Source organism: Chiloscyllium punctatum, chromosome 24 (assembly GCF_047496795.1).
Source record: "Chiloscyllium punctatum isolate Juve2018m chromosome 24, sChiPun1.3, whole genome shotgun sequence".
NCBI lineage: Eukaryota > Metazoa > Chordata > Chondrichthyes > Orectolobiformes > Hemiscylliidae > Chiloscyllium > Chiloscyllium punctatum.
The window spans coordinates 58,407,662-58,666,591 of NC_092762.1; the positions used below are offsets into that span (position 1 = coordinate 58,407,662).

The 258,930-nt window shown below is 40.1% G+C and overlaps 1 protein-coding gene across 2 annotated transcripts; it reads right to left on the reverse strand.

Moving 5' to 3' along the window:
• Nucleotides 1–18,177: 18,177 nt before the first annotated feature.
• wdr18 (WD repeat domain 18) lies at nucleotides 18,178–218,137 on the reverse strand. 2 transcript variants are annotated; one of them, XM_072593921.1, is made up of 10 exons: nucleotides 217,865–218,106; nucleotides 209,561–209,671; nucleotides 205,456–205,589; nucleotides 191,003–191,144; nucleotides 134,382–134,525; nucleotides 87,425–87,489; nucleotides 81,841–81,965; nucleotides 38,534–38,700; nucleotides 22,218–22,286; nucleotides 18,178–19,614 (listed from the first exon to the last, which is right to left on the reverse strand). In XM_072593921.1, exons 1-10 carry the CDS (start codon nucleotides 218,075–218,077, stop codon nucleotides 19,486–19,488), a joined length of 1,299 nt encoding a protein of 432 aa, XP_072450022.1. In that variant the 5' UTR covers nucleotides 218,078–218,106; the 3' UTR covers nucleotides 18,178–19,485. The 2 variants fall into 2 exon arrangements, with proteins under 2 accessions (XP_072450022.1, XP_072450021.1); XM_072593920.1 differs by lacking the exon at nucleotides 134,382–134,525 and having other exon boundaries at nucleotides 217,865–218,137.
• Nucleotides 218,138–258,930: the final 40,793 nt, after the last annotated feature.

Below are 258,930 nucleotides of genomic sequence, written 5' to 3' on the forward strand. Positions count from 1 at the left end.
TCTTTCCCCTCTCACCTTAAGCCAATGTCTTCCAGCTTTGTATTCCCTTTCCGGAGAAAAGACCTTAGCTATTCACCTTAACTATGACCCTCATTATTTTATAAATTTCTATAAGTTCACCTCCCAGACTGACACTCCAGGGGAAAGAAATCCCAGCCGGTCTGGTCTCACCTTATCACTCAAACCCTCTAGTCTGGGCAACAGCTTTGTAAATCCTTTTCGCACTTTTCCAGTTAATAACATCCTTGCTAAAGCAGGATGACCAAAATTTTATACAGTACTCCGTATGTAGCCTTACCAATGTCCTGTACAGTTGTAACATGATGCCCCAAACACTGTACTCAATGCTCTGACTGATGAAGGCAAGTGTGCCAAACCCCTTCTTCACCACCCTGTCTACCTGTGATGCCACTTTCAAGGAATTATTTACCTGCACCCTCTAAGTCCCCCTGTTCAACAAAACACCCCAGGACCCTACCATTAACTGTGTACGTCCTGCCCTGGATTGTCTTATCAAAATGTAACGCATTGCTTTATTTGCATTAATCTCCATCTGCCATTTCTCGGCCCACTGGCCCAGTTGATCAAGTTCCCATTGTATTCTTATGAAACCACCTTCACTGTCCATTACACCACTAATTTTGGTGTCATCTGCAAACTTATTACCATATCTCCTCTATTCACATCAAAATATTTTATGTAAATGATGAACAACAGTGGACCCAGCACTGATCCTTGCAAATCACACTGGTCACAGGCCTTCAGTCTGAATAACAACCTTCTACCACCACCCCTATCTTTTACCATCAAGCCCATTTTGTATCCAATTGGCTAGCTCTCTGTAACCCGTGTAATCTAACCTTACTAATTAATCTACCATGCAGAACCTTGTCAAAAGCCTTGTTAAAGTCTATGTAGATAATATCTACCACTTTGCCTTCATCCACCTTCTTGGTCACCTCATCAAAAAATAGTATCAAATTTATGAGATATGATTTTCCACACACAAAGCCATACTGACCATCCCTAATTAGTCCTTGCCCTTCTAAATGTTTATAAGACCGGTTTGTCAGAATTCTCTCCAACAAATTATATACCACTGACTTCAGGCTCACTGGACTGTAGTTCCCTGGCTTTTCCTTGCAGCCTTTTTTGAATAATGGCATAGCAACAGCCACCCTCCAGACTTGCAGCACCACACTCATGGCTGGTGGTTTACAATTATCTCAGCCAGGGGTCCTGCAGTTTCCTCTCTAGCTTCCTACATGTCCTGGGATATACTTGATCAGGTCCTGAGGACTTATCTACCTTATGCATTGTAAGGCCTCTCACATATCCTCTTCTGTAATGTGGACTCTTTTCAAGACATCACTATTTACTTCCCCAAGTTCTCTAACTTCTATGTTTGCCTCCAAGATAATTACTGACGAGAAGTTTTTGTTTCGGATCTCAGCCATCTCCAATGACTCCACTCATAGCCAACCTATTGATCTTTAAGAAGGCCCTATTCTTTCTCCAGTTACTCTTTTGCCTTCATCTACTTGTAGAATCTCCTTGGATTCTCCTTTACCTGATCTCATGTCCCCATTTTGTCCTCTTGATTTCATTCTTAAGTGTAGTCCTACTCCCCCTATACTCCTCAAGGCACTCACTTGAATCTGGCTGTCTATACCTGACATATGGCTTCTTTTTCTTGACAAGAACCTCAATATCTCTAGTCTTCAGTGTTCTCTACTCCTGCTATCTAGCTTTTGAAATCCTTCCATTTTCCAGATGACCCTTTACCTGCGAACAGGTTCCCCAAATCAACTTTTGAAAGTTCCTGTCTGATAACTTTCAGCTGGCCTTGGCCCAATTTAGAACTTTAACCTACCCTTTTCCATAACTATTTTAAAATTAATAGTGTTATGGTCATTAGTCCCAATTCCCTTCCCCACTAACATTTCAGTCACTTGCCCTGCCTTTGTCCCAAGAGGAGATTGAATTTTGCTCCTTCTCTAGTAGAGCCATCTACATATTGATTGAGGAAGTTTTTCTGAACACGCTTAACAAATTCTCATCATTCCATCCCTTAACATTAGGCAATCCCAGTCTATGTTGGAAAATTAAAACCCCTTATTATTACAAACCTATTATTCTTACAGCTATCTGTGATATCCCTACACACTTGCTCCTTAATGTCCCACTGACTATTGAGGGGGGAGCTATAATACAATCCCATCAAAATGATCACCTCCTTCTTATTTCTCAGTTCCATCCACAGTTTCACTGGACCATCCTTCAGGAATATCCTGTGTATTGCCATGATGATTTTCTTAATCAAAAGTGTCGCTCCCCCTCCTCTTTGCCTTCCCTTCTATCCTTCCTATAGCATCTAAACCGCAGAATGTTGAGCTGTCAGTCCTGTTCCTCCCTCAGCCATGTTTCTGTAACAGCTATAATATCCCAGTCCCAAGTCCCCGTCCATGCCTCGAGTTCATCTGCCTTACCAGTCAGGCCCCTTGCATTGAAATAAATGTGGTTTAATTCTTCAGTATTCCCTGTCGTGCTGTTCCCTGCATTGTCTAATTAACTTGCTCTCTTTAAAATCTGTACCAGCCTCAACCTTCTCTCATTACTGCTTAGATTCTCATCCCTCCTGCCAGATTAGTTTAAACCCTCCTGAGTAGCCTAGCAAATCTCCTTATCAGGATATCGGTTCTCCTCCAGTTCAGGTGCAACCTGTCCCTCTCGTACAGCTCGTGTCTGCCCCAGAAGAGACGCCAATGATCCTAAAATCTGAAACTGTGCCCCCTGCATCAGATCCTCAGCCATATTCATCTGCTTTGTCCTCCTATTCGTATTCTCACTAGCACGTGGCGCTGAGAGTAATCTCGAGATTACTGTGCTTGAGCCCTGTTTTTTAACCTCCTGCCTAACTCCCTATATTTACTCTATAGCACCTCATCCCTTTTTCTACCTGTGTCATTGGCACCAAAATGTACAATGTGGTTGCTCATGCTCCTCTCTGAGAATTTGTTGCAACTGCTCTGAGACATCCTTGACCCTGGCACCAAGGAGGCAATACACCATCCTGGAGTCTCAGTGAAACACCTGTATGTGCCCTGACTAGACAGTCCCCTATCATATTTGCTTGGACTTTGCCAAACCTGGCTTTACAGCAGAGCCAGTCATGGTGCCGTAGATCTGGCTCTTACTGGTATTTTCCCTCTGAGATGCCTTCCCCCACAACAGTATCAAAACAGTACACTTGTTTGAGAGAGGGATAACCACAGGAAGCTCCTGTACTACCTGCCTACCTCTCCAGGCAGTCACCCATCTACCTGAGTGAACCTGCAGTGTGACCACCATCTCCCTGAAGTTACTATCTATGACACTCCCTGCCTCCGGTATGCTTCTCTGTGCACCCAGCTGCGATTCCAATTGATCCATGTGGTCTCAGAGAAGTTGCAGACGGACACACTTACTGTAAACATAACCACCAGGGACATTCGACTGCTCCCTGATCTCCCACACTTGATAAGAGGAGCATATCATTCCACTGCCTGCCATCCCCATCCCTTTAACAGCTAGCTTTGTTTTGACTGAACCCTTTAAAGATTAAAAACTTTGGAAGACTTTTTAAAAGTATACAAATAAACCAAATAAGTCCATACCCTTGCTTAATCTAAGACTTACAAAATAACAGTTTGGAAATACCCACTAGAACCTAATCAGCTGCCCCCATTGGTCCCATTCATTTTCTGAATGTAACGTCTGGTCTGCTCCCATCCCCATTGGACCTGTGGAGTTACGGTAAGAGCAACAAGACACAGAAATATCCCCCTCCCCGACTTCCTGAAACTCCAAAACTTACCTCAACTCACAGCAGCTCACCCTTTGTAGAAAACACTCCAAACCCAGAGATCACATCTTTCGCTGGAATGTGACAGATATTAAATTGATCACTGCCCTTGGAATCAACAGTCTTCAAACTGCTAAACAGTGTACCTAAGGGACTTCAAAGAATGTTGTTAAGGTTCCAAATGTTCTATTTGAAAGTATATATAAATAAAAGGGAGATGATGCTGACAGATATGGAGTTGAGCATACCTGGCCATGTTTACATTTGAGGTTTAACCGCTGAGCTAGAAGAAATCAGTCAACCAGTTGGGAGATTTGCATTGGCAACAGCTAAATCATACTGCAGTGGATATTCCAGTTCAGAAGCTCTTCTGTGATTATTCAGCAAGATTGAACTGGAGTCAAGTCAGAGACACCAGAAAACCCATATCCTTACTTTGACCTTCATGAACTATCGAAATTGGTTTAATATTCAAAGAGCAGCAACTGATGTTACCAGCTGCATTGAGTAAAATAATTAATGTCAGGAGTTTATTCAACACTGATCAGCACTGAAACTTGTATCAATAAAGATTGTGAGAAAAAAAAGACAAGAAAAGATTGTGAGAACCTCTGTTGCCCCAGGATATCATTCAAGCTTGATTGCAAAGCGTGATCCTTATTTGGCTCATTGAAAAACCATTATACCAAGAGATTGTGACTTGCCCTTGTTTGGTGTTTGTGAACTGCAAAGCTATATTGTGCTGCTGACCGTGACTATTAACAGTAATATTTTCAATGTAGCCACTGCTGATATGTGCAATGTTCTGAGAAACATCAAGAAATGCTAACAAGATTTAGGATACTAGATATTCGAGATGCATAACAGACCATCATTCTCATCTACATAATTTGCTGGGTCACAATTCTAGAATTGCCTCTCTAATGGCATTGTGGGCCAACTCAGCAGATGACCTGCTGAGGTTCAAGAAGGCAGCTCCCCTCCACCTTCTCTAGGGACGAGCAATAAATGCTGACCAGCCAGCAAATCCCGCATCCCACAAATGAATTTTAAAAATTACAGAGAAGGGCTTTACAGTGTCCGTTAAGTTTATTTTCTCATCCTTCCATGAATGCTGGTCATTTGAGAGTTGAGAAGACAGGATCTATAGAGGGAAGACACTTTGTAGTCATCCAGACTCATTGTCCAGTCCATTGAAGTTGATTTAGCTGAGATTTTGCTCGAATGCTTGTGGTGCTGGCTTTTATAAGGGTACTAGCATTTGTTTGCCAGCTCCTCATTGAGTCAAAGGATTTGAAATAAGGACTGCAGATGAAATTCCCCTTGGGCTCTTCTGTGTTGCTGAGACACTATCCAGATTTCATGGAATGCAGGAATGTGGTGATGACAACTACCCAGCCGCTAAGACTTTTGTTAATTAGTGGAAGTCTTTTGTCAAATCCTCACTACGATAGTTTGTAGGAGTCTGAGCTGGTGGCTTTTTGACATAGTTTCCAAGTTATGGCAAGTTCTCAGTATGTTCCAAAGTCTCTCCTTCAACATTTATTGGTGAGTGGGGGAATATTTGGCCAGCTGGTGTAAGAATTTATTTTAGCAAGATTCAAGGACAGGCTGGGTTTCTTCTACATGAAGTTGAAGAGATAATGAATGGCTCACAAGTCTGGTGTAGAGTAGTGTCTGTTATGATCAGTTCAGTTTTGGCATGGAGGCAACTGAAGTTAAATATTCCATGGAAATGGTACGTAGTACTCATGCCAGAGGACAGTTAATCTTGGCTGAGGTGAATAGCACTATCAGGCAGCTTTTATATAGCATGGAGCTATCACATATATCTGGATTTTGAAGACAACTATTTCAGATCTCCCATTCAACACAGTATTTCAATCATATCAGTGTGAACTACTTGTAGAATTGTGATGATATTTTTGGGAATCCAAGTCTTTGGAAAACAATCCTCAGAGACTCAGGATTTACTGAGTCAATTGCTTAGTTCAGGCTGATGCGACTGGCTTTGTTCCTGCCATTTTTCTTCAGAGAGCATTTCAAAGGTTGGTCTGGAAGCTTCAGGAAGTGTTCAGTCCAGGAGAATGCAAATCAGGATTTTTGTGCTATGGACAAGAGAGTTATGATAGTTTCTGCAACCTGACTTATCGACTTTCTTGAAGATAATACAATTGTCACATTCCTGAAGTTGGTGGAGGGTAGGGGTAAGCCAGGGAGCATAGTAGGAGTTCCTCTTCCTCCCAAATGTGTGAGATGAGTATGTGGAGTCTAAATGTGAGCAGAAAACCCTCAGCTTTGAAGACATCAACTGGAAGACCTTCAGAGAAGCAGACATTGCTGTTTTCTATGTTTGCTTGAATGCTGCAGTTCTCCCAAGGATGGTAGTTCACCATAGATTTTACCAGCATATTTGAACATAAAACAGAGAGTAATTGATGCCACTGTGGATTAAAAGTTGAGGAGTTGTTGAAAATGTTCTTTCCAGCACTGATGGATGTCATCTTTGAACTGTTGGAATGCTGTCTTCTTGACTTGCCACCTTGGCTTGTTCCACCAGGCAATGAAGGCTGCCCGCTTTTGCCTTCACCTGGTTGTATTGGTCCTTCTGGTGTAAACTGGCCATAATTGTGCAATTGTCTTTGGATATGAAGTTGGTTACAACTGCAGCGTTGCAAAAGTTGGAAGTAAGGAGAAAATCAATACTGAAGGAGGTGAACTGAAATATAGGTACTTGAATAATAAGTTACAAGTAATATAAAAGGCAAGAGAACAATGGATAAAAGAGTTGTGTGATAAGGTTGAAGAACTGACTTGGTCAGGAAGCTTATATTTCATGTAGGCAAAAACAAAACAGATGAGTAGTACTCAGCATAATGCACTGAAAACAGCAGCAATAGAGAGTAGAAAACACAATGCTCTGTTAACCCAAATAAATAAGTTCAAGATGGAATGAGCAATTTAAAAAAAATGAAAAACCTGCAACAATTGAGCTAGAACAGACAAATGTCCAGAAATATTAGTCACTGAGGTAAGAGCAGTAATAAATGAGATTAAAAAAACTGTAACAGCAGGTGGAATAGATTAACTACAAGTCATTCTGCTATAACGCGCTTTTCGTGAACGTGAATTCGTTGTAACGTGATGGACGAATTGGGATAGTGTTTCTAAAGCACAAACCTTTAAAGTGTATATTGCTTATTACTCATTTCCGGTCCCATTAGTTTAGATAGTGCTGCTATTATGTGATCTTCTTATAACAGGGGATTGCGTGCGAATGGAACTATGCATTATAGCAGAACCGACTGTATCTACAGAGCTGATTAAACAAACCTAACATCAGTGCTTGTTGAATTGTGCAACAATATTTACCTATCAGGAAGATGGCCAGAGGCCTTTATGCAGACAATAATGCTAGTGATGAAGAAGAAGCCAAAGACATGCTGATGTTTTGTCTATAGTACTATTAGGCTGTTTGTTATAACTTTCAACACAGCCTGTGATCATGAGCAAAGAGAGTGGATGGCAAGGCACAAAGTCAGGGATGGCCAGTTTGGATTTCAGGGATTAAGAAATTGGTATGATCCAATTAATGAGTGTGAACAGTTTTGAATTTAGATAGCAATTATATGTTTGTTTTGTAGATTTTTAAATAGTGTTTGATTGGGTTGACTAGATTAAGCTCCTGATGCTGCAGAAAAACATTGGAATAGACAGGAGCAATTAACAACTCGTAAGAAAGCTGTGTGGTCGCACACAGGGATAAACATTAACAGTGAGAGTAACTACTAGCAAGTCAGAAATAAAGGATGTTGTTTATCAGAGTTCTGTTCAATCGCTATGGAACAGCTATGATCAAAGATGCTTTTACAGGCACTGAAAATGGTGTTTAAAATGGAGGGGGGAGATGGTGAAAAGGATAACACCAATTAGATTTACAGATGGCAAAGCATTTGTGGCTGTATGGGAAGGGTTATAAGAACCAGTCAATGGACTAGTAACAGCAGACATGGTGAGAGTGAACATTAGCACACACAATAATGAAGATGAGGTTAGAGCCAAGGGACTAGTGAATTGCAAATTTAATATCTTTGTTTAAGAAAGGTGAAAGGAAAAGCTACAAGCCATTCAAACCTAATAGTATGGAAATGTTTAGAGACAAAATCCAAGAGAAAGCTAATTGGCATTTAAAAAAAAAGGCTAATATATGAAAGTCAGCATGGATTTATTAAAGGCCAATAATGTTTGACAGACTTGTCATTTGATGAAGTAGTGGAGCAGTTGCATGACAGCAGTGTGGGTAATGTTACCTACATTGACTTTGAAAAAATATTTATTAAAGTACCATAAAAAATACTGATTTGTAAAATGAAAACCGATGACATTAAAATACACTGAGGTATGGGATCACCACCATCTGTAAGATCCCTTCAGAGTTACTCATCATCCTGACGTGGAATTATATCAGTGTTTGTCACCATATCAAAGTACTGGGCATCCCACCTTAATAACATTGTGGGTGCACTTAAGCCTCATAGAATGCAATAGTTCTAGAAAGCAATTTACCAACATCTTCTCAAGGGCAGTTAAGAAATGGACTCGCTCATAATGTCCACATCCCAAGAAATATTAAAGAAAGGGATTCAAAGTTGGGGCTAAGGCAGTTGACTAAGAATGTGGGGCATTCCTGATGAAGAGCTTATGCTGGAAACATCAACTCTCCTACTCTTCAGTTGCTGCCTGACCAGCTGTGCTTTTCCAGCACTACACTTTTTGACTCTGCAGCATGTCTTCCTCTTCCTCATTCTCATTGACCTACCATACAGTAATCTATTGCTTTGACAATGTTATAGACAACTTTCTCCTCTGCTGCAAAATCTCATATTTCCTTCTGTTTATCTATAATTTTCCACGTTTCTGACTCCTCTTGAATCCTGTAGTGTAGCAGATTGCATAGAAAAAGAATCATTGCCTATTAGATCCCAAGCAATTATGGTTATATTTCTGAGACAGTCACTGGCCCCTTAAAAAGCAGGAGAGAGGAGGACCCAGATATGGGAATGATTCCTAAAAGAGTGAGGGAGTGGACATCAGATAAAACAACATGAGAAGAGTAACATCAGAAAGGGAGCCGTGAGTGAATTGGTTGTTGAGCAATAGCGCTTGAGGACTGACTTTCAACCACAGCAATTTTGAAAAACATCTATTTCTAAACTGGCACAGGGAAAAGAAAAGGCATAGGAGAGGGAAGTGCCATGTGGAATATCCATTCTATGGAATGTAGGAAGTCCCAGACACTTCTTGTGACTGAGACAAGTCCATGTGAAGGTAATGTCATTGCCTCCACAGGCTTGAACTCTGGGTCTCAGAGCTCAACCAATGGCTATGCTGCACATATAAGGTAGAGAACTGCATAGATAGCACATTCAGAGAGGTAGTTACACCCCAAGTTAGGGGTGAGCAGGCAGATAGGGAATGTGTAACTACCAGACAATCCAAGAGAAACAGGTAGGTGCCCCTAGAGGTACCACTTACTAAATGATTTACCATTCTAGCTATTGATTCATCAGCAGCGGGAGAGAGATATGGTCCTGTGATTGGAACTTAGAAACCTTGGTTGAAAATTAACAAACAGGACTGTTAAAGTAGCAATCTCTGGATGACTCCCAGTCCCAAGTACAAGATACAAGAGAGTAAGATAGTTGAATGCATGATTGGAAAAATGGCGCAATAGGGAAGGCTTTAGGTTTCTGGGACACTGCGACTGGCTATAGGGAAGATGACAGCTAGATAAGCCAGATGGGATGCACGTGATCAAAGCTGGGGGTGAGATCCTGTGGGGTTCCAGGGATTTAAACCAACTTAGCAGTGGGAATCAGAAGAGGATATTAGGAAGTAATATCAAGATGCATAAAATAACCAACTGGCATAAGGAGGGATGATGATTTTGGTTAAGGACAGCATAGCAGTAGAGGAGAAAGCAGATGTTTCAGCAGTTTCAAGGATAGAATTGATTTGACTTGTGCTGAGGAATAACAAGTGTCCATTTGTAACGCTTGATGTAATATACAGATCAGCAGCTAACAGGAAAGATACAGAGGCCCAAATCGATAAAGAAATTACAGAGAGTTATAGACATTGTAGAATATTTATAATGGGGGACTTTAAATACCTACATATTGATTGGGATAGTAGTAAAGGGGCAGTGAGGGATACACATTCCTAGATTGTGTTCAGGAGAATTTCCTACAACAGTATGCGTTCAGCCCAACAAGAAGCACTGCCAGACTTATTTCTTAGGAATCAGGTGGGCCAAATAGATCAAGAGACATTGGGAGTAATATTTAGGGAACAATGATCACTGTATCAATAGGTTTACAATGATAGTAGAAGTGACAATGCAGAGTAATAATAATGAACTTGTGGAGAGTGGACAGTGGACTTAAAAAGTTTCCCTGGATTTGGAAGTAGTGTCTGAGCACTGGAGAATTGTAAATACAGGTAGAAGGTCCTTTATCTTTAATGCTCGGGACCAGCTGATGTTTGGAATTTGGAATTGTTTCAGTTTTCAGAACGTGACAGTTTAATGGCAAATTTTTTAAAGATCTTATCGGAGAAGCAGACTTCTAACTAAGAACGTGCTTGGCATTGAGTGGGTGTCAACTTGGGGGCATTCACAGAGAAACCCCCAAGGCCTATAAGTGCTTGGCCTTGCCATCCCCCCCCCCCCCCACGTTGTATCTGAGTGACACACATTGAGTGGCTGTCCACTTGGATTAACTGTTTGCTCGCCAAACCTCGTTAATGAGAAAAATACTTTCCAAGAAACTCTTCGGATTTTGGAACTTTTTGGTTTTTTGATGTTCAGATAAAGGATCTTCTACTTGTATTGCATACTTGTTTGAAAAGACTGCAAGGATTGGTCCAGCAATTATAGACCAGTCAGTTTAATTTTGACGGTGGGGAAACTCAACGCAATAATTCAGAATAGAATTAATAGTCATGTGGAAAAATGACAGTTAATTTGGAAGTGTCAGCATGGATTTGTTAAGAGAAAATGGTGTCTAATTAACCTGCAAGAGGTAAGGAGAGGGTTGATGAAGGAAAGGATGTTTTTGTGGTGGACATAGATTTCTAAAAAGACATTTGATACAAAACCACATAGCCAAATAGTAAGGAAAGTGATGGGTCATAGAAACCTGGATACAAAATTAGCTGAGGCACAGGAAACAGAGACTACTTGTTGGATATTTTTTGGGCTGTAAGAATGTTTATATTGTGAAGGTCCATATTTCCTCTATTATACGGAAAGATTGAAAAAATTGGGACTGTTTTCCTTGGGGAGGAGAGGGCCAAGAGAGACTTGATAAACATATTCAAAATCAGGAGGAATCTGGATAGGGAAAAAAACATTTTCTGTTTGAAAATGGATTGAGAGTCAAAGGGCATAGTTTTAAAGCATTTTGCAAAATTTATTGTCGTTTTGCTAGGGCTCATTAAGCTTTTGGAATACTGCATGCAAATCTGATTTCCCTGCTATGGGAAGGATGTTGCGAAACTTGAAGGGGTTCAGAAAAGATCTACAAGGATGTTGCCAGTGTTGGAGGGTTTGAGCTACAGGGAGAAGCTGAATAGGCTGGGGTTGTTTTCCCTGGAATGTCAGAGGCTGAGGGGTGACCTTATAGAAGTTTATAAACTCATGAGAGGGCATGGATAGGGTAAATAGACAAAGTCAAGATTAGAGTGGTGCTGGAAAAGCACAGCAGGTCAGGCAACATCCGAGGAGCAGTAAAAATAATGTTTCGGGCAAAAGCCCTTCATCAGGAATGAGGCTGGGAGCCTCAGAGTGGAGAGCTGAATGGAAGGGGGTTGGGGCTGGGCGAAGATAGCTGAGAGTGCAACAGGTAGATGGAAGTGGGGATAAAGGTGATAGGTCAGAGAGGAGGGTGGAGCAAATAGGTGGGAAGGAAGATTGACAGGTGGGACAGGTCATGGGGATGGTGCTGAGCTGGCAGGTTAGAACTGGTGAAGTCCTTTACCCCCACCTCCATTCACCTATGGCACTCTCAGCTATCCTCTCCCCAGCCCCCACACCTCCCATTTATCTCATCACCCCTGAGTCTCCCAGCCTCATTCCTGATTAAGGGCTTTTGCCTGAAACATCAATTTTCCTGCTCCTCGGATGCTACCTGACCTGCAGTGCTTTTCCAGCACCACTTTAATCTTGACTCTAATCTGCAGTACCCACCTCCACCTAAATAGATATTGTCTTTTCTCTCGAGTGGGGCAAGTCCAAAACTAGAGGGCATAGGCTTAGGGTGAGTGAGAAAAGATTTAAAAGTGACCTAAGAGGCAACTTTTTCACGCAGAGGGTGGTGCATGTATGGAATGAGCTGTCAGAGGAAGTGATGGAGGCTGGTGTAGTTAGAACATTTAAAAGGCATCTGGATGGGTACGTGAGTAAGAAGGGTTTAGAGGGATATGGGCCAAATATTGACAAATAGGATTAGATTTATTTAGGATATCAGGTCGGCATGGACGAATTGGACCGAAGAGTCTGTTTCCGTGTTGTACATCTCTGTGACACTGTGGAAAAATGTGAGAATAAAAACTCTCAGAGTGAGTAGTAGGGTCTGCTTGGAAGTGTAGTGGAGCTAAGTTCAATTGAGGCATTCAAGAGGTGTTAGCTGATATTTCAACAGAAACAATGTTCAGGGTTACAGGAAAAAGGCAGCAGGTTGGCATGAAATTAAAAATTTCAGAGGCCCAATGCAGATATAATGGACCAGATAGCCTCCTCCTGAACTGTAACAATTCTGTGACACTGGTAGCAATGCTTTGTTTGCACTCTCTAACCATTTGCCTTGCTACTCTGGCGGCTTGTCTACCAGCTTCATGTTTTGTCCTGCACATCATTTCACAATGACTTCCCTTCCCTCAAGATCTGCAGGTCAGTCCATATGCAAGGTATTGTCCTCGGTCTTGAAATCATGTGGTGGTCTGTAGCAGATATACATCTTTCTTACTGCTAGCTGTACATAGGTTTGTTTCTGTTTCACAGTGTGGAATTTGCTACATTTCCCTTGGCTCAGCGGAAGGCTGGCTGTCTGGGTAGTTACCGTCTTCTCCTGTTTCCTTGTGCATGCGCGCACCCTGGCAGTGGTGTGCAACCTACGATGTTGCAAACTTGTCATCAAATAGTGTTCTCTGCATTTGAGACTGTGCCAAACCACAAATTAGTTGCCTTTTTGTCTTGTTACAAAATTATCTATCGCTTTGTTTACACGCTGTCTGAGGCCTTGAAATCCATACTGGCGAATCCGATGACCTGACTATGGCTGGAGATAGGTGCTAAGTCTTTCAAAAGTTACATTTGGGTTATTGTCCTGCCTACTTCAGACAGTCCCCAGCTATTAAATAAATTTAATCCTAACCCACAAATGGATTATAGCTGCCTCACAACTTGTTTTAGAACTGCTGAAAGACAACTTGCTTTTTTAAAAATCTGCACTTCTTATTCATTATGCGCTGTAGCCGAGCATTCATTACTGGGTCACTTGCTTTATTGTGGTGTTACCACACGGAGGCAAACTCCTCTGTTAATTAAACCAAACACCCAGAAAGGCTCACCTTGCCTCATAATCTGTTGAAATATGAGTGACAGAGAACTCCCAAATTCCACTATTTAAAGAAAATATCAATTTATTTTTTAACTCCAAAAGGGAACATCAAACAACTAATCACAACGCTAAGCCCCCTTTTCTCTTTACTGCTTACTATCTGCCCCCAACTCTATAACAATATGCTGTTTCAATAAGACACTTATCAAAATTACATCAACTTAATTTCAAAACCACACAGCCGCTGTCATCTTTTGTGTCTTCACTCTTCTGGCTGCTGATCTCACTGGATCGTCTTCTTTCTTTTTACTGTGAGTATGTTTCACATGAAAAATTATCTTTGATAGAGAGTGTTTCCTAATTTCACGGAGAGCAAGATGTTAGCTCTCCATGCATTTCTGTCTCAACATGAGTTTCTCTCTGACCAATTTTCAAAATGTCTGCATTTTATACCCACCTCCTGCCCTCCCAACATCGGATCATCTCATTGGTTCAATGTTGGCAAAGCAATAAATTCCAATGCGATTGGGTTTTAGTATCCTAAGGCATAATTTAAAATGAATGATTAAATTTGAATTGTTGTCAAAATAGCAAACAAGACTCAAGTATCAATTTCACAGTCAAATGTTACATATTTTCAATTTTCCAGTACACTGGGACTGCCATCTAGTCATATACACCGGTGTTCATAATCTCTCAGTTCAGAACAACATCCACTCTTTCTTAAAGGTACACTACATGCCTTCAAGTTCATAACAGCGGGATTCATGCAGTCTTTCTTTTGGCACTAATGTAGGTCAGTTTTCCTAATCACTAATAAGGTCTATGTAAATACAAGCTGCTGTGTTGTCCCAGCTATTGCCTGCCAGATAATAAGACTCAGCACAGAATTGTCATGGCCCATTCACAGAGTCACTACAATTACTTAAGGAATGTTCTCTCTCAGCTGCCATGGTAGATGAGCTTAACATCTCCTCCCCTGCATGTGCAATTCAACTTTAATACATTTATCCATTACACAGTCCAGTTAAGGATTGTGGAACAGAACAAAACCTTTCTTGGACTGGATAGAGAATGAGATTTTGATGCGTTTCTTGATAAATTGAACATGTATTTGCTTCTCCTTCAATCATTTTGACTGCCTGCTTCCAGATTCAATTTAACAAAGGAGATGGTGTTCTTTGATTAACTGTTAGCTTCACCCTACCTTGGAAAGGATCTAGAATCACTGCCTATACTGATGCCATCTCTCAATATTGCAGCAATGCACCATCAAGATACCTGCCTATTAAATCAAAAGTGGATAGCCAGCACAAGCAGGTAACCCTGGATTGTATTTGACAGTCAGACTCAGAAGAGAGTTCCAGTTTGAACTGAATTCCATCCATTACAAGAAATGCTTTTGTGTGAAAGGCAGTTTAGTAATAAGATAGAAAAGCTAGAAATACTCTACAGGCTCATTAGCGAATTCCAAAATTTTTGGTTTTGATTTTATTGTCATATGTATTTCATAGTAGGAATACAACAAAATAGTGAAAAACTTTTATTTTTTGCTGTGAAATGGTGCCGTTTTGAATAATTTTAAAAAAAAGAAAGAGCTGAAAGTCCATTAGTCGTGAGCCAGCTCATCATGTCAACAATGCATGTGCCATCATCCCTCTCCCACTGCTACACCCAGATCCAACCAACATTGAAATTGCTGATCCTCAGGCGCCATCTTTGTCGCTGGGTTGATTTTCTTCTACCACCACCTGCATCAGACCAACCAACGTCAGAGTTGCATCTCTTGCCACTGGGCCCACCTTGTTGATTTCGCTGTGATGTCCTTACATTACCACTTCACCACTAGACTGAACCAATAATGAAGTCATCGATCCACCGACGCCATCTTTTACCACTGGGCCTGCCTCGCTAATGTAGAAGCCGCTGATTCTAGGTCCTTGCTCCGGAAAAGTAAGTAGGGGGCTCACCATCCTGCTTGCTGAGCCCACTCAGGGTCCGCGATAGGCAAACCTGAGGTCCACGTCTGGGCCCGGCTTGAGACTGCTCAAGGTCCTCACCCTGGGTTTGGTCGAGATGTGTGTGTTGGGCTCTTGCTGCCACTGATGCCATCCAAGCTCAGGACAAGATAAGAACGATAGATAGATTAGATTATATAGAGGAAAGCAAAAAGAAAAAGCGGCCAGAGTGGATGAGCTCCAGCACAGGAGCACTACTCTGCTGCCATTTTGGACTGGAAATCTGACTTTACATGTAAGCCTCCTAGTGGAAAAACTTCGCAGCGTCTGCACAATCCATTGTTCTGATCAAAAACTAAGTGGAGCAGCTACATTTTAAAGCACTTAATGCCATTTGTTTTTACATAGATGCAGAAATGTGATTTGAATACAAAGAGCCAGAAAAAGAAATGTATTGAGAAATTTCCATTCATCAGTCACCACATTCTGAAAGGTCATAGCTAATCCCACATTTGAACTCACCTTTGCATACTCAACTGCACACCATCATTATGCTTTAAAATTCTTTACCTTTTCTCTACCTCACAATTCTAATTTAAATTGATCTGAGTGGCTGCTTTACACAAAATACAATGTCATTTATCCCTTTCTCTCACTGGATGACCCTGCCTACTTATAAAGACAGTTACTACAGGTAACAGAGTGAACTATTTCATAGAATTGGAAAAGCAGAATTGCTATGGTGCGAAATTGAATCTGACCGGATCATTGGTCATGAGAATTTCAGCAACAATACTTTACACTTTAGGAAGAAGGCATAAATCACAAGTTATTTCATAAAAATGAGACACCCAACAATGGTCCTTTTGAAAAGAGTTCTTGCAACATCCTTATATCAACTGCAATGTACTGTTAACGTTCCAACAAGTTTAGAGTTAGGGTTAACCTTGATCCAATTCAGTTAAAAACAAAATATGTCAAGTAAAGTCTCTCAGCAGTGGTTTATCTAAAAGAATCCATTTTTCAAAAATATTAAAAATAAAAATCCAACCAGCAGGTACATAAAAGTCCAGTTCTACCATGATAGGCTTATAGCCAATTACATAATCTGTATTATAAAAAGCCAATTATAAATCATCTCTTCAACAGCAGAATTCTAGAAGATGAGTTACAAACATTGCATGGTTTTCTGTACTCATGAAGAATAGCAACTAGAATGGGTCCACCAATTAATGCAAATTAAGAATAGAATGGTGTTCCCACTAGTCTGCCTTAAATAAGAAGTTGCTTAAAGTGCCAAGAGAGCAATATTCATCCATTTCTTTTATGCGACTCTAGGTTGGTTCTATATTACAGGCATTTCCATAAGGTGTGCTTGTGTTGGTTAATAACTGGAATTATGACCAGGAAGTTCATAAAATAGGAGCTCATTCTGTTTTTAAAAAAGGTAAGTAGTCTGAAACAATAACAATTCTCTCTATAGATGCAACCAAACCTGAATATTTCCACTCATTTTTAACATTTCCATTTACTTTGTTGCTGCGATATTGTCCTCTACTGTTGACATCAATGTTGGTTTATTGTGCAGCAGTGTCCATCCTACTATCGGATATGCACCGTAGAGCAATTCAACCCCATTCCACAACTCCTTTGCCTCATGCAGGTCCCCTGGCTCACTGTCCACTAATGCATCATCCTGAGTTGCTGTTCTTGGCAGTTTGCTACTGCCTTCCTCTGTCAGGCAGAGAGAGATGCAGGAACCATGTCTATTTTAACCAGAAAAAGAATCGAACCTTTACAGTTGGCATTATTCTAAATCACAGTAATCAACTGAACATCCTGGCTCCCCCAGCAAACTGATTAGTTTGTACTTTAAATGCAATCCTATAATATTTATTTAGAGCATCAAATGTTTCCTCTAAACTATGATTTCTGCTGAAGATGCTGTCCTGTTGGGTAAGGTTCTGTCTTATTGGTACTATAAATAAAGAGGTAATTCACCACTTGTGACCGCAAACAGTTATTAGTTGGCTACTCAACTGTGAAGAATTAATATCCACAGAAACATACCAGAGCCTTAATTATATAATAAATGTTTAACTTGACACTTAGAATCATTTTCTGTTCAGAATCTGTCATTTCTTCATAGTATTTACGTTTTCCTCTGTTACCATCCATTTTTATCCATTAGATTAAATCTATCCAGAAGGCTTAAGTCTCTAATCTCTGTAAGGGTAGTTGGTCTCTCTTTTTACTTTATAGATATCCATAAGCATCAGGTTTTGTTTTCTCATTCATAAATACTGTAATTATCCTAACTATCCAGGACTCATAACAGATTGCTGTGAAATACTGTTGATTTATTTCTTCAAGCACAGTATTTTCACTTAATGCTGCACTGTTGACAGTATTCTAGCAATTTGTGGATTTGCAGAGTTTATCTGTCAACTATTTTGTAAGCTGTGACCTTCCCTACTAATGTGAAGGATTCTGTTGAATGCTGTTTGAAAATATATTTGCCTAATTAGACTTGTTCTTAACTTAGTTATGTATGTAGATGGTGGAAACCTTTTAAATAAATCCCCTTCCTCTTATAATACTGAACTTTAAACTTTGCTGTAAGATTCAGTTAATATTTCTACAGTAATAGGAAAAATTGTACAAATTCTCGTAGTAAAACCTAATACAGACATTGTACTCTGGCCAATTTTATGCTGAATTTAATTTAAAATAATTGCATATTAAAAAGATCAGATTTATTTCAAAACATTTATTTTAAAAATGTCAGATGCTTCAGATACGTACAAATTTCCCACAAATAAAAGAGAGAATAGACAATTCAAATATGAGGCACAGTGTAGAATGCAAATATACCATAAGGGGGACTGGGATTCTAAATTCTCCTGTCAATCAAACTACAGTTATGATTTGGAGATGCCGGTTAGATTGACATAAATAGAAACAAAAATCATAATAACAAAAGTTAACGTGTGTGACTTGTATTACATGATCAAATCAGTCACTCCAGTAACTGTGCAGACATTGCAATTCCAATTGTTGTCTTAGTGATTGATCATACACTGGAATGCCCAAAATGGGATGTGGATCTATGCCAGCAATTTTCCCACACTGAGTTCCTGATTACAATTACAACACTGTGGAAAAGTGGTCAAGTAAAAGGCAATCTCCCACAGGAAGAGGGGAAACCACAGAGTCAGGATAAATCCGATATGAATTCCAGAATGACCCACATACATCATTATCTAATCAGAAGCCAGGGAATTGACCAGGAGAACAGGAGAAATGGAATAGGAGACACCTAATACTTCACAGCCTACAGAGAATTTGCAATTATTATTTTAACACTTGAATGTCTCTTATTGTCAGAAAGATTGGACAATGTGTGTACCATGGAGCCTCAGGCCACAGATAAGATTTAAATCCATGTTTCCTTTACAGGTAACAGATCTTAAACCCAGTTAGGTAACGGACAAACAATCCTTTTTAAGTTTCCAAATCCATAACTTTCAAACAGAACAAACTTATGGAGAAAAGTTAGAAGTACAAACAGGGTTCAAGAGGTCATATGTGGAATTCATATGTACGGCTGGATTATATTTACAAACTGATTCTCAAAATACAATTCAAACAAAGGAGAAAGCAATATCCTCTCCATAAAAAATCACCAGGAAGATCTAGTATCAACTGGGTCCCCCAGTCCAAAGGTCTTAAAGAATCTGGCAAATTTATATTCGGGTCCTAACTAGGATTGGACTCATATGTTTGGAATCAAGATTGTTAACAGGCCAACAAGTACAGCTTAAAAGCAGCTAAAGAAACATCTGACTTAAGTAGATGTGAATACGTGTAAATGAGAAGCAGCATAGAGCATAAATACCTCTGCCCTCAGCAAAAACAATTCAGATAAACAAACTCATAAGTGGGACTACAAGTGGAAATGTTTAAATATGGCAGTTCATTTTATAAATGCTAATGAATGTATTATTGTAATACCAACAGAGACCTGACACTGGGTGTTTCCTAGTTTGCAGTATTTCTTCACTTATGTCTGTTTGGTCAGAACTTGCACTGAAAAATCATACAAGTCTCTATTGATTTTCTTCAATGTCTTCACTTCGTCTTCCAGCTCAGCCACTCTCATTTTTGTGTTCTCGCCATCTCCCAGCAAATGCTGCATAAGAAAAAAAATATATCTGAACAACGGATTACAAATTGCAATTTGTCTTATTAACTTTAAACATTTTTAATGAACTTGTCTGAAAGGATAAATACATTCAATAAAATTATCAAGCTGGAAATCAAATATTTTTTAAAACTATAAATGCTTGCCAGGCTCAACAGTAACTGGGACGTGTCAAATCAGGCTGAACTGTCGTATATACTGTGAATACTTCACATCCAAATCAACCTAATATTTCTCATTAAAGAAGCTAACAGACCACTATTTATTTCCAGTTTCCTTTTTTGCACAAAAAAAAGTCGATTCCTCAGTCCCTAGAGAAACTAATTTAAGCAGAAAACTGCTGGTCTGACTGGGTTACAATTACTGCTGAGATTGTTTATATTTAGATATGCAGCTGAAGAAAATCAGCATTTCTAGGGCAGAAAGATGAAGGAAAGTGAGGAGTTCCACAGTTAACATGCTTAAAGACAAGGGAGACAAATCTTGACTTCAGCACAGAAATGAGATGCAAAACTATTAACATAGAAACATAGAAGACAGAAGCAGGAGGAAACTATTTGGTCCTTCAAGCCTGCTCCGCCATTCATCACGATCATGGCTGATTGTCCAACTCAATAGCCTAATCCTGCTTTCTCCCCACAACCTTTGATCTCATTTGTCTCAAGTTCTATATCTAGCCGTCTCTTGAATACATTCAATGTTTTGGCATCGACTACTTCCTATAGTAATGAATTCAACAGGCTCATCACTCTTTAGGTGAAGAAATGTCTCATCTCCATCCTAAATAGTCCACCCTGTATCCTCAGATTGTGACCCCTGGTTCTGGATGAACCCACCACCGGGAACACCCTCCCTGCATCTACCCTGTCTCGTCCTGTTAGAATTTTATAAGTCTCTACGAGATCCCCTTCACTCGTTTGAACTCCAGCAAAAGCAATCCTAATCTAATCAATCTCTCCTCATACATCAGTCCCACCGACTCGGAATCAGCCTGATAAACCTTCATTGCACACCCTTAAGAGCAAGAACATCTTTCCTCAGAAAAGGAGGCCAAAACTGCACACAAAATACTAGATGTGGCCTCACCAGTGCCCTGTGTAACTGCAACAACACATCTCTGCTCCTGTACTTGAAAGCTCTTCCACTGAAGACCAATACACCATTTGTCTTCTTTACTGCCTGCTGCACCTACATGCTTACCATCAGCAACTGGAGCACACAGACATCCAGGTTGCACTGCACACTCCCCTCTCAAATTTACAACCATTAAGGTAGTAATCTGCCTTCTTGTTTTTGCTTCCAATGTGAATAACCTCGCATTTATCTAAAGTATACTGCACCTGCCATTGATTTGCCTACTCGCCCAACTTGTTCAGATCATGCTGAAGAACCTCTGCATCCTTATCACGGTTTATGTTCCCACTCAACTTGGTATCATCTGCAAACTTTGTTACATGTTGTTCCCTCATTCAAATCATTAATATATATTGTGAATAGCTGGGATCCTGTGGCACCCCACTAATTACTGCCTGACAATTTGAAAAGGACCCATTAATTCCTACTCTTTGTTTCCTCTCTGCCAACCAGCTTTCTATCCATCTCGATACACTTCCCCCAGTCCCATGCACTTTAATCTCACACAATAATCTCTTATGCGGGACTGTGTCAAATGCTTTCTGAAAGTCCAAGTAAACCACATTGACTAGTTCCCCCTTGTCAACGCTACTAGTTACATCTTCATTGAATTTCAACAGATTTGTCAAGCATGATTTCCCCTTCATAAATCCACGCTGAGTCTGAATCTGTCACTGCTTTCTAAATGCTTCCTATTATGTGTGGGACATATTATTTTTGAGCTTAGGGGAAACAGGGAAATAGAGTTCAATGCTTTTGATGATGTAGAAAGGGATAAGAAACACAGAGATGGGGCAAGTAATTTTTTGGTGGTTAAAACTGGAAAGGAGACTAAAGGAGACCAAAGCACCATTCTTTCTTTCCCTACCACGGAGTATCAGAGCGATACTGAACAGCCATCAAAATGGGAGTGCTATGTTTTACAAATGTGACATGCCTAGACATTGAAAGGTTCCCTGGATAAGTTGTCCATACATTGTTCAACTGATGACAAACTGTTTTGCTCTTCCAGTAATTCATAAAACAGATATTTATGTTCGAGTAGTATTTCTGGATTCATCAAGGTGAAGGGTGTTACTGCTTGGAAATAGAATAGCTTACCATTTCAAAGAGCCCATGAACAGCAATTCCAGTTCAAGTGTAGCAACCTCTGCATTACCCACCTACCGCATTCCAGACCAGATGAGGAGGGAAGCTTCCTTTCTACTGCAGCAATACAGCTTAGGCCCACACTCAGAAGGGCCACTCAACGTGCAATAATTTTGCAATTGAAAGAAAAAGATGATTTCCATGACAATGAAAACGTCAATGCTGAATTAAAGTTTGTTTTATTTTGTAGGCCTTTGTCCACCAGAAACTGTGGAAACTCATTTCACAGACAAGTTTAACAATCAGCAGTGGAAGAATTGGTAGAGTTTAAACCGCACATGACAAAAATCTATTAAAGCCCAACAAACCTTATCTGCGGCAGTGCACATAACAGAATACAACTCCTCAGCTTTTTTGAGGTAACTTTCCTGAGACTCCTGTTGAAAAACAGAGCAAATGATTTAGCTTGGAATTGTACACAACTTATATTCTAAAAGTAAAAATAATCATTCCAGGTAGCAAGTGCACGTTGCAGAACATTGCATACACAGCAGAAAATGCCCAAATCTCTGAATAGGCTACCAATTACAATCAGAAACACTTATTTTTTCATGGGATGTGGGCATCATTGGCAAACGTCAGCAGTTAAGAGTCAATCACATTCTGGAGAAGTCCTGCTGAACACTGTTTGGGTGCTGGTGATGTAGTTATTTCCAAACAGGAAACAATCTTTAACATTTAAGGTAAAGTTGCGTCTAGAAACCAATGGGGTGACAGATAAACTCCTATGAGTGTTTCTCCAAATCTTTGTTTGAACTGAATCTTACAGTAATCACTAGAGTTATACTGCATTATCTGGTTCTAGATCAAAATCTTTGCAAGTATCAGTGCCCAAGGGACTATACACTAGCAACTCAGAGAAACTATATCTCTGTAAGAGTCAGTGCCGAGGAAACTATACAGAGTTGAGAACTTTATGGGAGAGGATGAATAAATTACAATCAGAGATGATGTAATGAATATTGATTTCAACACTGGAGGCAGAAAGAGACTGCGGTATTTTAAGTTTAAGAAGAACAAGACAAGAATGCTCAGAAAGCAATTACTCTTGTAACATAGTACAGAACTTGAACATTGCTGAGAAAGGACATATTTTAGCGAAGCTGTCATTTCGCATTCAGAGGAACAAATTCAGAAGCATATTTTGCCCTGAACCATAGTATTTTTGAAAATGTTTTGATGAGTGCAAGAGAAAAAGTTTTGACAAAAGGTCTCTTTTTTCAGCAATATTCTAGTAATCACAGAATCCCTACAGTGTGAAAGCAGGCCACTTGGCCCATCGAGGCCACACTGACTCTGCAAAGAGCATCCCATCCCATCCCATGCCCCAACCTATCCCCGTAAGCTTGCATCACCTATGGTTAACCCACCTAACCTAAACACCCCTGGACACTATAGACAATTTAGCATGGCCAATCCACCTAAACGCTACATCTCTGGACTGTGGGAGGAAACTATGCAAACACAGGGAGAACATTCAAACTCCACACAGATAGAAGCCCGAGGCTGGAATCAAACCTGAGTGCCTGGTGCTGAGAGACAGTAGTGATAACCACTGAGCCACCATGCTGCCCCAAATATTGATGTAACAGGAAAAAAAGGGAGGTTTCTGACAGGTTGGCAACCTTCATCAAGACCATGAGTCTTTGAAATTCTATTTGCTGAAAGAATGACCTGACAATATTTCATGTTTAAATACCTTTACTGCAATTAATATTGAAATAACACTATTGACTAAATACCGTTTTATTTTTGTAATTAACTTACAATTTTAAACTACAGAAACTAATATTCTCCTTTTATACTTATTACCCATTGCACTTTTGTATCTCAGCTTAGCTGAGTAACAAGTACAAGTGACTGACTCAAGGTGTTTTTGGAAAGCTTCTTAAATCCACCACCAGTAGTAAAGCCTGTTGCAATCATTCTTTTTCCCTCTGCCCATCCAGAACAAATCTCTCAGAATATGTATAAGGCTGCAAGATGTGTTTCTTCATCTATAGGATACCCCACCCCCCACATAAGGCTGTGACAGCTCAAACTCAAGTAACCTTGTCTCTCTGCTGGCCACACACTGCTTCTTGCCTACGCTACGCTGTCTGTGTAGGGAAACCTGTAACCAGATCGTTAAAGATGACTTCCTCTGTCCTCTTTGGCACAGTCATGTGAAGCACATTAACCATTTATCTAGGTAGAGAAATAAATTAGCTTTTCTTGACCTCTAACCCCTCTTCGTTTAAATTTAAAACTAAATTTAAAGTTCCAAAATATTATAACATTAGAGTATTTCATAACTATAACAAATGTTTCTGACCAGACTTTCAAACAACTTATTATACTTATAATGCAAGAAAGTCACATGGGAACTGGGAAACAATCCAAAAACAATGGGAATGTATAAACATTAATTAGACTAAATCTCATAGGGATGCAATTTTATGAAACTGCATTGGATGTTGGTAGACTCCAGCATTTATTGCCTTTAATGCTGAAGCAATCTCCTGAGGGCTTCAGATGTACTCAATATTCACAGTCAATGTGAACACTTTCAGTTAGCAATTCTTTACTTTTTTTCCAATTTTCTCCCCTCTCATTTTTAGGGTAGAGATTGCAGCTGGGAAATGAGTTCCACAGGCACCTCCAGCCATGCTTTAAGAACAGGTAAACTAAAATAGATTTTGAAGGCAGCCTACTCAATTGAGCACTGGTCCATGCTGAAAGTTAACATGACTGCTGTACAGTTTCTAGCAGGGGTCACTGGATAACAATCACTCTTGCACTGGCTGAGATACGTTAGCATAGAACAGGTACTAAATCTGGGTCTTTTTGATACTTTAGGCAACCTTCTATCAATTCTAGCAAAGACTTTCTCTAAACTGTCTCCTGCACTCAAATCTCTTCACATTTTGATCAGAACTGAACACAGTGCTCAGAATGTAGTCTGATTACAGGACTGTACAGTTTAACAATGACTTTTCTTAACTTTCATTCTATTGTTGTGCCTATATATGTATATCTCAACATTCTGGCTTTAATAATTGTTACTCTGCAGTAATTGGTTACATTGAATTTAAGGGGCTATGTCCATTTGAATTCACTATGCACGTCACTCAATGTTTTTCTACTTACATGGAGTATCCTTATTGAAATTAAGGTCCAATTTATCTTGTAAATCCTAAGCTACAATGAATTTCTGAATCCAAGTCAAACATATAAATTGGAAGCAAAGTTATCCCTAGTGCTTAGCTGCCTCCTTTAGCATCTTCGACAAAATCTTCTAATACCAGCTATGTTCCTCCATTCAACCAATTCATTATCTATTTCCAAAGTATACAATAAATCCAAGTACTGCACTTTGAACCTAATTAAAACTCCTTTTTGCAGACCTTCATATGAAATAAATATTTCACATGAAGTATGATTTTTCCTCAAAGGTCAAGGACTGCGTATAGTGGACAGTGAAGGTGGTTATCTGGAAATGCAGCGAAAGCTGATCAATTGGGCCAACAGGCTGAAGAATGGCAGACGGTGTTTAGATAAATGCAAAATGTTGCATCTTGGTGGGTCAATCCAGGGCAGGACTTCCACAGTCAATGGCAAGGTTCTGCGGAGTGGTATAGAACAAAAAAATCTAGGGGCACAGGTTCATAGCTCCTTGAAAGTGGAGTCATAGGTGGACAGGGTGGTGAAGGTGGCTTTGCATGCTTGTTTTGATTGGTCAGAGCATCGAGTACAGGAGTTAGGACATCTTGTTGCACTTGCACACCTGTTGGTGAGGCCACATTTGGAGTACTGCATGCAGTTCTGGTGGCTCTACTGTAGAAAGGATATTATTTAACTAGGAAGTGTGCAGAAAAGATTTACTGGGATGTTACCTGGACTGGAAGGTTTGAATTACAAGGTAAGGTTGGATAGGCTGGGACCTTTTCCCCTGGAGCATAGGAGACTGAGGGGCGACCTTACAGAGGTGTATAAAATCATGAGAGGCATAGATAAGGTGAATAGCCAACAGGTTTTCCCATGATAGGGGAGTCTAAAACTAGAGGGCATAGGTTTAAGGTGAGAGGGGAGAGTCACAAAATGGTCCAGAGCGATAGTTCTTTCACACAGAGGGTGGTGAGTGTCTGGAACGGATTACCAGAGGTAGTGGTGGAAGCCAGTACAATCTTGACATTTAAGCAACATTTAGACAGATTTGTGGAGGGGATAGGTATGGAGCCTTATGGACCAAATGTAGGCAAATGGGACTTGTTTCATTGTGAAAACTGGACAGCATGGGCAAGCTGGGTCAAAGGGCTGTTTTCATGCTGTAGACCTCTATGACCCTTATGATGATAGGAAAGAAGCAATGGTTAGGTGAAAAGATGATTAGAAGGCTACAAGGTAAAATAAACCAAAAAGCTTAACAGGCAAGCACAAGGAATCTGTAAAGATTTCAGCCAAGAAAAATAGCCTCCCAACATCTATTAAGCCCGATCAGAACTTTCTTCATTTTGGATTTTGGTGGAGAAACGACATCAACAAATTTCCTGATGATACCAGAATAAGAGACTTGTAACAGAAGAAGATTTTCAGGAGGACACAAACATGTTAGCAGATTGGACAGTCAGGTAGCAGAAGTGGGAAACATTATATTTTTAGAAGGAACGGAATTGGAGTACAAACTTAATTAATTCATGCTGTAGGTCGGATTCATTTTATAATTCATATGTTGTTGAAATATTACTTTTAGTTTGGGTATATAAGATTGTGGAAGTAACTGGGTTGGGAGGTTTGAAAACAGATCTAAAATGATTGCATTTTAAAGGTGGCTAGTTTTTCTTTAATAAGGTCGGTGTTGGAAGTGTGAAAACATTAATCTATGCCTCATTTGAGCACTGCAATGGAGCCAATGAGCCTGGCAAGACTGAGGTTGTCTCCATTAAAGATATAATTGATTCCAAGATCAACAAACAGGTTTATAGTTGGCAGTATTTCATTGAAATCCCAGATATGATTCATTGCCATAGGGATAGATTGTTGAGAGGCCGTCCTTTAGTGTTGGGTTTATTTGTGCATTATCTCATGGAAAATGTTGAAACAGATACTAGAGCCTGGAGAAGCAGAGAGAAAATAAACTCAAAACTGTACATCAGAAGCAAAGGGTGATCAGAAATCAGGGCTACCTTTGAGTTGGAGTCTTTGAGCGCGAGTACAGTGAGGCCCATGCTTCAGTTGAAGTGTCTACAATCATGAAGGGAGGGTTGCTGAAGTGGATTCAATAAGATCCCTGACAAATTTCACAATTCAGAGAAAATCAGGAACACTGAGAATCAAAGTGAGCTCCTGACAGTAGTGGCACATCTTAATTTTGATTTCATGAAGGAACTCTCAGGATCCTGTAATGAATAAGAGAATTCTCAAATGGAAATAAAATAGGACAGGGAGTGTCTTGCTGAGAATTCAGGTTTAAGTAATTGAGCTTTAGAAATATAATGTACTTACTTTGTTAATTATACATAAAAAATTTCTGTGCAGAATCTAATTTGCATAATTAGATGGCATAATTTTCATCCGAAAACTGGGAGTTTAAATTTATTTTTAGAAGTTAATGACCTTCCTTCATAGCATAACATTACAACTATCGGCAGGGGCAAATACAAGGACTTAAAGTCATTTTAAATAAAGGCTAACAATATTTAAAAATTTATAAGTGTAGGCTTACAGTCCAATAAAGGAATATTGTAGTGATTGCATAAGAACAATGAGAGCACTATATCCAGTTTTTGGTGTTCAATTACAGAAAAGATATTGAAACGTTTTAATATAAATGTAGCTAGATGATGCCAAGGATAGAAAACTAGTTATAGGGACAGACTAGGCCTATTTCTGGTTGAGTAGAGAAGGCCAGCAGGAGATTTAATAAAGCCTCAATATTATGAAAAGTTTTGAGAATAACATGGAATAGACCACTTCCTACTATTTGAAAGACATTTGAAAAGGGAATCAATTTGAAATTTTCAAGAATTATATTAGAAGAAATGTCTTTACTCAAGATTAAAGTGAGGACTGCAGATGCTGGAGATCAGAGCTGAAAATGTGTTGCTGGAAAAGCGCAGGTCAGGCAGCATCCAAAGAGCAGGAAAATCGACGTTTCGGGTATGAGCCCTTCTTCATATTCCTGAAGACGGGCTCATGCCTGAAACATCGATTCTCCTGCTCCTTGGATGCTGCCTGATGTGCTGTGCTTTTCCAGTAACACATTTTCAGCTTTACTCAAGATTATTCAAGCATGGAAGGTTTTGTAACAGAGAATGATTGAGGCAGAGGACATTGCATCATTTAAATAAATGGATAAGTATTTGAAGGAAATGCTAATATAGGCTTTTAGGAAGATGGAAGGCAATCGGAATTAGTTCTAAATTCCTCAGGCACATAACTAATGCAAATATAATGGGCTAACCAGTCTCCTTCTGTGCTGTAAACTTCTTTAAATGTACTTATTTTTAGTATTCAATTTTATTTATAATGTAGTTGTTTATTCTACTTAAGTTACAGATATCTTCTGTGGTGAATATTTGGATGAATTAATCACTTATTCTAAGTTGCGCTCATCCTTAATTTCAGCTTCATCATTTTGTTTTGTGATTTTTTTTTCCCCTGCATCCCACTTTGTTGCCCTACTATAAATTTTTTTAGATTAGATTCCCTGAAGTATGAAACAGACCCTTCGGCCCAACAAGTCCACACCGACCCTCCGAAGGGTAACATTCCCCTACCCTATATTTATCCCTGACTAATGCACCTAACACTATGGGCAATTTAGCACGGCCAATTCACCCGACCTGCACATTTCCGGATTGTGGGAGGAAACCGGAGCACCCAGAGGAAACCCACGCAGACACGGGGAGAACGTGCAAACTCCACACAGTCAGTCGCCTGAGGCAGGAATTAAACCCGGGTCTTCGGCGCTGTGAGGCAGCAGTGCTAACCACTGTGCCACCGTGCCGCCCAGTTCTGAGTAATTTGTGAATTCATGTACAATAACAAACGCTGAGTCTACATGCTGAGCTTAAGTGTATCTTTAATCATATGTAGTCTATCTTGACTTAAAATGCTGAACAAATTTCCAACTAACTTGCCCATGCTGCTCATATTTTCTTTGAAATTATCCTTTTACCTGGTTCCTGATATAAAATCCATGCCTGGTAGTATCTTAGATTATGTTGAATTTGATCATCTTTATTAGCTGCCAATGATGCCAAGAATTATAATTCTGATATTTTTTCAGGGTAACTATGTTAATCAAGATGCTTACTGCCTTTTCTGGCTTCTCAGACACAGTAGGCCATGGTGCAGTCCAACTTGGACTCTGACTAATATTAGATTGATTCACAGTCCCACTAAAATTGTCATCCATCCTGCTGAGGAAAATCCACGAATGTAATAAGTATTTTTCCTGATTTACTCAACAGTTAACTACCTCCGGGCAACAGGATGTCCAATTCAGACCTGAACAATTTGCTTTTGACTTGTGGGCATAATGGAAAGGTATCACACTGCTGTAATTTTAATTCATTTTTCATGCTATGTGAGCATCTCTAGCTGGAACAGACCCCTACTGCACACCTTCAAACATGCCAAAGGTGCTGGTGAGCTGGCTTTCCTTCGACAGTGTTTCCTTTATGCTGTGTGTCTGTGCAGCTGTTCAAGGATCTATACAGTGATTGACATGTGGTACCAATCTTCACTTTGAAGGCAATATAAAACTAATTCCCTGAATTTCTCTGGCCAAAGGGACTAACAGAGTGGTTATCCAGAGTTTTGATACCTTAAAGAGGGGGGTCACAGGCTGGGAAAGCAGTCACTGTGGTCCCAATAAGCCAACTGGAGGGGTTTGACTCCACCTCTGATCCAAAGAGCCTCCATATCAAAGAGCCTCCATATCAAAGAGCCCCCGATCACTAACTTGCCTCAGCAGCACTCCCCTCACTTGCTGAGGCTGCCAAGAGCTGCTGGTCCTCTGATTGGAGTCCCAAAGCTGGAAGTCCAATATGCCATCCGCAATTGAACAGGTAAGCTTGTGGGTGGCAAATTATGAGTGGGGGCCCTATTTCTGCAGAAAGAATCACTTGAATGAACCTGGATGATAGTGTGATTTAGCCAAAGAGACTATGAGAGATAGGTCAAATGCTGTCTACAATCTTATGTTGTAAGTGGAGCTGCTTACTGAAAAAACCTTCAAAAGCTGATTGGAGGCAGATGTTCGCAGGTAAAGGGATGGCTGGAAAATGGGAAGCCTTCAGGAATGAGTTAACAAGAATCCAGAGAAACTATATTCCTGTTAGGGTGAAAGGAAAGGCTGGTAGGTATAGGGAATGCTGGAAGACTAAAGAAATTGTGGGTTTGGTTAAGAAAAAGAAGGAAGCATATGTCAGGTATAGACAGGATAGATCGAGTGAATCCTTAGGAGAGTATAAATGCAGTAGGAGTATACTTAAGAGGGAAATCAGGAGGGCAAAAAGGGGACATGAGATAGCTTTGGCAAATAGAATTAAGGAGAATCCAAAGAGTTTTTACAAATGCAAGGACAAAAGGGTAACTAGGAAGAGAATAAGGCCCCTCAAAGATCAGCAAGGCGGCCTTTATGTGGAGCTGCAGAAAATGGGAGAGATGCTAAACGAGTACTTTGCATCAGTATTTACTGTGGAAAAGGATATGGAAGATACAGAATGTAGGGAAATAGATGGTGACACCTTGCAAAATGTCCAGATTACAGAGGAGGAAGTGCTGGATGTCTTGAAACGCATAAAGGTGGATAAATCCCCAGGACCTGATCAGGTGTACCGTAGAACTCTGTGGGAAGCTAGAGAAGTGATTGCTGGGCCTCTTGCTGAGATATTTGTATCATCGATGGTCACAGGTGAGGTGGTGGAAGACTGGAGGTTGGCTAACATGGTGCCACTGTTTAAGAAGGGCGATAAAGACAAGCCAGGGAACTATAGACCAGTGAGCCTGATGTCAGTGGTGGGCAGGTTGTTGGAGGGAATCCGGTGGGACAAGACGTACATATATTTGGAAAGTCAAGGACTGATTAGGGATAGTCAGCATGGCTTTGTGCGTGGGAAATCATGTCTCACAAACTTGATTTGAGTTTTTTGAAGAAGTAATAAAGAGGATTGATGAGGGCAGAGCGGTAGATGTGATCTATATGGACTTCAGTAAGGCGTTCTACAAGGTTGCCCATGGGAGATCTCATGGAATACAGGGAGAACTAGCCATTTGGATACAGAACTGGCTCAAAGGTGGTGGAGGGTTGTTTTTCAGACGGGAGGCCTGTGACCAGTGGAGTGCCACAAGGATCAGTGCCGGGTCCTCTATTTTTTGTCATTTACATAAATGATTTGGATGCGAGCAGAAGAGGTACAGTGAGTAAGTTTGCAGATGACACCAAAATTGGAGGTGCAGTGGACAGCAAAGAAGGTTACCTCAGATTACAATAGGATCTTGACCAGATGGGCCAATGGGCTGAAAAGTGGCAGATGGAGTTTAATTCAGATAAATGCGAGGTGCTGCATTTTGAGAAAGCAAATCTTAGCAGGACTTATACACTTAATGACAAGGTCCTAGTGAGTATTACTGAACAAAGAGACCTTGGAGTGCAGGTTCATAGCTCCTTGAAAGTGGAGTCGCAGGTAGATAGGATAGTAGAGGAGGAGTTTGGTATGCTTTTATTGGTCAGAGTATTGAATACAGGAGTTGGGAGGTCACGTTGCGGCTGTAAAGGACATTGTTAGGCCACTTTTGGAATATTGTGTGCAATTCTGGTCTCCTTCCTTTCAGAAATATGTTGCGAAACTTGAAAGGGTTCTGAAAAGATGGACAAGGATGTTGTCAGGGTTGGAGGATTTGAGCTATAGGGAGAGGCTGAATAGGCTGGGGCTGTTTTCCCTGAAGCATCAGAAGCTGAGGGGTGACCTTATAGAGGTTTACAAAATCATGAGGGGCATGGATAGGATAAATAGACAAAGTCTTTTCCCTGGGGTCGTGGAGTCCAGAACTAGAGAGCATAGGTTTAGGGTGAGAGGGGAAAGACATAAAAGAGACCTAAGGGGCAACTTTTTCACACAGAGGGTGGTACATGTATGGATTGAGCTGCCAAAGGAAGTGGTGGAGGCTGGTACAATTGCAATATTTAAAAGGCACTTGGATAGGTATATGAATAGGAAGGGTTTGGAGGGATTTGGGCCGGGTGCTGGCAGGTGGGGTTAGATTGGGTTGGGATATCTGGTCGGCATGGACGGGTTGGACCGAAGGGTCTGTTTCCATGCTGTACATCTCTATGACTCTAAAAGCAGGAATTAGCTCAGCATTTATAGTACTGTGATTGGCCAATAGTAAGCGTGAGGGATTTCACATTTAACCCAACACATCAACACCAATGCGTATGTTTCTTATTTGACACCCATCAAACCCGCCCGCCGCGCCCCCCACCCCCCCTCTTCAAACGTCGCTCACTTGTTGCAATTGCCAACGAAATGTGTAAACTCGACCATTGTGGCTTAAAATATTTCCTCTCGAGACAGCCAATGAGTGGGAAAGATTCTAATTTTACTACTAGTTGTATCTTATAGCCTAAGTTGACAATATTCATCCAGCATCACATTTGACAGAAATACATTCGTAAAATGTCCAAAACATTAAGACTTTTTTTTTGAAAATGTCATTATTTTTGTGCCCGAACCCTCAACTGATGCATGGATTTAAACAGGTTTGGTGAAATAAAAAAGGATTATTTTGGTCAAGGATTAAGTTGCGATACCAGAAGTCAACAAAACATTTATTCTGACCATGAGCCACGCTGCAAAATGCCTATGCTCCACAGTTGGCTAAGAATAGACTAGGTGTCATAGTGATGTCATCCAGAAATAGCATGGTAATGCGCATTTCCTGGCGTCTCTAAGCCCCATTTGGATATGGGGTCAAGTGCCTATTGAACAATGGTTTAGGGCAGCAGTGAAAATTAAAGGGAGGCTTTTCATTGAAATTCCATCCATGGTGTGAGGAATGGTATTGGTTCAGGAAAATGTTAGGAGTTGGGGTGGAGTTGCAATATTCATCATAATCTTAGCATGTAATGAAAAATGTGCTTAAAGCTTACTACAACCCAAGTCTTCCTGCACTCAAAAAAAAATTAATCAAATTCAAAATTGTGTAAGTTAAGGGCACTGGGCAAATGCACATCGTGTTTGCTTATCGGACTTTGTTTCGACTTCTGTTAGGTTGCTGGAATGACTACTGTAACTACCTCATGCTGTGCTTCTACCACATATGTACAGATAATGGAGAAACAGAAAGATAAATTATTTACTTACCCCACTGTTCACTGCATACAATAATTCTATTTTACTTTACTATTGGATGATAGTTTATGACCTGTGGTGTAAAGCTGTGCTGATATTGGATTTTCATAGAACCACAATTACATTGAAAGACATTGCAGGATAAACACAATGAAATACTCTCCAAATCAATTCTGCAGGAGAAACACAATGAAATGCCCTCTGGATCAATGTTGCAAGATATGCCAGTGAAGAATTTTAATCTTTTAAACTCTGCTCAGATTTACTGCCTGATCCAGGAACGCTTTCCTTTTACTACTCACCTTGTGACTGTTACAGATTTTACACTCCTTTCTCTGTGAAAATGACAGCCACTTCTCATGTCCACACACAGTGAAAGGTGGCAATTTACTGATTGCTGCAATTCTCTACTCTGCTGCAGAGCACGCCTGTTGAATACTTTGTGGATGATGGTCTTAAAAATGACACTTTAAATCTATGTCCTCTTGTTCTCAATCTTTTTACCAATGTGGATAGTTTTTTCCTTCTATTCTGTCCCAAGCCTTCAGGATTTGGAAAACTTATCTCAAATTTCTATTTTGGCTTCTCGTCTGAGGAAAAGAGTCTCAACCTCTTCAATCTATCTTATAATTGAAGTTTCACAAGCCAAAATCATTCCTGTAAATATATTCTGCACTTTGTTTAATGTGTTACATGCTTCCTGGAATGTGTCACACAGAACTTTATGCCAGCTGAGATCTAACTTGTGTCTTATACAAATTCAGCAAAACCTTATTGCTCTAGTACTTTACTTCCTATTAATAAAGGCTAGGATCCTGCATTCTTTATTAACTGGTCTATCCATCTGCCTTGCCACCTTTGATGACTTAAGCATCTGCACAACGTTTAAAGTAGTACCTTTTATTTTAAACTGTTTCTCCACAAGTTGTTTCTACCAAACTGTATCACCTTACACTCATCTGCATTAAAATTCATCTGCCACCCATCTGCTTCCTCTACCAACTGCTCAATGTCCTTTTGAATTTCTGCACTATCCTCTTCACAGCTTACAATGTTTCAAGTTTTCTAACATCTGAAGACTTTGCAATTGTCCTCTTTACACCAAGGTCTAGATCATTAATATAAATCAGGAAAAGCATGGGTTCCAATACTACCCTCACTACCTTTCCCCAGCCCAAAGATTGTTCACTGACCATTCTCACTGCTTCCTATTGGCCAACTTTGTATTCACATTACTACTGTTCTTTGCATTTTATGAGATCCAACTTATACGCACAAAACCTCTCTGTTACTTCTTCAAAAATCGCACTGAGTTAGTTAACTATGATTTTCTCTTTAGAAATCCATGTTGCTTCACCATAACTAACTTGTGCTTATCCAAGCGACTATTAATTCTATCACAAATGATTGCTTCTATAAGTTTCCCTACCACTGAAATGAAACTGGTTGGTTTATGATTTCTTGAGTTTAACATTACACCCTTTTTCAAACCAGGGCGTAATGTTTGCAATTTTCCAAATCTCTGGCATTACTCCTGGATCTAAGGAAAATGAAAACTTATGGCTAGTGCTTTCACAATTTCTGCTCTCTTTCCATCAGTATCCTTGGATGCACTTCACCTGGTCCAGGTAAGTTATCAACTTTAGAACATAAGAACTTAGGAAATAGGAGTCAAAGTGGGCACCAAGCCCTTTAAGCCTGCTCCACCATTCAACAAGGTCATAATTAATCTACTCTAGACATCAACTCCTCTTTCATGCCAGTTCAGCACAATCATTAACTCCTTGATATTTCAAAAAGTAGGTCATCCAGCTCAAGTCTGCTCTGCCATTCAATGAGGTCATGGCTGATCTTATCCTCAAATTTACTCATCCCCCTAACCCTTGAATCCCTTACTGACTAAAAGTTTATCTCAGCCTTGAATCCACTTAACAACCCAGCTTCAACAGCCCTCTTCAGTAAAGAGATCCAAAGGTTCACTACCATCTGAGATGAGTTCCTCTTCATCCCAGTCTTAAATACTGGTAGGTGACCCCTTACCCTGCGATTATGTCCTCTGGTCCTAGACTCCACCACAAAGGAAAACAACCACTCTACATTTACACCGTCAAGCTTCCCATCAATAAGGTCTCCTTTCCTTCCAATGAGTACAAGCTCAACCTTCTCAACTTCATCTCATAAGAAAATCCCTTAATTCCAAGGATCAACCTTGTGAACTATCTCTCTGCCTCTACTCTCAGTATATCTTTGCTTAGATATCCTGATGTCACTATCGGTGTAGTCCTTTTCCATTGTGAAGACCAAATCAATGCAAGATATTCATCAAGGTCTGTGTCCATGTCTTTTGGGTCTACACTCTGATTACTTCTATGATTCCCTTACTTATTTTAGTCTACATACGTTTATAAAAACGCAATGGGTTTTGATTTATTCTATCAGCCAATGCTTTATCATGCACTCTCTTGGATTTCCTAGTACCCATTTTAATTTGTGCCTTGCACTTTTTATACTCCTCAGGGACTTGACATCCAAGGTTTTCCAGTCATGGATCCACCCTTAGTCTTTATAGGAATATATTTGCCCTGTATTGTTGTTATTCCCTTCTCGAATGCCTATGACTGCTCTGACAGACTTTAGTTACTTGTGAATAAACTATGTCAGAGCAGTCATTGGCATTCAGGAAGGGAATAACAACAATACAGGGCAAATATATTCCTATACAGAGCAAAAATATTGTCCTCTTCGGATAAACTGCATCTTATTCTTAATAAAGTTGGACTTCCCCAGATTAGAATTTTTAGTTCTGTCCCCATCCTTAACCTTTTCCATACCTATTCTAAATCTAACTGAGTTACAGTCACTATCTCCACACTGTTCCCCTACTGATATTCCTTCTGCTGCCATAGTTCTTTCTGAAAATAAGGCACCTCTTTGTTTGCTTTCTATGCACTAGCTAAGAAAGTTTTCTTAGATACAATTTAATGATTTTGCTCCTTTAGAACCTTACACATTAAAATTATCCCAGTTACTTTGTGAAAATAAAATAAAGAGATCAGTATGCAGCACCTGTGCAGAGAAAAGCAAATTTAATGTTTTGAGTCCGGTGACCCTTTGCAAGACGCAAAGTGTTTTTCTGTCCACAGATCCTGCCAGGCCTGCGGAGTTCTTCCAGAACTTTCTGTCTTTAATTTCAGTTAATATGGGAGTAGTTTAAATCCCCTAGTACTGCTGCCTTGTTATCTTTAGACATCCCTGAAATTTGATAACATATTTCATCCTCTACTTCTCCGACTGTTTGGGGGGCTTATAGTATTTGCTCTTTTTGTTTATTTACTTTTACCCACATAGTCTCAATTGATAAATCCCACCTAAGATATCATCCCTCCTTACTGTTATGATTGATTCCTTGATCAATGCTGTGACCGCTCCCACTCTTCCATCCCTTCTCTGTCTCATCTGAATGCCCTACTGCCAATCCAGGAGAGAGAAACACTCTTGAATTTAAATCACTAAAGCTAGAAAAAATTTGAGAATGTAAGCGGAATTATGATCATGGACGAAATCAGAAATAGCGTCCTGGCAAATTTAAAAACTTGTTTTGATAGCCATCAAGTAGCAATGGTCAGACAAGCAGTGGTTGTGGCAGATGCCTATGATATCTTATGCAATTGCAGGCAGATTGGAATCCACAAGGAAACGGAAGGAATAGGACTTCTGAAGATGGAACAGGGATTAATTCTGGAGAATAGGCAGAAGGATCCCATAATAAAGAACAGTTGGAACCAAGGGGTGATAAAGAAGTTAACATGCTTCCATTGTAATATGACTCGACATACCAATATCAATTTCAGGAAATTAAATGGGAGACTGATTGCAGAAGTAGGAATATCTAATACATCTTCAGAAAAGGAGGCAGCTGAAAAGGAAATTAAGGTATTAACATGAAGCTATTCAAAGCAATGATTCAAAGGGAATGATTTTCCTTAGAATGTACTAAGAAGGGAGAGATTGCTCAAGACAGTCATGAAGATTCTTTGAGAATCACAAGCAGAATGAGACCACTGGAAGTTTTGAGTATTTTATCTCAAAGGGAGAATTTTTCCCTTTCTTTCCAAGAAGAAGGTAAACCAATAGAGATCCTAAGAAAGATTGGAGTAAGTCAGTCACTGATGCTGGCTGACAATATTAGGTTACTGAAGGAGAAAATATTTATTGGAGGTATACATAGAGGTTACAAATTAGTCTCATTACAGTGAGTTGGATTAAAGAGTGACTTGGTAAGTGGTGAAGTCGCTATAGGAGTGAAACAAATTTCTTTAGAAGGAACTAATTTTTATTTTGAGAAATGACCTGGTAGGTTCTGGGGAGATAGTTATGGGGAACAAGAAAATGGCAAAGGAGTTAAGCAGATATTTTGCATCCATCTCAGTGGCGGAAGATACTTTGAACTTCCCATTAATACTAAAGAATTTGGGGAAGGATTTAAGTACATGACAAGTAATATTAAACAAACTAATGGCGCTAAAGACAGGTGAGCCTCTGGCTTTGATGGTTTCCATCCTAGAACCATAGTAGCAACAGCGATATTGGATGCATTGGTTGTAATTTTCCAAACATCCTTGGATTCTGGAGAAGTCCAGTGAATTGGAAAACTGCCAATGTGACAACCCTATTTAAAAAGGGAGGAGACAAAAAAGCAGGTAACCTAGGCCAATGAGCCTAACATGCATTATTGGAATCAATTATTAAGGAGGTAATATACATTTGGAAAATCATAGTCTACTCAAGAGTAGTCAGCATGGCTTCATGAAAAGGAAATCATGTCTGACTAATTTGCTTCCTGACAGCACTGTGACTAGATCTTAGACACACAGACTTAGACAGGAAGAAAAAGGAGTCTCTGAAACAGGGAGACTATTTTGAAATTCAATTATTGGATACAATTTTCAAAGCATTTAACTCAAAAGAGAATGAAGCTGATATGTGAGCCCAATTTCTTTAATAGAAATGCATAGATGTATTTTTGACAGACAGAATGTAGGGAAGACAAGGGTTAGCTTTGAGGTTAGATCCTTGTTGGGGGAAATAAACAGAGATCATGGTGTGGGAATGGGAAGAGAAGTCATTGCAGCCAATTCTCCGGTTGTGACTGGATTGATAAGAGAGGAACCAGTTCCATTTTGCCGGTGTGGTGGTCAACCATGTCACAGCCTGAAGAGGTTAACAAGACCTGTTGCAGCAACTAATGAAATTTCAAAATACATTATGGATTAAAATCTCACCTTCTTGTTGTGCTGAAGAGATAGTGTTATAGCACCTCCCTCTTCATTTTCTGTAATTTCTGAACTGTGTAAATATCTGCTAAATTTTGGGAGATTTAGACTGGGTCTGCTGTCAGGGTTAAACATGTTGGCTGAGGCAACCATCAGGAAGGCGTTTGTCACTGGCCCTAGGGATAAATGCAAGAGTGTCATTAATGTGGACAATACGTAACATACTGCATCGATAATTTACTCAATATTTACCAATACTTTAGAAATATAGAAACTAGGAGCAGATGTAGGTCAGTCAGCCTTTCAGATCTGCTCCATCATTCAATATGACCATAGTTGATCCTCTATCTCAACACCACATGCCCACCCTCTCTCCATACCCCTTGATGCCTTTAACATCTAAAAAAATTATCAATCTTTTTCTTGAATATACTCAGTGACCTGGTCTCCACAGCCTTTTGTGGTAGCGAATTCCATGCATTGGCCATCCTCAAAGAAGAAATGTCTCCTCATCTCAGTCCTAAATGGTCTATTCTGCTCTGAGACTTTTGACCCTTGGTTGAGAGTACCCGACCAGGGACTCCGCTTCCTTCCACATCTAGTCTGAATAGCCCTGTTAGAATTTTATATGTTTTAATCCTTTCATCCTTCTAAATTCTAGTGGATACAGGCCCAACCAAACCAACATTCCTCGTCTGACAGTCTTGCCATCCCTGGTGTCAAGTCAGTGAAACTCTGCTGCACACTTTCTATAGCAAGTATATCCTTTCTTGGGTAGGGAGACCAAAACCACACACAATATTCCAGGCGAGATTTCACCAAAACCCTGTATAACTGCAATAAAACATTATGTCTAAGCTCAAATCCTCTTGTAATGAAGGCCCACACAGAGGAACTTTGATTATCTGGCATTTGATTATCCGAATATTGGATTATCTGGCAAAATTACAAAGTCCCTATGCTTGGCTAAACAATGTTATCCAGCATTCGATTATCTGGAATTCAATTAACCGAACAAAATACTCCCCGCCCATGTACTTCGGATAATTGAGGTTCCTGTGCATGCCATTTTCTTACCTAACTGCTTGCTCTACCTGCCTGTGCACATTTATTGACTGCTGTACAAAGACGTAACAGAGTGTGACAGAAAGTATGTTAATACTGGAAAGCAATACACTTTTCCATTTCAGGTGCTCAGAGTCAATATGGAGAATTTCCAGATCAATTTAATAGGGGAATAGATAGAACACAACAGTCTTACAAGTCATTTTGCTATAATTAACGAAGATGGAAAAGTCCCTGATTGTAGCAGCTTCCTGTAATAGCTCTCTGTAGTCTCTGATATTGATGATGTGTTACTGAATTGACAATAGTTCACTGAAACAAACAGTAAATTTTCTTCACTTCAAATTAACTTGAGTTGACATCTTAGCGATGGTCATTCATTAACTATGAAGGCTCTCAATGTATGTCAGCAGGTTATGTGACATTGGATATTATTGGCCCAGTGTTATCCCCAACCCAACATCCACATATATTTAACTTCTAGCTCTGAATCAGAGCATTTGGAAAGCATAAAGAGAGAAAAAGATCAAGAACCTGTATTTTTTTAAAAAACTGTTCAGTTGGGCTTAAGGGAGTAACTACTTCTGGGGGAACTTCTGCTCCCCCAGCTCAAGATAAAGTAAGGATCAAAACTGGGATATTCCAACCCATCAGGCTATGGAAAAAATAACTTTTAAATAATTTGTAGTGGATTACTGTACAGACATTTTCATCAGAACTCTGAAATTTCTGCTAAAGTATCACCCACCAGTTCAAATTAATTTCAACCCTCTACAGGATTTAACTTTAAATGTTTAAAAATTATTTCTGTGTGGTTTATTACTTAGTCTTAAAAATAATCCTGCAGTGAACAGAGAAATAACTTGAGCTTAAAAGATGTATTTTCAGTTTGACCATCAGTCAGAAAGAGACATTAGCTTTATGTTCCAGGTGGGAGCTGTCTCCGACAGTTAGCCTATTTCGGTTGCTTCAGTTTTGTGTGTTAATTATTAATTCTGAAAATCCTTGATAAAATTAAATTATGGATGAAAGTCAGGAGTTTTAAGCCTGTGAAACTCCAGTTTTAAGCACATTTTAAGCGCAGTTTCTAAAGCTCTGTGGTAAGTAAATGAGTTTGCAGTGTTAACACCTGAATATTTAAAGGTCTGGAAAATGCACTGTCATCTGAAGTTTCAGTTACATTGTTCACTTTCTTTCTTCTTCCGAAGGTGCTGACTTTGGTTGGAGAATGTGTGTGGGCTTGCAAGTGTGGTGCTGGAAAAAGCACAGCAGGTCAGGCAGCATCCAAGGAGCAGGAAAATTGACGTTTCAGGCAAAAACCCTTCATCAAGAAAATTCTCATTCCTGATGAAGGGCTTTTGACCAAAGCTTCAATTTTCCTGCTCCTCGGATGCTGCCTAACCTGCTGTGCTTTTCCAGCACCACACTCTTGACTCTCATCTCCAGCATCTGCAGTCCTCATTTTCACCTAATATGCATGGGCTGTCCTTTGAGACATTACCCATGTGACCAGGCAGCAAGCATTCCATAAGTAATCAATCATGTAGGACATGATGCCAATGCCTGATCCCGTCCCCCGTTGATATATGTGCTGTCCACAAGATATCTCTAGGTACTGATTGGGAGCCAAACCCCTAACTACTTCTGAAACATCTCTTAACTAGTAGCAACAAAGAAACTGATGCAAGATATAACCAATGCAACTAAGCTATTGGCGAACAGAAAACCGTGAATCAGACTGGGGAGTGTGCATCGTTAAATCACATGCCCCATGACTGAAAACATTTGTAGTGCAGCTGAACTCATCACACTTTAGAATTAAAGTAATGGCCTGTCAGCAATGAAACAATTCAAAATTACACAGTACGATTCTCAATTAAAAGTCACCCAAAAAGGTATATAAACAGCCTGAATGTAAGGTGTTGTGTCAGGACATACTAACGTGACATAGATCCAACTGATCTAACAAAACCAATAAAAAAGTATCATCCTAATCTCGGTTTGATTGTCCAACTAAACACAGACCTAAGCAATTAAAACTGGATGCTGATATGTACAAGTTTTCTACTCTCAAACTGCACTGGTGTATTAGATATAGAAAACAGTAAAATAGATATCATCAACAGGTACTTAGATGAGCCAGAAAAAATCAGTGCGACATAAGTACTAAGCCCTTTTCCATATAATAAGTCATATTAAATTGCTACATCCTTGAAGTGGTTGTTAGATAAGACTTAACGCTTTAGCTATATAGTCAGTAATAATCAAAACTAACAAAGCATGTGTGAACTAACAAAAATGGCTCCCAGACTGTCAAATTTAGCAGCTAAAAGACATGCTAACAAAGGCCGCAGGTGAGGAACATACAATGCATACAAAGTCTGTGGGAAGCAAAGATAATATGGGACACAGAATCATAGTCTTAGAGTCATACAGCACGGAAACAGACCCTTCAGTTCAACCAGTCCATGCTGACCATAATCTCAAACTAAACTAGTCCCACCTGCCTGTACTTAGCTCATATCCCTCCAAACATTTCTTATTCATGTACTTGTAGAAATGTCTTTTAACTGTCGTACTATAGCTGCACCCAGCACTTCCTCTGGCAATTCATTCCACAACAAACTACGGTGTTAAAAAAAAGTTGTCCCTCATGTCTTTTTAAAATCTTTCTCCCCCAGTTTTGAAATCCACCAGCCTAGGGAAAAGACACCTGCTATTCACCTTATTGAAGTGTGGAAACTGTAAAATGCTTGCTGTAATCTGTATAAAGCTTGAAGGTATTTATAACTGAGCAGAGTTAAAGTTCTCTACATGCGTGCGCATTAAATTAACAATCATCATCTGTCCTCCTCAAGTCCTCCATCAATTTATCAAGAACGCCTATAACAGTTTGGTGTAGTCACAGGAGACTGTGTCACATTCCCAGCATCGACACTGCAGTTGGATGAATATATTTCAATTTACCACTTGTAATTAGAGCAGAGAACTGTACCAGACAGGTGTGGATGAGATCCAAAGAATCTGGAGGAGGACTCAGGACATGAAACGCTGGGTGAAAAGACAGAACTGTGCCAGTGGGGCAAGTGTGGGTTAAGTGAGAAAGCCAAAAGGCCACGCAGAGAGGTGAGACCTCTACAAAGCTGCCAGCAGAACAGGTAGGCTAAAGCCATGTGGTCAGGAAAGGTCATACAGACAGGCAAAATTAATAAATCATGGAGTGAAGTGAGACACCTTCCATTTTTCTTCATTCCTAGAGGGCAGCCAAGGCCAAGGATCCTGGAGAGTAGCCACAATCAGACAGAGAAATACTACAGCACTGACAAAGGATGAAATTAACATACACAAAGTATAGATTTTAAAGGGAACCTGTTAGTTTATTTGAATCTGGAATTGTGGAATGTTTAAAGGCCCAAATGCAAAGGGTGAAAATGTTCAAAATTATTAATGCCTGGGACTAAATAGAATTGTTTGATTTTTGTTGTTAAGAATAGTATGAGGATGTTTTTAAGACTCATGAGAAGACAGGAACAGTAAATTGCTTTCAGAACACGGGACAAATAATACAAGAAAGAATAAGTATCCACAAGTTGGATTCAGGATGATGTTTAAGGAAGGAGAGCTGTAGGATCTTTAAGTTAATTTGATTTGGCAGTTAAGCAATTTTGCTTGTGTGTGAGCAATTTATTAATAAGCATTTTTTTTGGAAAACGGAGCAAAGTAATCTGTAGGAGACAATACTAAACAGATAGATAGTGACCATCCACATCTTCAGGTGTAGTAGGGAGAAGAAATAGAAGCTTTGTGATCAATTTGAAATGGTGTATGCTAATTTGTATTCATCGTGATATTGCACAAAACAGGCTAGCAGTTATATAGACAGTAGGTAAACATTTGTGGTTTTACATGATTATATGGTAACATGGAGTCGAAAGGTGTACATCACTGCGGGGAAGGGCACATACAGCATAAGACAGCAATTAAAGAATTCTTGGGAGCTGTGATAAGAGTTAAAGTACGTTAGAAGGACAGATCCCTTTCAACTTGGTGCCTGATGGGTAGTTGAAGCAGCCAAGGAGGCAGTTGCAACAGGTCCTGAACATCAGGTGGCAGCTGCGACAATTGGTTTGGAAAAAATAAACATGGCACATTTACACAGGGATATGGAAGAGGAAGAAAAAGGAATGGGAAGAACAAGGGGTGGTAAAATATGCTAATGAGAAGATAGGATGGTACTGCCACACTGTACGCATTGTGACTGCAAAATATACCATGGAAATGCACCCATGGTAGGGAAGGTGGAGGATGAGCAGGTGCTGAGGGTCAAAAAGGGTGGCACTGGAAAAGCACAGCATGTCAGGCAGTATCTGAGGTGCTGGTAGTGGTATAGAATGGAAAGAGATGTAGTAAAACACTGTCAGCAATGCTTGGTACATGTCCAACATAGTTTGGGCAGACCAGTCAAAGTTCAAATGTCAACCACCCAGGACCAAAGAGACCATGGGAGCAATTATAAACTAATTTCATAGGAGTACCTCCCCCATTGTGTCAGGTAAAAAAAAAAATTATCTTTTGGTCATTATAGACCAATTTACAGGGTGGGTTGTAGCCTACCCCATATGAGACTGCCGAGTGACAAACATTCCTCAAATAATAACAGAAGCGGTAATCCCATGAAAGTTGCATCAAGTAATTAAGGGAGCACATGGAATTGTGATCTCTATTGTTAGAGAGAGAGCGAGAGCGAGCGAGCAAGAGAGAGATAGAGAGTGAGAGAGAGAGCGAGAGAGAGAGAGACAGACACAGTGGTTAGCACTGCTGCCTCACAGCGCCAGAGACCCAGGTTCAATTCCCGCCTCGGGCAACTGTCTGTGTGGAATTTGCACATTCTCCCCGTATCAGCGTGGGTTTCCTCCCACAGTCCAAAGATGTGCAGGTTAGGTGAATTGGCCATGCTAAATTGCCTGCAGTGTTAGGTGAAGGGGTAAACGTAGGGGAATGCGTCTGGGTGGGTTGCTCTTTGGAGGATTGGTGTGGACTTGTTGGGCCGAAGGGCCTGTTTCCACACTGTAAGTAATCAAATCTATTTATGAAAATTGGGCGGCATGGTGGCTCAGTAGTTAGCACTGCTGCCTCACAGCACCAGGGATCCAGGTTCGATTCCTGCCTTGGGTGACTGTCTGTGTGGAGTTTGCACACTCTCCCAGTGTCTGCCTGGGTTTCTTCCGGGTGCTCCGGTTTCCTCCCACAATCCAAAGATGTGCAAGTTAGGTGAGTTGGTCAAACTAAATTGCCCATAGTCAGGGGTGAATATGGGCAATGGGTGGGTTACTCTTCGGAGGGTAGCTATGGACTTGTTGGGCCGAAGGGCCTATTTCCGTACTGTAGGGAATCCAATCAAAAATAAGGAAATCTCGTCAAATATGATGAGATCATGTATCTGTGTACAGTAGTTTTTAAAAAAATATATACTAGCATTTGAAGCAATTCCAAAGAGATTCAATAGGCTAATTCCTGCGATGTAGTGGTTAAATAATTGAGAACAGCTAAATATGTTATGCTTTTATTCATTAGCGTTTAGAAGAATGAGGGGTAATAGATTGAGAAATACAAGATTTTGAAGAAATTTGTCAGACTTTTGTGGAGCGATCTTGAATTAAGGGGCACAGCTCCAAAATAAGGAAACACTGAATGAACATGGAGATGTGAGGAAGTTTCTTCTCTCAGAGGGTACTGAATGGCTGGAATTCTTTACTCAGGAGAGCTGTGGAGGCTAGATTATTAAAAGCATTTAAAGAGGTAGACAGACTTTTGAAAAATCAAGAGTTGAGGACTGGGGCACATTTGAGGGGGTCTGAATTACCTCCTCTTATTTCTTTGAAGTTTGTAAGTTGTTGAGAATGAAACAAAATTTGACACCCTCATCATCTAGAGCACAGTCAAGGAAGAATATATGAATAAGGCATTAAAGAAAACATTAGCTAAAGCCATACAAGAGACTAGCAGGGATGGGTTGATTTGCTATCTAATATTTTAATGGAATTGAGGCAACACCCAGCAGAATGACTGAATTGATTCTGTATGAGTTGTTGACAGGAAAAGCTATGAGATTGCGAGGGAGTGTCATGACTGGTAGTAGGAAATAGGATCTGCACGTTTTTTTGAGAAAGTAGTACAACCAGCTGCATGAATTGTGACAGGAGATTAGAGATCAGTAATTTTTGTGTGATATAGAGGCAAAAGTAAACCAGGCAGAGGTATTCAGTGTTTGGAAATAAGGTTTGCACCTAGATGGGTGGGACCATACATGGCAATTATGACCAGTGATGTATGCGCTTACACGGACGTTAATGGCAAAAGTGAACCAGATGAGTTGTTACAATAATCAACATAGTCACCATTTAGTCAGCTCTTTATTCCAGATTTTATTGAATTCAAATTTCACCACCTGTCATGGTGGGATTGGAACCATGTCCCCGGAATATGGTCTTGGGTCTGGATAGCTAGTTCGGTGATACTACCATGATGTCATTGCCTTCACAGTACACTTTTAATATTTGTTTGTGCATGTGTGGTGTTTGTCAGAGAGTTCTGAAAGGGGCAAAGTTTATGTTACATGAATTAGAATTCCTGTCGGTTTACTGTTTAAGTTAAGGTTATGACACAGTAACAGCAATCCAAACCAAATCAGCCTCACTATCATCAAATTCGCAACACTGAAATCAAAACATTCAATGATCCTCCAAACCGCCCGATTATTTCTAATCGGACTTTACAAACAGATCATGGACACCAAGTTTATAATAAACAAAAATGAACAATTATTAATGTAACTTTAGCAGAACACAGATAAATGAGGTAACCCTAATAATATCCGCAAACTAAAGTCCAATCGTCTTTGTCATACCCTGGGATTCTCACAGACATAGTTAAGGGATAAATTAAAAAAAGAAAATAATTGTAATTTGTCAGTCAATAAACAGTTTCTAACAATTGTTATGAAGTCTACATGGAATCTTTGGACAAGAGATTGTTCACAGGCAAGTAGATCTATATACCTTACTTGAATTCCAAAGTCACTGATTAATGCAAGCAGTTTCAGTAGACTTTTAAAAATATCTACTTAATTCTGGGATTCTTTTCTCAGAATCTTCAACAATTTGATAACTGGACAGAAACTAGAGAGTGTGCAAAACTAAGCAGCAGTCTCCATAAATCACTCTGTCTCCTTTTAAAACCCAGTCAGAACCGATGCTCTTGACTGACCAATTCAACATCACACCATCTGCCAGCCTTGAGCATATCAACAACTCAGTGTCGACTAGACTACAGTGTTGTTAGATCAGTGATTAAGTTGCATTAGTTTTCCAGGCCAGTTCTCAGTAGAAAACATCTTTGTTCTCTTCTCTTTTAAAGCAAGCTACTGTTCAAAGTTCAGTTCTTAACTTCAACTCTCAGTTTCAACCAAAAAAAATTAAGAAACAAAGAAAAATAGTAATGGTCTCTACATTACAGGTATACTGTTAGAGATTAGAAATTCATCTGGTCGACTTTGTGTCATTTGTAGGAAATAGCTAAATTACAATAGTTTGGATTCTGGGTAATCCAAGATGGAGGATGGGGAAAAAAAAACTGTGGCTGAGAGAGCTGCTCCTTTCCTGAGGAATTTTAGGCACTGGAGGTGATTTCCTTGAATTCCTGGAGCAGTAATTACTGCTGTAGATGTTGCTGCATTGTTTTGAAACTTTGGAGAGAAAACAAAGATAGAAACAATGGCACTTTTAAAGGGGGGGGGGGGGGAGGAGAAGAGAGAAGAGAGAGAGAGAAAAGAAAGCCTACACTGGTGTCTGACACAGCAGTGAATCTGCAATGCTACTGCCTTTGCTGTTTGAGTTCAAGTATTTCTGGACATTGGAGTGTGTCTTAGAAAAATCAACAAACAGCGAAAATCACAATTGACCTCGGAGGAACCTGTGCGAGAGCGCTCACAGCACGGGAACAGGTAATTGCATGGTTTTAAAGTCTAACCCTGCTGTCTATTTTTCTATAAATCTACATTTTTGGTTATATGTTTTATTGAGGTCTAAGTTAACCTGGATTTGTGGGTTTTTTTTTTACAGCAGTAAGACTGTGCTGTTTTCTGGGTCTGTAGAATGTTAAGATGCAAGGTTGTCCTTTAGTATAGTGATGTGCTCTACCTATCGGATGTAGGAGATTAGAGAGAATTTCCATGTAACTGATGATTATGTCTGCAGTAAGTGTGTTTTGCAAATCCTATCATGTCATATGGATGGTGTGGAGCAACAGTTTAGAGGCAATGAGGAATTTACAGGAGTTATGGGGTGTGATGGGTTGCAGTTATAGGAAGGGAGAAAAACCGCAGGTACAGTCAATTAGATTGGTTACCTCCCAGAAAGGTAGGAGGAGGAGGCAGGTAGTGCAGGAATCTCCTGTGGCTATTGCCATATCAAACAAGTATGCTGTTTTAGAAAATGTAGGGGGGTGATGGACTCTCAGGGGAATGTAGCATGAACAGCCGCATTTCCGTTACAAGGAGTACGTCAGGTTCCAAGCGATTGACTGTGATACAGGACTCTCTAGTCAGAGGCACAGACAGACATTTCTGCGGCCGACAGCGAGAAATCAGAATGGTGTGTTGCCTCCCTGGTGCCAGGCTCACCAATATTCAGAGGGAGTGCATAATATTCTGAAAAGGGGAGTGGGACCAGCAGGAGGTCATTGTACCATTGGAACTAGCGACATAGGAAAGAAAAACCATGAGATTCTGAAGGAAGAATATAGGAATTTAGGTAGGAATTTAAAAAGGAGGTGCTTGAGGGTAGTAATATCTGGATTACTCCCGGTGCCACAAGCTATGAGGGCAAGAATAGGAGGACAAAGCAGATGGATGCATGGCTGAGGCGCTGGGTCGGGGAGAAGGATTCACATTTTTGGATCATTGGAATCTCTTCTGCTATAGGAATGATTTGTATAATTGTGCTTGAAACTTGAATTGGAAGGAGACTAATATACTGGCAGGGAGACTTGCTTGAGCTGCTTGGGAGGATTTAAACTAATAAGGTGGGGGGGGTGAGGGGGGGAGGAATGAAGTGGGACCCAGAGAGATAGTGGGGAAAAAGTTCAGTCCCAGACTGGTGAAAGGAATAAGTTTAGAAAAGGAACAAGTCAAACAGTCAGGGCAGGAAGGAACAAAGCAAAGAACGAGGTAAGACCGATAAATTAAACTGCATTTATTTCAATGCAAGAGGCCTAACAGGGAAAGCTAAGGAACTCAGGGCATGGTTAGGAACATGGGACTGGGATATCATAGCAATTACAGAGATGTGGCTCAGGGATGGACAGAACTGGCAGCTTAATGTTCCAGGATACAAATGCTATAGGATGGATAGAAAATGGGGCAAGAGAGAAGGGGGAGTGGCATTGTTGATAAAGGATGACACTATGGCTGTACTTAAGGAGGATATTCCTGGGATTGCATCCGGGGAAGTTATTTGGGTTGAACTGAGAAATACGCAAGAGATGATTACTTTATTGGGACTGTACTATAGACCCCCCACCGCCGCTGCCCCCCAGTCGCCAGTGGGAATTGAGAAACAAATTTGTAAGGAGATCTCAGTTATCGGTAAGAATAATAAGGTGGTTATGGTATGGGATTTTAACTTTCCAAACATAGACTGGGACTACAGTAGTGTTAAGGGCTTAGATGGAGAGGAATTTGTTAAGTGTATACAAGAACATTTTCTGATTCAGTATGTGGATGTACCTAATAGAGAAGGTGCAAAACTTGACCTACTCTTGGGAAATAAGGCAAGGCAAGTGACTGAGGGGTCAGTGGGGGAGCACTTTGAGGCCAGCGACTATAATTCTATTAGATTTAAAATAGTGATGGAAAAAGAGAGACTGGATCTAAAAGTTAAAGTTCTAAATTTGAGGAAGGCCAATTTTGACAGTATTAGGCAAGAACTTACAGAAGTTGCTTGGGGGCAGAAGTTTACAGGTAAAGGCATGGCTGGAAAATGGGAAACCTTCAAACATGAGATAACAAGAGTCCAGAGACAGAATGTTCCTGTAGGATGAAAGGCAAGGCTAGTAGATGTAGAGAATGCTGGATGACTAGAGAAATTAAGGTTTTGTTTAAGAAAAAGAAGGAAGCATAGGTCAGGTATAGACAGCAGAGATCGAGTGAATCCTTAGAAGAGCATAAAGGCAGTAGGTGTATACTTAAGATGGAATTTGGGAGGGCTAAAAGGGGACATGGGATAGCTGTGGCATATAGGGTTAAGGAGGATCCAATGGGATTTTATAAATACATTAAGGACAAAAGGTTAACTAGGAAGAGGAGGTGGGGGGAGATACTAAACGAGTATTTTGCATCAGTGTTTACTGTGAAGGAGGACGTGGAGGGTAAAGAATGTGGGAAAATAGATGGTGATATCTGAACAATGTCCATATTACAGAGGTAATGGTGCTGCATGTCTTAAAATGCATAAAGGTGGATAAAACCACAGGACCTGATCAGGTACACCCTAGAAATCTGTGAAGAGCTAGGGAAGTGATTGCTGGGCCACTTGCTGAGGTATTTGGATCATCAATAGTCACAGGTGAGGTGCTCAAAGACTGGAAGTTGGTGAATGTAATGCTACTATTTCAGAAAGGAGGTAAGGAAAAGCCAGGGAATTATGGACCAGTGAGCCTGACATCAGCAGTGGGCAAGTTGTTGGAGGGAATCTTGAGGGACAGGATTTACAAGTATTTGGGTAGGCAAGGACTGATTAGTGGATTAGTGGTGCTGGAAGAGCACAGCAGTTCAGGCAGCATCCAACGAGCAGCGAAATCGACATTTCGGGCAAAAGCCCTTCATCAGGACTGATTAGGGATAGTCAACATGGCTTTGTGCATGGAAAATCATGTTTCACTAACTTGATTGAGTTCTTTTTAAAGAACTAATGAAGAGGATTAACGAAGGTAGAGCAATGGGCGTGAACTATAGACTTTAGTAAGGCATTCAACAAGGTTCCTCAAGGTAGACTGGTCAGCAAGGTTAGATCACATGGAATATAGGGAGAACTAGCCATTTGGGTAAAGAACTGGCTTGAAGGTAGAAGATAGAGGGTGGTGCTGGGTCCGCTGCTTTTCATCATTTATGCAAATGATTTGTATGTGAACACAGGAGGTATAGTTAATAAGTTTGTAGAAGACACCATAACTGGAGGACACCATAGTGGACAGCGAAGGTTACTTCAGAGTACAAAGGGCCAAGAATTGGCAGATGGACTTTAAATTAGATAAATGTAAGGTGCTGCATTTTGGAAAGGCAAATCAAGCAGGACTTACACACTTAATGGCAAGCCCCTAGGGAGTGTTACTGAACAAAGAGACCTTGGCATGCAGGTTCATAGTTCATTGAAAGTAGAGTCGCAGGTAGATAGGATAATGAAGGCTTTCCTTTATTGGTCAGAGCATTGAGTATAGGAGTTGGGAGGTAATGTTGCAGCTGTACAGGACATTGTTTAGGCCACTTTTGGAATATTGTATGCAATTCTGGTCTCCCTCCTATCGGAAGGACGTTGTAAAACTTGAAAGGGTTCAGAAAGGACATGGCCAGGGTTGGAGAGTTTGAGCTATAGGGAGAGGTCAAATAGGCTGGGAATTTTTCCCTGGAGCATTGGAGGCTGAGGGGTGACCTTAAAGAGGGGTATAAAATCATGAGGGGTGTGCATAGGGTAAATAGACAAGGTCTTTTCCCTAGGAGTCAAGAACCAGAGGGTATAGGTTTAGGGTGAGAGAGGAAAGATTTAAAAGGGACCTAAGGGGCAACTTTCTCATGCAGAGGATGGTGTTTGTAAAATTACAACATTTAAAAGGCATCTGGATGGGTATATGAATAGGAAGAATTGAGAGGGATACAGGCCAATTGTTAGCAAATGGGAGTAGAATAACTTGGGATATCCAGTCGACATGGACGAGTTGGACTGAAGGATCTGATTCCGTGCTGTTCATCTCAATTACTCTATAAATTGTTATTTTCTCATTAATGGGGAAACAAAAGGTGTGAAATATTTTTAATCTAAAGTAGAGTTAGGTAGAATTGAGAATTTTAATGGTTTAATTAAATGTTGATATTGTGATAGTTTGGGAATAGTGGGGTTTGACCTACTGCTCACTAGCTCCAGTGAGTCTTGACACCAGTGGGATTGTTGATATATTAGTTTTAATGATCCGAAATTCCCAAGATTCTGGAAGGTTCCATCAGATTGGAAAATAGCAAATTCAACTCCGTTATTCAAAAAAAGTAGAGACACAGAAAGCAGGCACCAAGAATTACAATTAGAATTTATTGTCATATGTATTTTAACAGTAAAAATACAATGAAAAGTGTTTTAATTTGCACTAACAGCCAATTAGCTTAACATCTGTCATAGGGAAGATATTAGAAGCTATTAAACGGGTTATGTATAGAACAACAGATACCTGGGAGAGAATGAAGTCTAGTCAAAGGGTTTGGGGTAAGTTAGATATTAAGTTAGAGGTATGGGGAGTGAGTTATGGATCAGAGTATAGTCAAGATTGTCAGTATGGTATACATACTGAATACCTGATACTGGGGAGTAAGCTACAGACTGGAATCTAAATGAGTTACAATTTGGAAATGTAGCAAGGGGTTCTAGATGATTTATCTTTAGAATAACTAATGTATGGAAGTAAGGTACAGATTGGAAGGTGTGTTGGGGTGGTGGTGGGGGGGGGGGGGGGGGGGGGGGAGGTTTATGTCAAGAATAACAGATTAGAATCTAATTGAGGGGTGTGGGCGATTTATATACAAGGCAACCAGATAGGAGAAGGGACAAAGTACCCACTGTGCACCAACTCAAAAATAATCAACTGCTGTAGGTGGAGGATTATATGTATTCTGAAAAGATGGGAGAGAAACAGGCAGACACACACATGTCTCTATGACTTTAAGTCAGGGAGGTGCAGAAGAATATTTGGGTTTCCAAATGTTTTCAGATCAAGACAGTCATCAGTTTAAAAATTGCCTCAGTAGAGAGAGACCAGAAAGTAAATTGGGAAGATGACATAAGGTGTCTGCAAATTATTGGACAAATCACAGGAAATTAACCTTCTCATTCAGCCAACAGTGAGAAGGACAAATGATGTGCTCCCAAATATTACCAGGGATTGGAATAGAATGGTGAGGAAAAGGCATCAGATTATTCTAAGCCTGCACTGAAAAATGACAACTGACCTGGAGAAATTGCCTTTTGCTGAAAACATTGCCAAATCGTTCAACCCTTTACACTTGTTGAAGTCATAAACTACACTATTTTAGCAACTTCCCATTGCCTACTTTGAACACCATTCCCCTCTGTTTTCCCCATTCACTGAAGATATTAGGATCAGCTTATAATTTCAGTACCATACTGGTTAGAATGCTGCTTATCTTGCACCATCTTATTCATCTTCAGTCCTGTGTAAAAGTGATGAAACCCAATAGACACTCGAAGTTCCATCCAAGAACTGTTTTTTTTTGGCAGATACATTATTTTACTTTTAGATAACACTATTTGAACTCATAGCAGGTCAATGTAGTATTTGATCAACACTTGATTTTGGGATCAGCCTAGTCACACAGGATTCAAAATCTGACAGATTCTGAACAAGGCTGCACTCCTACCATTCAGTGATTGAGCTGACATGTCACTTTCTGCATATTCAAATCTTATCAATATTTAACTTTAAACAGATTCTGGAATTTGTATTTTAATCACCTTCAAAGAGCTGTCTCCATTTCCCAACTCTACAAAAAGGTACAATGCAGGAATGTATGAATGAAAACAGCTTCTGATACGTTTGCCCCTCTCCTGTACTGACAGAATTCCAAACCCATGGCTGAAGCCTTCTCTCTTCTTGCACCCAGTTTCATGTTTGTCCATCCTCAGTCTAACATCAAAAAAGCATTGGTTCACAGTATCTCACTGTATCTCATCTGTAGAAGGCTGAGTGATGACAATGTACCAAGTATGAGATTTGTTTTAATCTGCAAAACTGGGATGATAGATTCACAGGAGTAAATCAGCCACTTTAGGATTGCTCACAGAAGCCATTTTCATATTAACACAACACTGACATTGATTTTATAAACAGAGCAAGGCAAGAAACAGTAGAGGCTTGGGAGTCTATCTCCATTCAAGTGCAGCATAGATTAACCAGATTTGACAGCTGGACAGCACAGGTTCATTGACAAGTGAGTGCAATGACACAAACCCAGGGTTGTATTCCTGAAATTTGGAAGTTTTGGAGATGATTGAAGTTTTCAAGTGAATAATGGAAACTGTTGCCTAAGATAGAGAGAAAGACGTCTGCTGCTTCATGAACTAGGACTAGGGTCATTGTTGAAAAATCTAAGAATAGACTGAAACACGTTCAAGACTAAAAAGGAACAAAGCCTCACATTTCTCTACATGATGCTACATAGTCTATTTCTTGTTCACTCACTGAACTTGTCCAGTCCCTTTCCCAGCCTCTGTCCTCCTTACATTTTACTGTCTTGCACACTTTGTGAGATCAGCAAACTAAAAAGTATGATTCCATCATCTCAGTCATTGACAGAGATTATAGAGAGTGCATCTTGAGCAATGGCCCTTGTGACACACACTAACACCAGCCTAACAACCTGAAAATGACCTGTTTGTTACCTCTATCTGTTTTCTGTCCTTTATCATTCCTTACACCAAGTCCTGCTTCCCCATCAGTACTTAAGCTCAATGACATACATTGGCTCCTGGTTCAACAACAGATGCATTTGATAATTCTGCATCCTTGTGGGTGCAAATCCCTCCTTGGTTCTCACCCCTCCATCTCCTTTCAAATTGCTCCATCCCTTTCATCAGTCAGCTGTTTAGGTTTCTTCACTCACATCTACTGCTGTACAGCTAGTGTGTGTTCTGCCTCTGTGCCAATGTTGGATCCATCTGCTACTGCTCCTTTTATCTCTTAAGCTATCAGTTTATGCTATTGTTCAATTGTGAGACTTTATCTCTTCTACATGAAGGGATTGGACCCAGGAATCTCCATTTACTCTCCCATCAAAATTAATAGGATCCCAGTCTCCCTGTTATAGGAAAGATGTTGTAAAACTTGAAAAGGTTCAGAAAAGATTTACAAGGATATTGTCAGGGTTGGAGGGTTTGGGCTATTGAGAGAGGCTGAATAGGCTGGGACTGTTTACCCTGGAGCATCAACTGCTGGTGTGACCTTATAGAAGTTTATAAAATCATGAGGGGCATGGATATAATGAATAGTCATGGTCTTTTCCTCAGGGTAGGGAAGTCAAAACTAAAGGGCATCAGTTTAAGGTGAGAGGAGAAAGATGCAAAAGGGATCTAAGGGGCAACTTTCACATGCAGAGGGTGGTGCATGTATGGAATGAGCTGTCAGAGGAAGTGGTGGAGGCTGGTACAATTATAACATTTGAAAGGCACCTGGGATAGTTATATGAATAGAAAGGATTTAGAGGGAAATGGGCCAAGTGCTGGCAAATGGGGCTAGATTACTGAAGAATATGAACCTGTCCAGAGAGATTATGATACATCGCTGAAGCCGGTAGGATTTGAACCAGTACCTCCTGGCTCAGATGTTGGGATATTACCACTATGTCACAAAAACCCTCTACCTAAAGGAGGATATACCTGCCATAGAGAGAATGCAATGGAGGTTCACCAAATTAATTCCTGGGATGGACAAATTGGACAGCAGGGTCTGTTTCTGTGCTGTACGCCTCTATGACTCAATGTTATATAGGAGGGCACTTAGAAAATATATTTGGTAATCAGACAGAGTCAACATAGTTTTGTGAAAAGAAAATGTGAGTGTCTAAAGGGGTCTGGATGTACACATCCATGAGCCACTAAAAGCTAGCATGCAGGGGCATCAAGCAACTAGCAAGTCAAACAGTGTGCTGGCATTCATTTCAAGGGGATTGGAGTACACAGGTAAAGATGTCCTGCTGAAGTCCTACAGAGCCTTGATCAGACCTCACTTGAAGCACTGTGTACAGGCCCAATCATCCTATCTAAGGAAAAATAGGTAGTTTCTAATCAACCTGTCAGAAAGATTTTAACACACCTCTAAAGCAGGTAGGTCCTGAACCAGGGCCTCCTGGCTCAGATGTTGGGATATTACCACTATGTCACAAAAGGCCTCTATCTAAGGAAGGATATACTTGCTATACAGAGAATGCAATGGAGGTTCACCAGATTAATCTCCATATCCTTAATGTTTTTAGTGTCCAGAAACCTATCAATTTCTGCCTTGAACTTGCTTAATGATTGAACTTGCATGGTTTCTGGGGTAGAACATTTGAAGACTTGCCACAGTCAAAGAGAAGAAATTCCTCCTCATCTTAGTCTTAAAAGGTTTGTCCCTTTTTTTTGCATTATGTACCAGACCTCTAGAGATCCCATTCAGGGAAAACATGCTCTATGTACCCTGTCATTCCCTCTAAGAATTTAATATGGAATCATCAAGGAAGGTTAAGGATACGGGATTTGTATTCTCCAAAGTTTTAAAGGAGAAAAGATGATCTCATTAAAACATATCTGACAGCAAATGCATTACCAGAAAATGCAATCTCTTGTGTCAGAATAAATAATCCCTCTACATAATGTAGTACAACAGATAAAATATTTTCTGTTCCTTGGTTCCCAGTGGTGAAATGATGAGGCACTTGAGATTAAATCAGGCATTTCTTAGAACGTAGAGCATTACAGTGTAGCACAGGCCTTTCAGCCCTTGATGTTTCACCAATATTTCTTATGGGACAAATCCTCAGAATTGAAGCTAGTATATTCTAAATGTTTATTAGAGTTAAGTTTAAGTTCCTTGTAGAAATGCAAATATATTTGAACTCATGCATCATGACAAGAACCAAAATCACTCTTATAATTCTCCACATGGCAAACTCCTGAATTTAACTTGAGTGCTCAATGATAGAGAGGAAAAGAAAAACTGGAGCACAAATTAGCAAGACTTAGTCCGTTGAATTGCTATCCGGCGATCGCTAATCTATGTTGGCTCCGGATACCCATCACTCTCAAGGTGAAAAACACTCTTCAATTTCCTCTAAACCACTTATCTGACATCTGTGACTTCTGTTATAAACCTTTCAAACAAGAGGAATAGGACAATCATATTCACATTATCCAAACTACTCAATTTTATATACTTCAATTAGGTATACCCCTTACCCTCCTCTAACCAAAGAAAAGACACCTAGCCTATTCAATCTTACTTTGTAACTAAAATTATCCAGTCCAGAGAACATCCATATAAATCCCCTGTATATCCTTTCTAGTGCAATTACATCTTTCCTATAGTTGGTGACTAGAATAGCATGCAGTACTCCAGCTGTGATCTAAGCACTGTTTTACGCTGTTCCAGCAAAACTTTACAGCTCTTATAACCCATATCTTCTTTAACAAGGCAAGCATCTCTTACACCTTCTTATCCAGCAGAGTTTCTCCTTTAGAGCCACCTGTTCCTCTACACTTCTTAGTAACATTTACCTTGTTATCATTTGTAAATTCATTGACCATACTTCTTCTCCAGGTTGAACTTCATTTGTCACTGTTTTAGTCACTGTCACTGAAGCATTAGGACAATGTTTGAATTGGCTGCTAAATTCTTGATCACAGCCCTGACATTTAAGTCTAAATTATTGATATATACTAGAAAAAGCAAAAGATTTAGTACTGAGCCCTATAATAAAAACCACTGAACAGGGTTTTTCAGTCACAAAAACACCCATTGACCATTACAGCTTTTCTCCCTGCCTCTGAGCTAATTCTTCGAGCCACTTTTCCTTGGAACACTGCAACATTCTCTTTTGCAACCAGTGACCTATATGTGACCTTATCAAAGTCTATATAGGCTGCATCAAATACACAAATAATGCCCACCTAAACAGATTTATTTATATTTAGGAGGTAAATTCCCAAAGATGAATGAGGATGATTTTAGGTTGGTTAATTTGCCACTTACTCTGTAAGAGGAGACATTTCTCTGCAATGGGCAGCACTTTTTGTATCTAGCGAGTTTTGAGAAGTTTTTTTTGTATCTCTTCACAAGGGTAGGGAGTTTCCACGGTAAATGGTATACATTTCGACAGATCTGGCCCTCAGGTAGTGCTGTGGGCCACGAGCAGCAGCAGCAGCAGCATTCCAAATCAATCCGCAGCCTCATGGCCCACGATATCACCTATTCCATGACCATCAAGCCAGGGGATCCATCCTGGTTCAATAAATAATGTTGGAGGGCATGTCTGGAGCAGCACAAGGTAGATGAAAAAAAAATGAAATAAAAAGTTCTGGAGAAACCCAGCAGATTTGGCAGCATATGTGGAAAGAAAAACAGAAGTTAATGTTTTGAGTCTGGTGACCCTTTGTCGGTTCTCAATAACCTGCTCACAGATGTTTAGTTTGGGTTCTGAACAGCCACCCAGCTCCTTTCCTCATTAAAGCCTTAGTCTAAACGAGGACCAAAGATCTCAATGGTAGAGGGGAGGTGAGAATGACTGTCCTTGACATCATGGTTGCAGCTGATTGCGTGCTATTTAGAAAAGTGCTAGCAAAACTAGAATCAATTCAATCTGGAGAAAACTCTTTAGAGTTTGGAGTCATTACCTGAAAATGGCTGAAACTGTCCATGGGCAAATGCAACAAGACTCAGATACTGAAGCTATCAATGTTCAAATACTGCAGGACCTGGACAATATTCATGCTTGCAACGATAAGTGGCAAGTAAATTCTGTGCCATCAAGCATGAGGCAAAGACCATCTCCAACAAGAGAAAATCTAACTATTGCTTCCTGACATTCAAATGCTATTACTACCACTAAATGCTCCATATCAACAGGCTGGGGTGTGATATTAAAGGGTTAATTTGCTCTGCTGACCTGCAGGAAACTGAATGCCCCGGGAGTAGGGTATGTCTCTGTTCTACAGGTAGAATGTAAGGAATTTACATTCCCATTCCTGGCTATTCACAGCCATTTACATGGCCATCTCCTATTATTCAGAGATAATCTACATTTGCATCATCTTATTCAAAATCAATAAGAACATTGCAGTTGGAATTTTGACTACTCCCTGTAGTTTAAAAAAAAATTCACAACAGATTTGGCTATTATGGGATGATTTACATTATATTGTTTCTGCATTGTGTCTTGAGGGGCATGTGACTGTGAGGGAGTGACCGGGGGTTGTCTTGTAGGCATTATTGACTGTGATATAAAGACTTTGTATAAAGAAATGTTCCTCTGTTCAGAGAGACCTTTCGATATGCTCCGCAAGCACGGCGAAGAGTGTTAAGAGCTTCTCTAAAGTTTGTACTATATTTGTTTATTAAAGTTTGGTTATTGTACAAAGAAGTTGGCGTATTGCAGGTGCATCAAGCATGTTAGAATCTCAGGGGGGGAAAAAAACATAACAGGGGTTAACATTGATCAGAAATTAAATTGGACTAGCCATATGACTATTGTACCAACAAGGGCAGGTCAGAGGCGAGGAATCCTGCAGTGAGTAATACTTCCCACTGGTCACCATCTATAAGGTACAAATCACTTGACTGGATTAGTGATGCCCCAACAACACTTGAGAAGACTGACACCACCAGGTCAAAGCAGCCTGCTTGATTGCACCACATCCACTAACATTCACTCTCTTCTTATCAATGCACAGTAGCAGCAGCAATGAGTATTATCTACAAGACGCACTGCCAAAATTTTCTAAGGTTCTGTAGACACCACTTTCCAAACACATGACGACTACCATCTAAAAGAACAAGTGCAGCAGATACATGAAAACACTGCCATCTGTAAGCTCCCCTTCAAAGCACTCACCATCTTCACTTGGAAATATTACCATTCCTTTACTATCACTGGGTCACAATCCTTAAACTCCTTCCCTAACAGATTGAGGTGTGCCCGCACGGAATGCATTGCTGTCATTCGAGAAGACAGTTCATCATCACCTTTTCAAGTGCAATCTGGGATGGGCAATATATTGTTGGCTTAGACAGCAAAGTGCACATTTAATGATGAGTTAAAGAAAATAATGGAAAACTGCTGCTAACACTGTCAGATAGGTTTAGCAAGTTAATTAAGACCAGTGGTATGAGTGCAATTCAAGTACAGCTTGACTTAACAGTATAAATCTTTGGCAGCTCAACTTTTCCAAGAAGCATACAAATCCAATTAATCCTTTCAAAGTTACTGACACAAATGAGTATTTACATCAATTTGGATGGATAACTGCTCCAAGTACACACCTCACATGCAACCGCATCTACAGGTTGATATTGCAACTGCTACAGCAGAGGCAAAAGATACAGGTGGAGAAACATTGTAGGAGTGGAATAGGAGAAGAGATAAAATGGACATCCAAAAAGGCCAATTTTGCATAAAAACAGAAAATCCTGAAACCTCTGGCTTGATGTTCCTATAGTTACTGTCTTCCTCGAATTGAATCTATTGAAATAAATGGATCTTTGATGCAGCCAGTTAACTACCAAAGTCCACTTCAGTGTTGTGTTTTTTCAATTTTCATGATGGGACTAATCAATCACACGTCGAGACAGATTTGCCTTTTATGAACAAAAAGGAACACATTAAAATGAAAGCCATACTTCAAAGTTAATTCAGAAATAGGCCAGAGAAGCCACCCACCCAGGAATAAAGCTTCCAAGGTCAGTAAAGATTGATATACAATGTTAAAAGAACAAAAGATTCAGACATTGATGAATGAACTGATGCTTCAGAACAGAAGCAACATAAAACTGTTGAACGGATTTTAATTAAAACATTAGACCACCACTGAAACAGTCAACATTTTCAATTTGGCTCTCTCTAGGTTTTAGCGACATTTGATGAAAAACCTGAAGGATGGTATGAAAGACCTTCCAGATCTGCAGCTACCACTCCAAGACAGACTTGTTTTGGTATCATTTTCATTTAAACAGTTGCAAAGTATTTTCTAATTAATGATTGATGTTCTGGTAGAGTTCGGAAGTCTGGAGGAATTTAATAGATTTTTCCATACCTGGGATTAATTAAAAATAAACAAAATAGCTAACTATAGGTCAGTTAGATTCTGTCATGAGGAATCTATTAGAGTATTATAAAAGATGTGATAGCTCAGCATTCAGAAATACAAAATATAATCAAACAGAGTCAGATGGGCTTCATGAAGGGGAAATCATGTCTGAAAAATTTATTAGAACTTTTTTTTGTGGAGGTAACAAGCAGAATCATAAACATGAACCAGTAAATGCAATAGATTAGAAATTATAAAAGGAATTTAAATTAGATACTGCACATTATGTTACTTAATAAATTCAGGGCCTGTAGTGTTGGGGGTAGAACATGGAAAGAGGAGCGGCTAATTAATATGAGTTGAGAAAAAGATGTGCCAAAGGGATCAGTACTGGTGCCATAATTACTTACAATATACATTAGTGACTTGGATGATGAAAATGAATGTACTACAATATAGCCCACTTTGTGAATGACATAAGCATAAAGAAATTCAGATAAGTTTATGTGAATCAAGAAAAGCTTAGCAGATGGAATATGATGCAGCAAAATATGTGGTTATGTACTTTGGCAGGAAGAATACAGGAGCGATTATTATATAAATGGAGAGGGACTGAGGGATTTGGGGTCCTCTTTATAAATCATATCGACACTAGCATCCACGTTTAGCAAGTGACAGGGAAGGCAAATAGACTGATGGCCATTATTTCATAAGAAATGCAGCATAAAAATAATGAAGCTCTGCTAAGTCTACACAAGGCACATACTGAGAATACGGAGAGCAGTTTCAGAACCCTTACCCACAGAATGATATACTAGTATTGGTGTCAGTCCAGAGAAGGTTCACTAGTGATCCCAGACATGGAGAGATTTTCTTACGAGGAGAGGTTGAACAGGTTGTATTGTACTTATTGGAGTTTAGAAGAATGCAAGGAGACTTTATTGAAACACATGAGACTTTCAGCAGTAGACAGCAGATGCAGGAAGGTCGTTTTCCCTTTGGAAGAGACTGGGACCAGTGGGCATAATCTCAGAGTAATGGCTTGCCCAGTGGCAAGGAATGTATTCTCTCAGAAAATCCATGTCAGTTGCTGCTGAGTGCCATTGAGACACAGCTGTCAAGAAAATTCAGGGGTGAGGTAGATTTTCAATCAGTGAAAGACTCCAGTATTATTGGGAAAGGCAGAAGAGTGATGTTGAGGATTATCACATCAGCCATGATCTTACTGAAATGTGGATCAGAGTAGATGGGCTGAATGCTCCACTTCTACCCCTACATCTTCTGCTTTTATCAGTGATTAAATCTAATCGTATAGACAAATAACCTTTGAGAGTTTTTGCAAAGGATAGGCTACCCACTTTCCAACCATCTGAGCAAAAGGAAAAAGAAAACTATACTATGATGACGATAGGCTGGAGGATATGTTCCATAGATTATACACAAAAGCAACAGGCAAAGGAGGACAGACTTGTTTATTTTGAAGCCAATTAATTATTTTTGAGGTGCAGTCACACTGGCTTTGAAGGCAAGTATTGTAATCAATTTGCAAGGTCCATGAGACACAGAAGCAGATTGAGGCCTTTTGGCCTAGTGAGTCTGCTCTGCCTCTTGGTCATGGTTGATATGTTTCTCAACCCATTCTCATGCCTTCTCCCTGTAACCTTTGATCTGCTTACCAATCAAGACCTTTTTGCTGTATGACTGTCTTAAAGACACTCAATGACTTGGTTTCTACAGCCTTCTGTGTCAATGCGTTCCACAGAGTCACCATCCTCTGGTCCTAGTCTCACTTACCCTTGGAAATATCTTCTCCCCATATCCACCTTATCCAGGCCGTGCAGTATTCCATAAATTTCAATGAGATCCCTCCCTCATCCTTCTAAACTCCATCAGGTAGAGACCCAGAGTCCTCAACCGCTCCTCATATGACAAGCCCTTCATCCTTGGGATCCCTCTGATCTCCTTCCAAGACCAGAACATTCTTCCTGAGATACAGGGCCCAATCAGCTTACAATATTCCAAATGCAGCCTGATCACAGCCTTTTATAGCCTCAGGAATATTTCTGCTCTTGTATTCCAGCTCTCTCAAAACAAATGCTAACACTGTATTTGCCTTCCCAACTGCCAACTGAACCTGCATGTTTACCTTAAGAGAACCCTGAACTAGGACTCCTAAGTCTCTTTTTGGTTCAGATTTCTGAAGCTTTTTCCATTTAGAAAATATGCTACTACTCCATGCATAACCTCTCACTTTCCCACATTGTATTACATCTGCCACTTCATTGCCCACTCTCCTAGCCTAAGTCCTTCTGTAGCCTCCCTGCTTCCTCAACACCCCTACCCTCCAACTGCAAATTTAGCAACAATGCCTTCAGTTCTTTTGTCATTAATGTATAATGTCAGTAGTTGTGGTCCCAACACTGGCTCCTCAGGAACTCCAGGTACCATCCTGAAAAAGACCCTTTTATCCCCACTTTCTGCTTTCTGCCAGTCACCCAATCCTCTATCCACACCAGCACCTTGCCACATGGGCTCTTGTCTTATTGAGCAGCTTCCTGTGAGGCTCCTTGTTAAAGGTTTTTTTTGGAAATCCAAATAGATCAAGTCAACTGGTTTTCCTTTGTCCAACTTGCTTGTTAACTCCTCAAAGACTTGAACAGGCATAATCTCCCCTTGATAAAGCCATGCTGACTCACCCATATTTAACCAAGCATTTGCAAGTACAGAGGAACCTCTATTATCCGAGCGATATGGATGAGCACTATTTTGTTCAGATAACTGATTACTCGGATAATCGATTTACCTTAAACAAAAGAAGCCATGCTGATGTAATGCTGTGCTCTACCAGAGAATTTGTTCAAGTCCATCATTTTTATGTATTGAGCAAAAGAGGACAGAGATTTCACATGATAAACAAAATAAAGCAGTGATAATACGCGAAAATGTCTTAAAAACACGGCAGTAGTTAGCATTTGGCAAAGAGTGGTGAAGACAGCATTAAACAAGGTCCCGAACTGCTTCTACGATTGCAAGAGCATTTGTCAGTTTCCGGGAACTCAGTCTAGTGATAGTAAGACAGAATCACCACCTCGCGCATGCATTTACATTCTCAGCCATTGTTTTCATGAATGGCCCGATAAAGTGACGGGATTACTGTAAAACACTTACTTTGCAAAGGGCTGTGTAACAACCTTTACCTAAAATATATCCAGGGTCGAGAGTATGGTGCTGGAAAAGCACAGCAGATCAGGTAGCATCCAAGGAGCAGGAGAATCGACATTTCGGGCATAAGCCCTTCATCAGGAATGAGGCTTGTTGGTCAGGGCTGAGAGATAAATGGGAGGGGATTGGGGGAGGTAACTGGGAAAGCAATAGGTGGATGAAGGTGAGGGAGAAGGTGACAGGTCAGAGGGGGCAGTGATGGATGGGTCTGGAGGGCAGTGCCGAGTTGAAGGCTTGGAACTGGGATAATGTGAGGGAGGGGAAATGACGAAGCTGTTGAACTTCACATTTATCCCGTGTGGTTGCAGGGTTCCAAGGCGGAATATGAGGCGTTCCTCCTCCAGGCACTGGGTGATAACGGTTTGGCAGTGGAAGTGGTCCAGGACCTGCATGTGCTTGACGGAGTGGGAGGGGGAGTTGAAGTGTTCAGCCATGGGGCAGTAGGGTTGGTGGGTGCAGGTGTCCCAGAGATGTTCTCTGAAACGATCCACAAGAAGGCATCCTATCTCCTTGATGTAGAGGAGACCACACCAGGCGCAACAGATGTAGTAGATGACAATCTCCTCAGCTGTCTCCTTCAGAACCCTGGGTATAGTCCATCCAGTCTGATGATTTATCCACCTTCAGACCATTTAGCTTCCACAGCACCTTCTCTTTAGTCATAGCCACAACACTCACTTCTGCCTCCTGACGCTTTTAAAGTTCTGAAGTGCCGCAGCCCTTTGCTGCGAAATCTGATGCAAAGCACCTACTCAGTTTCTTTGTTCCCCATTACTCCTTCTACAGCGGTCCAATGTTCATTTTTGCCTCAGTCTTCCTTTTTATATATCTTTCAAAAAAAAGACTCTTGCAATTTTCTTTTGTATTATGAACTGTGATGATGCTGCTCCTTTAACAAGGTTATGTTGTCCTTGGCTTCTTCCCCACCCCCCTCAGAGAGGTTGTAAAACACACTGATTCTGAAAAATCTAAGTTTGAAATGTTTTAGGGCCAATTTGATTACAGCTAACAGATACTTCCTCAGGCAAAAGGCCTTCAAATAAAAATAAAAACACTTGTACAATGAAAGGGGAGTGGCCAGTTCTCTCTGGTTTGATTTGATTCTGGTAGTTGGCTAGTCACTGAAAGCAGTCAGGCAGTTTGAGACTGCTGGTCCAAGAAATAGCTCCATGGAAGAGGGTGTTCCATGCTGCCACCACTCTCTCTCCTGTAAGACCCTGTTTGATTGTACCTTTTGTACTAAGGGGTGTTTATGGGGATCGTTGCAAGTATTTGGAACAGCAATATTAAATGGGATAATCTGTTGGGTGTTTATGGATAAGTTATGCTATTCTGTGTTTTGTTCTCAAAACATTAACTCTGCCAAGATTTGGTAATCTTATAAATAAATTGTTTCGCTGAGAAAAAGTGGTTTGAGCCGTTGCATCACTCCTGGAATATCCGTGTTACACCTGCTTAATACAACTAGCAAAGTTAGGGTCTGGGTCACTTTCTTGAAATGTTTTGAAAGGGTCTGGCCTGCTCCATAACAACTAGCTTACTCTCATTGTTCCTCTTGTTCCCCCTAATTGCTTTTTTAGGTTTCCTCCGCTAGTCTTTAAAGGCTTCCCAATCATCTTCACCACACTGTCCCTCAACAGAGATGCCAAATTACTCTGATTTTAATAAGACCACTTGATCTTTTAAATGAAAGCATGTCATGGCCTACATTTAACATCCATTCCAAATGACTGCAATTCTGATAATGCAACGGTCCGATGATCCTGCATTGAAGTGTCAGTTTTGATTATCTGATCCATTTCCAGGAATATGTTCAAATCAATTATTTTTCAAACAAATTCATCATCCTACATTTAGCGTGAAAAAAACAAATTGGATTTGCATGGCAATTTATTAAAATGTGTCCTTTGTGAAAACTGAAACTGTTATAAACTTAGGAGCAAGTTACCACCGTGTGTTGAATTGGTTTTTAAAAATGTATGCATTCATGAGATGTGGGCATTGCTGATTAGGTTAACATTTATTGCTTATCCCTAATTTCCCGGGGACAGTTACGTGTGACCCACGTTGCTGTGGGTCTGAAGTCAGACCAGGTAAGGATGACAGTTTCCCTCTCCAAAAGACATTGGTGAACCAGATGGATTTTTCCAACAATCAACTATGGATATGTGGTCATCATTAGACTCTTAATTCCAGATTTTTATTGAACTCAAATTCCATCATTTGCCATGGTGGGATTCGAACCTGGGTCCCCAGAATATTATCTGGGCCTCTGGATTAACAATCTAGCCATAATACCATTAATACATCGCCTCCCCATAATCACTGAGACCAGAAGACATAGGAGTGGAAGTAAGGCCATTCGGCCCATTGACTCCACTCTGCCATTCAATCATGGCTGATGGGCATTTCAATTCCACTTACCCGCATTCTCCCCGTAGCCCTTAACTCCTTGTGACATCAAGAATTTATCAATCTCTGCCTTGAAGACATTTAGCGTCACGGCCTCCACGGCAATGAATTCCACAGGCCCACCACTCTCTGGCTGAAGAAATGTCTCCGCATTTCTGTTCTGAATTGACCCCCTCTAATTCTAAGGCTGTGCCCACAGGTCCGAGTCTCCTCACCTAACGGAAACAATTTCTTAGCATCCACCCTTTCCAAGCCATGACAAGCTTGGTCTCTCAGCATTTTCTGAATCAACTTCAGTACCTTTGGACTGGGGTCACTGGAAAAAGATGAGTGCACCTGGGCACCCACGCCCCAACCAAAAACTGCTTGTTCTGATGAAGGGTCCCGAAAATATTAACTCTGCTTTCTCTACAGATGCTGCTTGATCTTCTGAGTTTTCCCAGCAACTTCCGTGTTGTTTCTGACTTCCAGCATCCTTAGTTCTTTGTTTTATTTTATTTACTTGCTATATATGTGTTTTGAAGCTGGTGCCAGATTCATTTCTGTTATTAAGTTTTAAAACTAAAAAAAGGGGTAGGAAAAATATATCTTATACAATTCCAGTTAAAAAGAATACAACAGTGAAAAGAAATTGCACAAGTCAAGCTACAGATAAAACTGCTTACCACCATCTTCTCAAGGGCAATTAGGGATCAGCAATAGAGGCCAGCCTAGCCAGTGATGTCCACATGCCAATGAATGATATTTTAATAAAGCTCTATAAGAGTCAATTGAATAGAAAAATTAAAAAAGTCCTATCTTGACCAAAAGGTATCACAATGGAGTTCATGTTCTGCAGGGTCAGTTACTTGAGAATTTTACAATGAAAATAATTACTCTTCAGGCACTTGATCATTGAGGTATAGTTTTATAGGTATGCAAAGATAATAAACAATCAGATTAAAAAGTGTTAAAATTTTATAATTTGCAATACATGTTTTGGAAGTGATACAGCAGGTGGTCTCATTTTATTTGCACTACAATAATAAATGTTTCTGTGCTGTACATCTCAATGACTCTAATGCTTCTTAAAGCCATTGTCTTGTAGATAAGTCATTAATGGAGAGGTAATGGAATACAGTACAAGGTGACCTTATGTGGCTGGGGTGCACTGCAGTTGCTGAAGTGAATTTGTTTATGAGCAGCGCTTTTAACTGTTAATGCAGAGTGAAGTATAATGGAAATTAATGGTGAGATCTCTGCATGGATCAGAGCTGCTCCGTGGAAGAACTTCAGAACTTTCTGCATCTACTAGCATCGTATGTTAATATTTTCAAACAGGAACATTAATTTATTTTGTCATAATGAGAATAAATAAAATGGTCTTCTGAGAGATTTCTTTAAGGTTTAGTGACTTAAGGACTATTTTGCTTTGAACAGCTTATGAAGTTTTTTCTAAAATGAATTGAAGCAGAAGGTCGAAGTTTCAATTAAACAAGGGAAATTATTCCTGTCCAATTCATTGTACCTTGTTGAAAAACTTGAGAAGAACTGTTAACCCCAGACTTTAAAATGCAGCATTGCTGCTGATAAAGCTTTTTTTAAACTGACATCAATTTTGTAAATTAATGATTTTAAGTAGAATTTGCTAATGGTATGATATTTACAATAGAGTGAATAGAACATCTATGGATGACCACATCTCTAGTCTGGAATATACATGATGTTATACTTCACAGCTTTACATAGTTGAGTTGTTCATCCAAGTATAGGTGGATAGCCTACATGGGAAAACAAAATGACTTTGCTGCTCAGCACAGGCCCTTGAGAAGACTGATCTGAATCTTGTTGAAAAAAAATAACAGCAAGGCTAACAATGCAATGGGCCATTGTTGTAAATCCAACAATTTCCAGCAACCGCACATGTCCAGGGTAGGAACGTGGAAGGAGTGAGCAGATAGTCTCTCTCTGGGGTTCATCTGCCTGACAGATAGACACACAAAGGGATGGATGACAGTATGTCAGGGATGAAGACAAGCTGATGACTGGGATCATAAGTAGGTAAAAATATCTTGGCTGCGCTAAAGCAGCCTATCTCATGACAGGGCCTGGGGGTGGGTAAAGGCTCCAACTCTGCCTATCTGCTCAGTTCCTCCCAAAACTTCCTATAATTTTCAAATCAGATCAGTGCTTATTTTCCACACTTTAGAGAACATATGCCTGTTCTACCCAATTTAGTGTCATGGAAATGACAACCTTCAGGAAGCAGTACATTAAGGAAATATGTGTAATTTCCTCAAAACGTCTGGGACATCTATAGTTGCTTTTTAATAAATTTTGAAAAGAGTTTGCAGCAATGTAAAAAGGATCAACTATAATTTTCTTCAACAACAGGAAAACTGGTCCATGTGACCAATGACTTTGACCAGGTAGTGATACTAAGGAAGAAGTTAGAATATGGCAGACGTGTGGCCTGCAAGCAAAAACAAAACCTAAAAGCAGGAAAGCTGGGGCTAAAGGTGATTGGTAGACGGATGGAGACAGATATATAAAGAAGAAACACAGAAAGGACATATGGATTTTTATGAGAAGGAGCAATTCTCTCTCAGAAAGAGATCAGCTTTTCTATTTAGCAGAAAATAAAAGAAACTCTGGAGGCATTGCACAAGTTGGCTATAAGGGTCTAAAACATCTCTACAAGTTGTTTGAACAGCTCAGATATGGTAAAGAGCTTGTTGTTTTACCATATGTAGCTCAACAATGAACAAAGGTGTTATGTTTGCAAGATTTAAAACAAATTGGAAAGCTACATCATCAAAACTGTTGTGATTCAAAGAGAAGGTTAATAGAAATTTGCCTTGTTGATGATAGGACAGTAATCCAGAAATCCTGATGACATTCTGGGAACTTGGGTTCAAATCCCATTGTGGCAGATAATGGAATTTGAATTCAATAAAAGAAAAATCCAGAATTAAAAGTTTAATGATGACCATGAAACCACAAGCAATTGTTAGAAACACCTATCTGGTTCACTAATGTTGTTTAGGGAAGGAAACTGCAGTTTTACTGGTCTGGCCTACATGTGACTCCAAACCTACAACAATACAGCTGACTCTTAACTGTCACCTGAAATAGCCTAGTAAGTCCCTCAGTTGCATCAATTGCTAAAAAGTCTCAAAAAAGAAATAAAACCAACAGACGACCTGGATTTGACCCAGACACCGGAGCAACAAGGGCAAATACAACCCTGTCAACCCTGCAAAGTCCTCCTTACGAACATCTGGGGGCTAATTCCAAAACTGGTAGAGTTGTCTCACAGGAGAAAGTGAGGACTACAGACGCTGGAGATCAGAGCTGAAAATGTGTTGCAGGAAAAGCGCAGTAGGTCAGGCAGCACCCAAGAAACAGGAGAATCAACATTTCGGGCATAAGCCCTTCTTCAGGAATGAGGAAAGTGTGTCCAGCAGGCTAAGATAAAAGGTAGGGAGGAGGGACTTGGGGGAGGGGCATTGGAAATGCAATAGGTGGAAGGAGGTCAAGGTGAGGGTGATAGGCCGGAGTGGGATGGGGGCGGAGAGGTCAGGAAGAAGATTGCAGGTTAGGAAGGCGGTGCTGAGTTCGAGGGATTAGACTGAGACAAGGTGGGGGGAGGGGAAATGAGGAAACTGGAGAAATCTGTATTCATCTCTTGTGGTTGGAGGGTCCCTAGGCGGAAGATGAGGCGTTCTTCCTCCAATCGTCGTGTTGCTATGGTCTGGCGATGGAGGAATCCAAGGACCTGCATGTCCTTGGTGGAGTGGGAGGGGGAGTTGAAATGTTGAGCTATGGGGTGGTTGGGTTGGTTGGTCCGGGTGTCCCAGAGGTGTTCTCTGAAACGTTCCGCAAGTAGGCGGCCTGTCTTCCCAACATAGAGGAGGCCACATCGGATGCAGCGGATGCAATAGATGATGTGTGTGGAGGTGCAGGTGAATTTGTGGCAGATATGGAAGTATCCCTTGGGGCCTTGGAGGGAAGTAAGGGGAGAGGTGTGGGCACAAGTTTTGCATTTCTTGCGGTTGCAGGGGAAAGTGCCGGGAGTGGAAGTTGGGTTGGTGGGGGGTGTGGACCTGACGAGGGAGTCACGGAGGGAGTGGTCTTTTCGGAACGCTGATAGGGGAGGGAAGGGAAATATATCCCTGGTGGTGGGGTCCGTTTCGAGGTGGCGGAAATGACGGCGGTTGGAAGGGCAGGGCTCAAGGGCGGAGGAGCGGGAAGTGGAAGAGATGCGGTGGAGGGCATCGTCGACCACGTCTGGGGGGAAATTGCAGTCCTTGAAGGAGGAGGCCATCTGGGTTGCACGGTTTTGGAACTGGTCCTCCTGGGAGCAGATGCGGCGTGGCGGAGACGAAGGAATTGGGAATATGGGATGGCATTTTTACAGGGGGCAGGGTGGGAGGAGGTGTAGTCAAGGTAGCTGTGGGAGTCGGTCGGTTTATAGTTAATGTCAGTGTTGATTTGGTCGCCCGAGATAGAAATGGAAAGGTCTAGGAAGGGGAGGGAGGAGTCTGAGACGGTCCAGGTGAATTTGAGATCGGGGTGGAAGTGTTGGTAAAGTGGATGAACTGTTCAACCTCCTCGTGGGAGCACGAGGCAGCGCCGATACAGTCATCGATGTAGCGGAGGAAAAGGAAGAGATGCGGTGGAGGGCATCGTTGACCACGTCTGGGGGGAAATTGCGGTCCTTGAAGAAGGAGGCCATCTGGGTTGTACGGTTTTGGAAGTGGTCCTCCTGGGAGCAGATGCGGCTCCGCTACATCGATGACTGTATCGGCGCTGCCACTGGTCAGTGCCATTTGTGATAGCTCAGGGGCTAAAGAAGCTAATATCAAAATGCAGCAAGATCCGGATAATTTCAAGAAGCCAAAGAACTGTAGATGACACTAAAATTGGCGATACAGTAGACAGTGAGGAAAGTTATCTTGAGATTACAGAGGGATCTTGATCAATTGGGCCAATGGACTGAGGAGTGGCAGATGATGTTCAACTGGATAAATGCGAGGTGTTGCATTTTCGTAATGACAAACAAGGGCAGGACTTACACAGTTAATGTCAGAACACTAGGGAATGTCGTAGGACAGACAGGCCGAGGTACACAGTTCATTGAAAGTTGTGTCACAGGTAGACAGAATGGTAAAGGTAGTGTTTGGCATGCTTGCCTTTATTGCTCAGACCACTGAGTATAGGAGTTGGGGTATCATGCTGTGGTTGTACAGGATGTTGGTGAGGGATATAAACCAAACACAGGCAAATAGGACTAGTTTAGTTTGGGAAACTTGGTTGGCATGGACGAGTTAGACTGAAAGGGTCTTTTGAATGGTGTATGACTATCTAAAAGCACAAGGGCAGCAGATATATGGGACCACTACCTGCAAGTTCCCCACCAAATCATTTACTATCCAGACTTGGAAACATATTGCCAATCATTCAGTGTCACTGGGTAAAAACGCTGAACTCCCTCCCTAATGATATAGTGGTTCTACCTAGAGCACATGGCCGGCAGCGGTTCAATTAAGGGGAGGCAATCCAGTGATAATATTATCACTGGACCCTTAATCCAGAGATCTAGATAACATTCCGAGACCCGTCGAATCCTGCCATGGTGGATAGTGGAATTTGAATCCAATAAATATCTGGAATTAAGAATCAAATGATGATCATGAATCTATTGTCGATTGTCAGAAAAATCCATCTGGTTCACTAATGTCCTTTAGGGAAGGAAACTGCCATCCTTACCTGGTCTGGCCTAAATGCGACTCCAGACCCACAGCAATGTGGTTAATTCTTAACTGTTCTCTGGGCAATTAGGGATGGGCAATAAATGCTGCCTTGCCAGTGATACCCACATCACATGAATGAATTAAGAAAGAAAATAAATCAGTGCACCACCACCTTCTCAAAAGCTGAGAGGGGAAAGATTTAAAAGGGATCTTAGGGGCAACATTTTCACTCAGAGGGTGGTGGGTGTATGGAATGAGCTATCAGAGGAAGTGGTGGACGCTGGTACAATTCCAATATTTAAAGGGCATCTGGATGGTATACGAATAGGAAGGGTTTATAGGGATATGGCCAAATGCTGGCAAATGGGACTGGATTATTTTTGGATATCTAGTCGACATAGATAGGGTCTGTTTCCATGCTGTACAGCTCTATGACTCCAATGTCTAAACATGGTTTCACTGTATGAATGTGAATGCACAGAGTATAGTTAATAAGATTGGAGAACTATAAGTGCAGAATGAACTGTAAGATTATGATGCTGTAGTGATAACAGACATGTTGCTTAAGGAAGGGCAGATCTGGATGCGAAATATTACTGGATACAAAAGAAAATTTTTGTATTAATTGTATTTTGTTTAATATTTGGTGAAGGAGAGCATTGGAGTACTGGAGAAAGAGAATGCTTCAGAGAGTTGAAAGAGAGAATTGATTTAACGAGAGCTGAGGAACAAGGAGGGTGTAATTAGATTGCTCGATATAATTTATATCTCATCAGCTAGTGGGAAGGGTATAAGGGAGCAAATCTGCAAAGAAATTACAGAGAGGTGTAAACATCATTGCTATAATGGGGTACTTTACTTACTCGATGTCAACTGGGGTAGTGGCAGTATAAGATGCAGAAGGTAATCAGGGTTCTGAATGTGCGCTCAGGAGTTTCCTAAAAGCAGTTTATATCCAGTTCAACAAAAAAGCAAACACTGCTGGATTTGGTCCTTGAGAATGAGGTGGACAAGCCCATCAGTGGCATTGGTGGAACAGTTAGGAGACTGTAGCCATTGTATTAGTCAGTTTAAGATGGCAGAAAATGATATTGGTTAATCCAGAGTAAGAATAATCAATTGGTGGACAAGAGATGTAAATGGGACAAAAGTTGAATTGGACTAGATAGAGTATAACTAAAGTTTGGAGGTAGAAGCAGTCGCTGAATGGGCTACCTTCACAGAGGAGTGGATTTGGATGCAATCAAGGTATGTTCCCTCAAATGAAAAGGCGGGACACATAACTTCAATGCTCTCTGAATGACAAAAGAGATAGCAATTAAGTTATAGAGGAAAAAGTATGCTTATGATAGGTGTCAGGTGGTAAATGTAGTTGAGAATCAAGTCAAATACAGAAAGTTTAGAAGAGAGGTGAAAAAGCAGACAGGGATAGTGCAAAACAAACCAGCTGCCAATATGTCATGAAATCACAAAATCTATACACACATCAACAGTAAAAGGAGTGATAAAAGATGGATTAGATCTGATTAAGGACTAGAAAGAGACTTATGCTTAGAGACAAGACTCATGGCTGATGAGAGAGGAATATTTTGCATCTGTCGTTGTTTATAAGGCAGACACACCAGTCTCTGTGGTGCAATTGGTCAGTGCATTTCGCTGTTATCCGAAAGGTTGGTTTTCAATTCCACCCAGGGACGGATCTATTACTGTTCTCACTTCATCTGTTTGGGCGGTACAGTGGCTCAGTGGTTAGCACTGCTGCCTCACAGTTCAATTCCAGCCTGGTTCAATTCCAGCCTCGGGCGACTGTGCGGAGTTTGCACATTCTCCTTGTGTCTGTGTGGGTTTCCTCCGGGTGCTCTGGTTTCCTCCCACAATCCAAAGATGTGCAGGTTAGGTGAATTGGCCATAGTGTTCAGGAGTGTGTACATTAGGCCCATTAGTAAGGGGTAAACGTAGAGTAGCAGGATAGGGGAATGGGTCTGGGTGGGTCCGTGTGAGCTTGTTTCCACATTATAGAGATTCTATATAGATACTGCCTAGCCCATGGTGAGAGAGAAGGAAACTTAATCACGATATGGATTTAAACTTGATGAGGAGCTGGTATTGGGTAAGTTGTTTGTAGTTAAAGTTGACAAGCAACTGGGGCTGGATGAGATACATCCAAGGAGATTAAAGGAAGTGACAGAGAAATAGCAGGAGCACTGGAAATTAACTTTCAATCTTCTCTAAGTTTGGAGGTGGTGTCAGAGGACTGGGGAAACTTCTAGAAATAATTATTTAGGATAGAATTAATAGTATATGGCAAAATGGTGGTTAATTTAGAAGAACCAGTATGGATTTGTTTAGGTAAAATTGCATTTCTGGTAGAGAGCAAGGTGGGGTGGGACAGGTGGGGAGTTGACATGATGCACTATTGTACTAGAACATGGAGAGACAGTATATAATAAAGAGTATTATTAAGAAGAATGTCACTGCTGCATTAAGGGAGGACATCTTGGAGGGCTCGTCGAGCAAAGCCATGTGAGTAGAACTCTGGAATAGGAAAGGTACAATCACTACTCCTGCAGCCTCCCAAGAGGCAATGGGAGATAGAGATAGATATTTTTAAGCAGATAATGGATAGATGCAAAAACAACTGGGTTGTTGCAGTATTTGCTTTTATCTTCCTCAGTACTGTCTGGGATTCCCTTAGTGCCAGGGCTTTGATGTGGAAGAATTTGTTAGGTACTTACAGGAGAAACAGCTTCTTGAAATAATATGGATAAGACTGGTTCTCAGGTAAAAGTGCTAAATTGGTGGAAAGCTAATTAGAACAATATAAGGCAGGCAGTGGAAAATTTAGATTGGGGCGATTGTTTGAGTATTAATCCACATTTGACATGCGAGTATCTCTTAAAGGCTGGTTGACCAAAGTTGAGGACCAGCGTGTTCCTGTGAGGATGAAAGGTTTCAAGAATCCAGGATGATAAGAAGATATTGAAAGCTTAGTCAAAAGGAAAATAAGGAAGCATTTGTAATATTTAGGAAACTTGAAATCAGACAACACCCTTGAGGAAAATAAAGGAAGCAGGAAAATACTTGATCAAGGAGTTAAGAAGGTAGAGTAGGCCATGAAATGTCCTTGGAGACAGTGAGGTCTGCAGTTGCTGGAGATCAGAATTGAAAATGTGGAGTTGGAAAAGCACATTAGGTCAGGCAGCATCTGAGGAGCATAAAAATCATGAAATGCCCTTGGCAAGTAGGATTAAGGAGAATCTCAAGGTATTTTATAAGTATTTTGGGAACAAGAGGGTAGCTAGAGAAAGGGTAGGGCCACTTAAGGGCAAAAAGAGGAAATTTATATGTTGAGCCAGAGAAAGTAGGTGAGGTCCTTAATGAGTACTTCATCAGTATTCACCAATGAGAAAGACATGAACGATGGTAAGATTAGGGAATAATTTGTTGATATTCTCGGGCATGTCACTATTGAGGAGGAGATGGTGTTGGGTGTTTTGAACAACATTAAGATACATAAATCCCCAGGGACTGATGGGATCTATCTTAGGATATTGATAGTTGCAAGGGAGGAAATTGGTGGAGCCTTGACAGAGATTTTGGTATCCTCTTCAGTTACAGGTGAGGTGCCAGCAGAATGGAGAATAGCCAATGTTGTTTCTTTGTTTAAGCAGGGCAAGAGAGACAATCCAAAAAATTATAGGCTATTGAGTTTTACATCAGTGATCAATAAATTGTTGGAGAAAATTCTTAGGGACAGGATTTAATTACATCTGGAAAAGAATGCAGCTGTATAAAACTTTATTTAAGGCATTTGAAGAATTGAGTGCAGTTCTGGTCTACACCCTACAGGAATGATGTGGAGCATTTGGAGAGAGTGCAAAAGAGACTTACCAGGATGTTTCCTGGATTGGAGTGTATTAGCTATAACAAAAGTTGGACAAACTTGGATTGTTTTTGCTCGAGCATTGGAGGCTGAGGTGTGACCTGATACAGGTATATAAAATGAAGGGGCGAGTAGGGTAGATAGTTGGAACCTTTTTCCCAGAGTGGAAATGTCAAATACTAAGAGGCATAGGAGTAAAGTGAGAGGGGGAAAGTTTAACGAATATGTGTGAGGCAAAGTTTTACATTACACAGAGGGTGGCAGGTGCATGGAACACGCTACCAGGGAAGATTGTAAAAGCAGATGTAATATATCAGTGTTTAAGACACGCACATGAACAGGCAGGGAATAGAGGGATATGGACCATGCGCAGGCAGATGGGATTAGTTTGGAATGACATCATGATCGGCATAGACATGGTGGGCCTATGCTGTTATATTCTGATTTGTTTCATGGGCGCTTAACAAATGGCTGATCCATTGTGAGCCTATACAGAGTGTATTTAGGCTATTTAATTGTGTAAACATTGTTGTTAGGTTTGGCACCAGCTTGCACACACTGTTGACATGAGGTCACTTTCAGCTAAGGTCATGTTTTAGTGACCTGAAGCAGAAGAAGTGATTACAGAATTTCTCCTTCCTTTGCCACATTTCACTAAACTAGGGATGGCTAAGGAACTGTAGCACCCTCAATCTTTCTCAATCAGTTAAATTGGCAGTGACCTTGAAAGAATCAGAATTTCCTGATCTCACTGGCACAATTCCATACTGAGCTCATTTAATCACAGGCAACCACAAAGGAATTTGTTTACACAGAGTATTTGATCAACATTAGAAAAACAAGATGAAAATAAAATCTCAAATAATAACAGACGAACATGAGGGTCAGGAAATACAGGATCTGTCTGATTAGAGGAAACTTAGAAAATAGTTAAAATTATAGCTGCTGAGCTTCTTTTTCAGCCCAATATGAAATAATACAACATACATTACTTCCCTATCTGTCCAACCAGTCTCAAACCCCTCTTTACCAATCTTCCTTCCTCTTCCTCTTGTTTAACTCATTTAACCACATGCTATTCAGTAGCATAATCCAATCTGTGACTGGAATTTCTCTTCAACAATATCCAATTAGGAACAAGATGGCATCTATATTTCGGTGCTGTATCGGACTAATTATTATACATTTGTCAGGTTTTGTTCGATGGCCTTTTCCATTCAACCTGTCATATCGCCGTAGACACAGATGCATCGAATTAACAAAGGATCAAACACAGACCAATCACAAATTGAAGAAATGAAGTGCATAGCTTTCAGGGTCCAAAGAAAATTCAGAAAAACATCTTATTCCCAATGTATAAGTGAACCTGCTTAACAGAGGGCACAAAAATTAAGTGAAAAAAAATTACCAATTTAGTAATTAGTGATAAATCATTATTGTCTCATAAGGTTGAACGGACAAAACTAAAAACCTCTGATCAGCAAGCTACTATAAAGTATAATATTCAACCCTTATAAACTTGTTAAATATCAGATAGTTGAAGAAAATCATCCCGAGAAAACAAAGCCTGTGAAGGTACGTAGTTAATCATTCAGCCATCAGATTACTATTAATTTAATGCAATCCACAAATTACAGAACTCTTTCTACTGTTATCGCTGAAATTATATTTCATTTTCACAGTTCTGAATTCAATGAAACTATTTGTGATAAGAAAAGAACTGCCACCTGGAAGCTAATCATTTTGTCAAAGTTAAATTTTATGTCTTATCTCTTAAGACAAAAATATTGTAGGCAAAATGCAGTAGACCAATCTGTATAAAACTATACCCTTGGGAGCCACAGAGGAGTTAGTAAAAGTAGGAAGGAAGGATTCTGTAATTCTTTTTCATTGATTTCCACTCTTTCCTGAAGGTGCTCAATGTCATAGCTAAAGACCACAGAGTTCATAGCCTATCATCCAATCCCTTCTTTAATTCCCTTTCTTTATCGGTGAGCCAAACTGGTACTAGTTTGCTATTAACTGTAAATAATTAGGCAGGTCCATTCCCAGTTCTGACATTATATTTATATAGAAGCACATTTTAGAAAGAATCATTGGATTCTAATCAGGAGTCCAAACTGTTTATTCTCTCACTAGTCCAGAGGAGAATGTCAATTCAAATTTTCCATTGCTCAATTCAATGTCAAAATTGTCTTTCACCCATGGGTCAATTTGTCTTTCCAGTTTTCACAAATAGTGGGTTGGAAAAAGCTCTATAAAACTCTATAAGAAACTATATATTTTCTTATTTGGGACAAATGGAAATGAAAGTTGGACGACTTGTATAACTGAAACATCAGTAGAGTTTTGCAACTTGGAATTAAATATTGCATATTTTTGAGCTAAGAACACAGGAACAAGAATAGGCCATTCAGCCCTTCGAGCCTGTTCAATGAGAATAGCTTAACTGTGGCCTAACTCCATATATCTACATTTGACCCGTATTCCTTAATATTATTGTTTAACAAAAAATCATCGATGTCAGATTTAAAATTAACAACTGATCCAGCATCCAGTCATTTGTGGGCGAGAGTTAGAAATATCTACTATCCTGTGTGTGTAGGAATACTTCCTAATCTCTCGCTGAATGATCTGGCCTTCATTTTTGTCAACCTACACTGCAGTCCCTCCAATGTATCTTTCCTCAGGTATTGTTTATATCATTCCTAAGCCCAGATCTGCTCTCACTATTCCAAGTGGGGTCTAAATTGTACTTTGTACAACTGCAGCAAAATTTCTGCATCCTGGATACTCCAATCCTCTAGCTACCACTTCATGACCTTTCAAAGATCTATGCACCTGAACTTGCAAATCTCTTTGGACATCTAATGTACTTAACTTTATGCCAGCTAGAAAGTCCAAAATGGATAACCTCACACTTGCTTACATTGAGCTCCATCTGCCACTTTTGCCTGGTCACTTAGTCTATCAGTATTCCTTTGCAATTTTATGCACACACTGTCTACACCTTTGTGTCACAGCAAATTTAGATATATGACTTCCTATACCATTACCCAAGTTGTTAAGAAATAATGTAAATAATAGAGGCCTTAACTCAAATCCTTGTGGCAGACCACTCTTCACATCCTGCTAATTTAACTAACTACCCATTATCCTTACTTTCGGTCATCTGCCACTCAACCAATTTCCTAGGCATGTCAGTAATTTGCCATCAATTACATGGACTCCTACTTTAGTTCAAAGTCCCTTATCAAATGCCTTCTGAAGATCCATCTAAACATAGACATTCCCCTGTCCACTACCTTAGTCACCCCTTCAAACAAATTCAGTGAGATTTGTCAGATGTGACCTACCTTTCATGTATCCATGTTTGTTCTCCCTTATTATCTGAAAATTTTCAAGATATTCAGGTACCTCATTCTTGATTATAGACTCCAACAGCTTCCCCAGCACAGATGTCAGGCTAAAGGTCTGCAATTCCCTGGCTTTCCTCTTTTGCCTTTCTTAAAAAGCAGAGTGACATGGGCAGTACTCTTTCAAGAAATCAACAATGTGAGAAGGTGAATTTGAAACTGCATGGTGTTGAATTTCTTCTAATTTAAGGAAATGCTGCCTAATGACAGTTTTCTAATTGGTTACAGGGCTGCAGGATTGAGAACTATTACTGAGACTACTCCCCACCAAGTGTTGGGTCACTGAAGCTTGCGCATCTCTGGTGTTAATTAGGTTTTCAACTTACTTCATTAATAACTCTACAGAGTCAACACAATATGCAGCAATGCAGCGCGATCCAAACCCCAGTCACAATTTGGTATTTACTCTGCAGATGAGTGCCAGTTAAAAACATGACATCATCTGGAATGATACAGCAACTGGTTAATATGTGAATGATTAGTGTTATCATATTTTTCTACCATTAGCTGAAATTAGCATGAGATTAATGACATTGAATGAACATTGAAAGCAGGAATGATTGCCAGCATTCTATTTTTGAACTTACAGGAATTACAAAATGGATGCCTAAACAACATTGCTAAACTGATTTGTATTAAGGTAGTTGAAACTACAAATAAGTATCAGATAATTTCTCTGTACAGATAGTCAGAGATAAAAAGAACCTTATTGAGATCTCTGCAAAAAACTGATATTTACCCCTTCTAATTTTATAACATCTTGTTAACTTTGATCATGGGAAATCAAAGTTCCTACCGTCTTTTGGATTACCTCCATTGTGTACCAATGTTCCACAATTGCAGAAGAAAACTAATCACTCCCCCTCAATGTCAAGCTAAAAGTATTAGCTTGTTCGTTGGTTACAGAAGGTAGACAGACTATGGTGGCCTGCAGATTGGAACAATAGCACTTTTCCCTGAAAAACGTTTTCAGATTTGTTTGGTAGCCCAGAACTTGAGTATTGCTGAGCAAAGATACAACAGCCAGACATACTGTAGACTGGAATTGAGATCTGGGACCATGCAGAACTCCAAACGTACCTAATTCTCTGGGGAATGTCTAGCAAACTACAAGTTCCAAAGGGCTATTCTCCTGTGTCTGGAATTCCCTGACAAAGCTCCTTAATGTTGAGTATCCTAAGGATTCTGATTCACTTAAGCTTAACAGTTTCGTGGAAAAGATAGGGAATTAAAATTCTCTTTCAACTCCCAGGTAAACTGAACTTCTGTTTCTTCAATTACTACTACCGCCCTCTCTTCCCTTTCCAGACAACTCCTCATCCTGAACTTGACTCCTTCCTGACAACAAACCCCTCCACCAAACCCCACACGCAGACACACATCCTGACTGAACCTGACACTCATCAGTCAGGTCGGACAACCCTGAATTCCCTGCTAATTCACTCTGCTAAGCCAAACAGAAATATGCATGAGAATTCCTGGAAGCACGGCCTTCCAACTAGAACTCTATCAACAAACACATCAAGTTAGACCCCAACAACCACCCTGAGAAAAAGAACAGGAAATGACATCGCCAACACAAAGAAACCCAAACATATAAACAGAAAGCAGGAATTATCAGCAGTGCTTCGCCCAGAGACCCAATGAAGATGTTACCTAGTAGGATGACGAAACGTCTTGAAATGACCCCTCCAGCTCAGCGAGCAAACCTACATCCTGGGCATTTTGTCAAAGCTTTTTCTCTTGCACTGATCAGGGTTATTTGCAAGAATACCAAAGTATAGTGTAGAACTTTGGTCCTCCTTCACATTGATAGTTTTTAGAATGCCCTGATGAGTGCAACAAGAGGAGATTCAACAAAACATACCTTTATTCAGGAATACCTTATTTCTGTCACAAATTGTAATACAACTAATAATCATAAAGATAGGGAATTTAAAAACAATAGGAATTTCCGGTTGTCAGAGTACTCACTCTAGAACAGGATAAATTGCACTTTTAAAGATACTGCCATAAAGAGAGCAACTAGCTCATATTGGCACAACACAACTGCACTTCCAGACAACTAAATTAAATTAGAATTCAAAGTTAACTTTCTCTTATGCGCTTCAACTGTTAACTACCATCTCAGCCCACCCTGTAAACGTTTGGCTTGGTTGCTAGTGTGTGTTACTGCCATGGGATTCAGGATGGGCTTTATTATCTAAAAACATGTATTTGTTATTTTTAAAAATAACAAAACAAACTCCTTAGTTGCTAACTCATGAGATCTAGCTGGCTTGTTTCTTCAATGCTTTACACATGGTCAAAAACATACTTAAGTGAGAAAGCACAATTTTAAAAGTTCAAACTTTAAAATACCAACATCAGGAGTGAAAAGAGATGGATTTATTCACCCCTCTAGACTTGGCTGTAACAATAGGAAACTCTCAATTATGCTCAAGAATGTCAATTTAACAAATTATAACCTCACCTTTATGATTGATTGTTCTCAGACACTGCTTGCTTTGAATGTCCCACAGTCTCACTGTCTCATCATGTGATCCTGAAATTAGTAAAGTTCCATCCATGGAGACCGACAGACAAGTCACCTGATTTCTAAAACACATTTCCAATTAAGTTCAATTCAGAGGAGCTGTAAGTTACAATAATTTTCCATTCTCCCACCCACTAATTATTTCCCATTTTTTCCTTGATACTTACAAACAAATTATGAGTAAGATAATATTAAATCTTTGAGCCTGCTCTGGAATTCAATAGGGTCACAGCTAATCGGATTTTCAGAAGGTGTTTGATAAGATACCACGTTTAATAAGGGCCCACGGTGTTTCAGATAGTATACTAACATGGATAAAGGATTGGCTAACAAACAGAAGACAAAGTTGAAATAAGGAGGCATTTTCAGGATGATAATCTATAGCTAGTGTGCCACAGGGCCAACCATTATTTAAATTTTATATTAATGCCTTGGCTATGCAAATCTCTGGACACTATAGATAATTTAACAAACCCAATCCCTGCACATCTTTAACTTTGGGAAGAAACCCATGCAGACATGGCAAGAATGCACAAACTCCACACAGACAGTCGCCGAGGCTGGAATCAAACTCAGGTCCCTGTCACTATGAGGCAACAATGCTAACAATTGAGTCACCATGCCACCCCATTTGAGACCAGACAGCATAATCTTAGAATATGGGGTCGCCCATTTAAGGCAAAGATGAAGAGAAATTTCTTTTCTCAGACAGTAGTGAATCTATGAAGTTCTTTATTGCAGAAGGCTTTTGAGATTGGATCATTAAATATATTCAAGGCTGAGACTGAAAGATTTTTAACCAGTAAAGGAATCAAAGGTTAAAGAGGGAAAAAGCAAGAAGTTGAGGATTATCAGTCATGATTTGGAATGATCGGATCATGATCTCCTGGAATGGTACAAGAGATTCAATGGGCTGAATGGCCTATTTCTGCACCTACACCTTATGGTCTGCCTATCATTTCTACCTACATGGAACATAGAACAGTACAGCACAGTACAGGCCTTTCAGCCCTCAGTTGTTGTGCCAATCTTTTATCTTACTCTAAGATCCATCTAACCTATATACCCTTTTAGTTTTACTAATGTCCATGTTCCTGTCCATGAGTTGTTTGAATGTACCACGATGACTTGATTCCTCTCCAGCCCTGAATCTTGACATCAAGCAAGTGACACAGCAATCTGGACTCGTGCTGTTTGCTGCTGAGATTGGTGCCAAATCCCCTCACTATACTGTCCCCTACAATCATGACACTGCTTCTTCTGCCTCACTCTTATGTGAGTTGGTTCCATCAGCACTAACCACCCTCACTCAAATGACCATTTTACATATGTGAGAGAAAAACTGCAAGTGAGAAATTATTGTGCCATGATGGGAAACACAGTAGAGCCCAATACTCTCTCGACATATCAACATGTGGATAACAGAAATGGATCTCCTGGATAATCTCCCCCTTCCCTGGTTTCTCAGATCCAGTGAGCCCCCTGCCTCTGCTTCAAGCAAGAACAAGCAACAAATTCAGTACTGACAACATGCTTTGATTTGTGGGTAAGAAGACAGCGCGAGTAATAAACATGGGACTAACTTTTCAACACTCTACCCTAACATAGAAATTGCACTGCAGATTACAAGTTTAGAAAGCATATGAATTTTAATTTTACTGATTTGAATGGTGATAAAAATAAGCAAAGCTAGTATTCAATCCAAATTGCAAGCTGAAAATCTGTGACTGGATGAGTTGTGCAAAGGTATGGGGAATGGTAGATGGAGCAGAGGATGGAAAAAAGAAGAGGAACATAGAAACAAGAGAATGCAGAACACAAGTGAAAAGAGAAGGGGACAGAAAAAAAATTGAAAGATTTTTTGAAGTGAGCTGAAGAGCCAGACGACTGGTGATGTAAAAATTGGAATCTTGTTTTAATCACTCTAACTTTAGATAGTCAATTTTGTCTGATTCACAATTAGTATCTTGCACCTGTGTTTAATGTCATTTTTCTTTAAAAAATGATTTTATATTGAGACAGGCTAAAATAGATACTTGTATCTCACTGGCCCATGGATTTGGCAAGTCTGCAAGATTTTATCTGCGTCAGTTAATGGCAAGTATAATAGAATTAATGTGTTATGTAAGACAACTGCACAGCAATGGAGATAAGGAGTAACTAACATAATATTGTACCAGAAGTTCTACTTAAATATCTCAGACATAACTGACCCAAATACAGGCTCTCATGTTATCAGACAGGTGATTATTAATGCTGACCTCCTAAATCCAGTGAAACTACAGCATTGCACTTTATGAAGAAAAGGTTAATGGTGATTTCATTTAGACAATGATGAACATTAGTTCAACAGTTGTTTTGTAATATTTGTTATGAATCCTAGGGTGAAGGGGTTGTCTTATGAAGGAAGGTTGAACAAATACTGTAATCATTGACATTTAGAAGAATGACAGGTTACTTTTTTTTAAATCATAGGGAGGAATCTAAATCTAGGAGCCCAATTTTAAAGATAAGTGGTCTCCCACTTAAGATGGGGATTAAAAGGCATTTCTTCTTTGAGAATTATTAGTTTGTGAAATGTTCTTCCCTAACAAGTATTGGAGGCTGGATCATGGAGTATTGAGGCAAGGGAGACATGAAGAAGATAGACTCAATGTCACAATTAGACGGGCCATGATCTTACTGAATGGCAGGGCAGGCTTGAGGAGCCAAATGATCTAATCCTGCTGCTATCTCTTCTGGGTCCATGCTTACATCAAGAGGACTGGAATCAGTGTGGTTCAGTTGTTTGTATTCTCACCATGAATCAGAAAGTTTTGGGTTAGAGACCCATTTCAGAATCTGAAAATGACCTACAGTGATATACTAATGAGAATTGCAATACCAGAGAATTTAACATTTACATGGAATATTGAACAAGGCCAGTCTGACTTCTTTGATGTTTCTGCAGATGTAATATGACCAGTTGAAAAGTATTAACAAGTTCACTCAATATCAAGTGAACAACCTTTCTCGATCAAAGCCAAAAACAGATTAAGGTCACTCATTTTACAGTGTACAAAATGCATTGTGCTTCCCTACATAGTGAAATTTGTTGCATTTTAAATTCTCAATATTGTGATAAAATGCTAAATAAATGAAAAAAAAACTTTGAATTCAATGGAAGCTTGTAGATATTTAAATGGCATTTTTATAGCATTCTGCAGCTGTCAACTCCCGTAATATGGGCATCCCGCTCCAGTAAGTCTGCTAGATTTTTTTCAAAATCAGCAAGAAAATTTATTTTTCTCTTCAACTCCCTAATTGCCACTAGTTTTTCTGGACTAGCTAAAATGCTGCTGCACTTTCATGCTTAATGTGATTAGTGCTGTACCCAATGTTCTGTGCATGCAGTTTGGAACATCAAAGCAGCCTATGCCTGCAACTCTTTTCGCACTGGTTTGTCATGATTTGGAGGTGCTAGGTTTGGACTGGGTGTAGAGAGTTAAAAATCAAAACACCAGGTTATAGTCCAACAGGTTTATCTGGAAGCACTAGCTTTCGGAGTGCTGCTCCTTCATCAGGTGGACAATCACCTGGTGAAGTTGTAGCGCTCTGAAAGCTAATGCTTGGAAATAAACCTGTGGATTATACCCTGATGTTGTGTGATTTTTAAACTTTCCTACAAATTAGAAGTAACATTGAGAGTGCAACATCACAGATGAAGAATAGATACTTAGGTAAAGTACACAGTGGGATATCATCCAAAGAACTGCACTTCATGCAAGAATCAATGTCTTTAGAGGAGGACATTATTTTGTTAAGCATAAACATGGACAATCCAATGGAAGTCCAATGCCATCAATACCATATCATGGCATGGTACCTGAAGAGAGAGAGAAATTACAGGGTTCCTAGAGAGATTGAGATGGAAAACGAAATGCTTTGTCATGTGTCCTAACAATGATTAAGGGAAAACACTTCCAGAGTTTCACAACTCTTGCCGGTCTCCTCAACTGGACAAAGGGTGGCTCAGTGGTTAGCACTGCTGCCTCTCAGCGCTAGGGACTTGGGTTTGATTTCAGCCTTGGGCAAGTGTGTGTGTGGAGTTTGCACATTCTTTGTGTGTCTGCATGGGTTTCCTCCGAGTGCTCTGGTTTCCTCCCATAGTCCAAACTGGTTAGGTGAATTGGCCATACTAAATTGCACACAGTGTTCAAGGATGTGTAGGTTTGGTGCATTAATCAGAGGAAATTTAGAGTAATAGGGTAGGGGAATGGGTCTTGGTGAGTTACTCTTCTGGCCCATTTGTTGGGCCAAATGGCCTGTTTCCACACTGTAGGGACCCTATGAGTACAGGGTTTGGCAACAATTGATCTGAAGTGCAGTTTAATTGCAGCTTCCAAAGTGTTTTACATGTACTCCTTTACAAGTATGTTCCAGAACATTCTGTATATTGCAAGGTAGCAAAAGCATTCTCTAATTCCTCTGGCAGAGCTTGAGAGTTGAAAATTGAAAAAAAAGTTAACTAGTCAAAATACATATTTAATACAGGCTAGTGCACAAGCAATAGAAAAATTAGTGTAGATGTATAAAACAGATAATGCCTGCAGGTTCTGATTTTTGCTTGAAAGCACAACAATGTGAATATAATGGGTACTATTTCTTTGTTCTTTAAAAATCACACATAGAAATGTGTTATCAGGACATATTAAAATGAAAGTAATACTTGCTATTCAATATTGAAACTAACTTTTTTCTCTTTGCACATTTCCATTTGCTGTCCTCTTGGAAGAATACCCTGTATCATTCAAGTTTTAGTGCTGGAGAGGTCAGTGAAATTATTTTTTGAGAAGAGAAATATCCTTGAATTGCATGTGAAATACAGAGTTTCGTTTATGCTCCATTCTTCTCAGTCCTTCATACCACTACAGCACATTCCAACTATCTATATATCCCACAGGAAAGTAAAAGAGTGGTATCAGTATTCTGAAGTTTTTTGATCTACTCAAAATTCTAACAGCATTTCCCCCCCACCCTCCGAAAGCTGAAGAGAAAGGAAAGAGAAAGGAACTGAGTTGGGATGTTTAACCAGCAGATTCTGATTTATTACAGTTAATGAGGAACTCATTGATTCCATATAAAATATATCACAGGATCCTTTAGCTTGACAGAACAATAATGACTCGTTTTAACTTCAAACAAAATCTATAAGAAATTCACTGATGAGGTGTCCAGCAGGTCATAACAGAAAAAAAATGATAAAACCTAAACTTATTAACTTATGAGTGTAAAGGGACAGTTGGAAGACTGCTGGAGAATTGAATCAGACAAATATTTCCCATTGTCCCTAGTGAAACTACCTGCAGTTTTTATTATTTCAAAACAAAAATTCTAGACTTTGGAAATTACTCAATTGCTTGCAATACAGACATGAAGTTGAAACTCTAGCTTCATGTTTCTTTTTAGCGAGGCTTAAGTTCAACACTTATTTAATATGCACACTGAGGTTTGAATGATTAACAGTTAAACAGTGCTTTACCGATGTCCCTTGAAAATTTGACTGCCATCTTTGTCAATCTGAAAGTTCTTCTCTCTCAAATCAGGCTGAAAACAAAAACAATTCATTATTAGTTTATCAATCCAGGCATGAGATAAATAATTCCTTAGATATGAACTGCATATAAACATAAATTAAATGAATACTGCTTTAAAAACAAAACAGGAGTTTTGAACTCCACAATTGCTGTGCTAAACATCAATCTCATTAAGGAGAATCCCTGACATTCTTACACAGTTTCCCCACGATCACTTACAATAGAACACTAATGAGGACACAAGCACGTATCTTGCTTTTTGGGGTATGGAAAAAGGAAAAGCTGGAAGGTCAGGCTGCCTTCACGTCCAAACTCAAAGATTAGGGACAATTGAAGCAAAGACTCACTTGTGCTGAATGCAGTATTCAATCATTTTTAACATGTACCGCCCCATTACCCCTCCGTGATTTAAAAACATACTTTCCAACTTCTCAGTCAAGTGGGACAAATTGATCAATTTATAAATAACACAACTGCATTTAATTAGATTAAAGGCAAGGCTAAAAAGTAAAACAGTTCCATAATGAGAATGAAGAAAAACATATGGCATTTTGCTACTATTAATTACATACCAAGAAAAGGAACAAATGGGAATTCCCACGGAGTAATATTTGTGCAGCTGCAGTTTAATTCAACATTGTGTGTTTTGGGTTATCCTCATTCAAAAATCATGAAGTTTCAAAGGATATTAGAAAAATTATTGCACATTGCAAGTTCGTAATAGGTTAAAGAATCGAGAAGGCAGTGATTCTGATTTTTAAAAAAATGTGAATTAAAGTTGACATTGATGACTCCTCAGATTGCTTTGCCTTATCCCCATTTCCCTCATCTCACTAATCCAAAGTCGAGAGTAAGGTGTTGGAAAAGCACAGCAGGTCAGGCAGCATCCAGGGAGCAGAAGAATCAAGGTTTCGAGCATAAGCTCTTCATTAGGCATGAGGCTTGTAGGCCGAGGGGGCTGAGGGAGATAAATGGGGTGGGTAGCTGAGAATGCGATAGGTAGGTGAAGGTGATAGGTTGGAGGGGAGTGTGGAGCGAATAAGTGGGAAATAAGATGGACAGGTGGGACAAGTCAGGAGGGCCGTGTCGAGTTGGAGGGTTGGATGTGGTATAAGGTGGGGCAAGAGGAAACTGGTAAAATCCACATTGATCCCATGTGGTTGGAGGGTCCCAAGACAGAAGATAAGGCGTTCTTCCTCTAGGCATCAGATGGTAAGGGTTTGGCAATGGAGGTGGCCCAGGATCTGCATGTCCTTGGGGAAGTGGGAGGGGGAGCTGAAGTGTTCGGCCATGGGGCGGTGGCGTTGTTTCATGCATGTGTCGTGGAGATGTTCTTATCCAAAGGCTGGCTAACACACAATACTTGCTGGATTCACCAGTTCTTACATTGGGAACACAGGTCTATTTTTAAGAACACAGGTTTTTATTTGAAAACAAAACATAGCTTGGAGTGGCTGAGAGCTGAAGCAAAACAGGCTGGAGGCATGTAATGGCACGGCCAAGAGCGGGAGGGGGCTGGAGGCATACAGCAGAGCATGGAGCATTGTGAGTGGCTGAGAGCCAGAACAGAGTGGGCTGGCGGAATGGAGTGGTGCAGAGTGGCTGAGAGCTGGAGCAGAGCGGACTGGAGGCATGCAGCAGTGCGGAGTGTATTCTCATTCCATTTCAGTCAACATTATTATATCACATTATGCTCTAATTATTCTTAAATAGGGCTCAAAATTAATAAAGCTCATCAACCCCTTCATTCTTCTACTGCAAACGAAAGCCTTTCAAAACAGAACTTTAATGGACAACTGTATACAACTGCTTGATTTAACCAGGATGGTGTCTTGTATCATTTAGTTTTGCACTGGACTCCAGTTTTTAAAATGGGTTCATGTGCTGACATTTATAATTATGTCCTACCTATTTCAGCTCAATATTTTAAGCATTAAACCTATGTCATCGAATTGCCATTTTACGTTTGCTGTTCCATTGATGGCTGAGGTTGAATAGTGCAAGTTTATGGAGCATGACATCAATATTTCTCTGTAAGTCATTGCGACATGCTTCAGGAGGGTGCACTGTCAGCGAGCTTGACATATGTGGATTCGAATCCTAAATGTGGCTATTCTCTTAAGGTCAAAGCCCCAGGTTACCCTCCTGTTCCATTTGAACTTACATTCAAATAGATTTCAATTATCCCATACAATTCTGATTAATTCCACACACTGCTACTCCAAATTACTGTCAGATCCAGTATTCGTAAGTGTAAGTGGAATTTTAGGGTAAATAAATGAATCATTCTAACATTAGAGTCACAGAGATGTACAGCACAGAAACAGGCCCTTCAGTCCAATTCATCTATGTCAACCAGATATCCAAAACTAATCTAAATCAGTTGACTAGCAGTTGGTCCATATGCCTCTAAACCTTCCTATTCATTTACCCATCCAGATGCTTTTTAAATGTTGTAATTGTCCCAGCCTCCACCATTTCCTCTGGAGCTCATTCCATACATGCACCAACTTCGCGTGAAAAAGTTGCCCCTTGGGTCCCTTTTAAATTTTTCCCCTCTCACCCTAAACCTATGCCCTCTACTTCTGGCCTCCCCCACTCCAGGGATTGTGAAATTTCAACATTTAAAATATATTTGTTCATTGTGTAGGATGAGGAAATGCAGTTTGCTCCTTAAATAGTCAGTATTATTTGTGTTTATGTTGTCCAATCACAATTATATACCACCATTTCTCAGTCCTTCAAAGTTATCGCTTTTCTTTTCAATCAAATAGAAAAATTCTAAAATCAAATCAGCTAGTGTCAGCTGAGGGAGGATAGGTGATAAATTTCAATTCGGAGATGTGTTTCAAAGATAGGAGGGGACAAAAGTGGCCAGCAGGAGTAGCCAGTGTTTACCACCATCTAATGAATCTGACTGCAAACTATATGTGGGGTTGGGCAAAGATAAAATGAAATCAATGTGATACTTCTAGGTACTTATTAATATTCATAAGTCTTAGAGATCTACAGTACAGACAATGAACTTTGTGGCCTATTGCCTCCATGCCAGTCAAAACAACCATCTAACTATACTAATTCCATTTTTCAGCATTTGACCTATTGCCTTGTAATGCCGTGGCATACAAGACTATGTGTAAATACTTCTTCAATGTTATGAGGGTCTTTGCCTCTACCACCCTTACAGGTAGTGTTTGGTACAGGTATTCAATTTTAAACTTACATATAAAACAATTACCACTTGGAATGAAGAATAGGTAGGCAACAGCACCTGCAAAACTATACCCAGGCAAAAATCAATGCCTTCAAAAGAGTGGAGAATTGTGGAATAAAGTTAACATAAATTTTCTAACCCTAGATCAGCAGGCCATAGTTTGATTAATACTTTGTGAATTAAATCAAACATGTCAGGAGCAGTTGAGTATTATCTCCTGTTGGCTGAGAATTCTACTTCAAGAAACAGTCTCCAAATGCTCATCAATTAACCTTTACAGTAGTATTTTTGGGCAGAAGGGTCACTGGACCCAAACATTAATTCTGCTTTCTCTCTAGAGATGCTGCCACACCTGCTGAGTTTCTCCAGCAATTTCTGCTTTCGTTTCTGCTTTAATGGTAATTAAGTCTACTAGAAGCAAGCTGCACTCAGCCATGTATTTTCTTAACACCATTTGTCTTTTTTATTTTTTGAATCAGCAGCTTATTTACCACAGAGCAAAGTTTGCCCTCAGGAATCCTGCATCTATATTTACATTCCTTATTAATATTTTAAGCAACTGTGGAGAGAAAGCAAAGTTAACATTTCAGGTCCAGTGATCCTTCTTCTGGACCTGAACTGTTAAATCTGCTCTCTCTCCCCATTTACTACCAGACCTACTGAGTTTCTCCAGCAATTTCTATTTTTGTTTCAGAATTCCAGCATCCATAGTTGATTGTTGTAACAGTAAAATAAAACAGTCTGTCTTTTTCAGACAGGAACACACTGGTTTGATAAGGAACTATAGTGCAGGTTTTAATGTACCTGTCAATAACTATATTTACATAAATGCACTTTGAATGAAACTCTGTCCAATCACAAAGTGTCTCAGAATCAGTTGCAACCAGTGTTTTTGTAATGTGGTGATTAACATCACAGTATTTGGTTGTATGTTGGTGTAGCTGATCACTAGATGCTAAACATCTGTGGTCAGAAAGCCTGAAAACAGGAAGAATGTAGACTCATGCAATTGATAGCTTAAAGAAAGCAGCACAAATATATTTCCTATGAGTGTTCTTTCTTTCATTCTTTAAACCAAAGTTGTTGAGTAATGTGTGAAAAATCTTCGAGGAGTAAGTGAGGACTGCAGATGCTGGAGATCAGAGCTGAAAATGTGTTGCTGGAAAAGCGCAGCAGGTCAGGCAGCATCCAAGGAACAGGAGAATCGACGTTTCGGGCATAAGCCCTTCTTCAGGAAAACAGCCCTTCAAACATAAAACAATTTGAAAGATTTCAAAACATGGAAAAATATAATCACATCTATCTCAACATTACTACTTTATAGTACTCAAATACCAGAGAGCGATCTCCCTTTTCTATCATATCTATAGAGCTGAATTAACTGTTTTTCCAATTCCCAGTCTCAAGAGTCTGATCATTTCTTCCTTTGTATTCACACAACTAAACTTAACTTTTGTTTGCTGCAAGTAACTCCTTCAAAGTTCTTACCATGCACTTCTGGATTAGAACTTTCAATTAAAACCCTTACACTAAGGTAACCTAATTCCTAATTGTCTGAAATGTTTTTTTTTCCAGGACAAATTATTCTTACATCTGACCCCACCCAGATCTACTGCAAATTGAAACCGAAGCTTGCCAATCTATAGGCTTTCCTAAGTCAAGAAAACAAAATCTTGATTATTCTAAACCAAAAGAAAGTGAATGCCTTTCCATGTTTACTCTCACCAATCAAAATATTCTCATAATACGAACTCACATTATTCAGAAGGGTCCCAGTCACCAGCTGTCTTACACACATTGGTTTGAAATGATAGTTCCAGAAAGACTGACAAGTTAATTATAAAACCCCTCGTACACAGACCAAAAGCTATATGCCACTGGTTGAAAATCCCAAACTTTTAATTAAATTGATATGTAATATACATCTTACATTACATAACATACTATTACATTTTTAGAATGTAATTCTAATGTTAAATAGAGGAATGACAACATGCTAGAAGCTTTTAAATTACATGTAGAAGGTTTAGAAGTAATTGAAGTCTATCGATTTCAATGCAGCAATAAAAAAAACAGCTACAGTAATATCTCATTTAACTTTGTACATGGAGACTACTCTTTTTTTTAAACAATACAATATTTTGCTAAAATAGAATTGTGTTTAAGCTTGCGTGTTCTGCAAAAGTCACAATATCTTATTACTGTCAATAACCAAAAGATTACAGAAAACTATCATTAAATTCTGTTGAGAGGAAAAATTTGCAAATTAGATGTGGCTTGTAAATCTCTTGTTGCAGATTAGAAGCAACTAGCCTGAAATAATTCTCACCTACATTTTGGCAGAATACTGTAAATCTGTTCAAAATGAAATGAAAAAGGAGTCTTAAAATTCTTCTAATATGGTGAAGAGTAATGCCTCAAATGAAACATACATTGTGCAATTATTATGGCATTACATATGGGAGTGAGGACTAAATTTAATTTTCAACTGCAGTTAGGATTAAAATGAAGTACTACGTGGACCAGGCCCTCAGATGAAATAGTCTGTTTTTTACTTATTGTTGTATTTCCATAATAAATTCCTACATCTACATTTATAATAAATTGTTTAAGTAAAATAGTAATACCACTTTTTATCCTGCCTCATGTATATTGTGCAACAGGTGTCTATATTAAACAATTCATATTCACTCCTTAAAAATAAAATTAAGTTCAGTCATCAAGTATATGATTCAGCCTCAATGTATTAAGTTGCAAATAATAGCTTTCCATTTATTTTAAATTAGAAGCAAAATTAAGCAGTCTCTTAAAAACCATAAAAATGTCTGAATGACAGAGAAATGCATATATTAGGATTTGCAGTCTAGTTCCCATTTTGTGCTGGCAGTAGAGATGCTGCAGCTGGATCTTGATTTTGAATTTTGTATTTCCCCATTTACAGACCCCTGCTATATAGTGCACTCACTTCAGGCTGCTCTCCTCAGCATTCTTAGTTAGATTATTGGAGTTATAGGTTTATAATTTGTTGACAATTCAAACATTAGGGTGCCATTGTGGAGTTCATCCCACACTTTAGTGTGTGGGATCATTTCAAATGGGTACATAGGTAAGCACTGCAATTGTGTAATTCTAACTTCATCCCATAAACTATTCATTGCCCTCATGTTTAATACATGTGTAATATCAGATAGAAGTCAGGTCATAATTGGCAAGTATAGAGATATAGTTTAATGAATATGTAGAAGAGCCTCTAAAGTAACTGAGTCCATTATGAAGCAGATCCAACCAATGGCGGTTGCAGTGCAGTGGCAGTGTCACTCATCCGAGATTCAAGGGCCCTGGGTTCAAGATCCACCTGCTCCATGGGTATGTAATAACATCTCTGTACAGGTTGATTTAAAAAAAAAAGACCTAAGGGGTCTTGTGGCACACAGCAGTATATCTACATCAGAGCCAGAAAGTCTGGGTTCAAGTCTCACCTGCTCCACTGGTCTGTAATAACATCTCTGGTGTAAACTGTAGAACACATTATACCAGTACATCAAGGAACTACTGAAGAAATACATCACTCAAGTATTAAGAGGATTGAAATGCACATTAAACATGATAGAATCAGAGATAGAGAGGAGGAAGAAAAGGAACTAACACCAAATCTGGGGCGGCACGGTAGCTCAGTGGTTAGCACTGCTGTCTCACAGCACCAGGATCCCAGGGTCGAGCCAGCCTCGAGTGACTGTCTGTGTGGAGTTTGCACATTCTTCCCGTATCTGCGTGGGTTTCCTCCAGGAGCACCGGCTTCCTCCCACAGTCCAAAAAAATATGTGCAGGTCAGGTGAATTGGCTATGCTAAATTGCCCGCACTGATAGGCGCATTAATCAGAGGGAAGTGGGTCAGAGTGGGTTACTCTTCGGAGGGTCGGTGTGGACTGGTTGGGCTGAAGGGCCTGTTTCCACACTGTAGGGAATCTAATCTAATCATAAGATGAGTGTAATGACACTTTTGAAAGAATAACCTCTAGCTCTCATTGCTGATTCATTTGCTAATAATTTCATTTTCCCTTACACACAAGATGACTACTTGAATATATATGTGCAATTATAACAGTCCTCCACTGCAAGATTCAAACACCAGACTTTGCATTAAAGGGAAACACAAAAATCTAGATGGGAATCCTCCATATTGACAGAAAACTGCAATATCTTCTCTGACAAGTCAACATTATTTTACAATGCTTTGTAGATCTCAATCTAATTGACCCATTCTCATTTGGAAAAATTATTTGATACCCCCACTACAATCTTGTTCCCCTAGAAACCTCACCTGGACACTAAAATTTCCTATCAAGATGAAAAATTGACTCAAAACAGCTCTAATATTCTGTTATAGCCCTTTCTGACCACTTTGATGTATTTGTGAATGAGTTTACCCTTTTTTCTTCTTTCTAGCTGTGTGGAATACAATTTTGAAATTAAGACAAATGAAGTAAAGCAAAGGGGTTGGAAGCTTCTGTACTGGCTGATCCAGCACAACAAACTTCATTCGTTTAAGACATTGCACAAGAGGTATCATATAAAATTCAACATCAATCTACAGGAAAATGTACTGGTCAAAAGGAGAGGTTTTGAGAATGAGAGAAGGAAAGCTTAGGGAATTGGTTCTAGAATTTCAAACCTAAGCAACCAAAGGCAAGGATCTTGAGGATTACAAGGCTAGGATGGTAGAGACGAGAAGGAGTGAGACATGGGTTAATAAAACCAGTAGAAATTGAGTTACTTTGTAACAATGATAAATAAGAGAATTGTTACTTTGTTTTCTTCAAAAATCAATAGCAAAATGGTTATTCATGGTTACGCAGCAAGTTACAATCTCTATCATCCATGCTACCGCTCCTTACTTTTCCCTCTTATCTTCTCCTAAACACATGCAGCAGTTGATATCAGGAACTGATTGAATTGGGAATTCTGACCACAGCCATATGAGATTGGCTTACACCATGTCAGCAGCTGTGCAAACAGGAGAAAATATTAGGAATTAATACCTGGATATGGAAAATATTGGGAGAGGCAGATAGCATTAATACAGGATATAGCAAGTTGATAAATAGGTTTGGAGTAACTGAGAAAGTAGTGAAGTTTAAACCACAGTTAAACCGCATGTATGCAAATGCACGAGAGTAGTTAATAAAATTGGAGAGTTACAGGCATAGATTGTTTATGGGATTATTATATTGTTACAATCATGAGACTTGGTTTAAAGGAAGACAGAAATTGGTGTTAAACATCCCTGGATATGTGCTCAGAAGAGAGAGGAAATTAAGAAAAGATGGAGCGAAGGCATTTTTGATTAAGGACCATATTGCTGTCAGGACAACAAGGATGGTTTCAATGATTCAAAGACAGATTCGGTTTGACTAAAGCTAAGCAATAAGATGTATATGCCATCAGCTATTGGGAAAGATATAGAGGACCAATTCTGCAAGGAAATCTCAGAGAGGCATAACACCATGGGATTGTTCTAATGGGAGAATTCAATTACCCATATATTGACTAGGGATAGGGCAGTGCAAGGGACACGGGTTCCAAGATTGCATTCAGGGGAATTTCAGTCCAATAAAAAAAAAAGAGGCACTGCTAGATCTGATACTTGGGAATTAGGTGGGCCAAGTAGATCAAGTGAAGTTGAAGGAACAGTTCAAGGAAAGATATCTTTGCATTTTTAGCATCAGGATAATAATGGAAAACAATTTTGGTCAATCCAGATTAAGTACAATCAAATATGCAGAGTGCAGACTTCAATGGGACAAGATCAGACTTGGACTGGATAGATTAAACCAAAGGGTGGTGGGAACAAAAAGTAGAGTCGAGAAGTGTGGCACTGGAATAGCACAGCAGGTCAGGCAGCATCCAAGGAGCAGGCTGAATCGACGTTTCAGGCATAAGCCCTTTCCTTTATCACATTCCTGATGAAGGGCTTATGCCTGAAACGTGGACTGCCCTGCTCCTCGGATGCTGCCTGACCCACTGTGCTTTTCCAGAACCACACTTTTCAACTCTGACTCTTCAGCACCTGTAGTCCTCACTTTCTCTCAGTTTGGGGGAAAAAAAAGTAGCCGAACCATGGGCTACCTTCAAAAAGACGACAGTTTGGGCACAGTCAAAATATACTGTATTCCCTCAAAAATGGAAAAGTAGACAAATCCAGAGCTTCCTGTATGACAAAGGCGATAGAAATTAAGTTAAAGAAGAAAATGTGCACTTATGACAAACATCAGGTCATACAAACAGTTGATAACCAAGCTGAACACAGATGGTTCATTAGGGAGGTGAAAAAGCAAATACAAGACGCAAAGAGAGATTATTTAAACAGAAGTCTGGCAGCCAGCATAAAACAAAATCCCAAAGGTTTCGACAAGCACATCAATAAGGAGGCTTAGGGACCAAGTAAGGGAGTACACTTCGGCGTATATACTTTGTGTCTCTTAGTGAGGAGGCAAATGCTGCTCAGGCCATGAGAGGAGGAAACTAGGGCTTAACATTGATAAAGAGAAGGCTGGTTGGAATACAAAGTTGATAAGGCACTGGAACAGATGAGATACCTTTAAGGATACTGAAGTAAGAGACAACGGAAATTACAGAGGCACTGGCAATCATCTTTCAATCTTCCCTACAATGCGAGATGGGGCCAGAGGATTGGAGAATTTTTGTTCAAAAACATTTGTAAAGATTGACCCACCAACTATAGACCAGTCTGTTTAACTTCATTAATGGGGAAACTTCTAGAAACAATTACTCATGATATGATCAATAGTCACATGGAAAAATATAGATTGATTCGGAACAGTCAGTATGGATTGTTCAGCAACAATCGTGTCTAACTAACTTGCTGGAGTTTAAAAAAGGTAATAGAGAGGGTTTGTGAGGGAAAGCTGTTGTTGTAATGTACAAGGACATCAAAAAAGTATTCAGTACAGTGGCACTAAACTGACGTGTGAGGAAGTGGTCAGTAAATTGGATGAAGGATACATAACAGACAGTAGTGATTTATGGATATTTTTCAGGCTGGAAGAAAACTCGTAGTGGAAATTAGTGTGCAGGGGATATTTTCAAATTTTACGAACGACACAAAATTTGGGAGAACTGTAAATGAAGATCAATGTAGCACTACAAAAGGACATTGACATTTTGGAGGAGTGGGTGAATAGGTGGCAGATGAAGCTCAATGTAGAGAAGTATGAGGTAATGCACTTTGGTGCAAAGAGCATGGACAGACAGTATTAAACAAAGGGTACTCTTTTAATTGTTGTAGGAGCAAAGCAAACTGTGTATATGCACATGAATCATCAACAAAGCTCAGGACAGATAGAACTGTTAAGAGAGTATATCGTGCACTAGGCTTCATAAATAGAGGCTGAAAGTACAAGAGCAGGAGATTATTATGAAATTATGTAAGATGCTGATTAGACCTCAACTGGGACACTGTGTATATTTCTGAGTACTAAATTATAACAATGACATAATTTAGTACCCATAGTAAATCCATAAGAATGACATGAATTCACTAGAGAAAGCTTAGAATTTACTAGAAAAAGTGCAGAGTTTACAAGAATGGTTCCAGGGATGAAACGCTTCAGTTATGAGGAATGAATGAACAAGTAGGGTCTGTTTTCCTTGGTTAGAAGAGGGCTAAGAGAATATGGTAAATATTTTCAAAATTATGGGATACACAAGAATGGATAAGAAAAAACTGTTCCCATTTATAAATGGATCGAGAATCAGAAGGTATTGTTTTGAAATGAGTTAAGGCGTGGTATGCACAGCTTGGACGTACGGTGGAGACAGGTTCAAATAAGGCATTCAAGGAGGCATTGGGTGAAATTTAGGTGGAAAAGCTGTGCAGGAAAAAGGGACTAAGCCAGGAGATTGGCACCAAGTTAAAATGTTAGACAGCCAGTACAGACGCCAATGGCTTCCTTCTTTATTACAGAAATTGTGAAAAATGAGTATGTCTCTGCTATCCTAGTTTGTTCCTTAGATTTGCCCCCAAGAATTTCAATGTACATGATGACTGATCCATTTCAATCTTTCAGCTCTTTCAAAACTGTCCATTCATAATGGGTGTTGCATGAGGTTTATGGAATTTTTATAGCCTCAACATCCTTCCTCTTGTGATGAACAGAACTTTGCACAATACTCCAAACGTGGCCTAACTAAAGTTTCATACAGCTGCAAGTTTTATACTCAATGCTCCGACCAATGAAGGCAAGCATTGTGCGTCTTCTTTACCACCTTATCCACTTGTGTTGCCATGTTGAGGGAGCTATGGATTTGCATCTGAAAATCTCTCTGTATATCAATGCTCCTGAGGGGCTTGCATACTTTCCTCTTGCATTGACTTCCCAAAAAGCATCGCCTCACACTTGTCCAGAACAAACTCCATCTGCCATTTCTCCATCCAACTTTCCAACTGATCAATATCCTGCTGTATCCTTTGGCAATCTTCCTCAGTATCCACAACTCTAGCAATTTTCGTGTTTGCAAAAGTATTAATCAGATTCACCTACACTTTCATTAAAATCACTTAAACACATTACAAACAACAGAGGTCCCAGCACTGATCCTGTAGAACACCACTGGTCACAGATCTCCATTCAGATAAATGCAGCTACCCTCATTGATCATCTTTGTCACTTCCTCAAAACACTCAAAGACCTCTCCCTCATAAAGGTACACTGATTATCCCGAGTAAATCCATTATTTTCCAAATGCAAGTGAATCTTATCCTTAAAAATCTTCTCAATAAATTCCAACTACTAATGCAAGGCTCACTGACTATAATTTCTTAGATTATCTCTGTTGGTCATCTTAAACAAAGGAACTAATACTGGCTATTCTCTATCCTTCTGGGACCTTCCCATGGCTAAAGAGGATACAAAGATCTCTATCAAGGCCCTGGCAATCTCCTTCTGGCCTTCCTCAGAGTCCTGGGATGGACCCCATCAGGACTGGGAATTTATCCACCGCAATGTTTTTCAACACCACCCGCTTCTTAATAGCTACAATGACTTAGAATATCAACATAACTCTTCCCCATAACTTTACCAGCATCCATGTCCTTTTCTTGGTGAATACTGATGCAAAGTACTCGTTAAGGACCTTACCCCAATTCCTCCAGCTCCATGTAAAAATTCCCTCCTTTGTTCTCAAGTGAACCTGTAATTTTCCTACTTTCCTGTTGCTCCCAATATACTTAGAAAATGCCTTGGCATTCGCCTTAATCCTACTTTCCAAGGACATTTCATGACCCCTTTATCGTTAATACCTTGTTTAAGTTCTTGCCGATTTCCTTTATATTCGACGGCCTTATCTGATTTCAGCTTCCTAAACATCACATGTTTCCTTTTTTTTTGCCTGATCTTTCAATATCTCTTCATCCAGGTTACTGAATCTTGCCATCCTTACTTTTCATCCTCACAGTAACATGCTGGCCCTGAATTCTGATCAACTGACTTTTAAATCCATATCAGATGCAGATTTGTCCTCAAATTGCCACCCCAATCTAATCTCGCCAGTTCCTGCTTAACAGTGTTGCATTAGCTTTCCACCAATTTAGAACTTTCACCCGAGGACCAGTCTTATCCATATCCATAACTATGAATTAAGATCACTTCCCAAAATGCTCCCCCACTTCAAATTCAATCACCTAGCCAGCTCATTTCCCAAAATAAAATCTCGTATGGACCCCCTCCTCCAATTGGACTATCTACATATTCATAGGGTCACAGGGTCATAGAGATGTACAGCATGGAAACAGACCCTTCGGTCCAACCCGTCCATGCCAACCAGATATCCCAATCCAATCTAGTCCAACCTGCCAGCACCCGGTCCATATCCCTCCAAACCCTTCCTATTCATATAGCCATCCAGATGCCTTTTAATAAGCTTCTCCCCTGGCCGGGAATCGAACCCAGGCTGCGGTGACGAAAGCACCAAATCCTAACCACTAGACCACCACGTAGATAATCCTTCAAGAACTCTTCCTGGATGCACCTAACAAATTCTGTCCTATCTAAGCCCTTTGCACTAGCAAGTTCTAGTCAATACTGAAGATGATAAAATGACCCACCACAACAACCCAGTTAGTTTTACATCTTCCCATGATTTGTTACATATCTGTTCTGCTATCTCCTGCTGGCTACTGGGGAAGCCTATAGTATAACCCACACAGTGATTGCACCTTTCTTATTCCTGATTTGACTCATACAGCCTCTCTGGATGAGCCTTCCAAGACTATCTCTCAAAGTGCAGCTGTCACATTCTCCTTAATCAGTCATGCAACATCTCCACCACTTTTACATCCATCTCTTTCTCACCTGAAACATCTAAACCCCAGAACACTGAGTTGCCAGTCTTGTCTTTCTCTCAACCAAGTTTCTATAATGGTTACAGCATTGTTGTTCAATATACTAATTTAGGCTTTAAGCTCTTCTGCCTTACCTGTTATGCTCCTTGCACTGAAATAAGTACACTTCAAACCACCAGTTCCAACATGTTCATTAGCGTGACCTTGCCTGCTTCTCCTACTAGACGTATTTGACTTAACGTCCACCTTCTTCACTATCACTACATCTCAAGACAAACTGCTCCATTCTATACCTCCCTGCCACACTTATTTAAACTCTGAGTGGCTCCAGCAAATCCCCCTGCACAGATATTGGTAACCCTCCATGTTAGGTGCAACCTGTCCTCTTGTATTGGTCCCTCCGGCCCTCAAAGGTATCCCAATGTTTCAGATATTTGAAGTCATCCCTCCTACTGTAACTCTTTAACCATGCACTCAACTATATTATCCTCCCAAGTCTGGCTTCACTAACATGTGGCACATGGAGTAATGCTGAGAATTCAACTCTAGAGGTCCTGCATTCCAACTTTCTACCTAACTCCCTAAATTCCCTATGCATGACCTCATCGCTTTTCCCGCCCATATCGTTAGAACGAATATGGACCATGATCTCTGGCTGTTCATGCTCCCCATTCAGAATATCCTTTGCCCGTTCAGAGACATTCTTGACTCTGGCACCATGGAAGCAACAAACCATCCTGGAGTCCCGCCCATGGCCACAGAAACACCTATCCTGGCCCCTGACAACAGAATGCCCTATCATTATTGCTTGCCAATATTTCAATTCTTTGACATCCCACTCGATGTGACTCCCGTCTCAAACTTATGACGTTCTAAACAAAATTCGTCCTGATCTGTGTCTTAAATAAGCAACCCCTGTACAGACAACAGTAATATAAATTTGAAGCCATCGCCCCTCCTCTTGGCTTAGTCACATGACTTCCAAATCTTTTCCCCGATTCCCTTTGCTAAGTCTCTGCCTTCTTCTAGTTGAGCCACTCAGTTTACAAACATACCAGATCCACTTGAATGCACTGCTAAAAATGCTTTTTTTGAAATTTAAAGAATACTTTGGGTTTATTATCTACAGAATTAATCCAATGTTTCCAGGGGCTGCCTCACCAATGTCCCTGCACTGGATGGTCTCCTCACCACAGGTGTCAGTGCTAGTCAGAGGAGGGGGAGCTTGTGAGCCCAAGTGGGACTTGTGACCCAGCAGAACTGCTGACTTGTTTAAAAGAAGAGGGCATCGGTTTGGGGGGGGCGGTGCAGTGTTGGGAGTAGAACTCCTGACATTAAAGAATTACACTAACTTGAAGTCCAAGAAACGTCTGAGCTACAACAAAAGTTGCTGATTTGGTTCATCAAGTTCACCCTTCACTGTAACTGCATTGTAAGGAAATCTCCTGAAAATCAAACAATAGGCAGGAAAATGATGACTGCTCCATTTCAATCTTTCAGCTCTTTCAAAAGTGTCCTTTCATAATGGGTCTCGTGTGAGTGAGTATTATGGGCTTTTTAGGGATCAACATGCTTTGACTTAATTAGTTTTACATAATTGAAAGATTATGGTAGAGAATGCATAATTGAAAGATTAGCAGCTGATGGATTCCTTGCAAGACTATCTTCATATACCTGGCAGAGGGTAACTGAACAAAGGATATCAGCAAAACAAACTGAGAATCTGATTTGTTTTCTGCTGCAATCTTTCTGCTCCAAGATCAGATCAACCCATAAAATTGCTTGATCTGCAACTCAAGGTTGTAAATGCAAATCCTATCATTGCAAATTCTGAAAGCTCATTTAATAATTCATGGAAGTACCAGAAATAAATGGCGAGTTCTGATCAGTGTAAAAACCCAAACAATGTCCTTCAGGAAGGATAATACATCAAGGGAAGATAGTAAGTCACAGCTATCATTTGGTAGCCTCAGGAAAAGTAGGAATGAGCAGTAAATGCTGTCCTCCCAACATCACTTATACCTCGTGTACTAAAGGCTTAAACCTGAATACTTTGCTTGCTCTATGCTTTTACTTCACCTCTACAAGGCAAGATTTACGCTTTTAAATAATTTTAGTAAAAACCAAAAAGATAGTTACATTTGAATTGATTCATACTTCAGGAATAATAAGTTCAATGGCCTATTTGTGTGTCTATGATTATACTACATGAGGCTTGTGTTATGAAGGTGTAAAGGATGCTGTGCGTTTAAGAGAGTTTGAAGGACTTAGTAAGCACACAGAGTGCTGGAGAATTTATAATGTAACATTTGATTCAGCAGTTCCTGGTTGCTAAGAGACAAAAAACAAATTCAAATTTGGTCTATCAGTTTAAATTATGCCCCATGTACTAAACTCCAGTCAATTTTGAAATTGGTATTTTAACAATATTAAAACCAATAAAACAACTCGATGCTTTGGGGTATAAGACTAGGAAAAATTGAACAGTTGGGAGAGAACTGCCAAAAGACCAACAGATGTATGCTGTAATAAGAACTCTCTAAGGGGTACCTGTCTGGAGAAGGGGTATGCACAGGAAATAAGATCGACACTGGTCTGGACAGCAAATCTACAGAGGAAGATATCAAGAGAAGATTCGACAGCTGGCTGGTTTTGAAATTTGAATTTTCCTGTAAATCTTTAATCGGGGTGTTTTATCGGACCAGTACTGTCGAGGGAAGGTAAAAGTTAGATTTAGATAAATGAGTTATAAATAGTTGGTAGTTAATTATTCACTGTTAGGCTTTAATGACTTTTGGGATAGCTCTTTGCCACTCAATTTTTCACAGATTACAGCATGGGTTAAATCATTTCTGTGTTGCGGTTAAAGTTAGTGGGGTGGGTCGTTACAACTGCCTTCAACCACCGTATTCATTAGGGCTCCCTTCATTCTCTACCATAATATACTGTTGCCCTACTGAGCAAATAAAGTCCCTAGAAACGGCCTGAAGATGATCATAAAATAGTGCACACAAAACCCTGCCCCAGCTCTGAAAACTCAAACTTTATAATACAAGATATGAAAATTATAAACTAAAGTCATTCACAAAATAACTTGCAAGAACTGTAACAGACACTACATTGGACAACAGGCAGAAAAAATAGCCACCAGGGTACATGAACATAAACTAGCCACAAAAAGACATGACCCACTCTCACTAGTATCCTTACATACTGATGAGGAAGGACATCACTTCAATTGGGACAACACTTCCATCCTAGGACAAGCCAAACAGAGACACACACAAGAATTCCTAGAAGCATGGCACTCCAACTGGAACTCCATGAACACACACATTTACTTGGACTCCATTTATCACCCTCTGAGAAAAAGAGCAGGAAATTACATTACACAGGAAATTATGTCATTAACCCAAGGAAACCTAAACACATGATAAAAAGTGGGCCATACCACCAGTGCTTCATCCGGAGACTCACTGAGGAGGTGACGTAGTATGGTGACAAAACGTCTGAAAACGAACCTTCCAGCTCAGCGAGCAAACTTAAATCCATGAAAATTATTACTCAGGACATCTTAGTTCATCCAATAAAAAAATCTTTACAGTTTTTAATCAATGTAAACTGTTTCTTACATAGATGTGTGCATTTATATCATTTCATTCTTAAGATTTACTATTTCCTACAGTCACTGCTAATTGTACAGCAGAATTTTGTTATAACCTCCACATCAGAAAATCTCTCAGATCTGGGGTATCAAGTTTCATGTTCTGCCCACCAATCAACAGTTTTTGTCAATTCAAAATAGGTATAATTCCTTTCATTGTGGATTACAAGATACAATCTATAAACAGTTCACAATGCACCCACATTTTGCCTGGAGCTTTGAAAATCGTGAAAACCACAGTTTGACATTGTCTCTCTCCGGTGAATTAGAAGCTAAAAATGCAACTTTTAAGTTTCTGTTCTGGTCATGTTGATTTTTCATGTCACTGAACACAATTCCCATGAGCATCCATAATTACCATCAGTTTAAATTGGATTAAACCCATGCTCCAAATGCAAAATTCTCAACTAGTAAAACTGCTGTGTACGTATGGATGATAGATTGTCCTTTAAGAGTCTGATCATGTGACCTAATTATATCAACATTGGCCATTTTGGACAGAAACAACTCCATCTAGCTTCTTGCCTTATATAGTGAACACTTACTTAATAAAAACCCATTTCTTAAAAGCTAACAAGAAGCAGGGTAGGCCACAAAGTTCTCATTTCTGGAATCAATCTAATGAACTTCCTCTTAACTGCTTCCAATTTATTAGATTGATTCCAGAAATGACGGTTTTGTCTTATGAAGAGAGATAGATTAGTTGAGATCTGTATTCTTTGGCGTTCAGAAGAATAAGAGGAAATTTAATTGCAGTATATAAGATGTTAAAGGAAAGTGACAACATGGAAAGGATGTTTCCTCATTTGGGTCAATTTAGAATGAGAGGTCATGAATCTGGAATTCACTATGCTGTCATATTTTTAATTAGTAATGGTTTGAAGGGTTGTGGAGGGTACGCTGAGATGAATCCAGCCATGGTCATATCAAATAGCGGAACAGGCTTGGTGGGCTGAATTGCCTATCCTGCTTCTTGTTAGCTTTTAAGAAGTTGGTTTTTATTAAGTAGGTATTCACTATACAAGGCAAGAAGCTAGATGGAGTTGTTTCTGTCCAAAATGGCCAATTTGATTTCCCTCCTCAATGCAGGACACCAAGATTGTACACAATACTCCAGGTGCGGTCTCAGTAATGCGTTGTGCGATTGCAGCACCACATCCCCACCCTTATATTCTATTCCTTTAACAATAAATGCCAAAATTCCATTTGCCACAAGAAGAAAATTGGAAAGAAGGAATCTGCTTAAGAGATCCACTGGGTTGATCCAATGATTCTTTAAAAAGAATTGTGGTCCTAACTTCAGATCTCAAAGACATTTTGATAAAAAGAAAACAAATCATAAGACACCATTGTTGCAATGAAGCAGATGCAATCAATAATTTAAAAAAATTCATCCTAATCAAGAGGTGAACACTGCATAAGAAGCTCAACACGTGCTCCACCCTGAAGGAACACTGAGTAATGAGTAACCTATATGGAGGACAATATTCTGAGTTGGGAATGTAGTCTTAGAAAAAAAATCGGCAACCTCAGAAATAATTTGTTTAAAGTGGAAAAGCAAAGTAGTATATACTATTAAGGAGGACCTTTACATTTAAGAAAAAATGCAGCAGTGGCAGGAAATTTTGGTGCCGTAAGATGAAAATATAAAGGGCTGGAACTCTTAAAGAGAGAGATTCCCCTATTTTGTTCAAGTTAACAAAACTGAAGCAGATAGTCATTGCTGCATTCCCGAGTATTATGGGAATAATAAATTTTAAAGTCCTGAAGAGTCGCGTAAAGCCACAGAAACCAGATTCCAAAACGTATGTCTGTTGCATGCACCTTCTGCTGATGGCAGGCAAGTTATCCTGCTTTGTAGCTTCACCAGGTTGATATTTTATGCTCCTGGCAAGCTCTCCTGCACTCCTTGTTGAACCAAGATTAATAACTTGGTTTGATAGGGCTGGTAGAGTGACAGACATACCAGGGCGTTTGGTACAAACTATGACTGAATTTAATTCTGCTGTTACTGCCCAGAGTGCCTCATGGATGCCCAATCTTCAGGAGTTGCTAGACTTGTTCGAAATCTATCTTCTTCAGTAAAGTGGCAGAGTTATACAACATGACTGAGTATCCTCAGTATGAAGACAGAACATTATGTCCATGAGGATTACATAATGTCCATTTCTACCGAGATGGTCATGGATAAAGCATCTGCTCTATACATTATATATTGGTGAGATTAAGGTCAAGTAGGTATTCCTCTCTCTGGTTCTCCCCTATACCTGCTGCAGACTAAGTCTGGCATAAAGTCTTTCAGGATTTGGCCAGTTTGTACAATGGTAGTGCTCCCAAGTCATTGTCGGCAATGGACATTGAAGTCCCCCACACAGAGTACATCTTGTGCCTTTGCTAGCTTCAATGTTTCTTCCAAGTCTTGTTCAATATAATTCAACAGGTGAGGAAACCTCAGCAGGTAGTAATTAGTGGGCGGTTTCCTAGCCAATGTTTGATCTTAAACCATGAGATATCATGAGGTCCAGAGTCAACTTTAAGGCATCTTGGGGGTACTCTGAAATAACTGAATACATCTGTGTTGCTACTTTGCTGGGCTGTCCTCCCATCAGGAAAGGATAAATTCAGGTGTGATGACTATGTAACACTGTCTATAATGTAGGAGTCAGCCATATGACTTTGTCAGGCTGTTGGTTGTCTCATCTATGAGACAGATCTTCTAATTTTGACAAGCTCCAGACATGAAGGAGAACTTTTCAAGATTAATGGTACAAGGTGGGTCTTTACTGTTTCCAGTGCCTAGATTGCTGTCCAGTGACCCATCTGGTTTTATTTTATCTTTACAGTAGAAATTTAATTCAATTTAGTGATTTGCTTGGTTGGATAGCTGATCAGAGTCAAACACATTGCTGTTGGTTGAAGTCACATGTAAGCCAGACTGGGTAAGGATGACAGATTTCCTTCCCAAAGGACATTAGCCAGATGAGGTTTAATGACCATCCAGTAGTTGTATTGTAAATGTATCGATTCTAACTTGCATTTCAGATTTATAAAATAATTGAATTTAGATTCCACCAATTGCTGGAGTTTCTGAAATTTCAGCCCAAACTTCCGGATTGCTCATCCAGTAACATTACCATTCAGGGAGGGAAGGTGAAAAGTACCCGAAAGAGAACGAGATGGAATAATACACGTATCATCTGACCCCATTTGTGCACACTGAAATTGTAAGGGTATATTTTGAAAGATATCCAGTTTACTTTGCTGGCTACGTAAATAAAAATCCTTTGTTAATAATGTGTCAGGCAGCTTCAGATAAAGGGTCTTATTTGCACATGATTTATTTATTTATTCTTCAGACAACAGTACAGAAGGTTAAACTGGTAGGATGTCAAGCCAATGAGGTTATGATGGATGCTGAACAGGTTCATCAGTATGGTTTAGCCCTCTTCTCTGGCTCAGATTCAGATAATGGTTTAAATGAAGTGGCTATAGAAAGTGCTAAATCAAACACATGGGACTTCATATTCATTATTAGTTCAGCTGCTAGCCGATATACACTAATTACCACCATAAATAATTATCATTGCATGATTTTAATTTTCTCCCAATTAACAGTTTTTCAATATTACCCATGTGGTGCTGAACAATCAGTAAACTTAACACCAGCAGCAGATTTCAGGTAATGTTTTAATTTCCCATTCTTAGCAGGGTGATGGTGGGGTGTTTGGAACAGGTTGGGGAAGCAATTTTCAAACAATTAAAGTAAATTCAATGGGTGGTAATTCTCACCATTAACAACATTTATATTTCATGAAGTAAAACCAAAGTTGCACTATCATTCAAACACAAGAAAAGGACAAACAAGCAAAAGCTTGGTCGAAGTTGAAAGCAGTGTGTTATAGGAGAAGAGAAATAGAGAGGCTGAAGGCTTTAAAGAGGTACATTGAGAGCTTACACCCAAATTGACAGAAGGTGAAATTACTAAAATCACGAATGACCAACAGACTAAAACTGGAAGACTGTAGACATCTTCGAGATTTGAAGGATTGAAGGAGTTTACAGAAATGGAAAAGATATTGCTCAACTGACAGTCAAAGTAATTCTGCAATTAGAACAAAAATCTGTTCCTTTACCCCTTTCTGAACCTAGACTGAGCGCTACTTAATGCACTTCATTATTTCTGAACCAAAAAATGTCCTTAAAAATAACAAGTTGCCACTCAATACAGCAAGAAACAACCTGCCTTCAAATAATGCATTTAAAATAGAAACAGTCTTGAGGCATCTTACACAAGTGTGATCAGACAAAAATGGAAACTGAAGCAAATTCAAAGATATCTGGAAGAAGCTCTGAAAGCTTAGTGGTAAGGCAATATTAAGGAGAATCACAAAGGAGGAGAGAGAGAATTGAAGACACAGAGATTTAGGGGGAGAAAAAAAATCAAGAGCTTGTTCCAAGATTGCAGATAGTAAGCTGTGTTGACAGAGAAATCAAAATATTTGAAATGACGAACTAATACAGCGACTGAGGAAAGATAGTAAGCAATTAATTGGTTACGAAATGCAAGTGGGTCTGCAAAGGGATAGTTAGAAAAGAGAATACTACAATAACTGCAACTAGTGGGACCAGGTGAGGTACTTGAAAGAGGATCAGACCAAGGTGCAATGCGGACCAATGTAAACAATGCAAAAAATAAATAAACAGGACATGGTAGGATGTGCAGCTCAATGTCATAGTTTCAATAAGACATAAAATATTACTGTCCATAAAGGGGGAAATGACATGATTTCAAGAGAGGCCACGGGAAGCTAAAAAAGGATGCAAGTAATAGACTCATATCTGAAACAGTGGGAAAGTTGGCTCATGAATGGATGGAGGTGTTTGACTACAAAAGTTTAGCAAAGATCAGAGAAATGTGTCTTCGCCATGAACAGCAAAAAATATGAAAGTTTCCAAAAGTAAATTCAACAGTATGTAAAATTTGAAAGAAATAATTAACTGTTCATCAATGACTTCCCATCAGATATGTTCCTCAAGCCTAAAATTCTTCCCAAAAACAGAGTTACCTTTTAGCCTCCTGCACATTGAAGCAAACAATGTTCTTCCTTGGTTACTAATTATGCAACTCAATTATGTTTTTTGTAAAAACATCTGACGACTTGCTGACTTCCATTCTTACCAATAACCTCAGCTGCAAGTCATTTCCCTAAACTTCAAGTTTACATAAACCCTTTAGTTCTTGTTCACTCAACAGTACAATTCTGGCGTCTGCTTCTGGAAAAAAAAGGGGAGAAAAACAGAGGGGGTAACAGTTCTTCAATATTTCAGTTGTAAAGTTGTGACTGAGACATATTGACTGGAGGATTAGACTTTTGATTCTTGACCTCTGCTGAGGTGGCTGAATTTAGAATCGCTACTTCTAACTATAGCATCAGCAGAAAGTCTGGATCCCTATTTGAAGGAACTAGAGATGTCATCTTTGAAAAGTGATGATTCAGTTGAAATAAATTCAGGTTAAGTAAGGTCATAAATTCTGAAAAAAAAGGTATATCCAGGAGTTTACATTAATTAAACAATAAAAAAAGCTGCATAATATAGAGAGGGTGGCATGGTGGCTCAGTAGCTAGCACTGCTGCATCACAGTGCCAGGGACCCAGGTTTGATTCCAGCCTTGGGCGAATGGCTGCGTGGAGTTTGCACATTCTCCCTGAGTCTGCACGGGTTTCATCTGGGTGCTCCCGGTTTCCTCTCACAACCAAAAATGTGCAGGTTAGGTGAATTGGCCATGCTAAATTGCCCATATTGTAGGTTATTAGTCGGGGGTAAATATGGGGTAAGGGAATGGGTTTGGGTGGGTTACTCTTCGGAGGTCGGTGTGGACTTGGGCCGAAGGGCCGGCTTCCACACTGCAGGGATTCTAATTCTAATTGCTTTACAATGGCCTTGGCACAGGTTCAAACAAATACCAAATTTAGAACAGATGGATTATTCACATTAAGAGTAATCAATACATGGAATGAAATTCCAGAGGTGAAAACATTTTAAAATAATTTAAGAAACATTCAGCTGCACTTGAGTGTTTGGAGAGTCTTTCAAAATGAACAAGATTATTAAATGGTCATTCTCAACTTGTGACGTAAGTAGTACAAACAAGGAACGCTGTCACTTCATTCAGGTCTAACCCAGACTAAGCAGCTTTCTCAAGTTTCAAAACAAACAGATATTTAAAAAGTTAGTTTAAGACAATCCTCGCCTGGTTTTGGAATCTTACATTTGCTTTCCCCTGATATTTCTTCCTGATTTTTCCTTTCTATATCACAAATGCACCAATTCCAATGTGTTATCAAATTAAGAAACACAAAAAAAGTTAAATATTTTGAAAAGAGTTAAATTTAAAAGGTTTAATCAGCAATCTTACTTAGTTGCTTCTGCTATATTTCTCAAGTAGTATCGCAAAATGTTTTTTCTCGAATTTTGCACTCCCAAGAACATACTCCAAAAAATTGAAGTGGACAGAAAGAGCTGTACTCAACAAATCCATATTTTAGTAATGAGCACATGACCCTTTCCAGAATTTATTATTCAGGTTCCCACTTAGTTCAGTGGCTAAATCTGTGCTGGGATGGTACTCAAGTAAGATTATTTGGTCTAGTTATTTCTAGTAGATGCTCTGCAATGTGTCAGGCGTCTTGAGCAAGGAATAAAAATCCAGCATATCTACCTCTCATCAAAAACCTAATCACCCCAGTTGGAAGAGCTAAAAGAAGACACTGCAACCGATATGTGGATGTTAGATGAAGATCTTTCAAATTCAGTTGTAATGTTTCACAGTGAGGAAAGAGATCAATCGGAGACTGGTACAGTTGAGAACAGAAGTGAATCAAAGTCAGGGCAGGCAGGGACAAGTTAAGACTAATAAATTAAACTGCATTTATTTCAAAGAAAGGGGCCTAACAGGGAAGGGAGATGAACTCAGGGCATGGTTAGGAACATGGGACTGGGATATCATAGCAATTACAGAAACATGGCTCAGGGATGGGCAAAACTGGCAGCTTAATGTTCGAGGATACAAATGCTACAGGAAGGATAGAAAGGGAGGCAAGAGAGGAGGTGGGGTTGGCATTTTTGATAAGAGATAGCATTACAGCTGTGCTGAGGGAGGATATTCCCGGAAATACATCCGGGGAAGTTATTTGGGTGGAATTGAGAAATAAGAAAGGGATGATCATCTTATTGGGATTGTATTTATAGACCCCCTAATAGTCAGAGGGAAATTGAGAAACAAACTTGCAAGGAGATCTCAGCTATCTGTAATGGTAGGGCATTTTAACTTTCCAAACATAGACTGGGACTGCCATAGTGTCAAAGGTTTAGATGGAGAGGAAGTTCTTAAGTGCGTACAAGACAATTTTCTGATTCAGTATGTGGATGTACCTACTAGAGAAGGTGCAAAACTTGACCTACTCTTGGGAAATAAGGCAGGGCAGGTGACTGAGGTGTCAGTGGGGGAGCACTTTGGGGCCAGCGACCATAATTCTATTTGTTTTAAAATCGTGATGGAAAAGGATAGACCAGATCTAAAAGTTGAAGTTCTAAATTGGCGGAAGGCCAATTTTGACAGTATTAGGCAAGAACGTTCGAAAGCAGATTGGAGGCACATGTTTGCAGATAAAAGGGACAGCTGGAAAATGGGAAGCTTCAGAAATGAGATAACAAGAATCCAGAGAAAGTATATTCCTGTCAGGGTGAAAGGGAAGGCTGGTAGGTATAGGGAATGCTGGATGACTAAAGAAATTGAGGGTTTGGTTAAGAAAAAGAAGGAAGCATTTGTCAGGTATAGACAGGATAGATCGAGTGAATCCTTAAAAGAGTATAAAGGAAGTAGGAGTATATTTAAGAGGGAAATCATGAGAGCAAAAAGGGGACATAAGATAGCATTGGCAAATAGAATTAGGGAGAATCCAAAGGGTTCTTACAAATATATTAAGGACAAAAGGGTAACTAGGGAGAGAATTAGGCCCCTCAAAGATCAGCAAGGCGGACTTTGTGTGGAGCCACACAAAATGGGGGAGAAACTAAATGAATATTTTGCATCAGTATTTACTGTGGAAAAGGAGATCGAAGATATAGACTATAGGGAAATAGATGGTGACATCTTGCAAAATGGCCAGATTACAGAGGAGGAAGTGCTGGATGTCTTGGAACGGTTAAAGGTGGATAAATCCCCAGGACCTGATCAGGTGTACCCGAGAACTCGGTGGGAAGCTAGAGAAGTGATTGCTGGGCCTCTTGCTGAGATATTTGTATCATCGATAGTCACAGGTGAGGTGCCGGATGACTGGAGGTTGGCAAACATGGTGCCACTGTTTAAGAAGGGCAGAAAGACAAGCCAGGGAACTATAGACCGGTGAGCCTGATCTCAGTGGTGGTAAGTTGTCGGAGGGAATCCTGAGGGACAGGATGTACATGTATTTGGAAAGGCAAGGACTGTTTAGGGATAGTCAACAAGGCTTTGTGCATGGGAAATCATGTCTCACAAACGTGATTGAGTTTTTTGAAGAAGTAACAAAGATGATTGAGGAGGGCAGAGCAGTAGATGTGATCTATATGGACTTCAGTAAGGCGTTCAACAAGGTTCCCCATGGAAGACTGATTAGCAAGGTTAGATCTCATGGAATAAAGGGAGAACTAGCCATTTGGATATAGAACTGGCTCAAAGGTAGAAGACAAAGGGTAGTGGTGGAGGGTTGTTTTTCAGACTGAAGGCCTGTGACCAGTGGCGTGCCACAAGGTTCGGTGCTAGGTCCTCTACTTTTTGTCATTTACATAAATGATTTGGATGTGAGCATAAGTAGTACAGTTAGTAAGTTTGCAGATGACTCCAAAATTGGAGGTGTAGTGGACAGCGAAGAGGGTTACCTTAGATTACAACAGAATCTGGACCAGATGGGCCAATGAGCTGAGAGTGGCAGATGGAGTTTAATTCAGATAAATGCGAGGTGCTGCATTTTGGGAAAGCAAATCTTATATACTTAATGGTAAGGTCCGAGGGAGTGTTGCTGAACAAAGAGACCTTGGAGTGCAGGTTCATAGGTCCTTGAAAGTGGAGTCGCAGGTAGATAGGATAGTGAAGGCGGCATTTGGTATGCTTTCCTTTATTGGTCAGAGTATTGAGTACAGGGGTTGGGAGGTCATGTTGTGGCTGTACAGGACATTGGTTAGGCCACTGTTGGAATATTGCGTGCAATTCTGGTCTCCTTCCTATCGGAAAGATGTTGTGAAACTTGAAAGGGTTCAGAAAAGATTTACAAGGATGTTGCCAGGATTGGAGGATTTGAGCTATAGGGAGAGGCTGAATAGGCTGGGGCTGTTTTTCCTGCATCAGAGGATGAGGGGTGACCTTATAGAAGTTTACAAAATGACGACGGGCATGGATAGGATAAATAGACAAAGTCTTTTCCCTGGGGTAGGGGAGTCCAGAACTAGAGGGCATAGGGGTGAGGGCATAGAACTAGAAGGTGAGAGGGGAAAGATATAAAAGAGACCTTAGGGACTTTTTCACACAGAGGATGGTACGTGTATGGAATGAGCTGCCAGAGGATATGGTGGAGGCTGGTACAATTGCAACAATCAAGAGGCATTTGGATGGGTATATGAATAGGAAGGGCTTGGAGGGATAAGGGCCGGGTGCTGGCAGGTGGGACTAGATTGGGTTGGGATATCTGGTTGGCATGGACAGGTTGGACCAAAGGATCTGTTTCCATGCTGTACATCTCTATGACTCTATGACTCACTAGAGTAATCATTCAGATAACAAGAATGCTTTTTTAGCAAGGTAGTAAGAAACTGCCATTGCCTATGGAGCAATACTTCAGCATGTCAGTTCTTCAAAATATAGCAAAGAAATATATCTCTTACATTGGGTACAGTTGCACAATGGTCTGATATAACACTATAGTTCCACTCCTGTGTGATCCTGCATTATATGAAAATCGCATTTAAACCATTGGGACCAGAATCATGTCATAGCCAATTCAAGTAAGGCAAGTTCGCATTCTACAAATAATGGTCTAAATTCTTCAATTGAGTTATAGCTAACTCACATTGAAGAAATGTGCAGTATAGGCGAAACGTCTGTAAGTCAGAGAACATGAATTCAAAACCTACTATGACAGTTTTAGAATTGGACTTTAGTCTTTAAAAATATAGAAATAATTAGTATGAATCAGAAAAACAGACTAAATCTGTCTCTTTAGTTGTAAAAGTCCTACTGTTTCATCATTAAGGAGAAGGAAATACGTGACCTTTATCTAGTCTGATCTCAATGAGACTCTAGTCCCAAACGATTGTCACTGAGTCTTAACTGCCATCACAAGTGCCTTAGCAAAACAACATCTCAGAGGAATGAGGAACACAGGAATGGTTGTAGGTTATCAGCCTGCTGAGTCTACTCCAACATTTCTTTAAATGATGGCTGATCTCTCTCAATGCCACTTTCGCAAACCACTTCCATATTCCTTGATATTATTAGTCACCAGAAATCTACCAATTTCTAATATTAAATTGCTCAATGATTGAGCATCCACAGCCCAAGTTAGAAAATTTCACCACCCTCTGAGTGAGAAAATCACATCCTGCTCTAGAATAATCTTAACCCTTATCCCAAGACTATATGCCCTAGTTTTAGATTCACATTCCATAGTCTCAGGACATCCCAAAACTCTTCTTAACCAATGAAGTACTTATGTATGACGGTCACTTCAGTAATGCAGGACAACACAGCCGCCAATTTTCAAACAAAGTTCCACGAAGAGTATTGGGATAAATTTTCTGCTTGCACTGATGGTCAAATAAACATACAGGACACAGAAACCAACAAATCAGCATACAAGTTCTATTAAAAACAAAAGAAAATGTCTGTCGTCTTTTCATAAACGAATACAAATTTAAATCATATTTTAAATGCAGCTAATCCAAATCAAACCATCTGCTTGATCTTAATCTCACCAGTATATCAATGTATAGAGCAGATGGCTTATGATTTAAATTTGTATTTGTTTATGAAAAGACGACAGAAGTTTTCTTTGGTTTTCAATAGAAATTGTATGCTAATTTGTGACAGGCAGGTTAAACCTAAAATCTTTAATTTCCAAACTTAATCAAAAAATCCTTTTTAAAAACAGATGTTACATTTGGGCAGCAAACTTGTACTGCTAAGAACTAGACACATCTGTCTAATATCCATTTCATTTTGACCACAGAAAACAGATCCTACCACAGTCTAGATTATATTCCAGTCATCGCCCCAGAAATGAAAGGACCATGCTGAAAGCCATCACGCCATCATAAATAAGCTACTCCAATATTAACTTGGACAAACCTTCTCATCTTGGAAGCCCCTAACTTCTGGCCAGAAAAGTTGAGAAAACGTGCTAGGAAGAGGAGAGTTGATAAGTGTAATTAATGGAAACAGGTGGATCTTATTGATTTGATGAACAGGAGATTCCGAAGGTCTTTTGACTTCAGGGACTGATTCGGAACAGGCTCGTCACAGCCAGTATACCGTGCACATGTAAATAAAGGTAATGGGATACTGGTCTCTGTGCAGTCATTTCAGTGGCAACAGAAAAAGCAGTACTTGCCTGAAGAATATTCACTCGCAACAGTTGTTTTTGAGTTTTGGGGTAAGCATTTCTGGCATCATGCTGTTATTTGAGAAACTTGATTTGTTTAATCCCACCATTGGAGCCTGGGCCCAGTACATTGAAAGAACGTGATATCTTTTCCCCAGCAAATAACATTGGGGCAGATGAAAAACAATGAGTAATCCTTTGGACTGCTTGCAGACCTACAGCATTTTCAATTATTTGGGGCTGAACTTTCCCAGAGGCACCAGACACTAAAACCTTCCAAGAGTTGACGGATTTGATTAAGGAATATTATGAACCAAACCTCTTCTAATTCTAAGAAGCCATCAGTTTTATCTGGCTGCTCAAAAACCAAAGGAATCCCTATCAGGATTTTTGACGAGGTTAAGATGACTGGCAGAAGCATGTGATTTTGAGTTAACATGAATGAGATGCTGACACACGGTTTGGTACGTGGGATTAATGACGTACCCATGCAGAGGTACCTACTAGCTGAAGCTCAACTGGACTTCAAAACAGGCACAACTGGCTTTGTCATCAGAAAATGTGGCAAGTGGGAACATCATCCAGGAGGCCAAGTGGCTAATGCAGATGCCTTGAGCCACCTCCCACTGGCATATACTCCACCAACAGTCCTCTCCTGCAAGAGTCTATTCTGGTTAAAAACTTTCTGGACACCCTACCAGTCACTGCTGGCAATATCTGACTATGAACACAAAAAGATCCCATCCTGACAAAACTAGAACAGCTGTTGGTGATGAGGGCAACAAAAAGGCCATAACAACCAGGCATGAAACCTTTCTGGACAGGCGTGACCAGATCACCATCCAAGACCGCATATTACTGTAAGGAGAGTATGACTGCCCTGAGCAAAAGTCACTGCCAGGGTCATTCAGGAGTACCCAAAATGAAGATGGCGGTGAGCAGTTATTTCTAATAGCCAGGATTGGATGCCAACATAGTAGTCGTGGTGAGGCAGTACCCAGGGTGTCAACAAGGGCAGAAATTGCTGCTAGCACCACCCACGTTAGTGGAAAAGATCTGGACTTGGTTACATGTAAACTATGCTGATCCTTTCATGCTGGTCATTGTGGATGTCCATTTAAAGTGATTGGATGTGCATACAGCTCATTCATCAAAGTCAGGAATAATGATAGAAAAGCTGCAAGCGTCTTTCGTGATACATGGACTCCCAGAAGTATTGGCCTTGGGCAATGGGACATCATTACCAGCAGGGAAGTTATAGAGTCAAAGAGATGGACAGCATGGAAACAGACCCTTCGGTCCATGCCGACCAGATATCACAACCCAATTTTGTCCCACCTGCCAGCACCCGGGCCATATCCCTCCAAACCTTCCTATTCATATATCCATCAAGATGCCGTTCAAGTGTTGCAATTGTACCAGCCTCCACCACTTCCTCTGGCAGCTCATGCCATACACGTACCACCCTCTGCGTGAAAATGTTGCCCAAGTCCCTTTTATATCTTTACCCTCTCATCCTAAATCTATACCCTCTAATTCTTGACTTCCCAACCTTAGGGAAAAGACTTTGTCTATTTATCTTATCCATGTCGCTCATGATTTTGTAAATCTCTATAAAGGTCAGCCCTCATCCTCCAACACTCCAGGGAAAACAGCCCCAGCCTGTTCAGCCTCTCCCATAGCTCAAATCCTCCAACCCTGGCAACATCCTTGTAAATCTTTTCTGAACCCTTTCAAGTTTCATAACATCTTTCCAATAGGAAAGAACCAGAATTGCATCCAATATTCCATCAGTGGACTGACCAATGTCCTATACAGTCACAATATGACCTCCCAACTCCTGTTCTCAATACTCTGACCAATAAAAGAAAGCATACCAAATGCCTTCCTCACTATCCTATCTACCTGCAACTCCATTTTCAAGGAGCTCTGAATCTGCACTCCAAGGTCTCTTTGTTCAGCAACACTCTCTCGGACATTACCATCAAGTGTATAACCTGCTAAGACTTGCTTTCTCAAAATGCAGAACCTCGCATTTATTTGAATTAAACTCCATCTGCCACTTCTCGGTCCATTGGCCCATCTGATCCAAGATCCTGTTGTAATCTGAGGTAACCCTCTTCGCTGTCCACTACACCTCCAATTTTGGTGTCATCTGCAAACTTACTAACTGTACTTATGCTCACATCCAAATCATTTATGTAAGTAACAAAAAGTAGAGGACCCGACACCGATCCTTGTGGCACTCCACTGGTCACAGGACTCCAGTCTGAAAAACACCACTCCACCACCACCCTCTGTCATCTACTTTTAGCCAGTTCTGTATTCAAATAGCAAGTTCTCCCTTTGTTCCATGAGATCTAACCTTACTGACCAGTCTCCCATGGGAACCTTGTTGAACACCTTACTGAAGTCCATATAGATCATATCTACCGCTCTGCCCATATCAATCCTCTTTGTTACTTCTTCAAAAAACTCAATCAAGTTTGTAAGACATGATTTCCCATGCACAAAGCCATGTTGACTATCCTTAATCAGTCCTTGCCTTTCCAAATACATGTACATCCTGTCCCTCAGGATTGCCTCTAACAACGTGCCCACCACTAACATCAGGCTCAGTAGTCTATAGTTCCCTGGTTTGTCCTTACCACCCTTCTTAAACAGTGGCACCATGTTTGCCAACCTCCAGTCTTCCGGCACCTCACCTGTGACTATCGATGATACAAATATCTCAGCAAGAGGCCCAGCAATCATTTCTCTAGCTTCCCACAGGGTTCTAGGGTACACCTGATCAGGTCCTGGAGATTTATCCACCTTTATGCGTTTCAAGATTTCCTCCCTTTCTCCTCTGTAATCTGGACATTTTGCAAGATGTCACCATCTATTTCCCTATAGTCTATATCTTCCATCTCCTTTTCCACAGTAAATACTGATGCAAAATACTCATTTGGTATCTCTACGCCGAATCAGAGGATCTGGGCCTGGGGCAAAAATGTCCCAGGAGAAGCTACCAGAGAAAGAACGGGTCTTTATCCCTGTACTAGGTGTGGGTAGAAATGTAGTGACTGGAAGCAGATGGATCTTACTGACAGATCCTTGACTGGTCTAGTTTAGCAACCCCAATCAGGCAGCCCTGGTAAACAGATATAAACAGGAGTCTCACCTGCGCGCACGCACACACGCGCGCACACACACACACACACACACACACACACACACCATGGGTGCTGGGGAAAAAAAAATTTTAAAAAAAAGCACTACCATGGAAAAAAAAACTGAAAGAAAATAAAAGAACAGGAGTGTGTTTGATGTGAAGGGTCACTGCTTGTCACTGGCCACTCGGGTGTTTGCCTAAAAAAAACAAGAAAAAAAAAACAGGAGTCTCAGAAGATCTTCTGGGACTGATTCAGAGCTGGCTGATCACAGCCGGTGTACTGTGCACACGGAAATAAAGGCTGACTTTGGTGACGGGATACTGACCTCCGTGCAGTTATTTCAATGAGTTATAGCTTCTCAGTGCATACGTCCACCTACTTCAACTAAGAGGCTTGTTACCATTGACAGAATTTGAAATAATACAAAGCTGGCCTTGCAAAAAGTGCTAATGCACAGTGAAGATATGTTAGTTTTACATTGATTATATCCCGAGTACATGACTATCCAATGCACTTAGTGCCTCAATGATTTAATATGAAAATAAATCGAGGAAAACCTTACACTGCATTGCAGATTATTTCCTGAAACCAACAGAGATATTCATAGATTTTTTTAAAAAGCAAACCGAAGGAAATACAGCAAAGAACCTGCTTCAGAGAAATGGACAAAATGAAAAAGTGGATCAGAATTCAAGCAAGACTAATGAAGACATGAGATGCAAATTAAATTTCAAAAGTCACTAGTACTAAACATGATTGAAGTACTGCTATATGCAAGGACAGAAGTGTTTTTTTTCTCTTTGCCCTCTCAATTGTCTGCAACATTGTGTATTTTTACAAGGAACATTTTAAATACTTTAATGTTGTGACTTGGGTAATGGGGGGGTGGGGGGTGGGGTTGCAGGGTTTTGGGTTAGTTTAAATGAGAAGAGTTAATTTTATTTTTAATACCCAAAATGTAAATGAAATGGAACACACCTCACTCCCTCATTCATTGATCATACACTCTCATTCCCCCCCCCTCTCTCTCTCACACACACGCACGCACGCACACACAAATAAAGCTGGATTCTAAATAGAAAGCATGCAATCAAGTTATTAATAAGATGCAAACCATTGAAGTGAAACAATTATTTAAACTTTAACATGCACACGTTGCAGGCCTGGACAGATTCTCTCATGGCTTTTTGGATGAACGGACTTCAGAAACTGCTGGTTTATAGTCATGCCCAACTTTCTCTAGAGCCAAATCTTGGCAGGTGAAGAAAATCAAACCTTCTCTCTCATTCCCTGGGCTGATTGATTGTTCAGCCAGAGCTTTATTATTGTAGCTGGAATAATAATCTCTCTTGTCCTGATGTTTCCAGACTGTGCTGAGTCTGGATGGTTCTTGGAGTAATAAGATTTATTATTCAAAGTCAACTCTTCAATTGCTCACACAAAGATGTTGAAAGTCAGAAGCCACTGTTACACAACTGGGAATGAATGGTGATGGGTCACAGCTGCTTGTGATAGAGAGAGGTGTTGAGAAACTGGCTTAAGTATTGAGTTCACATCTGCACAATCTGCAAGCCATTGATTTTGGGTTTCGATAATTAAAGATGTAAATTCACAAACAGTTCTGCATTTTGACTGCCATTTCAAGGGAAGGGATTCCACGAACAGTTTAAGAGCTTTCCACAGACCCGAGTTAACGTTTTGCAGAGAAATTACAAAACATCACCTGACATTCAATGGTCAAATTTGCAGCATGTTGTTCCCTTTCTCAACTCAATTTAAAAATGTTCATATTGCACAAAGTCTGTGCCTTGAAAATCAGGAACATGTTTACAGTGTTTTGAAGGCAGAGGTAGCAAAGGTTAGAAAATAGACAGGAAGGAAGCCTAGCAGTGCTAAATGGTGCTAAAACTCAATGCAAGTAGTCTAGGGTAAAAAAAAGATGAAAACAGAGAAAGACGTGGCGATATGGTACTATAGCTATTACTGAGACAAAGCTGAAAAAAGGATAGGAACGCTAGCTCACATTCCAGGTTACAAGATTTCCAGGCGCGATGGAAAGGAGAATAAAATGTGGAGGGAGTGGGTTTCAATATTATCAGAAAGATCAAATTCAGCCAGATGGTTTGAAGTGAAGAATGAAATAAAGTGGCAGTCATGTTCTTGGGAAGTGTACTATTGACTGCCAGTCAGAGAGAAGCAAACATGTAGACAAATCTCTAAGAAATGCAATATCAGCAGGGCTGTAATTGTGAGGAATTTTATCTACCTAAACATTAACACAGATTCACGTTAAAGGCACACAGAAAGCAGGAGAGCAGAATTCAAGAGAACCTTTTTCCAAAACCAAAATGGAGCAAGTGCAACAAGAGAGGTGAGGCTTTAAACTTAGTTTTAGAAAACAAGGTTGAACAGGTGTAAGGAACACAAGTCATATTAGATTTAAGGTGGTTATGGAAACAAATAGATTAGTTCACATTTGCGGTGTCATATTATGAAGCTTAGATATGATTTAGCAGGTGGACTGAAACAATGACTTAAAGAAAAAACAGTGTCAGACCAGTGGGAGGCATTCAAATAAGAGATAGTGAGGATTTGTATCAAGAACATTCACAAGAAAAATGGTCAGATTAAAAAAATTCAGAATGCCAAGGGGCTTTAAGATTAAATGGAAGGATAGATACCGAGACCTCAATATTGAAGAGGAGCTAGGTGATAACCATTGCTGGGGGTGGGCATTTAGGGGTGGGGAAATAGAGATGGGAAAGAAAATTAGGAAAGCTATGAGAGGGTACAAACATTAAGACTATCCCAAAAATACTTTATAAATCTATTAAAAAATGATAATTAAAGACTAGAATTTACTGAAGACATTATGATAAATGTGGAAGTGGAAACCAATCGCACAGTTTTAATGAATACTTTGTATCTGTTTTCACAAAAGAAAAAACAAAAAGACATTGCAATCAGAAGTAAGTGTGAAATATTATTTGGAATTAGCATAATGCCAGAGACAAAATGTATCCCAAGCTGTTGAGAAAATAGAGGCTTTGTCTATTATGTAACAATGTATGATGTGTTGAAAATATTTAAGAATTGTGTAGAAAATTGGATATTATAGAATGGTCCAGACATTTTCTGGATTGTAAAAAGGACTTGCCAGTCGGGTTTAGCAAGGAACAAATTTTTCATTCTAGATAGTAGCACAAAAGAGGAGCAAATTGCTATTTTAGTGTTTGAATTTATACTTCTAATCATACTTAGACATTTAAACTAACGGTGTAACTGTAGTAGTAGTGGGACTTGATGATCAGCACATTCCTCCACGTATGCATGTGAGACCTGGTCTCTGTTTATTTATGTCACAACTGGAATAGAGGAGGAGGAACTAGAATAAAGCTAACAAAGTTCATTTTATTAAAATGGAGAAAGATATATTCGTAGAATCCCAACAAGTCTGCACCAACCCTCCAAAAGGCATCTCAGCTAGACCCAGACCCTTACCCTAGCCCCACAACCCCACATTTACCATGTCTAATCCACCTAGCCTACACACCTGGACACTATTGGGAATTTAGCAGAACCAATCCACCTAACCTGCACATTTTTGGACTGTAGGAGGAAACTGGAGCACTCAGTGGCCACACAGACATGGACAGAATTGGAAACTCTTCAGACAGTCATTTGAGGCTGGAATCGAACTCGGGCCTCTGGCACTGCAAAGCAGCGGACAAGCTGGAGGCTAGAAGAACACAGCAAGCCAGGCAACATCAGGTGGTGTTCTTCCAGCCTCCTGCTTATCCACTGCCTTGCAGTTTTTTGCTATGTTAAATGTGTAAAACAAAAGATTTATTTATTTATTGAGTAACTACAGGCCAGACATCTTAATTTTAGTGGTAAAAAGACATGATCAAAAAAAAAAATCTGTGGGACAGAATAAATCTTTATTTGGAAATAAACAAATGCATCAAATAAATTCGGCACATTAAGGCAGGATCGTATGTAATGAATGACTGAATTTCTTAAGGGGGTAACAAGCAGTGTCAATCAAGGTATATTATATATACACCTATATCTTTTATTAAAAGTTGAGTATATAGCTTTTGATAACGTGCAACATAGCAGAGTGGTCGCAAAAGAAAAAGCCAGTGAAGATCCAAGACATAGCAGAAAGCTGGATCTAAAAAGGAGCTCAGAGGTCACATGGAAACGAATTTATAAACATAGAAAATGCAGGCTGGTTGCATAGGTTCTACAGGTTTACATGTTCAAGCATCACGATTAATAAGATACTTGCAGATAAACGTGCTTTTATTTTCATAATAACTAAGAGCTTCTATAAACACTCACATTAGCAGTTTGGGCCCACTTCACAGGTTGAGCATCTAATCTGTATTGTGGAGAACCCAGGAATGTTTCAATATCATATATTAACAACTGGAACATTAAAACTATTCAAGTGAATATACAAGTCACTATGTCAATATTTGAGGAGCAGGAAGTTCAGAGTCCTCTTCAAATTTTCTTCCTCAATTAGTACTACTAAAAACAAATTAACTAATAATTCTAATAGTTCTTTCATGTGGTGTATTGCTAGCACAGAATTGCTGTTGTGTTTGCTTACATGCTAACAGTCACTCTACTAAAGCGATTCATTGTGAAATGTTTTGAAATATTACCACAGCATAAATCAGAGATATAGAAATGCAAGTTTCTTCTAATGAATTCAATATAACTTTTTGTAAAATCTCAAACAGAAAAAATGTTTCAAATGTCATAACTCACTGGGGTGGTACACTGAAAATCAAACCCTGCTATTCCCAGAGTCATCACAACAGTTAGAATTTTTAAAATTACATAAAATATCCCATTTTACCAAATTTTCAGACCCAGGTTGATGAAAAGCAGAAAGTAGATTTTGTATTAAACAAGAAATACTATTACAAGTAATTAGACTCTAGCTACAGAAAATTTTTTATAAACCACTGCATCTCACTATTTAATATTCTAATCCTCTTACAAACACAGACAGGTAGACAAGGAAAAACAACATGTATGGGGAGAGAACTGGAATGGTGATTCAGTAGTCTTTGTTCACAAGATCAGATGTGGAGGTGCTGGTATTAGACTGGGGTGGACAAAGTTAAAAATCTCACAACACCAGGTTATAGTCCAACAGGTTTATTTGGAAGTATAAGCTTTTGGAGCACTGCTCCTTCATCAGGTAGCTACCTGATGGAGGAGCACTGCTCCGTAAGCTTGTACTTCCAAATAAACATGTTGGTCGATAACCCGGTGTTGTGATTTTCAACTTCACAAAGATCTGTTAAACTGGTTCTTGCTGATCAGGTTTCATCTAGGCCTCCTTTTTCTGAATGTTTCTATTGGTTTGCAAGAGGAACAAGGTAGCTAGTTCATTTATAAAAGTTTAATATTTACCAATTAAAAAGTCACAACTTACAGCAACTGCTGAAGGAAAGATAAAATTGGTTTCCTTCAGGTTTAAAGTGGATTTTGACTGCAGTCAGCAGAGACAAAGCTCCTGAGCTGGTGGCGATCTGATCACTTATCTGTGTTCAGTCACCTGAGAGCCAATAATTTTGTTGCTGGCAGGTAAAATGCCTTTGTCATAGATAACTGATCACTAATCCATGTATCAATCAATTTTGTCTTGTCAACCAGAAATCCATCTGAAAACAGAACCCCTCAGCTCCAGCTCATCTGCAAATACAGCTATACAAGCAGTTTTCAGCTGCAATTACTTATTTTCAAACCATGCAGCAATCCTTGATTTTTCAACCATTTTTCTCATTTCTGTCAATTTTGAAAGGTGCAAAATATCCACACGAACTTCACACAAACTGTTCTTTTCAGTCTCTTAATCACATCAATGTATTTTTCCTCCTCCAGAGGCAATTTTCCAGCAAACAAAAGCAACTCCAATGTCAGCCTTAAGGTGGCATATTAAAGTGTTGGAAATGTCAGGTCAGAAGCTCCCTTTTTCCTCAGCTGCATTCAGAAGCATCGAAGAATGGAAGCCATCCTGTTGAAATTTGTCAGCCAAAATTATCCATCAGGTTGGATAATGCTTAATAAGCACTTGAATTTACCATATATTCATGGTTTTAGTTTCTTATGCATTAAATGTATAAAAGATATATCCGCAGCAAAAGACTAAAGTTACAACAAAAATGCTTCTCTGCACTGTGTCCCTCTACTGACATATGTACAGGTCAATAGATTACCATACTGGTGGAGAAATAGATTATCCATAAAAACAATGAAAGCTACAATAACGCTGAGTGCCTGGCAGTAATCCAGATGAAAAGTGGAAGAATTTATCAAGTCTTAAATCTCAAGCCAGAATGATATAATAATGCTCCATTTTTGCACAATTTCTCCTTTTACAACAGAAAATAGATCGAATCTAAGAGGTACATTTAAATTAATTACTTCTTTTAAAAAAAATACTAATTCACAAGAAATTTTAAAGTTCCAAGTGCTGCATAACTGGGATCTAAGATGAATAACTAGAGATTGCCATTTAACTGTCCACATCTTAGAAATCAAGGACCTACACCTAATATGCTAACTTGCAGTAAGCACAAAGATCTTCTTTTCTTTTTTCAGGGATCTTTAATCCCAATTTCCCAATATTTTTTAGGGTTCTTTGTTGTTTATCTTACCTAGATATGTATGTGTAATTATGTGCAAACTATTCCCACCCTTACAAATACAGGAAACATTTACTTCATTGTGCATAAAACACAAACTTGTTCAAAAAAGTCCAAAATTCTAATGGGAAAGGCATGGGGCACAACTGTCCAGAAATGTGAATGTATATTAAACCAAGAATCCACATCTTTAGAATGATTTAGCTTAACTAGAAGGGTTGTGTATTGATAATCAATGGATTCAATTACTCAATTCCTTGGTGATTAATTGCACTACCCATGGTCGAACTTATTCAAATAGGATAAAAGGACACAGAACAATTTCCAATTTGTGAAGTTAGGTATTCTCATCTGGGGAAGCAGCATATCCAATCCAATTATCTATGTCCACCTGAGTTTATGAAAGGGTGTAGAGCAAAAAACAAATGCTCCTAATCAGTATCTAGCAATTTTTGGAATGCATAATAAAAGAAACACATCATTCAGCCTAACTAGTTTATGCTGCTGTCTGTGCATCATTCATGCCACCTCTTATCCTACATTGTTTAACCCAACCAGCATATCTCCTATTCCTTTCTGCCTTAATGCTTATTTAGCTTTCCCTTAAAATGCATCCATTGACATTATGTCATCCACATCTAGTCTAGTAAGTATTCATTCTAACCAATCTGAGTAACGAGTTTCTTGTAAATTCATTTCTTGCTGAACTAAATCACCACTGAACTAATTCATACCATATAAATTACTGGAGGATTCCCAACAGCAATGACCAGGACAGCACAAGGCATCATCCTTCTGGAATGTTACACCCTTGCATTGTGTGGTCTTTGCAGTCCAAGCAGCACAATGAGATCAGCAAATGTCTCCCCAGCTCATAATTTATCTCATACAAACAAACAACAGCAATGGCCACAGAAATAGAATCTAATTGTTACTTTAAAAACTGCTTGGTTAAATACAAACTGATATATCAAAGAACTCCATCACATGACCAACACTCAATCTTTGAAAAATGTTGTACTTGAAAATGCCTTTCTTCCGTCTGATGAGAAGCAGTTTGCTGTTAACACTGAGTAAGTTGGCTAAGAGTCCAACCGATGATCCCACAGCCAGATTTCAAACTTGGCTCAGCCTGCCTCCAGTCTAAGTATCCTTTGTTAATTTTGATAGCTTTGGAAGTAAACTTGCATCTCTGGAAAAAGTGGAAACCAACTTCATTTCACGACTTGCGAACTTTAAACGGAACTCTACAACTTCAGTCACCTACACCACATCAACTTGAACCACATATACAGTCATAGACATGTACAGCATGGAAACAGACCCTTTTGTCCAACCCGTCCATGCCGACCAGATATCCCAACCCAATCTACTCCCAGCTGCTAGCATCCGGCCCATATCCCTCCAAACCCTTCCTGTTCATATACCCATCCAAATGTCTTTTAAATATTGCAATTGTACCAGCCTCCACCACTTCGTGGTTTTAAAAAAAAGGCCATCAAGGAGAATATCTAACCAAAGCCTACTACATGTAAAACAGTGAAAGCCAGTAGTCAGAGGATTGGGAATTTAATTTGAGAATCAGCAGTGGATGACTAAAAAGCTAACAAAGATGGAGAAAACTGGTTATGAAAGCACATTGGCAAGAAACAGACAAACAAACAAGAGCTTCTGTAAGTATATAAAAAGAATGAGCAGCTTAAAGTGAGTGTAGGACCCTTTGAGAGTACAATTGGGGAATTAATTATGAGCAACACAGAAATGCCACACAAGTGCCACACTTTGCATGAGTCTTTGCGATGGAGGACACTGGAAACATCCCAAAGGTAGCAGATAAGCAAGTTGCTAATTGAAGGAAAGGTCTTGTAACAATCTCTATCATAAAAGATGAAGTATTTGACAAACTGTTAGGACTAAAAGTAGACATGTCACCCAGAACTGATTATCTCAATCCAATAATTTTAAAGTAAGTAACTCTAATGATAGCTCAGGTATTGGTCAAAAGATTCCAGAACTAGGTGGTTTCCAGTTGTTTGGAAAACCACTAATGAAATGCTCCACTCAAGCAAGGAGGCAGGATGCAGCAAACTGCAGGCCAGTTCACCTAACGTTCATCATTAGAAAAAGGCATTATTAAGGAAGCAATAGTGAAAAACAAGGTAGCTAGAGTCAACATGAGCTTGTGGAAGGGAAATTGTGTTTGAAAAATTTGCTAGATTTCTTTGAAAATTTAACAAGGAGAACTGATAAAGGGGAAATCAGTATATGTAATGTATTTGGCTTTCCACAAAGCTTTGATAAGGTGCCATATAAAAAGATTACTTACAGTACTGGAGGTAATGTGTTATCATGGATTGAGGGCTGGTTTACACACAGAAGATAGTTAGGAATAATAGATCTTTTTCAGGTTGGAAAGATGCATCGAGTGGAGTGCAACAAGAATTAGTCCCAAACCCCTCAATTACTTACCATCTATGTGTAATGACTTCGACGAAAGGTCAGAGTGCAATGTATTCGAATTTGCTGATGATACAAAAATCCATTAGAAGGCACACTGTAATGAATCTACAAGGGGATGCAGGTCAGTTCACCACAGAATGGGCAAAAACATTTTGAGTTTAGTGTAGGACAGTGAAGAGGTATGCACTTTGAGAGAAAGAATTAAAAGGCAGAGTGACTAAAACAAAGAATGGTGCAGAGGGATATAGGCATTTGTGTGCTTATTCTTGCAATGAAATTAAACAAAATAGTTACTTGGGAAAAAGTTACACTATCAAATACACTGTCAGAAAGGAAGCATGGCTCCGCATTTCAAAGGGAGCCTTGAACAGAATCTGCTCTCAAAAATGCAGAGCCCTCTTCTTCCATAATAGTGAAGAGCCGGAGTGGTAATCTGTATGACCACTCCTTGGAAAGTCTGACCCAACATTACCACTGGTGGGAGAATACTGATCTACGGGACATAGTTACAGGATAGAGAGTTACTCGTTTAAAACTGAGATGCAAAAGAATTTCTTTTCCTTGAGGGTAGTAAATGTCTGGAATTCTCTATCCCACAGAGTTAAATCACTGAAAATATTTAAAGAGGAGGTTGATAGATTTTTGAAATACAGGGGAGTTAAAGCTTGAAAAGATCAGCCATGATCTTACAGAATGGCAGATCTGACTTGGGGAGGTCTAAATACTGTTCTCCTATTTCTTATGTTCTGATAAAAGTCTAAAAACCCTTTTAGAAAAGAAGATAAATTAAATGATTTAATTCATCTCATCCTCTTGTTAGTAACACAAGGAGGGAAGGAGAAAGGATGGGGAGAATATAATCTTCAACCAAAGATTTGAATTGTTGTATTGTAATATTAGATAGTGGGAAATTAGCTATAATTTGTTAAAACAAAGTCAATACATTCTGCTGCATTCATATTCTGGAACAATCTGAAGAATTATTAATGACAACCTTTTTTTAAAAAAATGACCATGGTTTCAACTTCCCTACAAATGGAAGCATCTTGGCTGCACACTGCAAAGTGGATGTGGGTGCTCGGAGAGATTTAATTGCAGTCATTGTCGCATCCATCCCTCCCACAACTGAATATTCCACAGGCATGAAGAATGGTGAGATATTCCTATCTCCTGAAAGGTTTTGGAACTATGCCACAACATGAATCAGCATAGAGGCAAAAAAAGGGCAAAATCACCAGAAGTCTTCCTTGAACTGCTGTCCCAATACCTTCAAAATCCTGTACAGATGGCAGAATATGACATATAATGCATGCTAAACTTCCAATAGTCATCCCTAGTGTTTCAACTGTTACGAATGCAAGTCTTTTATAAGTGGGTTATGTTTTGAACTCTCTAAATCTCAAGTAAAACAGAAGGATTTGTAAACGGGAATGGTACATGCTGAAATCAGCACATGGATAAGGCCATATGATCTGGCTGCCATGAGGACATAAATTGAATTCAAACATTACTGAAATTAAGCTCCACATTGTAAGGGGAAGTGAGCTGATCTTGTTGTACAAGACTCTCAGGATCCATCAGCGAGATTTGATAATGACAAAAAAAAGGTGCCATTATGTTTAGCAAAGAAAAGGGATTATTTTTGTATGCACCATCAAACACAGTGATGGTGATGCCACCTTACCTTTAAGCAGCTTTGTGGAGCTTTAGAAACCAAAGAGATGCCACAAGATTCCTTGCTACTGGAAGCCCATATGTTTATGATCAGAAGATTAGACAATAGACAATAGATGCAGGAGTAGGCCATTCAGCCCTTCGAGCCTGCACCGCCATTCAATATGATCATGGCTGATCATTCCCAATCAGTATCCTGTTCCAGCCTTATCTCCATAACCCTTGACTCCACTATCTTTAAGAGTTCTATCCGATTCTTTCTTAAATGAATCCAGAGACTGGGCCTCCACTGCCCTCTGGGGCAGAGCATTCCACACAGCCACCACTCTCTGGGTGAAGTAGTTTCTCCTCATCTCTGTCCTAAATGGTCTACCCCGTATTTTTAAGTTGTGCCCTCTGGTTCGGCACTCCCCCATCAGCGGAAATATGTTTCCTCCTGCCAGAGTGTCCAATCCTTTCATAATCCTATACATTTCAATCAGATCCCCTCTCAGTCTTCTAAACTCAAGGGTATACAAGCCCAGTCGCTTCAGTCTTTCCATGTAAGGCAATCCTGCCATTCCAGGAATTGACCTCGTGAACCTACGCTGCACTCCCTCAATAGCCAGAATGTCTTTCCTCAAATTTGGAGACCAGAACTGTACACAGTACTCCAGGTGTGGTCTCACCAGGGCCCTGTACAGCTGCAGAAGCACCTCTTTGCTTCTATACTCAATTCCTCTTGTTATGAAGGCCAGCATGCTATTAGCCTTCTTCACGACCTGCTGTACCTGCATGCTTGCCTTCATTGACTGGTGGACAAGAACACCCAGATCTCTCTGAACAGCCCCTTTACCTAATTTGATACCATTGAGGTAGTAATCTGCCTTCCTGTTCTTGCCACCAAAGTGGATAACCAGACATTTATCCACATTAAACTGCATCTGCCATACATCTGCCCACTCACCTAACTTGTCCAGGTCACCCTGTAATCTCCTAACATCCTCATCACATTTCACCCTACCACCCAGCTTTGTGTCATCAGCAAATTTGCTAATGTTATTGCTGATACCATCTTCTATATCATAAACATATATTGTAAAAAGCTGCGGTAACCCACTGGTCACTGCCTGCCATTCCGAAATGGAGCCGTTAATCACTACCCTTTGTTTCCTATTAGCCAACCAATTCTCTATCCAATCTAGTACTTTGCCCCCAATACAGTGCGCCCTAATTTTACTCACTAACCTCTTGTGTGGGACTTTATCAAAAGCTTTCTGAAAGTCCAGGTACACTACATCCACTGGATCTCCCTCGTCCATCTTCCGAGTTACATCCTCAAAAAATTCAAGAAGATTAGTCAAGCATGATTTCCCCTTCATAAATCCATGCTGACTCTGTCCTATCCTGTTACTATTATCCAGATGTGCCGTAATTTCATCCTTTATAATAGACTCCAGCATCTTTCCCACCACTGAGGTCAGACTATAACTTCCTGCTTTCTCCCGCCCACCCTTCTTAAAAAGTGGCACAACATTAGCCGCCCTCCAATCCTCAGGAACCGACCCCGATTCTATTGAACTCTGGAAAATAATCACCAACGCATCCACGATTTCCCGAGTCACCTCCTTCAGTACCCTGGGATGCAGGCCATCAGGTCCTGGAGACTTATCAACCTTCAGACCTAACAGTCTCTCCAACACCAAATCCTGGCAAATATAAATTCCCTTCAGTTCAGGTCCTTCAGCCACTGTTACCTCAGGGAGATTGCTTGTGTCTTCCCCAGTGAACACAGATCTGAAGTACCCATTTAATTCCTCTGCCATTTCTTTGTTCCCAGTAATATATTCCCCTGTTTCTGTCTTCAAGGGCCCAATTTTTGTCCTAACCATTTTTTTGCCTTGGACATACCTAAAGAAGCTTTTACTATCGTCCTTTATATTCTTGGCCAGTTTACCTTCGTACCTCATTTTTTCTCTGCGTATTTCCTTCTTACTAATCCTCTGTTGTTCTTTAAAAGCTTCCCAGTCCTCAGTTTTCCCACTTATCTTCGCTAAGTTATACTTTTTCTCTTTTAACTTTATATGTTTCTTTACTTCCCTCGTCAGCCACGGCCGCCCATGTCTCCTCCTGGGATCTTTCTTCCTTTTAGGAATGAACTGATCCTGCAACTTCTGCATTATACACAGAAATATCCACCATTGTTCCTCCACGGTCTTCCCTGTTAAGGTATTGCACCATTGAACTTTGGCTAGTTGCTCCCTCATAGCTCCATATTTCCCTTTATTCAACTGAAATATTGTCACTTCCGATTGTACCCACTCCCTCTCAAATTGCAGATTGAAGCTTATTGTATTATGGTCACTACTTCCCAATGGCTCCTTCACTTCGAGGTCACTGACCAATTCTGGTTCGTTACACAATACCACATCCAGAATCGCCTTATCCCTGGTCGGCTCCAGCACCAGCTGCTCTAAAAATCCATCTCTGAGACACTCCACAAAGTCTCTTTCTTGAGGCCCGATACCATCCTGATTCTCCCAGTCTACCTGCATGTTAAAATCCCCCATAACAACTGTAGTAACATCTTTGCGACAAGCCAATTTCAGCTCCTGATTCAACTTACATCCGACATCCAGACTACTGTTTGGGGGCCTGTAGATGACTCCCATGAGGGTCTTTTTACCCTTAGTGTTTCGAAGCTCTATCCACACTGACTCTACACCCCCTGACTCTAGGTCCCCCCGCGCAAGGGACTGAATATCCTCCCTTACCAACAAGGCCACCCCACCCCCTCTGCCCGTCAGTCTGTCCTTACGATAGCACGTGTAGCCTTGAATATTCATTTCCCAGGCCCTGTCCCCATGAAGCCACGTCTCAATTATCCCCACAATATCGTATCTGCCAATTTCCAAAAGAGCCTCAAGCTCATCCACCTTGTGTCTAATACTTCGTGCATTCATATATAGAATTTTTAATTTGTTACTGCTCTCACCCTTCCCCTCAACCCTTATTTCACTCAACTTTACAGCATGATGCCTTTTCCAGTGTTCTGCCTCCTTGATACAGTTGTCTTTCTTGACTTCTCTTGTTCTAACTACCCCTTCAATTTCCTTTTTAAACATCCAGCTTATCCCCTCCCCCCCGCTACTTAGTTTAAATGTAGCGGTGTTGCAGCAGAAAACCTGCCTGCCAGAATGCTGATCCCTGATCTATTAAGGTGCAAGCCGTCTCTCCTGTAGAATTTATGGTTACCATAAAATATACCCCAGTGATCCAAGAACTTGAAACCTTGCTTCCTGCACCAGTTCCCCAACCACACGTTCAAGTCCATTATTTCCCGGTTTCTGGCCACACTAGCCCGAGGAACTGGAAGCAAACTGGAGATAACCACCTTGGACGTCCTGCTTTTTAGCCTTCTTCCGAGTTCTCCGAAGTCTCGCTGTAGTATGTTCCTCCTCTTCTTCCCGACATCATTTGTGCTGACGTGTACCACCACCTCGGGCTCTTCACCCTCGTCCTTGAGGATGTCCTGCACTCTGTCCGCGATGTCTTTCACTCTAGCACCAGGAAGGCAACACACCATCCTTACATCCCATCTGCTGCCACAAAAACCCCGGTCAGTTCCTCTCACGATGGAGTCCCCTATTACCACGGCTCTGTGCGATGTCCGACTCTTCCGCTCTGCTTCTGCGGCAACTTTTGATTGACAAACATGGCCGCCTTGCGAACTGGCAGTGTCATCAGACTCTACTGTTTCCAATTGAATGATGAGATTTGTTGAATGAGCTTTGAGTTGTGTTAAGCTGCTAATGGGAAATAGTTTTCTGTACAATATAGCGTACAACATTTAGTTGATGGTGATTTTAGCTTTTATTGAAAAAGCTTTAAACTTGTCATGCGTGCAAACGTTTACTCACTGGGAAACTTACGTAATTTTTGAAAATAACTGTCAGTCCCATTATTAGGTTTGTAAAAGGACTCTAAGAATTCTATGTAGTTCCTTTGAACTTTTAACACAATTGTGGATTTTACTTGAAGCATGTTCCAAAGATTCCAAGATGTTGGAAAATACATAAAGATTCTACTCACCTCAGTGAACAAATTAACCTGAAATATCGATCCGTCGTTGCCTCCACAGAACAGAGAATATTCACAAGGATCGAGGGTCACAGATATGATTCCGATGTCAAACAACACAGACAGCAGGAGTTCTCCACAGCATAATTCCCAAAGCTTGGTGATTGAGGGGGGAATAGATAAAAAAAACTGTATTAATATGGAAATGATTTAACTTCAGAAATTCTCTAATGTCTTGAGCGGAAGGAAAGTAGAATGATAAGGAGAGGGGTAGGGGAAGAAAGGATGGGGAGAATATAATCTTCAACCAAAGATTTGAATTGTTGTATTGTAATATGAGATGGTGGGAAATTAGCTAGAATTTGTTAAAACAAGCAAAGTCAATATGTTCTGCTGCATTCATATTCTGGAAAAATCTGAACAATTAGCTCTGCAGCATTACCTCAGATTCTGGTTGATATTTAAATAATTCAGCAAATTCAACAGCAGTTGATGCATGCTTGTAAACGCTCACTTTGTGACTGCTTCTTGCCAATATATCTTCTTCAGTACCTATGCAGATCAGTGAGTACAATCCTTTGCTGTCTGCACAGGTGGAAGTAGCTGCCAGTGCAGAAAAAATAAAACACAGCTGCTTCCAACCTCAAAATGTCTAGTAATACTACTCTTTCTATTGGACCTAGTGCCTTCTGGAGGCAAGTACAACTTATTCACTGTTGTATGGCTGTGATTAGAAATGCATTTTTAACAAAACCATATCTCTGGGTGGCATGTGAAATAACTCCACAAAGTCTGGAATCTTGTCACCAAGTTACTATTTTATTTACATGGGGATAGTACTTTTTTTTAGATTAGATTAGATTAGATTACTTACAGTGTGGAAACAGGCCCTTCGGCCCAACAAGTCCATACCGACCCGCCGAAGTGTATACCACCCAGACCCATAATCCTACATTTACCCCTTCACCTAACACTATGGATAATTTAGCATGGCCAATTCAGCTAACCTGCACATTTTTGGATTGTGGGAGGAAACTGGAGCACCCGGAGGAAACCCACGCAGACACGGGGAGAATACTGATCCAGCTTTCTCAGAGTGAACAGAACCTCCAACACTCCTGTTTACATCTGACAGCCAGGGTTCCCTGATTGGACAGTTTAATAGCCCCAATCAGGGAACTTCTATTCTCGGCTGATTCCAGAGATGGCATAGACAGTCATAGACCCATAGAGATGTACAGCACAGAAACGGACCCTTCGGTCCAACTTGTTCATGCCGACCAGATATCCCAACCCAATCTAGTCCCAACTGCCAGCATCCAGCCCCATATCCCTCCAAACCCTTCCTATTCAGATAGCCATCCAGATGCCTTTTAAATGTTGCAATTGTACCGGCCTCCACCACTTCCTCTGGCAGCTCATTCCATACACGCACCACCTTCTGCGTAAAAACGTTGCCCCTTAGGTCCCTTTTATATCTTTCCCCTCTTACCTTAAACCTATGCCCTCTAGTTCTGGACTCTCCCACCTCAGGGAAAAGACTTTGTCAATTATCCTATCCATGCCCCTCATGAGTTTGTAAACCTCTATAAGGTCACCCCTCAGCCTCTGACTCTCCAGACCAAATAGCCACAGCCGGTTCAGCCTCTCCCTATAGCTCAGATCCTCCAATCCTGGCAACATCCTTGTAAATCTTTTCTGAACCCTTTCAAGTTTCACAATATCTTTCCATTAGGAAGGAGACCAGAATGCATGCAATATTCCAACAGTGGCCTAACCAATGTCTTGTACAGTCACAACATGACCTCCCAACCCCTGTACTCAATACTCTGACCAATAAAGGAAAGCATACCAAACGCCGCCTTCACTATCCTATCTACCTGCGACTCCACTTTCAAGGACCTATGAACCTGCACTCCAAGGTCTCTTTGTTCAGCAACACTCCCTAGGACCTTACCATTAAATGTATAAGTTCTCCCAACTATTGGCCCTCTGATCAAGATCCCGTTGTAATCTTTGGTAACCTTCTTTGCTGTCCACTACACCCCTGAGTTTGGTGTCATGTACAAACTTCCTAACTATACCTCTTATGCTCACATCCAAATCACTTATATAAGTGATGAAAAGTAGTGGACCCAGCACCAATCCTTGTGGCACTCCACTGGTCACAGGCCTCTCATCTGAAAAACAACCCTGCACCACCATCACCGTCTCTCTTCTACCTTTGAGCCAGTTCTGTCCCCAAATGGCTAGTTCTCCCTGTATTCCATGAGATCTAACCTCGCTAATCAGTCTCCCATGGGGACCCTTGTTGAACACCCTACTGAAGTTCATATGGAGAGGTTGACTAGGTTGGATTGTTTTTGTTGCGGAGTTCAGATGGGGGGGAACCTCAAAAGAGACTTATAACATTCTAACACGATTAGACAGGGTACAAGCAGGGAGGATGTTCCCAATGGTGGGTGCATCCAGAAATAGGAGTGACGGTCTGAGGTTTTGAGGGGAACCATTTAGGATGGAGATGAGAAGACAATGTTTTCACCCTAAGTGGTAAGCATTTGGAATTCATTACCACAGTTAATGCCAAAACATTGAATGTATTCAAGAGTTGGCTAGATATAGTATTTGGGGCTAATGGGATCAAAGGTTATGGGAAGAAAGCAAGATTAAGCAGGATGATTTGGACAATCAGCCACGATCGTGATGGTGGCTCAGTAGCTAGCACTACTGCCTCACAGCTCCAGGGATGCGGGTTCATTTCCAGCCATGGGAGACTATGCAAATTCCACTCAGACATTCTCCCAGTCTGTGTGGGTTTCCTCCGGGTGCTCCGGTTTCCTCCCACAATCCAAAGATGTGCAGGTTGGGTGAATTGGCCATGCTAAATTGCCCATTGCATTCAGGGATGTGTAGGTTGGGTGCATTAGTCAGGGGTAAATGTAAAGTAATAGGGTAGGGGAATGGGTTTGGATGGGATACTCTTTGGAGGTTCGGTGTGGACACTCTTTGGAGGTTCGGTGTGGACTCGTGGGGCTTGAAGGGCCTGTTTCCACACTGTAGGGATCCTATGATTCTATGAATGGTGGAGCACGGTCAAAGGGTTGAATGGCCTTCTCCCATCTTCTATGCTTCTACGAGGACCACTGAGCTAACCTCATTACGATCACTACACCCTGCTTATGATATCTTCCCAGAACACCAGCTGGAAACCTATCATAAAAGGATTAGGCCATTTGCTCTTCCAGAGTCTAAATTAGAGTGGTGCTAGAAAAGCACAGCAGGTCAGGCAGTATCCGAGGCGCAGGAAAATCCTAGTGAAGGGCTTTTCCATCATCACTCTAATCTAGACTCTGATTTCCAGCATCTGCAGTCCTCACTTTTGCCCATTTGGTCTTCCACCCTGTTCTGCCATTCAAGAACCTATTTCTGTTTATACTTCAAATGCATTTACTTGTCTTTGCTCTATTTTCCTTAGTACTCTTACCTAACAACAACATTTTAATTGAACCAACATTCATAGACTTGAGAGAAAAAAATTGTTTCATTTCATCATAATGTGTAAAATGTGCTTCCTGATTTTACTTTTTAATGCTATCTTTCAACTCGATCACCTTAACAAGCACAAGGGGATACACGCCAAGTATACGTGAGCTGTCCTCAAAATTAAAGTTAGTTTTGTCAATCTACATTATACCCCTTCCATGGTCAATGTATCCTTTCTGCAGTAGCCAAAAATAAATCGGCTACTGAAGATGGGGGTCCAATCAAAGCACCATTTCATCCTGTTTGTATTCAAACACCTCAGGATGAAGGCCAATTATTCAGTTTTGCAATGTTTTGAATCTGTAGGGGTTTTTTTGTAATTTGTGTACATAGGTAGTCCAATCTCTTTGTTACTTCCACCACTACTGTTATTTCACCAAATATCTTCTGATGTTTCATTCTTGGATCCTTATTGATCCTTCCCAACACTGAACTTTATTTGCCACAGTTTTGCCCATTCACTTAGTCTGTTGATGTCCTTGTATAATTTCCTGCTGCCATACACACAACTTATTGTGCTGATTCATGTCACCTGCAAACTTGAATATAGAAACCCTCTATTCCTTGATCCAAACCATTGATATCAATGGAGCTAGAGCAAAGGCCATAGTAAAGAGTCACACTACACTATTCAGAGTATCTTTATCCTTATCATCTCTCTCAAACAGTCAATGATTGATGCTTACAAGTGCTCAACCACACTTTGTCTGATGATATTAAACTGATGGGAGAAAGTGAGGACTACAGATGCTGGATAAACTGATGTTAATATGGCAGGTGTGGAATTTCTTATACATTTCATTCCAGCCTCAAACCCTCCGCCTACCTCTAATCCACTTGTACTCCTCTAATTCTGTTTGCACCTATCCATCCTCACCTCTATTCTCCTTCCCTGAAAGTTCCCCAACTGCTTTTTACGCATTCATGATACTTGGATGCGTTGTCTACATGAACATTTATTGCCCATCCCTGGTTTCCTTGACATCGGTTAGGAGTCAACCACACTGCTGTCAATTTGGAGTCACATGCAGGTAAGGATGGCAGGTTTCCTTCCCTAAATTACATTAGTGAATCACATGGATTTTTATGACAATGGACAGTTGTTACATGGCCACCATTAGGCCATCTTTTTAATTATAGTTCTTTTCTCACTGAATTCAAATTTTACGATCTGCCAAGGTGGAATTTGCACCTATACCCTCAGAACATTAGCCTAGTAGTCTGGATTACTCATCCAGTGACATTATCACTATGCCACTTCCCCATCTCCTTCTTCGTTCCTTACCATCATCCCCTTTCTTCCTGTACCCAATGTGCCCTACCCTCTAACCTTACTTGATCCAAACACTGCACGTGGTCTTAACCAGCTTGCTCATTGCCATTGGAGATTAGGAATATAGGAACAGGAGCTCAGAGTCTGTTCCATCATTCAATGGTGGCTGATCTGGGCCTAATTACGCATAACTGTCTTTGGTCCATATCCCTTAATACTTTTGCTTAACAAAAATGCATATATCGCAGATTTAAAATTAACTGATTCAGTATCTGATTTAGCAACTGATTCACGTTTGTCACAGAGAGTTCCAACCATCTACCGCCCTGTAATGTATCAAAATGCCTTCTAATATCTTTCCTGAACAGTCTGGCACTAATTCTCAGGCTATGCCCCCTCATTCTAGAATCCCCAACCAGTGGAAACAGTTTATCTTTATCTACCCTGTCTTTCCCTGTTAATACTTTGAAGTATTTGATCAGGTTACCCCTTAACCCTCTAAATCCTGGAGAAAACAGACAATTTGTACAATCTCTTCTCATAATTCAACCTTTTTAAGTCCAGGTACCATTCTTATAAACTAATATTGTACTCCAAGGTCAATATATCCTTCAATTAATGTGCCACCCAGATCTGCTCACGGTGCTCCAAGTGGAGTCTAACCAGGGTTTTGTATAACTACAGCATAACCTTTGCATGTACTCCAGTCCTCTAGATGTAATAGCCAGCATTCTACTAGCTTTCTTGATTATGTTCTGCACCAGTTTGTGACATTTTAAAGATCTATGCATCTGAACCCCCCAGGTTTATTTGGACATCCACTGTATTTAACTTCACACCATTCAGAAAAAAATCATGATCTCTCCTTTTACAGTCCAAAATGGATTGACAGGTTTGTTTTTGAAAGGACAGTGCTTAAAATATTTGAAAGTGTTTAAAATGCTTGGAAATAAGCACAAAATGGAGACAAAGTGAAGATCTTTCTAAAAGCCATGCTAAGTGTGGCAATCTGAATGGCTTCCATCTACAAAGTAACATTTGATATTTGTAATGAGTTTCTCTTTAATTGCTCTCAAACTGAATACTTCTGTAAAGACTGCTCCTCCGCTCCTCCCCCCAACACATACACACACAAATAATCTTTCATTTATCTAGTTTAGAATTTCAGTCCTGACAACACAGTAATCAAATTCAGTCTAAAAATAATTATAAACTGACACTGAGATCCTGGTTTATATTGCGAATGACAATTTCATTAATGTCTCTGATAAATAAATACCGAACTGAAATTTTCATTTAGTGATTGACAGAACATGTCAACTGCCTAAGCTCTCTAGTGCTTGAGAGGACTTCAATTAATGGCAACTTTTAATGCCCAAATAATAGCTTTCTAAAAGTGCTTTACAGTATATGCAATGAATTAAGTTTGAAATTATAAAATCTGGATAGTTCCGTCTCAGTCCGGGTCTAGAAAGCTGAAGCACTATCTCAGCTGCTAGTCATAGGATTTGAACATTCTCCTCTCCCATAAAATCAGCAGTCTCAAAATCTAAAAAAAACTGTTTCTATTTGAGAATACAGGGGTTTCCACTTACGGTAATAATACAAGATGCAATGATGAAATGATCCTGTACTAGAATTATTGAATTCTTCTTTTGTCCCTTGCTTTCAGCTAAACGGCACTAACCACAAAGTTAAAAAGAGAAAATCAGCAGCAGAGATTGCATGTACTCATCCAGTCTCCCTGTATAGCCAACATTGCACTTCAATGAAGCGCAGTTACATTAAATCTACATCTGTGACTTTGCAGCAACTACACTTATTTGAATCTGCTGCAATAATACTGTATTCTGAATTCAACTTGCAAAACAAATGGGGCAATTTGACACCAGTGGAAGTTGCTCAGCAATATCATAGGTAGTATTTCATTTGGATTCCTTCGGCAACATTTGACAAAAACAGACAATGGTCCACATAACAACACACCAGCTCAATACAGAAAAAAAGTTTTCCTGCAATAAAGTGAACATGCAGCCACAATCTTCAATGTAAATTTTAAATCTGTTTAGACTAATTTATGTTTCAGTAACAATAATTTAAACTTGCAGCTTTGCACCTAACTGCACATTAACCAAAATGTGATGATTTTGCTTGTGGGAGCATTGATGAAATCAGTGGTCTGTCAGAATCAAGGATAAAGTATACCAGGCTAGACGAGGCTTCAGGTAAGAAAGTCCAAGTTTTGATCTATAAAGTCTTCTGCAGTGGGGGCATGTTGTGTGGGAAAACTGAATTTGTAATTCTGGGTTGGTTTCCTTCTCCTTCCTCTGCCATTGCCATTCCATCCCCCAGCTCGAATGAGTCTGAGCTTCTTTTGGGGTGGCTCAGTGGTTAGCACTGCTGCCTCACAATGCCAGGAACCTGTGTTCGATTCTTCCATCAGGCGATTGTTTGTGTAGAGTTTGCACGTTCTCCCTGTGTGCTCTAGTTTCCTCCCACAGTCCAAAGATGCGCAGGTTAGGTGAATTAGCTTTGCTATATTGCCCATATGTAGGGATGTGCAGGTTAGGTAGACTGCCATGGGAAATGCAGATTTATAGGGTAGGGGGGTGGTTTGGGTGGAATGCTCTTGGAGGGTCGGTGTGGACTCAATGGGTCAAATGGCCTGCTTCCACACTCTAGGGATTCTATGATTAAATGTTATTCGCTGAGTCTTGAAGTGGATTGTGCCTTTATAGATTTGGAGGTGCCCCACGTTGACTTGTCAGCAGCCTTCTCTTCCCAGTCAATTATGTCAACACTGCTGTTAATTAGGGTGATCTAGATTGCATCCTTCTACCCTTTCTTTTGGCTACCCATTAAGTGTTGGCCAACAAAGAGAACCTGCCATGAGAAGCTGTTCTCAAGTATCCTATCCATTGGAGTTGCTTCTTCAGGGCAGTGCCTCAAGGCTAACAAATGTAGCTTCACGGAGGGACGCTCACAATGGTCCAACATTACATCCATTTGATCTCCAGGATTTGATGTAAGCACTGCTGGTGGAAATTCTTAAAGATCATAATGTGATGTTGGTAGACAGTCCAGGTTTTGCTGCAGTAAAAGGAAGGTGGTCACAACAGCCTTAAAAAAAACAGAACAATAATATTGTGGGAGCATCATGATGCAGAAAGCAAATTGACAAAAGGGCGACAAGCTGCAGTGTTACGTGCTCTAAAATGAAATTCACTATTATTGTACACATCAGGAACACCTATTCTATAAATGGAATGCCAAGGATTTTATTTTAATTTTGTCCATTTTATGTATATTGGCCTGAATCTTCTGTGGAGTAGCAATCATTGCTTGTTTGTAGCTTTTCTTGACCTCTCACCTAATCTGACGCTATTTGATGATTTTGATCAGGTGTTTTCAGCCCAGCATCTTCAAAAACATGGGCTATAGAAATTCTCAAAGAGCTTTGCTGCAGTTCTGGAGCATGAGAGAGAGGGAGAAGGTGCAAGAAATAAAAATTAGAGAGAGCAAGAGAGAAAATTGGAGAAAGAAAGAGTAGAAGCCAAAGGAAAACATTTCATTTATATTGTGATTTTCATGATCACAGATTTTACTGCCAAGTACTTTTGAAATATAGTCACTGTTGGATTGTAGAGAAACTGTGCACAGCAAGATCCTACTGAAAGACAGAATTCATGGCAATGTGGCATATAAACAAATTGGATTGTCAAAATAGACCACATATTCAAGTTCTTTGGAGGCTTGTTCTCTATTGGATCATGAACCGAATACCAGATGTGGAATGTTACTTGTAAACATAAAGATCCCTTCCACTTTTCAATAGACAGACAAATTCTTCGTTGCTCAACATACAGTTTAATATGAACAGGGGAAAAATGTATAATAAGAGTGCTATACCATATAAAACGTAAGGTATTACTCTTTTCTTTAAAGTGACAAAATCTAATTGCTGTTACATAAACCTCAGTTGAGTTCACACAAATGTCAATCACAAGGTCACAACATTCTAGCTAAAATATTTTATGTTCTGAGAAGATGTTGTTTCTCACATGAGGACATGATATATTTACATAAGCAGTACAGTAAATCATTACAAATTACATACGAAAACAGGCACAGTGGCACAGTGGTTAGCACTGCTGCCTCACAGCGCCAGAGACCTGGGTTCAATTCCCGCCTCAGGCAACTGACTGTGTGGAGTTTGCACATTCTCCCCGTGTCTGCGTGGGTTTCCTCCGGGTTCTCCGGTTTCCTCCCACAGTCCAAAGATGTGCAGGTCAGGTGAATTGGCCATGCTAAATTGCCTGTAGTGCTAGGTAAGGGGTAGATGTAGGGGTATGGGTGGGTTGCGCTTCAGCGGGGCGGTGTGGACTTGTTGGGCCGAAGGGCCTGTTTCCACACTGTAAGTAATCTAATCTAATCTAATCACTTCTAAAATGGGAACTGAATAACTTCTCACATCTTAGGTTTTTAAATCCACATGACATGGATGATTTTTGATTTTGAGAAACACTTTTTCAATGCCATAGAAGAATTATGATTGCATACTAATATAGAGATGGCATAAATAATTCATCAGAATGGAATTGTACAGCAACCAAAGAAAAGTTTCTAGGTAGGCTGGGAGCAAGTAACATTAAAGAGAAAGCACAGGACACCAACAATTACTGTCAAATATACTGTAAAGAAATGGGAGAGATGAGAGGATGAGAAGTCTTATCATCAGAGTCCCAAAAGCAAAGAACATGATAGTACTGACAGAACTAAACCTTAACAGATAGTTGGAATGGTAGAACAGGAAGTTATTTGATAAGCTACAGAAAACGTCAAGTGCATAGGAGTGATGATCACCAAAAGTCTGTCCCGGTCCAACCATGTTGATGTTATACTCAAGAAAGCATAACATCGCCTCTCTTTTCTCAGAAGGCTAAGGCACTTCGGCATGCTAGTAAAGACTCTTACCAATTTTTATAGATGCATCTTAGAACACATTCTATCCAGATGGCACTACTCTGCTCAGGACCTTCAAAAAACTACGGAGATTTGTGAACATAGTCCCAAACATCATGCAAGCCAACTTTCCATCCATACTTCTCAACGCCTCAGGAAGGCAGCCAACATAATCAAAGACTCCTCCCACCCCAGTTATAACCTCTTCTAACCTCATCTGTTGGACAGAAGATTGAAAAACTTAAACACCGGTATCAACAGATTCAAGAACAGCTTCTTACCTGCTGTTAATAGACATCTAAATGGGCCTCTTAATTTTTAAATTTAATGTTGATCTCACTCTTCATGCTTCTTCTCTGCAGTCGTAACAATGTATTTCTCACACTGTTCCATTACCCTTAAGCACTCTGTATGGTATGATCTACCTGTACTGCATGCAAAACAAAACTGTTCACTGTACCTAGGTAGATGTGACAATAACTCAAATCAAAAAAGAAATGCTTGCACAAAATAATCAATTATGCCCATTGTTAAAATTAAAAACTTGCAATACCAGGTCCGTTAATAGCCTGGCGCATAATTTTAGAATTAAAACAGAGAAAGACTAAAATTTTACTGATATCTAAGTTTGCAAAGGACAATGCAATTGCAAAATTGTGCAAAAGGCTGTGATTGGAGAGATTTGAATTGCATACTTGCTGCACTTGATTGAAACAACCCCTAATTAATCAATTTGATAAAGGTTTCAGCAGTCATCTCCAAGTTTAAAAGCTGAGGAATCCCACTTCTGGATTTGAATATTTAACATCAGGTGATACTCTAGTGCATTTTTAAGTATGTACAGCAACACCTGAGCAAACACTAAATTTGTGAAATTAATGATCTAATGATACAATTCAAAGATCAGAGTGTTCTCCAAGTTTTCTGGCTACTCCTCCCTGAAGCAAGATAAAGATCATTTATCACTGTAGGTGGAACAATTGAGGTGCAAAATCTGTTTCGTATATGCTCTCATCAGATGAACGCTATGAGATACTCCATCAATACAAAAAAATGTGATGTACGAGTATAAATATTTCATCCCATTCTTAGTGAGTTATATATTTATAGTGCATTGAATAAGCCAGTGGTCAATACTTTTACAAGCTAGCGCCAGAGTGCCACAGAAGTAAAAGTATAGTGCAGCAAGTTGGTATTTGACTTCAAAATGTTTCTGCTGGTCTCATAGCCAAATTCATAAACTGCAAGATACTGAACAAACATTTAACCCAGGTGACTGTGAATAGGTTAGAATTTTTGAGGTATCTTTGGAATTTTAAGCCCCTTTAGAATTCTGGTTAGTCAAACATCCCCTTTTCTTCCCCCTTTCAGGTTACATTAAAACCAGGTTAACTGAATCAGAATCATACAGCACAGAAACAGACCCTTCAGTTCATGCCGACCAAGCTTCCCCAAACTAAACTAGTTCCACTTGCCTGCGTTTGGCCTATATGCCTCTAAACTTTTGCTAGACATGTACATGTTCAAATATATTCGAATTGTTGTAACTGCACCTCCATTTACCATTTCTTCTGGCAGTTCAATCCATGTATGAACCACCCGTGTGGAAAAGGTTGCCCCTCAGGTCCCTTTTAAATCTTTCTCCTCTCACCTTAAAGATATTCCCTTGAACTTTGAACTCCCCCATCTTAGGGAAGTTTTACCTATGCCCCTCATGATTTTATAAACCTCCATAAGGTCACCCCTCAATCTACTACACTCTGGTGAATAAACGTCCCACCCTCTATCCAGTCTCTCCTTATAACTCAAACGCTCCAGTCCTGACAACATCCTGATAAACCTTTCCTGAATTCTCTCCAATTTAACAATATCCTTCTTTAGCAGGGTGACCAGAACCGTAAACAATACTCCAAAAGTGGTCTCACTGATGTTCTGTACAATCTCAACATCACTTCCATTCCAAAAGATTGATCAAATAAACTACTGGAACACATGTAACTATTGTTGTAACTTTAGATTTCTTAAGTACGAAGCATGATCTGTTTAGGAAATAACTTTCTAATTTATACCACTGATAGTGAAATTACTAATTCTACCCTCACCAAAGGGAACTGCATCTAAAGGACAGCCATTTAGAGTCAATTCTCAGTATTTCTTCAAGTATAGTTGGGGGAAAGAACATCAGGATGGTTCAGACAAAAGGCATTCCAGGGCACATCAGCTTTGATTCACATGTTTTTAAACACAAAAGTTGAGAATCACATTACAAAGGAGCAGGCAGAATTGGATATTTCTTGTGCGAAATTATCAATCACGCAGCTACTTGCAGCATGCATTTATATTTTCATTTGCTAAATTAAAACAAAATCTCATTGTATGTTCAAAAACAGGAAGGGTTCACAGAAGTAAGGAGCCATTCAAAAGGTGTGTGTATTTGCTCACTTTTATTGAATTACAAATTCAACATATTTTCAATTTTCTACAAAACCAAAAAAACTGCACATGCTTAACCATTGTTTAGAATCAAAAAACATAAGTACTCAAATCCAGAATCAGTGATACTTGCTCAAATAACATATATTCAACAGTAAGAATGTGAACACACAGTATTATCAGCACAGTCCATGCCTACCTCTTCTGCCCAAGTAATCATCTTTCAATGTGTGAACCTAGGACACCCAGAGGAAGTGGCGAACCAGAGTTACATCTGATCTTGCCCTCTCCTACTGTTTATAGTTGCAATTCCAAAGAGTTACTTTATAGCTGAGAGGAGTTGTAATATTGGATCATAGCCCTTAAACATTATCACTGCTTTTCTCTCTCCACAGACACCGCAAAGACCTACTGAAACATTCCAGCACATTCTGCCTTTACATCATCGAGTTGTGCCCTTTTTGGCACTCTGTGCTTGCTAGGAAAAGAACTAGCCTGGAATTGCTTAGTCAGCAGAGTCAACATGTTTCTCTGAAAGGAAGATCATTGTTGACAAATTTTTCATGGTTCTTTGGTGATGTCACAAGCAGGGTGAATAAAGGGAAACCAATGGATTTCCAAAGGGCATTCAATAGAATACCACATAAAAAGCTCACCATAAAAGTTATTTGTAATGATAGTGGATCTGCTAATTAATAGGAAACAGATTCAGGATAAATTGGTAATTTTCAACAAACTGTAACAAGTGCAGTACCACAGGAATCCATGCAGGGGTCTCAAATATTTTTGTTCCATATTGACTACTTGGATGAAGGGGCCAACTGTTTCATAACCAAATTTTCTGACAATTCAAAAATAGTTAGGACAGCAAGTTATGATGAGAATACAAGAAGGCCTGTAAAGTGATATGGGTAGGTTAAGAGACTAGGCAAAATAAAAAATGGCAGATGGAGTAAAATGTGGAAAAACATCAGGCTGCCCACATTTGCTGAAAGGAGAGAAAGGCAGATGTTATTTAAATGTGGAGAGATTCCACAAAATTCAAAACAAATCCAACTCAGAAAAATTACCTCTTCACTACTCTATTCTTGATCAAAATGTTGGAAATGCTGTTGATAATGCTATCAATTAACGTGCTGTTCAGTTTGGGACATGGAGAACTAAACTTCATAGGGGAGGCAAGTGACGTCCGTAGACATCAAGGCAGTATTTGACTTAGTAGGACATCAAGCAGCCCTGTTAAAATTGAAGTAAATGGGAATCAGGACAGTCAACTCTCCACTGATTGGGTCATACCCAATGCATTGTAACAGTTGTGGTTGCTGAGTATTAATAATCTCAGTCATAGCACATCATGGCAGGAATTGTTCAGAGAAGTGACCTAGGCCCAACCATCTTCAGCTACTTCACAATTGACCATCCCTCTATCTGGAGGTCAAATATGTGAATATTTCCTGATTATTCCACAATGCTCTGTCTAGTTATAGCCCTTAGATCCTGAAAGAGTCTGCATCCATATCCAGAACATTCAGACTTGAGCTGATAAATTATGGGTTAACATTTCTACCACAAAGGTAACCAGCAATGTCTACTTTCAAGAAGAGAATCTAACCTGTGGGTATCACAGAGTTTTGGTTACAAATGAATCAGGGCTGGGAACTAAATCTCCAATATAATTAAATAAGGATACATGTCCTGTTGAAAGGACAGGCAGTTTAGAGAGGCGGCAGGATTACCTTGTTAGTAAGAAATCAAATTAATAAAATAACAAGAACTGGCAGAGTTGCAAGGCATAGCGCCTGCGTGGGTACAGTTGAGGCAATCCAAGGTAGAAAAAAAACCCCAATGGGAGTTGTGTATAGGCCTTCTAGAAGTAGTCACGATGTGAGGAAGCAAATAAATCAGGAGATAGAAAACGCATGCCAGAAAGGCATCATTACAATAATCATGGGTAAGTTCAATATTCGGGTGGACTAGGAAAATCAGGTTGGTAAAGATCTCAAGAAAAGCAATTTAAGGAATGTCTATAAAATGTTTTTTTAAGAGCAGTTTGTGGCACAGTCATTAGGGAACAGTCAATTCTGGATTTGGCGATGTGTAATGAGGTAGACTTGATTAGGGAGTTGGAGGTAAGGATCCATTAGGGGACAGAGACCATAAAATGACAGAATTCACCCTGCAATGAGAGGGAAAAGCTGAAATCCGATGTGACTGTAGTTACTGTATTTACCCAGTTGTAATACAAAGAGATGACGGAGGAGCTGGCCAGAGTTGATTGGAAGAGGAGCTGAGCAAGGAAGACAGTGGAGCAGCAATGGCAGGAGTCTCTGGGGGTACTTCAGGAGGCGTAACAAAAAAAATCACCCCAAGGAAATTGCAACATATTAAATGGAAGATGAAGCAAACACAGCTGACAAGGAAACTGGTGAACAGCATAAAAGCTAAAGAAAGAACATACAATGTAGTGAAGATTAATGCGAAACCATAGGATTGGGAAGCCTTTAAAAATTAGAAGATGAGAAAAGCAATGAGGGAGAAAATGAAATGTGACGGTAAGCTTGCTAATAATATGAGAGGATTGCAAGGGTTTTTTTAAAAAAGATATCTGAAAAAGAAGAGAGAGGCAAGAGTGGGCATTGGACCACTGGAAAGTGAGACTGAAGAAGTCATAATGGGAACAAAAACAAAAGCGGAAAAACTGAATGGGTACTTTGCATCAATTTCCACAGTGGAAGACACCAGCAGCATACCAGAACTTCAAGAGTCAGGCAGCAGAGATGAGTGTAGTGGCCATCACTAGCAAATGCTGTTAGGAAAGCTGAAAGGTCTGAGGTAGATAAATCACCTGAATTACACCCCAGAATTCTGAAGGAGAAAACTGAGGGGATTGTAGAGGCATTGGTGGTGCTCTTTTAGGAGTCATAGAGTCAGGGAGGGTCTCAGAGGACTGGAAAATGGTGATATAACAGCTCTGTTTAAGAAGGGAGAAAGGCAGCCTCATTTTGGTCATTGGTAAGATTTTACAGTCTCTTATTAAACATGAGATTGCGGAGTATTTGGAAATATATGGTAAAGTGGGCTGAGTCAGCGTGGCTTTGACGAGGGGAGATCATGCCTGAGAAAACTGTTAGAATTCATTGAGGAGATAATGAGCAAGTAAGACAAAGGAAAATCAGTGGATGTGGTTGGATTTAGTTTTCCAGAAGGCCTCTGACGAAGTGCCACACAGGAGGCTGCTAAATAGGATAAGAGCCCATGGTGTTAGGGGTAAGGCACTGACATGGATAGGTAGGTAGCTGACTGGCAGAAGGCAGAGTAGGGGTAACAGAGATATTTTTCAGGCTGGCAGCTAGTGATGAGTGGACTTCCACAGAAGTCTGTGGAGAGACCATAATTATGCATATCATACATTAACGATCTGGACAAAGAAAATGAGAGCATTGTTGCTAAGTTCACAAATGACACAAAGATAGCGGGAGGGACAGATTGTAGAAGCAGGGAAGCTGCTTAAGGATTTGGGACAGGCTGGGAGAGTGGGTAAAGAAGTGGCAGATGGAATAACAATGTGGGAAAGCGTGAAGTTAGGCACTTTAGTGGGAAGAATAGAGGACACATATTCCCTTCCACTCACTTGTCAGCATTGCGCAGGAACCATTCCCTCAGGGACACCCAAGTCCATTCTTTCTTCACTCCAACACCATCTGCAAGCCCCACAGCACCTTTCCCTGCAACCGTAGAAGGCGTAATACCTGTCCATTTACTTCCTCCCTCCTCAGTATCCAAGGGCCAAAACACACTTTCCAGGGAAGCAGCGCTTTACATGCACTTCACACAATTGAGTCTGCTGCATTTGTTGCTCACAATGTGATCTCCTCTACAAAAAGGAAATGGAGTGTGGACTGGGTAACCACTTCATGGAACACCTACATTCTGTCTGCAAAAAAAAAAGACCTTGAGCTCCAGTTGCCTGTCACATCAACATCTATGTTCCCTGGCCAACGTTGCTGTCTCAGGCTTGCTACCGTGCTCCAGTGAAGCTCAGTGCAAGCTAGAAGTACAGTATCTCATTTTCAGCTTGAAGACTCTGCAGCCTTCTGGACTCAATATCGAGTTAAATAATTTTAGGGCTTTAGCTCTCCCATGTCCTTACTCCAGCCTCCACATACCAGGCCTTGTTATCACATAGTCTGCTATTACACACAACCCATTGTTAGCCACTAACAGTCCCCATTAATAGTTATTCGGTTTCCTAGCTGAATCATTATCCAGTCCCTGGTCTGTCCAACTATTTTTCTGAGGTTTTGGAGAAGGTTTGTAACTCAGCTTGTGGATCTGGTTGTAAGTTTTCTCGCAAGCTTATGGATTTGTTCTCAGACATTTCATCACCATGCTAGGCAATCTCATCAGTGAGCCTCCGGTGAAGCGTTGGTCCTTCTGTCCTATTTGTGATTTACCGGTCTCAGTTTATTGTGGTAGGTGATATCACTTCTGGTTCTGTTTCTGAGAGGTTGGTAAATGGGTTCCAAATCTTTATTTGTTAATGGAGTTCTGGTTTGAATGCCAGGCCTCTAGGAATTCCCATACATCTTTGTTTAGACGTCCCAGGATGGATATATTGTCCCAGTCGAACTGGTGCCCTCTTCATTTGTGTGTACAGATAACAGTGATAGTTCACTCACTGATGAGATTATCTAGCATGGTGATGAAACGTCTGAGGACAAATCCACCACCTCAGCGAGCAAACCTACAACCGGATTCTTCTTTCCCTTTGGGCTCCAACCCCACCTATCATTTATTTCTCACCCCCTTTACATCCCCATCCTATCTTCTGTCCATAAACTAACATTTTCCTGGCTAACATCAATTCTGAAAATGGGTCACACAACCCAAAATGTTAACTGATTCTCTCCACAGCTGCAGCCAATCCTGCTGAGCTTCTCCAGCAATTGCTGCTTTTGTTGAAAAAAATAGATACTTGACCATCATGAGATCAGCGAGTATTAATTTAGGCATAATATAACATTTGATAAATGGATATACTACATAATTAGACTGGGTGACTATAATTACACATTCATCTTAAACTGGTATGGCAGTTAAAAACTGAAATTAAGTCAATGATTCAATTTAATTAAAAGTCTGTGTTGAAAGCTTATTCAAAGGATTTTTTTTATTACATAATGGTGTAAAAAAGACTAATCAGCCAGGAAGCCTCCTGTGTATCATCTGCTACCACACTAAATAAAGTGAGCACACAGAGGAATGACTGGTTGAGAATATGATGGAAGACTGCACCAAAGCAGCAAAAAAAAAGATTAGTAAGTGTTACAAGCCACATTTTTGAGCAATTTACCAATTTTTTTTCAAATTTATAAACACAGCAAGTTGTCATAATCTGAAATGCATTGCTTGAAAGGATGGTTGAAGTCGTGTAAATTTTTAAAGTTAGTGTTGTATAAATATTTCAAAGAAACAAATTACAGGGCTAATTGAATACCTTTACCAACAGAATACTTAGCACAATAAACTAAATTGCTTTCTTTTGTGCTGTATCATTTCAATAATCTGTGACCATTCTGACTTAAAATAATATCACAGCCGGAGCATATTCACAGACATCATTACCTGCAGGTTCCCTTCTAAGTCACTCATAATCTTGACTTGGAAATATAATCATCCTTCCTTCAATGTTGGGGAGTCAAAATCCTGCAAGTTTTAAGCCTGCTAACACCTCCTCTCTCAATTCTAATTCATTCAAGTGTATCAGAGCCCCTTCTCTGATTTGTACACCAACACCATCCTTCGCCAAAGTGAATACAAATGTCAAGTACTCGTTTAAAATCTTAGCTATGTCTACTGGATCCAAACAGATTACTACTTTTGGTCCTTAAGGGATCTGACCCTTTCCTGAGTTATCCTCTTGACCTTAATGTACTTATAAAATACCTTTGGATTTTTTTTAATGCTACTCACTAACGTTTTTTCAAGTCACCTCTTTGCTCTCAATTTCATTTTAAACAAACCCTTGCACATCCTATGCTTCTCTAGGGTATCCACTGTTTTGAGCTTTTGGTATATACTACAAGTTTTCATTTCTTCCCATATTCAATTCTGTATGCAAAGTTCTCTGGACGAGTTGGTCCCACCCTTTGTCTTAATGGACACTCTCACCAATATCCTTTTGAATGTCTCCCACTGCTCTGATGTGGATTTTTGTACAAGTAGCTGCTTCCAGTTCAGTTTGGCCAGAACCAGACTTATCTTATTAAAATCAGCCTCCCCTAGTTCAGAATCTTTATTTCTAATCCATCTTCGTCACATCATTATTACCTTAAATTTTACTGTATTATGGTCAATATCATTGAAATGCAACCTCACTGCCACATCTGCTGTTCGCCTGGCTTTATTCCTAGGTCCAGCACTGATCCTCTCCTGTAAAACTTCTTACATGCTGATATTTAAAGCTTTCCTGGACACATTTAAAAATTCTGCCCCCTGTAAACCTTTCACACTTTGTCTATCCAGTTAATATTGGGGAAGTTGAAATTCCCCCATTATTACTTTCTTATTTTTACACTTCTGAAATTTACTGACATACCTGCCTCTTTACTTCTCCCTGATTGTTTAGAGGTCTAAAGCATACCTCCAGCAAAGTGATTGCTCCTTTAGGTTCTACCCAAACAGCCACACTTGAGGAATCATCTCAGATATGACTCCTTACTGTAGTAATTCACTTCTTAAACAATATTGCAACACAAACTCCTCTTTTAAATCCCCAATCTCCCTTAAAGTTTCTACATCCTATAATATTGAACTGCCAGTCCTGCTCCTTCCTCACCCACATCACTGTGATAGCAATGATACCATATCCCTATAACACCCTTGACTCCATCTGTTTCCAGTGCAAGACTCCTTGCATCAAAATGCCACCCTGCCTTGCAATGTTCCCTTAAGAGTCAAATTGATTATATTCACACAGCCGCCTAGACTGACTTGGTTTTTTTTTCTATATTTGTGTGCATCACCCCATAATTTACTCCCACTCTGTATCCCATTCCCCTGCCAACTTACCTTAAAGTCCCACCAACCGCACCAACAAACTTCCCTGCAAAGATGGCAGCCCCCTTCCAGTTCAGATGTAACCCGTAGGAGTTGCACAAATCCCACCTGCTCCAGAAACAAGCCCAGTGATCCAAGAATCAAAAGGCCTGCCCTCCTGCTGCAACTCTCCAACCACACATTCACCTGTTCTATTTACCTATTCCTACATTCTCTAGCACGTGGCATGAGTTGTAAACCAGAGACTATAATGTTTGTGTTCCTGCTTTTTAGTCTGCTACCTAACTCCCCAAATTCTTGTTGCAGGACCTCAAACCTCTTTCTACTTTTGTTGGTGGTTCCAACAAGAGCCACAACCTCTAACTGTCTTCTCTTCCTCCTTAATAATGCTCTGCAGCCATTCAGAGGCATCATGCCACCCTGGAGTTAAATCTGCAGCTGCAGAAACACCTACACCTACCCCTCTCCAAACATTATTGTTCACCCTATCTTTCTGCTTCCCCATGTGCAGCTGGGGTCTGGTTGTATTCCCCAGAGGACTAGTCACATTCATCATCTGCCAACACAGAAAAACTATTCTTGAGTAAGATGCATTTTGGTGCTTTCCTGACTATCCCCCGTAACCATTCTTTTGACTGCCAGTCACCCACTCCATTAACCTCAAGCTGTGCAATGACCACATCTAAAAATGTGCTATCCATGTAATTCTCAGCCATCCAGGTGCACTGCTGTGCCTTCAGCCAACGCTCAAACTCCAAAATCCAGCGTGCAAGCAGATCAAATTGGCTGCACTTGCTGTGGATGTGGTCACTCAGACAGCCAAGAGTGTCTAAGATCTACCGCATACTGTAGAACATAGAACATAACAGCGCAGTACAAGCCCTTCGGCCCTCGATGTTGCACCGCCCTGTCATACTAATCTGAAGCCCATCCCACCTACACTAGTCCATGTACGTCCATTTGCCTGTCCAATGATGACTTAAATGCACTTAAACTTGGCGAATCTACTACCGTTGCAGGCAAAGCATTCCATACCCTTACTACTCTGTGTAAAGAAACTACCTCTGACATCTGCCTTATACCTATCTCCCCTCACTGTAAAGTTGTGTCCTCTCGTGTTTGCCGTCCCCATACTTGGAAAAAGGCTCTCCCTGTCCACCCTATCTAACCCTCTGATTATCTGATTATCTTGAAGGTCGTGTAACACTCAGGACTGAGCTCCCATGTCATACCTAGTCAATATTAAACTTACTTTCCTTACATTATCTTTACTCTCCTTCCTTTACCTTGCTTTGGCTTACTCATATTTAGTAACCAATTACATTGGTCCTTACTTTTACTTATTTTTAGTGCGTAACAATTTACTTTTCAGATTTATGGCAATTTAATTATAGCATAACCACAGCTCCTTACCAGCCAATGGATTTATAGATTTGAGATATCACTCTTGTTATTGTTCCAACAAAAACAGACCACTAGACACTGTGCCCCAGACAGCTTCACCTCGGAGCTGACCATAAGACACTCTGCCCAGTTTTCTGTAGAGAGATTTTCTAATTAGCTCATTCAGAGCTGTTGTTACATACCTCTGGAGTAGATGGGCTTGAACATAGGTCTGCTGCCTGAAAAATAGGGAAACGACAACTGCTCAACTGCCCAGACTGCTTCCATGTGATGCTGATCACAGGACATATTTTCCAGACTGCTTCACTGCAAACCTAGACACTCTGCCCAGACTGCTTCCGCATTATGCTGACAGCAAGACACTCCGGCCAGACTGCTTCTTCATAATGCTAACTGCAGGACACTCTTCATGAACATGTAAGCTCATATAAAGCTCTGCTGCCTGTATTCTAATTTTAAGCCCTGGCCATCCATATACCTGTGATCGATGACCAATGTCAGCTCTCAGTCAAATGCCTCAGGATGAAATTTCTTATCCTCATATGCTTCTCTAGAGTACAACATTCAAATAACTCAGTCTTTTTCCAACTCTGGCCTCATTATACCACATTCCCTTCTGTCTCAATGCTGAATTGAATGCTCAATTGAATCATTCCTTCAGCTGTCTAGGTTCTAACCCAAGATTCCCTTCTGGAACCTATTAGCTTTTTCTCTTTCCTTCCTCTCAAAAACACTCCTTTAAACAAACCTCATTAGCTGTCCCAATGTCTTTCCCTTTGCTTTATAAGAGAATCACAGAACCCCTGTAGCATGGAAGCAGGCCATTCGGCCCAGGAAGTCCACAATGACCTTCTAAACAGCATCCCACCCCATCCCTGAAACCTTGCAGATCCCATGATTGATCCACCTAACCTGAACACTATGGGAAATTTAGCATGGTCAATCTATCTAACCTGCACATCTTTGGACTGTGGGAGAAAACTAGAACCCATGCAGAAACTGGGAGAATGTCTGCGCAAAATGCGCACAACATGCTTAGGGCTGGAATCGAATCCAGGTGCCTCGCGCTGTGAAGCTGTAGTGCTAGCCATTGAGCCACAATGCTGCTGTTACTGTCAACATTTATCAGTTTGTACTCTTGCAAAGCACCTTTTGGTGTTTTAAATGTAAAAGCACCATATAAATGTAACTTATTTTTGTAAGTGATCAGAGGTAAAATTGAGGGTGTGGTGGTTAAAAAGACTATTATTATGCTGATATCCAATTACATCCTCCAGAATTGGACCTATGGATTTTGAGGGCAAGATTGAGCTTTGCTTTAATTGAAATGCACATAATTCAAGATAAATCTTTTGGAAAGGACAAAAGGGGTTGCTACTGTCCATGGTGTCATACCTGAATAAATATTCTGAGGCAAAAATTAAAAATATTGACTTCAGATCCATTCAGAATCTCAATGAGGCAGGGTGAAAATACCATTTTTACATCCCAATAACTCAAGAAGGAAATCTCAAAACAAAACAATGCAAAACAACCTTGTATTGTAAAGTTAAATCCAGAACATGACTTCTACAATGACACTGTAAAACCTGCTACGCCGTCGTGTGGTTGAGCAAATTAGCACATACGTATTTAAGGGAAGGATACAAAAGTAGAGAAAGAGACAGAAAGATAGGTTAGAACATAGAACGTTACAGCACAGTACAAGCCCTTCAGTCCTCGATGTTGGGCTGACCTGTGAAACTAATCTGAAGCCTATCTTACGCTATTGCATTTTCGTTCATATGTTTATGCAATGACCATTTAAATGACCTTAAAGTTGGCAAGTCTACAACTGTTGCAGGCAGTGCATTCCACTCCCCTACTAATCTCCAAGTAAAGAAACGACCTCTGACATCAGACCTATATTTATAACCCCTCAATCTAAAGCTATGCCCCCTGTGCAAGCCATCACCATCCGAGGAAAAAGGCTCTCTCTGTCCACCCTATGTAATCCTCTGATCATCTTATATGTCTGAATTAATCACATCTCAACTTTCTTTCTCTAACGAAAATAGCCACAAGTCCTTCAGCCTTTCCTCATAAGACCTTCCCTCCATACCAGGCAACATCCTAGTAAATCTCCTCTGACCTCTTTCCAAAGCTTCCACATCCTTCCTATAATGCAGTGACCAGAACTTTACACAATACTCCAAGTGCAGCCGCATCAGAGTTTTGTACAGCTGTGGCATGACCTCGTAGCTCTGAAACTCAATCCCTATCAATAAAAGCTAACACACCGTATGCCATCTTAACAACCCTATCAACCTGGGTGGCAACTTTCAGGGATCAATGTACATGGACACAGAGATCCCTCTCTCATCTACACTACCAAAAAGAATCTTACCATTAGGCAGTACTCTTTATTCCTGTTGCTCCTTCCAAAGTGAATCACTTCAAACTTTTCCGCATTAAACTCCATTTGCCATCTCTCAGCCTAGCTCTGCAGCTTATCTATATCCCACTTTAATCTACAACATCCTTCAGCACCATCTACAATTCCACCAATCTACTAACCCACCCTTCTACGCCCACATCTAGGTCATTCATAAAAATCACAAACAGCACTGGCCCCAAAAAAGATCCTTGCGGTATCCCACTAGTACCTGAATTCCAGGATGACCATTTCCCATCAACTAACCACTCTGTCTTTCAGCCTGCCAATTTCTGATCCAACCTGCTAAATCACCCTCAATCCTATGCCTTCATATTTTGTGCAACAGCTTACCATGGGGAACCTTATCAAATGCCAATGGCCTTGCTTGCACGCCTATGTCTTCTGGTCTTACTGAAATCCATACATCACATCAACTGCTTTACCCTCATCCACCTGTTTGGTCAAAGAACTAAAAGGTTTGTGAGGCACGACTTCCCTTCACAAAACTGTGTTGAGTATCCCTAATCAACTTATTCCTCTCTAGATGATAATAAATCCCCTCTCTCATAACATTTTGCAACACTTTACCCACAATCGAAGGAAGGCTCACTGGTCTATAATTACCAGGTTGCCTACATTCCCCTTCTTGAACAAGGGGACAACATTTGCAGTCCTCCAGCCTTCTGACACTATTCCTGTTGACTAGCGGACAACAAATGTCAAAAGGTTTAATTAAACTCAGATGGGAGAAGACTTATTTGGAACATAAAAACTGGCATATATATTTTGGACCAAATGGCCTGTCTCTGCATTTCTTTGCCAATGTATGCAGGTAAACTATCAATAGATACACAACACAACTTTAAACTAGTAAATGGCAATTTCAAGGACCAGTTTAGGAAGAAAAAAATCTTCACACAAATAACCAAAGCAAGAAGTACACGCCTGGTTAGCGTATTGGAGAAAATCACTCATGCTTTACAAATCATCAAATGAAGGGAGGACTGGACAATAGAATTTCTACCTGCATCAGTTCAAGGAGGCAGCTCACCACCACCTTCTCAAGGGCAACTAGGGACAGGCAATAAATGCTGGCTAGCCAGCCACAACCCAGGTTCCACAAGCTAATTAAAAAAAAGTGAAAAAGGTCTTCCTTATTTCTACCTATTTAGAATAAAGTTGACAGAACAGAAAATCTCAGTTAATTCCCCCTCAGACCTAATACACACATTCCTGAGTCAAGAGCAAACCAAAGAACCACTGCAAAACATCGAATATATATTTAATGCCAAAGTCCTTTCCAGAGTAACATCCATATTGAATATCAGTTTGCATAACTTCAAAGGTCTGCAATTAACATCTTGACTAAAGTTTGGTGGGAGAGTAAAGTTTCCATTTGAAACCACAAATCATTCTGAAATCACTAAACATAGAACAATAACTTGAAATCTAGCAATAATAAAACTGCAATCAGCTTTGAGTATTTTCCAGTTCAACAGCTCAATTCATTTTAACTGAATCACTGCCTCCAAGTGGTGCATATACAGACTTCCAAAAAAACATGATAACTGGTTTTATCAAGTTTCAAACCATAACATATTTTCAGCTGGAAAATACTCAATTACAAAGATAGATTGATACTTTCACAAGACAATGTACTCTAGCCTCTTGCTGTTTGAATTTTAAATCCAGGTTTACTTATCCACTATCCCAATTCCCTTCCAGGTCATTCGCTATCAAAATATATGGTCAAATTTGGGAAGCAGGTCCACATTAAATATTCCAAGCAGTAAATTATTATTAGGAGTAAGTGTGAATTGCAGATACTGGAGAGTCAGAATCGAAAAGGGTGCACTGGAAAAGCACAGCAGGTCAGGCATCATCAGAGGAGCAGGACAGTCGATGTTTCGGTAAGCCCTTCATGAGGAATTACGATTGCCAAATTGGTTCCAAAGGTTGTTCAAGGAGTGTAAACTTTTGACAGTCAACCTACCACCTATAAAGCCAAAATGCATACTTTGATTTTGGATAGTAATCTGAAAAAAAAAATTCAGCAATCATCATGATTACTGTTCTGAAAGTTGATAGCAACCTAAACATGTTTATTTTAACACCAGGAAGCAGAAGGTATTGTCAGTGAAACTATGTTTTTCCACAGAGTGCAATGTTGAAGACTCCCCTGGAATTGTAAACAAGTGGAAGTCACTGGACTAACAAGAGTTTGCTATTAATCTCAATGTAAAAATCTGTGATGAGATTATATTTTTTTGAATAAGGTGTGACTGGGTTTTAATGCATACTAAGTTTACACTTACTACTAAACAGTTGAACTGGCGAGAAAAACTACTTTTATATTACATTTTTCTACCATGATTAAATTGTAAATGAATATTTTTTTTTCAAGCTATTGATATTTCACTCCCTAACGTAATCCCATGAATAGATCTAATCATTTATTTTACTGATAAAAGTGAAGGGCAATCAGTGCATTTTAGTTGCTGATTTGCAGTCTTGCAGAATACTTAAATGTGATTGTCCGCTTGCCCTACTTATTGATATACTGTTGTTAGATGCTCAGACCATTGAGTACAGGAGTTGGGACATCATTTTGAAGTTGTACAGGACATTGGCAAGGCCACTTTTGGAGTAGTGTATAGTTCTGATCACCCTACTATAGGAAAGATATTATTAAATTGGACATGATTCTGAAAAGATTTACAAGGATGCTTCAGGGACTGGAGGGTTTGAATTATAAGGAGAAGCTGGATTTGCTGGGACGTTTTTCACTGCTGCACAGGTGGTTGAGGGGTGACCTTATTGCGGGGCATAGATAAGGTGAATCAAAGGTTTTTTCCCTAGGGTGAGGGGCTTCAAAACGAGGGAGCATATTTTCAAGGTGAGAGGAGAAAAATTTAAAAGGGACATGAGGGGCAACCTTTTTGCACACAGGGTGGTTCATATATTGAATGAACAACTAGAAGAAGTGGTAATGGTTGAGGCAGGCACAGTTGCAACATTTAAAAGATATCTGGACAGGTACATTAAGAGGAAACATTTAGACAGATATGGGCCTAGTTTTAGTTTAGGAAACTTGGTCAGCATGGACGAGTTGGACTAAAAGGTGTAGCTGATTCTCTTAACCCGATGCAACCTTGATTCTTTAAATTAATGTTGTTAATCAAGTCTAGGTAGTATAAACATTTCACTTTAACATTATTTGCCATGCATTCTGTTCTGTGGCCTGCATTCGCATGCAATCTTTCATCTCGGACTCCTGCTTTTACACTCAGTCTCTCTCCCATTTCCCCCCGCCCATTCCCCTGGCTTCAGACCTTGCTCTCTAGCCTTGTTCTTCCTCTTTGCTTTTTGTGTTTTGCGTCTCCTTGGGTCTTGACCTCATTCTCGTTCCTCTCCAACAGCTTGCTCCTTGGGCCTTGCCTGTCCTCTTGGACCACGCTTCACCCAAACACTGCTGTTGCTTCCTGGCATCACCTCCTACACACACTGTTTACCTTGGGTTTTAGGGTTCCTCTTAAGAAAAATAGAGTCATAGAGATGTACAGCATGGAAACAGACCCTTCGGTCCATGCCGACCAGATATCCCAACCCAATCTAGTCCCACCTGTCGGCATCCAGCCCATATCCCTCCAAACCTTCCTATTCATATACTCATCCAAATGCCTCTTAAATGTTGCAATTGTACCAGCCTCTGGCAGCTTATTTCATACATATACCACCCTCTGTGTGAAAACATTGCCCCTTAGGTCTCTTTTATATCTTCCCCCTCTCACCCTAAACCTATGGAAACCCAACCCCAGGGAAAAGACATTGCCTATTTACCCTATCCATGCCCCTCATGACTTTGTAAACCTCTATAAGGTCACCCCTCAGCCTCTGATGCTCCACAAAAAAAAAAGCCCCAGCCTGTTCAGCCTCTCCCCATAGCTCAAATCCTCCAACCTTGACAACATCCTTGTAAATCTTTTCTGAACCCTTTCAAGTTTCACAACATCTTTCCAATAGGAAGAAGACCAGACTTGCACGCAATATTCCAACTGTGGCCTAACCAATGTCCTGTACAGCCGCAACATGACCTCAACTCCTGTACTCAATACTCTGACCAATAAAGAAAAGCATACCAAATGCCTTCTTCACCATCCTATCTACCTGCGACTCCACTTTCAAGGAGCTATGAACCTGCACTCCAAGGTCTCTTTGTTCAGCAACACTGCCTAGGACCTCACCATTAAGAGTATACGTCTTGCTAAGATTTGCTTTCTCAAAATGCAGAACCTCGCATTTATCCGAATTAAACTCCATCTGCCATTTCTCAGCCCAATGGCCCATCTGGTCAAGATCCTCTTGTAATCGGAGGCAACCATCTTTGCTGTCCACTACACCTCCAATTTTGGTATCATCTGCAAAATTACTAACTGTACCTCTTTTGCTCACATCCAAATCATTTATGTAAATGACAAAAAGTAAAGGACTCAGCACCGATCCTTGTGGCACTCCACTGGTCACAAGCCTCCAGTCTGAAAAATAACCCTCCACCACCACCACCCTCTGTCTTCTCCCTTTGAGCCAGTTCTGTATCCAAATGGCTAGTTCTCCCTGTATTCCATGAGATCTAACCTTGCTAACCAGTCTCCCATGGGGAACCTTGTTGAACGCCTTACTGAAGATCACGTCTACCGCTCTGCCCTCATCAATCTTCTTTGTTACTTCTTCAAAAAACTCAATCAAGTTTGCGAGATATGATTTCCCATGCACAAAGCCATATTGACTATCCCTAATCAGTCCTTGACTTTCCAAATACATGTACATCCTGTCCCTCAGGATTCCCTCCAACAATTTGCCCACCATCGACGTCAGGCTCACTGGTCTGTAGTTCCCTGGTTTGTCCTTACCACCCTTCTTAAACAGTGGCACCATGTTAGCCAACCTCCAGTCTTCCGGCGCCTCACTTGTGACTATTGATGATACAAATATCTCAGCAAGAGGCCCAGCAATCACTTCTCTAGCTTCCCACAGAGTCCTCGGGTACACCTGATCAGGTCCTGGGGATTTATCCACCTTTACCTTTTTCAAGACAGCCAACACTTCCTCCTCCGAAATATGGTCATTTTTCAAGATGTCACCATCTATTTCCCTACATTCTATATTTTTTAATGTCTTTTTCCACGGTAAATACTGATGCAAAATACTCGTTTGGTATCCCCACCATTTTCTACGGCTCCACACAAAGGTCACCTTGCTGATCTTTGAGGGGCCCTATCTTCTCCCTAGTTACCCTTTTGTCCTTAATGTATTTGTAAAAACTCTTTGCATTCTCCTTAATTCTATTTGCCAAAGCTATCTCATGTCCCTTTTTTGCCCTCCTGATTTCCCTCTTAAGTATACTCCTACTGTTTTTATACTCTAAGGACTTACTCAATCTATCCTGTCTATACCTTAGATGTGCTTCCTTCTTTTTCTTAACCAAACCCTCAATTCTTTAGTCATCCAGCATTCCCTATATCTACCAGCCTTTCCCTTCACCCTAACAGGAACATACTTCCTCTGGATTCTTGTTATCTCATTTCTGAAGGCTTTTCCATGTTCCAGCTGTCCCTTTACCTGCAAACATCTGCCTCCAATCAGCTTTCGAAAGTTCTTGCCTAATACCGTCAAAATTGGCCTTTCTCCAATTTAGAACTTCAACTTTTAGATCTGGTCTATCCTTTCCCATCACTATTTTAAATCTAATAGAATTATGGAAGCTGGCCCCAAAAGTGCTCTCCCACTGACACCTCACTGCCTTAAGTCACCTGCCCTGCCTTATTTCTCAAGAGTTGGTCAAGATTTGCACCTTCTCTAGTAGGTACATCCACATTCTGAATCAGAAAATTTTCTTGTACACACTTAAATTCCTCTCCATCTAAACCCTTAACACTATGACAGTACCAGTTGATGTTAGGAAAGTTAAAATCCCCTACCATAATCACCCTATTATTCTTATAAATAGCTGAGATCTCCTTACAAATTTGTTTCTCAATTTCCCTCTGACTATTAGGAGGTCTATAATACAATCCTAATAAGGTGAGCATCCCTTTCTTATTCCTGATTATTGTCTTCAGCTTATGCTGACTCTGCACAGAAGTCTTGGTGGCTCGACTTGGGTCAATACAGGCAGTCTGGGGTTCCAGCTGACACCTACAGCAATCACTGGCACTTGATGGAGTTTGACCATCTAAGATATTATATGGTATGTATACCCTGTTTATTGCTGGAAAAAAGTTTGTCAAATCTTTTCATTTAGCACTCATCAGGATAACTGTCAAGCATATCTATTCATAGGAAAACCAACATTTCAGTTGGAGGAGAGGAGAAATCCGATTGGTTGGCAATTGTATTCTGGTAGCGATGCTGCCATCAAGAAAGCACTAATTAATGCCAGACAGCTAGCTACCAAGCTTTGTTTAAATGCTTAAATCAGGCACATTGACTCTGATTGGTCAGAGCATTGTCCTGAAATTGAACTAGCGAATAAGGTGCCACTTATATGGATGACCTGAAAAAGGCGCAAAATGAGCACATCATGTTTCTACCTGCAATGGCAACAATGAATACCATCGACTGCACCAACTCGCCAAAGCTCCTTAGATAGCATCTTCCAAACACTCAACCTCTGCTACTTAGAAAGACAAGGATAGGCTTTTGCCCGAAACGTCGATTTCGAAGCTACTTGGATGCTGCCTGAACTGCTGTGCTCTTCCAGCACCACTAATCAAGTTTACACAAGAACACCGCCAGCTGCAGGTTTCCCACAATGCCACACACCATCTGACTTGAAACTATCAATGCTCCTCAACTATCACTGGGTCAAAAACCTGGAATCAACTGGCATTTCACCAGCATCTTCTCAAGGACAACTAGACATGGGTAATAAATACTGGCCGAGCCAGGGTTGCCGACATTGTGAATTAATAAAGCAAAAAGTATAATTTATCCATCACTGAAGCCATAGTAATAAGAACAGCCCTTTCTAAAACTCCAATCCTGTGAAATTTAAATGGAACAAATCACAGGCCAGATCATCACAGCTCTGTGATCATATAAAGCTGACCATTTATAGTTTGAACATCCTACATTGAGCCTTCACCAAAATTCTACACTGGTGAAAAGTCAGAATTTGGTTTTAATTTAACATACTGCATTACATCAGCACCTGATGAGATTCGCGAATTAATGTAAATATTGGTTTAATTAAACTTACAACCAAAAAAAAAATTTGGAATCCTGGAAATACAAAATAAAATAGATACTACTAGAACACCCATGTCTGCACTGTTGAACTTCAGATGATCTAGTTTGCACTCACGTATGTCCGTAATATCAGCATAAGCTCAACAGGGGCGCCACATGTACCGGGAAATAGAGAAGGCATGTCAGAAAGGCAAGGTCATGGTGATCATGGGAGACTTCAATATGCAGGTGGACTGGGTAAATAATGTTGCCAGTAGATCCAAAGAAAGGGAATTCATGGAATGCTTCCAGGATGGCTTTTTGGAACAGCTTGTCATGGAGCCCACAAGGGAGCAGGCTATTTTGGACCTAGTGCTATGTAATGAACCAGACTTTATAAAAAATCTTAAAGTAAGGGAACACTTAGGAAGCAGCAATCATAATATGGTCGAGTTCAGTCTGCAGTTTGAAAGAGAGAAGGCAAAATTGGATGCAATGGTGTTACAGTCAAATAAAGGTAATTATGAGGGCATGAGGGGGGAACTCACGAAAACATACTGGAAGCAGAGGCTAGCGGGGAAGACAGTAGAGCAAAAATGGCAGGAGTATGTGGGTATAATTGAGGACACTATGCAGAGGTTCATCCCCAAGAAAAGAAAGATTATCCGGGGAGGGATTAGACAGCCATGGCTGACAAAGGAAGTCAGGAAATGTATTAAAGAGAGATCCTATAAAGTGGCCAAGAGTACTGGGAAATCAGAAGATTGGGAAGGCTACAAAAACAAACAGAGGATAACAAAGAGAGAAATAAGGAAGGGGGGGATCAACTATGAAGGTAGACTAGCCAATAATATTGTAAACGATAGTAAAAGTTTCTTTCAATACATAAGAAACAAACGACAGGCAAAAGTAGACATTGGGCCACTTCAAATTGATGCTGGAAGCCTAATGATGGGAGATAAGGAAATAGCTGGAGAATTTAACAAGTACTTTGCGTCAGTCTTCACAGTGGAAGACATGAGTAATATCCCAACAATTAAAGGAAATCAGGGGGATGAGTTGAGTATGGTTGCCATTACAAAAGAGAAAGTGCTAGAAAAGCTAAAAAGGTCTTAAAATTGATAAATCTCCTGGCCCCGATGGGCTACATCCTAGAGTTCTGAGGGAGGTGGCTGAGGAAATAGCGGAGGCGTGGGTTGAGATCTTTCAAAAGTCACTGGAGTCAGGGAAAGTCCCGGATGATTGGAAGATCGCTGTTGTAACCCTCTTGTTCAAGAAAGGATCAAGACAAAAGATGGAAAATTATAGGCCAATTAGCCTAACCTTGATTGTTGGTAAAATTCTAGAATCCATTATTAAAGATGATGTTTCTAAATTCTTGGAAGAGCAGGGTCGGATTAAAAACAAGTCAACATGGATTTAGTAAGGGGAGGTCGTGCCTGACAAACCTGTTGGAATTCTTTGAAGAGGTGACAAGTAGGTTAGACCAGGGAAACCGAGTGGATGTGGTCTATCTAGACTTCCAAAAGGCCTTTAATAAGGTGCCACGCAGGAGGCTGCTGAGCAAGGTGAGGGCCCATGGTGTTCGAGGTGAGCTACTGGTATGGATTGAGGATTGACTGTCTGAGAGAAGGTAGAGAGTTGGGATAAAATGTTCTTTATCGGAATGGCAGCCGGTGACAAGCGGTGTCCCACAGGGTTCAGTGTTGGGGCTGCAGCTGTTCACTTTATACATTAATGATCTGGATGAAGGGACTGGGGGCATTCTAGCGAAGTTTGCCGATGATACGAAGTTAGGTGGACAGGCAGGTAGTACTGAGGAAGTGGGGAGCTTATCTCTCCACACTTCAGGCTCACTGCCTTTATTCCTGATGAAGGGCTTTTGCCCGAAACGTCGATTTCAAAGCTGTTTGGATGCTGCCTGAACTGCTGTGCTCTTCCAGCACCACTAATCCAGAATCTGGTTTCCAGCATCTGCAGTCATTGTTTTTACCTTGCAGAAGGATCTAGACAGTTTGGGAGAGTGGTCCAGGAAATGGCTGATGGAATTCAATGTGAGCAAATGCGAGGTCTTGCACTTTGGAAAAAAGAATACAAGCATGGACTACTTTCTAAACGGTGAGAAAATTCATAAAGCCAAAGTACAAAGGGATCTGGGAGTGGTAGTCGAGGATTCTCTAAAGGTAAACATGCAGGTTGAGTCAGTGATTCAGAAAGCGAATGCAATGTTGTCATTTATCTCAAGAGGGTTGAAATATAAAAGCACCGTTGTGCTACTGAGAATGTATAAAGCTCTGGTTGGGCCCCATTTGGAGTACTGTGTCCAGTTTTGGTCCCCACACCTCAGGAAGGACATATTGGCACTGCAGCGTGTCCAGCGGAGATTCACACGGTTGATCTCTGGAATGGTAGGTCTAACATGAGAGGAATGGCTGAGGATCCTGGGATTGTATTCACTGGAGTTAAGAAGATTAAGGGGAGATCCAGTTGAAACTTACAAGATAATACATGGCTTGGAAAGGATAGACGCTAGGAAATTGTTTCCGTTAGGCGAGGAGACTAGGACCCGTGGACACAGCCTTAGAATTAGAGGGGGTAAATTCAGAACAGAAATGCGGAGACATTTCTTCAGCCAGAGAGTGGTGGGCCTGTGGAATTCATTGCCGCGGAGTGCAGTGGAGGCCGGGACGCTAAATGTCTTCAAGGCAGAGATTGATAAATTCTTGATGTCACAAGGAATTAAGGGCTACGAGGAGAATGCGGGTAAGCGGAGTTGAAATGCCCATCAGCCAGACTGAATGGCAGAGTGGACTCAATGGGCCGAATGGCATTACTTCCACTCCTACGTCTTATGGTCTGAAGTAAAGTTAGTTAAAAATGTGCATCAAAATGTTAAAGACAAGATTGTGTCATGCCCAAAACTACTTTATTTGTGCTTTCAGCCATTTTTACACTGGATCAACGTTCAATTTTACCAACCAGAAAAACTGTCATGACCTCAGACTGAAACTATTGCATTAGTTTGAGAAAGTTCTTCAAATTGCAACAAATAGGCACTGTTAGGTACTTTATAAAATCTTATAATTCTCAATGAATATGGATGGGCCAAAATTTTAAACAATTGTATGTGGCAACTATTCAAGTGATCCCTCTTCCGTAACACTAATCCTCCAAAAAAATATAGAACATTGTCGATTTTGAAAGCTCTTCATGTCTTGCTCCACTGCAGAGTTATGTCTTAATTATTGTTTGATATGAAAAAGCTTTCAAGGTACCAATTGTCCACTGTACTCTAATTAAGCCATTTAGCTGTTTCAATATAGCTTTTTATTTTGGTTCTTTTTAATGACTTTAAGGTGGAGGTTACTAAGAGGTGGAGAATACCCTCATGAATAACACTTACCTTTAGTGAACCATTTGATAAGAGTTTACAAACAGGAATTCTGGCTGATTTTTACTTTCTAATCCAGAGGAACAAAGGCCAACTGAATCGTGTCTACTATCTCCCTGAAACTTAACTGTTCTTACAATTAAGTTTTTATGAAACCAAAAAATGAATAACTAAGCTAATGAATAGGTGCAAAGTAACTGCTCAAAAAAGATGTGCTAGCTAATTCTTTAAACCACATCTTATTGGACTGGGAAGAATTGAAAAGAGAGTTGAAAGTGTGAGTGTAGCACAAATTATTAGTGCTGTGTCAGGTTGCTCCTTTTCATCTTATAAATTATATTGTTGCAAGCCATTATTGGAATTAAGAAATAAAGTTTGTAACTTATTTAGTCACAGTCTATTGCCAAGAGGACTTACAATGTTCTAGCTATGATTTGAAATAGAAAATTAATTGAGATTCAGTCTATGTGATCATACTAACATTAAACAGAAAATCTTTTTGCTGCAATTTATTCACACCATTTCTTGAGTGATCACTCAGATCCAAAAACGATGTCCCAGAGGTAAGGTAGAGCTTTGAGTGATGCTCCTTCTGTAATTAAGACAGTTCAATAGGATAATATCACACCAATACAAAAATGAAATACCATGGATACTGAAAATCTACTTCATCTGGCAGCAGCTGGGAACAGAGAAATGGATAATGCTTCAGGTTAATGATTTTTTTTCTAATGATGTAGAGTTTAAATGCGAGGCTTCTTGAATATTTATGGTATTACAGCCAGGCTCCATTGAGGTTACTGATGTCCAAGCAAAATATCAAGACCTTAAAAATTTTGCTCATCCAGGCCAGGAGATATATCTTCAATATCAGAAAACTAAATCATGATGGAAGGTTGGAAAAACTTCTGCTCAACTCCATCCAGATCTTCATTAACACCACAATTATCTAGTGCATTCCAAGCCAGAATCCACTTTACATCAGCCATAATTTTGAGCTTACCTAAGTCTTTGTTGCTGTTATTCCAAATATGATATGCACACATCATTCAATGTACTTAATGACTTAGACCAGCAAATTTAAAATTCTAGTCCCCATTTTTTGTTTCATTACCTCCCACTTTTCCAATCTGTCATGTTCTCGAGCTCTACAATCCTCTGAAATCATTGTTCAGCTCTAATTCTATCCTTTGTGTATTCCATATTTCCTGTACTCCATCATTGGTGCCAATGCGTTCCAGTGCCTAGGTCCCAAGTTCTTGAATTTCATCCCTAAAGCTCTCTGCTACATCTGTTTCTCTTCCCTCCTTTAAGACATTTCTTAAAATGTACATCTTCCACAAAAGGATTATTACCTGCCATTACATATCATGGCTTGGTGGCATATTTTGTTTGATAACTGCAACTGTCAAGCTTCTTGGCTGCCTTTGAAACATCCCAAGAAGACAACCTTATGAGATATAAAAGGGTAGAAACTGTCCATAATGACAATGTAAATTGGATGATATCATCTAGGTTCATTATAATCTTCACCCCATTTTCAGTTTAAATTAACAACTAAATAGCAGCAATACAAGCAGCCCATGCAAAATCACTCCACATAGCCCAGTCAATTTTTGCGACCCAAATGTCTATAGCATTATGTTATGAGCATAGGAACAAAATGGACGGCATGGTGGCTCAGTGGTTAGTACTGCTGCCTCACAGCACCAGGAATCCGGGTTCAATTCCCGCCTCGGGTGACTGTCTGTGTGGAGTTTGACATTCTCCCAGTGTCTGGGTGGGTTTCCTCCGGGTGCTCCAGTTTCCTCCCACAGTCCATAGATGTGCAGGTCAGGTGAATTGGCCATGCTAAATTACCCATGGTGTCAGGTGCATTAGTCAGGGGTAAATATAGGTTAGGGGAATGGGCTGGGGGGGTTACTCTTCGGAGGGCCGGTGTGGACTTGTTGGGCCAAAGGGCCTGTTTCCATACTGTAGGGAATCTAATCTAAAAAAAAGTGGCCCACTAGTTGATCCTGTACCATTTAGTTTAGGTACCATAACCACCACGATACAAAATGTAATAACCACAGTACAAATGAGCTTAACCTTAAAATAGGAAAAGACAAATTAGGACTAATGGCAGGAACCACAAGGAGTGGTTGATACGTTCAATTATCTTTTTAAGGGGGAGAATGGGAAGCAAAGAATAATTTTATCACTCAAGAGAGGGCAGTTAGATCCAATAGTCACAGATGTAGACATTGCCAGTAGAATTAGCTAAAGAGGGCAATGGCCTCCTTTGAATATTATCTTTCACAAAGTCCCTCCATTGGTATTAGATGATTAGATTAGATTACTTACAGCGTGGAAACAGGCCCTTCGGCCCAACAAGTCCACACCGACCCGCCGAAGCGCAATCCACCCAGACCCATTCCCCTACATTTACCCCTGCACCTAACACTACGGACAATTTAGCATGGCCAATTCACCTAACCTGCACATTTTTGGACTGTGGGAGGAAACCGGAGCACACGGAGGCAAACTCCACAGAGACAGTCGCCTAAGGTGGGAACTGACGCTGTGAGGCAGCAGTACTAACCACTGTGCCGCCTAAAAGTGAAAGGCTTCAAAATGCATCTCATAACCTATACACTAATCTTATACTTCTCAGATCCACGAAAACAAAATCTAATCATGATTGAAATGGACTAGATTAGATTAGATTAGATTACTTACATTGTGGAAACAGACCCTTGGGCCCAACAAGTCCACACCGCCCCGCCGAATCGCAACCCACCTTTTCCCCCTACATTTACCCCTTACCTAACACTACGGGCAATTTAGCATGGCCAATTCACCTGACCTGCACATCTTTGGACTGTGGGAGGAAACCGGAGCACCCGGAGGAAACCCAAGCAGACACGGGGAGAACGTGCAAACTCCACACAGTCGCCTGAGGCGGGAACTGAACCCGGGTCTCTGGCGCTGGCCATTGTGCCGCCCACTTGACTAAACAGCATAATGAAGATATCAACTAAACTCATCACAAAAGTTAAGTTTTACAGATTTAAGTACCCTCTTAACAAAGTTGATTATGTATTAACTATTGCCAGGCAACCTCACTGGTACTAAAATTTAATAGTGCAAAGTCTCATTCCTTCATGTTTTCAATAATTTATGAAATTATAAGAAAGAAATAAAGTTGAAATATAGACTTTTATTTTCTATCTCTACCTTTTATTGCTCAATGCTATCTTTTTTTTGTATCGGACGTCCTCAAATTCCCCCACTCTAACATATGATTTCTTCTCATTCCTTGCAATGGTAATTTCACAATCCTGCAACCTGATTGGTTAATAGGAATTATATAAAACTGTTTGCCCAATTGTTTCAGGTTCCAAATGGTGGTTTCCCTCACTGTAATGTCATCACCAAAACCATCCAGAAACCTAAATGTACAAGGGCAAGTCTAACATGGCACACACTACTAACAGGGAGAAAGTGAGATCAGAGTAGAGTGTCTGGTGCTGGAAAAGCACAGCAGATCATGCAGCATTCAAGGAGCAGGAGAATCAACGTTTTGGACAGAAGCTCTTTGTCAGGGATCATGTTGACTACTAACAAACTGGTTCAGAAAATTAAGCTAACATGCAGTATGGAAGATTGTCACACTGATGTAACAGTGGGCACTCAAATGAGAAAAGGCAAAGGCATTTTTTTGAAACAATATACAGGAAATATTGCACTGATCTAACATGTGTTATCTCACGTGAATCAGCATTATAACAGTCCTACATGCTTTCTCAGAAGGGGAATGTGTTCCATTCCCCAGTATTATTTGCCCTCACCTCGGTGAGCAATGCATCCAAAAACAGAAATAAACAAGTATAAAAGAATTTAACAACATATCATCATTGGGCACTGTATGATCTGAATTCCAAATCGGTATATGCTTCCATGTATTTCTACCACTGCATTTCACATCACTCAACATTGCTAGTGGAGCTTGAGAGAAAAATAAGAGTCAGTCTTGAACTAGATAATGCCTTCGCTGTACTGAATGACCTTAATAAATGCAAACTGGCTTGGCAACAAACGATGTGCATGGATCAGCATTTCTGCAAATTGCTTGTATTAGAGAACGGACCAATTCGTAATATTTGTACTCCAGGCCATTTCTGCAATCACTCATCCTCATAACTGAACCCAACACTTTATTACAATCTTCTAAAATAATTTGTTAGCATATGAATGACTGACATATTTGGCAGACTATATTTCATTCCACTTTAAAATGAACACTAAAACATTGTGACTATTGGGCATTTCTCACATCACTCTCAGGGATGGCTTATCTGCTATTTCTTCTAATCTGAAAATAACACCTAGAAGATTTGTGAAGTGGAATTTTACATTTCAACACATTACACATTTAGCACAGCTCTATAATCTCTTGAATTTAAAAGCTAATCAAATCTGATGATTGCTTTGTTTTGGTCAGAACCTCCTTCAGAGTGATGTCTTCAAGACGTACTTAATTACATTCAGTTTTTACCTAAGAACTTTAGAATAAAAGAAAATAACACTGATTTTTTTCTTTCAATTGCAGTCTATGTTGTGGATGTCCTGCCTGAGACTCACATCAACACGCCCTTTCTGGTGTCAGCTTATTCACATTGAGTTTAACCATCTTTCATAGATTTTAGAAAATGCTGATCTTCAGCTTTACAACAACAAAAATATTGAGGCTTATTGTTTTCACATTTTAGAAGCTGCAATAATAGTTTATACGGTAAGAATATGTAGAGAACTCATTCCTTAATGGTATTATGGGTATAGCTACATCGATTTTTTAAAAAATTCATCGGTGGGATGTGGGCATCACGGCAGCATTTACAGCCCATACCTAGTCACCCTTAAGAAGATGGTGGTGAGCTCTCTTTTCAAACCGTTGCAGTCCTCTTGATGTGGGTTGACCCACAATGCTGCTAGGGAGAGACTTCCAGGAGTACAGCCCAGTGACAATGATATATTCTTAAGTCAGGACAGTGAGTAGCCTGAAGGGCAACTTGCAGGTGGTGTTCCCAGTTATCTACCGATCTTGTCCTTCTTGATGGAAGTGATAGTAGGTTTGGAAGCTGCTTTCTGAAGATCTTTGATGAATGCCTTTACTGTACCTTGTGGATAGTACATACTGCTGCTATCGAGTATTGGAGGTGGAGTGAGTGGATGCGGTGCTAATCAAGCAGGCTGCTTTGTTCCGACTTCTGCCTTGTCGATGGTGGACAGGTTTTGGGGAGTCAGGTGGTGAGTCTCGTGGGATTAAAATTTGCCTTAATCCAATTAAAAGATTTAATTTTTATGGAAGGCTTACCCTTCTCCGTAGCTATTTTAAAACCAAATAGTATTATGGTCACTGAACCCCAGCCCCAGGTGTTCCCTTACTATCACTTCAGTCACTTGTGCAGTCTTATTTCCCAAGAGAAGGTCAAGTGGTGTTCCTTCTCTAGGAGAAACATATATAAATTGATAAAGAAAATTTTCTTGAACACATTTGACAAATTTTTCACCAAATCTTTAACACTATAGTAGCCCCAGTCAATGTTTGGAAAATTAAAATCACCTATTTCAATCTTTTGTTCTTACATATATCGGAGATCTCGACATATTTGTTCCTCGATTTCCCTCCGACTACTGGGGGCCCTGTAGTACAATCCCATCAAGGTGATCATCCTTTTTTATTTTTAATTTCAACCCATATATTTTCACGACTTTCAGAGATATCTAGTTATAGTAGTAATATTGTCAATTTTGGAGAAGATTTGTAGCTCACAGGTTGTGGTTCAGGTTGCAAGTTTGCTCTCTGAACTGGTAGATTTGTTCTCAGTTGTTTCATCACCATACAAGGAAACATCATCAGTGAGCCTCCGATGAAGCGCTGGTGTTCTGTCCTGCTTGCTATTTGTATACCTTAGTCTGTTGTAGTGGGTGATACCATTTCCAGTTCTGTTTCTGAGAGGTTGGCAAATGGGATCCAAATCAATGTTTGTTAATGGAGTCACGGTTTGAAAGCCAGGCCAATAGGAATTCCCGCGTATGTCTTTGTTTAGCCTGTCCCAGGATGGATGTATTGTCCCAGTTGAACTAGTGTCCTTCTTTGTCTGTATGCATGGATACCAATAAAAGTTGGTCATGTCTTTTAATGGCTAGTTGGTACTCATGTATTCTGGTGATTAGTTTCCTGCCAGTCTGTCCAATGTAATGTTTGGTGCAGTCCTTGCAAGGTACTTCACATATGATATATGTTGTGCTGGTTATTGGTACAGGGTCTTTTAAATTCATTGGGAGCTGTTTCAGTGTGGCAGTAGGTTTGTGGGCTACCATGATGCGTAGGGGCCGGAGTACTTTGGTCGTCATCTCTGAGGTGTTTTTAATGTATGACAGGGTGGCTAGAACCTCTGGGCACGTTGCGTCTTCTTTTTTGGCAGGAATAGACAGACTGCGCTTATCAGGTACTCGTCATTCCTCAATACGTTGTGCAAGTGTTTTTCCTCAGCTTCTCATAGTTCCTGGGTGCTGCAGTGTATTGTGGCTCATTGAAATAAAATCCTGATGCAGCTCTGTTTGTGGGTGTTGGGATGATTGTTCCTGTAGTTGAGTATCTGGTCAGTGTGTGTGGCTTTTCTGTAAACTGATGGACAAGACGTCCATCCTGGGACAGGCTAAACAAAGACACGCACAAGAATTCCTAGAGGCCTGGCATTCAAACTGGAACTCCATTAACAAACATATCAACTTGGACCTCATTTACCAACCTCTCAGCAAAAGAACCGCAAGTGATATAATCCACCACAACAGACCAAGACACACAAATCACATGCAGGAGAGAACACCAGTGCTTCATCCAAGGCTCACTGATGTTACCCAGCATGGTGATGAAACGTCGGAGAACAAATCTACCAGCTCAGCAAGCAAACTTACAACCTAAATAATATTACCCTTAAGCAAAAATGCCACACCCCTCCTATCTTGCCTTTCGTTTTATCCTTCCTATAGCATTCTTGTCCATCCCTCAGCCAAGTCTCTGTAATTGCTATGATGGCCCTATCCCATGTTCTCAAATATGCCGAGTTCATCAGCCTTTCGTGCAATGCTCCTTGCACTGAAATAAATCAATTTAATTCGAGTTGCTTCGCTCGGACTTGCTCTTGTCGTCTTTTCTAATTAACTTGTTCTTTTCAGATTCAAAACCACCCTCAATCTACCTTTCTATTTACTCTACTTCCACCCCCACCCCCACCCTCCCCTTTACTAGCTTACATTCTCACTTAATAGAATTAGTGAATCTTCCCGCTGGGGTATTGGTCCCTTTCCAACACAGGTGAAACCCATCCTTTTTGAATAGTTCTTTTTAGCCCCAGAAGAGATCCCCATGATCCAAGAATCTGAATCCCTGAACATTACACCACCTCTTCAGCTATTGATTTATTTCCATTATCCTTTTATTCTTTCTCTCATTCAAGCTTGGAAATGGGACTAAACCAGAGATTACTACTTTTGAGGTTCTATTTTTTAAATCTTCTACCGAACCTCTTATATTCACTCTGTAAAGCCTTAATATTTTCCCCAACTCTGTCATGCCTACAAATAAATAACATACACAATAACTTCCCACTCTCCCAGTTAACAATTTGTTTTAAATGTTTTGAGACCTCTTTAATCCTGGCACCAGGAAAGTAACAGGTTATCTAGATTCATGTTCTCTGCTGCAGAATCTCATGTCTGTGCCCTTGACAGGAGAGTCCCTATACCAATTATTCTAAATTTTGCCAAATCCTGCCTAACATAAAATTCATTTTTAGTGCCCAAGATCTAACTGTCTCTTCTATTTTCCTCTGAGAGACTACCCTTTTCAAACAGTATACAAAACTGACTATGTTTGAGAGGAATAACCACAGAAAACTTCTGAACTACCTTATCTTTCTTGACAATCACCCAACTATCTGATCTGTGAATAATCCTGTGCAATCACTTCGCTAAATCTACTCGCCTTCTAACTCTATCTCTTGTATGCCCTCAATAACATTCAGCCTAAAATGTAGTTTATAACAGCATCATATACAGAAAATAAACCTTTCCTTATCCAAGGATTAATAATTAGCATGCAAAAAGAAATATTAAAAATCAAACATATAAATCTTAAAAACAATCAACCGCTTAGCTGAACAATCAAATTAAAACAAAAACTCAAGTGGTCCAGAAATCAGCTTTCAATCTTCTGATTAAAAAAAAACTCTCCAGAGCTGTCCACGTGTACACCTCTCCAAAAGCTCCATCAACACAACTCAGTTTAAACTAAGTCCTCTTCCATGATTTTAAAAAAACTTTAGCAATGTTAAAAAAAACTCTCCTTCTGTGTGTATAATTTTAGAGAAAAAAAACTGAACTATGTATAGGCATCTCCAAAGAACTCTGCTTGAAAAAAGATCGTGCTTTTTTTGGGTTTATGTTTTGCATTTTTGACTAAGAAAGAACTAAAAGTGGACCAAAATAAAAATTTTACTACTGAAATATAAGAACCGTAAGAAATATAGAAGTAAATCTAAAAGTAAGACTGCAATCTCAGGAGCAGCTGCTAGATCCATTTTATTCTCAGACTTACAAATGTAAGCATTCTTTGAGGAAATAATCAATTCATCAATACACAAAGTGCAGTAATGTTTATCTGGATTACCAAGGATATTGGATAAACTGCTGCACAGGAAGCTGGTCTTTAAATTTAAGGTATATGACATTAAAAGTAAATTGTAGAAGCATAAATAGAAAGAGGATAAATGTGGTAATGCTAAGCCTACAAAATTATTACGGATGCCATAATTGGCTGTTTTGTTCACTTTGGGCTCACTACTTTAGGAAAATGCGCCCAGGCCATGAAAAAGTGCAGAAGAGATCCATGTGATAGAAAATTTCAAACATATTAGTTGCCAAGGGACAGTAAAGAATTCAAACTTTTTTCTTAGAAGGGAGAAAGTATGAATAAATCTAAAGCATAACTACAAACAATTTTAAAGGTAAATGGGGTGGGGGGGGGGGGGGGGGGGGGAGGGGGTGAAATCACGAGGCAGTGAATGAGAAGGAGAATCCAAGTCTTCCATATAGGATGTAATTTTTTTAAGCTACAGGGAACAGATAGAGGAATGGTACAAAAGGATTGATCTTATTGGGTAGATACATAGGTCAGATGACTTTAGTACTACAATATTCTGTAATCTTATGAAACAGGTTCTACATAACAAGCTCACAGTTAACAAAAACGCAGACAGAAGAAAAAAATTACTTTCACCTAATCAGTCTTAGCTAGGTAGGAGTTCAGGTTCCAGAGGGGACCACATCCACACTGACGAATTATAGCACAAGCCAAACCTACAGCAAAGTAACATAAATCCAACAGGACTGAAAACTGCAACTATGAGGCAGTGTTTTTACTTCCATGGTTTTTACACCAGATTCTAAAATGACAATTAGTTGCAGATAAAATACATTGAAGAATGTTCTCTAATATGTAAAAATGATTTCCACAAAAATATTTTTGCAACACACTTACTTGATAACTCAGTGAAAGCAACTATTTGTCCAAAAAAATGAAAGTCCAGGGTTTGATCCTCTGACAGTGTTGAATTAGTAATTTAATTTGGATGAATGCGTGGAGCTTTCATTTGCCTCAGTGTTCCTGGAGATTTTGCAGAGATGGGAGAAACTGAGAAGGGGACCTTGTGAAAGTTAACAAGAGATTCTAGCCCTCAAAATTATCCAAGAACCCTGATCAAAGTGTAAGCATGGGGACAGCAGGTAAGAACAATATTAAGCTCAATAATAACACCCTGTTAGGTCAAGCATCATGATACAATCCCTGTAGATTCACATATGAATAACAGCCACATGAGAATGGTGCAGCAAGGTCCCTTTGTTCAACTTATTCATGAATATAGATGCCATTAGCAAGTTTGGAACTTCTCACCCAATTCTTAATTGCTCTCGAGTACAGCATCTTTCTGAACTGATGCACTCTTTGTGATGTGGATATATTCTCAATGCCATGAGGAAGGGAACTCCAAAAAGTTTACTCAACACCAATGAATGAATACATGGCGTATCCAAGACAGAATAGTGTGAGACTTAGACAGAAACCTTCAAGTGGTGGAGTGCACATGTATCTTCTAAGTGTAGACACCAGCAATTTGGAAAATGTGTCGAGGACGTTTCTACAGCACACAATGTATACGGGACATGCTGCAGCCATGAGCGCAAGCAGTGAAGGTAATGAATGAGATGGCAATAATGCGAGCTACTTAGCCTGGATGGATGTTATTAGAAGCTTCACTTATCAACCCAAGTGGAGAGAATTCCATCACACTCCCAATTGTGCCTTGTAGAAAATACAATAAGGTAGAAAGGCTTTTTGGAGTCAGGTGGCGAGTCATTCATTGCAGAGTTGCCAGTCACTGATGTGCTTTCGTAGCTACAGTATTTGTTTGGATAGGTTAGTTACATTTTCTGATCAATGGTTCAATCTGAAGAGATTGCTTCTATTCTCGAACGATTAATCAACCATCATGCTATCCACTGAGTTTACTTTAGAGAACTTCCTTGAAGTTTAGACAAACTTTATAAAGTTAAATTATCAATAATAGTATTTATTTTAGACAAAAAATGGCAAATAATGCAACTAGCTAACAGATTTCTACACATTTAATTTGAATTATTGTATACAGATTTTACAATTCTTCCAGTAGCCTTGAGTTGGTTGATAGTATGCTTGAGCCAAACAAAATTAAACTTTCATAAAGCTGCTCATTTGCTGCCTCTCAGTAATAAATATAAGCTAGTGAAAGTACCCATTGATTATGTAATGCAAATGGTTCATGCTGCTCCTAATGATGACTTGGGCTGTCTCATGTTGATCTTTAAGTGCAGAGTTATAACATCCATTATGAATAAATGGGCCAGCAGACACATTGAACTCAGATTTATTGAATATTTTGGGCGATGATGGAAATTATTTGATGGTGATGATTTTGATCATTAGTCCTGAAGAAATATATATCCATATCATCCCAACATCCACAAACAAAGCTGCATCAGAGCATTATTTCAATGGACCACCACACACTGCAGCACAGAGGAACTACGCAGAGCACAGGAAATTCACCTATACAGTATATTCAAAAAGAATGGGCACCCAATGAGCACAGACCGCCAATTTCTCAGCAACAAACCCAAACAAGCAGGCAAAATGCGTACAGAAAACTTAGCCACTCTCCCCTACATCAAAGACATCTCAGAAATGACTGCCAGACTACTGAGACCCCTTGGCATCATGGTTACGCACGAATACACTAAAACAGCAGCTAATGAACTTGAAAGACCTGATACAGACAACAAGCAAAACTAATGTCATTTACAAAATACCGCGCAAGGACTGTAACAAACACCACATTGGACAAACAGGCACCAGGATACATGAACACCAACTAGCCACAAAAAGACATGACCCACTCTCACTAGTTTCCTTACATACAGATCAGGACGGACACCACTTCGACTGGGACAACATATCCATTCTAGGACAAGCCAAACAGAGACATGCATGAGAATTCCTAGAAGCATAAAGTTCTGGTTGGAATGCCATCAACAAACACATTGATTTGGATCCCATTTACTACCCCATGAGAAAAAGAACAGGAAACGACATCACCACTGGAAATAATGTCACCACAGGAAATGACATCATCAACCTGTGGAACCCCAAACATAGAAATAGAAAGCAGGAAACACCAGCATTGCTTCATCCAGAGGCTCACTGAAGAGGTTACCTAGTATGGTGATGAAACATCTGAAAATGAACCTTCCAGCTCAGCAAGCAAACCAACATCCAGAACCTCAACCTGAGCTACAAATCTTCTAAAACTCACTCATATCCACATCAAACATCAGATGTTCACCATATTAACAGAAAAGCGTTTAATGAGAAGATTTAAGAAACAAAATTCACTCTATAAATACACTGTAATAAAGGCCCATTTGCATTCCATTTGAAATTTTAAAACAAATTAACTTTCTGCTGTAAGCATCATGAAATACTATCTGGCTAAATGGACTGTTATATTCAATAACAAAGCCTCGGTACATTAGTGTTTAATTTTTAAATGATTCAAAACAATTCCTTTCCGATTGTGACATCCCTGATTCTGTCTGGTAGCTCTAGAATAGTCTGAGACTGCTTTTCAGTGTTGGCTTCCTCTCATGTATTTCGAGGAATCAAGCCATTGCATTCATCATTTTTTGATCCACTTAGCTCACCCACTGTGAAGGTATACTGAAACATAAAAATAAATATTTTACATTACTCACGTAAATGGGGCTGAAGATACATATTTCTACACACTGTGGGTTGCTTCAAGCCATTCCTGCAGATGTCAAGCTCGGGGATGAAGAACTATAATTTACTTGAATGGGAAATAAAGTAGGATAAGACCTGGAGGTGGTGATTTCTCTCAGGCATGCAGGACTATGCAGCACATCACATAGCGCACACAGACTGGGGTTATCTGAACTCAAAATTACTTTGCACGTCATGGTCCACTGTCTTTACAGAGTAAAGAATATGTCAATGATTCAATTATGTCAGAAAATGTAGTGGTACAGCCTAAAACAATGGTACTTGAAGCAGAAATCACACTTTGATTCAGGATAGTATGGTAATGCTACAGTGCTTTCACACTACTATCCCAACATTACAAAGTGCTTGCTTATATTTGTTCAGTGTAAATAACACGTCTGTCACTAATGAGGATTATCATTTTATTCCTAAGCTTCAAAATGATTCAAGTGGCTTAAAAGCAAATTGCTTTTGAGATCATAAATTTCAAAACAACCTTACAACTTAGACGGGCAATTTCTTTTTTCAAAGATTCATTTGTAGAATATGGGCATTGTTGACTGGTCAGCATTGGTTGTGCATCCCTAGTTGTCTGAGAGGGTGGTGGTGGTGAGCTGCCTTCTTGGACCACTACAGTTCACATGCAGTAGGTTGACCCACAATGCCCTTAGGAGGATATTCCAGGATTTCGACCCAGTGAAAGTGAAGGAACGGTAATATATATATTTATTATTTTTTATAAAATAGAACACATCTATAAGCTCCTCTTAATTCCAGGCATCCCACCCACCCATATCATCAAATACTACTTGCTCCACCATTGACAGGATACAAATATCTGTTCACTTAGCTCGAGGCCCCAAAAACTCGAGTGGAAGAAAGTCATCCCGCATCTTGGAGGGACTGCTGAAGAGAAGTTAGAATTAAATATTATCTATATGATACAGTTGTGAAGAAATCTAATCGAGAATTCAAAAGAAACATTTTTACCCAAAGACTGATGAGAATGTGTAATTCACTACCACAAACAAATGGTATAAATGCACCTGGAGAAGATGGGACTCAAGATTTATGCTAGGATTTATGCTAGACAAGGAAAGATGGGAGGAAATTCAAGTGCAACATTAACACTGGCGTGGACTTATTGGGCTGAATGGCCTACTTCCACATTATGTCCTACAATTAAGCACAACCACATATGACAGATATCCAATACCCTTGTGGAAGGCACTCTAGTCAATAGGTGGGAATTGTACATTTACAAACTGCTTACGTGTATTAGAATTCAGTACGTGGACACACTTATGAGACAAGGTACAAAACTGGATGGGCCCCAGCTATGCCTGTCTCTTTGTCGGCTATGTAGGACAGTCCATCTTCCGGAGTTACATTAGCAACACTTCCCACCTCTTCCTCTGCTACACTGATGACTGCATTGGCACCACTTCATGCTTCCACGAGGAGGTCGAACAGTTCATCAACTTCACCAACAGGTTCCACCGCTACCTGGACCATCTCTGACATCTCCCTTTCTTTCCCAGACCTCTCCATCTCCATCCACAAGGACCGACTCAACATTGACATTTTTTTTAAAACAAACCCATCGACTCCCACAGCTACCTAGATTACACCACTTCACACCTCATCTCTTGCAAAAATGCTATCCCGTATCCCCAATTCCTCCACCTCCGCTGCATCTGCTCCCAGGAGGACCAGTTCCACAGAACACACCAGATGGCGTCCTTCTTTAAAGACCATAATTTCCCCTCCCACGTGGTTGAAGATGCCCTCCAGTGCATCTCATCCACTTTCCGCACCTCCACCCTCAAACCCCACCCCCAAAGCCCACCCCTCCAACCGCAACAAGGACAAACACCCTAGTCCTCACCTTCCACCCCACCAACCTCTGCATAAATTGCATCATTTGCTGACATTTTTGCCACCTACAAACGGACCCCACCACCAGGGATATTTCCCTCCCCACCCTTATCCGGTTTCTGCAAAGACAGTTTCCTCTGCGACTACCTGCTCAGATCCACGCTTCTTAAACAACCACCCTCTCCTCCTGGCACCTTCCCCTGCCACCGTAGGAACTGCAAGACCTGCACCCTTACTCCGCCGCGCCCCACTACCCCCTATCTCTGTCTAAGGTCCCAAAGAAGCCTTCCACATCCATCTGCACTTCCACATATCATTTATTGTATCCGTTGCTCCTGAGGCAGTCTCCTCTATATTGGGCAGATTGGACGTCTTCTTGCAGAAAGCTTCAGAGAACATCTCCAGGACACTCGCACCAATCAACCCCACCACCCCGTGGCCAAACGTTTCAACTCCCCCTCCCACGCTGCGAGGGCATGCAGGTCCTGGGCCTCCTCCATTGCCACTCCCTCACCACCCAACGCCGAGAGGAAGTATGACTTATCTTCCTCCTCGGAACCCTTTGCAGCACTTTAGTTTTAAAATAGTGATGGAAAAGAATAGAACAGATTTAAAATTAAAGTTCTAAATTGGAGGAATACTTTCAAAGGTTGACTGAGGGGAGATATTTGCAAGTAGAGGGATAGCTGGAAGCCTTCAAAAATGAGATAATGAGAGTCCAGAGACAATATGTTCCTGTTAGGGTGATGGGCAAGGCTGGTAGGTGTGGGGAATACTGAATCACTAGAGAAATTGAGGCTTTGGTCAAGAAATAGGAAGCATATGTCAGGTATAGACCACAGAGAGAGATCGAGTGAATATTAGAAGAGTATAAAGGCAGTAGGAGTATATTGAAGAAATCAGGAGGGCAAAAAGGAGACATGAGATGGTTTTGGTAAATAGGGTTAAGGAGAATCCAAAGGGATTCTACAAATATATTAAGGACAACAGGGTAACTAGGGAGAGAACAGGGCCTCTAAACATCAGCAAGGCTGCTTAAGTGTGGAACTGCATAACAGATAATAGACAATAGGTGCAGGAGTAGGCCATTCTGCCCTTCGAGCCTACACCACCATTCAATGTGATCATGGCTAATCATCCTTAATCAGTATCCTGTATCAGTATCAGTAAGATGGGGGAGGTACTAAATAAATATTTTGCATCAGTGTTTACTGAGGAGTAAGATGTGGAGGACACAGGACATGGGGAAATAAATAGTGACATCTTGGGAAATGTCTATATTAGAGAGGTGGTGGTGCTGGACATCTTAAAAAGCATAAATGTGAATAAATCCCCAGGACCTTACCAGGTGTACTCTAGAACCCTGTGAGAAGATAGGGAAGTGATTGCTGGGCTCCTTGCTGAGATATTTGGATCATTAATAGTCACAAGTGAGGAGCCAGTAAACTGGAGGTTGGCGAATGTGGTGCCAATATTTCAGAAAAGTGGTAAGGAAAAGCCAGGGAACTACAGACCGGTGAGCCGGATATCGGTGGTGGGCAAGTTGCTGGAGGGAATCTTGAAAGAAGGATTTACATGTATATAGAAAGGCAAGGACCGATTAGGGATAGTCACCATGGCTTTGTGCATGGGAAACTGTGTCTCACTAACTTGATTGAGTAACAAAGAAAATTGATGAGGGCAGAACAGTGGATGTGATCTATATGGACTTCAGTTAAATGTTCAAGGTTCCTCATGGTAGACTGGTTAGCAAGGTTAGATCACATGGAATACAGGGAGAACTTGCTATTTGGATACAGAACTGGCTTGAAGGTAGAAGACAAAGGCTGCTTTTCAGACTGGAGGCCTGTGATCAGTGGTGTCCCACAAGGATCGGTGCTGGGTCCACTGCTTTTCATTATTTATAGAAATGATTTGGATGTGAACATAGGAGATATAGTTAGTAAGTTTGCAGAGTTAGAGCATAGTAGTTGGGAGGTCATGTTACAGTTGTACATCTCTATGATTCTAATGACTCTACTCCACTCCTTGATGATTTAATGAAAATGAATATTGTATTCAAATAAAAATCAAACATCTTTGTCTGGTCAGCAACATTCAAAAGGCATTTGGATGGGTAAATGAATAGGAAGGGTTTGGAGGGATATGGGCTTGGTACTAGGTGGGACTAGATTGGGTTGGGATGTCTGGTCGGCATGGATAGGTTGAACCGAAGGGTCTGTTTCCATGCTGTACATCTATGACTAAGATGCAAACATTTTACAAATTATAACTTCACAGACGTTGTGCATGTCTACTAGAGTTGATCAGTTCACATGATAGAAACAAGACTTGGTGTTGATACAAAAGCAATTAGACCTGGTTCTCTATTTGGAGAAAGTGAGGACTGCAGATGCTGGAGATCAGAGCTGAAAATGTGTTGCTGGAAAAACGCAGGTCAGGCAGCATCCAAAGAGCAGGAGAATCGACGTTTCGGGCATAAGCCCTTCTTCAGGAATGAGGTGGGTGTGCCAAGCAGGCTAAGATAAAAGGTAGGGAGGAGGGACTTGGGGGAGGGGCGTTGGAAATGCAATAGGTGGAAGGAGGTTAAGGTGAGGGTGATAGGCCGGAGTGGGGGTGGGGACGGAGAGGTCAGGAAGAAGATTGCAGGTTAGGAAGGCGGTGCTGAGTTCGAGGGTTGGGACTGAGACAAGGTGGGGAGGGAGGAATGAGGAAACTGGAGAAATCCGAGTTCATCCCTTGTGGTTGGAGGGTTCCTAGGCAGAAGATGAGGTGCTCTTCCTCCAGCCGTCGTGTTGCTACGGTCTGGCGATGGAAGAGTCCAAGGACCTGCATGCCCTTGGAGGAGTGGGAGGGGGAGTTGAACTGTTGAGCCACGGGCTGGTTGGGTTGGTTGGTCTGGGTGTCCTCTGAAACGTTCCACAAGTAGGCGGCCTATCTTCCCCAATGTCGTGGACGCCACATCGGGTGCAGCAGATGCAGTAAATGGTGTGTGTGGAGATGCAGGTGAATTTGTGGTGGATATGGAAGGATCCCTTGGAGGGAAGTAAGGGGGGAGGTGTGGGCGCAAGTTTTACATTTCTTGCGGTTGCAGGGGAAGGTGCTGGGAGTGGAGGTTGGGTTGGTGGGGGGTGTGGACCTGACGAGGGAGTCACGGAGGGAGTGGTCTTTTCGGAACGCTGATAGGGGAGGGAAGGGAAATATATCCCTGGTGGTGGGGTCCGTTTGGAGGTGGCGGAAATGACGACGGATGATATGATGTACATGGAGGTTAGTGGGGTGGTAGGTGAGGACCAGTGGGGTTCTGTCCTGGATTGAAAAATGTGTTGCTGGACAACCCCACTGGTCCTCACCTACCACCCCACCAACCTCCATATACATCATATCATCCGTCATTTCCGCCACCTCCAAACTGACCCCACCACCAAGGGATATATTTCCCTCCCCTATCAGTGTTAAAGCCAAGAATCATTGCAAGACAACAAGCACAGAGATGATCAATTCACCAGATTTGGTGCAAATTCAGACTCAAGCCAAGTGTTCTGAATGACCTCAGTCACAGATTACCTCCCAAGGAGGAGGCTGGGCAGGACGGTGTTAGAAAAGTCATGTCTAAGAATAATGAAGATAGAGTCGGAATTTCAACTCAGGTGAAAAAATAAAATACAAACTTTGTTTTTAAATACGTACACCACCTTTATCAAATAATTTGAAATGGAATGCTTTAGCAAGTATTGCTTAAGTCTCTCAATAGGCCCCTAATATCCCTGTATACAAAATTACAGCTGTAGAGCAGCTTCATGGAAATAGCACTAATGCATTGACAATCAAATTGCAGATTCACCTCAGTGAAGTCAGCCATCCTTAAAATTAAAATGTGACAAGTTGGCTTCTGAATATCTGTAAAAGTTCAATGTCAACACTCCATGATTTTCACAGTCCAGGCCCACTTACTGACAGCTTTAAGTATTACTACAAAAACCTGATAAGTCCCAGAGGATCCTTCCATAAATTTGCATTCAGAGAAGATAGCAAGGATGACTCTTTATAATTTGATTCGTTTACAATGTGCGGTGTCAAAAAATGCTAAATGAAAACAATACAGAAATAATTAGTTGAAAAAAAATGATTTATTCAATTCGTTCACACATTACAATGGCCTAAACTTGTGAAAAGCACTGGAAAATGTCAAAACGTAACTCCTGAGAAGTTCAATAATATTTATCAACTTTGTGCAGAGTCTTTGGACAAGTGCAAGACAATCCACCACATGGTCTACTCAATTAAACATGTTTTAGCATCTGCATACTGCAGTGTAAAATCCCAGAGAATTCTTACTGTCTCTGTTGTACAGAGAAACAGACAGCTGAGCATTCAGTTTTTGTAGTCATCACCTTCCTCTGGTTCCTCAGGTGAATTATGCACTGATTCTACAATGCTGATTTATTGATTACATTGTGCAGCATAACTTGTACATTTTGGTGCAACATCCCATGCTTGTCTCTGCTGTGATTTCCATGCTGGCCTCCTGCAGGTGACCAAAAACAGCATAATCCCCAGACTAGTTAACCTCATCCTGCTCCTGTTATTCTCGATGTTACATATAGTCTTCATCGGTTTGAACCCAGAGTGATAGCTGTGGACTATTGTGGCTTCCGTCACCACCTTCCATATCCTGTAGGTGGTCTCTCAAACAGTTGAGTTGTACATTTGCTTCCTATCAATTACTTCAATAGCTTCAGAGATTAGATGCTGCTGGCAGTGGGTTTTCAGGTTCCTAACCATCAGTTTATCAATTGGCTAAGCTGTTAGGATGTGAGGATATTTGTGTGTTGAGGCCAGTGACATCCAACTGCAGGAGCTGTAATAGTATAGTGTTCCTTTTATTTAATTGATAGATTTATCCATTTTCTTAATCCACACCTCAAAAATGCTAGAAATGACCCATATAATTTTGATGGCCTTGTAATGCACAGGTTTCTGGTCTAGTCCTGTAGGAAAGTGGAGTCACGCTGTCAAAGAAGTTGGGCCCTCAACAATAGATGATGTATTCAAGTTCATGAGACAACATAGCTTCTTGAATTAATTTATCAAAACAGTGATAAATTTTCAGTGCCATCACGATGGCAGAGATCATAACAATCAAGATTGATTGATCCATTTTCCACTATTATATATTTCATCTTTAAACAGAAGCAATCTGGTAATATATAATTTTTAAAAATCCGGTTACATCCTCAAAAAGGCCTCTTGGTGCATACTTGTTTATCACAAGAGCAAAGCAGTTTTGGAGCCATTTGACTTTGCTGTCATAAACAACACACTCGCTGCTCATCATGTGGAAAGTGATGATGGACGTTGTCTCGAAGCAGCAGATGGAATTGTTGCAGGTGGAATTCTTGCAACCCACCTTTGTCAGAGAAAACTCCCTCCTTGCAGGAACAGACTGGAGATGGGAATGCTCTGCACTTGATCTTCCTTGAACCTTGTAGGCAGGGTTACTTTAAATGTTAGGATCGGCAGTCATTTTCATCCTCTCCCTCGCCTGAAAGAATGCCGCTTATTAAACTTTAAGATACTTGCCTTATATTTCAGAATTGAAGGGTATGGTGCTGGAAAAAGCACAGCCAGATTCCTAATGAAGGGCTTATGCCCAAAACATTGTTTCTCTTGCTCCTGGGATGCTGCCTGACTGGCTGTGCTTTTCCAGCATTATACTCTTCATCCCTGATCTCCAGCATCTGCAGTCCTCGCTTTCTCCTTATGTTTCAAAATGGTTGACAACCTTTATGGTAGTTTCCCATACATCTTTATCCACCTTCATTTAATTATCACCACATTCTGAGCATTTCTTCTGAAATTTCTATTTCATTTTTTGACACTATTTTTATTTTGATGGTCTCAGTTATCATCTTTGCTAGAAGTAAAACAAAACTCTGTCTACAAGTTAAAAAAAGAAGTCATAAATTTTACACAAATCTGTTACATCCCTCTGATTCGTTTTTTCAGGATAGAAAAAAGGAGGAAACTCAAATATGTTGATTCCCTCAAAGTTAGAAAATGATTTCAGTGCCTCTGTATTATTTTCATAATATGGTGAACAGAACTGCACTCAATGCTCAAAGTATGGTCAAACCAATGTTTGATGTATGTTTAGCATACTTGTGAATCTTAACCCTCCAGAAATAAACTCTAGCACTTTGGTTGTTTCTGATACAGCTTTAGAACTGCATTATAACATTTAGAGATTTGCATCCCAGTTCCCTTTGTTGCTCCACTCTATTTACATCAACACTTTCCAAGATACATGTGACTTCAGAACATAATGTGACACAATAATACATGAAATTTATTTGATAACTATGTGCTAATCTTGCAAGTTTATGGAATGCCTTCCTGCATTGTATTGCTGTCCTCCTCAGCATCAACTATTTCTCTCAATTGAATAAGTTTTGATCATGTGCTTTTTATTCCAAAATCTAAATTATTCTTATAAATTGCGATTGACCATGCTTCTTTCCTTGTGGAGCCTCATTTTCTGCCATTCTGAATAGCTAATCCCAGGTTAGTTTTCCAGCTAGTTAGTTAAACATCTTCCTACTGACCTTCAAACTATATGCTCTGACCTTACTCAGCCTACCTTTTGGTAACTTAAAGACCTTTCTGGATATGGAACTTCAACTGCGTCATCATTATCTACTCTCTTACCTTTTTTAAAGGATAAAGGTGAGGTTAGTCAGGCAAGACTTGCTCCTTTGAAACACAGCTAAATATTCATTATATTTATGGTTTTTAGAGAGTTTATTTTCTCCTTTAGTATGGCTTTATTTTTAAAAACTGATATAAAGCTGAATGGTCTATTGTTCACTAGACATATTCTACCTCTTTTTAATTTAAAAAAAAGGTATAAAAATTAATTGTCAGTTCTTTGGCAGTAAACCTTTTTTCTAGTGAATTATTAATGTGTAATGATATGCTGTATCTCTCCTAGTATAATGTAAGATATGCACTTTTTATTCCTTTAGGACAAGTGGTTTTAATCCAGATTTTGATGAACATTTCTTCCATTTTTATTTTAAGCATGGTGTGTAATTTCTCTTCATTTTGTGACATGGCCATCTGGCCCATCTCCCTCGTAAATACTGAAGAAAGGCCATTATTGAATACCCTGCTATTTTGCTGCCTATGTTTATCCTGAAATTATTAGTTTTATGCTCACCCCAACTTTAAAAAAGTAAGAGTTCACAATTTTATGTTACATGTTTTGATGATCCATTTTCCTAGTTCCTCTTCATCTTTCAAACCGTTCTTTTAATTGTTGTCCAGTCTCTTTCTATTCTCTCTTGCCACATTCTTGCCTGCATCATATGCTTGTGTATGGTTACCCATGGTTATGTTATACTCATTTCTCCCCCCTATGTCTTTATTGATCTTAGGATGTCTCAGTTTTATTGTTTGCTTTCATTTTTTAAGCAGTACATACTTTACTAAACTTTATTCAACTAAACTACCGTTTTACTATTTATTACTACTATTCTACATTATTCTTTCGACATCACTATTTTCTGGAGGCTTTCGACCAATTTATCACTTTGATATTTGTCATACTTTGCCCTACTCACTTACTATCCTAAAACCTATTATGATCATTACTGCATTGATGGTCATCTTTCTTCTCTAATCTGCTCTGGATCATTTGTTGTTTCCAATAGTGAACTCTCCCTAGGTAAAGACCAGTGAGTCCAGGTGACGGTAATTCTTTGTTGCCCATGCTGGCAGTGTCTACATCTTAAGCAGCAACTTGATTTGAGTTTGGTAAATAGTTTGTTGTAGTTAAAGGTAAAGCCACAAGTTCCATAGGGGTTATGTATTCAACTGCAAACCAGTTTCAGCACAAATCCACTATCTTAGCCCATAAAACATAGAACCTATTCGTGGAAGGTCACTCTTAATCATTTTTGGTGTTTGAGGTAGATTTAAAAATGTATTGTAAACTATTGTCAAGATACTTCAACATTATTTTTGGTACTGCTAGTGTTATTTTCAAAAGAAATTGTTACTCTGCTTCAAAGCCCAAGCTGCAGCACAAAACAATATGCATTTTATTTTGTTTGCAAATTAAAAGACTTGCAACATATCCAGTTATTTGAAAACAATGGCAACGGTTTCCTTTCAAATGTGTGTTAGCTATACTACCAGTTATTGGGTGCATAAAGTCATCATGGTTCATACGGACTGAGGGTTTATGTACAGGACGTGTCGTGTCACGAGGCTTTAAATGAAGGACACTTAACCTTCAAAATCTCACTCACTTGGAAGAAAACATCTTCAGCACATTGGTCAAAGCAGCTACATTGACCAACACCAGGAAAGCATTCTGCATCACTTTGCTGTGCACAACACAACTGATACATTTGCTTACATAATAATGAAAGACCAAAAGTGAGTCATGCATAATTTTAGGATGTCTTACAAATAGGTTCTAAAATATATTTTAATGCAATGACTCCCACTATGAAATTAAACTTGTGTTGGCAATCTAATTCAGTCAAACATTTTATCCAAGCAAAGCTTTGACAAAGCTACCATAGCCAGACATGAGCTTTAAAGAAAGCCAACTCACTTTAACAGTTTGATCGAGAGATGCTGTTGCAACACGAGATAGGGGACCTCCAACTCCACGGTGTATGTCTGTCACTGGCAAAGTATGACGAGACCAGACATATCGAGGTTCAGGCACATGAGCAAAGTTGACTTGCAAGACACTGTTGGAGAGAAAATAAATCAACATTTCACTAACTTGCACCATTCCACATAGATGGCACACATTAGGCAAAAGAAAGAATTGTTAAATACCAAATGTCTGTGCAAAAACACTTCAAGGAAGTATGGAGAGGCTAAGTGGGTAGACAAAAAAACTGGCAGATGAAATATAATGTTGAGAAAAGGAAGGTCATTTACTTTAATAGGAAATCAAAGAATATTTCTTAAATAGTGAGTGACAGGAAGGGTCTAAATTTAAAAAAGAACTTTGAGTCACAAGTCAATATACGGGTACAGCAGGTAGTTGAGGCCACAAATGGTATTTTGGTCTTTTTTACAAGTAGTATATAGTAACATATTACATTGCAATTATATAGCACCTTATTGAGGCCACACCTATAGTACTGCAGTTTTGATGTCCATGCATTTGGAAATATATACATGCCAGAGAGAAAGTGCAAAAGATCACCAAAGTAATTTTTTGAATGGAGGGATTGTCCTCCAAGGAAACATTAAAATAGATGGGTCTTTTGCTCTCTGATGTCTAGAGGAATGAGAGATTGTCTCAGTTAAAATTCCTGTAGGGCTCAACAGGGTAGATGCAAGAAGGATTTTTCCTCTTGCTTGGAGGAAGTTATGGTTATTTACATTAAGATTTGTAAGGAATACTCAGTAACTTTGTTGAATGTCACAATGTGGAGATGCGGTTTTGGACTGGGGTGAACAAAATTAACAACACCAAGTTATAGTCCAACAGGTTTATTTACAAGTACAAGCTTTCAGAGCGTTACTCCTTCATCAAGTAGCCAGTGGGGCAGGATCATAGGACACAGATTTGTATTAAGAGATCGAAATGTCATATAAATGATGCGATGTACTGAACAAATCCAGACTGCTGTTAAGTTTTTAATTATTTGGAGTGGGTTGCAGGTTGATTCATTAATATGTAAACCCCAGAACTTCTTTCAAGTCACATTCCCAAGATAACAAAGGTTTTTTTTAAAAAAAAGGTGACATCTCAGCTCAGACAATGCATTAAAAGTGTGAGGCTAGAGTCTGTCTACATTCCAAGGTCTGTATCAGACCTGTGCAATTTCCAAAGTAGGAACTTACAAAGTTTCACATGGACCGACTGCCTCCAGACTGTGTGCTTTCCAAACAAAACAGAATGTATCTGCAAACGCAAATTCACCTCATGGACCGATGAGTGTCTGCTTGCGTGCATGCGCGTGCGTGTTGAGAGTGAGTGCATGCATGTGTGGGTGCGTGTTGAGAGCGAGAGCGAGTATATGGCAATGACAGGGTTTGCATGAGTGAGCGTGTGCATTTGGGGGTGGGGGGGCAGTGTGTGCAGGTGCTGGGGAGGAGAGAGGGAGTGAGTGCGTGCAACGGGCATATGCCTGTGTGAGAGTGTATGTGCACACGGGGGAGTGCAAGGAGTGCACTTCAAAATAAACCTGTTGGACTATAACCTGGTGTTATTTGATTTTTAAACTTTGTTGGATGCATCATTTATGTAGTGTTTTTAATACTTTGACTGAACTACTCAACACAATCCCAGACAGATCTCCCACATTCTCCCCTCAATAAACTTGAAGTCATCAAAAACTCTTTAAAATGTGTTATGGAATGCAAGACAAACATTTATTGGTCATCCCTTCTTATCACCCTTGAGAATGGAGTGGTGAGATGGCTTCTTAACACACTGCAGTCCTTGAGATGTGGTTACACCCATAATATTATTAGGAATTGAATTCCAGGATTTTGACTGAGTGACACTAAACAACAGTGATAAAGTTTCAAATTTGGACGTTAGCTTGAAAGCGAATTTTCAGGTAGTTTGCTCTCCCATGACCCTGCTGTCTTTATTTTTCTTGGTGGTACAGATCAAATGCACACATTGCTCAAATCTTAGACTTCCCCTAATTACTGTTCTCCTCTCACTCCTGAATTGCTGAACTACATTCATGTAAAGTTAAGGCTAAGACATTGGCCGGGTCTATTAACACCAACACAGGGAATCTTAAAATGAGAATCAATTTTGTGCTTTATGACCTGAAGTCCTGACCTGATTACATGCAGCAACTGTCAAGGAAGATTCAACTTTCAGTGGGCTGATTTGCATCGCATGTGATATTGTAAGAATATTTCCACAACTGACACCAGGATCAGAGACCAGAGTTAATTACATTATACTTACCTGAATACTTACCCTAGTTTAATAGTTTTGTCATGATCTTTAATTTCTGGTGCAGCTTAGTGATTAACAACTAACATTTCTCCCCCTACTCTTCCAAGTCTATGAACCCACCCAATTAGCTGACACCCTTAAGACAGTTACAAATTTACCTGAACACGGCAACTGATGTCAAAAGAAAATGGGGGAATTACTGCTTTTCTTCACCACTGCCCTCCATGGTTGGCTGCGCTAAATGCTTATTGCTGCAGCTGGGACAGGGAAATTCCCGCTACAAGGACACAAAGTAGGTTTGTAACTATCTTCATAGTCAGTGACCACATCCTCAGCATAGTCACTGACCAGAAGATCTGAACTATTTAAATCATATGGGAATTAGTTCCTGTAATGGAGAGATATTTGAGTTGGTATTTTGGAAGAACAGAGTAAATTGAGATAATGGTTGTTCTTCATTTTAAAAATGTTTAATCATAAATGAAGTTTTATAAATAGATGGAATAAACTCCCTCCCAATTGCAATTATTCTAGTATAAACACATTAATAGAAGCTGGAGCAATGAGTGCAAAATTAAAAAGTCTGAAGAACAGTAGTCAGACTAAGCAACAACAGCAACCTTGGACCATTATGAATTCAGCAACTGTAAATTGCAGGTTTATAGCAACAAGAATTCTGTACTCTAAAAGATTAAAATCTAAAGGCAGCCTACAATATTTAAATTCTATACAAATCCTGCTGACATTTGATACTGAAGAAATACTGAAGAAAAAAAGTGCCTATTTTTAAAATTAAGAACAATGCTATTGGCAGTCATTTTAGACTATCAGTTGAATAGCTATTCTAAAATGAACACTTAGTGCCTGGGCATATTAAAAAGATGCCTAATACTACAAGTTGCTAATATCCATGGGCTAATACTATCATGTTGAAAACAAAGTGTCACAGCAGAGACAGTTAACGTTCTGTTCCACTTACTGAATTTGAGAGCACATGCTTCCCATTCAAAATGTTCATCAGCAACCATATTGAAATCTTTTTAAAAAAAACACTCACTCAAAACATTCCCAAACCAGTCTTAAATTAAATTATGGTTTGTCCATTCAAGAGTAATACTTCAGACTTATCTTACATAATTCTGTGATGATGAGGCTTCCTATCCATCGTTTCTTTAGTCTTTCTTTATCTCCTTCCTCTGACACCAGGAATCATTTTGCAGCTCTTCTATGCCTAGTTCTAGCACCCAAAAGTTGGGTTTACAGTTTGGCAACCCTATTTGAAGAGCATTTTTTAAAAATTCACTTCTGAGATGTGACCATCACTGGCTGGGCATTTATGGTCTGAATATTACTGTCTGTATTGAGCTTTATACAGTTCGGTCATAACTTTCTCTATGGTAAGTTCTACTATTCTGTCTCTATAAAATCAGTTCTATTGCTTCAATCAAAAAAAGCAAATTAATTGCAGAAAGTTAGTACAGTATTTAGGTATAATAAATAATTAAGTCTAATGGAATACTATCCTTTACCACAAGGGGAAATGAACATAAAAATAAGAAAGTTTTGCTTCAGTTATGAAGGGCATTGGAGAGACCACATCTTGAATACCAAGTGCAGTTTTGGTCTCCTTATTTAAGGAAGGAAGGAAGGACGTAAATGTGTTGGAGGTGTTTCAGAGAAGGTTTATTAGACTGAATCTGAAACGGTATAAATTGACTCATGAGGAAAGGTTAGTCAGATTTGTCTTGTTTCTACTGCAATTTAGAAGAGGAGGAACTTAAAAGTAATATTTAAGATCTTTAACGGTCTTAGAGTCAACCAGCATGGAAACAGGTCCTTTAGCCCACATGCCTATGTCAGCCAAAAAAAAAGTACACTAATCCCTTGTATTTCCACTAGGTCCATAGCCCCCTAACATACCCTGGCATTTTAAATGTTCTCCCATGTCCTCCTTACACTTTGAGTACCTGCCTCCACCACACGCTCAGATAGTGCATTCCATATTTCTACCACCCTCTGAGTAGAGAAAAACAGAGTTTTCTCAGATTCCCTCTAAACCATCTACTCCTCACCTTAAATTACTGATTTTAGACATGTCTGCCATAGTAATTTAAAAAAACTCAATTAGGCAAGATTGCCCTAAACTAAATCCATGCTGACAATCCCTTCCTTTCCTATTGCCGAGTAATCATGTCCTCTCTGCCAATGATATTTCATGGCCCCACTTTGGCCTCCTAATTTCGCTTTTATGAACCCCCTGCCCCTCCCCCCACATATACACACACACTGTACTCAAGGGCTTCACCTGTTTTACTACTCTGTACCTAATGTATTTTCCTTTGTTTTCTTATCGAACTGTTAAAATTCCTTGACATCCAGGGTTCTTGCATTTGCTTATCTTGCCCTTCACTCTTTGGAAGAACATGCGCGCCTGAACTCTCACTAAACTACTTTAAAAACTCTCACTTTTCAAATGTAGAATTACCTGCAAGTAGCTGCTCCCAGTCTATACTTGCCAGATCCTGTCTAATGGTAATGAAATTGGCCCACCCTAGGTTTAGACATTTGCACTCTTATCCCTTCACATATGGCATTTCAAACTTATGGTTACTATCCCCAAAACCATTTGCCCATTGACACTTCATCCACTTGACTAGGTGGAAGCGGATAATCTGTTTCCTCTTCCATGTGAATCCAGAGCTAGGGATTACCATTAAAAATTAAAGGTAACCTTTTAGAACAGTAATGAAGTGAAATTGGTCCTCTGACTGTGTGGGGCTTTGGAACTCTGCATCAGAAGCAGGCTCAGTGAATATTTCTAAAAGGTGTTAGTAAAGTGATTACCTTGTCTAACAAGATTATAAGGTTAGCAGGAGTAGATGACAATGCAGAATTCAAAACATAACCAAATCAGCCATGATCCTATTGAGGATCACTTTGAGGGAGCATATGACTTACTTCCACTCCTCGTTTGCATGTTTGTACACAATAGCATTTCTCAGATAACTAGTATGGCCATTATTTCCAACTGCATTTAAGATAGAGACCAGCTTCTTGAATTACAACAATCTGCGTGAAGAATCTCTCACAGTACAGTTAGACAGACAGTTCCAGACTTTTGACGCATGAAAGATAGCAATAAACATCCAGGTTTGGACATGCATGACCTGCAAGGTAACTTGGAGCTGATGACATTCCTAACTATCTTAATCATCAAGAACTTCCTCAACTATTTCATTATCTTGTGGGTTGTAAGTTCTTCCTATTTTACACTTGCCTTACTCATTTTGCTGTTGTTCTGCCTATAAATCTATTTTGTCAAACTCATTGTAATATCTGATGTGCACTTTCAGTTTCACTGAGCTTCTTGGTTTTGTATCATCTACAAATGTAACTTATTTGCATCTAGGTTCTGAATCCAAGTCAGTGATGCAAATATATAGTAGCTTCAATATTTTGGTTGAGAGTATTCTACTCAGAACTTCTTTCCAATCCACATTAACAAAAGAATAAAGGTGCTGCACAGAATAAGCTTTTATATACAGTGTAATGAAGCAACAACACGACCCAGGGTTGCACAAAGGTATAAATTTCTTCAAGATATTATAATAGAGATATACAGGATCATGGTAGGTATAGATAAAGGTGGATATAGCCAAGGTCTTTTCTCCAGGGTAGTGGAGTCCAAAACTAAAGGGCATATGTTTAAAGATGAGAGGGGAAAGATTTAAAAAGGAACTTGAGGGACAACTTTTTCACAGAGAAGGTGGTCTGTACATAGGACGAGCTGCCAAAGGAAGTGGTCAAGGAGAGTACGATTACAACATTTAAAAGATATTTGTATTGATACATGGATAGGAAATGTTTAAAAAAGGGATATGGGCCAAATGCAGGCAAATGGAACTAGTTCATTTTAGGAAATCTGGTCAGCAGGATGAGTTGGACTTAAGGGTCTGTAACTATACTGTATGGCTCTATGACTCAACAGACAGGCAGCCTTCTAACCCTGTATTCGTAACAGAATAAAATTAAAATACTTAACTCTTAAGATCGCCCCAGTGGTTCATAACCAGATTTTAAAAATAACCAATACCAGGCCCCAAGTTTATAGCTTCAACAAAAGAATTAATTCATTAACACAGTAGGCTTAGCTCATTAAGAGCCACAAGGTGATCTAATCAATGTCTGATTTAAAACCATTCCTTGATTATAGCATCTTTACTTACAAACTCAGACAAAGAGAGTTTAGGGATAAATCAAAAGAAACAAAAATTGCGTTGTAATTGGTCAAATCACTTCAGCTATTTCCATGACCTGTAACATCACAGCAGATGAAATTGTATCTTACTTGGTTTCTGACTGCTCAATGCAAATAACTTCCAATAGGTGCTGAGGAATATTTAATTCTTACAAATGAGATCTATTCTCTGAACTTTTGATAAATTGATAATGGGGGATGACCAGAGACTAATCAAATTTCCGTCCTGTAGTTTTGTCAGTCACAATCCTTCTGGTACAAACACAGCTCAAAACCAGTTAAAACTTAGGTTTCTTTTGTTAGACTGGCCATGCTCCTGAGGCTCTGTTAACATTCAAACATCTGCTATCTGAGCATAATCTCCAGAACTGAAACATCCACAGAGGTTCTTTGAACAAGAATCAACCTGCAAACAACGTTCAGGCCTGGCCTTATAAGCAAACATCAGTTTGTTTGCTCTCATTTATTTTGAAAGCAAAGGCTACTGCTCAGTTGAAAGGTCATCTTCATTCAGCTTGAAACCAAAGAAAAGAAAAAACTAAAGTCTCAACATGAGAATTCTTCTTCCATGATAGCAAAAGTGATAGCATGAAGGAGCAGCACTCCGAAAGCTAGTGCTTCCAATTAAACGTGTTGGACTATAACCTGGTTTTGTGTGATTTTTAACTTTGTACACCCCAGTCCAGCACTGGCATCTCCAAATCAAAAAAGTGATTAGCATTTAGATGAGGACTAATGCATAAACAGGAAAAAGTTAACATTTGGTTTGATTCGAACATAGAATTCTGCAGCCATGAAAGTGATGGAAAAAAAAACACATATAAAAGGAAATAATGGAATGCAAACTATGGGAACAGAAAACATAAGTGCATATGGGAATCACTGATTTTTAATTACAACAACAAAACAACATGTGATTCAGAATTTTTAAAGTACTCTGACCTGACCACCAGCTCAACTCATGTCGTAGACAATCTGAAATGTCAATATCAATTTGTCAAACCTGCAACCATTCAAGCAATTACTTGCAAAACCAATTAAAATTAATGGATTGATGGATGTCTTACATATGGGTAAAAGTTACAGAAGAGATGCTCAGAACCATATGTCTGGACATTGTCCCAAACACCACTATCATCCGCATTTGATAGGTTCTGTCCTATCCAGTTCAGACTGACAAGAGCTGGCACTATGGTGGGAGAGTGTTGCAAAGGAGTTGCCCAGGAAGTCCTCAACATAGACACCAAACTACATTAAGTCCTCCTGCTGATTATCACCCACCACCTGAATCAGTTCAGTGTTATACAACATTTGGAGGAAGCATTGAGATGACACAGGCACAGAATGTTTACTGCTGGGAGACTTCAAAATCAATCACCAAGATTGGCTCTGCTGCAACACAATTATTGACTGAATTAGATGAATCTGACAATACATCACTGCTAGACTGGCAGTAAAGGAACCAAGGGAAAAACAAAATGCACTGGACACTGTAGGCCTGCAGCAGGATTGCATTCAACCACAATCTGGAACCTCATGGCCTGTCATAACCTCCCTACTATTACCATCAAGTCAAGGGATCATCCCTTGTTCAATGGAGACTATAGGAGGGTATTTCAGGAGCACTAGGCATACTCAAAATGATACCTAGTGAAGTTATAACACAGGACTACTTGCCTGCCAACCAGCATAAACAGTATGCATTGCAAAGCTAAGCAATTCCACAACCAATGAATCAGAGGGGAGCTCTGCAGTCTCTCCACATCTAGTTGTGAATGATGGTGGACAACTAAACAATTCACTGGATGAAGAGGCTCCATAACTTGCCCCAGCCTCAATGATGGGGGAGCCCGGTATAATCATTGCATAAGACAAAGGCTGAAGCATTTGCAAGCATCTCTCGCCAGAACAAGTTGAAAATCCATCTTGACTTCTTTCCTACGTCGCCAGTACAGAGAGAATACTGGCATTTACTGCAAGAATCAGTGCTTGGGCCCCATTTACTCATGATATATAAAGTGACCTGGACAAGGTTTCCAAATGCAACATTTCCAAGTCAGCTGAGAACACAGAAGTGGGTGGGACTACGAATGAGGAGGAGAATGCATGCAGTTTATTGGCTTTCATTGCAGGAGAATTGGGAGTTCAATAGCAGAAATGTAATACAGAGCCTTGAGGAGAGCACACCTAGAATACCGCATGCAGTTTTGGTCTCCCAACCAAAGAAAGGATATACTTGCCACAGAGAGGATGCAGTAGAGGCTCAATAGACTGACACCAGGGAAAGTGGGACAAATTGGAGTGGTACAGCAGTCAGCGCTGCAGCCGCACAGTGCCAGGTTCGATTCAACTCTCAGGCATCTGTTTTTGTTGAATTTGAACGTTCTCACAATGTCTGCATCGTTTCCTCCCACAGGCCAAAGATGTGCAGCTAGGTTGATTAGCTATGGTAAATGCAGTGTTATGGGGATAGGGTACAGATCTGGATGGGACATTCTTCAGAGGGTTAGTGTGAACTTAATAGTCAGAATGGCATGCTTCCACACTGTAGAGATTTTATGATTCTAGGGTTATGGATCAATCTACAAGTGGATTGCAGTCATTCAAGAAGACAGTGCAGCGCCACCTTCACCAGGACAACTAGGATCAGGCTATAAATCCGGATGTAGATCTGCTCACTGACCTGGCAAGTTCATTTTCAGACATTTCGTCACCATACTAGGTAACATCTTCAGTGAGCCTCTGAACAAAAGACTGCAGGTGTTTCCTGCTTTCTATTTATATGTTTGGGTTGACGACATCATTTCCTGCTCTTTTTCTCAATGGGTGGTAAATGGGGTCCAAGTCAATGTGTTCGTTGATAGAGTTCCAATTGGAATGCCATGCTTCTAGGAATTCTCATGCATGTCTGTTTGGCTTGTCCTAGGATGGATGTGTTGTCCCAGTCAAAGTAGTGTCCTCCCTTATCTGTATGTAAGGATACTAGTGAGAGTGGGTCATGTCATTTGAGGCTAGTCGATATTCATGTATCCTGGTAGCTCGGTTTCTGCCTGTTTGTCCAATGTAGTGTTTAGCTCGCTGAAATAACGTTCTGATGCAACTTAGTTTGTAGATAATGGGATGATTGCTTCTGTAGTTCAATATTTGCTCTGTATGTGCTGTTTTCCTGTAGACTCTGATTTGAAGGTTCACATTGCTTGTTTGCTCTACTGTGATATCAAGGAATGGTAGTTTGTTGTTTTCCTTCTCTTTTGTGAATTTTTTTGGTCTTGAAAGTTTCCTCTAATTGGTTTCGTTTAGTGATGACAAAAGGTGTCATCCACGTAATGGATCCAAAGTTTGGGTTGGACGGTAGGCAGAGCAGTTTGTTCGAGTCTCTGCATTACTGTCTCTGCTAAGAATCCTGATATCGGTGATCCCATGGGGTTCCATTAGTTTGTCTGTTGGTTTTGTTGTTGAAGGTGAAGTGGGTGGTAAGGCATAGGTCCACTAGCTTGACAATACTGTCCTTGCTGATGAAGTAGGTGGGGTTTGGTGTAGGTGTCTAACAGTGTAGTCAGTGTTTCCTTAGCTAGGTTGATGTCGATTGATGTGAACAGGTCTGTTACATCAAAGGATACCATTACTTTATCCTTTTCTATCTTGGTGTCTTTGATGGTCTTCAGGAATTCTTGTGTCAGAGATAATGCATTAGAACATTACTTCAACGAGACACCACACACTGCAGCACAGAGGAACTACGCAGAGCATAGGAAATTCACCTATACAGTATTAAAAAAAAGAGTGGGTACCCAATGAAGACAGTTCGCCGATTTCTCAGCAACAAACCCAAACAAGCAGACAAAACGTATCCAGAAATACTAGCCACTCTCCCCTATGTCAAAGACATCTTGGAAATTACTGCCAGACTACTCAGATTCCTTGGCATCATTGTAGCTCATAACAAACAACAAGCAAAACTAATGTCATTTACAAAATACAGTGCAAGAACTGTAACAAACACTACATTGGACAAACTGGCAGAAAACTAGCTACCAGGATACATGAACATCAACTCGCCACAAAAAAACATGATGCACTCTCACTAGTATCCTTACATACTGATGAGGAAGGACATCATTTTGACTGGGACAACACATCCATCCTCGAACAAGCCAAACAGAGATGTGCGTGCGAGTCCCTAGAAGCATGGCATTCCAACTGGAACTCTAGCAACAAACTTTGACTTGGACCCCATTTACCACCACCTGAGAAAAAGAACAGGAAATGATATCACCACCAGAAATGGCACCACAAAACCAGGGAAATCTAAACAACTAAAAAGCGGGCTATATCAGTGCATCATCCAGAGGATGACTGATGATGTTACCTAGTATGGTGACAAAACATCTGAAACCGAACCTTCCGGCTCAGCAAGAAAACCTACATCCAAAATTTAGAAATCATACATTTCATCTATTCATCCAAATCAGTAGTATAGTCTGTAAATAGACCTCAGTACTATTTTTTGTGGCACCCCACTAGTTTCAGCTTATCAACCCGAAATTGGTCCATATTTCACACCGCTCTGATTTGTGTTAATTAATTAATCTATTATCCATGCAGATATGTTACCCCTATACCATGCGCATGGCATAATCTCAGAATAAGGAGCCAACTATTTTAGACAGTGATGAGAAGAAATTGCTTCTCACAAATTAACGAACGTGTGGAAATCTCCACCGCAGAAGGTTGTAAAGGCTGGGCCATTAAGTATATTCAAGGCTGAGATATTTTTAATCAGTAAAAGAACCAAGTGTTACGAGAAAAGGCATGAAAGTGGAGTTGAGGATTACCAGATCAGCCATGAATGGCGTAGCAAATTCAATGAGCTGAATGACCTACCTCCACTCCTACATCTTATGGCCTGCATTCTCTTTTATATGAGAACTTATCAAAATGCAATCTAAAGTCTGCTAAATCCACAGGCTCCTCTTAAACCAAGCATCCTACCATTAATCTCTTCAAACACTACATGTCCCAACATGAGTTGTTGGGAGATTCAGTCAGTTCACAACCAAAGAAAGTCATCCCCAGTCTTGAGGGACTGCCTAAGAGGAGTAAGAATTAAAAGGCCATCTTAACAATATAGTTATGAAGATATCCAACAGGGAATTCAAACAAACATTATGTTTAGCCCAAAGAGTGGTGAGAACTTAAAATTCACTGTCATGGTTATGGGTACGTTTGTCAATCTGGGAAGGTGATTTGCAGACATTTCATCTCCTATCTAGGTGACATCTTTGGCGTTTTGGAGCCTCCTGTGAAGCACTGCTATACTGTGTCTGCTGGATTTATTTGGCTCTGTTTCTGCAGCTTCTGGTTACTGGCAACCAGAAGCAGCAGAAACTGAACCAAATAAATTCCAGAAGACAGTACAGCAGTGCTTCACAGGAGGCTCCAAAACGCCAAAGATGTCACCTAAAGAGGATGAAACCTCTCAAATCACCTTTCCAGTTTGGTGAATATACCCACAACCACGACAACAGGCACCTGGAATCATCATAGAAACCCTAGTGTGGAAGCAGGCCCTTTAGCCCAACAAGTCCATACCGACCCTCCAAAGAGTATCCCATCCAGACGCAATCCCCTATCCTATTACTCTACATTTCACCTGACTAATGCACCGAGCCTACACATCCCTGGACACTATGGACTTCTTGGGCCGAATAGCCTGCTTCCGCATGGTATATCCTACACTTAACTACATTATGCCCAGAAATCCAACACACTTGTGGAGGTCACCCAGATTAACAGTGTTTTGTAGATTTACAAACTGTGTATTAAACCATCAAGGAGTGGAGTAATGAAGATGAACATTGTATTGAAATAAAACCAAACAGTACAAAAATCTGACTGATATTGTGTATTTCCACTGGAGTTGATCAATTCATAAGAAACAAACAAAACATGCTGTTGAAAAGAATACAACCAGATCTGGTTCTCTGTTCACCTAACAACTCTAAAGAGGCAAAAGATTCAACCAAGGCATTCAATGACGAATACCACATATTTGCTACAACACCTTTGTAGGAAGGAACAAACCAGCATCCTTGAAGGCAATTTTGCTTATCCATGCTCAGAGCAATCAGAGGGCTGCCTATAAACTGAGTTACAAGGTAACAATGATATTTTACTCTATACATTAAAATAATAATATGGGGGCAGGAAAGATCGATGCTATGTATTATTAATTTTAAAGTTCACATTTTGCAGAAAAATTGCATAATTTCACTGTTTTATTTCAAAGCTGTTATGGGACCTACTGGACTCCTCCATAGTAACCAAGAGATCAATGAGGAAAAAGAATTATTCACTCTCTCAGGCAACATTTAGGAGGATATTTGTTTGTGACTTTCTCTCTCATTAACTTTAGTGAAGGCCTAATAAGGAAGCCCTTTACATGGTAAAATATGCCACAATTTTCACAGGAGCATTATCACACAAAACTAGAAAATGGAGAACAGATGACCAAAATCTTAGAAAAATTAGTTTCAAGGACTATTAACACTGATGAAATAAGAGAGAATAGAGATAAGGAAAGATTTAGGAGGACATTCTGGAGTTTTGGAACTCAACAACTGAGAGAATTACTGCTGGAATGATCAAAGTTGGGAATGTGCAAGAGGCCAGAATTGGAGCAGCAGAGATGCCTTGAAGAGTTTCATAGAGTTAAGTTCGTATTATAGAACCCCTGCAGCGTGGAAAGCAGGCTGTTCAGCCCATCGAGTCCACACCGACCCACTGAAGAGTATTCCACCCAGTGGGCGGCATGGTAGCACAGTGGTTAGCACTGCTGCCTCACAGCGCCAGAGACCCAGGTTCAATTCTCCGCCTCAGGCGACTGACTGTGTGGAGTTTGCACGTTCTCCCCGTGTCTGCGTGGGTTTCCTCCGGGTGCTCCGGTTTCCTCCCACAATCCAAAAATGTGCAGGTCAGGTGAATTGGCCATGCTAAATTGCCCGTAGTGTTAGGTAAGGGGTAGATGTAGGGGTATGGGTGGGTTGCGCTTCGGCAGGGCGGTGTGGACTTGTTGGGCCGAAGGGCCTGTTTCTACACTGTAAGTAATCTAATCTAAACATATCCTAATCCTGTAACTCTACATTTTCCATAGTTAACCCACCCAACCTACCCATCCCTGGACACTATGGGCAATTTAGCATGGACAATCCACCTAACCTGCACATCTTCAGACTGAGAAGAAACTGGAGCACCTGGAGAAAACCATGCAGACACAGGGAGAATGTGCAAACTTCACAGAAAGTCAACTGAGGGTAGAATCGAACCAGTGTCCCTGGTGGTGTGAGGCAGCAGTGCTAACCACTGAGCCACCATACCATCTCATTGTTGGGCAGGAAGAAGGTAAGGCCGTAGAAATATTTCAAAATAAGAATCAGGAATTTTAAAGGCAAGAATCAATGCAAGTCAGCAAGCTCAGAGGTGGTCAATGCACCAGATATGGTGTATGTTCAATCACAAGCCAAGGGTTCGGAATGACCTCAGAACCATGAATGACCTCTCAAGGTCAAGAGAGTGTTAAAATAATCATGTCAAGGAGTAACAAAAGGTATAAAGTCAGAATTTAGACTCGGTTGGTAAAATAAAACACAAACTTTGTTTTTAAATATGTCCACCACCTCTGGTCAAATACCTTGAAATTGAGTGCTTTAGTCTCTCAGCAGGACCATTATATTCTCATTTCAAAATGAAGAATATTTGTACAGTGGAATCATGGGAGTAGCATCCACTGCATTAGCAATCAAATTGCAGATATATCTCATTAAAGTCAAGCACTCCTAAAATCATTCCGTATTTAGTCTATTACCTGCACAGACTCCACACGAGAACAAGATTATCCTTCCCTCCTGAGATTAAATGACTGCTATCATCAGTGAAGCAAATGCATGTCAGGTCCTGATAATGCCTGTTCAGTGTCAACAGGAGATTTCCAGTAGAAACCTGATACAAAAGAAACAAAAAAAAAGATTAAATACCACAAGCTCTTAAATATTTTGCAGAAATATTCACAGTATCACTTGATCAAAATGTTTGTGGACATGAGATAGATAATTCCTGATTTCCAAACACAATTTTGAAAGGAGTCTACAAAATTTAATTCATCTTATAATTTCCATATATTTCCTACGTAGGAATGTACCATCTGATTAGTGCTTAAATGTTCTACCTCTTCCCAAATAATTCAACTGCATCCAATTTACATTGGACCTATTAAACCCTAAACGTTCAATGTCATGCTGTGTGTTGCATCAAAATATAGCAAGCCAATGATTCTAAACTCAAATTTGAACTGAGAAAGCCTCCAGCTAAAATAATTTGTCAAAATATTAATGTGTGGAGTTCTTTAGCTATTAGCTCTTTCCAAGTTAGAAAAAAACAATTCAATAACAAAATGCAAATTTACATGTGGTGTCATTTGTTCACCCTCGGCTCTACAGCAACTCAGCAATGATTTGCTCATGTCTTCCTCTCTCAAAAAAAAAGAGAAAAATCACAACACCAGGTTATAGCCCAACAGGTTTCACTGGAAGCACTAGCTACCAGGTGGCTGATGAAGGAGCAGCACTCCGAAAGCTTGTGCTTTCAATTAAATCCGTTGGGCTATAACCTAGTGTTGTGCGATTCTGAACTTTGTACACCCCAGTCCAACACCGGCATCTCCAAATCATGTCTCTCAAAAAGGACCAAAAGATTGCATCAGATCACTGATCAGCTAAAACTGACAGCTCACCACAATTTCACCTTCCCAGACTTTCAGTTTGTCAGCAAAGTGAAAGCACGACTACTGCACAGTATTATGCTTTGAAACTTTATTCAGGCCAAGAAAAATCTCTTCCCCAGGGGTCTCTAACTTGCACTGAGTGCGTGCAGTGGAAAAACTTGACATGACTATCAACTCTAAATTAAAAGATTGAAGGGTTATATAAGAATAGATGAAGGATTCCAGATGGATTAGTGAGGCTAGAGACAAAAAGGTGATATTTGTTGTGGAACTGAGTGAAAAGAAATTGCTTTGTTAATAAAAAAGGTTATGGAACGGAGGATAATGTCAGCTATGAAATACAGCTGATAGTGAAGTTAGAAAGGAAGAGAGACACAGGACTTAAGAGCATGCTTAGTGTGGCATACAGAAAAATAGTGGAATTCATGAAGTGCCAAAAACAACTATTTAGTGGGCAGCTGAATTTTATGACGGTTATTGTGGATGGATCCAAAATAGACCGAATGAAGAGATCCATGTAAAATGAATTGGAGCTGGAGATTACCACTGAACAAAGAGACATGCCAGGGATCTGGAAGGGGTCGTGAGAAAGGCATGATAAAAAAAAAAAGGACGCGATAGCAGTGAAGGTTAAAAACAGACAAATGAACATCAGAGATGTACATCATGAAAACAGACCCTTCAGTCCAACTCGGCCATGCCGACTACATATCCTAAGTGAATCTAGTCCCATCTGCCAGCATTTGGCCCACATCCCTCTAAACCCTGCTTATTTATATACCCATCCAGATGCCTTTTAAATGCTGTAATTGTACCAGTCTCCTCTACTTCCTCTGGCAGCTCATCCCACACATGCACCACTTTTGCCCCTCAGGTCCCTTTTCAATCTTTCCCCTCATCTTAAATCTATGCCTTCTAGTTTTGCGATTCCCTCATCCCCAGGGAAAAGACTTTGTCTATTTACACTATCCATGCCCCTTTGTACTTGAGAATGTAACTTTAAAAAAGAGGTTCTGGGCTTTAAAAAAGAAAGAACATGGTCATTCTAAAAGACAGACTGAAACAATCCAGGACTTTTTCAATGTATAATTTCATCACACTGCAAACTTTTGTTATAAATTCTGACTTACGATCGTATTCTCCACAACCACCTGATGAAGGAGCAGTACTCCGAAAGCTAGTATTTCCAAGTAAACCTGTTGGACTATAATCTGGTGTTGTGTTTTTTTTCAAACTTTGTACACCCCAGTCCAACAGTGGCACCTCCAAATCATGCCCTTTATGATTTGTAAACCTTCATAAGGTCACACCTCAGCTTCCAACACTCCAGGGGAAAGAGCACCAACCTATTCAGCCCCTCCCTATAACTCAGATCCTCTAACCCTTGTCATTTACATCCTTGGATTTACATCCTTGTCAATCTTTTCTGAACCCTATCAAGTTTCACAACATCCTTCCTATAGTAGAGACCAGAATTGCATGCAGTACTCCAGAAGTGGCACAACCAATATCCTGTTCAGCTGCAACATGACCTCCCAACTCCTATACTCAACACACTGACCAATAAAGGAAAGCTTACCAAATACCTTCTTCACTATCCTATCTACCTGCGACTCCATCTGCCACTCCTCAGCTCATTGGCCCATCTGATCAAGATCCCATTATTCTGGTAAACTTCTTTACTGTCCGTTACACTTCCAAATTTGGTGTCATCTGCAACTTACTAACCATACCTCCTATGTTCACATCCAAATCATTTATATAAAATGAGAAAAAGCAGTGGACCCAGCACCGATCCTTGTGGCACATCACTGGTCACAGGCCTCCAGTCTGAAAAGCAACCCTCTATCAATCCTTCTGCCTTCTACCTTCGAGGCAGTTCTGTATCCAAATTGCTAGTTCCCCCTGCATTCCATGTGAGCTAACCGGTCTACCATGGGGAATCTTGTCGAATGTCTTACTGAAGTCCGTATAGATCATGTCCACCATTCTGCCCTCATAAATCCTCTTTGTTCCTTCTTTAAAAAACTCAGTTATATATTCTTGAAAAAGGAAAATAAAATTATCTAAAGGAAGGTGATACAGATGAGAAGGCGACTAAATCAAATGCAAACAAAAGGCAAAAGCTTGCTGGTGCTGGAAATCTGCTCTCCAGATATGCTGTCTGACTCTTTAAATGCATTCAACACTTTCCCCTGCTGCTTTAGATTTCCAGCATCTGCAATTTTGCTTTAATATGCACTACACTAATTAATAGCCTTTAACTTCACCACATTTAATTCTCACAGCCATAAAACAATGAAGATAATTCAAAATTAAACTCCACTGAGAGAAAGTGATCGGCAAAGTTGTGTGTAGAGTGCCACATTGTGGCTATTTTGAAGAACTGCTGCTGCCAGCACCTGACAACTTCACTCAATTTACCCACAAAAAGCAACAAACATCTGCAAATTCTATTTCAAAACGAATTTGAAACACTAAAAACAAAACCAACAGATCAAATATCTAGCTTGAAATCATTCCATGACAATTTAACTTTTTCTATTCATTTTAAATTAGAATTGACAATTTAGAAATGAAACCTTAATTTTTCTAAGGCTGAACAATTACAAATACAACATTCGATCAAGTTCTCAAAATTTTAACAGAATTGAACACTTAAAAAAAAGTCTCGAAACTAAATCTGGAAGACACTTTCTGGTCTCAAACTGCAATTCTGGATAATCAATGTGAAATCAAAAATTATTAGATTGAAAGTTTACATTTCGGTGTTCAATTGTAAAAACACATTTTTACATTTACAGGTATTTCCTCAATAACTCAGTGGTTGAGTTTTTGCATGACCTCACGCTATATGAAAATTGCACAATAAAAATAGCACTTTAAGTGTGGGCAATACAATCATGTTATAGACAACACACATTTCTGCACTTCACCTGAAGGAGCAGTGCTCTGAAAGCTAGTGCTTCCAATTAAATCTGTTGGACGATAACCTAGTGTTGAGAGATTTTTAACTTTGTACACCCGAGTCCAACACCAGCATCCCCATATCATGACTACATAATCAGTGCCTCACAGCCAAACTGGCAACAATCAATGACAGAAGCCAGAAACAGCATTCCCTAATAGGGAATCATGTTACAGCCAATTTGCGTTAACGAAACGCAAGCTATAGCAGAACAACTTTTACCTCCCATAGGTAGATGCTCTCTCCAATCCCAGCAGCAACATGAAGCCCATTAGGTGATGCAGCAAGGCAGGTCACTAGTCCAGGACAGAAGATCTTCTGTTGTAGTTGATCCTAAATAGAGACGATAAAGTTGTTTAACTATAGCATCATTTTTAATAATACTTTATGGAAACAAGTTTCAACTGTTATGCACTGACTGTTACCGTCAACTTTTATCAATGTATTTAGAAGTGAGTTACCATATATGAACAGTTTTTATACAAAGTGTTGAAATTATAAATCAACTTGCACAAGCACAGCCTTAGCAGAATTATGTGGAGTCTTTGCAGCAGCTATAAAGAGCACACCAAGCAAACTAAAATTAAAAAGGCAATTTAGAAAGCCATGAAAAGTTTTGTTAGGCAAAAGCAAGGAAGATCTAAAGACGGTTTATAAATACATAAAGATCAAGAAAATAATAAAAAGAAATGTCAATTAGAGACTAAAGAGTAACTTATGCATAGAGCCAGCTGGTTTTTAATATTGCGTTGTCTTCATAATTTTACGACACGGCGGTGAACCCTGTTAATTAAACCAAACACCCAGAAAAGCTCACCTCACCTCGTAACCTGTTAAAATGATTGACAGAGAACTTCCAAATTCCACTATTTAAAATACCAATTTAATTTTATCATCTCAAAAAATGAACATTAAACAACTATTCACAACTCTAAGCTCCCTACTTTCTCTTAACTGATTATAGAGTTGGAAGCAGATAACGATATATACTATTCCAATAAGACACTTAGTAAAGTTACATCAACTTAATTTCAAAAGCACACAGCCACTGTTGTCTTCTGCGTCTTCACTATTTTGGCTGTCTTCTTGCTTTTTATTGCAAGTATGTTTCGTTTGAAAAGGTACCTTTGATAGAGTGTATTGTAATTTCTTGGAGAGTAAGATGTTAAATCTCTAGACATTTCTATCACGATGGCAGTTGCTCTCTGTAATTTTCAACATGTCTGCATTTTATAACCATGTCCCACCACCACACCCCCCCTCCCCAAAAAAATTAGATTGACTCATTGGTTCAATGTTGGCAAAACAAAAAATTCAAACTCGATTAGGTTTTACTGTCCTGGGACATAGTTTAAACGGATTGGTTGAATTTGAATTGTCGTCAAAACAGCAACCAAAACTCATATCCAATTCACAACCAAATGTTACATATTTTCAATTTTCCAGTACCCTCTGGGACTGCCATCTAGTCATAAACACAGGTGCTTGTAATATGTTTAGAACAGCATTTGCTCTTTCTTAAAAAAGGTAAAGTACATGCCTTCAACTTCAAAACAATAAAAATGGGAAACATAGCTCACCGAGCTAAGGAGAATAAACAATAGATAGGTTGCCCCCGTGTTATTTACAAAACTCCCCCTCTCATCGGTGAGAAGAATGCCAAGACCTTGTGATAAGATCTGTGGATTCAGAGTTGGCTGGCTAACAGAAGGCAGAGAGTGGTTGAAGAGGGAAAGTATTCTGCCTGGAGGTCAGTGTTGAGAGGAGTCCCACAGAGCTCTGTTCTTGGGCCTCTGCTCTTTGTAGTTTTTATAAATGGCTTGGAGGAGGAGATTGAGGGGTGGGTTAGTAAATTTGCAGATGACACAAAGGTTGGAGGTGTTGTCGATAGTATCGAGGGCTGTTGCAGGCTGCAGCACGACATAGAATGCAGAGCTGGGCTGAGAAATGGCAGATGGAGTTCAACCTGAATAAATGTGAAGTGATGCATTTTGGAAGGTCAAACTAGAATGCTGAACATAGGATTAAAGACAGGATTCTTGGCAGTGTGGAGGAACAGAGGGATCTGGGTGTGCAAGTACATAGATCCCTCAAAGTTGCCACCCAAGTGGATAGGGTTGTTAAGAAAGCATATAGTGTTTTGGCTTTCATTAACAGGGGAATCGAGTTTAAGAGCCGCGATGTTTTGCTACAGCTCTGCAAGTCCCTGGTGAGACCACACTTGGAATATTGTGTCCGGTTCTGGTTGCCCTACTATAGGAAAAGATACAAAGCTTTGGAGAGGGTGCAAAGAAGGTTTACCAGGATGCTGCCTGGGCTGGAGAGTTTGCCTCATGAAGAAAGGCTGAATAAGCCGACTTTTCTCTCTGGAGAGAAGAAGAAAGAGAGGAGACCTGATCGAAGTATACAACAAAATGAGTGGAATAGATAGAGTCAATAACCAGAGACTTTTCCCCAGGGCAGGATTGACTGGTACGAGGAGACAGTTTGAAGATATTAGGAGGAAGGTATAAAGTAGACATCGGAGGTAGGTTCTTTACACAGTTGCGAATGAGTGGAATGTGTTGCCAGCTGTGGTGGTGGAAGCAGAGTCACTGGGGACATTTAAGCGACTGCTGGACATGCACATGGATAGCAGTGAATTGAGGGGTATGTAAGTTAACTCATTTTATTTTAGATTAGGATTAAACCTCAGCACAACATCATGGGCCAAAGGGCCTGTTCTGTGTTGTACTTGTCTATGTTCTATGATCTAAGACTCTAGCTCCAGTCATTGGCATCTGCTTGACTACATTATTGCCCAAATGAGGATATTTGCATCACCTACATCATGACAGGAGCTGACAACAGCTAGATCAACCATAGAACAGATTAGGCAACCTCCATAAATTAGGCCCAATAACAGCAGTGATAGCTAAGCACTGCTGCAGGACATTTCATGTCAAAGGTCTGAACAACTCTGCAAATAAAGCCCTACATAATCAGTGCCTCACAGCCAAACTTGCAACAATCAATGATAGGAGTCAGAATGTCCATAGCACCTGGTCAATATTGAAAATCATCATAAAGTGTGCTTGTGAGGAGTCTTCATGTTTCTCTACCAGGAAGCATCAAGACTGATTTAACAAGTAGATCCAGTAGCAACTTAACAGAAGCACAAAATGTTCCTGAATTGAAAATACCACCAATATTCAAGGGAGATAAAATAATCTTTAACAATTAAATGATAAAGGTCCAATGAAACCTATGACCTCGTGAACATACCGGTAGAAACACAGGAAATATAGCAACTCATTGATAGCCACGATACATGTGGATTCTTCATCTCAATGAAAAACGTCTGCCACCCAAGGATCCATCCCACTAAAGTGTAGAAACAGAGTGGACTCAAAATGGACAGAGGCAGTAAGTACTCAATGGAAGAAGCATTTTGAGAATCTCCTCAGCTGATGTAATGTTAAAAGGTTAATTATACTCTCTCTGGACATTAATGTAATATTAAAGGGTTAAAATACACTGTCTTTGGGTGGGGACAAAAGCCATGAAAGAATGCAGATGACTATCCATTGTCATTTAAACATTACTTCCCTGCTATTGTCAAGTTAAACTATCAATTCAATCTCTTCCATTCAGTAATGCTTTCTGGCCAGAGGTATCACACACCTTCATTGTCTTGGGAAAATCACTGAGTCAGGAAACCGTCTGCATAACGACTCCCCAGGATTAGGGCATTATCTCAGAGGATGATCTCATCTTGCCATTATACCTGGGGTAGCATGTGACTGAGTAACAGGGGATTGGCTTGAGTGGCATGTGATTGGGGGGGGGGAAGTGGGCAGTGGCCAGAGCATCTGTAGGCATGGCCAACAGACCTGTACAAACGGGATGTGTTTTCTTTGTTGAGCGCCTCACTTTGACCTGACTTCACATGCCTGTGAAGGGGGTCGCCAAGCTTGTACAGTACTATACTGTGCTTAATAAATTTGGTTGCTTGTTCACAGAAGTTGGTGTGTTGCAGTTGCATCAAGTGTGTAAGAACCTCAAGAAAAAAAAACTAACACTGAGACTCAGTCTTTGACATGACTATCCTCAACCACATTGTGCTCCCTATCGTTTTATTACAACCTCAGCATGACGTGAGATGAAAAAGACCATCCAATAGTGGAGAATCAATAAGACCTTCAATACAGATGGATCTCTGAAGTACTAAAAACACATTGGAGCCACAGTTGTACACACAACCTCACCTTGAAGAAAAAAGGCCATATTTGTGACCAGTTTCAAGAAAGGAGGCAAAACCAGTTACTGTGACTACAAAAGGGATCTGCCCTTTGTCCATCACAGGGAAAGTCATTACAAACATCCTCCACAATCACCTCCTCCCAGTTTCAGAAAGATTCTTACCAAAGTCATTAAGGCACATTCTGTCCACTAAGTGGCAATGGACTGAATCTTCACAGAAAACAAGCCCAAGAAAAAAATGCAGAGAGCAGCAGCAATCTTTCCACATGGCTTTTCTCAGAAAAGGCCTTTGAATGTGTCAACCAACATGAAGCACTCTCCAAAGATTTTGCTGCCACAGAAATTTACTGCCATCCTCCACCTGCTATAAAATAGCATGAAAGCTGTGACCTTTACAAAACAATGCAAACTGGGGTCAAGCAGGATTGTGTCATTGCACCAATACTCTTCTCCATCTTCCTTGCCACAACCCATCCTAAATCCATGAAGCTTCCTGCAGGTGTGAAGCTAATCTACTGATTAACATCCCTCAAATACAGAGGCAAGGCAACATCCACCACTGTCATCAAGCTGTAGTATACAGACTATGTTTCCATGAGCATACACTTGTGAGCGAAGCTCCAAACTATTATCAATACATTCACAGAGGCATGCAAGAATGAGCCTTACAAGTCAAAAGGTCCTCTATCAGCTTGCATCCATTGCACAATACTGTCCAACAGATGCTTCAATAACACTGTCTTCTCTAAGGCCAATTCCTTCTGGGGCTAAGTTTTAGTTAGTATTCAATAGCTACACTGAGTTGACCACATTGCTACTAAAGAGCTTGAGGAAATGCCTCAAGAACACTCAAAGCCTCCCTGAAAGAAAATGCAATATCTCAATTGACTCATGGACATCTCTAGCCCAAGACCGCCCAAAGCAGACAGACAGACAATCATTGAGTATTGCCAACAGGATTCAGTGGTATACCAGCACAAACAGAATGAGCATGCAAAAATCTGTACATTCCACCCACCACATCAGCAAGTGCCACTACCCAACCCATGGCAAAGCTTGCAGCTTGGTGGACTATTTATCCACCTCAGGACCTATAATATCTGAGCAGAAGAAAGTTATCCTCAAACCTTAGGAATTATCCAAGACTTAGTTATACTAGGAAATTGTAAGGAAAATGCCAGGAACTACAACTAAGGATACATCAACAGGGAACATTAAAAAAAACTTGGCCAGAGTCAACATTAAAAGATAGGAGCATTTGGCAAATCTCAGTGGGTTTCTTTTGAGGTTGTCAAATAAACTAATAATGGTTAAAAAAAATTTAGATCATCAAAAAGGTAATAACAATTTTATAGCCTCTGGGATTGATGGTGGGGGGGAAAATAATATAATAGTATAAATCAAGGATTCAATAATAGACAAAAACAGCATATGCAAATCAGGATCACTCTCAGTTTGGCAGACTAAGTGAGATACAAAGATCTGCTTGTGCTTGGGTCTTAGCTAATTACTATCTACCAAAAAAGACAAATTAGGAAGTCATGTGAATGTATCCAAGTCTGATGAGAAAATTAGATGGGAAACTAAGCTACAAAGAGGACGCAAAAGGATCTAAATTAGTTAAATGAATTGACAACATGGCAGGCTGAACATAGACTTTTTTTTAAGATTACTTAGTATGGAAACAAGCCCTTCGGCCCAACAAGTCCACACCGACCCGCCGAAGCGCAACCGACCCAGACCCATTCCCCGACATTTACCCCTTCACCTAACACTATGGGATATTTAGCATGGCCAATTCACCTAAACTGTACATTTTTGGACTGTGGGAGGAAACCCATGCAGACACGGGGAGAATGTGCAAACTCCACACAGAGTCGCCATCAGTCTTTGGACTCTGGAAACGTAAAGGTTGTATTGTTGAAATTTTAGATTCTGAGCGTCTGACAGGTTTGATGCTCAGAAGCTGAAACCACTGGCTGGACAGTCTAGGACATAGGAGTATCATAGTGACAGAGTGTAGGGATAAACCACTAAGGACAGACATGAAGAAAAATACATCTTCACCCAAGGACTTTAATTGTCAATCCCACACAGTTGTGGGTTCTCAGTCTTTGGGTATATGCAAGACAGATCGACACCAAGGGAATCGAGTGATTTTGGGATAATGTGAAAAGATGTAAATGTGATAAAAGATCATACGTGATACCCTGCAAGGTAAGCAGTGTAAGAGATCACATTTTCACATTTTTGAGATTGTTACTTGAAATGCAAGTTGAACTACAACAATTGCAATACCAGGAAAGTTTTAGTGGTGGTGTGGAGTTGCCAGTGTTGGACTGGGCTGGACAACGTCAGAAGTCACACAACACCAGGTTCCTATCGAACAGGTTTATTTGAAATCACAAGCTTTTGGAGCACTGGTCCTTCATCAGGAAAATCAAGCATTGCATATTGTTGAGTTGTGCATTATAAACTCTTTGCATAATTAAGAGGGGGAATGAGACTGAGTGGCACCAAGAACTTTTCAACTCAAGTTTTTGCCTGTCAACAACCTTCTGATTGTTTGAGCTGCAGTGTGTTAAAAAGCTAGAAGTGCCAACAGCATCAGTGGAAAAAATATTCACAGTCCGCAGTCTGAAAGCATCCATTGAGATTCAGAATCCCTACAGTGCAGGAGGCCACTTGGTCCATTGAATCGAGATTCCTGAAGAAGGGCTTATGCCCGAAACGTCAATTCTCCTGTTCCTTGGATGCTGCCTGACCTGCTGCGCTTTTCCAGCAACACATTTTCAGCTCTGATCTCCAGCATCTGCAGTCCTCACTCTCTCCCCTAATCAATGTCCTGTAAAGCCAAAACATGATCTCCCAACTCAAATACTCAATGCACTGACCAATCAAGGAAAGCATACCAAATGCCTTCTTCACTATTCTATCTACCTGCCACTTCACTTTCAAGAAACTGTGAACCTGCAGTCCAAGGTCTGTTTATTCAGTAACACTCCTCAGGATCTTACCATTAACTGTACAAGTCCTGCCCTGACTTGACCTCTATAAAGATCAGCCCTCAGTTTCCAATGCTTCAGGGAAAATAGTCCCCAAACCATTCACCCTCTCCCTATAGCTCAAACACCCTTGTATATTTTGAGAACAGTTGATGGAACAGTGGAGCACATCTATCAGTGCACTCTTCCTGGTTAGGTTGTGACAGACTTAATATGACCAGAAGCCACAGAAACGGAAGTGTCAGCCCATTCAGTCTGCTCCACCAACAAAATAACAGCTGATCTGACAATCCTCAACTCCACTTTGCTGACTTTTCCCTATAACCTTTGATTCCTTTACTGATTAAAGGGCCATCTCAGCCTCTAACATACTTAAAATGATTTCGATTTCAACAGCCCTCTGTTGTAAAGAATTCCACATATTCACAAACTACAGAAGAAATTCCTCCTCATCTGGATTCTGGATGGTTAAAGTTTATGCCCGCTTGCCGATCCTGGAGATCTACTCACAGATACCTGTGCGGGGGGAGTAGAAGTTGTCTGAAATGCATGACCCCTTATTCTGAGATTATGTCCTCTAATTCCAGAGGAAACAAACTTTCCACATCAAACCTGTGAAATCTTCTAAGAATCTTCAATGTTTCAATTAGGTCACCTTTTCTTCCCAATAAGTATAGGCCCACTCTACTCAACCTCTCCTCATTTGTGAACCTTCTTTTGGACTGCCTCCAATGCCAGCATATCTTTCCTCAGAAAAGGGGCCGAACACTGTTTATAATATTACAGCTGTGATCTGATTAGTTTCTATGCATAGTTTTAGCAAAGCCTCTCTATTCCCTTTGAAATTAACACCAACAGTCCATTTGCCTTCTCTGAATTTCGGTGCTAGTTTTTCGTGAATCGTAGCTGAGGGCTCGCAAATCTTTCTGCAGTTTAAAAAAAATAAAATTTCAGCTCCTTTATTCTTCCCGCCAAAAATCATAACCTCATATCTCCCCACATTGTATTCCATCTATCAAGCTTCGGCCTACTCACAACCTATCCAAATCCTTCTGCAGACTCTTTAAAGCAAATGGCTTGCTCCTATTTCCAATTTTTAAATACTTTAAAGGTAATTTTACAAAGCAGCACATGCATTTGGTGTCAAATGGATTCTGGATGGTTAAAGTTTATGCCCGCTTGCCGATCGGGGGATCTACTAACATGTACTTGTGCGGGGGGAGTAGAAGTTGTCTGAATCTCTAGCGGGGAACGACCTCCTTCCCTGTCAGTCACTCACCTTCCTCTGCAGTTCCCACACGCTGATGTAGTTCTTGCCGAGCTGCGCTCCCAGGAGATACTCGCCAGCGAGGGTACACAGGCCACGGGCCGACGTATTGCCTCCGCGGTAGCTGGTCAGCGAAGTCCCCGAACGCGGCTCCCACACGTTGCAGTTCCATAGTGAACCTCCGGCATCAGAACTCAACACCACCTCGAGCACCGACGCCGCCATCTTACGAGCTTCCCACAATTCCTCCAGGCACGGAGTCGAGAGGCAAGAGAGGCCGAGATGTTACCATGGCAACGCCTGAGCTGGGTTGGGCAATTAGAATCAGTCAGACCCAACACACTTCAATTTGAACCACAAAGCTTTTTTTTAAAAAAAATGTCCAGACAGAAACCGAAGAACAAAATAGTCTGCACAAAAATGATTGAGACCTTAGAACGCAAAATGGCAACTTGAGAGCAGGATATAAATCAGAGGCACAATCAATCAGAATTGGCTTTATGAACAGTAACTTTTGAAAAGGTGAGATCGAAAACACGGGCGAATTTAAAAGTTTTGATGACAAAGATGGTTTTGGAATATTACGTCAAATGCACTCCGAACCAGAATCATTACTGTTCAGAAGCAGGCCATTCAGTCCATCCAAATGAGCATTATGACATATTTATAATGATATTAACCTTTCCCTACAAATTATTTATATTAATAATCATCTAATGCGCCCTTGAACGCCTCTATTGAACTCGCCTCCATCACATTACCACGCGATATATTTCACATCCAATCTACTTGCCATGTCAAAATGGTTCTTCTCATTATTTTGAAAACCCTTCTAAACCGATGTCTTCTCATTTCTGATCCCGTTAGAAGCAAGATCAACCTCTCTGTGTCTATTCTTTTTAGACCTTTCATGGTTTTGAAAAAAATCGTCAAATCTTCACTAAGCCTTCTCTAAGAAAAACAGTCCCTGTGTTTTTAATATTTCCTCATTATCCCTAAATCATTCTCATGAACATCTGCATTCAAGGCATGTGAAATGGCGATTTCACTGGGCTAGTAATCAAAAACCCAAGCTAAGGTTTTGAGGAAAAGGATTCAAATCCCAACATGGCAGATAGATTTTTGAATTAAATAAAAACTAGTCTTTCTTGTTAAAAACCCATCTGCTTCACTAATGCCTTTTGGGGAAGGAATTCTACCATCCTTACCTGGCCTACATGTGAACCCAGACAATAGGGTAAAGTTGCCATAATCCTACAGACACAATGAGCTGAATGACCTAGTCCTGTATTGAACATTTTCAATGATTCTACAAGACCATAGGGCTACTGTCTCATTAGGGAGAGGTGATTGATGGACAAATACTGAGAAGATATAGAATTAGAAGTTCCACTGGTGGGAGACTTGGACCAGAGGCACAGCTTGAGAGTGAAAGCACAAACCTTTAGAACTGAGATGAGGAGGAATTTCTTCAGGCAGAAAGTGGTGAATCTATGGAAGGCTGTGGAGACTAGGTTATTCAGGATATTTTTCAAAACAGTGACAGATATATTTTTGATTAAAATTAATAATAATTTTTGATCAAGGGTTATGGGGAGAAGGCAAGAGAATGGGATTGAGAAACATATCAGCCATGATTGAATGTCAAAACAGACTCAATGGCCTAATTCTGCTCCTATATCTTATGATTTCACTATGCCTTAGTGATGGGGAGAGGTTTAGAAAGTCAGTCCTTCGTAGTATCCGCAGCTTGTGCAGAAATTGAATCCACACTGTTGGCATCGCTCTGCATTACAGCCATCCAGTCAACTGAGCTAACTGAACCCTTTATACCTGCAGCAGGATGATTGATTCTTAACTGTGATTTGGGCAATAAATACTGTGACACCCCATATCCCATGAACAAATAAAAAAAGTCTCTCCAATGCATTTTTTGTTGTCCTATATGATGATTCTATATCTATGATATCAATAATCTTTTTAAAACTATGACAACTAGAAAACAAAATATAATTTTCAGTACTTAATTCTTGGCAATCAACCCTTGTTTGACTATTTGTTTTTGCCATTTGGTAATTGTGGTTATAGAGATGTACAGCACTGAAACAGATCCTTTGATTCAACTCACCCATGCCGACCAGATATCTTAAATTAACGTAGTCCCATTTGCCAGCACTTGGCCCATATCCCTCCAAACCCTTCTTATTCATATACCCATCCAGATGCCCTCTAAATGTTGCAATTGTACAAGCCTCCACCACATTCTCAGGCAGTTCATTCCATATACGCACCACCCTGTCCGTGAAACATTTGCCCCTTAGCTCATTTCTAAATCTTTTCCCTCTTACCCTAAACCTAAGCTGTATAATCCTGGACTCCCCCACCCCAGGAAAAACACTTTGTCTATTTATCCTATCCATTCCCCTCATGATTTTATAAACCTCTAAGGTCACCCCTCAGCCTCTGACACTCTAGGGAAAACAACCCAACCTTTTCAGCCTCTCTCTTTAGCTCAAACCCTCCAACTCTGGCAACATCCTGGTAAATCTTTTCTGAACCCTGTCAAGTTCACAACATTCTTCCAATAGGAGAAAGACCAGAATTGCACACAATATTCCAAAAGTGGCCTAATCAATGTCCTCTTCAGCCACAACATGACCTCCCAACTCCTAGTCAATGCTCTGACCATTAAAGGAAAGTATTCCAAACACCTTCTTCACTATTCTACCGACCTGCGACTCCACTTTCAAGGAGCTACAAAACTGCACTCCAACGTGTTTTTGTTCAGCAGGACCTTACCATTAGTGTATAATCAACCAGGAGAATGTGAGGATTGCAGATGCTGGAGATCAGAATTGAAAAGTGTGGTGCTGGAAAAGCACAGCCATGAGGCAGCATCTAAGGAGCAGGAGAGTTGACATTTCAAGCATGAACCCAGTCCTACCCTGATTTGCCTTTCCAAAATGCAGCACCTCACATTTATCTAAATTAAACTCCACCTGCCACTCGTTGGCCAGTTGGCCCATTTGATCAAGATTTTATAGAATTGTTACATTGCAGAAGGAGGCTATTCAGCCCATTGTGTCTGCACTAGGGCATTCTAACTTAATACCAATCTCCTGCCTTTTCCATCTAACCTGAATATTGTTTCTATTTAAGTAATTGTCTGATGCCCTCTTAGGATAATCCCCAATGCATATTCATGAATTTGCATCAGCAATGTAAGTCATAGTTATCAAAAGAAACTATTTAGGTTGCAACACTGAAAACATTAGTTCAATTTGACATATAGTTGCACTTTACCAACCCAATTGCCAATAAATAATTAACAAGCAATTCTTCAGTACGAGCCTCAATAAGTATTTGACTCTGTAAGGTATCACATGCATAAGTTGAATCCTGTCATTGTTAAACATTCATACACAGTTACTTCCAGCAGGATTCATAGAACTGTTCCATCTTTACAGTACTTTGTGTGGCTTCAGTTCACTGTTAATTCTGACTCTCCAAGTCAACAACCGCCTGAGAAAAGCGGAAAAAGAAACAGGATAATTTAGGGGGAAAAATCCATTCTGATCCCCTAAAGGCATTCAATCAAACACCACAAGACGATGTTGACTGCTTCTACATTTTCCTGTTTACCCATATACTATTGATTACTTAAGATGGTCGCCACAAGCCGTAGCTCTCTCACTGTCATCCTGACAAAGATGTAATAACTTAGTTTTGTTTGCAAAAGAATCCAAATAAAAGACAAATCTTGAGCCTTAATTTGAACTCCAATGATGGAGGAAGGAACGGTGTTATACAGAATGTAGAAAATGTAAACATGATGTCTTTTGGCAAGTTGGATTAACCAATTGACTGACCACTAGGGGTCCCCAACTATAAGTCTGTTTAATGTTCTTGTTTGACACTTGCTGTAAACCTATTTATATTCTCTGGAAGGATTTTGTTTTTTTTTAATTATTAGTTCGCAATGACACCCTTTCAGAATTCCTGATGGACCTAATGGTCATTACTCTCACCAGATACTCTTTAATTGATTTCTTTGTAAATCATGCTGCTATTTTTACAGAAGCTTTGCAATGCTATATTTCTCTGGAAAGCTCACAATCCAGATGCTGTCACACAGTGCTTCAGTTGAAGTTAAATTGGTTTCTTTCATGTACAGTAGTTAAATTAACCCCATCTGACCATTTTACTTCATAATCTTCCTAGTTTCCATCTTTGAATGATGTGCTTAAGCTGTAAACATAACCTCCATCTGACAGTCTGTTTAACATATCATCAATAATCGGTCACCATAATTTTCTTCTGGTAGTAACTAAAAGAATTGTTGTTGATCAGAGTACATTTATATAACACATATGATTATTTGATGGCTATTCTAAAATATTAGATATATTTCATCAAAAAATGCTGCTGTTATACACTGACCTAGGGATTCATTTCAGAGACTATTAAAATATGACTGAATTTAGTCAGTAAATTTTACAAAGGTTTAGTGACTACAAAGAAGCTCAAGCCACAAGGACTGAAAACTGTTTAACCATTTCATGACATGAAAAAAGCTTCCAACAAAAATACACGGCTAGTATTAAAGAACTAAAGTAGTAAACGTCAGTATAATAACAAGTTTGTAGACATTAGAGAGCAAAAGATCAAGTACCATTTTGGCCCGCTTGATTTCACAGGTCTTAGCATTGCAAACAAAATCAACATTTTAATCAATCTGTTTTTTATCAAAAGGACATTTTTTGCACTAATCTCACCTTCGCTGTTTCTAAGGTCATGAGTCACCCACCATTAACCTTTGAATACTGTACTATAATGGACTCGGGCCTATGCATCTGAGGAATGAAGGTAGACCAGTATTTTAAAAGGATCCACCCCTCCGTAACCAAGTACAGGTAATTGCTCAAAGGTAGACAGCTGAATGTTTACAGCTATTTCCTATGTCATTAATAAGTTGTGGGTGAAGCTGTACATTGCACAGAATGTTCTCCAAGGCCAATCAGTTTTGAATAAAAAAAAGTACACCATGCTGCATTTTGTTTCCTTTATAAAGCAATGCTTGCTCCAAATTTCACTCTTGTTTTTCAGGTTTTCCTCTATTTGCAGTTGTGTGTCATTCCCGATGTAAGTAAATACCTGAACTGATTAAATTTAAACTATTTTCTTATCCTTCCCCAATTGATTGTATACCTATAAGAAAACTCAGTTTGATAATGAAGGGAAGGCACAAGATGCTCCTCACCTGTATAATATTAGAAGGACGTTTTAAGGTGGTCACACATCTCCTATAGGTGGATGGGGGTTGGGCAAAGGATAAGGGTGGGATATGGCAGGAGAGCAAATGCCTGCTGTGTCACTTTTCCAGTTATGCATACTGTTAACTATTTATGTGGACATAGAACATTCGACTATATGCTCTGCAATCAGTAGTCTGCTGATGCTTCTGCTACTGACTTTTATGATTGTTGTTCTCAAAGTGGCTGTGGTGGTGAAGAGACTGTTATCCACCTCCTTTTGGAATATGCCTTTGTAAACAAAGTCAGGAGAGAGATTTTTGTTGAGTTTTATTCCAAGTGGCTCAATGAGAAAGGGCTATAATTCGTAGGTTCTTCCCAGGGATGCACATTCTCCCCGTGTCTGCGTGGGTTTCCTCCGGGTGCTCCGGTTTCCTCCCACAGTCCAAAGATGTGCAGGTCAGGTGAATTGGCCATGCTAAATTGCCCACAGTGTTAGGTAAGGGGTAGATGTATGGGTGGGTTGCGCTTTGGCGGGGCGGTGTGGACTTGTTGGGCCGAAGGGCCTGTTTCCACACTGTAAGTAATCTAATCTAATCTAAAACATCACTGCCCATGCACAACCATCAACTTAGAAACTTTTTCAGTCTATCCGAAACTTGATGGTCTTCCAGTGCAAGGATTTGTGTTGCCTACTGGCATATTCAAAGGGCTAGGCCTATACTGAAAGTTGCATGAAAGCTTGGGGCAAATGCACAGAGGCGCAATGGGAAAATGTCATTGTGTCACAAGAAGTTGAAAAACTATAGAATCCTTCATGCTATGTTCTTCACCAAGAACATACATTGTAAACCAAGAATATTGAAAATATATTGAGGCATCTTAGAGTAAAACACCTCATAGCCCTCTTGTGGCACATTTGATTGTGTCTCTATCCCTGGTGCGGGAGGCCTACTCCAGAGGTGTGTAATAACATCTCTGAACAGGTTGATTAGAAAAAAAAGGTTAGTTTTTTAAAAACATGGTGTGTAGAGACTTTTATATTTATTGCAATTTCTGTAATTTTCATTTTGAAATGTTTTGCCGTTGGAGATTCTATCTGATATAGAATGCACTTTGTAAATGTTTTGTAAACTTTAAGTGTAAAACAAGTGTGCTATTTTGGAAAGTGTAGGGGGTGATGGATTCTCAGGGGAACGTAGCACAAACAGCCAAGTTTCTGGTATTGAGACTAGCTCTAGTGCAATGAGGGGTACATCGGGTTCCAAGAGATCAATTGTGTTGGGGGACTCTCTAGTCCAAGGCACAGACAGATGTTTCTGTGGCCAGCAGCCAAAAATCTGAATGGTGTGTTGCCTGGCTGGTACCAGGGTCAAGGATGTCTCAGAGAGGGTGCACAATGTTCTCAAGGGGGAAGAGGGACCAGCAGGAAGTCATTGTACATATTGGAACCAACAACATAGGAAGGAAAAAGGATGAGATTCTGAAAGGAGATTACAGACACTTAGGCAGAAATTTAAAAAGGAGGTCCTTGAGAGTAGTAATATCTGGGTTACTCCTGGTGCTACGAGCTAGTGAGGGCAGAAATAGGAGGATAGAGCAGATGAATGCTTGGCTGAGGAGCTGGTGTATGGGAGAAGGATTCACATTTTTGGATAATTGGAAGCTGTTTTGGGGTAGAAGTGACATGTACAAGAAGGATGGATTGCATCTAAATTGGAAGGGGACTAATATACTGGCATGGAGAGTTGCGAGAGTTGCTCAGGAGGATTTAAACTAGTAAGGTGGTGGTGGGGGGGGGGGTACATGGGACCCAACCCAGGGAGATAGTGAGGAAAGAGATCAATCGGAGACTGGTACAGTTGAGATCAAAGGTGACTCAAACAATCAGGGCAGGCAGGGACTAAGTAGAGAACAAGGTAGGACTGATAAATTAAACTGCATTTATTTCAATGCAAGGGGCCTAACAGGGAAGGCAGATGAACTCAGGGCATGGTTAGGAGCATGGGACTGGGATATCAAAGCAATTACAGAAACATGGCTCAGGGATGGACAGGACTGGCAGCTTAATGTCCCAGGACACAAATGCTACAGGAAGGACAGAAAGGAGGAGTGGCAGTTTTGCTAAAGGATAGCATTACAGCTGTACTGAGGAAGGATATTCCTGGAAATACATCCAGGGAAGTTATTTGGGTGGAACTGAGAAATGCGAAAGGGATGATCACTTTATTGAGATTGTATTTTAGACCCCCTGATAGTCAGAGGGAAATTGAGAAATAAACCTGTAAGGAGATCTCAGTTATCTGTAAGAATAATAGGGCAGTTATGGTAGGGCATTTTAACTTTCCAAACATCGACTGGGACTGCCATAGTGTTCAGGGTTTAGATGGAGAGGAATTTATTAAGTGTAACAAATTTGTTACACAAGAAAATTTTCAGATTCATTAAGTGGATGTACCTACTAGAGAAGGTGCGAAACTTGACCTACAATTGGGAAATAAGGCAGGGCAGGTGACTGAGGTGTCAGTGGGGGAGCACTTTGGGGCCAGCGACCATAATTCTATTTGTTTTAAAACTGTGATGGAAAAGGATAGACCAGATCTAAAAGTTGAAGTTCTAAATTGGAGAAAGGCCAATTTTGATGGTATTAGGCAAGAACTTTCAAAAGCTGATTGGGGGCAGATGTTCGCAGATAAAGGGATGGCTGGAAAATGGGAAGCCTTCAGAAATGTGATAACGAGAGGCCATAGAAATATTCCTGTTAGGGTGCAAGGAAAGGCTGGTAGGTATAGGGAATGCTGGATGATTAAAGAAATTGAGGGTTTGGTTAAGAAAAAGAAGGAAGCATATGTCAGTTATAGACAGGATAGATCGAGTAAATTCTTAGAAGGGTATAAAGGCAGTAACTTATGAGGGAATGAGTATACTTATGAGGGAAATCAGGAGGGCAAAAAGGGGACATGAGATAGCTTTGTCAAATAGTGTTAAGGAGAATCCAAAGGGTTTTTACAAATACATTAAGGACAAAAGGGTAACAAGGGAGAGAATAGAGCCCCTCAAAGATCAGCAAGGCAGCCTTTGTGTGGAGCTGCAGGAGATGGGGGAGATACTAAACAAGTATGTTGCATCAGTATTTACCGTGGAAAAAGACATAAAAAATATAGAATGTAGGGAAATAGATGGTGACATCTTGAAAAATGACCATATTTCGGAGGAGGAAGTGTTGGCTGTCTTGAAAAAGGTAAAGGTGGATAAATCCCCAGGACCTGATCAGATGTACCCTAGAACTCTGTGGGAAACTAGGGAAATGATTGCTGGGCCTCTTGCTGAGATATTTGTATCATCAATAGTCATAAGTGAGGCGCCGGAAGACTGGAGGTTGGCAAACGTGGTGCCACTGTTTAAGAAGGGTGGTAAGGACAAGCCAGGGAACAAAAGACCAGTGAGCCTGACGTCGGTGGTGGACAAGATGTTGGAGGGAATCCTGAGGGACAGGATGTACATGTATTTGGAAAGGCAAGGATTGATTAGGGATAATCAACATGGCTTTGTGCGTGGGAAATCATGTCTCACAAACATGATTGAGGTTTTTGAAGAAGGGCCAGTGAGCTGAGAAGTGGCAGATGGAGTTTAATTCAGATAAATGCGAGGTGCAGCATTTTGGGATAGCAAATCTTAGCAGGACTTATACACTTAAATGTGTTGCTGAACAAAGAGACCTTGGAGTGCAGGTGTATAGCTCCTTGAAAGTGGAGTCGCGGGTAGGTAGGATAGTGAAGCACACATTTGGTATGCTTTCTTTTATCGGTCAGTGTATTGAGTACAGGAGTTGGGAGGTCATATTGTAGCTGTACAGGACATTGGTTAGACCACTGTTGGAATATTGCATGCAATTCTGGTCTCCTTCCTATCGGAAAGATGTCGTGAAACTTGAGAGGGTTCAGAAAAGATTTACAAGGATGTTGCCAGGTTGGAGGATTTGAGCTATAGGGAGAGGCTGAATAGGCTGGGGCTATTTTCCCTGGAGCGTTGGAGGCAGAGGGGAGACCTTATTAGAGGTTTACAAAATTATGAGGAGCATGAATAGGATAAATAGACAAAGTCCTTTCCCTGGGGTGGGGGAGTCCAGAACTAGAAGGCATAGGTTTAGAGTGAGAGGGGAAAGATACAAAAGAGACCTAAGGGGCAACCTTTTCACACAGAGGGTGGTATGTGTATGGAATGAGCTGCCAAAGGAAGTGGTGGAGGTTTGTACAATTGCAACATTTAGAAGGCATCTGGACGGGTATATGAATAGGAAGGGTTTGGAGCGATATGGGCCAGGTGCTGTCAGGTGGGACTAGATTGGGTTGGGATATCTGGTCGTCATGGACAGGTTGGACCAAAGCATCTCTTTACGTGCTGTACATCTCTATGACTTTATACAATTGTATCAAATGGAACTTGTTGTATGGGGATAAATTACATTTGCTTGCTCACATTGTAATATTCAAGTTGAAATTTCTTAGAATGCATTTTTATAAATCTTATGTATAAAGTATATTTTTGCTAAACATAGGGCCATCATCAAGATTCCATAAGACCATAGAAGATTCCAGAAGGCACCAAGTACCCATGGAACTGAGGCCAAGATGCACTTTCATGTGAGGGAAAGAAATTGAGAAAATACATTTGGGCAGATTTATTTTAGTAACTGGTATTGAAGAGGTGGTTTGTTTGATGAAGGCAGAAGTGATGTTACTGATATCTTTTTTCAATTTGAGTTTTCAGTTAATAACAATGCTTGAGGAAGATTGAGTATTGAACAGAAATAGGGACTTTCACTTGTTATTTTCACTTGCTAGTGGTTGTTATTCAAAAAGTATCTGTCTATTCTACATTAAGAATATTTTGAGATATCAGGAGTTAGAATCTATTCAAGGTCACACAAACAAAGCACATCTCTGGAAGGTTTAATCATGGATAGCACTTCAGGAAAATGTGAAATAACATCCAGTAAATTTTATTTAAAGCCTCTGTTTGTATTTTTAATTAGCCATTCATTTAGTTCCATGATAAGGAATCTAATCTAACATCCAACTGGAAAACCAGCAAGACTTAGTTTGCTTATTTTATCTTTAACCAAAGCCAGGAGCAAAAAACTCAGAAAAGGCAAAGCCCAGACTCTTGTCAAAGTTTACATTTATTGTTCAAGGCTTATTTTCACACACAGGCAGCTTTATTCAGGTTTGTACAGAATGAGAAGAAGTTTTTGCCTCCTCCACCATCAAATTGAGTTGCACATTGCAAGCACCCATTAAGTCAGCAACAAACCCCAGATACCCAACCAGTTCTGGGTGAAAACATTTCCATCTAATCCATGCCACCCAATCAGCCATGATCGAATGGTGGAGCAGACTCTATTGGCTGAATGTCCTAATTCTGCCTCTATATCTTATGAACTATCTATAAATCTGTGTAATTGATTTCTGCTCAAGAGAAAACCAGCCTTCACTGTCTACTTATCTGGGCCTCCATAATTTTACACATCTCACGTAAGTCATCCCTTAGCCTCCCTGTTCTCAGAACAACAACCTTGGCCAATCCAATATGTTCTCATAGCTGTAATTTTTCAAGCATCATTGTAAGTCTCCTCTCCACTGCCTCCAGAGCATTTTTGTCCTTCTTGTAATGTGACTAGACTATGCACACAGTTCTGTGGATAGGTTAGCTCAGTTGACCAGATGGCTGATTTCTGATGCCAGCAGCGGGGTTCAGTTCCTGTACCTGGCTGAGGTATTTGAAGGTTTCATCTTCTCAGCCTTGTCTGTAATGTGGTTACCCTCAGGTTAAACCCCCACCAGTCATCTGTCTTTAATGATGAACTCAGCCAATGGGCCGAAGAGTAGCAGATGGAGTTTAATTTAGATAAATGTGGGGTGCTGTATTTTGGAAAGGCAAATCAAGGCAGGACTTATACACTTAATGGTAAGATCCTGGGGAGAGTTGCTGAACATAGCCACCTTGGAGTGCAGGTTCATAGTTCCTTGAAAGTAGAGTCACAGGTAGATGGGATAGTGAAGACGGCTTTTAGTATGCTTGCCTTTATTGGTCAGCACTTTGTGTCGAGGAGTTGGGAGGTCATCTGGCTGTACATGACATTGGTTAGACCACGTTTTGAAGATTGTGTACAATTCAGATCTCCCTGCTATAAGAAGGATGCTGTGAAATTTCAAAGGCTCAGAAAAGATTTACAAGGATGCTTGTAAATCTGTTGCCAGGATTTGAGGATTTGAGCTATAGGGAGAGACTGAATGGGACTACATTTAGGATATCTGGTCAGTATGGATGACTTCGACCTAAGAGTCTGTTTCCGTGCTGTACATCTCTATGAGTCTATCTATTTTAGCATAACCACAGTAATTGAAGATCGCATCCAAACATTCTAAAGGAGAACATAGGCTCAATTTATTTAGAATTACATTAAACAAACTACAGATCTAAATTCTCACATCCTGTTAATATCCATTGGTTTCACATATTTCATGCATAATGTGATACAAATGTCCCTTTTGAAATCTTCCATTGGCTGTTCTGTGCAACTGTCATTTTATACATTAAATTTCCCCAAGGTCTCAAAGGCTATAAGAGAATGATACACTGTAAAGAGTTTTTAAAAATCATAACCGAGTCATACTTTTTTTTATATTACATTTAAGTATGTACATGTATTGGGGGAGTTAGTTAGCACAGTTAGCTAAAGGGTTGGCGATTGATGCCAACAGCTAGGTTCAGTTCTCATATTACCAGTGTCAGTACCCCTAGATTAGAGAGAAGAGAAATAAATAAACCAGGAGTCCCACTTACTAATTGCAGATTGCTGCCCTTTGACAGCAGGGTCAGGTTTGTCTGTGACACTCTACACAATTATTTAATCTTTGAAGAATAAATATATAATCAGAATTATGAACAACATCTAGCATTCACAGAACCAGTCACACCAAAAGTCAGCAATTCAATGAGAGGAAAGTAAAGGACAACATTTAAGGAGGGCACATTACCTCTGATCCAGATGGACTGGGTTCAAGTTCCGTCTATTCCAGAAGTGTGTAATAACAATTCTGAAGAGCTTCATTATAAATATTAAGGAAAACATTTAATAGAAACAGTTAAAATTGTCCACATTCATGTTTGCATCCCATATAACACTAATTATAACACATAACTAATGAAACAGATGGTCCTGCAATCAAAATTTAGAGATCTATGTAGAACTCAGAAATATCAAAAATAATCATCATTGATTTACTTTGGAGCATATGCAAGTGAGTTTTGAAATAAGAGGATAGAGCAGATGAATATATGAATGGAGAGTTGGTGCAGAAGGAAGGGTGTGACATTCAAAGAACATTTGGATCAATTCTAGGGAGCTGCAATTTGTAAAGACTGTACAGGTTGCATCGAAACAGAGCTAGGATCAGTGTTCAATGGTGTGATTTACTGGTGCTGTTGAGGGGGGTTTAAAATAATTTGATAAGATTACAAACAAAATGTAATACTAGTGTGGGATAGCAAGATGAACTGTAAAGTCCAGAGAGGGGAATGAGTGTATTGAAGAATTTCCTACTGCAGCACCATATGACCATAAGACCATAACACATAGGAGCAGGAAGTAGGCCATTAAGCCCATCGGGTCTACTCCATCATTCAATCATGGCTGATAACTTTTTCAACCCCATTGTCCTGTTTTTTTCCCCGTAAACTTTGACCTTGATAACCAAGAACCTATCTACCTCTGTCGTAAACATATTCAATGACCTGGACTCCACAACCTTCTATGGCAATGAATTCCATAGATTCACCACGTACTGGCTGAAGAAGTTTCTCCTCATCTCTGTTCTAAAGGGTCTTCTCTTAACACATAGTCCTAATTAAGCCCTAGTTTCTCCTGCTAATGGAAGTACCTTCCCAATATCCACTCTGCCCCAGGCCATTCAGTATTCTGTAAGTTTCAATTAGATCCTTCCATTGAGTATAGACCCAGAAACCTCAAGCATTCCTCATATGCTAAGTCTTTCATTCCTGAGATCATTCTCATGAGCATCCTCTGGAACTACTCCATGGCCAGTTCATCCTTCCTGAGGTATGGTGCCCAAAATTGTTCATAATACACAATGTGGTCTGACGAGAGCCTTCTAAAGCCTCAGAAGTACATCCCTGCTTTTATATTCTCATCCTCTCAAAATAAATGCCAACACGATATTGGTCAAAGAGATGTACAGCACGGAAACAGACCCTTCAGTCTAACTTTTTTTTAAGATTAGATTAGATTACTTACAGTGTGGAAACAGGCCCTTTGGCCCAACAAGTCCACACCGCCCCGCCGAAGCGCAACCCACCCATACCCCTACAACTATCCCTTACCTAACACTACGGGCAATTTAGCATGGCCAATTCACCTGACCTGCACATCTTTGGACTGTGGGAGGAAACCGGAGCACCTGGAGGAAACCCACGCAGACACGGGGAGAACGTGCAAACTCCACACAGTCAGTCGCCTGAGGCGGGAATTGAACCTGGGTCTCCGGCGCTGTGAGGCAGCAGTGCTAACCACTGTGCCACCGTGCCGCCCTAACTTGTCCATGCCGGCCAGACATCCTCACCTAATCTAGTCCCATTCGCCAGCATTTGCCTTCCTAACTACCGACTCAAACTGCACAATGTTAACCTTCAGAGAATCCTGGACAAGGACTCCCAAGTCCCTTTACACTTCATTTTTGAATTTTCTCCCCATTTAGAAAAATGTCTATGCCTCTTCTTCCTACCAAAGTGCATGACCTCACACTTTCCCATGTTGTATTCCATCTGCCACCTTTTACCCTCTCTCCTAACTTATCTAAATCCTTCTACAGCCTCCCTGCCTCCTCAATGCCACCTATCTTTGTAGCATCTGCAAATGTAGCCAGAATGCCCTCAGTTCCTTCATCTAGATCATTAAAGTGAAAAGTTGTGATCCAAACACTGGCCTTTGTGGAACACCATTAGTCACCGGCTGCCATTTTGAGAAGGCCCCTTTAATCCCCACTCTCTGATTTCTGCCAGATAGCCAATCTTCTATCCATGCTAGTACCATGCCTCTAACACCGTGGATCCTTATCTTACTCAACAGCCTCCTGTGCAGCACCTTGTCAAAGGCCTTTTGGAAGTACAAGTAGATAACATGCATTGGCACTCCTTGGTCTAATCTGATTGTTGGAATATTTCCAGTCCAACAAAAAAAGAATCAATATTATTTATCGTTTATGTTGCTCCCGATGTGGTTTCCTCTACATTGGGGAGACTGGACGCCTCCTAGCAGAGTGCTTTAGGGAACATCTCTGGGACACCCGCACCAATCAACCACACCGCCGTGTGGCCCAACATTTCAACTCCCCCTCCCACTCAGCCGAGGACATGGAGGTCCTGGGCCTCCTTTACCACCGCTCCCTCACCACCAGACACCTGGAGGAAGAACGCCAAAATTCCAGCTCAGCACTGGCCACATGACCTGTCCTACCTGCCTATCTTCCTTTCCACCTATCCACACCACCCTGCTCTCTGACCTATCGCCTTCATCCCCACCCCCATTCACCCACTGTACTCTTTGCTACCCTCCCCCACCCTCCTCTCTGACCTATCACCTCCATCCCTACCCTGACTCACTTATTGTACTCTATGCTACTTTCTCCCCACCCCCACCCTCCTCTCATTTATCTCTCCACCCTGCAGGCGCTTTGCCTCTATTCCTGATGAAGGGCTTTTGCCCGAAACATCAGTTTTCCTGCTCCTCGGATGCTGCCTGAACTGCTGTGCTTTTCCAGCACCACTCTAATCCAGAATCTGGTTTCCAGCATCTGCAGTCATTGTTTTTACCCAACAGAAAAGGAAGAATTGCTGGACTCAGTTCTTGGGAATGAGGTGAGAGAGATACAAGCAAAATTAAGGTATTAGGTGCTTTCAGTCTAAGAGGGAAAAGTAACAGTCTAAATTTACATTGTAGTGCATGTATAGGAATGTGATAAATAATGCTGGTGAGTTGAAAACACAGATAGCCACGTGGAAATATGATCTTATAGCAATAACATAGAACTGGCTCAAAGAGGAGCAGGATTGTGTATTAAATATCCTTGGAAATAAGGTGCTTGGGGAAAAAAAAAGAAAAAGGTGTAAAAGGTGGTAGTATAATGGAAATGACTCCAGTACTAGAGAGAAGATGCCCCAGATAGTCAAGGACAGCCTTGATTTGGCTATAAATAAAGTGCAATTACATTTCTTGTTGTAGTCTATTGACCAGCAATTTATCTGAAAGATAAAGAGGAACAAAGAATTTACAGGAAATGCAAGAAAGATAGAGTCGTTACAATGAGGACGACCATTATCTAAATATAAACTGGCTTAGTAGTCGAATAATGGCAGACATTGGCAAAAGGTTGCTAGAGTGTTCAGGAGAATATTTTCTATGGCAATATGTTCCCTGTCCAAGAATAAAGAAGGCATTGCTGGAGTTGTTTCTTGGGAATGAGGTGGACCAAGAGGATCAAGTGTCAGATGGGAAACGTTTAGGGAACAATGACCTGTGTGTCATAAAATTTAGGGTAACTAGGGTAAAGGACACAGAGATCCCCATCAAGTATGCTCTGCCATTCATTGTGATTGTGGCTGATCAAACAAACACTTTTGACCAATTTTTCTGCATTACCCTTTGTTTCAGTGCTAATCAGATATCTATTAACTGCTACTTTAAACATACTCAAAAACTGACCTTTCACAACTTCCAGAATAGAGTAGTCTGACGATTCACAACCCCGTGTAAAATTAAATCTTATCTCAGTTCTAAATGGCATTTGGTTCTAGGTTCTAGGCTCCCTAACCAGAGGAATCATCTTATCTACATTAACCCTGGGTTAACTGGGTGCGTATTCTCCAGAGTTTTGAAGAATGAAAGGTGATCTCACTGAAACCTATAAGATATCCCTTTAGGTATCTTACATGTTCCGAAGAGATCACCTTTCATTCTTCAAAACTCTAGCCAATATGCACCCAGTTTGACCAATCTCTCTTCACAGGACAATCCCACCATCCCTGAAACAAGACTGGTGAACCATTGTTGCATTCCTTCTATGGCAATAATATCTTTCTTGAGGTAACAGCATGACCATAGTTGTCAGATTGCTGAACAGCTTAGGCTGCAAATAAGACAGAGAAAAACCAAGCAGACATGATGAGAAACAGATCTGCAGCAGTCAAAAACTCTTTTAGTTCTCTGCAGTAAGTCACTTTAAACATGAAGAAAACCAGCTTGTCTTTCCTTCAACAGATACTGCAATTTGCAATTTTAAATAAATAAGTCAGAAACCTTTCATATGTGAAACAGATACCCCATGCCTATTGCAAACCAATGGAAGCATTCAGAAAAGGAGATTCCAGGAGAAATCTCAGATCAGCAAAACCAACCCAACAGATCATAGAGTCAGAGATGTACAGCATGGAAACAGACCCTTCAGTCCAACCCGTCCATGCCGACCAGATATCCCAACCCGATCTAGTCCCACCTGCCAGCACCCGGCCCATTTCCCTCCAAACTCTTCCTATTCATATACCCATCCAAATGCCTTTTAAATGTTGTAATTGTACCAGCCTCCACCACTTCCTCTGGCAGCTCATTCCATACACATACCACCCTCTGCATGAAAAAGTTGCCCCTTAGGTCCCTTTTATATCTTTCCCCTCTCCTAAACTTATGCCCTCTAGTTCTGGACTCCCCCACGCCAGGGAAAATACTTTGTCTATTTATCCTATCCATGCCCTTCATAATTTTATAAACCTCTATAAGGTCACCCCTCAGCCTCCAATGTTCCAGGGAAATCAGCCTGTTCAGCCTCTCCCCATAGCTCAAATCCTCCAACCTTGCCAACATCCGTGTAAGTCTTTTCTGAACCCTTTCAGGTTTCACAACATCTTTCCGATAGGAAGGAGACCAGAATTGCACGCAATATTCCAACAGTGGCCTAACCAATGTCCTGTACAGCCACAACATGACCTCCCAACTCCTGTACTCAATACTCTGACCAATAAAAGAAAGCCTTCTTCACTATCTTAACTACCTGTGACTCCATTTTCAAGGAGCTATGAACCTGCACTCCAAGGTCTCTTTGTTCAGCAACACTCCCTAGGACCTTACCATTAAGTGTATAAGTCCTAAGATTTGCTTTTCTAAAATGCAGCACCTCGCATTTATCTGAATTAAACTCCATCCGCCACTTCTCGGCCCATTGGCCCATTTGGTCAAGATCCTGTTGTAATCGGAGGTAACTTTCTTCACTGTCCACTACACCTCCAATTTTGGTGTCATCTGCAAACTTGCTAACTGTACCTGTTATGCTCGCATCCAAATCACTTATGTAAATGACAAAAGGTAGAGGACCCAGCACCGATCCTTGTGGCACTCCACTGGTCACAGGCCTCCAGTCTGAAAGACAACCCTCCACCACCACCCTCTTTGAGCCAGTTCTGTATCCAACCTTGTGAACAAAAACTATAGAACTATTTTCCCTCTGTCCATGTGTTGCCCCCCCCCCACTTTATGTTTATCTGTCTGTCTAATGGAGATGTATATGGTGTTTAGATTTTGAATTTGTAGAGCTTATTCAGCTTAATTTAATTGTTTACCTGTAGCTAGAACCTAATCACATATCACAGCAATTTCGTGTTAGGTATAGAAACGTGGTCCGTACTTTCAATCAAACAAGAAATCAAGTAGTTTGGGGATTTTGCATATTTCTTTTTAATAAACTAACTTTTGTAATGACTCTGAAAATTAGCAGGGCTTGATTTCCTTCACACTAGCCCAGTAAGGTGTGACAACAAGGTTTTATCCCTGTACCAAACATTTTTCAGGACAAAAATGGCCATCTTGCTATAAAACAGTGGATGTCTACCATCTATCACCCATAAACACAGGGAACCTTTGAGAGATACCATAAGACTCTCAAAACAATGACGAAAGGCTATTGTAACAAATACACACAGATTGGGACAAGGAATTAGCCTCAGCATTTTCTACCAGAGATTCCCCAAATAAGTACTTTAATCCTTTCAAATTGGTCTATGGCAATGAAATAAGAGTGTTAGATATTGGGTTCCCATTACCACAGTTATCATAAGCAGTCAACCAATTGTAAGCAATTTTCAGATAGTTTAGTGAGTTTGCTAGCAAGCAGAAGGGTATTAATAATTGGTTAATTTGACAAATAAAGGAATACTTTTCCAGTTCTGAAGCCATTCTGGAGAAAGAAGCTGTGGATTCTTATGGGTTGGAGTGGTGGTGTTCATCACTGACATTTTAGAGGTTTTTTTTAATGGTAACGGTCTTTGTTTTTCAGTAAAACTCCTAGTCTACTTCGAAAAGGTATGGCTCAGTCCCATGGACCCTCTGTTTTTTCTCTTTTCACCTGCTCCTGTTAATATACCTCACCGATCGGAGCCTTTTCAACCAACGACCACAGATAATTACTCGTGACATTAGGATGACCACTGTTCCCTTGCCCAACTCCATCAAAGACTAATTTTCAATCCTTCTAAGATCAAAACATTCTATTCTCCTAAACACTGCATTGATAATATGGTAATTTGTGCCTGACGGATCTTTGACATCAGTCCATTGGTATATCATGACCTTGGTTACCCTTGTAGCCTTTACTTTGTTTTCGTATACTAGAGGTTTGTTTCATGCTTAGAGAAGGCTGGTTACCACACTAACAGAGTGAGATTTCATGTTACACAGGAAATACTAAATATGCAATACCAAAAGAATTCAGTTTTAAAGGGTATTTCCATTTCCAACAAAAGGTGCAATAAAATGGATTAATGAGACAATCCTAAAACAAAAAGATGAAGCCCCTATGTTGGATTATGTGTACATGTTTCTAGAGAGATTCGCAGGATCATATAAAGACATTTAAAAACTTCACAAGCAAAAATGGAAGAGTGGGCAGACAATCATTTGATAATTAGAGCACTTCAGTCACAAGACAAGGTATACAAAAATACTGAGGGAGTTAGATACTATGTTCTCATATTTACAGAAAGGTTAACTGCAACATCTAGAAAGGTGTATATGTTGACGATTCAGTGGAAATAAAACAACATCTTTTTTTAAAAATATATTTTTATTTAAAAAGATATTTTTGATGTTACAACAAATACAAAACAATACAAAGGAAGAACTCCAAAAAAAAACCCAAACTGCCCTCATATACAAATGTATAAGTATACAAAGAAAAATATATATTTAAAAAAACCCAACTAACTACTTAACTAAATAAATAATAACCAACAACAAACTAATGAATAGTAATAACTCAGCTCAGCCAAACAAAACACTCATATGTTTGCAGTTCCCCCTCCCTGGATACTGGACTCGTAAAGCACAATCGTTGCGGCTATATAAAAGCCCTTACTAGTGTGGCAGATAAATCTGTGTCCAGGTATTCCAAAAGGGCCACCATGTCTTATCAAAATTCTCGGTCTTGTAGTGTACCAGACTTGAGAAAGAAGTCCAAGGGACTTTCTCCAAAACAATCTTCCGCCAACCCGACAGACCTGGGGAATTTTCAGGTACCCAATTTCTTGCACAGAAAGTGAGGATGTTGAAAAGTATTTTCTTATGCACATCTACAGGGAACACACTGGGCAGGCAAAGAGGAGATCAGGTCCTTCTCTACCCTTACACTCAAAATCCTCTCCATTGCACCCCCAACAGCGCTCCAGTATGTTTGAAGCCTACCACAGGACCAGGGACAATGGGTAAGAGTGCCTGTACTAACCTTGTTTAAATTTTGACAAACAATCCAGAGCCAAGTGGACCCTGTGGAGAATCTTCAACTGTAAAGCATTGCAAATTGATATCTTTCTTACATTTTCCCAAATATCTTCCCATGCCTCTAAGGAGACCTCAACGTCTAGTTCTCTCTCCTGCACCCTGCGGAGGCGATCTAAGGGAGGTACCCCCCAATTGCTGACAGAAAGTGTACTCTTAGCACTGAGCACCATCCTCCCTATGTCGGATTTGTAAGGATCAGTTAAAAGTGTATTTTTTCAGAATAAAATCCCTAACTTGAAAAAAAATGAAAGACGTCCCTGTTAGATAGCTTGTATTTACGCACTAACTGATCAAAGGACATCATTGTGTCACCCTTAAATAGATCACTCATGCAAGACACACTTCTAGCTGCCCAATGTTTGAATCCTGAATCCATCATCCCCACTATAGGTGTAAGAGAAGATGTTTTGCTAACGAAATCTTATGTAATTTTGAACCCACTTCTGGAGTCAATATATTAGGATCTCTACGAATGGCTTCCGTTAATAGTTCAAACACCAATGTAAAAAGCGAAAGGGGATAGCCCTGTTGGCTCCCCCTAAAAATATTAAAATTGCTCGATCACACCCCATTGGTGATGGCCGCAGTGAGAGAGTCACTGTAGAGAACCATTACCCATCTTATAAAGAGTTCACCCAAGCCAAACTGCTCTAGAGTATAAAAAAGGTACAGCTACTCAACTCAGTCAAATGCCTTCTCTGCATCTAGAGAAATCACCAGTCCCTGTATTGATTGTTGTTGACATGCTTGAATTACATTAAGCAGCTTCCTAACATTATTGGAGGACGTGCAGCTCTTTACAAAGCTCGTCTGGACCTCTTTAATAACAGAAGATAACAGTCTCCAGCTTTAATGCAAGAGTCTTAGAGAGGATTTTAAAGTCCACATTTAAAAGTGAAATGGACCTGTACAAAGCACAGTCCTCCTGGATCTTCCTTTTTTAAGAATAAGCGAAATATTGGCCTCTCTCAGAGATGGCGGGAGACAACTATGGCTATATGAGTCATTGAACATGTTGAGCATTGGGCCTGACAGTATGTTTATAAATTCCTTATAGAATTTGCTGTGAAGTCTATCAGGGCTGGGCGTCTTTTCACTCTGAAGCTGCTTCACAGCTTCCTGCAAGTCTTGGTCTGATCAGGAGGCATTGGAAAAAGATTCTTGTTTGGGGATCATGCCTGGGAGCCCCAGATCCTTGAAAAAAGCACTCTATTTTGGCTCTCCCCACCTCACAACCCTCAGATTGGTATAACTCAGAGTAAAATCTTTGGAATGCCACATTAATCTTTTTGGAGTCACATATTAGGTTCCCAGACCCTTCCCTAATTGCCATGATGGCTTGAGGGGCGCTCTTTTTCCTGGTGAAATATGCTAAGTATTTGCTTGGCCTGTCACCATGCTCATATAACAGTTGCTTTGCAAAAGTAAGCTCCTTCTTTGCTGTCTGCATGAGACTGGAATTTAATGCAGACCGCAATCCTCTGTCGCTTGACCAACGAGGACCTGTCAAAGTAAGCCTTCTCAGCTGCATTCAACCGTGCTTCAATGAGACGTTGCTGCTCATCCTTCTGCCACTTCCTACTGGCAGAGTAGGAAATAACTAACCCCCGGCTTAGGCTTTGGCAGTTTCCCAAAGGGCAGATGGGCTATTAACCAAGCCTGAGTTAATGTCTAGGAATGCCCAAAATTCCCTGGAGAAATAATCTACAAATTTATTTTCCTTGAGGATAAAGGGATCCATTCGCCAGTGCCTCAGACCCATAGTACCATCCTTAATCTTAACCAACAGGTACACTGGAGCGCGATCAGAGATGGTAATATAACCAATCATACAAGATGCCCCCAAGTTCAGGGTTGCCACAGGGGTCAGAAAAAGAAATTAATCCTGATGTGACATCTGTGTGGAATTGGGGTTTAAAAAAGTGTAAAATCCATGCCTGTAGGACAGAGGTGCCTCCAGACATCCACCAACCCTAACTCCACACACTGATCCACTAATTGTTTAGTTTGTACAGAGGGTATCAGGGGACCTTTGAGCAACCTGTCTACTGTGGGATCCACGAGACAGTTAAAATCTCCTATAATGATATGCCGAGGCTCGAAACTGACCAATTTAGAGAACGCATCGACCAGAAATTTGAGGGGATGTGCCGGAAGGCAATAAACATTTAAAACACCATATTCTTCCCCGTTTATCAGGGCTTTGAGAATTATAAACCTCCCGTATGTGTCTTTAACACACTTCAGTAACTTAAAATGAGATTCCTCTGAACTAACAGAGCCACTCCCCTACTTCTGGTATTAAAAGATGAAAAGTAAACCTGATCAAAACCATTCTGCTTTCTAAGACTCAAAAGTACCTTCTTACTCTTAATTGGTGAGCAACTCCCCTTGATGTTCCAGGTACACCATTTAATCAATTCATTAGCCATAACCTTCTGCAGTAACATTTAAATTCCAGAGAGGAGGAACTTGAACCACAAATTGCCAAGCCTTATTGTCACAAGATCCATCTGATATAAAAACTATACAAACTAAAACCACTACAGTTAATAAACCTACAAAGCTATTGAAGATTATTTACAACAAGAACCAAAAAGCAAACAAACATATAAAGTGCCAATAGCACCAAATGGAGGAATCCACACCCTGCTCAAAAGGGGGCAACTACACATCCCAAAACCCATTTTCCCATCCCACTGCCAAGACTGCAGCGCAGGCATTTAAATACCTGAACCAGGTATAAACTGTGCGTAAGTAGGCATCTAGCCATCCCAACCATTTCCCTCCCTCCTAGCTAGAGCCACACCGCAAACACAAGCAGAAAAGAAAGAAAGTACACCATGGAACAGCAATGTAAATAAAGAAGTTTTGAAAAAAAAAGGCTAAACACCCCACCCATCCTTTAGTATAACAACTTAGAAATTGAAAGTACACATTTCAACCAATGCCAAACATTGGTTTAAACCAGATTATTATCAATAAAAAAAAGGTAAAGAAAGCCCCAACTGGACTTCCTCTGTTTTCTAAAAAAAAACAAAGGCATACCTAAACTACACTACTATTTGTACATACTAAATTGTCCAGATTAAGTTAATTTGTCCACAAGGTCTCTTGCCTTCTCCGACATGTCAAAGAGATGTATGGATCTAAGGTGAACTAAAGCACCACCGGATACCTCAAAGAGTACTGGTTCCCAAGCTCCCTCAGTCTTCTTTTGACACAGTCATAGAATCTTCTTTTCTGGATCACTGCCACTGAGAAGTCCTGGAAGAACACTATCTTAGAGCCCTCATAAATTAGGGCCTTCGGATCCTTCCCCTGGATTCTGGAAGATTCCACGATTCTTTCCTTATCTCTATACTGATGAAACCTCACCAAGAGAAAACAAGGACGTTGACTCAGACCTGACCTCCGCACCGTGACCCGGTGAGCCCTCTCGATCTTCAAAGCTCTCACTCCAGCCTCCAAGTTAAGGAATTTCAGCAACCAGTCATCAATAAATTCTGTTGGCTGTTCACTTTCCTTAACCTCTGGCAAACCGATGATCCAAATATTTTTTCTCCTGCCCCAATTCTTGAGATCATCAACTTGGTCACACAAATTACAGATCTGCGTCTCCAGGGCTTGGATCCTATCCTTGGAAGAACTGGTATCAGCTTCCACCACTACGACTGTGTTCAACGTCATCCGTCTTTTTTTTTCCAGGTCTCCCAGCTGCTGTTCATGCTTCTGCAGCATGATAGAGATCAGGGCCAGCTTCTCCTCTATGTGCTTACCGAACATCTCGCAAGATTTCATGAGCTCCTTCACCAGCTACTGGTAGGTAATCGAGTCAGAGGCTCCTGCAGGCTGGGCTGCGAGCCTGGCCTTGAGCGCTCCTCCTCCTTTCTTCAGCATCCCTGGATAGCAAAAACCCAGGTAAGTTGATTTTCTACACTTTCCTGGGACTCCACCACTAATCCAGAGTCCTAGGATAACACGATGGTCCGGGTTGGGTAGGTTAACAGTTCGTCCCGCGTGTGCTGCGGTGCAGAGCTCTGCAACGCAATCCTCCTAGATTGCTGCGATCTTGGATCCCCCACAACATCCTTATTGGTTGAGCCCAGGAAAACAAACTCAAAGGGAAACAGAGATTCAATGTATGTTGGAAAATCACTGAATTGAACCCAGTTACGTAGCTGCAGTTCACCAATCGTGTTCGTTTCTAAGCTGAATCAATCAGCTGCATTCTTTATGTTATGCATAGATTGTAGTAAAGTATGGAAAATTGATTTCTAACTAATTCCTCAGTTTGAAGATTGTATCAACAGTTCTGGTAACATCTCATTACTTTCTAAAATTTGTCTGTTGAAGAGGTACTGACTTGCACCAATAATATCAAAAGCTACAGAAATATCCATGGTTATATCAATGTTCAGTGAGGCAAACTACATTTCCAAAAGCTTATGAATCAAATTATGCTAAATTAGATTAGATTAGATTATTTACAGTGTGGAAACAGGTCCTTCGACCCAACAAGTCCACACCGACCCGCCGAAGCGCAACCCACCCATTCCACTACATTTACCCCTTTACCTAACACTACGGGCAATTTAGCGTGGCCAATTCACCTGACCTGCACATTTTTGGATTGTAGGAGCAAACTGGAGCACCCGGAGGAAACCCACGCAGACACGGGGAGAACGTGCAAACTCCACACAGTCAGTCGCCTGAGTTGGGAATTGAACTCAGGTCTCTGGCGCTGTGAGGCAGCAGTGCTAACCACTGTGCCACCGTGCCGCCCACAAAGTCTTTAGTTGTGTAGTATATTTAGATTATATCCTAACAAACGGGAAGCACACATTAGGCAATTAGAGGATGTGTGTAAACAATTGCATTTAGGTGGCTTAGCAATAAATCTGGCCAAAAGTGAATTTACTAAAGAAAGGGTAACTTATCATGGACATGGCATAGGACAATGGCAAATAGCACCAAGAATGGTAAGAGTGAAGTCTTTTATTGAATTCCCATTACAAGAGCTAGATATGAAATCATGAGATTTTTAAGAATGTATAGATTTTATCAGAAATTTGTGGCTAATTTCAGCACATATGTACCTTTCACAAGTTTGTTACAGAAAAAGGCAAATGCTCTTTCATCAGAATAACACCAATGAGCCTTTGAGAAGCTGAACACAATTCTAATAAATGAACTGACATTGGCCTCCTCTGACTTTGACAAATATTTTGAAATGTTAGTGAACTGGGGGTAGGTGAAGTATTATTGCAAGATAGTGAATTGGGAACAAGTATGCCAGTGAGGTACTTTTCTAAGAAACTAAACAAATATCAGAGCAAATACTCCAGGAAAGGAAACTTTGGGATTATTTTTGGCTCCTTGAAAACTTGAAGTCAATGCCTGATCAGGTGATAATAAAATATTAATATATTCTGACCATAATCCAGAATAATGCACTTGATTTCTAGCATACTCTCCAAATGAGTCATTACACTCGTTCCAAATCAACACTGACAATTTACAATTGGCTCTGCAGGAGTTGCAAATTCTGAGTATTCTCCATTTACTAATCTACCAACTGGATAAGTACATTTGAAAGGAGTTGAACATTTTGGCTTAGTAAATCCCACAATCCTAACTCTCTGCACTCTGCCTTCTGCTAAAAATGGAAACAGACTCACCTTTGTTGGGGAGACAGCTTTCTATTCACATGCTCAATCGATCAATCCTCCAGTAACATGGTAATCCTGAGATTACTGCACAGGGTCCTTAAATTTCCTTCCTAATTCATTGAAATCTACTTTCAGGACCTCATCTCCCTTCACACCTGTTATTGATTCTATTTGTAGCATGACTACTGACTGATTCTCATCCCAGAAGGAAAATCCTGCAGTGACTCCATGATGCATTTGACCCTTGCACCGGGAGGAAACGCGGTATCCTTGAGTTCCATTTATTGCTGCAGAAACACCTGATTCTTTGACTGTGAAATCCCTTATCACTAATACTCTTCCATTCTTCTTCCTTCACTCTGTACAACTGAGACAGCCTTGGTGCCACTTACTACACTCTAGCTGCACGTGTTCACCAGTTTCTAAAATAGAATGGTAATTAACAAGCAGGATAAGCTCAGGTATCTCCTGCACCAGCTGGCTGGGTCTCAAAATGCCTAGCAGTCATCCATTTCCACTGTACCTGCATGCTTCTGTGTGTACTCCCTATGTATGCTATCTGCATAATCCTCTACCTCACAATGCACAAAAGGCACTCCAGCAAATGCTCAAGTTCCAAATCTGGACCTCAAGCTTGTTCCACTCATGACATTTTCTGCAGGTGTGGTTAAATGGAACACATGGTACTGTTTTTAATTCACTCGTAGGCTGGGCCTTCTTGAATTGTTGCAGTCCATTTACTGTATGTACACAAACAATGTCATTCGGAAGGGACTTCCAGAATTTTAACTCAGTCATGCCCGAAGGGACAGAGATCTAATTCCAAGTTAGGAGTGGAATGGTGGCCGGGGGTGGGGGGTGAGGTGGGGTGGTTCTTGCAGGTGCTGGTGTTTGCATGTATTTCCTGTCTTTGTCATTTAAGATATGATTGGTTAATCAACATCGTCTGAACAGCTTTGGTGGCTTACTGCAGTGCATCTTATTATTGAATGTTGGAGGTGGAGGGAGTGAATGTTTGTAGATGTAGTACCAATTAAGTACGATGCTATGTCCTGGATGGTGTCAAGCTTCTGGAGTGTTGTTGGAACTGCACTTGCCCAGACTAGTGTGAAGTACTCCTACCTTATGCCTTGTTGATGGAAGAGAGGCTTCGTGGAGTTAGGAGGTGAGTTACTTGCCACAGTGTTACTCACCTCTGACCTGCTCTTGTAGTGATACGTTTATGTGCCAAGTCCAGTTAAGTTTCTGGTCAACACACCACCTTGTTCCCTGGCCAGCATCTCTGTCTCAGCCTTGCTGCAGTGCTCTAATGAAGTTCAGCACAAGCTGGAAGAACTGTTTCACATTTTCCATTTGAGAACTCTACAGCTTTCTGGACTTTACATCAAGTTCAACAATATTAGAGCTTGAGGCATCTTCTCCCATGTCCTTACACCAAAACCTACACACCAGGTCTTGTTATCACATTGTCTGTTACACAAATCCATTGTCAGCCACTAATTAGTAGGTATTCATTCTCCCAAGCTGATCATTATCCTCTCCTTTGTCCTTTTTTGTGTCACTTGGGCTCTATTTCTACCTATCATTTACTCCTTACACACCACGCCACTTGTACATTTAAAAAACCTTTTCCTAACTATCAATTATAAGGAAGGGTCACTAGACCTGAAATGTTAACTCTGATCTTTCTCAACAGATGCTGCCAGACCTGCTGAGCTTTTCCAAGAATTTATCTCAGCCTTAAACATACACACGGATTTTGGCCCCACAGTCCTTGGCAGAGTTTCAAACTATCAACCTTCCGAGAGACAGAATTCCTCATCTCGGTCATAAATTTATTTTGAGACTATGCCCTCTGGTCCAAGACTCCCCCATGGCATTCCCCCGAAGAAACATCCTCTCAACATCTACCCTGTCAAGTTCCTTAGGAATCCTGTGGTTCCATCAGATCATCTCTCATTCTTATGAGCTCCAGTGAATAGAGTCCCAAGCTTTTGCTCATAAGACATTCCCACCATACCAAGCATTGTTCCAGTGAACTTGTTCCGAATTGCCTCCAATGAAATGACATTTTGTCTTAAATAAGGGACTCACCAGCACCTTATACAATTGTAGTAAGACTTTCCTACTCCTATAATCCAATTCCCTTGAAATAAGAGCTAATATTCCATTCGTTTTTTTGAATATCTGCTGCACCTGTGTGCTAAATTTCTGTTTTGTGCACAAGAACCTTCAAGACCCTTTACATTACAGCTTTCAGCAGTTTTCTACATTTAACTAATATCCTGTTCTTTTGCCCTCTCTTCCAAAATGAACAAATTCACATATTGAGTTATTTTGTACAAGTTTCATCTAAGCTGGAAAAAGATAAGGAACTGAGTGCCAGTGAGCAAACAGCTAAGCAAGTGTTTCTGCATACCACTGTTAATTATCAAGTGATCCAAGGTGTTGAGAATATGCTGATGGAACATCACCTAGATAAATGGCCAAATGGGGAGGACCTAGTAAAATGTTCTCCATTGTTCACTGAAAACTGGCATAGGCTGACAATATCTCAAATGGCAGTCTCATATACTGGCACAGACCATTATGGATATTAATTGTCACACAGAATCCCTAAAGTATGGATGCAAGCCATTTGGACCATTGAGTCCACACTGACCTTCTGAAGAGCATCCCATCCAGAGCCATATCATCACTGATAACGCTGCATTTCCTATGGCTCATGCACCTAATCTGCATTTATCATGTTGAATTAATCTTTTTTTGTGTGTATCGCATATACTTGAGCAAGTTTCCATATAGTTGGGTAGATGCTGCTGTTGGAGTTGTACTACAAACAGTTTGACTAGGGGCTTGGCAAGGTAACAGAACCTTCAGGAATACTATTAGAATATGTCTGGGACAATAGTCTTTGCAGTATCCAGTACCTCCAGCTATTTCTTTATATCACACAGATTGAATTCAATTGACTGAAGACTGGCATCTGTGATGAAGGGAACTTCTGGCGGTGGTGGAGATGGATTATCCACTTGGCATTTCTAGCCTAAGATTTTTGAGAATGCTTTTTCATTTACATGCTGGTTACCCCCCACTATTGAGGATGTGGAACCTCCCACTCCAGTGAGTTAATTGTCCACCACCACCACCATTCATGACTGGATGTGGTAGCACTGCTAAGCTTAAATTTCATTCATTGTTTGTGGAATTGCTTAGCTCTATCACCTGCTGTGGTATTTCACATGCATATAAGTCTGGATTGTAGCTTCATCAGGTTGACCTCATTTTTATGTATACCTGGTGCTGCTCCGAGCATGCCCTTCTGCAGCCTTCGCTGGATCATGAATTCTCACATACTGCAGGATGGAAACTTCACTTGACCCACCTGACCTGCCATTCAGTAACATTGAAAATATGTTAGCCCTGGAATAAATAAAAACTTACTAGTTGCTTTACTTCACTTAGAATCATAAAATCTACAGTGTGGAATCAGGCCATTCAGCCCATCAAGTCACAGATGCTCCAAAGAGCATCCAACATCTCTCCTCCCCCCCCCCCCCCCCCCCACCCCCCCACCCCCTTCATCCCCATAACCCTCCATCTCCCATGGCTAACCCATCTAGCCTGCACATCCCTAGACACTACAGGCAATTTAAGCATTGTCAATCCATCTAACTGGCACATATTTGGATTGCGGGAGGAAACCAGAGCACCCGGAGGAAATCCACAACCACAAAGAAAATGTGCAAACTCCACAGACAGTTGCCTGAGGCTGGGATTGAACCTGGGTCCCTGACACTGTGCTAACACTGAGCCAAACTATTTTAATTCCGTTTATTTTATTTGACCTTTACTTGATTTAACTTTCACTACTTCTTTATAAATGGTATATTTTTCTAGGTTTAAGCTATTTAAACTAATTTCTAACAGCAGCTTCTCACCAACCAAAGCACTTGGTTTTCCAATGTCACTCTTGGAATTTTGATCTCTCTCAACCTGGCTACCAAGTAGCTCTGAGTACAGGTGTCTCCTGCAGCTGTTTCAGCTCCCAAAGCCCTCAGCCTTGTCCTCTCTTTATCAACTGCTTGTATAAAAGTGCCTCCCCAAAAGGCATAGTTGTTTGCAGTAGAAGTTCCTGCACGAGTCTGCCAGTTTCCGAAGTAAGAATAAAAAAAACTGGGAGAAGGCCACAGTCAATAGGTTAGGAACATATTTGGCCTAGGTAAATTGTAACATTCGCTCACAAATCTCTAACAAAACAACAAGTTGTGGGTGTAGGATTATAAGACATTAAGATGAAGCAAACAAAAGTGTGCTTTTTGGCAAATAAGTTGTAGATCATGCAATTGTAAATAAGGTTGAACATGGAAGGTGCAAAGAAGAACAGAAAAAGCAAATGAAAGCAAGGAAAAAGTATGAAGATAAATTGGTGGCTAAAATGCAAGTCCGAAAGTGTTTTATAGTGTTATCACCAAGTGAGCAAGGGGGATCAGCTCCCCTATTTTCAAACTCCTCCTGGTAAGTTGCAACCATATACTTTTTTTTGAAGAGTATATGTTGCAGGCAAGGATGCCCTGAGGTATGGTACATTGGGGAAACCAAGCAAAGGTTACGGCAACGGATAAATGGGCACCGCACAACAATCACCAGACAGAAGCGTTCCCTCCCAGTTGGGGAACACTTCAGTGGTCCAGGACATTTGACCTCGGACCTTCGGGTGACCATCCTCCAAGGCGGACTTTGGGATAGGCAGCAGCGAAAAGTGGCCGAGCAGAGGCTGCTAGCTAAGTTCAGTACCGGGACCTTGGGTTCATGTCACACTACAGGTGACCACCATTGCACTATACACACACACACCCACACATAAACTGACACGCACAGACACACACACACACCCACATGCATCCTCTCACAGACTTGGACCACTTTACACTCACACACATACAAAAACATTCACTCTCACACACTCACAACCCCCCACCCCAGACACACACATGCATCCTCTCACAGACTTAGACCACTCTACACTCACGCACATATACACTCTCTCTCATAGACACACACAAACACCTACAGACATACTCACACATGCACCCCCTCACAGACTTAAGACACTTTACACCAGGGATGGGGAACCTGCGGCCTTTTAGGCCATTGTGTGTGGCTTTTTGAATGAATCCAAATTTTGCAGAACAAATCTTTTATTCATGTTTTTTTTCATCCTTTATTATTTTTATTTTGATCTTAAAATGAATGTATTTAAAATACCAGAGAGTAAAAGAAAATTAAATGAAATAATCCTCACAGACTGACTGCCACAATTAAAAGAATGTGAATTTTGAAGAATAGATTATTGAAGTTTCTTGGATGCCACTATATTAGATTACAACTAACATAATGCGGCCTTCCAACATGAAAAGGTTCCTCACCTCTGCTCTACAGTCACATACACACATATATACCCTCTGTCACACTTTCAACCCCCCAACCCAGACAGAGAGACACACACACACAAAGACCCATATGCACACATATACATACACATTTGTGGGGCAAATTTGTACTTGCAGAGTTACATTGTACTTTGCTCAAAAACTGCATGAATTCATGCAAGACTCTGTTATCTTACTTTTTAGATTAGAATCAGTCTAAACATTATGGCACAGACAGAACTAACATCTTCAACATGTTGTCTAGCTAACATCAATTGTTACAGTTAACCTGAATATGCAACATTTTTAAAAAGGTTTTGTGATTTACACATGAAAGAAGTGAAACTATCATGATATTTGAACAGAAGAAAGACTCAACAAACAATCAAGGTATTTTTCAATGTATGATGTCGGTTACATCACACTGTAAACTTTTGCTATAAATTCTGTGTCTTATAATTGTGTCCTCCACAATCACCTGATGAAGGAGCAGCGCTCCAAAAGCTAGTGCTTCCAATTATACCTGTTGGACTATAACCTGATTTTGTGTGATTTTTAACTTTTTTTGAAGAGCGTAGTTTCCAAACTTCACGAGAAAATGAAGAAACTAATTACAAGATTTTATTTTTGAGGTAAAAGATTATAAGCTATTTATGCTGAGAAAAAAATAAGAACGCACCAACCATGCACACAAACACCAACGATCAGTTTAAAAAAGGAACTTCTTTTGTATACAGACTGGGAAAATAAAGATTAAGCTGCTAAATGGTCTTTAGAGTCCTTGAGGCATTAAATTCTTAACCAGAGACCACAATTTTTTAATGGTTGACTTATATCTTCAACAGTAGTGAATCTATAGATATCTTTCACAGCAGTGACATTGGCCATAATATGTAATCTTCCTTAAGTCTTCAGTGTCAGTTACAAACATTATATCCCTGTACCAAATGATTATAAAGCCCAGTTTAAAATCAGCTTAAGCTTCCCCAACACAGATTTAGAAATGGTAATTTGAAACACAATTAACCACTTAAGCAAATTGAGTTTAATTAAGAAATCCATGCTGACTTTTCTTAAGGACAAATGATGTTCACTAGCTTGCTACAAACAAGGTCGATATGGGCAATGGTATTGATATGTACATCATTTCAAACAAAAAAAAATGCACTGCAAATTTATGAACAAAATTAGAGGTCAGGAATAAATGGCACTGGAACAAGGATAGGAAATTTGGTGAGTGGCAGCAAACTGTCTACAGGAAGGTTGACAGTGAAATTTCCCAGGGATTGGTATTAAGACTATTGCTCTTTTTGATTTTCATTAACAACCTGTACCTGGCACAATTTCAAAACTTGCCGATGATATTAAGTTTGGAAGCATTGTGAACCATGATGTGGTTATTGCACAAGTCCAAAAGGGCACAGGCAGGTTGGTGGGATGGGCAGATAAAGGGCAAATGAAATTTGTTGCAAAGAAGTTTGAAGTTTAGTAGAAAAAGTACTGAATGACATAGAAACTAAAGAGTTGTCATGGAGAAACCAGAGAGATGTATTGAATTACTTCCTGGTCCTTCTATTTGGAAGTACAATTTTTTTTACAAAACCTTGTTTTTCCATTTTGAAATTGGAATTGATGTTTCCTGAAACCTAGTTTGTGAAATCCAAAATAAAAGTAATTCATGGAAAACAGTTTAGGGTTAAAACAAAGCATGGGAGAAAAATATTTTTCAACACATACACAATCATAAGAGGAAGAACAAGAAAAAAATGGAATACTACAATCATAAATAACTTTAAAACGGCATTAAGTCATTTAAATTAAATGATTTGGATGTGAACATAAGAGGCATACTGTAGTTAGTAAGTTTGCAGATGACGCCAAAATTGGAGATGTAGTGGACAGCAAAGAAGGTTACTTCAGAATACAGCAGTATCTTTGATCAGAAGTGCGAATGGACCAAGGAGTGGAAGATGAAGTTTAGATAAATGTGAGGTGCTGCATTTTGCAAAGGCAAATCAGGTCAGGACCTGTGCACTTAATGGTAACGTCCTAGGGAGTGTTGCTGAACAAAGACACCTTGGAGTGCAGATTCATAGTTCCTTGAACGTGGAGTCAAAGGTAGATAGGATAGTGAGGGAGGTGTTTGGTAAGCTTGCCTCTATTCATCAGAACATTGATTAAAGAGGTTGGGAGGTCATGTCGCAGCTGTACAGGACATTGGTTCGGCAAATTTTGGAATATTGTGTGTAATTCTGGTCTCCCTCCTATTGAAGGGATGTTGTGAAACTTGAAAGGTTTCAGAAAAGACTTACAAGTATGTTGCCAGGGTGGGAGGGTTTGAACTATAGGGAGAGGTTGAATAGACTGGGTCTGTTTCCCTGGAGCATTGGAGGCTGAGGGGTGACCTTACAGGGGTTTAGAAAATCATCAAGTAAATATACAGGATCTTTTCTTTGGGATTGGAGAGTCCAGAATTGGAGGGCATAGGTTTAAGGTGAGAGGGGAAAAGATTTAAAATGGACCAAAGGAGCAACTTTTTCACACAAGAGGGTGGTATGTGTATGGAATTAGCTGCCAGAGAAAATGGTGGAGGCTGGTACAATTACAATATTTAAATGGCATCTGGATAGGTATATGAATAGGAAGGGTTTGGAGGAATATGGGCCAAGTACTGGCAAGTGGGACTAGATTAGGTTAGGATGTCTGGTCAGCATGGACAAGTTGGACCAAAGGTTCTGTGTCCGTGCTGTACATCTCTACGATTCTAATTAAGAGTCCAGTAAGTTAATGTCCAGTGAAGATGTTTACAGTGCCTGATTGAGGAATTGCTTTCTGGAGGTATGTGGATATACAGTACTGTACATAGATCATTGACAGCATTGTAATATGATCCATGTAGACTGGATTAGTTCACTTTTCAGGAAAATAATGTCCTTCATGGAGGTCAAGCTTGAAGAGGTTAATACACAAAGGCAGCTTTAACTTGAGCCAGAGCTGCTTTTTGACCTCTGTTTTGATGTTAAAAGCAGAGTAAGAGAAGGACTTAGAATTGTATAATTAAAGTTATGCAAAGACAAGAAAACCTCCAGTCATGTGACAGGGTTCACGGATGAGAGTTTCATAACCTGAAGAGGCAGCTTGGTTGTCTCTGGGTTGAAGCCATTGTTTGTATGGGAGATAACTGAGAGGCCATTAGTACCTGAGGCCATCAGGCCTAACAGGGACTAATGATTCTCCCTTTGTTATCAATTCAGGTTTGGAAAGGGAAGAACTGTGCCCTCATCATCCCACCATGTTTGTGGTGCTCCAGCAATTATAGATGTGAAATTCCACACGAGTGTGTTAGATAACTCTGTCCACTGGGAATTTCTAAACCTTATCCACCTTGCACATTATGAGACTGAGTCATTTTGAATTCATGCAAGAATTCATTTGAAAAATAAACAAGGAGAAAGTGAGGACTGCAGATGCTGGAGATAAGAGTGGTGCTGGATAAGCACAGCCAGTCAGGCAGCATCAGAGGAGCAGGAGAGTCGATGTTTCAAGCTTCCCGATTAAGAGCTACTCGAAACATCGACTCTCCTGCTCCTCGGATACTGCCTGACCGGCTGTGCTTTTCCAACACCACACTCTTTGACTTAAAAGTAAACAAGCAAAATTTTTTTTTGATGAGGACATCACTGGCTGGGCCAGCATTTATTGCCCATCCCTAGCTGCTCTTGAGAAAGTGGCAGTGAGCTTCCTTCTCGAACCACTGCAGTCCATTAAGTGTAGGTACACCAATGCTGTTAGGGAGAAAAGTTAAAGGATTTCTTTTAGCTTTGCGGACATAACAGAGTCATATAGCACGGAAACAGATTCTTTGGTCCAACTCATGGTTTAAATCCAAATGTGGTGCAGGGACCTAAATATGTATATGCATAGATAACTAAACAGAGTAAGAGAGGCCTAGAGTGGTTAATAAAGGATATGTCATCCTATACTTTATCAAAAGGAGTATAAAAGAGAAAAGCAATGAAGTTATCTGCATATAACACTGATCCAATAACAACAGGAATATTGCAGAAAGACACAGAAGGAATTTAAAATGGTGCAGAAAGGCTTCATGCAAACTGCTTCAGAAATTAGAAAAATTGGCACTTATCAAGATTGGATAAGTTGAGGCCATTTCCCTTGGAGGAAAGTTGAGAAGAAGTCTGATAGAGATACTCAACATCGTGAACGATCTAAACAGTTGGATATGTGGAAACTGTTCACATTGATGGAAAGATATGAACTAGAAGGCACAAATGTCAAGCTACTTGGAAAAAGAAGTTGGCTGAATGAAGAAATACGTGTTCACTTGAGTGGCTGGTATCTGCATTGGAAAGTGCTCAATAATGGGAGGGAGGCAGGATCAACTGAGACTTTCAAAAGAGAATTCAATCAATATCTGAAAAAGGAAAGAATGTAGAGCTCCTGGAAACAGGCAGGGAAATGATATAGTTGAACTGCACGTTTAATGATCCAGCCTTGTTCTGTAAACATTCTATGATTTTACTGCCAGTCATTGAGAAGAAAAAAAATAAAATACATCACGTAAAATGGAGTTTCACATGTTGGTGTGTAACTGTTCCAAAAGTGTGTTTGCCGTGTTTTGTCAGGAGGCTTAACTGGAAAAGAGAAAAGCCACAACAAGATACCTAATTGCATGGAAGAAGTCAACAAGCAGCCTCATGAAAAAAGTTATCAGAATAATATTACCATATTCTATGCCCATTTCACCTCCATTAAAGAGCAACAGTTTTTAAAAAGCTGTGGTAAAATATAAATGGGGTGCATGGTTTAGAATACATTAAAAATTTAACATTGAGACCATCTATTTCAGATTGTCAGCATCTACAATGTTTCGTTATGGTACACCACAATACATATATACAAATAGGCAAAGGGTGAAATTGGGGAAAAAGTCAGAACTTTTAGTTTATTATCAATACTGTCAAATCTTATGTTTTAATTTTTATTCCTTTAAATGTACAGATGGTTAAATACAAGTTGTTGTTATAAAAATGTAAACCATTAGTGACCAGTCACATGACACTAGTACAATTGAGAAAAATGAACACAAAGAGAGATGGAGGTAAGGGATAAATCACATTTTTATAGTTGAAGCTTTGCATAAATTGAAGTGGTTTTCCTGAGTTGAGAAATATATTTTCCTGTTCTAACCCGTTATAATAAATGACATTTTAAAACATGTACACAAAATTCTATATTTGTCAACATATAAAATAAAAGCCAAATAAACTATCCTAGAACAAAGAAACCTGGAAGCATTATTTGTGGGAGCTTATTTTCAATTCCTTTGTTCATGTCTTCATCACAGGGAATCAAAAATTGATATATGTTTCCAATTTTTGTCATTCTTCAATTTACATTTTTAAGATAGAACTGACTTATCTTTTATTAAATAAATCAGAAAATACTGGAATTATTCAGCAAATCTGGTATCATCTGTGGAGAAAAAAAAAGTTTTAGATCAATGACTTTTTATCTGAACTCAACTAGAAATGTATTTACTCCAATTCCTCTTTTAAACCAATTGCAAAGCTGAGTGAATTTTATCTTGGCTACTGGCATTTCTCATTTTCCTAATCAATTGGTCAAATAGGTTCCCACAAATAAGGTAAAATATGAAACAAGGGCACAAAGTAACATAGGTTTTCACAATAGTTACAAGAGTAAATATTTGATTTCTACAATCACTGGAAGATACACAGTAGTTAATGTTTTCAAAACCCCTGAGAATCACAATCTAGCCTCGAATAGTTCTAGATTGTAAACAGCACATTGAGACAAAAAGTACATATTTATTAGTCATTATTAATTCTAATTCTAACAGCACAGCATAATTATTAGCTTGTACATAGCAAGGACAAGTTGACAATATCAAAGCAGTAGGTTCCATAGTGCTTTTGCTTTCTTTAAAGTGTGTTTATTAAATCTTTGGTATACAGCAAAACCTTTTCCTTAAAAGAACTTTATAGCAGATGATAGAATTTTTTTAATAGAATGCTTCAAATGGAGAAATTATCAAAATCAAAAACAATATTTCTAATATTTGACCCTAATGATTACAGTAATAAACTTCTACGAAACCATTCAAATGAGATTAATGGCATTCCTTCACAGAGTGCAAGAAATCATGCAAGTTTTGGATTTATATTTTGATAGCAATTAAGACATTTCACACATGATTTGATTATACTTGAGATGTAAAATTGCTTTACAGTTTAGATAAATATTTCAAGCTTAGTTTGATGGAAGTCACATCAACAGACCTTGTTTAGGTGTAGTCAGATCTCCAAAAAGCCTTTGATATCCAAAGATGGGGATTAGCTAAAGGTAATTTTTATGGACAACTGGGTATTTATGAATTTGTTGTTTAAAGTGGAATATACAATTGTATGTGGACTTTTGTCAACTTATTATGCACAACCTTGACAGTATATCTAAAGTTTATACATACCCTATCTAAAGAAATGGATTTGAAAAACAAAATCTGAGAAAACACTGCCAATACAGAATCTGGAGGGAGAGAGAAAAACACACACATACACAGGTAGTTTAACTGAATCCAACACGTTGGCTGAAGAAGTGATACCCTCTCTCAAGTGTAAGGTCACCATCTCTTCTGCTCATCAGGCAGTTAAGAGTACAATGGTGTGTCTTTACTCAGAATAAGGCCCTCAGGGGGCAGAAGTCTTTGCTGACAGGAGTTGCTGGCAACCCAATCACTCTGCACACCAACCAGAAAGCCATGGCTGCTGTTCAGAATGCATCCCAAAGATCAGCAACCCAAAGAAAGGCCAAAGAAAGGGGATTTGTATGGGGTATCATGGGGAGAGGGTCATAGGAAATTCCTTCCCTCAATCAGGCACTGAGAGCTTTTAACTTTTTTTTAACCACACAACCTCCCAACAGTGACAGTAACAAGCAGCTTGCACTTTACACTCTGGGAAGGACACTTATAGGGAAAGCTATGTGCTGTTGTTTTAATCCCAGCAGTGGTAGGCAGAGGCTGTTAAGTGGTCTTCAATTGTCCACAAGGGTCTCAATTAACATCAAGACGGGAAGGTCAGCCATGGGGTTTCCCACCCAGCACTTAATGCAGTTGGAGGTGGAAAAATATTGGGAATTTTATGTATCTTCCTATTGCTTAATAAAACATGCTTTCCACTTCCTACCTCACCTCCTCTGGGACTGAAGAATTCCATCTTATGTTTCCACTTTAAACCCTTTCTTTGATTCCACCCTGATAGAAAGCATATAGTGAAAGTATCAGCTGGTCTTTGATCCACTTTTGCATTTCCAGCATTTTACGGTTTATTTCAGAATTATAGTAATTACAGTTTTAAAAAATCTTTATAGTTCTCATTAGTTGGTAGTAGCCAATGCTCATGAGTTTAAAATTTTAAAAAAGAATTCTTAGAATAGTTAAACTTGGCTTTTACAAATATATTCAAGTCCACTTCTAAGATTGGACACTAATCATTCCAAATAACTAATTTTGCATCTAAATAATTTGAAGCCTAAAGTCTAATGCAATGATTGTAACTCAAGTGTTGCATTTGTTATTAAATCTTCCACATCTAGTTCTTGTCTTTAGGTACCTTCTAATGTCAACTGAAACCGAAGTGATGCTTCTCTACTATCCCTTAAATATAATTAACTGCCAATGTTTTAAGTGTTTAATAATCATCATTATAAGCACAACAAGTGCAGTAAAGTTGGAACAGAAAATAACTGCAACTTTTTGGCAAAATCTTACTTATTTTAATTGGTGAGGTACATTAAACAGCACTTGTAACTCAATATTAAAAATAGATTTCATACAGAAATAAATTAGGATTCATGTATATTCAGAGTCTTGTAACAACATTCAATATAGTATTATAAAGAAGCAAGAAAAAAAACAAGTTAGGCTGCCTAGCACAGTGAGTCAAACTTTAAAGAGGACGTTTTCCATTTGCAATGTAACTCATATTGCCAATGTAATTCAGGCTACAATTTGTCTAAATGACAATGGTGTTATTTGCTTCATGTCTTTAAATTAGTATTGCATTTCAGGCAGTAGGTACCAAATTTACTGACAAAAACAAATTGACTACTGATTTCAAACTGAATTTTTGACCCATAGCAGATTGGTATTTTGCAGGTTAGAAATTTTAGGGAAACAAATGTTACATAGGTTTACTACCAAAAATTCATAAAAAGCTGGAAGTGCAAATTAATATTTAAGTTGTCCCAATAAAATATTCCTTTAAACAGACACTCTGACCAGAATAATCCCCCTTAATATTGTAGGTGATTTGCAAGTAAATAGTACTTAATTCACCCATTACTGCACAATATCAATTGTAAACTTAATTCTGCAAGACTGATATTCATGATTCCATTCAAAAAATATGGATTATAAAATTGCCTCATCATTTTCTTTGTAAAAATTATGCCCATTTTAAAACAGCTTAAGTGCATGGGATATAATGTACCAACCGTAAAAGGAACTCTGATGCTTTAACCTCTATCAGTCTCTGTTCAACAATTTCCATTGATGCGCAAGTCGACAATGTGCAAGACTCAGGATCCCAATGCACTGGGCATTAAGATCACTTAAATAAAAAGACATAAATAAATAAGCTGCTCCTGTGCTGACTTTGGGGAGTAGAGATTGCTAACTACTGGTGCAAATTACTGTTTTTAAAAAAACCATATACAAGACAATTATGCACCTAAACTCTGAGCAGATTTTTGAAAATGTAGATTACTTGCAATACAATTGATAATTTGCAGAGATTGTTGGCTTGCTCAAATTTATCAAATGTAAAGGGAACTAATTTATAAATCAATTAAAATATTAAGTGGTTCATATTTTGAAAGCAGGAAAGGACTTTTATTAAAAGCAAAATACCTCCAATAATAGTACATTTATTTCAAATGTGTTATGAAAACTATATTTAATCAATTATAATTCTTCAGTGCTGTTTGCGATACCCTTAAAAAAAACTAAAAGAGAATACTTGGAAAACCCTAAAATCAATCATTCGACAATATAATTTTAAACTTGGAGCAATTGTTCTGAAGGATTCTGTCCAAATTAAAATGTGAAAAGGAGTCAATCTCTAATATGTATAGTTTACCAAAATGGCCAATGCTCATTCCATCTGACCATTCTGTATTCCAATAAACAATGGCGTATGATTGGTACATACAGTTCTCATAAATCACAGGGTTTAGAGCTGCAATCCAATTAATTATCCTCAACCCTAAAGCGAGCAAAGAAGAAAATGCAAAGAAGAAAAATAAACGCACCAGCTAACAAACTAATATTTCTTTCCTCCCAATCTTGATGGGATGTGATTCCACAAGCACTGGCAACTCTTCAGCAGCCTCCCTCCCCCAATCATATCTTTAACTAACAAAAATACATACAGTAAGCATAAACTTTTGCTGTTTTATCTCCCTACCTCATGCTCATGGAATTGTTGTTTCCCCTCCTTGTGCCAATTGAGACCAGGCAACTTAATACAAACATGGATCTTTGGGTCTTCTTGGTCTAGTGCAATAACTGGGTTGTTTAAAAAATAGACTAATCCTTCAAATGGCATTTCTAACAATAGTTTTAAAAAAGTAAGATACTAGTAACTGAAAAAGTTCTGGTTTGAATTGCCATGCAATGCCATTTACATTAGTCACCTAAACTGACCAAGTTTCTTGATGCCCAGATTTGCATAATGTAGATTTTAATGAGGTAGCTCAAAAAGACGACTAAGTCTTTATGTAC

Bases quoted from the DNA above. Each gene is read 5' to 3' on its own strand.
- wdr18 (XM_072593921.1), bottom strand. From the start codon at position 218,077: ATGGCGGCGTCGGTGCTCGAGGTGGTGTTGAGTTCTGATGCCGGAGGT. The intron at 134,526-191,002 runs GTGAGTTGGCTT...TCAATCACCAAG, and splicing joins CTCTCGATCAAACTGTTAAA to CTTTGGGAATTATGCTGTGG. The intron at 22,287-38,533 runs GTGAGATTTTAA...GTTTTTCAACAG, and splicing joins CTCTTCAGCACAACAAGAAG to GAGTCTCAGGAAAGTTACCT.